At 48.3% G+C, this 230047-nt stretch overlaps 7 protein-coding genes, 1 long non-coding RNA gene and 1 pseudogene across 23 annotated transcripts; 5 read left to right on the forward strand and 4 right to left on the reverse strand.

Moving 5' to 3' along the window:
• The first annotated feature begins 14845 nt into the window (after positions 1-14845).
• On the forward strand, positions 14846-35411 carry TNS4 (tensin 4). The gene is made up of 13 exons (XM_010960443.2): positions 14846-14981; positions 18538-19070; positions 24024-24447; positions 25638-26062; positions 28184-28270; positions 28619-28744; positions 29887-29979; positions 30091-30168; positions 31156-31227; positions 32096-32264; positions 32935-33003; positions 33243-33269; positions 33791-35411. The coding sequence occupies exons 2-13, from the start codon at positions 18632-18634 to the stop codon at positions 33930-33932; spliced, it is 2151 nt and encodes a 716-aa protein (XP_010958745.1). The 5' UTR covers positions 14846-14981; positions 18538-18631; the 3' UTR covers positions 33933-35411.
• Positions 35412-46360: 10949 nt separating this feature from the next.
• IGFBP4 (insulin like growth factor binding protein 4) lies at positions 46361-56581 on the reverse strand. Its single transcript, XM_010960444.3, has 4 exons — positions 55950-56581; positions 49055-49212; positions 48221-48355; positions 46361-47632 (listed from the first exon to the last, which is right to left on the reverse strand). The coding sequence occupies exons 1-4, from the start codon at positions 56296-56298 to the stop codon at positions 47498-47500; spliced, it is 777 nt and encodes a 258-aa protein (XP_010958746.1). The 5' UTR covers positions 56299-56581; the 3' UTR covers positions 46361-47497.
• LOC105073234 (uncharacterized) lies at positions 54744-55884 on the forward strand. The gene is made up of 3 exons (XR_006726837.2): positions 54744-55135; positions 55288-55392; positions 55701-55884. It is a non-coding gene; the product is annotated as an uncharacterized LOC105073234 (long non-coding RNA).
• A 15836-nt stretch (positions 56582-72417) lies between the features above and the next one.
• TOP2A (DNA topoisomerase II alpha) lies at positions 72418-96444 on the forward strand. Its single transcript, XM_010960445.3, has 35 exons — positions 72418-72596; positions 73457-73612; positions 73830-73920; positions 74222-74285; positions 75413-75558; positions 75744-75841; positions 76104-76316; positions 76785-76958; positions 77145-77246; positions 77351-77488; positions 78555-78693; positions 79703-79860; positions 80165-80290; positions 80609-80719; positions 80864-80969; positions 81059-81168; positions 81424-81516; positions 81962-82076; positions 82180-82301; positions 83503-83651; positions 85420-85651; positions 85849-85983; positions 86097-86297; positions 86471-86666; positions 87971-88062; positions 88164-88328; positions 88565-88648; positions 89503-89685; positions 90002-90092; positions 92986-93138; positions 93392-93515; positions 93624-93667; positions 94077-94217; positions 94677-94876; positions 95354-96444. The coding sequence occupies exons 1-35, from the start codon at positions 72576-72578 to the stop codon at positions 95480-95482; spliced, it is 4602 nt and encodes a 1533-aa protein (XP_010958747.1). The 5' UTR covers positions 72418-72575; the 3' UTR covers positions 95483-96444.
• A 2843-nt stretch (positions 96445-99287) lies between these two features.
• LOC123618426 (kelch repeat and BTB domain-containing protein 2 pseudogene) lies at positions 99288-103703 on the forward strand (annotated as a pseudogene).
• Positions 103704-110594: 6891 nt separating this feature from the next.
• On the forward strand, positions 110595-118140 carry GJD3 (gap junction protein delta 3). Of its 2 annotated transcripts, none has more exons than XM_074342871.1 (2): positions 110595-111327; positions 112122-118140. In XM_074342871.1, exon 2 carries the CDS (start codon positions 112126-112128, stop codon positions 113005-113007), a length of 882 nt encoding a protein of 293 aa, XP_074198972.1. In that variant the 5' UTR covers positions 110595-111327; positions 112122-112125; the 3' UTR covers positions 113008-118140. The 2 variants fall into 2 exon arrangements, with proteins under 2 accessions (XP_074198972.1, XP_074198973.1); XM_074342872.1 differs by lacking the exon at positions 110595-111327 and adding an exon at positions 111334-111632.
• Positions 118141-119171: 1031 nt separating this feature from the next.
• RARA (retinoic acid receptor alpha) lies at positions 119172-161665 on the reverse strand. 7 transcript variants are annotated; one of them, XM_074342863.1, is made up of 9 exons: positions 161527-161665; positions 140599-141140; positions 126574-126722; positions 125141-125282; positions 123027-123187; positions 122607-122783; positions 121136-121340; positions 120177-120335; positions 119172-119538 (listed from the first exon to the last, which is right to left on the reverse strand). In XM_074342863.1, exons 2-9 carry the CDS (start codon positions 140774-140776, stop codon positions 119321-119323), a joined length of 1389 nt encoding a protein of 462 aa, XP_074198964.1. In that variant the 5' UTR covers positions 140777-141140; positions 161527-161665; the 3' UTR covers positions 119172-119320. The 7 variants fall into 7 exon arrangements, with proteins under 7 accessions (XP_074198964.1, XP_074198965.1, XP_010958748.2 ...); XM_074342864.1 differs by lacking the exon at positions 161527-161665 and adding an exon at positions 159329-159482; XM_010960446.3 differs by lacking the exon at positions 161527-161665 and adding an exon at positions 152518-152996.
• A 4859-nt stretch (positions 161666-166524) lies between these two features.
• Positions 166525-176667, reverse strand: CDC6 (cell division cycle 6). 4 transcript variants are annotated; one of them, XM_045520789.2, is made up of 12 exons: positions 176510-176667; positions 175556-175746; positions 174499-174780; positions 174175-174374; positions 173752-173924; positions 173232-173338; positions 172343-172482; positions 171712-171812; positions 170483-170547; positions 168063-168265; positions 167487-167627; positions 166525-167204 (listed from the first exon to the last, which is right to left on the reverse strand). In XM_045520789.2, exons 2-12 carry the CDS (start codon positions 175731-175733, stop codon positions 167115-167117), a joined length of 1680 nt encoding a protein of 559 aa, XP_045376745.1. In that variant the 5' UTR covers positions 175734-175746; positions 176510-176667; the 3' UTR covers positions 166525-167114. The 4 variants fall into 4 exon arrangements, with proteins under 4 accessions (XP_045376745.1, XP_010958749.1, XP_074198963.1 ...); XM_010960447.3 differs by having other exon boundaries at positions 173752-173927; XM_074342862.1 differs by having other exon boundaries at positions 173752-173927; positions 176403-176521.
• Positions 176668-179361: 2694 nt separating this feature from the next.
• WIPF2 (WAS/WASL interacting protein family member 2) lies at positions 179362-220158 on the reverse strand. 6 transcript variants are annotated; one of them, XM_074342876.1, is made up of 9 exons: positions 219374-220151; positions 201073-201202; positions 199070-199201; positions 193971-194103; positions 193154-193270; positions 192157-192810; positions 185974-186183; positions 184410-184511; positions 179362-184161 (listed from the first exon to the last, which is right to left on the reverse strand). In XM_074342876.1, the coding sequence occupies exons 3-9, from the start codon at positions 199130-199132 to the stop codon at positions 184121-184123; spliced, it is 1320 nt and encodes a 439-aa protein (XP_074198977.1). In that variant the 5' UTR covers positions 199133-199201; positions 201073-201202; positions 219374-220151; the 3' UTR covers positions 179362-184120. The 6 variants fall into 6 exon arrangements, with proteins under 6 accessions (XP_074198977.1, XP_045376678.1, XP_045376677.1 ...); XM_045520722.2 differs by lacking the exon at positions 201073-201202 and adding an exon at positions 210545-210614; XM_045520721.2 differs by lacking the exon at positions 201073-201202 and adding an exon at positions 218408-218512.
• Positions 220159-230047: the final 9889 nt, after the last annotated feature.

Here is a 230047-nt window from a genome sequence, read left to right on the forward strand (position 1 = left end):
GAGAAGAGGAGGAGAAGGAGGAGGAAGGGGAGAGGAAGGGGGAGGGGAGGAGCTGTTAAATAGGCCTGTCTTGAGAGGCCCAGGGTCTGTTAAAGCAGAGACAGGCAGAGGAAAGAAACACGCGGGCCGTCTGGGAGGAAGAAGCAGGGAAAAGTGAAAGGAAGGAGAGAAGAGGCCTAAGCAGGGAAAAGTGAAAGGAAGGAGAGAAGAGGCCTGCGGTTCGGAGAGCAGAGGGGAGGATGGCGTGACATGAGGATGGAGAGGTAGGAAAGGGCCTTGTGAGGCTTGTTGAAGAGTTGGTCTTGACCGTAAAGGCAATGAGAAGCCACTGATGGGTTTATTCATCCATGTATTCAACAGCAGCTTACCAGGTAACCCCTTGACCTGCGGTCCTGATGCTGCAGACACAAAGGTAAAAACACCTGCAAGCCACTCCCATGCCAGATGGGAGTCAAGACACGCGAGAAGAGGTCAAGGCAGACTTTTCATCCCAAAGGAGTAAACTAGTATCTTGGTTGGTTCCTCCAGCGCAGACCCTGAGACAGGAATACATGTGCCAGTCACTTACTTGGCAGAGGTGATCCCAGGAAGCACTGGTAGGAAAATGGAAAAGTGACACAGAGACGGAGAGGAAGCCATTAGAAGGGGACCGGCAGCACCTCTGGTCAGCCCAGCTCCTTCCTGCTGGGGTCCTTGGGGAGAGCACAAGGAACACACCTGCCTAAGGAGAGGAGCTGTGGTTTCCATCATCCAGTTCTCATCTGTCACTGGCTGAGGCTGCTCCTGGGGACACTGCTGGCCTGTCCCTTGTACAGGCCAGGCCCACTTCTGCTGCAAAGAAAGCCGTCTGGAAGAGTTGCAGAGTTGCAGTGCCAAGGGCAGATGGACAGGGCACTGACCATTTCTGCCAAGATCAACCTGTACTGTTCCAGAGCCTTTTGTGGTCCTTTAACTCATCTGCATTTCATTTACAGTGATGACCTCGAAGTCTCTAACTCCAGTTTTAACTTCTTCTCTGGCCTCTGAATCCTTTATATCAACCAGCCATCACCCGGATCTCTCCCTTTGGATGCACCATGAGCACCTCAAATCATCAGGCCCTAAACTTGATTCATATGAATCCCCGTCCGCACCATCAAACCTGCACCTCCAGTTTCCTTCCTGGGATGGATGGAATTCCAATTACCCAGTCACCCAAGCCAGAAACCAAACCCCTCTCACCACAGCCCCTCAGTCCCGTCACCCCTTGGTCCTCTCCATCACTCCTGGCCTGAGGGCACCTCACCCCTTTCACCCAGGTCGCCACATTGGGCCCGGCTGCCCTTCCCACGCCCATCAGGCCATTCCTGATGCAGCCCACATGAACCTTCCAGGACACAGATCTGGTTGGGTCGGTTCCATGATTGAAATCCTAGATGCCTCCCCCACTGCCCTGAGGGTGAGGTCAAACACCTCTGCATGGTATAAAGGCTTTCACATCTGGCAGCACCTTCCAGCCAACCTAATATCCCACGCCACCATGACTACCATCCCACCTCCTATGCTCCAGCTGTTCTAAATCATTCCTAATTCCCTTTACACACATTCATTCCTTTGTGCTTGCTAAACCCACTCTCTAAACTCAGCATCCGCCGCTTTATCCATCTGGCAAATAATCCTTTCCATCTCAGCTCAACTCCGCCTCCTCCGGAAAGCCCACCGTGATTTTCCCCACACTCCCACTGTACCTTACATGTCCTCCTTCAGAGCAAGGACGTCATGAAATAATAAAATAGTCATTTTTTAGCTGCAGATCTGCCTCTCCCATGAGCAGCTGGAGGGCAGGGCATGATTTCATCTTTGTTCCCCCAGCACCTAGCACCCTAGGCTGCTCCCAGAAAACCCTCCATAAATACTGGCCATCCAATGAAGTGACCAGGCTCAGGTGACACTGCTGGACAGTGGTTGAGCTGAGCTGAGAAGTTGGACTCTTTTACGCCCTCACATCAACACAGGTGACACATACTTGTTAAGACAAGACAGCATAGAGCTCCCAGCACAGCGCTGAACCCTGTCAGCAGGACCCAGAGTTGTTATGGTCGGGGGGACAACGTGCACCCAGCCATCCTCACTCTCTCAGGACCAGAGGCAGGATCAGACCAACAGATAGGATTTGAACCTGGGAGGAGCGAGGAGTTTCTGTCCTATGGCACTACAGACAGCCTTAGATTTAGAGACCCTGGGCTCTAGCCATGTGGGCCAAATGGCTAGTGAGCATCGGGGGACAGATCTGCCATCTGGTGGGTGACTGGACAAGTTGCTTCCCCTCCCTGGGCCTCCGTGTCCCCATCTGTAAAATGGCAAATTGTACCAGGTCCCTTCCAGTTCAAAAATATTACGATTTTTACTGTTATTCCCATCCAAGAAACAAGTCTTGGACCAGCAACACGGTGTGGAAAGAACATAGCATTCACTCGGGGACAGCTGCCCTCTGCCTAGCCTCTGCCCTCAGTACCTGTTACCCTAGATGAGTCTCTTCTTTTCTGCATTTCCTCGTCTGTTTCCTCATCTGTTTCTGTCTGTAAAAGACAATCATGGAAGTCACATCATCAGGCTGCTGTAAAAAGAAATGTGATGAATTATGTAAAGTGTCTGCCTCGCTGTTTGACCCCTGATGGATGCCGTAATCAATGCAGTTCCCTTCCCCTGATACTAGGAGGCGCCAGTGGGTGCCAGGTGCCTCCCCAGCTCAGCCCACAGAGCCTGAGTCCAGCCCACCTCCTTCCCTCCCTGCCTCTCCCCCCCATCCCATGTGTGGCTTCCATCCTTGCCCGGGTCTGGCGGAGGCCCCGACTGGCCAGGTGAGTGTGGTTAGCCACTGACGTGACCACCCAAGATCCCAGACCAGAGTGGCCTAGATCCACACTGAAGTCTGGTCGCTCCAAGTCCAGAACTCCTGTCACAAACCAGAGCAGACCCCCATGTGACACAGGCCCCCTGGCTCTCTGCCCACTCACTGTCCAGCCACATCCCTCTGTCCCCAGGTGACCCCACTGCATTCCTGCGGTTTGGGGTTTGCCGGTGTGGTGGCAACCAAAGTCTTAGCCCCCCTCCCACCAGCAAATGGGGAGGGGTCTCCAGGGGCCAAATTCTTTTTCAAATGAGATTCCCGTGGTTTCCTCAGCTGAGGCATCTGCGGGGCAGAGAACAAACAACGTGGAATTAAATTTCTCTGGAAAACAGGCCCGGCGAGTGAAGATCTAAGCATCTCTTTGGGCAAGGGGCCGACTTCACCCAGTGCCAGGCTGGACGCCCACTGCCTTCCAGGCCCAGCAGTTGAGCGATCCCAGCTCCTGAGGCCGCACACCCCTTCCCCCACTGGCAGCCTCCCCACCCTGTGTGACCTCAGAACTGTCACCAGAGAAAGACTCTGGATTTTACCAGATTCAGCTGGGGCACCCTGACCAGAGACAAGCTAAAAACCCCTGAAACAGGAGCATCCTCCCAGGATGGGTCCACACCAGCTGCGTCGGATGCTGTCACCACTGTGGGGCAGGATTTCAGGGTCAGGTTGCAAAGACTAGGGGAGGCAGTGAGACTGGCCGTCTCCCTGGGTCCCCAGGCCCCAGCAGCACATTCTAGAGAGACAGACTCCAAGAGTCACAGAAGGGAAAAGAACGAAGAGGCAGAACCACCAGATGACTTCCCCCTACGCTCCACCCAATACCATCTTAAATCCCGGCAAGAGCAGCCCCGGTCCACGTGGTATATGCATGCAATGGAATATTATTCGGCTGTGGAAAGGCATGAAGGACCGATCCATGCTACAATGTGGATGAACCTTGAAATCGTTATGCTAATTGAAAGAAGCCCGTCACAAAAGGCCACATGTTGAATGATTCCATTGATATCAGATATCCAAAATAGGTAAATCCGGGGCAGGAGTGGGTATAGCTCAGTGGTAGAGTGCATGCTTAGCATGCGGAAGGTCCCAGGTTCAATCCCCAGTACCTCCATTAAAAAACAAAAACATTTCAACAGAATAGGTAAACCCAAAGAGACAGAGCATAGATTAGTGTTGCCAGGGCCTGGGAGAGGGAGGAATAGGGAGTGACTGCTTAATGGGTATGGAAGTTTCCTCCTGGGGTGATGAAAATATTCTAGAACTAGATAGAGGGGGAGTTGCACAACATTGTGAATATATCAAATATCGCTAATGGTAAGCTTTATATGCAATTTAACACATTAAGAAGGAGAAAAGCAAGGCCCTAGCCCCGGGTCCCCAGCTGCGCTCTGGCCACCCCCATGGAAGGAGGAGTCAGAAGGTCCCACCAGAACCGTGGCTTCCATTCTAGACCTCACTTGGCATACCAAGGACTATGGCATTCCCTGCCTCAACAGCCCTGAGACTTCTCCAGGTTTCTTTTTCCAAAGGCAAACTATCCTGGGCCCTGGGGCGCAGGCAAGGGACAGCTGTTTGCAGGGGAGTGAATGGAATTTAGCTTATCTGGCCTGGGCTTTCCATCCCTTCTGGTGCCGGCCGGAGCCAGGAATGGGAAGAGAAAAGAGGGTCAGACCACAGCCCACGGACTGGGACCCGGGAACAGCTACCTGCTGGCACAGAATTCTAAGTCATCAGAGAATTATGAATTTGACCTTGGCCTTCAAGGTCATTAGGAAGTTATAGATGCCAAGATAGTTGACTAGACCATATTTGATGAACAGTTTGTAAGCTTGACTTTTGGCTTTAGATTATTTAGACTTGTATTCGCCTGTATTTGTCTTCTGTTGCTGCATAATGAATGACCACAGGCTGAGTGGCTAAAACACCCATTCGTTAATGCACAGCTCCACGGCCAGAAGTCTGGGTGGGCTTGACTGGGTTCTCTGCTCCCACAAGGCCAAAATCAAGGCATCAGTTGGACTGGGCTCTTATGAGGAGGTTCTGGGGAAGAATCCACTCCCAGACTCATTCAGTTTGTTGGCAGGATTCAGTTCCATATGGTTGTAGGACTGAGGTTCCCATTTTCCTGCCGGCTGTCAGCTAAGAGTTGCTCTCAAGAGAAATCTTTCCCGTGCTTTGAATCTCTCTAACTTCCTATTCTGCTAACAGATAGGAGGAAACACTCTTCTTATAAAGGGCTCATCTGATTAGGTCAGGCCCACCTAATGAATCTCCATATTTTAAGACCAACTGACTTGGGACTTTTATCTGCAAAATTCCTTCATAGAGTACCTAGATTCATATATGATTGAGTGACCAGGGGATGGGATCCTGAAATGGGGGCATCTTCAGAATTCTGTCTACCACTGCCTCCTTCTGAAATCTTCCTCCAGGCCTTACAAATGTTAGGTGGGGTGGCACATGATATAGCCAAGCATTCCAACTCCTTCTATATCAGGATTTAACTTATAGGAACTTTGCTTAAGCTAGAGCAAGTGTAGCCCACTTCTGTGGTCCAAATGCTACCCTTTCTTCTTCAATGACCTGCTGAAATGCCACCTCCTCCGTGAAGCCTTCAGCCTGAACCCTAGGCAGAATTAATCTCCTTCGGAGAACACTTGGCTTGTACCACCCTCTGTGGCACATCCCAGACTGCCTTGGTGTACACGCAAGTGTCCTCTCCACCCACCAGACCAGGAGCAACCCGGGGAGGGGCCACTGGACTTCGGACACTGCGCCAGCCCCTGCAGGGATCCAGGAAGATGAACCAAATGCCATCCCTGCCTTGGAGGCTCCCTCACAGTCAAGCAGGACCAAAGAACCTAGCATGCCCATCATTACACATACCTTCCAAACACCCTGTGATGCGCATACGCTTACAGGTGAGGAAACTGAGACACAGAGACATTAATCAATTTTCCCAGAGTCACGTGGCCCATGTATGGGGGGGTGGGCAGGCAGTCCAATTCCAGAGACTAAGGTTTTAACTCCCACACTATGCTGCCTCGTAAACTCTTGAAAAATTCAAGCCTCCTGAGTTCTCACTTGAAGTCAGTCTTTTCATTTGTTAAGCAGGCTGCCACTGTTGTACCCACTCCAACGTTCAGATGGCTTCACATGTAAAGATGTCTTTCTCCCGCAGAGGCAAGGGGTGTCGGCTCTGCTCCCTGTAGCTCTGCAGGGACCCAGACTGCAGCGAGGGCCTTGCCATCCCCCTGGGTCCTCCATGTCCAGCCAGGGACAGGGGACAGAGGGAGCCAAGGTGTTTTCAGAGGTCAGACCAGGACGCAGCATGGTTTACATTTGCTTGGCCACAGACCGCTGGCCAGAATTCAGCCCATGGTTCCATCTGACTGCAGGGGAGGCTGGGAAATGTAGTCTCACTATGTGCCCAGGAGGAAAAAGAACCTGAATCTGAAGGACATACAGCCTGGGGGCTGCCACAAATGCCATGCCGGTTGGCCACCCATGGCTCCAGGGGGAGCTTACATGCAAAGGGCTGCCTGGTGCAGTCGGTGACAGAAAAGCTAAGTTCAAGAAGTAGAGACAGGGTGGGCACGCCAGGTGGGGGAGCCAGGGAGCTGTGAGAGCAGCGTGCTCTCTGACTCACCCCTAGGCTCAGCAGGAGACCTTGCTCATCCGATGAGCTCACCTTGGACCTAGAACAATGCAGGATCACACGCAGCATCCTCCTTCTCCAGACAGGTGGTCCAGAAGCTTAGGTCATCGCTGCTTCAGTCAGGGAGAGGGCACAGGCACTGACGTCCCTAGGAGTATCCCCAGACCCCCACTCCCTCAGGCAGAGGGAGAGATCCAAGCAGGGCAGCCACAAGGCTGGCAGTTCTGAGCCCCCAGCCTGTCTGGTTTTGGCTACAGGTGGCTGATTTTCTTTTCAGATTTAACCCTGAGGTGTCAGAATCACCAAACGGTGCTCGAGAGAGGAGGCACTTCCATGGGCCAAGTCCAGTGGCAGTCAGGCAGCAAGAGAACAGAGTGATGCAGTGTGCCTGGGGGAGCTCCGGGAGCCCAGAGCAGGAACGCCACAAATTGCTTGGTGGCCAAAGGTTTGGTAGTTTCTATAAACATTTCAAGATCAGAAAGAGTAGAAAGGTACCCACAAATTGATGTGGTAGCTCAGAAGCAAGAACTGGACTACACAAGGACACAAGGACACATTTTGTCCCGTTGTAGTATTTCCAAACAGATAAAATTGCTTCTTTAAGGAAAAAAAAAAATCACCAGATTATGTCCCAAAGCCCAGGACAAATTATTTGGCCCAGAGAAGTCATACAACTTAGGTCCAGTCAGAGTGATGCAGACTCTGTCTGTCATGAGGGAGGAAGGAGTGGGACAGGAAAAGGATATTTTAATAAGAGCACGTTCACACCTGCTCTGGGGCCCACCCGCTGCTGCTCCCCAGGTCCCGGCCTGGGCCCCAGGAGGACGGGTATTCCTGAGGCCACAGGACCCTGTGCAGGGGGATGGGCGTGGCACTAACTGCCCCGCATTTCCTCCACTTGCCTCTGTGGGGGTTGAGGAGGCCCCAGAAGGGAAGGATCTGAGTCTCAATCTGCCTCTAACACCACTAGTCAAGGGTCCTTAAGCAATACGTCCGCCCCCAGCCCAAGCCTCAGCTGACCCACCAGTCCAGGGAGATCTGACCTCCAAGTCAAGTGCACATACCCCAGGGTAACACAGAATGATCCACTGACATGTGGGAAGAAAATTTTAGAATTCAAAGTATATGTATTTAGATGTATTTCTATCTAAAAGAAAGAAAGGAATTCAGCTCTACTGATACTTAACGTAAAAACTGACCAGGCCACCCCTACTCAGTCTGTTTTTGGGCAATAATGTCCCCCACATTAGTCAATGTCTGGAAGGAGGTACAGTTGCTCCATCAGGCAGAGAACTTGAGGACGGTACCCTCACTCTCGACTTTTGACATATCATGACATATCGCCATTTACATAACGCCCATTTCAGTGGAATTCACAGATTGTCACGTTTGGTTCAAACTAAATTAATTGGCCTTTCCAAAGGACAAGTGGCCTGAGGGAGGGTGGGTATAGCTCAGCAGTAGGGTGCTTAGTATGGATGAGGCTGGGGGTTCGATTCCCCAGGACCTTCATTAAAAAAAAAAATGTTTTTAAAATAAATCATCCTAGGACATGCTTTCACTTGGCATTTCGGAAAGGAAAAACAAGGGTTGTGTGTTGAGTGCAACCGCAGAGATTTCCCAAAGTGAAAACTCTTTTCATCAGGATAAAGGTGAAGTTTAAACGGTTGGTAAGGAAGTAACTTTGGGGGAAGGAATAGATTATGACAGAGCATTTAGAAACAAAGTTTGAAAGTGTTCCCATTGTTACCTGATTTTACTGCTGAAAACTTTGTGTGTTCCCAAGATCGTTCGTATCTACCCTTCAAAAAAAACAAAAAGGAATTTTTAACTTGCTTAAAAGTCTTCCAAGTGAAGAGCTTGAGTGGGCTTAAAAATCCATTTGCTGAGAGTATTAAAATGCAACATATTCCAATTTCTTTGCAGGAAGACCTGATTGACATGAGAGAAGATGGAAATTTGAAAGTCAATTTTGAACAAAATCTTTGCATAATTGGTGGATGGCATTGAAAACTGAAAAACAAATGTCACGGTTTAATGAGCAGAGCCCACGATGCGCCTCGTCAGTCTGGATCTCAGCATCTTCGTGAGGCCTCCTTTTCAGCTGTGACAGCCTTTAAAACTGAATATTGAAATAAACCAAAGTTAGTACCAGACATTAAAGTCACTGTGCCGCAAAGAGTTAAATCAGGATTTTCAAAAATGAAAAAGGATCTTCAATATCATCTTCAGTATGAGAGCAAAAAGGGACTTTTCTACCATTATTAAATGAAATGCCATAAAAATGCCTTCAAAACGGTTTTTATTTATTACATTTTTCATTTCTTGCTATAGAGTTTTATAATGTGCATAATGTAATAATATACATAATGTCTAATGTACGTAATGTCTAATAATACACATAGTTTATTCATACATGTATAGTCTACATAATATTTTATAATACACATATATTTTTGTAATATACATACTAATGCATATTTCTGCATATAGTTCATGGATCTAATTTATTAAGCTCCATGTATGTAATTTATAAATAAATAGGTATCAGAGATGCCTGCTCAGCATTTCTTACTGATGATGTCTGAACACTAAAGTTTGAGTTCGAGGACCCCAGCGCCCGAGGGTCCCTCCAGCTCTGGCACTGGAGGCCACGTGGGGAACACCCTGCCCTAGGTAGGGGTATTCATAGTAAAGATGTCCCTGGATTGGGCCTCACCGGGCGCAGGTGGAGTTTCAGGCATGCACACTGTATAGCTAAGGAATCAGAAGCAAAAAAGAGTAAGACCTGAGAAGGACTTCACCTCCCATGGGCAGCCCTGTCATAAAGACCAAAATCCCCTCCCCAGGGATAAGAAGGACCTCAGTCTCCTTCTCGCCTCTCCCACTGCCGCCAGAGAAGGAAAACAAAACTTTCTTTCTGCTCAGAGGGAATCCAGGGGCTCTGAGAGGGTAACTGTCTTTCCTGAAGCATCACAGCAAATTGGCGATGGAGACTGAGAGTAAATTCAAGCATCCATATATTCAATGGACTATGACTCAGCCATGAAAAAGGATGAAATCGGGCCTTTTGCAGCAACATGGATGGACCTGGAGATGATCATACTAAATGAAGGAAATCAAATATGAAGTCAAATGAGAAAGACAAATATCATGTGATATCACTTATAGGAGGAGTCTAAAAAAATGATACAAAACAGAAAGAGACTCACAGACATAGAAAACAAACTATGGTTACCAAAGAGGAGTATAAATTAGGAGTTTGGGATTAGCAGACACAAATGACTATATACAAAATAGATAAACACAAGGCACTACTGTAGAGCACAGGAAACTACACTCCATACCTTGCAATAGCCTATAATGAAAAAAGAATATGAAAAAAGGTGGGGTATAGCTCAGTGGTAGAGCATATGCCTAGCATGCATGAGGTCCTGAGTTCAATCCCCAGCACCTCCTTTAAAAATAATAATAATAATAATTAAATAAATAAACCTAATTAACCTCCCCAATTTTTTTTTAATTTTTAAAAGAATATGAAAAAGAATATATATGTATGTATAATCGAATCACTATGCTGTACACCAGAAACTAATACAACATTGCAACTCAACTATACTTCAATTTAAAAAAAAAATTAAAGTATCCAGAAGACCAGGTATGGCCTTTTATCTGTTCAGCTCTCTCTGGACCTTGATGCAGAGCCTGGTGTTTAGTTATCAAAGTTCTGCTGGGAAGCCCTTCCTGCTATTCATTTCAATCTTGCACACTTGCACGTAAAGCCTGGAAGGTCCAGGAGGCTAACCAGTTTTCTGCCCCATTGTAACAAAAACATCCCTCCCCAAGGTTTTTGTTTTTTTTTTTTCCCAGTGGGGTGAGGTCATTAATTAGGTTTATTTATTTATTTTTACAGGAGGTACTGGGAATTGAACCCAGGACCTTTTGTATGCTAAGAATGTGCTCTACTACTTGAACTATATACCCTTCCGCCTCCCCAAGCTCTGGCATCCGTCTTAACCCCAAAGAAGAGAGAGTCCCAGAGAAAAGTAAGGCCTGCCCCTCTGCTCCCCTCTCGAGGGGTTCAGCACTTCCCTGAAGCAAAATGATCTTTCTCTGGCATGAAGATGTTCACATTGCTCCCGCCCTGCTCCTGCTCTGCTTAAAAGCATCTCCTGTGTCTCCATTGCCCATATCAGAAAAGCTAGGCTGCTTAGACCAACCCACATGCCCTTTATCCCAGGGCTCAGCCCACCTGCCTCATTCACCAGCAAGATATAGAAACCACACTAGCTACTTTAAGCAGAAAGGCATTTCATGCAGGTAATTCCGTGTTTACAAAATCCATCAGAAGGGCTAGAGGAACAGGCGGCACCTGCAGGAGTGACTCCCAGAAAAACATGCGACCCACCTTGAGGACTGTCCCCTCTGGTACCATCAAGCAGGTAAAGAATCAGGAGCTGCCCAGGGTCTGTTGGCTTCAAGAACAATCCCCTGACTGACTCAGGGGTCAGGAGGCCGTTTCAGCAACCACCTCTCCCCACCCACAGAGCTGGACACTGGATACTGGCAGGCAGGTGTCCCAAAACCCAGTGTCTCCAAAACACTGATATTTTTTCCCCTATGAATTCATCTACTTATTTTTTTTTAATGTTGACCATTTATTATTTTTTTACTGGAAGCACTAAGGATTGAACCTAGGACCTTGTGAATGCTAAGCATGTGCTCTACTGCTGAGCTACATCCACCCCACCTGGATTCATCTATTTAATATAGGGATGTAACAGTTGTCAATATTAGGCACTATAAAATGTAAACTGTGCTGAGAAGCAGCAACAAGCCATGGTCCCAGGTCCGTCTGATTGACTGAACCCACCGCCTACCCAGAACTCTAGCAGCAACAGAGTCTAAGGAGTGCAGGGTCCAGCCTCTCCAGCTAAGGAAGGCTCACTAGGAGAAGACTGGGTGGAGGTTGATGCTACACACACTCTGTCTCTCCAGATTCTTCTCCCAACATTCTTCCCACACTCACCCTGAGTTCCAGCTCCAGAGACCTCTCCGAGGGTCCTGGGAACACCCTAGGCTCTTCCTCACCTCTCTGACCTTGCTCAGACTGGCCACCACCCCCCTCCACTTTGAATGTCCTTCATAATCTGAGATGTTTTCTCTGACTCCATGAAACAGGGGTTACTAGAGCCCAAAGCTGTCCAACACAAATATAATCAAGCCACATATGTAGTTCTAAATTTTCTAGCAGCCACATATAGTAGGTAGAATAACTGCCACTCCCAAAATATCAAGTCTTAACTCCTGGAACTTTCAAAGGTTACCTTATTTGGAAAAAGGATCTTTGCAGACATAATTAAGCTAAGGATTTCAAGGTAAGATTACCCTGGATTAGCTAGGGGAGGCCCTAAATGTCACCATAAGGGTCTTTACAAGACAGAGGCCAAAGATAACACACACAGAGGAGAAAGCAAAGTATAGACGGGGCAGAGATTAGAACAATGTAGCCCCAAGCCCAGGAATTCCAGGGCAGCCACCCAGAAGGTGGAAGAGGCAGGGAACAGATTCTCTCCTACAACCCATTTCCAGGCTGCTGGGCTCCAGACTGTGACTGAATACATTTTTGATGTCTTAAGCCACCAGGTGTGTGACCATTTGTTCCCACAGCCTCAGGTGAAATTAATTTGGAGACTATAGTTTATTTAACCCAAACCCTGCAAAAATAGTACCATTTCACCATGTGATCAATATAAAAAAGCATAATGAGTTGGTTACATTCTTTTTTTTTTTTTTTTTTGCAAACAAAGTCTTGGAAATCTGAATTGTCTTTCACACCCACAACACGTCTCAATTTGGACCAGCCACGTCAAAAGGGCTGAAGAGCCACATGTGACTAACGGCTACCATCCTGGACGGGTCAGCTGCCGTCCTTTGTAGGCCTCTAGGTGAGAGATTTGGGGCCATGTTTGCCTAGGAGTCACCCTCTCCCACAGACAGTGTGCTTCTTGGGGGCAGGAACCTTGTCTCATTCATCTCTGTATCCCAGGGCCTAAACACAGGAACACGCAATAAATGTATTTTGAATGAAAGAAAAAAAAAGAGATTTGTCAGAAGCTACATTTTGGGGGTTTATTTGATTGATTCTCCTTCTTTTTTAGTGAGAGGAGTTCAGGATACATCAAAATGTAGGTGGGATTTTTTAAAAAATCTCCTTGGAATCCCTTCTCTTAGAAGCATGGATATAGACCAAGTTGCCCCCATCAGCCAGAGAAATGCTGCATTTTGAGATTAGAAAGAAATGCTGTGAATTGGCCTGTATCTATTAAAGAAATGGAATCTGGGGGAGAGGGGGATAGCTCGGTGGTAGAGCAGGTGCTTAGCATGCATGAGGTCCTAGGTTCAATCCCCAGTCCCTCCATTAAAATAAATAAGTAAATAAATAAAAACCTAATTACCTCTCCCCCCCAAATAAAAGAAATTTAGAAAAATAAATAAATAAATGGAATCAGTAATTAATAACCTTCCAAAACTGAAAGCTTCAGGCCCAGATGAGTTTCCTGGTGACTTCTACCAAACATTTAAGGAAGAAATTATACCAGTTCTCCACAATCTCTTTCTAACTCAAACTCTCTAACTCATTCTATGAGGCCAACAATCCCCAAACACAAAACCAGACAAAGACGTTGAAAGAAAACTACAAACTGATATTGCTCATAAGCATCAACCCAAAAATCCTCAACAAAATATTAGCAAATTGAGCCCAACAAGGTATAAAAAGTGATACACCACTGCCAAATGGGATATATCCCAGGTATGCAAGGCTGGTTCAATATCCAAAAATCAATTAATGTACTTCCATCATTTTAACAGGCGAAAAAGGGGGAAAAAATTACATGATCTTGTCCAGAGAGGCACAAAGAAATGCTGTCCCATCCCCTGGGGAGGCTGATCATGGGAGGGAGAGGGGGGAGCAGGGGGAGGTTGGGGGAGAGGCAGAGGAGGGGTGGGAGTCGGGGGGGCAGGGTCTGTGAGGCGGCTGAGGCTGGAGTCAGTGTTCGTGAGACTGGCTTAAGGTGACGGAAGTGGCCAAATGTGAAATCAAAAGAGTCAAACCTGCCAGGAAAGATTGTAACCCTCAGACACAGGTCATCAAGGTGGGGTTTCCAACCCTGATGAACTGCAGCAAAAACTGTCCCTGGTGCCCACCCCCAGGGAGGCAGCCAAGGCCAAGGCCAGAACACCCCAATCCTGGCCTGACATTTCACGCCCCGCCAACCTGCTCCTTCCACCTGAAAAACTCAGCAGCCAGCCGCCCGTGAATCAGGCTGCTTGGGCACTGCCCGCTGGCTCACAGCTACATCCACCGCAAGGGAGGGGCAGCGTTTTCTTCATTCAAAGACACAACTGCTCACCAAGCCATGGGCCAGCTGGGCTGTGCGAACACCCAGAGACGCCTTTCAGTGTTACGGCCAGGAGGGCACACCTTTCACAACTTTGCACAGCTGTGCTAGCTGGTCTCCCACGACACTGGCTCCTCATGCCACCATGAAGCCACAGAGCATCAAACACTTTAAGACCAGAAGCCTTTGCACTGAGCATAATGGGGCCACCCACCTGTCCCTGAGATTAGTCATTGCTGGGATCCCCACGGATCTTCGGGCTGGAGACTTTGCCAGCTCCCTGGCTTCAAACCAACCTGCCCAGATGGAGTTCTACCACCAGTGCCCCCCCAAAATGGCTGGAGGCCTCCTCACAACATTCTGGGATCCCTGGCACAGAACAGGGAGGGAGCTGGAGCCAGGGAGAGGGGATGCCTGGACGTCTGGACTTCCTGCCATCATTCCCATGTGGAATCTCCACCAGACTGTGCAGAGGGCTAGCCCGTGAGTGGGTGAATGAATGAAGTCAAGCCAGGCTCTGAGCCCCTTTTCAAAGCCCTCCAGACACTCAGAGCTTCCTCTCTTGGCCTGTGGGAAGGGTCTGCTGTCCACTGGCATCTTGCTTCCCCAAGGCCAAGTTCTCATTTTCTGCTAGGCTCTGCCAACCCCTGGCCTCTCCCCTGGCTGGGTAAAGGGAATGCTCCCAGCACAGCTTGGTCCTAACAAGCCCCATCCAAGCAGGGGTTCCCCTGAACACATGGTGATCAGGGAGGGATGGGGACAGTAGGAAGCTTGGGAACCCCCCCACATCCAGCCCCAGACTGCCACTCAATGCTTCCCTTCCCCCACCCACGCCAGCCCTACCTGGGCTCGTCCAGACATGCGGGTGGGGCTTGCGTGCTGTCAGGCCACGTGTAGGGCCCCAGGGAGGAGGGAGGGCGGGGCTGGAGGGCTGCTCTTAAGGCGTGGCTGGAGGTGAACTGTGCCTCCCCTAGATCCGACGGGCTCCAGGAGCCAGGAGTGAACACAAGAGTGTCCCGCCCGCCCTGGACACCAGGTAGGTGACTTTATTCTTTAAGCAGAAGAGAGGGAGGCTCAGCACCTTGGCCGAGTCTTTGTCCTCAGCTTCTCCACCTCTCCTGGGCCTCGGAATAAAGGTGAAGAGAAATAGTGGAGGAGAGAGGAGAGGAAGATGGTCTTGGGACCCCAGACCCAAGTGCTGCACTTTGGGACAATGAAATCTGGAGCTCCTAGTATATAGATAAGAGAACCGAGGTCCAGGAGGGAAAGAGGATTGCCAGGGGTTCCTGAGACTTGGGAAGGGAATGGACTCAGAATCCAGCCTCCTGCCTCCCAGCACGGAGTCCCTGGGGCCTGGGTCTCACTCTCTACTCATCACCCGCCCCACCTCCGCCCCACCTCCGTGCCCAGACCTTCAGGGGCCACCAAGAATCCAAGGGTGGGGGCATGACCTCTGTGGGTCCCGCAGGTCCCTGGCTGCTTCCCTGGGGCTGCAGGGAGAGGATGGGACAATCAGAAGCCACTCTTTGAGCATGGGGGTGGGGTGGGGATTGGGCTATTGAATCAAGGTACTTGGGGGAGACTCGGGCTACCCCCTCTGCCACCCTCTCCCTCTGCTGACCTGGACTTGTAGGAGGGAAAGAGTAAGTCTGGGGAAGAATTTGGCAATGAAACAAACAAGGAAATTTGCTAAGGTATTCAGGATCCTCATCCCTTTCCAGAGCCCTTAGAAACAAAGAAAGAGATTTGAGCCCAGTGGGTGGGTGGAATCTATAAATATAGCCAAGCTGGCTGGAGCCCTCCCTACCCACTCCAGCCCACCAATTTCAATGCTGAGGCCAGGGACACTCCTCTCACCCTTAGAGCAAGAAGGAAAAAGCTAGAGATGTGTGCTGGGGGCCCCAGGAGAGGGAGGATGTCCAGGAATAAAGGAGTGAGACCAGGCCCTGCCCTGGGAGTCCAGGGAGGCTTAAAAGTGAGAAGAGTTTGAGGAAGAGCCTAAGGGCCTGCCTGCCCCTTGTTCCATCCCAGGCCTATCCCTCTGGGTTCCAGAATCCCAGAAGGGGCAGAGAGAGGTGAAAGGGATCTTAAATCTATGCAGTGGCGACAAAGACCATGGGACTGCAGAGCCAGGATTGCCTGGGTTCCAATCCAAGTTCCATTACTGGATTGTGTGACCTCAGACAAATCCCTTAACCTCCCCAGCCCCACAGGGAGAGTACCCTCTGCAAAGAACTACTGAGAAAACAAAATGAGTACATGTTTAAGTGTCTGTTATTCTCATATTCCCATTATACAGAGGGGACAACTGAGGCCCAGAGAGGAAAGGACACTTGCCCAGGGTGGCACTAAAGCAGTTTCCAAATCAGTAAGCAGACATCCTGGGTCTGGTCCTGAGGGAGGACTCAGGCCCCCCAGTGTGTCCTCAGAGTCCATGGCCCCAGGCTCCTCTGCCGGTGCCCAGCCAAAACCCCCGCAGGGTGCGCTGAGATCCTGCCCCGACAAACCCAGGCCACTAAGGAGCCAAAGCTCCATGTCCTCAGCTGCTCCCAGAAAGGAACTTGGAGGCCTGTTCCCTTCCACTGCCATTTATAGACACACTTCCCGAGCCTGGGATGCACCACCCACTGAAGGACCAGGCCAAGGAGAAGTTTGGCAGTAGGGCCGGCAGGAGCCTTTGGGGAAAAGAGGGTTCTGGCTTTTCTCATTGACTTGCTGTGTGACCTTGGGCAACTCCCATCCCCTCTCTGGACCGCAGGTGTTCCTCTGCATTTGAACTCCACGTGGTATAAAGAGTTGACTCTAAAGTCCACAGCCTGGGTTTGAATCCCAGCTCTACCACTTTCTTAGATATGTGGCCTATGCAGATTTCTGGACCTCTGTGAATCTGTGTCTTCATCTGTAAAATGGGCTGGTAGTGGGGGTGCAGTACTTCCAAGGGTTATGAGAGGATTAGAAGAGCTACCATATTTAAAAAAACCAATGCATGGCGAATTGACAGTGCTCAATAAATGAGAGCTATTACTGTTTATTATTATGAAGGTATTATATTCTATAGAAGCTCTTATTTCTAAGCAGTCTTTAGAATTGTCCACCTGCTTTCACAAGCAGCACCTCACTGGTTCCACACCACTCTTTGGGAGGGTACAGGGCAGGAATTCATATTCCCATCTCACAGATAAGGAAACTGACCATCACAGTTACACCTTTAAGGAACTGTTTGAGCTGAGATTCGAATCTGAATCTTTAGACTCCAGAGTTCACATTCATTTCATTTACCCCAGGCTGGTCTCAATGCCTTTTCCAGCACTGGGGTCTGACTCTAAAGCAGGATGTGATGGAGGCATCTTGGAAAAAGAGAGAAGAAGAGTTGGGAAGTGCTGAAGTGGGGCACGGAGGGGCGGCAATGGCGAGGCTCAGGGCAGGCAGGGCCAGCACAGCTAACATGTCCCAGCTCCTTACAGTTCTCTTGGCGGACTCCGTCCCAGATCTTCTTACTTCCTACCCAGCCCCACATATAAGAAACTACTAATATGTGATATTAAGGTGAGACAACGGGAAGAACTTTCCACAGGCAGGGAAATGAGGAAGTGAAGACATCTCTTTCTCCAGACAAGCCCCCAGGGAGTGAATATCATCTGATGATGTCACTCCTCAGCTCAAAACTGTTCTGTGGCTCCCCACTGCCCTCAGGGTTGAGTCAGCACTACTGAGCCCAGCCTGCCTTCCCCACCCTAACTTCCCCTCCAGCCACCCTCAAGTTTCTCTGTCTCCCAGATGCTCAGTAATGTCTGGTGATCGCCCCTCTCCATCAGGCCTCTGAATACACCTGCCTCCCCACTCCTACCTGGCTTGCCCAGCCAGCTCCCTTTATGTGTCCCTTCCTCCAGGAAGTCCTTCCTGACCTCTCCCTCTAGTGCCTACAGAGTCCCCTCCACCTCCCCGCCTCACTGATGACACTGGTTATGACCGCTTCCCTGCTTACCTGTCGGTTTCACCAACTGGCCCGCAGGGAGTAGCAGCTAAGTGCAGGGCCCTGACATCGGACAGCCTGGGGTCTGGCCCTGCTCTGACACTTGTTGGCCTGATGACCCTTGGGCAAGTTACTTCCCTCTCTGTGTCTCAGTTCTCCCTTTGTAAGATGGAATGAAGATAGTATCTACTTCATAGGGTTCTTACGAAGCTTTTGAAAGGTTTTACATGTAAGTACCAGTGTCTACATGCATAGCAATTACTCAATAAATATTACCTGGTATTTAACAAATAAGGTTGCGACATCTTAGATATTCAACAAACGTCTATTGAAGTTATTTTATTTAATTTGCATAATGCTTATTATATGTCAGGCATGTTCTAAGCATGTTACAAATATTACCTCACTTTATAGGTAAGGAAACTGAGGCACAGAGATGTTAATAACTTGTTCAACACGGCACAGCTAGTAAGTGCCCGAGCCAGAATGTAAACCCAGGAAGCCTGGCCCCAGCAGCCAGGCTTTTAAATGAGTGAATAAATGAACCTTTGTTTGAGTGGAGGGGAGGCAGGTTTCCATCTACAGAAGTTACTCAGATTCCACCTCTGGCTTCTTTCAGGTCCCAAGAGCACCTGGTTGGCAAGTGACATCTCTGGGATGTCAGTGAAGCTGGTTGGAAGCCAGAGGTAAACCACCAGGTCACTGCCCCCAGCATGTCACAGGTGATGTCCAGCCCCCTGCTGGCAGGAGGTCCTGCGGTCAGCTTGGCTCCCTGTGAGGAACCCAGGAGGGCCCTGCACCCAGCACCCAGCCCTGGCCTGCCACCCCAGTGTCCTTACTACACCACAGAAGGCTGGGGAACACAGGCCCTGATGGCCCCCACACCCTGCAAGTTGCCCCCCAGCAGCCTCCAGCAGGCCCCACAGGCTGGAGCCAAAGGCAGGTGCCTCCTGCCGTCCCCCGGGGAGCAGACCTCGGGGGCCCTGGAAGACCTTGACTCCTACATTGACTTCTCACTGGAGAGCCTCAACCAGATGATTCTGGAACTGGACCCCACCTTCCAGCTGCTCCCTCCAGGGCCTGGTGGACCCTGGGCCGAGCCCACCCAGAGTGTTACCTCGAGGAGGAAGAAGGAGGAAGCTGAAGCCTTAGGTAAGGAGCTGGGACACAGTGCCAGACCTCATGAGGAAGGACTTTTCTATTACATCAGAATAGCAGGGGACAATGTCCTGTTGGGAAGTGCTGTGCAGCCCTAAACAAGTTGCTTAACCTCTCTGTTTGCTCTATAAAAGGGAGAAGTATGTTTCCCTCACGATCCAATTCTATTTGGAAAGTAGTGGATAGTTGTTTTATGTAATTTTTCAGAGAATTTAAATAAGCTAATATAAATAATATTATACAATGCCAGGCACATAAATAAGGTTAACAAATGTGGGGTCCCTGAACCTCCCTGTTCTATGGTGTCTCTCTTTAGCTCCTAACCTGGTCCCCCAAAATTTTTATAGGAGTAGTATTTCTACCCACCTTACCAATAACAAGAGATATACTCCAAGTATAGATAACAGTACAATATAGAAAAATAATCGGAATGTGATCAATTTTTGAGTATTTACTACTTTTGCTTTAAATATAAAGTTATTTTAGTTTAGTTTATATAGTTTAATCTTTAGTAATGGCTGAGTTTAGCCACCAGCTGGACAAAGTCTTAAAGATTTAACAATCAGCTTTCATGAGCTGGTACCAGCCAAGTCCAGCACACCACCACATCCAAGAGCATCTAGAAATCCTTGCATCTGGCTTCAGTTTCCCAAAGAGTTTCAAGTATACTTTGAGGATGAGGGTCAAGGAGCAGCAGCCCCATTTGACAGGCTGGAAGACTGAGGCCTCTAGGGGTTTAAACAATCAGTACAGGTTGGGGGAGCAGTTGGGATTAAAGATGGGAACAAGGAGAATTTCTACTTATTGAGCATTTATCATGCTATCCAGGCACTGTGCTGAGCACCTAATAATTGAAACTTTTTATCCTCCCAATCCATCTCCAGGCAGTGCCTATTTCAACCCCACTTTACAAATGAAAAGACTGAGGTTGAGGGTTCTGAGTAAGGAGCCAGTCTGGCCTCATCACTGGAGTCAGGCAAACCTTACACAAGCTGTTAACTTCATTTCTTTGTGTTTCAGATTCTTCATCTGTAAAAGAGAGATGAGTTCTCACCGCCAGGGGGTTGCAGGGATTTAAAGCAATCACACAGTATGGGTGTTTATCACAAATCCTGGCACACTGTCAGTCATGATAAATGGTGCCTGTTTATAATCAACATTGAGCCTGTGTTTAGAATCAGCTGCCCGAGGGTGGGTTCAGGCTCTGGGGCGGAGGTAGGAGGGTCCAGCAACCACGTCTTCTGGCAGCCAGGTTCCTGGTCTCCATCCTGCCTTCTGCTCCCGCCTCAGAGCGTTGCCTGCCAGGCCTGTTACGAAAACCACCTCCATTCCCCTCTTGAGAGTCTTCTGGCTTCTTAAGGCCAGTCGTGGGCATGTCTCTGCAGGGAAGGTGGCTTGGGCCTAATTACCACTGGCAGGGGCAAGTCCAGTACTTTAATGGTCATGCCCCAAGGCAGGGGTTCCACGCACTCAAGGCCAGCTGGGGTGAGACCAGTCTCCATGGAACATGCACATGTATGGGGTGGGGGTGTTGACAACTGAGCCCTTCCCCCAGGGGACCGATGGGCAATAGTCTCTGTTTTCAGATGCCCCGGGCACAACCTGCCGTTTTGAGGATGTGTCTAACAGACTCTGGGCAGCAGGGGGCGCCAGGGGGCGGCAGTGGTCAGAGGGTCCCTATGAAGCCACCTAGCTCTGCCAATGCAGAGATCGATTTTTGTGATGCATAAAGGTAGATATAAGCATCTACCCTGAGAAGGAAAGAGTGATACTTCACTTACAGCTCAGAAGACTGAGGCTCAGGGAGGGGAAGTGATGGCCACAGCCACACAGCTAGTGAGTGAGAGGTCAGCTCATAGCCTGGGCCTCTGGGCTCCAAAGTCCATGTTCCCGCCTTTCTCTCTTCCTGGGAGCTAGTCTCCTGCCCCCCAGGGAATAAATCCTTTTGGAAGCAGCTGTAGTTCCTCTTCTGAGGCTCCACCTCCCCAGTGCTTGCAAACCTTCCCACAGCCTCCCTGCCTCTGCCTCTTGCTTACCTTCCTTCAGACTTACCCTGGGGGCTGCAGGGGTACCCATCCCACAGGGAAGCATATACCATATCCCTTTCTTTATCCCATCCGCCACCTGTCCCTGCCTTTGGAATAGGCCCCCACATCTCATTTTCCAGAATTCCTGCCAGGCAAGGCTGTGTGCCAATCCCAGGTGAAGGGCGTTTAATAACCATCTCTCTGCCCCCCACCCACCGGCCGCACCCTCTCCACCCGCCTGGCCTGGGGCTGGCGCCTGCATCCACCAGGCACTGCTCAGACTTGCCTTACGGCCCTGTAAACAGCAATTGCACCGAGGTGATGGGGTAGGGGCCTCCATCTCCCAGGCCACATCCACCTCAGGGCAGCAGCGGGGGGCAGAGGGGGAGAAGGGTGCCTCCTTTCCTTTCTGCCTGCCTGCTCGGCCTCCAGACAAGGCCTTTGGAGGGTGTTTGGATGACCCTGTGAGCAGAGCCCAGAGCTTCACCAGGCCAATAGATCCTCCCCAAAGCAGCTGAGCACCTTCTAATGACCAAGGCCTTGAGAAAGGGTCCTAAGGAGCACCCCTCAGAAGAGGCCCCTCCAAACAGAGCACAGCAGCAGGAGTAGGTGCCTCCACCTTTCTTCACCTTGATTTCTCACCAGTTACATGGAATTAATGTTTCTTACTCCAATCGAGTTGTCATGAGTGTTAAATGAGCTCATACACGTAACATGTCTGTAGCAGTGATAGCACCCAGCACTCAGTAAATACCAGCCTTTATTAAAAACTGTGCAGGGGGCAGGGTATAGCTCAGTGGTAGAGAGCGTGCTTGGCACACACGAGGTCCTGGGTTCAATCCCCAGTACCTCCATTAAAAAAAAAAATTGTGCAATAAATGTTAGTTCTATCCCCACATTGCTCCAAGCCTCAGTTTCTTCCTCTATAAAAGCAATGCCTCCTGGCCTTGGGCATGAGGGCTCTGTTGAGGCTTGAGAGGATTATGGGCGTAAATACTATAAAGTCCTGTTTAAAAAAAAAAACATCATGCTTGCCAACCTTCCAGAAAAATCCATTCCAAGTCTTCTCTTTCAGAGCCCACAGTCCATTCTGCCAAATACTCTCCTCTTGCCCTCAGCAGTGGGACCCCCACCTGAGCCAAAGAATATTCAGCATCCGGCCAATACTGCCCCTCAAAAGCAGGCAGGCAGGAGATGCTCCTCGAAGCCCAGGTGGGCCAGGCTCCAGGTTCCATTCATCAGTGTGTTTCAGCCTCACCGCCACCTTGGGAGGTTGGTTTTAGATCCCCACTTTGCAGATGAGGAAACTGAGGCTCAAAGCAGTTAGGAAAGTTCCCCAATGTCTCTTGGTGAGAAAGTGGCAAAGCCAGGACTCATATCCAGGTTTGGTTGTTGACAAAGCCAGGCCTGTTCCTCCAGCCCCTGGAACAGCATGCCCAGGTCAGCCTGCCAGCCCCCTGTATCTGATGCAATCCTCCACCCCCACCCTGGGCCCAAGCAGGCTCAGACAGAGGCAGTAACCATGAGCAGGGCCAGTAGGTCCTACCCAGGAGCGGGCTGGGACAGGAAGGGACTCCACAGTCATGCTGGGTGGGGGGGTGGTGCATTGCCAGAGCCCAAGGGTGGGAGACTGGCAGATAGTAGCGGAGGGTGCAGTTTCCTGCTGACTCTGTCCCAGTTTCCATCCTGGGAAGCCGGAGGCAGGACTCACAGCCCTCCAGAAGGGAGCAATTTGGTAACCCCCATCTTCCAACACCTTCGCTGGAACAGCACCGAGGACAGCTCCCCTCCCCCAAGTAAGGAGGTGAGGTGCCCATCCTCACCATGGGGAGAACCACAGGGCGCCCCACTCCAGGAAGGAACAAGGTCTCAGAACAAGAGTTCTAGGTGTCCCCACTGGCGAAAGGACAGAGCATCAGAGTGAGTCAGCAGCCTGGGGCGTGCTTACGAACCGTCACCCCTGGTCCACAGCTCAACAAGGCTGCAGGGTCTGCCCTCGGGGAGTTCTCTCTCCAACGCAGAGTCCTCAAACTCTAAAGTGCACCCAGCTCCCCAGGGGTCTTGCTAAAGTGCAGATTCTGATTCAGCAGACCTGGGGTTGGCTGAGACTCTGCACAACTGCCCAGCTCCCGGGCAAAGCAGTGCTGCTCAGCAGGAACCACAGTGGGGCTTCCCAGGGCACCTTGGAATCACCTAGGGAGTGAAACAGACACCCTGAGGCCTGGGCCCATCCCCAGAGGTTCTGGTCTAATTGGCCCTGGCTTTAGGACTTTTAAAAGCCCATTGAGTTATTCTAGTGTGCAACCAAGCTTGAGAACCCCTTCCTCTAGTGCAGGCACAGACATAGAAACAGCTTTCACACACCTGAGTAATACAGACATCCAAAGACATGACCAATGCGCTGCACGAAGCAGTCATTTCAACCTGAGGAGTGGAGCACACATGAAGGAGAGGCTCTTCCAGTTTTAAAGGGCTTACTATGTGCCAGGCACGGTGCTGCACCACCTTTGTTCATCTCAGTTCATCCTCGCTGGAACACCAAGAGGCTGGGTATGGTCGCCCCATTTTCCAGGTGTGGAAACTGAGGCTCTAGGTGGTGAAGTCATCTGGCCAAGGTCTCAGACAGTAAGCGGCAGAGCCAGATCGGAAACCCAGGTCTGACTGACTCTCAGGCCTGCATTCGTTCCACTGCCTCTCCCCACTCAAGGGAACATATCACAAAAAGGGTGACTCTGGGACCGGGCCCTGAAGGTGGAGCTGAATGCTGATCCTGATGTAATGAGTTTCTCCGCTCTGAGCCTCAGTTTCCTCATCTGTATCAGAGAGGGGAGACCAGATGGTCTTGAGGACACTTCTGGCATCCCTGTTCAGTGAACCCAGGTTCCTGGCTTTCATCAATGCTCTGCTTCTCTCTCCAAAGATATAAAGTACATTGAAGTGACCTCCACCAGATCAAGATGCCATGATGGTCCCCAGAGCTGCTCCAGCCCATCTGTCACCACACCCTTCGGCTCCCCGCGCAGTGGTGGCCTCCTCCTTTCCAGAGACATCCCCCGAGAGACCCGAAGCAGCAGCGAGAGCCTCATCTTCTCCGGGAACCAGGGCAGGGGGCACCAGCGCCCCTCTCCCACCTCGGGGGCTCCCCGTTCTCATACCCCATCCTCTCCCAGCATCTCCATCCCTTGCGTGGGGAGCAAGGCCTCAGGTCCCAATGGCTTGGGCTCCCCACTGCTGGCTTCGCCACGCATGGAAAAGGGGCTAGGGGGCCCCACCCCACAGCTGGGCTGCAGGGTCTCCGTGCTGTCAGCCAGCCCTGCGTCTGATGTCAGCTATGTGTTCGGAAGGTAGGTCACTTCCGCTGTAGCTTCTGACAGTGCCTGCAACACACACACACACACACACACACACACACACACACACACATCCTAAATCACAACCCTGCTCTTTTCTGAGCAAAATCTGGGCATGTGCCAAAAATAAGAGTGAATGTTCTCTTTCAGGCCATCATAGCCAGTTGGATCTCTAGGTTTCCTCAAGCATTTAGAACACAGTTCAATACACAATCTTGACTTACACCTACTTCTTGGGAAAAAGAACCACTGCATTAATGAGGCTCACATGTATCTTTTCCAGCCATTTTGAGGAAGGTTTTTTTTTTTTTAAACCTCAAAACATAGGGATGTAAACAGAATTAGGGAGTCTGGGGTGAACCATCTAGGAAAGAAAAGCCTCCTTTATCTTTTTTATTTTTGCAGCCTCTTTTATTGAAGTATAGTCAGGTTACAATGTGTCGATTTCTGGTGTACAGCATGATGCCCCCTTCATCTTTATTCCTGGCAAAACCTAGCAGGAGGGAGGCAAACCCACCTGGGCATTATTTACAATCTCCCCAGCCCAGTTCTCTGCAGGCCTCACAGTAGAGCCGCACACGTTCCCATCCTGCCCAGGAAGACCAAGCTACAGGACCTCTGTCCCCCATACCAATTCCAAATCCACTGTGCCAAAGCAGTCCCTGGCAAGGAGACTGGGATTCTGCAGCCATGCCCGTTGGCAGGGGCCTCCGAGCTCAAGGAGAAGTCTGGCTGGATGCAGAGCTGGCCTCCTTCTCTTCCTCCAGCTGGGGAATTCCCTCTGCATGGACCATGAATATGGTCCAGCACAGGTCCAGCCTATGTGCAGAACTCTTGAGAGGAATGGGGGAGCTGATGGGACAACTCAGTCGGAACTGCCTGGCTGGGAAGGCAGAGGGAATACAGTCCAGCTAAGCCTAAATGACCTGCAGGGGGCAGGCCCATTGGCTACTTTAACTGACCACAGATCTTACAGTGCAGGGACACTTCTGCATCCTTCAGCATCCTTGGGGATCAGGTGGGCATGCCCACTGCTCAGGACTATGGGGGGGTAGGGACTGTACACTACTCTGACCAAAGCCATAGGCACCCAGATCACTAAATTCCAGAGCCTCACTCTGGCCCCCAAGTGTCCACCCCAATCCCCTAACACTCTGCCTGTCTGGTGCTCCCTCCTTCTGCAGCAGCCAGTCCCTCCTCCACTCCAGCATCTCCAGCCATCAGTCATCTTCTAGATCCCTGGAAAGCCCAGCCAGCTCTTCCTCCAGCCTCCACAGCCTTGGCCCAGTGCCCTTGAATACCAGAGTCAGTGACTTCCAGGTCCCCAGCAACCCCACCCCAAGCGTGGGCCAGCCCAGAACAACCCACTCCCCACCACTGGCCAAGGAACATGCCAGCAGCTGCCCCCCCTCCATCACCAACTCCCTGGTGGACATACCCATAGTGCTGATCAACGGCTCCCCAGAACCAGGATCTCCCTCACCCCTGAGGACCCCAGGACACCAGGACTTTGTCCGATCCGGGACTACTTTCTCCAGCAATGCCTGTCCAGCGACCAGGAGCCACAGCCAGACTCTGCCAGATGCTCTTCTCAGCACATCCCCAGAGGGTAAGTTGTAAACCAATCAATGCCTCATGCGTTCTAAGGTTTGGCTAAGGGGGAGAGACAAAGCACCAGTGGGTTTCTGCCACAGCAGGTCAACCCACTGATGAAGCAAGCACTGTGCTAAGTAGTAGGGACACAGTCTAGAAAGAGAGACAAAAACCAAAGAATCACTGTAGAGCAGGATAAACACAGAGGTAGAGAGATGTTCCAAGTCTTATGGGGCCACTGAGGAAGGAGTAAGCCTTTTCGTCTGGAGAACTGGGAAGGCTCCTCAGAGGAAGTGACATCCTCACTGGATCTGGAAAATGAATCAAAAGCCCGTGGCCAGAGCAGGAGAGGAAGGGCATTTCCAGCAAAGGGAACTGCCAGTCCACAGTTGTGAAGGTGGGGAAGCACATGGCATGCTTAGAAAGTGACTGGAGTGTTGGGTGCGGGGTGAGGTCATTGAGAGTAACTTGGGACCAGATTGTGAAAGACCCTGAACACCAAACTAAACAGTGGATTTTACCCATTAGGCAACAGGGTAGCATCAGAGCCTCTCAAAAGGAGAGTGATGGGGAGGATCAGAGGCACATGTTCAACAGGATCACTCTGCGTGGCAGATGAATTGCAGGGCCTGGCCTGGCAGGGAGAGCCGTTCTCATTTGGTTCTGTTTGGGTTTTCATCATGAAGTGGTCCAGACAGGCTGTAACGGGGGCCCAAACCAGGGTGAGGCAGAGGGTGGAGGAGAGGGGACAGAGCCAAGAGACCCTCAGGATATGGAAGCAGCAGGCTTGATGAGTAACCCTAGAGCGGGAGAGGGAGCGTCAGCCCTAATGCTGACGTTCGTGAATGACGAACACAGACAGGGGGAGGACGGAGTAACGGAGACAATGCATTCCAGTTCAGACAGCTAAAAACCACAAAATAGCAAACACCCTCCTTCCCGTAGTCTGTGACTACAGGCGTCCAAAAAGAACAAAGCCAACCAGAACCCAAAGCAGTAACAAAGCAGTAAACACGGAGGCAAAGCCTTAGCACCCCCAGGGTGCGACTCTCCTAGGAGCAGAGCTCCCAGCTGAGCCCCAAGGACCCTGTCGGTGGGTCACTGCTCCCTCATGGCTCAGCCATCTCCTTCCCCCCTACCCTGGCTTCTCAGCCCTCACTTGGCCACAGGCATCAAGGGACTCCTGGAGGGTGTGAAATGCTCACTCCAGCCCACTGCTGGTTCCCACTCAGGAAGCCATGTCAGTGCAACCAAGGGAATATGAGGTGACAAGTATGCCTTTGAAGCTGCTCTGATCATTTTCCTAGGACAAATCGTTTGCAGATTTCAGTACATTTCTTATAATGAGTTACTCTCAACTGGCCTCAACACACCTTTTCAAGATGCTCTCTGCCTTAGGGCCCCAGGAAAATGGACGTTTTGGCATCTCAAAGAGCACATTTACTTAGCCTGGTGATACTGCCGTCCTGGTTTGGTGATGTCCCAGATGATCACTAATTATACTCCAGGATCTTATCAAATTCTGCAGAATAGCCTCAAAACAAAATTCATCTTAATTTTCAAGGCTATTGGAACATTAAAGACCCTCAGGGATTTTTAGTCCCCTCAGTCCCCTCTGGGCTTCAGGAGGGCAACAGTTGTCCCAGATCAGAATCAAAAGTCTCATCTCCTGACTTCCAGGTGCAGGTTCTTCTGCCCAGATCTACTGTTTTCCTTTCTTTCTCCTTTTCTTTCATTTTCTTTTGCAAACTGAATATACCCCCAGGTAACTCATAGGATGATTAAAGGGGGAAGAAAATGTGAAATTAAACAAATGATGTATCTCAGAGTCCCTTAGTTATGCCTTATTTCAGTCTCTACCAGGCAATATTCAATCTGAGAAACTGTTTCTCATTAAATCAAGATTTTATCTATTTGTGACTTATTACCAAGGATACAAGGGGAGACTCCTAGATCCTAGTCCCACCAAGCCCTGGGACTCTTCTGATGGATTTTGCCTCTTTAGGCAATTGGAGATAAAATGGGGTAGGGGGAGGGGAGGGTGGGTTGAAAGGGACCGCTGGGCAGAGGAGGGGGAAGGGTCTCTCAGCTCCCCTCTGTCCAGCCTACAGGATCCCCCTCCTCTGTCTCTCTCCAGGTCCCTCCAGGGACATGCAGCCCACCATGAAGTTTGTGATGGACACATCCAAATACTGGTTTAAGCCAAGCATCACCCGAGAACAAGGTAAAAGGAAGCACTGTGTTTCAGGGAATGAGTGACCCAGGAATCAGGTCTGGGTCCTGGCATCCCGCATCAGGCAGATGGGGCCTTGAGTCCATGTAGAGGAGGGACCAGCAAATGGCAGGTCCAGGGAAGGGTGGGGAGGGGGTGCGGGGCAGGGGGGTCCTGAGGACCTCCATGATCTAGAAAACAATGGCTGCAGCAGGAATGGTGGGGGTTAGACAGTAGAAGGGACTTCCTGGGAACAAAAGGTGATTCTGTGACATCTGCTCTATGAAGACCCTACAGGGCTGATGCACTGAGGGGGTCAGGGTAGGGTGGTAACTATCTCTGACCCAAGGATTGTTCCAGCCATTGAGCTGCTGAGGAAGGAAGAACCAGGGACTTTCATCGTGAGGGACAGTTCTTCATACCGAGGATCCTTTGGCCTTGCCTTGAAGGTGCCAGAGGCCCCCGTGTCTGCCCAAAACCGATCAGGTAGGCACTTGTCTCTGTCCTCGCTCAAGGCCTCTCAGAGGCAACAGGGTGTGGTTGCTGGGTGACCTTGGGCTAGTCCCATAACGACTCCTGGGAGGAGGGTCCACCTCAGGGCCCTCCCAGCTGCCCTCCAGCACCAAGGCTCTATGAGAAGTTTCTTTTGCAGTGACCCAGAGCTGCCTCTGCCTCCTCAATTCCCCAGATTCCCTGCTCTGCTCTTGTAGTGGGAAGAGGAGGAGGGTCCCAGCCCCCCTGCCAGGCTGCTCTCTTCTGGGTGCCCACCTCTGTCTAGCCCGGACTTACGCAGAGGGACCTAACACAGTAAGACTGTGCGTGCTAGCTTATCCCCTGTAGTCTTGCACACACAACACACATCCATAGGGCATCCACCCTGCCCCAGGCACCGCGCAGGTGTGCACCAGGGAGACCACACCTGGGAAAGATACAGAAACAGATCATTGCATTACAAGGTACCTGAGTCACAGCCCCTCACCTAAACCCCAGGAGTGGAACCAGCAGAGTAACTGATGCTCCAAGAGGGAATCAATGAACCCCCAGAACAGCCAAGTGATAAAGCAAGAGGATAAAAACCCCAGTTCCATATTCTCTACACCACACCTCTCTGTTTAAATAAGAAAGTGACTTCTGGGGCAGTGTTGGTTATCAGAGAAACCTTGCCAAGGAGCCCAAAGCAAGCCGGAAGCTGTGGGCGGGTGAAGAGGCAGGGGGCGTGGTCCCCCTCCCAGGGCCAGCCTGGCGCCAGGAGCATAACAGCACCTGGGGTGGGGTGGGGTGGGGTGGGGTGGGGTCGGCGGAGGGAAACCAGGAGGAAGAATTTCGAGGTTTCGATTTGATCTAAACAGTGTCGGAAACCATCCTTGACAGCTGTTAAAACCAAGAAAATGGTCTCCTGAAATAATTACTGGACACAGAAGCTTTTGAGCAAAGGTGTCAGCATTTCGTTTGTGGGAGACCTTTAGGGTAGGATTCCTACCTGCCTACCTGCAGAGGCAGAGGGATGAACAAGTTAACCTCTGGATGCACCTGGAGGATGCGCTTCAGAAAGTGAGTTGGGCAGTGTTTGGCGAACCTCAAGCCTGGAACTCCCAACCACATGCACTCTTTCTTCTTTCTCTGTCCAGGCGAGGACAGCAGTGATATCATCCGCCACTTCCTCATTGAGTCTTCCGCCAAAGGGGTGCATCTCAAAGGAGCAGACGAGGAGCCCTACTTCGGTGAGCCTCTCCAGCCCAAAGGCCCCTGGGGGACCCCCAGCCCTTCCCTTCTGGGCTGGGCAGGTGGCCTGGGGACCACCTCCTTATGTAGGGCTCCGGGTTTCCCTGCAGGGAGCCTCTCCGCCTTTGTGTGCCAGCATTCCATCATGGCCCTGGCCCTGCCCTGCAAACTCGTCATCCCGCAGAAAGGTGGGTCTGGGCCCTTGACCTGTTTGTTCTCAGTAGAAAGGTGCCTGAGGTGTCACTTCTCACCTTACTTGGGGATTGCTTTAGTGTGGCAGTTAAAAGTGCAAGCTCTGGAGTCCAGCAACACCTCCAGTTCTTAGCTGTGAGAATATGAGAAGGTTAACCTCTCTGAGCCTCGGTTTCCTCAGCTGTGAAATGGGCACAGGTGTCATCACACCTACTTATAGGATGGGCGGGGGGATTCAGTGAGAGCTCAGGCAAGGCTCTTGGCCCCACGCCTGGCGCAGAGTAGGTATTTGAGAAATAGTAACCTTCCTGGAGAGGCTGAAAGCAGCATTAACCTGCCAATTTGGTGAGGTTTGGTTTTCTTCCAGGTCCAACATTTACTGGGCACCCCCTCATTCATTCACACCTCACTCCAACCTGTGAAGTAGGCCTTGCAGTTAGCATCCCTGTTTCACAGAGAAGAGGAAGGTTTGAGGCGATAAGTAATTTGCAGAGCCAGACCTCGATCCCAGATCAGGAAGCCCCATCCAAGCTTACAGTTCAGCTGGTCCCCCAGGTGGAGCACCTCATCTCAGGGTGGGGTGTGGGAGGAGCAGCAAGGGGGGTTCTGGGAAAGGAGTCGAGGCCAGGGGAGCCCCTGGTTTGGTGGTGGAGAGGGCCTCCCTGCTTTCTGTAAAAAAAAGCATGGGTTTGGAGTGGGGTCTGGAAGAAGGGAGACAGTCAGGGGTCTTTGAGGACCAAGTCCCAGCTGCAGTCCAGGGGCTGGAGGAGGGAGAGGGACAGAAGGATCAAAAGGTTTACAAGCTGGCACTTGGAGAGCCCCAAGGTCTGCCTAATCACAGAAATCACACCTGGTTTCTCAGCCAAGTCACTTCCTGAAGGTGGGGGCGGAGGTGGGAGATGTTCACAGGGCCTATTCCTATAAGAGAGGTCCACTGACTGCACCTCTGCCCCCTGGGGGCCTGTTCTTTTGCTTTGGCTCAGAATTGGGAGGTGGAGACGGGGCCTCAGACCCCTCTGTGGATGGCCGGGCCTCCTGTCCGAAGAAATCTGCGGGTGAGTGGTACAGGGGAGGCTCCGGGCTTAGCTGTGCCCCCAGAGGGCACCTCCCAGCCCTGCGCACACGCACACGCAGGTCCACACGTGTTTCCCATTGCAGCTTTATTGCTTCATCTTTAACAAGGTGCCACATTCCTCCCCCACCCTGTAAGCCAGGAGAGGAGAGGCTGCAGGCAGTCGGCCAAGGGGAAGAGCTTCGGGCAGGAGGGAGGTGCGGGCAGTGAGGCTTACACCCCGTCCTGCACACACAGACGTGCTGGGGTCTCTCTGGGTCTGCAGAACCTGTCCTGGTGGTGTTCTCTGGGTCTGGGATCCTCTGTGGAGTGTCAGGTCCAAGTCCTGGGGGTCCTGGGGAATGTTACAGGGGAAAGGTCACTTTTCTTCACATCCGGGGGCCAGACATAGGTCAGCACTGTCTGAGTGACAGCTCCTACTCTGTGTCCCTGAGCACAATGGCCCCTCCCCATTCCTGACTCCTCTCCCTTCTCCCAAAAAGGATCCAGGGCCCCAGGCAGGTAGGGTGGAGGTAGCACTAGCCAAGGGTCTAGACAGAAGGAAGGTTTGCCTGGATGCCCCTATACACAGAGCATCACCCCCTCCCTTGTCCCCTGCTGGAGGGCCAGGGGCCAGAGCAACACAAAGCAACAGATGATCCCAAAGTCCTCTGGAGTTGGCCCAAAATTTCAGTCACCCACAAGGGCCATGCCGGCTTGCCTGGTGGCTCAAAGAGGAGCCCTACGAGATTCCCAAAGAACGAAAGCACCCCCATCTCCTGGCTCTGGGCACAGGGAGCACCAGGGCCTGGCTGACTCCCACCCACCCAGTGGACTCTGGCAGGGCCCAGAGCAGTATCTGCAACCCACAGGTTGCCACGCCCTGTACCTGAGCTCCGTGAGCGTGGAGACCCTGAGCGGAGCCCTGGCTGTGCAGAAGGCCATCTCAACCACCTTGGAGAGAGAGGTCCTCCCCACACCCACCGTGGTCCACTTCAGAGTCACTGAGCACGGCATCACCCTGACTGATGTCCAGAGGAAGTAAGGGGCTTCCCTTGCCCGGGGGCTGCAGGGCTGGGCAGCATAAGCTGGAGGGGAGGGCTGAGACAGCTGTGGGTCAGCAATGGAGAGGGGGTTTGGGCTCCAGGACCCAATAGGGACAGTGACATGCTGAGTGACTCCAGGCAAGTTCTCTGCCTTCTCCAGGCCTCAGTCCAGTGACCTCCTGCCAAAGTCCCCCTTCATCACTGACTGATGGATTTGGGATTAACCATTATCCACTGGGCACTGATTAAATCTGCACCCACTGATGAAACAACTTCTGTAGGCCAGACTGGCTGACCAGTGGGACACGGTGGAAGGAGATCACTCCTTCCCAGCCTCAGGGATTCAGTCTAGCAAAATCCTGGTCCTGGACTGGAGGAATAAGGGATGACCAAGACGTGACTCCTATCCTCGAATAGTTCACTGGCGTGGTAGGCAGCGGGGGGAGGAAGGGGTCGAAAACCCCAAAATGTAGGACACAAGGCAGACACATTTCATAAAAGGAGAGAAAGATAAACATGTGCCCAGGCCCAGTCATGGGAAAGGTCACCAGGCTGTCAGGGGACGAACTGGGAGGCTTCTTGGAAGGCAAAGAGCTGGAGATGATGGAGGCGAGGAGCTGGGACCGGCTCTCACCGGCTCCCCTTCTCTCCCCACCTCTTCCCAGGGTGTTTTTCCGGCGCCATTACCCCCTCAGCACCCTCCGCTTCTGTGGCATGGACCCCGAGCAACGGAAGTAAGTTCAAGGCTGGGCCAACCTTAGAAGGCCATCTGGGGCCTAGCTGCCCACGGACTCTGGGATTGGGATCTCAGACAGATCGTGTGAACCTGGAGGGGTCAGGAGCAACAGGATGAGGGGAGGGGGTGTGGTGGGGCAGGGATGTGGCTGGTCGTTGTCCCCTGACGCTTGGCCAGAGTCCTGTGGAACGGAGCCAAGATTCGGCCCTCATGACTGTCCGTGTTCCTTTCCCGCAGGTGGCAGAAGTACTGCAAGCCCTCCCGGTAAGGCCTTCGCGCCCACTCAGTCAGTTACCATGAGAGGGCTCCCTGGGGCGGGCCCGGACCCCGCGCGGGGAGGGAGTTAGGGAAGGCGGGAGGCCCTGCCCTGACCTTGAGCACGAGCCCTGGCCCTCAGGGACCCTCCAGTTTGACCAGGCCAATGGGAGCCTGGGGCCCTCGGTCTCATGTGGGAAGCGCGAGCTCTCATCTGTAGGGACACCCCAGTCTAATGGTCAAGATGCTTCTTTGTCTTCAGGAAGCTTTCACTCTGACCAGGGAGACACAGATCCTGTCCTCAGGGGGCCCCGCTCCAATCAAGGGAATGATCCCTGATCTTGAACTCAGGGATCTCCCAGTTGGACAGGGGAGGCACATCCTCCCCTAGCAGAGACTCCATCATAATAAGGTGGGGGAGCACTTGGCTGGGGACAGGCAGGGAGCAACACTGTGTAGGCTGAGGCCCCCGTTCCCAGCCTGGCACTTCCCTGGTCCCACCCCTCACACAAGCTCTCCTCTCCCACCAGGATCTTTGGGTTTGTTGCCAAGAGCCAGACCCAGTCACAGGAGAATGTCTGCCACCTCTTCGCAGAGTATGATGCGGCCCAGCCAGCCTCACAGGTCATCGGTCTGGTGGGTGCTCTGCTGCAGGACCCAGAAAGGATGTAGGGGAGGGAGCTTCCCAGACAAATCCCAAAGGGCTTGCTCAGGATGCCTCCTCCAGCCTGAACAAGGGGCTTGTGGCCATGCTGATGGACCAATCTGTGGGGATGGAGAACAGTACCAAGTTGAAACCCTTGAACCCACTATGACCTTTAGCAGTGACCTTCATCCAGAGCCCCCCAGGCCTCAGTTTCCTCAGCTTTGAAAAAGGCCAACAGACAGGATCAGCTGTTCTTCCCAGATGTCGGTGGGCATCTTAACGAGCTCCCTGTGATGCTGAAGCACATAAGCGCCTGAGGACCCCCACATGGAAACAGCCTCTGAAGACCCCTGACTCCATCAGCCTCGACACTCCTGACATATCAGCCTGAGTTAGAGACCTGTGACCCCCGTTTCATGGCCAACAGCAGGTGCTGGGTCGGGACCCTTGGGCCCTGGCCTGAGGCTTGCCTGAGACAGATACTATGCAAGGGTTGAGGACCAAAGAAATCCCTCTCTTTCCCTCCATATCTGTTCCTTTCCCCATTTCCCTGATGGTTTCTTGGGCAGCTATCACCAAGACCAAGCTACATCTGCCTGCCCTGGATTCTTCAGGCCAGCGTGGCCATGGGCAGGTTAGCAAGTGGGAACTTGCCCCCATAGTCAGAGATGACCCAGCTGTCCTCAAGATCTTGATGTCTAATCCCCTCCATTGCAAGTGAGCATCAGCTTCATCTTTTCTTTCAGTTTCTCACAAGTGACTGTCCCACAACTGCCTAATCTTACTTGCATAACCCACACCTAGGGGTGGGGGCAGGGAGACCCCCTGCTTGCTAGAGCAGACACGAGAGCCAGCTGTCTGGTTCTGCCTCAGCCCCGGTCTTTCTTGCTGAGTCCTCTCTGTCCCCCAAAACACACACACACACCCCGCTGTGGCGGCAACTGGCCTCATAACCACACGAGGGCAGCAGAGAGTTAAGAATGCAAACAGGCAACCTCCCCAAGAGGCTTGGAGAAGCTGGGTGGTCTTTCCTGCCCCACCCCCATCCCCATCAAGACCCCGGAGAGGTTGAAATCATTTGTCTAGCGGAGCTGGGATCCTCAGAAAACTACACCCTGAAGGTGGAAGAGGAGACTCAGAGAAAGAGCCCACTTCTCTATGAGGGACAAGTGCCTGCTCCCTCCCAACTGGGGGCCCTGCCAGAGAATCATTATCTTTGGCCAAAGTTGGGCCTATTGGTTTTCTGGGTTATTATTTCAACCCAGAAAACCAAACCAGACTGAAGCAGCCCTGGGCTGGCGGGACTGGCTGAGACCAGCCCACCCAGCCTGTGGTCAGGCACTGCCCTACTCCCAGAGACTACTGAAAGCTAGACAAGGTTCTCAAGGTCACAGTGCCCAAGTTCTCAAGGTCACAGCCTGGGGGCTGGCAGACAGCCCCCCTCATATACTCATGGGCACCTTATAGCTTCCATTGTGGAAAATAAAATGTCGGTCCTTGCACAAGTGTTGGTCCTGAGGCATTCAAGGCTGTCCCCTCAGAGATGGAAACCTGAACAGAAAGGGGGACCTGATGTGGCAGGTGGCTGTGTCTTCACCCACTCCCACATCCTGGCCATAGCAGGACAGTCTCCACTGGCTTCCAGTTCATGAACCGTCTCTTAAGCCATCTGTGTCCCCCTTGTGTCCCATACCCGTTTTCCTTCTTCACAACCCCTTTCCTGCCACTCTGCCAGGATGACAGGAGGCTGAGATGAGCACGTGTGACAGCTCTGCCAGCTTCCAGGGCCTCACTCGGGCTCCCTGAGGGCGAGGAGAGGTGGGTGAAATGTGAGCAGTTCAAAAGGAGTCTGAAAGAGTCCTTCAACGCACATGAGCCCCAAGCTACCAGCCCAGCCCTGGAGACTGGACAATGGCCCCATCATTCGTCCTGGTTCTGCAGGATGACAGTCCTCCCTCCCACCTCCAGGCCCGCAGTAACGCTCCCACCAAGACTTCTCCAGACCCACTGCAGCTAGAGATTCCAGGTGGCCAGGTCACAGAACGTCCCACCAAGTGATGCAGGAGGGGGCTGCAGGGGTCTTCCTCTCCCACAGAGCCTTAGGAAGGGGACAGTTGCCACTTCTGTTTGGGCTGAGTTGTGTGACACCGTGGCAGGGGCTGCCCTGGAGGAAGTGGAGAGACCTTCCCAATGCCCTTGAACCAGCACTGAGTAGCCCTGCCTCCCCTCTCACTACCCACCTGCAGTTCCTAGGATTGGGGGTTCTCTGCCCCTGCCCAGCCCCCTCCCTGGCCAAGGACAGAGTCCACGGGAAGTAATGACCTCTGCTGCATTTCCATAGCTCTTCTTTCCTCCAGGAAGACTTTACAGAGAAAGTCTTTTGACTTTTGCTGAGGGGCAGAGCAGCCAGCCCAGCAACGGTCACGTCTTCCAGCTTCCCACCCTACCCGATCCTCTTCTCCATCCCTCTTGCTACACACACACACACCACCCATCATCTCTGCCCACTTCCCCCACCCAGTGTCTCCTTCCTCACCTTTCTCCTCATCAGACCTTATCCACACACTCACCCCCAAGCCCATCCTCTCCCCCTTTATGGAAAACCTCTCTCACTCTTGTCCCATTGAATCCCCTCACCCCGCTCTCCCAGGTGGCTGGACCCACAACAAAGCCAGCTGCTGCTAGAGGTGATGAGAAAGGAGGGGCGGCAGCTCCCTACAACACCATTTTTCAAAACTCAGATCCCATTGCTCTTTAAACCCTGGCTGCTCTCTGGCTACAGAGCAAACTATCCAGAAGGCTGAAGCACCCTCACCCCTACGCCATCTGACCAGCCACCTCCCCTGCACTCATGTCACACTGAGGGCTGAGGCAGCTCACCTCTGTTCTTTCATCTCCTGGGCCTCCTGTCCTGACCCCTCATGCCATCCAACAGGCTGGAGGCTTGGAACCAGGGCAGGAATGGGAGGCTAAAGTCTCCCAACCCAGAGGTCAGTACCTGATTCATGCCACAAATGTTTCCTGGCTGCGTGCTTTGTTCATGTGAGTCACAGATACAGAGAAATAGACCAGTGTTATAATGGAGGTTTATAAGAGCCATGCAGAGCTGGCAGGAAGGGTAGAAACAGGGAAGATAAACTTTCCCTATTTGGGGAAAATGAGGGCAATTTTACCAAGGAGGTAACATTTGAGTTGGGTCTTCAGGGTTGAATAGGAGTTTAACAGCAAAGAGTTGGGGGAAACAACTTTTACTGGGGGCGCTCCTATATGCTAAGGGGAATGTGAGGTACAGTATATATGTTTAATCCCATTTTGCAGATTAGAAAACGGAGGCTTAACTAAAAAGCTAGTGAGTCAAAGAGGAAATTAAAAAGTACCTTGAGACAAATGACAATGAAAACACGACCACACAAAATCTATGGAATGCAGCTAAAGCAGCCCTAAGAGGGAAGTTCATAGTGATGCAGGCCTTCCTCAAAAAAGAAAAATCTCAAATAAACAACCTAACCTACCACCTAAAAGAATTAGAAAGAGAAGAACAAGCAAAACCTAAAGTCAGCAGAAGGAAAGAAATAATAAAGATCAGGGAGGAAAGAAATAAAATAGAGATTTTAAAAAAAAAAAAAGAAAAAGAAAACTGAGGCTCAGAAAGTTAACTTGCCCGCACTCACCTAGCTAGTAAGTAGCAGAGAAACAGGATTCCCAGCTTGTGCCCACTCCACGGCCTCAGGACTCTCAGACAGGCAGATAGATGAATTTGTGTATGAAGCACCGAGGTATGAAAACATACCATGTTCAGTGTGGTTAAAATATATGGTACCCGAGGGAGTAAATGAGAGAGTAAGCAAAGGAAAGAGGCAGTATCTGGATCATTAAGAGCCTTGGATGCTAAGCTGAGAGTGTCCAAGAAATGAATGCTTGTTGAATGAATGAATGAATGAATGAATGAATGAAGTTAAACTCAGGACTGCTGTGTACAGTTGTGCAAGTTGCACGATGCACAGTTGTACGTGTCAACCTGTTTGGACTTCATCCTGTAGGTAATGGGGAGACATCAGAGGCTTTTCAGCCAGAGAGGAAGCGACCAGATTTTGGGGGTAAGAGAAAGCCTGGGTTGGGGAGCAGTGTGATGGGAAGAGGACGCTGTGAAGACTCGGAGTTCAGGCCAGGGAAAAGGATAGGAGCTCTCATCCCGAGACAGGCTGGGACAGGAGTATACTTGATCTGAGCCCAGGGACCGGGTTCTCTCTGAGCTCTAAAGGACCATGTGGGAAAGAGCAGGACTGGGGGCCCCCGCTCCCCCGGGGATTAGTCTGCTCAGATTGCCATCACGAAATATCAGAGACTGGGTAGTGTAAATAACAGACACTTGTTCTGTCACAGGTATGAGATCAGGGTGTCAGCATGGTTGAGTTCTGGTGAGGGCTCTCTTCTTGGCTTGCAGATGGCCACCTTCTCGCTGTATGCACATATGACCTTTCCTCAGTGCATTTTCCTCTTCTTATGAGGCTACCTATCCTTTCAGATTAGGACCCCACCTTTATGGCCTCAGTCACCCTCCTAAATTACCTCCTAAGAGTCCTAGCTCCAAAAATAGTCACATTGAGGTCAGGCTTTCAACGTGTGAATTTGTGGGGACACAATTCAATCCATAGCACCCCCTCCATACAGGGCCCTGCCCCAGCCATGTTTCCCACCCCCACGAGCCCCCAAGTCCTGGCCAGGCTGGGGCTCTCAGCCCCAGCAAAGCAGACCCTCTTCTTCCTGAGTGTGTGCCCATGTTGCCAACCAGGGGCTCGGTTTGTGACTCTCTGTTTCCTGGAAGGCGTCTTAACCCTCAATGTCTACCCAGTTGAATCTTGCCAGGGAGGCAAGTGGAGCTTGGCTTGGAGCAGGCCTGGGGGCAGGAAGACAAGCCAGGAGGAGGGACCAGAAAGAGAGAATGAGGAGGGAGAGAGAAGGAAGAATATCACTCACTTATTCATTCGCTCAGTCACTGAATACGCGCTGAGCACCCAAGTCAGCAGTGCAGAATTAGGTACCCCCAGGGTTGGCCAGGTGGTGGGGGGAGGGCTGCATGTGCCCCAGGAGAGATGTTATCTCCTTCACAGCATTCAGACTGGACACCCCACGAACACTGAGATGGGACATGTCCTTTCCCTAGTTCATCCCACTCCTACCTAGGCGCACACGCACACACACACGCACAGGCACACACGCAACATCTCTCTCCTGCATCCAGAATTAGAAGCCTGGTGGTCAGGCAGATCTGGGTGGCGGGTCCCTTGTGCCATTGACTAGCTGCATGATTTAGGGCAAGTCACTTCTCTGGGCACTGAGCGGGGGTTTCCTCACTTGTAATAGCCACCTCATACGTAGGGTTGTGAGAAGCCTAAAGTCACACTGGACATGAATGCACTTTGTAGGCTATGGAGTATGAACGTTCATTAGGAGAAAGACAGTGCGCCTATTGACTTTTCATTTAGCACCTAATATATGCCAAGTCCCAGGCTGCTGGAATGGGAGCTCCACGAAGAAGAGGCTAGAATGTTCACATGGAATCCCCAGCACCTGAAACAGTGCCTGGCGCGCATCGCACCGGCAGTACGTATCTGTTAGATGCTTTGCCATGTATTATTTAATCTTGACAGCAACACTATGTAGGTACCATTATTTACCTTCATTTGATGGAGATGGAACCGTGGATTAGGAGATTAAGTCAATTTCCCAGGGTCCAACAATAATAAATAGCAGAGTGTGATTAGAACCCAGGTGATCTGGACCCAAACCCATGGTGATGATGGTAAGGATGACATTTGGAGCTTATCGACCCAGAGGTCATCAAGTCCAATCCCCTGCCTCCACCTTCACTGGGTTAGGGTGGTCTGCCCCTCCTTCTGGGGTCTCCACTAAGCCCCTCTTCTCCCACCAGGATCAAGTCCCCACCCTACCCCAGGCCCTACCCCAGGCTGCCCAGGATGTTGCAAGTCACCTGTCTCTCTTTCTTCCTGAAAGGTGGCATAGTTCCCCTGTAGTCTTCCACCCAGACTCTTCCATCAGGACCTCCTTCCTTCTTCCCACATGATAACCCTTAGTTAGCTTCCCCTTTCTGGAGCCAGAAGAGTCTCCCCTGGCCCCACCCCCACCCCCTGGGAGATAGTGCAAAAAGAACACAGCCCTGAGTTCTAATCAATCTGCCACCAGCTCATTTATGCCTTCAGACAAGCAAGTCACAGATCCATCTAAGCCTTGGTTTCCCATCTGTGTAATGGGAGAGCTGGGGTAGACCTTGAAGGCTGCTCCCAGCCCTGGTCTCCTAGGGAAGGACCTTTCTCAGCCATCAGGCTAGAGTCATGCCCTCTCCTCCACCCCACCCCCAACACACCTCCCCTCTCCAGCCAGGGAGACACTGCCCAGCTCTCCCCAAATCTTCCTGTGTGGTCTTCCCCCACCCTACCTCACCTCCTGTCCTAGAACCTTGGGAACTGCTTCTTGGTGGCCTCTACTCCCACCCCACCCCACCCCACCCCCACACTCCCCCATCACCCCTGCCTGCCCTCTACTTTGGATTTGGCTGACCCTCCCTTCCTCTGCGGTGCCGAGTCCCCCACAAGGCCATCATCTGCAGAGAACACACCGAAGGCTGGCCCTTCCCCCACCTGAAGGGCGGGCTCCCCTCATTCCAGCCCCAAGAATGCCCCTAAGCTGGGGTTTACAAGGTCTGTTTGCATTTTAAAGGCAACCTCCCCCGCCCCACCCCACCCCCCAAAAGAAAACTTTTCAAGACTTTTAAGGTTCGTTTACATTTCAATATAAACCCATCTGGGCCTGATGCCTGGGATTTGGAACTCACCAGCCCCTAAATTCAAAATCCCTTTGGGGGAAGGTTTTTGTCTGGACCATAGCCCCCACCTCGTTGCACGGGGCTGGACCTGCCCGGGGCTTTTGGAAGTGGGGGTGGTCACAGACCCTGGGAGCCCGGTTCTGGGCTGGCCCGGCCTGACCCCTCACAAGGCTGGCGATCAGGCCAGGGTCACCGAGCAGTCACATGTCACTTTGAATGAGAAGCCTTGAACTGAGGCTGAGAAATGAAGTTGGGAAACAGCTCGGCCAAAGGCAATTGGACTTCTTTTTTTTCTTATGTGTTTTTTTGGGAAAAAAAACTCTATTGTCCAACGAACCTTCCATGATGCTGGAAAATTGAATTTATTTCTTGAGTGGTCTGGTCCAATTTCCCCTGGGTGGGGACAAGGCTGGGCTCCCCTCCCTGCTGCTTCAACTTAGAAGCTTCTGGCTCTGCTCAGAGACCAAGACCTGGAAGGGAGGCAGGGACCCTGAGCCCTGGGCCTGCCAGGCAGCAGCACCCCTCCTCCCCCAAATCTGTCCTTATTTGAGAAGCCTCCATTCCAACCCCTGCTGTTGGGGAAGCTTTTTCTGGAGATTCAAGTTTCTTTGTTCTCACTACTGCAGCAACCTAGGTTGTCCGCCGCCCACCACAGCTCTCCATGTGCCCCTCTGTGTCCTCCAGGTCCCCACCTCAGTCTCTCTAGGACAAGCCAGTAGGGGTACAGCTGTAAAGCATTTGTGCTAGTCACCAGGCTGGCGGGGCAGCCATCTGCAGCCGGGTAGCTGGCAGGCCTGCAATGACTGGAACCCTGGGCCTCAGCCCGACCCGGCCCTCCCACCCCAACCCCCAGGGCAGGAACCTCTCTGTCCACCAAGGCTGAGGAGGCCAAGGGTGAGGGGAGTGAACTTGAGGCCACTCCAGGAGTCAGGGGACAGGAAGAGTTAGCCCCTGTTTGGCAACCTGCAGCTCAGCTGCACGTCATGGATACTGGAGGGCCGGGGTTGGGGGGTGCTGCTCCCAGAGGACGCGGTCGTAAGTTCGAGGGCTGCCAGCTCAAGCCTCCAGGAGAGGCTTGTCCTCAGCTGGCCATCTTACCTGCCATCTGTGGGTAAAAGAAAAGTTCCCAGACTACTAGCCTGGAGAGGAGAGAGAAGGAAAGGACTCTGTTTCCCAGCCCCAGTGGAAAGGACCCCCTCTCACTTCCACTTCCCCTCAGTCCATGCCCCCCCACTCCCGGGGAAGGACGTTGAGTGAGTGGACTCGGCTGAGACGGGCCTCCGGCCAGAGCAGGCCCATCTGGTTCCAATCAGGAGAACTGGTTCCCGGACCGTAGAGGGCACATGGGGGAGGGAGACTGGAACCTCACAACCTCACTGTGCACCCCAGCACCCCTCCCCAGGGTGTGGGACCCTTTTGTCTCCCAGAGGGGCCTCACACACAGCCACAGGAAGACTAGGTGAGGCAGGGAAGTTTTAGGGGGACTGGACCACCTTTTCCTACCCAGTAGTCTAACCATACACCCCAGACCTCTGCCCATGGTTAGATGACCAGACCACAGGGGAGAGAAGAAACTGCAGGAGAGAAGGGGCCTGGAGGGAGGAGAAAGGGCTGCAAACACAGAGAGTAGAAGCAAGGGAAGGCCCTACAAACCATCAGTCCCAGCTGGATCTTATTACAAATGGGGTCAGAGGTCTTGAGAAGGAAGTCGAATAGAACCACCTACTGAACTGGGCCCTAGGCCCTATTCTTGCCTTCTGCCCACTGGTCTTCACAGGAATTCTATAGATAGAAATGAGCATCCCCGTTTGACAGACGGGATAACTGAGGCTCACCGGAGTAAAAGGTTTTACCTGCCCAACCTCACCCAGGGGGTTAAGCAACCAGGTCTGTCTGAGACAGAGTCTGGGTACCAGGCTGCCCTCTACAAAGTCAAGGCTGCCTTGGCAGCCCTTCCCTGCTGTCTCCAGACTTGGACCAGGTGGGAGTTCAGTTCTGGAGGAATCTACCCTCCCCGACCAGGGCCTGCTCTAGTTTCCCAAACCTCGCCCGCCCAGCTCCAGCCTCTGTCTCCAGGCCCAGAGTGAAAGGGTGAAACAGACTCCCTGGTCGTGGCTTGGGGCCAGGGTTCTAATCCTGGCTCTGAGTGACGCTGGCACCTGAGCCTCAACTTCCCCATCGATAAAATGGACCGAGTTATCTGAAACTGAGTTGGACAGTCTGATTTCCTTCCTCACCCTCCATTCCTGTCATCCTGAACAAACCTAGAGGCTTCCCCTTGGCTTAGTTGGTCTTCAGAAGGTTCTGACCTCAATTTCAGAATTTAGAGTCAGCATGGCGGCCAAGAGAACAAGGGGACCCAGCCAGCCATAGAAGCTGCTAATCTCCATCTCTCCCTGAGGGGACTTCACTGCTGCCTCCACTGAAAGTAATTTGTCATGCCCTGAATTAAGTGATTCCAACAAAGGTTTAATTTCAGTTTAATGGCTCTGTTTTTATGTGTAATTAAATACCATTGCATGGCAAAAATATGTTGTTTGCACTTTAGAGGCTGGGTAAGGGCCCAGGAGCCAATCCCACCCGGTTTCCACTCCGGCTCCACCAGCCCCTCCCCTAGCCTGGCTGGAATTGTCCAGACCTTGGAGGAGGGGGCTGGGGATCTGGGGAAGGGAGGGGGGCAGGGAGGGGAGAGGTGGTCCTGGTGGTGCCTGCTCACTCATTAGAGTATGTTTCTAATTATCTACAGCACCCCCACTTCTACACCCCCAACCCTCCCCAGCTTCCAGGATCCCAGAGTGGACAGGTTACTCTGACAGTGAGGATCTAATTAGACCCATGGCTGACTGGCATGGTGTCCACTACTTCCTGCTCGGGGCATGCATGTGCCCAAAAGTCTGCTGCACTGTCCCTCCTCCCCTTTGACTATGCTTCCTCCCCTTTGACCCTCTCCCCTGACTCACAAAGTGCCCCTGTCCTCCTCTCTTCCCTATGACAACCCGAGATCCCAGCTGCCAGCCTGCCTCCCAGCTCCATCCAACCACATCATCTTGACTTTCTCTTTCTAGGTCAGAAGTGACATGGCCATAGGGGTCTGGAATGCAGGGGGAGTTTCTCCAGTTAGGAATGTTTCAGGGTCATTTACCACACAGCCATATCCCCTCCCCAGGAAAGGGGGGCCAAGCAGGAGCCCCAAGTCCGGCATGCCTCATAACATTCCTGGAGTAACTTAGCAGTGGAATCTGGCCCAGAGGACAGAGGGGTTGGGACAAGCAGCCTTTTCCTGGAAGGAGCTGAAGGAATGGCCATGTCTGGAACCTCAGGGCCCAGATAGAAGGGGCTAGGAGGATTGGCCAGCACTCCAGAGATTCCCCCACCTGAATCCAATATAGGAGTCAATCCACGTCTCCATTTTTTTTTTTTTTCGTCTCTATCCCACCTTGCCTTCTTGACAGTGGAAAACCCAGCCCCCAATCCTCAGCCGACATCAGGTCTTGATCTCCACTAATAAGCTGGGGAATGGAAAACAAATGCTTGAAGCATATCAGCACCAATGGGCTAGGGGACCCCCTCCACCCCCTGCTCCAAACCACAGTAGGGGGAATGACATTTCTTGGGGAGGCAGGGCAGAGCACTCAAGGACTTTGGTTTTAAGTTATTCCAGGTATGGTGGCCCCACCAGGACACAAGAGTTGGGTCCTTGCCACCTCCTCCCTTCTACCTCTGCCAGGATGCCGATGCCCAAGGCAATTCCAGTGACCATTCAAGGGGATTTGGGAGGACCTGGGTGCAAAGCAGACCAGCAATTCCTCTCTAGAGCCTGGTTCTCCCCACCGTGACACTGCCCAGGACAGTTCACTTCCTCTGGCCTGCCAGTGGTAGAGGGTGTCCACATGGACTTGGAGCTGCTTTTGTTTCCTTCTTTTTTGACAACTCAGACCTGGCTCCCAGATCATGGAGGCAAGCCCCAGGGGTGGAGAGGGGGCGTTTCTGTGGGATGTGGGATTCTTGCTCCCAAAGTGCACATCCTCTAGTCTCTGATGCCAGACCGCTCCCCACAGACCCTGCAGTGAGGACATCTAATGAGCGGGAAGTCACTCATTCACAGCCAGGAGGGAAATACATATGTACTCTGTGAATTTCATTCTTCTCCTCTCATCCCACACATGCACACTCAGATCCACACAGCCCACACAGACACACCACACAAACATGCACCACATCCACACACACCCAGACCAGGGACACAAGCCCTGTAAAAGCCCATCATCTCACTCACAGTTCAGATATCACTTTGCCATATGCACACACTATAAATACAAATATATCACAAAGGCACATCCCAGGTCACACGTGCAGCTCCTCCCACAGCAGACCCAGCTTTTTTTTTCCCAACTCCAAAGGCCCATGAGGCAAAAAAAAAAAAAAAGGACCTCTTCCCACCCATTCCAAAAATGCAAGGGTAGAACATTGGAAGGGGGAACTGGAGATGAGTGGGGAATTTGAAGAGATGCCTCTCAGCAAGAGATACTCTCTCTACACTTGGCTTAGGAACCTAAAACTTAATCATCAGCCTACACTCACCTCCTCCCCCAGCCTGCCTCGGATTCGGCCCCAGAAGCAGAGGGCTCTGTGGACCAAGGGATGGTCACTTTGTTGTTTATCTCCTGCAGCTGCAAGATGCCACCACTGAGGTGGAGCTACAGAGATAAGGATGGCAGCCCCAGACTCAGGAATCACACTGCACAGGTGCCAGTACATCAAGGACCAGTGAAATCGAGAGGCCTGGGAGCCCCTTAGGAGCCAGGGAGGGGCTAGGTATCCAGGAGACAGTGGGACTGGAGGGAGCTCCCCCAGAGTGCCGCAGACTCCATGCAGTCCCCAGGCTGTCCGTGACCTCCTGGGAAGGGGCCCCATCCAAGAAGTCACACACACACACACACACACACACACACACACACGCACGCACATACACAACAGAGGTTGAGGGCGGGTGAGGAGTGAGCACTGGGAGATGATCAGGAATCTAGTCGCACCAATTCTGGGGCTGGTGCTGACAGCCCACAGCCTGGGGAGCCCAGGAGAGCAAGATCAAAGATGTCCCCACGCCCAAACCCCTCAGAATCAAATCTCAGCCCAACCCCGCAGTCAGGAATCTAGGCAGTCAGAGTTGTGGAATGTGTTGGAGAGCTTACCTTCTTTCCCCAGCTTCAGGGCAGTACCTCCCCACCAACTAAACTGATAAATCAAATCCAGACACAAACCCAATCTGCCTGATGCCCTAGGAAATGCCCCAGCTTCACACACCAGCGGATCCCAGAAATAGCTCTGGCCCAGCAGGTCTGTCCTTGCTCCCTCCCTCTCTTCAGAAGCCATGATTTGCCCACCAGGAGTCTGAACACAGACAGCACAGACTTTGGGTTCAGAGAAATCCCCTAGGAAGAGGCTGCAGGGAAGAGGAGGGTGAATTGGCTGACCCTTTGCAGTCCTTTACCAGGTCTCCCAACTCCCCGTGCATCCTTGTCCCTTAGTTGTAAATAAATCAACCAAACACCATCTTCTAGGGTTTTGTTTTTTTTTTTTTTTTTTTTGGTTTTGTTCTGTTTTGTTAAAAAAAAAAAAAAAAAAAAAAAAGACAAGACATCATGGCCAACTGGTAGGTTCCTAAGTCTCTTTCCATCCAGTCAAGCCAGAAAATGCCCAAGGGGTAAGGAAACATAGGGGAGGAAGGTCCAGGGAAGGAGGTGTGGGGAGAGAGACAGAGCCACAGGCAGTGAGCCACTGAAGGATGGAGTCAGCTTGGTGACTTCCTGGCTGTGACCACAAATGGGGGAAGAAGCAAGACCCCAGGTAAGTCCCTCACCTCCCAGCACGCGGTTCCTTTTCTCCATCAGGCACGTGAAGTCCGATTGTGCATTCTTTCCTCCTACTCTGACTGCTCAGAGGTGGGTCCCACGTCTTCAGCCCTCTGTCCTGCAGGACTTCCTCTGACCCTCTTCCCTCCACTGTGGCAGGGTCTCAGTTGCTAGGCAACCAAGCTGATGGTACAACACCCAACCCAAAGGTGGGCTTCTCTCTGCAGGTCCTGCCCCCTGGAGGGAACTGGGGAGGATGTGAAGGGGAGCCTGGCTGGCCGTAGCTTTGGGATTGGGTCTGAGTCTCCTAACTACTGAGTTACCTGCTACCCTACACCTTCTCTATGGCCTCCACCCTATGACTAGATTGAAAGGAGGGACAATGGTCAATGTCCCTGTCTACTCTCCTCCCCTGATAATGGGAATGGGACTCTTCTTGTCCCACAGACTTGTGCTCACCTTGTAGGAGGTGGCCCCATATGTCTAAATCAGAAGGAGACAGAATAGGAGCCCCCAGGGCTGAAAACTAGAGCTGGCAGGTAGTATGTGTCAAGAAATGTTTTCAGATGGCTGGATGGATGAATGAATGAATGAATGAATGAATGAATGAATGAATCTAGGATTGATTTGGAAACACACCAGGGCTCCCTGTTGCCACTCACAGACCTCTGGGGCTATCTAAGCCCAGAGAGGACACCCCTAGGCTTTGGCTCACCCCAAAGGCACACTCATGCTCATAACACACACACACACACCACACACACACATACACTCGGAGGGAAACTTCTGGGCCAGAGACAGAGCCAGGACTCAGACCCAGGCTCCAGGTCAGCTCTGCAGCCGCCAGGGGAGGGGGCAGCAGGGGGCACTGAGCCCCCCCGCCTGCTGGCAGGGCTCACTCGCGGAAGCTGTCAGCCAGCTGGTGGCAGTCCAGCTCCCCCTTTGGCTCCAGGCCCCCCGGAAGCTTCACTCCCGTCTTCCGGTCCACACACCAGCATTTGCCGCGCTGCCCATCCAGGGCTGGGTGGCACTGCCAAGGCAAGGGTGTGAGAGGTCAGTTCTCAGGCAGCCAGCCCCAATCCCAGCCCAGCCCCCCAGTCAGACAGTTGCTCCAAGATGTCCTCTGAGGGCAGAGGCTTTCTTGAGTACGGGTCCTCTGAGCTCACTGGACTGCAGTAAACTTGGCCAAGAAGGAAAGGTCCAGAGAGTGTGGGGACATCCAGGGACAAGGAGAACAGCTCACAGGAATGGACGGCAGGGCATGAGGGTGTCGGGGGGCAGAGGTTGGCAGGAGTGCCAGGTCTGCATCACAGATGGTGAACACAGAGGTGATAGAAACAGCCCTGGATGGACAGGTACGATAACTGGCCCGTCATTTGCGTGCTCTGTGACTTTGGATCAGCCTCTTCCCTTTCCTGCCTCAGTTTCCTCATCTGCCAACAAATGAGTGGGCAAAATGAGCTGAGGTCCTGAGGCAGGTGGCAGGTTTGGGGAAGATCCATGAGGCGCGGTTTGGGATGGGGAGCCTCCCCCTTCCTGAGCCCCCCATCCTGGACATCCTGGACATCCTGGAGCCGAGGCCAGGACCAAGCCGGCAGAGATGGAGACAGAGACCCACCTGCTTGGGGTGGAAGTTGCCATTGCGGTCGCAGTTGGGGATGGGGATGATGTAGAGGTCCTCGTGGGTGCGGCTCTGGGAGGCGGCCAGCCGCTCCAGCGCCCGGTGCAGCTCACTCTGGCAGGAGCCCTGGGGCTGGAAAAGGGGGAAGAGGAAACTGCTCAGTAGAAGGCAGAGAGGCAGGACTGAAGGCTCTGAAAGGAGGGTTCAGACCTGGAGGTCAAGGAGGGGCTTGGGTTCAGGGCAGAGCAGAGGGACATTGAGAGAGGATCTTGAGTCAAAGAGCTTCTAAAAAGGAGGCATATGAAATGAAGGGATCTCGTGGGGAAAGGGAACCTATGGAGAAGGACAGGAAGGGGATGATTTCCACGCAGGAAGGATGGATGAAATCATTTAATTAACAGCTTGTAAGATCCAGGCACCGATCCATCAGAACCACCCATCAGAAAGGACATTAGCCAGACCCTGGAGCAGGGTCCCAGGGCTCCCTGCTACAGCCAGCATGAACCCTTTAGTTACCGAGAAGCTCTGGGGTGTGGGGATCCATGGGAAGGGCCAAGGAACATCAGGAGGCTCGAGGCCACCACTATTTCCCAACCAGTACAGAAGGGTCTCAGTATTTAACAATAACTTCAGCTGTCCCAGTGTCTAGAACTGATGAGCAGGAAAGCAATGTCTAGGATAGGAAGGAGGACTTTCTGGGTCCCGATGACGCGTGCTAGGTGCGTCCGGCACACAGCAGACATCCAAAGGATGTTCGCTGAATGGACATGATCCAGATCTGGTGGTGGTGGGTGGGCCTGTGCACATGCGCATTTGGTCAGAGGTCCTCACCACCGGCCGGGCTTCCTCCCGAGGCACCCCGATGACCTTCATCTTGCCCCCGCTGGTGCTCCGGTCTCGAATTTTGGCGAAGTGTTTCTGCAGGCACCTGCGGTCATGGGCACTGCAGGGGCTGAAGCTGTTGTTGGGGTGGTCACCCTCGTCCTTGTCTGCAGTCAGGTCAAGATGGGGAGAGGTCAGCACCGGGAAAGGACAAGGCCCCACATCAACCCAGCCTCCTGTCTGTTTTCTCCTTCCTGGGGAGTCTCCAGCTTGGTGCTGGGGAAGAGTTGGGGGGCCTGGTATTGGGAAGAAATGAAAGCAGCACCCAGGCTTCCCCCCCTACTCCCCTGGGTCTCCTCAGGAGAATATGCCTCTTGAGGTCCTTGACTTGTCCCTCACCCCACCCAGTCCAGCCCTCAGATGAGTCACCAGCTGCAGCTGCCCAGACAGCAGGAGGGTCCCCTGGGCCCTGCAGGGAGGTCTAAGGAAGGCAGGAGGGGGGACACCGGATCTTGTTCCTCTTCCATTCAGCTCTTCCTCCCATCCCCCTCTCTGTCTGCCCTTTCTTCCCATCTCCTTTCCTGCTCTTTTCAGCATCTGGCTGAGCCAGCCAGGGGATCCCCAGGGCTGTCGGCTCGGCTGACCCTCTTCCAAATGGCCAGAATCAAAGTTTCCATGAGTGATGAGAAATCTGGCCCAAGGACTCTCTCTATTGGCTGGACAGGAGGAAAGAAGTGGGAGTGAGTGTGTATGCCTGCATGTGACTGTGTGCCTGTGCGTATGTGACACTGTGTAGCCCCCAGGACCAAGAGAACACCCTCACACATCCTTTCAGACCCCCACCCCAAAGTCTCCCATCCTTAGACATCAGCCCCCATCCAGAGCGTATCTGCTGCTCAGAGCCGAGGCACTGGGGATCTGGAGATGGGGGTGGTGAAGCTGGACTGCCACCCTCTCCCTGAAGGTGGGCTCTTAAGGGCTTCTTAAGGGCTCTATCTGAACTCAAGAGAGATCTCATCCAGAAGTCCCAGAACTGCAACCACTGCTCCTCCATCCAGGCAGCCCAAACCAGAAGGCAGGGCTGAGCTGGAGAAAGAGGACGCAAGATCTCTCCACAGATCTGCGCCACCTCTGAAATGCTTGGGCTTGGCAGCTTGCTGCTGACCAGAGCGCAGAGCGCCCTGGCCAGCATTCCAGATGTTGGCAGCCAGACAGAAGGTTACATCTGGTTTGCGTCAGGATTTTTTTTTTCCTGAGGAGTTAGCAGGTTCCTCCATGTGTGGCAGCAGTCCCAGAGCTGCCTCTGGGTCAAATGGTATTTTTCTGGCCAAGCCAAAGTTAGTTGGGGAGTTAGTTCTCTTTTTATTTTCCTCATTGGGGGTGGGGGGTAAGGGGAAGCATGTGGATAAAGGGCAACCAGGCACAGAGGAATCTAGACCCCCAGAAAGTCTTCGTCAAGATTCAACGCCAAACATTATTTATAAAATTGAGTCACCAAGTATAGGAAGAGGTTTTGTCACGGGTGCAGGGCTGGCTTAGAAAAAAATAATCAGAGGGGAGGAATCAATGAAGCAGATAGATACAATCTCTCCTTCTGCATATTTAACAGCCCAAGAAGGACAGTCTGGAGGGGACTTCTGTCCCAAAAGATGACACCGGTTCCCGAAGGTCAACCAAGGAGAAGCCACTACAGCAAGCCCTCCCAGCTGGTGTGGGCAACAGAAGAAGAGGTGGATAAATTTCCGAAGACCAGGATTGTGCCAAGGGGGCCATGAGAAGATGGACCCTGCACCCTCAGCTATGAACCAGAGATCTGGGATCCAGGCTCTTCCCTGAAAACCCTCTCAAGGAAATTTCTGGCCAAGAAGACCCAGGCTGGCCAGTGACCACCACCCCCCCATACCACGTCTGCCTTGCACAAAGCCATGAGACTTGTGGATGAGGTCACAGCATTGCAGGGGTGTAGGCTGGAGCTGGGGATTAGAGAGAAAGGAAACAGAGGCCCTAAAAGAATTAGAGCCCAATGTGGGGACAACAGAGGCTGAGCTGAGCGGGGAACAGAGGGACCACAGTTCTACCAGGACAGGCCGGAAGGATTACAAGGACTCCTTTGCCACAACCCAGGACACTACCTTGAGGGCACCCCTCAACCCGGAGAGGTTTTGTTGTCTTTCCTTTGAGTTTGCTTTCTTTTCTAATGCACGGGGCTGCCTTAGGAGGTAGAGAGCTCCTGGCCCTGGCGGTGTGGTGCGGGGGGTGGCAGAGCCCTCAAGGACCCGGAGATCTGCAGCAGAAGTTTGACAACTCTCCAACATTGTGTTTCTATGGGTCAAAGTTCACAAATGACAGACAGGGGATGATGAAGGGATATTTGGAATGTTTATCCCTTAACTTCAGAAGTACCATTAAGGGGGACAACTGGGTCTGCTCACTGAAACCCGGGGTTACCTGGGGCTTAGGGCGAGCCTGGAAGGATGGTTCGTGTTCTTGTGTCGGCAGGGCCCCCCGTCACATGGGGGAGTGAGCTGGGGAAAGCCGAGCAGGCAGCCTGCCTGGCCTCCCCCTCCTTGATTTCCCCACCACCCAGCAGACTCATTACCAGCTCTTGTCTCAGCTTAGAGCAGAACACAGCAGACAGGGAGGGTGGCTCCGTACTTATCCTCACAGGGACATGGGCACACAGAGTCTGTCCATACCTGCCAGCTCAGACACGGGCTGGGACACAAGAATCACAAACATATACAAACAGTCACGTGTCCGGACACACACTTGTCCGCACGTGCACACCCACATGCACCCAGGCACTCTGACCCTGCCCTGGGCAGGACACAGACCCAGGGCTGAGCACACCGACTGCACCCGGGTGTTGACTTTCCACTTAATCTGTAACTTTTCCTTGCCCAGCCTTGTTTAACCAGCAGACTCAGGTCCCACCCCAAGATCCACCCCTAGGCACTAGGTTTGGGTGGGTGAGGGTCATAGCCTTGAGTCTCTAAAAAAATGTTTTCCTCTCTAAAACTGACTAAAGACTTGCTACTTCCCTGCTCATGTAGGACGTCCAGCTGGTACTGCTCACCCAGGTGGTACCCTCTAGAAAAACCCACTGAGCTTGAGCTGGAATCAGGCCTGACCTCCCTCCTCCAAAGGTCAGGCCTCCTGACCTCTGAAAGGCTTGTTTGGGAGGTGGAGCTTCACAGGCAGTCCAGGTCACCTCTTCACGCCCCATTGGAGTGAGGCCAATGACATCCAGCCACAGAGAAAGGGAAAACACCCAAAGAAGAGGCTTCACAGTTTGGGCACCAATGGCTGCAAAGTTCATGGTCAGAGCCAGAGGGTTTCTTCTTTCTTGCTGCTGGATTTCACCCCTATGATTTCGCCTCAATTCCAGCCCCGCCACCCACCCAAGACACCCAGGGTGAGGCTGGGAGGTAGGTGGGCCCAGCTACCCAGACATGATCTGGAGGGTCACCCACCTGACCTGCAAGAAAGACCTTTTCCTTCTTTCCCTGGACTCTGTCTGGAGAAGCCAAGACCACCCACGCCGGGCACCAGACCTTTCTTTGAGGTCTAGCTCAATGGGTGTCTCCCTCACCCTTGTGCCATGCTGCTGGCTTCAGACTGAAAAGTCAGAGAAGGACAGCTGGGCCCCCGCTTCCTGGGTTTACAGCAGCAAAAGTCACCGAAGTCCGCTCTACCTCTCTCTGCTCCCCTGCATGTCCCCCAAAGTCCCAGCATCGGAGGAGTTAAGTTTCGACTTAAATCCATTCACCTTCCTCTACATCACCATCTTCATCACTGCCCCAATATTGAGCTCTTACTCCATGCCAGACACCCCAGCCCTGTGAGGTGGGTCCTACCATCAGCCCCTTTTTACAGATGAGGAAATGAAGTAGACCAGGGGGTTGGGGGGAGAAAAGACTTATCTCAGCAGCTACTATGTCTTTAAATGGAAAGACTCCTGATACCCGAGGCACCAATAATTCTGGCTTTGCCAAAACTAAAGGAAAAATGTGAAGCAGCCATGCTCCTCCTCCTTCCCCCTCCCCCCAGGCACAGAATTTCTGGGAAGGCCCTGTTCCCATGACATGACTGGATTCCCAGTACTGAAGTAGGGGGGACAATATTTGCTGTGTTGACTAAAAATTAACCCAGCCTGCCTGTTCCCTAACCCTGTCCCAGAGGGACCCAGGGCACAGCTTGGGAACTCCCCAGCCCAAAGGCTGACCTTCCCACTGTCCACTCCCCCAGATTCTGAGAGTCGAGGGTCAGGACACTGATGCAGAATCCTGGACTTCTGACGCACATGTCCCACCCCGCCCCCACCTCGAATGGCCTGAGCAGTGTTAATCCACAACCTTTTCTGGCTCAGAAAGCTGGGACGGGGGTCATGGAGGAGGGCAGGGGGTGGTGATGGGGGGAAGCCTGGAGATGGATGGGGGAGACCTGCCCCCGGAGCAAAGAGTAGGCAGCCAGACCATAGCAGGCCAAGGGAGGGGGCATGCCGAATGACTGCCCACCCCCAGTCACCTGCTGAAGCTCAGCCCCAAGAGGAAAAAGCAGGAAGAAGAGCCTGATTGATCCCTCTGCCAAACTACTCCCCACGCAAGAAGGCCTGAGCCTTGGGCCGTAGGACGGACAGTGGCCTATTGACAGTGGTGGGATAAAGAGAACAGCAGGGAGGGAGGCCAAACCACTGTGTCTCATCAGAGACCCTGCAGGACCACTGCACAACTCTAGGGTGCGCCTTTCACATGATGTAGTAAGGCCCAGGCCAGGGCAGGGGGTACTTCTGGGATGACTGGGAGGTAAGAGGGGATGAACAGCTTGCTGAGTAGGTACCTGGTTTCCCCAGGGTCCTCCAGGCCTCCCCTTTCCCTCTCCTGGTATCTGCCTATACTGCAAGGGTGGAGGCCAAGGCAAGGAGGGAAAGGGGAGGGGCGTTAGAGACCTGGACCCTGTAATTCGAAGGAGCCTAAAGCCTCCTTGGTGTGCACGATGTCCACCACATCACAATCACAAACTGTTCCTGCCACCCCCCCCCAAAGCTCCTAGGGGAACAGAGTTTCTTCCACTACAGGATGGGGTGTTCCTACCCAGTCAGGGAAGAAGGGGTTCCCAAGACCGCCTGAGGGCTCTTCCGCCCCATGTCCAAGTTGGTGAGACAAGAGAATACCAGCCACCTTATCTGATGCCAGATTCCCCCTGGCCGGTGGAGGATGGAAATACAAAGGGGGGGGGGAGTGGATCCATTATACCTGGGGATCCCAAAGGCTCAGCCCTCATTCCCAGTCTGGTCTGGTCCCAGTATCCCTCCTGTCCCATGAGCACTGGCATCCCTACCCCAGAATCAGCGATTTACACCCCCAGGAACACCCCCCCTAAACCCCTGCTTCCCAGATGTGCCAGTGCCAGGCTGGCATTTCTCCTAGAATGTTTTTGCTGACCCATCTCTTGCTGCCCAGGGGCAGGAAGGGCAGAGAGGCCCGAGGCCCAGACCCCTGGGGTCCACCTCCTTCCTGTTTTCCCTGCATCCTGCTCTCCTCTGGCTAACAAGCTGCAGAGGATTGAGGAAGTGGAGCGGTCTGGGACCCAAGGCAGGAAGCTTGGGGCCTGAGTCCCAGCATCCGGACTGCAACAATGGAAGCTTCAAGCACCAGGAAAAGAGACAGACACAGACAGGGGCACAGGGAGAGCAAAACAGAGTTAGAGAGGGAACAGGAAACAGAGGCAGAGGTAGAGAAAGGCCACTAGATAGATTCCAAAAGTAACAGAGAAAGACAAGGACAAAGACCGAGAGAGAAACAGTGACGGAGACACGGAGAGGAAGAGCGACAGAAAGAGACTTCAGCAAAAGTGAGAGAAGCATGGCTGCAAGGAGAAAGAGGGGAAAAGAGAGAGAAAGAGAAAGACACTGATAATGGGCAGGAGATAGTGAGGAAAGGAGAATGTGAGAATGCTGTTCACTAGTGAAACCAGAGGTGGAGGGTCACAGCAGGAAAGGACAAAAGAGTAAGAGGAAGAAGAAAAGGGCTGAGAAAGAATTTAAGGAGAAACTGAAAGTCTCGCTGAGAAAAGGAAAAGAGAGACAGTGTAAGAATGAGTTTAGGGCAAAGGGCCTTCGAAACCTCTCTGTCTCTCTCTTTCTCTTTCCCCCACCCCCCTTCTCTACTCCCTATCCCGTTAGGTTTCTGCAGCTCTGGGCTGGGAGCCAAGACTTGTTTCTTTTCTGCCACTTTTAACAGCACCTGCCAGGAGAAAGGAGTAGGAAACCTGTGCCCCAGGACAGGAGCAGGTGCCCAGGCCTGGCAGAGAGACCCCTACCTTCCCAATGCCATCCAGAGAGCTAGGTGAGCCACTCTGATGCCCCTTACCACCAAAGTCCTTCTAATTTGCATGTCCCACTGCATCCCACCTCAATGTCAACAGGCCAAGCCCTGGCTTCTCAGACCCCTGGGGTTTCATCTGTGTCCAGGGAGAGGGGAGGTCTCCGGATCAGGAATAGAAAGCCCCCTTTCCCCCAGCACCATCATCCGCATCCTCCAGGTATCTGGCCCTAGACTGCTCCCTTGCAGGCAGCGGGAGAGACCAGGTCACTTGATTTTCCACTCTTGCACCATCAGCCAGGACTACCATTGAGATCTCTTTTCCCAAATAGGCATCATCGGGAGGTTGGAGATGGAGGGATTTGGCAGAGTCTTCCTTGATGGTGTCAACAGGCTGCTGGAGACTTGATAACAGTTTCCTTGGCTGACCCTGTCCGGTTCCAGTCGGGCCCTGCCAGGTATCTGCCTTCTGCTCAACTCATAGAGGCTTTTCAAGAGCTTTCTGGGCCAGCCCGAATGGGGAAGGGGCTTCTTGGAGGGGATCACCCCAGGGAGGGCGTGCCAGGGCAGGGGCACCTTACCAGAAGGCTGCAGGCTTTCCTGGATGGCTTCGATCTCTGCCAGCTCCATGCACAAGCCTTGCCCGTGCATCAGCGTGTGCAGGGGCTTCTCCACACCCCGGGGCGGATAGCAGCGCAGGCCGGAGCCGCAGCGGGGAGTGTACACCCCGCAGGGCATCCCCTTGCCCAGGGCGCAAGTGGCGCAACAGCCGCAGCCCGGCTCTCGCACCAGCTCCTCGCAGCCCACGGGGGGGCGGCAGCGCGCCAGCTTCTCCTCGGAGCAGGGCGGGCAGTGGATGGCTTCGTCGCCCAGGCTCGGCCCGGGCCCGGCGGCCAGCAGCAGCGCGGCCACGAGGCAGAGGGGCAGCATGACCCGGCGAGGACGGGGCGCAGGGCGCGGGCAGGGAGAGCGGGCGAGCGGGCGGGCAGCCGGGGACACACGGCGGCAGAGCCCGGCGCGCCTGGAGGACCCGACCCGGAGGGCGCGGGGAGACGGGGCGGCCCCGCTGGCGGCCAAGGACGGAGCGGAGGAAGTTAGCAAGCGGGCCGGAGGGGAGCGAGCCTGGCCGCCGAGGCGCTGCGCCGCATCCTCGGCCCGGCCCGGGCGGCGGGCGGTGGGGGGGCAGGGGGCTGAGCGGCTGCCCGGGACCGGCTCCCCCGGACTTTATAGCGGCCCCTGGCCACACCCCCAGCGCCGTCCCAGAGGTGGGGGAGGGGAGAGAGGGGGAGAGGGAGACGCGGCTGTTAGGGGGAGGGGGCGCTGTCCTAAGTCGCCGCCGCCGCCTCCGCCGCTACAATATCTGAAAGTCCTTTTCTGCGGCAGAAGGAAGCCGCGCAGTTTGGAAGCCACGGCAGGCGCTGATTGCGCTTCTGAACCGGAGCCCGGCAGGGCAGAGAAGGACACGGGAAGGCTAAGGGGGCTGCTCCTTGGCCCCCTCCCTCGACCTTGCAGGATTTTTCCCCGACCCCATTGAGGCGGTCTGCAGTCCCCCGGCTGAGAGCGCGCCTCCTAGCCCGGACCCCCGGCTCCGTGGATTCAGCCTCCCTGGCCAGGGTCCTTTCCACCTCACTCCAGGGCTTCCAGCCTCAATCGCTGGAGACCAAGTCCGGTGAGGTGCGGCAAGGGGGCTCATAAGGGCCTGATGGCCCTAAAAGGTTAATAGGCTCTCTTCCTATTTGTCCCTTCCCACCTTCTCCCCTGCCTCCTATCTCCCTAGGGCTCATTTTGGCCCTTGTCCGCTCTGCCTTACCCAGGATGGCATTGACAGAGCTCCCTCCTGGAGAGGGAGGTGCCAAGACGCTTTCTCCTTCCTGGATGTTTGCTTCTACTGCTCAGACCCACTCCCACAGGGAGATTGGCTGGGGATGTTGCCACTCTCAGTTTGCAAATTCTGCATTGCACAACTCCAGGGGGCACCATTTCTCTTGTAGCCCTTGTAGATTTGGAGAGCTGTTGCGACAGTTTTCCAGCTGATGGCACTCAAGGGTTTTGAGGAAGGGGTGCCTTTTTCTAATCCACCCAGTGTTGCTATTTGGGCAGCTCTCAGGGTTGGCTAGGCCCCCTGTGAGATCCCATTGTTGCCTCTGTCCCCCACCCTTTGCCTCAGTCCTGCTGGGATTGGAGGACGTTCTAGAGTAGCATTTGGAGCAGGGACCCATCTCCTAGTTTGTCTCTCAGGTCCCCCCAGGGTTCACCTATCCTCCCCCAACAAAGGTTTCTGCTCTCCCGGAACTGGTTTCAGGATAAGGTCACCTGTCCAGGCATAGTTGATGACCCATGATGGATTTTTTTTTCTTTGCCTAGAAAGCTGCAGGGGAGCCATGCTGAAGTGCAGATCAGAGACCCTCTTCCTGCTTCCTCTCCCAGGGCAGGGGTCTTTCAGTCTCACCTGGATTGGGCCCTCTCCTACTTTCTGCAAGTGCAAAGTGTCCAGGCAATAGGAGGAAGAGGAGCTGACAGCTGGGCCTGCAGGGACAGAACCAAAAGTTGCAAACTGACGGCACCTACTGGCAACCATCAAGACTGCAGAAGGGCTGGAGGGCTCCGGCCCAGACAAGATTCTGGGATTCTCTCCATGCCATCTCACAGATGAACTAGAGTCTCTTCTGCCCCATCTGCCTTGGAGAAGGGCAAAGGTAGGTTCCTCAAGTTCCTGGGGGAATCCCAGCCTGTCCCTGATTCAGAAACTGCTCCCCAGCCCTCTCCCCTCTCTTTCACCATCACTAGACCCACCAGTTCTGCCACCAAGTTACTGTGTAAACTTGGACCCCACCCCTTGGAGCCTGAGGTGGAGGTAGGCCATCTCCACCTATCCTACCTCTTTAAGCTCTTGTGAGAATAAAATGGGACCAGGAAGGATGATTCTGATCCCAATGCCAGAGTTGTCTCCTAGCCAGCATACCTGAGAGGGATAAGGGACTGGGACATGGAGGAAGGAGGGCAGAAGAAGCTGGACCAAAGCCAAGAGAAATACCAGGGGAGGAAGCATGAGTGCAGGTGAGTGTAGGAAATCTGGAAAGGTTTCCAAGGTGAGACAGATGCCCATATTCCTACCCCAGCACCCATCCCCCATCCATCCTCTGGTGCACCCCCATCACTGTCTGGGATAATTCCTAGGAGGCAGGAAAATGGACGTGAGGAGGCTTTCCAAGCACCTCCCCACCATTCATGCAACCACCTTTACTGAACACCTACTGTATGCAGGCTTTGTGCTACATACAACAGATTCAGACAGGGCTGAGAGCACTCTCCACGCCTGAGGGGCTCACTATCTAGTGAGGAGAGACATACATGAATAAAATAAGTGCAGGTCCCTGGGGGGTGTTTATATGGGGCACTCTGGGGACTCAGAGGCACATGTGGTCATTTCTACATCCAGGGCTTGGAGCAACTTCATGGAGGAAGTGACCCTTAGGCAAATGGTCTTCCATGTAGAGGAAAAGTCACAGGTATTAGCATCAGGCTGACCCGGATTCTATCCCAGCTTTGCCACCAGGCTCGCCAGGGAACCTGAAACAAGTTACTCTCTGAGTTTCACTGTCCTTACCTGGAAAATGGTAAGAAAGAAAGAAAGGTGGGGAGGTGAGAGAGAGAAAGAATGGCCCTGTGCAAAGTGCCTAGCACACAGTAGGCACCAAGTGTTTGCTCCCTTCTATCCCTCCTGGCTGGAAACTAAGTTCTCCACTTGGCTTGAGATCCCTTGGTGGCAAGATCTGTGTCTCCCCCAGCAGACTGAAAGCTCTCAGAGGACTGGGTTTAGTGTGTCACCCCTCCCCCCACCACCAGCTAGTGCCTGGGAGAGGCTGTATATAATGGGATTTGGAGTCACTGGACCTGGGTTTGAGTTGCAACACAGCCACTTAAGAGCTATGTGACCTCGGACACAGACTTAACGCCTTGAAGGCTCATTTTCATCCTCTGTTAAAAAAAAGAGAGAGAGAGAGAATAATTGGGCTTACCCCACAGGATGGTTGTAAGAGAAAGTGAGATAATGGACAAGAAAGGGCTTTGGAGGGGGGAGGGTACAGCTCAAAGTGATAGAGCACATGCTTAGGAAGCACAGGTCCTGGGTTCAATCCCCATTACCTCCTCTTTAAAAAAAAAGTAAATAAATAAACCTAATTACCTCCCCCATCTCCAAAAAAAAAAAAAAAAAAAAAACCTGAGAAAGAGAGAAAGAAAGAAAGAAAGAAAGGGCTTTGGAATGGGACTAATGGGAAGCAGATGCTACGTATTGGTTTTTTGCACCTGACTGCTGCCTCCCTGAGGACTGGGAACCCCCCAGAATCAGAAACCTGGTCCTTCTTCCCTGCCATCCTTCCCAGTCCAGAGATCTACCACTAGAAAAAGAAACTCCTCCTTCTGTTCTGTATCCTTGTCTGTCCCTCACCTCCTGCCCCCACCCCAGGAAAGAGGGGAAGCCAGGAATATTCTCCTAATGAAGGGGTAAAAAGCCTCAGTCCCTCCAGCCTCTTCCACCCAACACCCTCACTGGCTTGTTACTTAGTGTCTCACTAGCTCCTTTGTTGGCTCAGTTTCAGATGTCTACTTGGCTGAGGCTGGGCTTCTTGGAGAATCAGTAAGAAAGAGAGCTTTATTCCCAGGGGAAAGACACAGTTCTGCCCTCAGGGAACCACCAATCTAATGGGCTTGCCCTCAGGAGCATCTCTTCTGATACAGTAGGCAAAAATACAGATAATAATGAAATTAACACTTAATGAGCACCGACCATATGCTGGACATATTTCCAGGGCTTCACTCATGTGCCCTTCACCACAACCTTATGAAGTAGGTACTATCATCATTCCCTTTTTTCTTCTTTTTTTTGGGGGGGGGGTAAGTTAAGTTTATTTATTTATTTATTTTTGGAGGAAGTACTGGGGTATTGAACTCAGAACCTCTGCATACTAAGCATGCACTATACCCTTTGAGCTATATCCTCCCCCGAATCATCCCCTTTTTAAGATAGGGAAAGGGAGGCACAGAGAGCTATGTAACTTACTCAAGGTCACACAGCAAGTAAGTGGATGTGAACCCAGGCAGTCTGGCTCCAGAGTCTGTATGATTAACTGCTGTGTTTTACTGCCTTCCAAAACAGCTGTCAGAAGCACTCTAAACAAATGCTAACAGCAAAAGACTACAGCACAGAGTGCAAGATGGATGGAGTGGATTAGAGCAGACGTGGCATTGATAGGAATCTGGGCCCCAGGCCTCCGCATAACTTTGGCTTCCCAGCCCCTTCTCTGGCTGCCCTGGACTGCGCACTGTGCCCACACTGAATAGGGAGCTTGGCTTCCCTCCATGTCGGCTGTCTAGGTGCCAGGCGTGGCATCCTCCGCAGTCATCCCAAGTGTGGGCTGAGCAGTGGCATGTGAGTCCGGCTGCCTTCTTGCCCGCCAGGGCCCCACACTTGGAGAGACCAGATCCGGAGAGCCAGGATCTCCATCAGGACTCCACAGTGCAGAGGGAAGTCTGGTCCAGAGGACAGAGTCTGAGTCCTTCTTCAGGATGTGCAGCTCCAGAAGTGAAGATCGAGACAGGGGAGAGGGTGGGGAGAGGCGAGCCCATCTGCAGTGGGGCTGGCCAGGATCATTTCACATCTTCAGTCCATCCAGCTGTGCTCCTTGCCGGCTCTGTGGCCACTTCCCCTTCCTCAGCTCCAGTTTTACCAGCTATTCAGTGGGGGAAGGGAACTCATTGAATTGTGAAGCCAATTCCAGCTAGAGCACTGGAGGAATCTAGAACCTCTGGAGTCCTTGTCCATGGTCCTCCGCCCAATGCTGGCATGACTTCCAACCTTCCAGAGTTGACACTGTTTCCAGGCCTATGGGCACCAGCAGAATCTCAAAGTCTGCAGAGACGAACCAAGTGAATGATATTGGGCTCTAGGAGAGCTCTGTCACCACCCAAAGAGGGGATGAGGCTCACCCAAGGACACACAGCTAGTAAGGAATCCAGCCGAGACTTAAGCCAAATACAGTTGCTGCCTACTACAGATTTGGCCCCCTGTACCATAGGCTCAGGACTCCAGGAAGGTGGAGGTGGGGGGAGAAAAAGAAGGTGCTACCTGGGAGAATCTATGCAGAGGGCACTTGCAAAAGAAGAGACACAGAAATGACTCAAGGCAGAGAGAAACAGATGTTAGCGTGGGAAAATCATTCTCCCTGCCTCCCCGACACCTGTGAAGTCAAAGAGCACGGTGTCTGCTTGCCAGGTGCCTCCTGGCCTGGCAGATCAGAAGCCCAGAATCAGAGCAGACCCTGTGTCCTTCTCCCAAGCTCCTTGGAGGGCCTCCAGGCCCTGTCTCCTACTCCCCTGGCCCTGGAGAACAGTGCTACCTACCCCAAAGAGATTCTACCCAGGGACTGCTGAACCCAGAGAGACCCCCCACAAAAGGGCTCTTGAATTAGATGCCACGCAGAGGAGTCCTCAGATTTAGTAAAACCCCAGAGGGGACCTGGGTTCCAGAGAAATCCCAACACTCACACACACAGGGGCCCTTACTCCCCAGCTGCACGCCTCCCCTTCTCCCTACCAGCACGAGGAGCGCAAGATAGCTCTGGTCAGGCCTTCTGCTTAGTCCCAGACCTCTCTTCTGGCCCCATCATCCCACGCCCAGAGCCAGGATCTCTGGTCCCTCACATCAGGCTTCGTGCCTTGTCCTTTCTCTCCTCCCCACCCCACCCCTTTCTCTCCTTCCCCCCAGCCTTTCTCTTCTCCATACACAGGAGAACATCCTGGCCTGAGGGGCTTCCCAAGCTTGGTAACCAGACATGCCAGCATCACTGGGGAAAAGTGGGGAAGACCCCCCTCCCCCAGAAAAGTGAGTGGATCACAAGAGAGGAAGGGGAAGAGGAGTAACTCCTGTCTCCATTTCCTAATCTGAAAACTGGGAAGATAACTGCACCAAACTCAGAGGAATGTTATGAGAAGCTATACATAGTACAGGCTTCTGGTTATACTTCACTTGATAAATACATATGGAAAACCATCGTTGGATATTAGTACCTGTCCACCAGATCGGTAAAAATTTTAAATATCGACAACACCACAATCTGGAGTAAGGGGACTCTCCTGCAATGCTGGTAAGAAATCAAATTTGTATAACCCCTCGGGAGCAACCAACGATTCCACCCGGAGAATACAGCCAATAGAAGTGTCTCTGTGTGTGTATGTGGGTGTATTCCAAAACCCATGTATAAGAGTATTCATAGCAGCACCATTCAGCCAAACGCTGGCGTCAACAGTAGACTAGATAAATCTACAATTGAACAAACTATCACTACATCCAACAACGTAGATCTATCACCTATTGAACAGATTACTACTGTATGATTCTATTTCTATAAAAAACAGCCCAAACTAATCTATGGCTTTAGAAATTAGGATAGAGGTTACTTTGGGGAAGAAGGAAGGGGTCTTATGGGAAACAGGAAATGTTTATTATTTAGTTACATAGTGTAGTGAACATTCATTGAGCTAAACATTTGTTTGTTTGTTTGGTATGTAATGCTTTCTTTTTTTTTTTTTTAAGAAGAAACATTATTGTTTATTTTTTTAAAAGAGCGTTGGTTCTCAAGTCAGCCTGCCTGCACTAGATTCCTGGCAGTAGATAGACGGTAAGTTAGCTCACCTCTCTGCCTGAGTGTCCTCATCTTTCCTCTTAAGTGACTACTATATAGGGTGGCTATAATGATTAAATGAATGAATCTGTGTACAGTGCTTACAGTGGTGCCTGCTACTTATTAAGTGGCCAGTGAGTGTCAGCTATTAGCCATGACCAGCCAAGTGAGTGAGAGTAAGAGCCTGAAGCCAAAATGCCTGCACTGAATTCTGGATTTGCCATTTACTAGCTCTGTGGCTTTAGCCAAATGACATCTTCCCTCTTATCCTTAAATGCCCTCTGTCGTAAAAGAGGGGTAACCAGCCCAGCCTGATAGAGCCATGCAGGAACCTACAGAAATAATCCATGTAAAGCACTTTGCACGGTACCTGGCATAGATACATATTAGCCATGACTATTGGTTACCATGGCAACCCTATGAACCCATTTTATATGGGACTCCAGGTGGTAAAAAGACTGGCTTAAGGTCACATGCAACTAGATGTGATTTAAACCCATTTGTGTGATGATGGAGCTCCAACTGGTACATCCCAGCCTTGGAGAGTTTTTCCCAAGCCCCAGAAGAGTACCTTCTCCTCCTGCCAGCCTGCCCTTGTCAGGGCTCTGTGTGCCCAGAGGCTTTTGTGACTTCTCTGCCCACCCAGCTCTGGCACCGATCAGATGGTCTGGTGCTCCAGTCGGGGTGCTGGGGATGCAGCCCCGGCTGTAGGAGGAGAGGGTCTCAGAGAGAAGCCACAGTGCCAACCAGGATTTCCATGCCAGGGGCCTCTTCTGCCTCAGTCTCTGACTGTCCTTGTCCTGAGAGGTAGGGGTAGTCCTAAAGATGGCCAGTTAGGGCTGGAGGGAACTTGAGGGCAGAGGGAGAGAGCTGTGTGGACCCAGAAATAAGGTCCATCCTGTCGAGAGCCCCTCCTCCACATAACCCCAGCCTCCCCTCTTGAAATCTGCATTCCTCCCACACTCATACCCTCCTCCCTCACCGTTTCCAGAGGCTTGATATTTGAAGCCAAGAATCCTCAAGATCTGTGCAGTCTGTTCCTCACCCCAACCCAGTCATGACGATCTAAAGAGCAGCAGAGGCTGGGCCTGAAGCCAGGGGAAAACCAGACAGCTCATGATGGAGAAGAGTTTGCCCTCAGGTTGGGGTGCCCAGGCTGTAGGGCAGACAGCTCTTGCAGTCAGAGCTTGGGGTTCAAATCCTAGCTCTGCCCTGATTCACCATGCACTGTGGGCTTGTCTCTTTGCCACAATGGTTCTCAGTCTCCTCATCTGTAAAATGGGGATGCCAGTCCCTACTTCTCTCTGTAGGGCTATAAGGAGGATCAAAGGAGACTATCTATATTGGTGAAGGGATGTAGATCCCAGTGAATAGTTTACAAACTAGTGGCTCGATGCTCTGTCAAATCACACTGACATTCAGCCTCTACTGAGGGTCTCCCCACCAGCAAACAAGGAAGCAAGTATGGAGTAGGGGAGGGAGGAAAGGGTCTCACGCCCAAAGACATGAGCAGGGAAACAGATGATGTGGGTAGAGGTTCACAGCACCCCATGCTTTTCATCCCTTTCAGACCCTACCCTAACGCCTTCTGCAATTCTGATACCAATTCTGATACCAATTCTGAGGTGTGATTTTCCGACACCACCAAACAATTCTCTAACAGCAGCTGGGTGTCCTACAATTTACTCAATTCTGACTTTCCACCTGGTTAAGGGTGGATCCCACAGGTTAAGGGCTCAGTCCTACCAGACGCACCCCCCCACCCCTGCCACCTTCAGATGCCAATCACAAGTCCAGGTTGTCCCCTGGGCTTCTGACTGACCAGCTATATATAAGAGGTTCCAGTGACCCCCCCCTTAGATTCGGTTAAATTGCTAGAGCAGCTCACAGAACTCACAGAAACATTTTACTTACTAGATTACCAACTTATTATAAAAGGATGTAACTCAGGAAGAGAGACATAGGGCAAGGTATGCAGACAGGGGTGTGGAGCTCCTGTGCCCTCCCCCACCGAGACACTCTCCCAGCACCACCATGTGTTCTAACGCAGGAGCCCTCCAAACCCCATCCTTTGGGTTTTAATGGAGGCTTCATTACATTGGCGTGATTGATTAAACTGTTGGCCATTGGTGACTGAACACAATCTCTGGCCCTTCTCCTCAACCACCTCCGGAGGTCAGGAGGTGAGGCCAAAGTTCTAACTCTCTAGTAGCTTTCTGCTCCCATCAGGGCTCTTGGCTTGGCCCCATTGCCTTCCCCTCCCACCCCAAATACACACACTCCCTTCTGTGGTTCACTTCCACCCCTCCTGCCTCTCCTTCCATGTATAGGATGGAGTTCAGCCTCCTGGTCTCTCTGGTTGCCGAGGGTTTCCAGAACCCCCAGGACATCAGGGATACCCTAGCCATAAAAATTCGCAGGACCACACTGGACACCTGGAGACTGGGACTGATGGGGAAAACAGGCCTTCCTAGACAGCAGGGCAACTCTGACCCTCCAAGGCTCCCAAGCCCACATGGGATCCCGTGGAGCTCAAAGATTTTCCTCCAGGCCAGCCAAGCCAGCCAAGCCAGCCAGGTCTGCCCACCCCAGCTCCTAGACTCCTGTATCTCAAGCCCTTCTGCAACCTCCTTCAACACCCTTTTTTAACTTCTTTCTGGAGACTCCTCACTTATCACTGAGGTTTTTAGCCATCCTTTTTCTAGTGGTCCTATTGCCACAACTAGAATGTGAGTTACTGGACATCAACAACTGTGCCTTTCTCTCCTCCCCTTCTCTTTCTTTACTCTCTCCCTCCCTCCTTTTCTTCAGCGCCCCACCTCCATCCTTCCCTAAGCCCTTTCCTACAACAAATGCTGCTCACATGTAAGACACTGTACGGTCTTAGACTGGCATGTAATATATGTTCAGTGATATCTATTGTTGGCTCACTGATGCCCTACCCCACCTCCCCTGATATCTTTCTCCCCTTGGGGTGTCTTCCTCCAGGGCTGGAGAGCTCATCTCGTCCTGTGTCCAAACCCTCTTCCCGGAACAGGGGTAAAAGGGAGAGAGGCTCCATGGGTGTCCCACTTGGTCCCTTAGGTTTGGAAGGGCTTCCTGGAGCCCCAGGTCCATCTAGAAAGGTCATCTATGATCAGATGGATCTCCCTGAGAGAACAGGACAGAGCGCCCCTTCTTCATGACCTAGCTCCAGTCGTGGGGCACAAGCAGAGGCATTTCCTTTCACTTTAGTATTTGATTGCCAGGCTATCCAGATGGAGCCCTGCACTCCTGCACCAGGGGTTTTGCCGCTGCATATGCTGCCCTCAGGTGGACAATGATAGTACTGATAGTACCATTCCCAGAGAGCCTCCTGGGGAATGGGAATTGTGTAAGGGGCTGAGAATTCCAAAGGTGAAGGCAATCTCTGCCTTCAGAAGGGCTTGGGTCAGAAGAGGGAGATTTGCAGGTAAATACAGTACAGTCAGTGCTGTTTAATAGAGAGAAATGCACTAGATGCCAAGAAAACAGAAAGGAGCCAGAGTGGTTATGGAGAGTTTCAGGGGCAGCGACACTGGAGCTGAGTCTTGAAAGATAAGTAGAAATCCACAATCTTTTTTTAAAATACTTTTTAATTTTAGTCTTTTAAAAAATTTTTGTTTATTTTGGTTTTGTTTTGGGGGGAGGTAATTATATTTGTTTGTTTGTTTGTTTGTTTTAATGGTGGTACTGGGGATTGAACCCAGGATCTTATACAAGCTAAGCCACACTCTACCACTGAGCTATACCCTCCCCTTTGGTCTTTTTTTAGCAATTCTTTTTTGTTTTTTGCTTGGTTTGGAGTGGGGGGGATGGTAATTAGCTTTGTTTATTTATGATGACCTGCCCTGCTCCAGGGTGACTAGGTAAACTGTACTAGGGATGAGAATTCAGGTCACCTGACCATCAAAAGACTCAATCCAACTCTGCTTCCCCTTCTTGGTGTGAGCAGCCAAGAGGGCAGAGAGGCCCAGCCTTGGTCTCTATTATTAGATGGCCGTGCTTCCCTGACCTGCTCCCTTTACCACCCCTACTCTGTAGGGTGTAGAGGAAGGATGTGGGGAGCTGGACAGTCTGAGGATGATGGAGCAGGGAGGGGTTCAAGACTGTGTTTGCTCAGGTTTTACTGACCCAACCTCCAGCAGGCATAGAAGCCAACTCTCAGCCCCAGTGCCATCAGCAGCCACTGGTGCTAGAGAGGGGCAGTCCAGGAGTATTAGGGCCTGGGCACAGATCTAAGGTCAGGTCAGGAGGTGGTGGGGGCTGTGGTCATATAAGGAGTGGAAAGAATCAGAGACCATCTTCCTCCTTCCCAGACATCATGGCCGAGCCTAGTAGGCTTGCCACCTGTGCAGCTCCAGGCTGGGCACTGATGGGGAATGGGGAGACACAGATGCAGATGTATCCCGATTTCAACCAACTCAAGGCACAAAAGGTCATATTTGCAATCACACGGTGTTAGAGCAAGAAGGCCCTCCTAGCCTTAACAATTGTTTGCCCAGAGTTTTTGTTTGTTTTGTTCATTTTTGCTTGTTTGTCAGTGTAAGTAGCGGATACTCATTTTCAAATGAAATCTTCCACAGAACAGAAATCTTACCCAGAATGTAAAAAGATGAAGGTGGAGCTGCTCTAGGTTGGAGAACCTGGGCCTCACCTCCTCTAAGTGCCCCACCAACACCTCTCTAAGACTTTGTGGAAGGCATAGGCTTCCATAGGTTTACAGATGGAGAAACTGAGACTTAGAGAGAGGAGGGGATTTACCCAAGGTCATGCAACTAGTGAGGCAAAGCTGAGCTAGGACTGCCCACCACAACACGCTGTCCCTCAATTTGGTCCAAAGAAAGGGTTTTTCTACAGAGTCTTCACTGCTGGGTTCACTTCAACTGCAAGTTCCCCCAGAATATTGAAAATCTTTGTCTATCTACAAAACTTACCTTCTTACACAAATTTGTACAGACAGGTATCTTGCCTTCATTGAGGTGGGGAAAAGGGGCAGGAATGAGAAGGGTACAGGGCATGGATGAAAACAAACACTTACCAAGTCAGATAGCAAAAGGTCATGAACACACAGAATTAGCAAGACTCCCAATTACTGAAGGAAATCTTTTAATTTTTGTTTATTTAAGCTAACTTTTCACATTGTAGAAATAATATGCCTATCATTTTACATTTTTCAAATAGTGTAGAAGGGAAAATATGAAAAGTTTTCCTCCCCCTCCATTGATTTACAATTCCTTCCAGATGTTTTCAATACATACATAAACATTTACCCAAATGGTCTTGTGTTCTACATACCAGTCTTCACCTCACTTTTTTTTGTACATATTTTTTATTGAAGTATAGTTGGTTTACAATGTTGTGTCAATTTCTCGTGTACAGCATAATGCTTCAGTCATATATGAACATACATATATTCGTTTTCGTATTCTTTTTCACCATAAGTTACTACAAGATATTGAATATAGTTCCCTGTGCCATACAGTATAAACTTGTTGTTTATCTATTTTATATCACCTCACTTTTTAAAACTTAACAATATATCTTAGTGATATTTCCATATCAGTACTTCTAGACCAACCTCATTCTCTTAAACAGCTGCATGTCATCTTATCTCAACAACAATTTTGTGGGAGAGGGTATAGCTCAGTGGTAGAGTTCTACATGCCTAGCATGCATAAGGTCCTGGGTTCAATCCCTAGTACTTCCATTAAATAAATAAATAAACAAATAAGCCTAATTACTTACCCACACTCCCCCCATAAATAAGTAAAACTAGACTGCTTTTAAAAAATCATTTAAAAAATATTGCAATAAATAAATATTGCTATACACACACACACACACACACACACACACACACACACACACACACATACATCCTTGCACACTTGTGGGAGTATATCAGTATTCCTAGAAGTTAAATTGCTAAGTCAAAAGGTGTGCATACTTTAAAACTTTTGATAGATACTGGACTTTCAGACTGCTGAGGGAAACCTCTGAGTGGACTGAGGACTAATCTCTAGTTCTGAACTTCTCCTGGCTGGGACCTCCCTTCCTCTCCTCCTAGCTCTGTCTGGTGGCCCTCAGTGTCCCTTTTCCTGGGACTGCTAAGAGTCAAAGAGCAGACCTGCAGTGCCACCAGCAGGGAGAGGCAGAGCTGTGTGGGACATTTGGGGCTTTCCTGGCCCTCTCCAACCCAAATCCCTGGTCAAAAGAATTGATCAGACCCTGCCAGTTGTTAACCTCCCAGTAAACAAGGCCTGTTAGCCCAGCCCTAGGTGCTGGTCCAGACTCATTCAGGAATGCCCAGTGGGCTCCAGCCTAGCCAGCTCCATCCCCCAAACCCAGAACCACACTTTCAGCCCAGCTGGCTTCGCTCAGTCAGCCCACCAGAGGGAAGAAACACTGCCCTTTTGAGGGGAGCTCCCAGTTGGAGGATGGAGCCCCCTCCCCCTGCTACTGAGTGGAGAGACAGGAAATGCACAACACCCAGAAGAAGTACTTATGAAAGGAACTCATCTGCATATGCAAATATACTCCTAAGGTCTTAGGAAGCCTCAATGAAAAAAGATGGTCTGAGAAGAATCCTAGGAGATTCCCTGGAAAAGGGGAATTTTCAATTGGTTTTGGAAGAATGGACCTGGAATACTGACCAGGAAGGGGAGGAAGGTCTTGAAAAGAAGTAGAGGTAATAACTGCTAACATGTTTTGAGCACTTACTGTTTGCCAAGCAATGCACTAAACACTACAAACGTTATCTCACCCTAAGTGGAGGGACTCTCATGATCCCCATTTTAGATAAAGAAATGGGGAGGCACAGTGAGACTAAGTGACTTGCCCGAAGTCATACACACAGCAAATCAGGAGTCTGACTGAAGTACTCAACTTGGCCCCGACAGGTGAGGGTAGAGATGGGGGTAAGGCACAGAGTATCTAGTCTGGGGCCCTGCAAAGTTGGGGGAAGGTGAGGGTGGGGGAGGATAAGGAGGATGAAGGTAGCCCCCTTTCTCCTTGGAACTGACTCCCAATCCCATTTAGCCTCCTAGGACTAGAGGCTGGCAAGCACCTGGAACTCTCTCTGTGGACAATGCCTCCCAGGCCCACACAGCCCAGACTTCCTTCTTTCCCCCAAGTCTTGCAGGACCGTCAGCGGTAAGCTCTGGAAAGGAGGAGGGGCCAAAAGAGAAAGAGCTTGCATCCAGAAGGGAAGCCACCCCCACTGCCCCACCCACCACAAGACCATCCTGTGCTGGAGGACTGGAAGATTGTCTTAGGTGCTTCCATATCTCATTTAGCCCTCTGTACCATCGATAAAGAATAATGAGAGGGAGAAACTGAAGCTCAGGGAGATTTCTGACTCAGGCATGGGTGTGACTCCAGAGTCCTTTTGACTCCACAGTTCTGCTTCAGGGCCTTTGGAACAAAGACCCACACAGTCATGATCAGGCTAAACTGTGGGGGTAATTTAAAAGCTGGGTACCAGAAAATAGGGGTGGAACTGCTTATGAAATTCCTAGCCTCGTCCCCAGGTGGGTCTTGTAGGGAAATGCAAGCCTCTCTGAGCTCTAGAGTGGAGGCTAAGAGAGGCAGAGAATGGACTGCCATCTTTGCAGAAGGATGTCCACCCACCCCTACTACCTGGGGCCTCTGTGTTCCAGAAGGTAGAAGACAGCATGGCTGGTCTCTTACTGTGAGGGTCATCCTCTGTCTTGGGGAAGCTGCAGAGAATGACAGGCTGGCCCTGGAGCCCAGGGCCTGGTCAGCCTTCTGGGTGGGCAGAAGCTACTGGGTGGGCAGAAGCTACTGGATGGGCTTCCCTACGACTGCTCTGAGACTCTAGTGGTCCTATGCATTGAGGTGTTGAAAACACTCAAAAATTAGTGGAGGCCAGGAGACCAGAGGACAGGGACCAGAGCAGTACCAAAGCTCCATTCCTTTGGCTTTCCCAGTTACCCTCATGGGCTCATGGGCCACTTCCATTCCTGACTTCCTGTCACAACACACCCTCTCCTCACTGGCCCTCCCTGGGGCTTTGCCAGCAGAGTGAGCATTGGTTATGCTGAGGCGATTTAACAACTGGCTGACCTGATTTCCTTTCGAAGAAAAAAAAAAAGATTAAATCCACAAATTGTCATGCCAACCTAAGGAAAATCCCTGCTTCCTTATTCTGATGCTGTGAGCTTACCATTCTAACTGCTTTCTGTTTATGTCCTGTAATCCTCTCACACCACTGAGGGAATACTGTTATTGTTATTCCTTTTGAGCAGAGGAAACAAAAGCACCGGAGAAGCTGTCTCCATCAAGACCACACGACTGGCAAATTGCCGAGTCGGGACTGAAACCCGAAATAATGATTGGAAGGAGGTGGTTCCGATGGAATTGGTAGTCCAACTGTGCAGTTATTTACTTTTTTCTAGCATCTTGTAAGGGCAACGACATTTTGGGGTCATTTTAATATTGTGGATTGAGGAGGACAGAAGAAACCCACTCAAACATTTAGACGTCAGAGTAATAAACACTTGGGTCTTCAGCATTTCCTTATCAAATCTGGGCTGCAGAGCTAAGGGGACGTAACACAGAGAGCAAAAGTAATAAGTAAGAGGGCATCCTGCTGGCCGTCTGAGGAAAACGCTGTCGTCCTAGAATGGCCGCTCAGCTCCTGAGGAGATAACTACAAATTACTCCCTTTGACCAGATGCAGCTCCGCGCCGCTCTTCCAGGGGCCTTGAACGCTGCGCTCTCTTTTGCGTGGGCTCTCCATGCCTTTCTATTACACGAAAATCCAAAACCACATATGTAGCGCTTCTGTTTTTTAAAAAGTAAATTCAGGACAGGGGGATGGCGGGAAGAAGCGGCGGGGCAGACGCCAGAGCCAGTTCGCTGAACTGAATTAAATCGCTAGGCTGCCTGACCGGGACTCCCGTTCCTCTCGCTAAGAAAACAAAAACAAACACAAAAACAAACAAACAAATCTCAGGATGGAGGATGGTTTTTAGGTTTCAGGGATCTGAAATAAGTTAGCAGCTCCTGTGGTACAGATATCCTCTCCTTTCTCTTTTTACCGCAGCCTGCACCTCAGAAAACCCCTTCCCACTTCCACAGCACGTCTCTTCAGAGTTACGCAGAGAGAACAAACCAGCCCTCTTCATTGGCTAGATTCCCTGTCGGTCTCTTCACTACGATTCCGAGTGGTGCTTTTTGAAACCACTCTGGTCCCGCCCCCCTTACCTAATTGGTTCGTTCGAACAGGCCCCGGCCAACTCAGCCGCTCATTGGTGAATATCAGAGCCAGGTTCTGATTGGTTTATCGAGACCAAACCCGGGAGAGCGCGTCAGAGATTGGCTTATCTGCTTTGGGCGGGCTAGCCGAAGGTTCAAACCGTAGTGGAAGCGCTCTCCTAACTGACGAGCGTCTGTGGAGAAGCGGCTTGCTCCGCGTTTGTTTCGAGAGTCCCGCCGGTTTAGTCGCTTGCAGGGTTCTCGAGTCCCTTCACGACCGTCACCATGGAGGTGTCGCCACTGCAGGTACAGCTCGCGGAAGGGACGCGTCGCGGAGCCTCGGCACGGCCTGGCATCTCTCTGGCTGCCCGTGAGAGGGGGGAGGGGCCTGGGCTGTGGTGAGGCCACCGCGGGCTCGACGCCGGGATTCGGCGTCGACCTGGGTTCCCTGGGCTCGGCGTGAAGAGGCTGAAACCCCTTTATGGTGCACATAGCGAAGTATTATCGGCTAAACTGACTTCTAGGTGTGGCCTTGCGTTTCACTTTCTAGAGATTCGATTGGTCCATCTGTGTGGTAATGGTCCGCGTGGGGCTTTAAGCAGCACAGACTGATGCTTTCCTCTCCTCCCCTCCGACCGAAAACGGGATTGAACCTCCCTGACCTTAGAAGGTGGAGAGTTAGGCCCAAGGTTCCCACTGTGCAGCCGGCAGGCCCGAGGTGCTCAAAGTCTGTCCCTCCTGTGTTCAAAACGTTAACGTGCCCAAAGGATGGAATCCATAGCCTCCCTAGAGGCTGCCTCCCTAGAGGCTGCCGCCATAGAATCTGTTATGTGCCGGGGACATAGGAGGCACTTAGTAAATTTGGGCGGCGTAGATGAAAGAAGGGGGTGAATTCTACTGTTGGCATCTAATACATAAAAATATTTCCATGCGGGATACACTTGGCAAGGTAAAGTGTCTGTTTGAACTGACCCGGGAACCTGGCTGCAGTTAACTTAAATTGCCGTGTTGATACAAAAACGATGTCAACTCCACCGATGCCTGCTAGAAGGCTGTGATTTGTTACAGTATGCTTAAGCAGATCATCATGGTAGGTGTTTTGTTTATGATTTCTGATAAACCTGTGATTAAGAGTCGCTTTTCTTCAATTTTTAAAAAATTGCTAGCCTGTAAATGAAAATATGCAAGTCAACAAAGCAAAGAAAAATGAAGATGCTAAGAAAAGACTGTCTATTGAGAGAATCTATCAAAAGAAAACGCAATTGGAACATATTTTGCTCCGCCCAGACACCTACATTGGCTCTGTGGAATCAGTGACCCAGGTAAAACCAAGCTAATTAAATGCAGTTACTATGTAGTTAAGGTGTATACTTTTCCAGGCTAGTTTTCTATAGTTCATGTATTTTGAGTGTAGCTGGAACTGACCCAAGGTATCATACATATTGTCGTACTTAATCTAGAAGACTTTACAGTAATCATGATGATAAAGTAGAATAAATATACAGTAAAAATAACCATATTTCTTTACCTTGTTTCTAGCAAATGTGGGTTTACGATGAAGATATTGGCATGAACTATAGGGAAGTCACTTTTGTTCCTGGTTTATACAAGATCTTTGATGAGATTCTGGGTAAGTGAATTTATTATAATGATCAACTGCTCAGATCCTTCCCAAGAAGTATCATTCCTAACAAACACTCTGTAGCCAGAACTATGATTTCAAATGATGGGTGGTGTAGCAGTCTACTGGAATCTAGGAAGTTGAATTCTTTCCTACAAACAGGACTATGAATAAAAATTACTAAATTAACACCTCATTAATGTTACTCCTGTGCTGTTTGAGATATGTTCCTTTCTATATCTTAGGGTTAAAGAATGTTTTTAAAAATATTTTAATTTTTTTTACAAATGCATATTTTATTTTCTTTCAGTCAATGCTGCAGACAACAAACAAAGGGATCCAAAAATGTCTTGTATTAGAGTCACAATTGACCCGTAAGTCTCTTGCTTAGTCTTTAGTTTTTTATAGCTCATTATTACTGTTAGTTGCATTTACTTTGATTTATAATAAAGTTGGCTTTTTTTAAATAAAAGTTTGCAAAAGTGCAGAAAAGTAGAATGCTAAAATGAACAATACCTAAAATCTAGGTCCAGCAGTTATCGACACTTTGCCTTATTTGCTCCATCTCTATTTTTTCTGAATCATTTCAAAATAAATTACAGACATTATGACACTTCATCCAATAGTTGCTCTAAGTATTCTGGAGTCTGAACTTTTTCTCATGGTGCTATTCAAATAGTAAACCAGCAGGTGGTGATACAGAATAATTTGATCTAACATTTCTGCTTGTAGACGTCCCTTTGTGGGTACTCAGGGTGTTGCTTCACCTTTTTATTAGCCTGATCAGTTACAACATAAACTATACTTTAGGCTTCTTTGGGGAAATGTAAGTGTTAGTGATGTACTTAAATGCTCCTAAGGACTTGATATCATAGTCTTTAAAAAAATGTTAAGCTAGTTTTTAATTAGTCTCTTTTGTAGCTAATACTAAGTACTATTTGTAATAAGAACCATAGTGTGGTTATAACTAAAATATATTTTGAGAATTAACTTAAAATAACTAAGAGATAAGTAAGTACAAATAAATTTTTAGCATTTTATTGTAGCAGGGAAATTTACAATTGGTAATGCCCTTTCACATTTGTTTTGCAATATGCTTTGTCAGGTGGGAAATCTAAGGGAGCTGGGACAATAAAGGTGATCCTCTTAAAAGCAGTATAATAATATTGTTTCCAAATTTTGTCCTTTTCTTTCCATTGGGTATAAATCATTTCCCTTTGTTTATTCTATCATTTTAAAGTTTCATATTTTTTCAGTATTATCAGTGTCTGCTCAGGTGTTGGAAAAGGACTATTTTTTTTTCCTCTTGGCTCCTGTTTCAGGAGTGTCAGGAACTAAGTAAGCATGCTCAATTTCAGAAGGTATATATGAAAAAGAATTATAAAGAAATTGAAACTTGTGAATTCATGTATTTTAGAAATAATATTTAAATATAAAAAATATTAAGCACTTGTTTAATGTCTATTTTACAAAAAGAAAATTTTCAATCTTCTTTTCTTAGGGAAAACAATTTAATTAGTATATGGAACAATGGAAAAGGTATTCCTGTTGTTGAACACAAAGTCGAGAAGATGTATGTCCCAGCTCTCATCTTTGGACAGCTCCTAACTTCTAGTAACTATGATGATGAAGAAAAGAAAGTAACAGGTACAGTCCTGAGGAAAATAAAGATATTTGTTGCTGAAAAAAATACATCTTTTAAATGACTGTGGCACAAAGGTTAAAAGTATGGGAATAAATCTCTAAAACTGAATAGCAGTGCCAATGATTAAGAAATAAAGCTGTTAATGAGATAATAACAATTAAATAGTATTTTATATTTATTTGCCCAGGTGGTCGAAATGGCTATGGAGCCAAATTGTGTAACATATTTAGTACCAAATTTACTGTGGAAACAGCCAGTAGAGAATACAAGAAAATGTTCAAACAGGCAAGTAAATGGGTATCTTGTGCTTGATTATAAATTGTACTACAGCAATTTACAATGGCAGTATTGGTTTAATTTAACATCATTTATAAGCTATTTAAATCATGGGGAATTATTCATAAACATGTGTTAGGGATTTTGGTGGAGGGCTGGTGTTTTGGGTTTTGTTTTGTTTTGTTTTGTTTTAGGACTTATAAATTTGTGTTATTTAGTTCCAGTTTGTGAGATTACTTGAATTTATCTCTCCTCCATTCTGTTTCCATAGATGTGGATGAATAACATGGGGAAAGCTGGTGAGATGGAACTCAAGCCCTTTAATGGAGAGGATTATACATGTATTACCTTCCACCCTGATTTGTCTAAGTTTAAAATGCAAAGCCTAGACAAAGATATTGTTGCACTGATGGTTAGAAGAGCATATGATATTGCTGGATCTACTAAAGATGTCAAGGTCTTTCTCAATGGAAGTAAGCTTCCAGTAAGTATTTTCCTGGGTGTTCAGCAGTGAGGGTCTTTTTTATCATTGTCAGAGGCAAAGTTGATTTTTATTTCCTCCCATATTTTTCCTACCCCTTCTCAGATATGTTTCTGTAAAGAAGCCAGTATACCACATTTTTTTAGTTAGCTCATTTCAAGCTCACTAAAGTCTTTCTCAAAGAATCTCCTAAATAAATCCTTTTATGACCTTTAATAACCATTGTCTTGTGCCCATCAGTGAACACCATTTCATTAGTTTTGGAAAAAAATTTTTTTTTATTTTAATTTTTTAATTGAAGTATAATCAGTTAAAACCGTGTGTCAATTTCTGGTGTACAGCATAATGTTTCAGTCATACATTCACATACATATACTCATTTTCATATTCTAGTTTTGAAAAATTCTTATAGTCTACTTTTTAATTTACTTGAAAATATTTTTAATACCATTATTTTTAATTCCTGTACAGGTAAAAGGATTCCGAAGCTATGTAGATATGTATTTGAAGGATAAGGTAGATGAAACTGGCAATCCATTGAAAATTATCCATGAACAAGTAAACCACAGGTGGGAAGTGTGTTTAACAATGAGTGAAAAAGGCTTTCAGCAAATTAGCTTTGTCAACAGCATTGCTACTTCCAAGGTAATTTTATTTTTTAGTTATTAACCATGATTTATCTTTACATATAAGTTTTGTTTTTAATATATAAAATGAATTTGAATATTTGGCTACCTTGGCATAAAGGAAGCTAAATTAGATATTTTTTGTTTGATTATTATTATCATTTTGAGGATAATGAATTTACAGTTTGGTATTTTTCCTCATTAGGGTGGCAGACATGTTGATTATGTAGCTGATCAGATTGTGACTAAACTTGTTGATGTTGTGAAGAAGAAGAACAAAGGCGGTGTTGCAGTTAAAGCACATCAGGTATTATATTTTAGTGTTCTTTTGCTAAAGTCAAGGAAGAAGAGAAAGGCTATAAATAAAGCATGAGTAAGTTTTTAGTGATTTACTATCAATTTATACTGCAGGTAAAAAATCACATGTGGATCTTTGTGAATGCCTTAATTGAAAACCCAACCTTTGACTCCCAGACAAAAGAGAACATGACTTTACAAGTCAAGAGCTTTGGATCAACATGCCAATTGAGTGAAAAATTCATCAAAGCTGTAAGTACTTAGAAGGAATAAAAACTAGAATCACTTTGTTTTATTTTCCATTGCCCTTCTCAGCTCTGCACAGAGATTCCTCCCACATGTCTTCTCACTCGGAAAAGGAAATAAAAGACTCTTACTCTTACCAAGTCTTACTAGGGCCTTGATTACCATGTGTATGCCATCTGTATTTACCTATTACGTATCACCAATTTAGATCACTTCTGAAGTTAGCCCATCTAACTACTTACTGAACATTGAATGCCTAAAGTTGCTCCCAGTAGACACATCCAAAACTGAATTAGTTCTCCATATTTACTGACCTCCGTGCAGGTAGCTCCCTCACTCCCAAAAAACAATACTATTTCCTATTTTAGTAAAAGACCCCAAACAACTGCTAGGTTGCGTAAATCTAAGTCCAAATTCCTTAATTTGGCCTACAAGACCCTGCAATTTCCAACCTCATCTCAGTACCACTTTTCCTGTATTATCTAAGCTTCACTCCTACTGGCTTTAAATTACCCAAAAGCATAGTACTCTTCCTCTCCTTAGAGCTTTTTCACATTAGCTAATCCCTTTGCCTTAAATGCTTTTCACCTGGCTAATTGTTTTATGTCTTAAATGTCATATCCTTAGGAAAGCCTTTACTTTCTACTCCTTTTCCCAACTAAGTTTGTTCTAGTATAACACTAGACACACCTTATTATATGTAACATGCTTTTTTCAGTTCTCCATAATATTAATCATGCTGTAATTTCTCATTTTATTTATTTGTTGTATATTAAATTTCATGAGGACAAAGACCATGTCTAATTTGTTTTTAACCACTAGATCTTGTAGCTCAGTGCCTGGGACAATATAAACACATAGTCAGTAAATATTTATTGAGTGAATGAACCCAAAGGAACCAATTCCCTCAGTAGTAATAACCAGAGACAAAAAGATGTGCCACCCTCTATCCAGACATTTTTTTTCCTACTGCTATTCATCTTTGAATTATTTTAATTTTTATGGGCGCTCATTTGTATTCTAGATTTCTGACAGAAGTCTTCTTCCCTAACATGAGTCTCCTCATTTTCAGGCAACAGGCTGTGGTATTGTAGAAAGCATACTAAACTGGGTGAAATTTAAGGCCCAGATCCAATTAAACAAGAAGTGTTCAGCTGTAAAACATAACAGAATCAAAGGAATTCCCAAACTTGATGATGCCAATGATGCAGGTATACATGTAATAAATAATAAAGTTTCCAAACTTTAAATCTTGTAGTTCAGTTATTTATTTTATTCATTAACAGCTTACTGTGGATGTTTTTCCCTTGGCATTTAATATTCAACAGAATATTTGTACTTTGTTAAAACTCAACCAGTACCTTGTTATTGAACGTTTGGATCATTTTCAATTTTTGGCTGTTATAAATAGTGTTGAGGTGATTATTTTGGGATTTAAAACAAGAATGTTTATATAGTGATCTATTACCTAATGTAGAGGAGGAAAAAGTCTTCTCAGCCTTCTTAGGTCTTTGGCTGTCTCTGAAAATTAAACTGACAAAGAAAGATTAACAGGAAAAAAGCATTTGAATTTATTTATATACTTCTTATGTGACACCAGAATCTTCATAGGGAAATGAATACCCAAGGAAACAGTTAAACCTAATTGTATTTCTGCTAGCTTTGGTGAAGAATGGAAAGCTGTGGAAAGATATGATAGGCTAAAGATTATGAGCTAAGTATAGTAAACTTGGAGAAACCTAGCAGGGCCTTTTCATTCAGATTCTTCTTTGTGTCCCTCAGCCTTGGATTAGAATGTTCCTTTCCTCGGGTTATAAGGAGGGCACCTCTTACCTAAAGGTTTTATGACCTGCTTCAGGGGAGGTCAGAGAGATCTTCCTGCTTCTACCATTTGCTCAAAACTCCCTCAGCTTAAAATATTCAATTTGGCCATACTTTGGGGTAGCATGTTCTAAACCCCATCACCAACAAATATATTCAATTTAATATGATCAAATGAATGTTTCACAGCACTATAATTGTCATGAGAAATTAGTCTAAGAAACTAAGACTTTATTAACTTACAAACTTGAGTGAAAATATATGTCAAATTACTCAGCTCCATTTTACTCCTAAGCCAACTTGTTATGAATTATAAATTATATTTGTGTTTTATCACATGTCTGAGTCAGTATGTTTGAGGTTGAACTAAATGTACTAATAATAATTTGTTTATTTTAGGGGGCCGAAACTCAACCGAGTGTACACTTATCCTGACAGAGGGAGACTCAGCTAAAACTTTGGCTGTTTCAGGCCTTGGTGTGGTTGGAAGAGACAAATATGGGGTTTTTCCTCTTAGAGGAAAAATACTCAATGTTCGAGAAGCTTCTCATAAACAGGTAGAATATATAAAAACTATCTTTAGAATCTAAATCTAGTTTTATAATGCAGGACTTCATGCTTATATTTCATTCCCTTATTGGGCATTTTGAAATATATCTCAGACAGTTTGTTGTTATTTTAGGAAATTGGGTACATTGTAGCATATCTTAACATCTTTCTTCTAACTTACCAAAGTAGAGGCTAATCACTCAAAATACTGGAGTTCAAGATAACCCAAGCAATATATACTGCTGTATTTCTTTGTTCTTTTAAAATTTGTAAACAAAATATTACCTTTTTTTTTCTATATGTCCATGTCAGATAATGGAAAATGCTGAAATTAACAATATAATCAAGATTGTGGGTCTTCAGTATAAGAAAAACTATGAAGATGAAGATTCATTGAAGACTCTACGTTATGGGAAGATAATGATTATGACAGATCAGGTCAGATTATCAAATATTTTAGATTGTTAAACTAAATTAAACTTTCATATCTTATTGTTGTATCGCTTTCCTGCCATGAAAGGAAATTACCTAACTTAGAGCTTTATTCATTATCTTTAATCCACATCTAATCAGGTATTATGCTTATGTTATATGTATATTATATATACACAGGTTAAGTGACTGAATTTTGATATTTAATAGCCTTTTTTTTAATCCCCATAGAAAGAATTTTGAGAAATTATCAATAGGTCAATTCTAATTTTTTTTGAGTTTCTAAGTAATTCTTTAGTGTTTTGGCTTTCCAAATATTTCTAGGACCAAGATGGTTCCCATATCAAAGGCTTGCTGATTAATTTTATCCACCACAACTGGCCCTCTCTTCTGCGACATCGTTTTCTGGAGGAATTTATCACTCCCATTGTAAAGGTATACTAATTTCTAAGATACCACAATGGATATTTTAAGGCTCTGCTCCTCAACCCTGGAAACACATATAACCCCAGTGATGTATGGTGGTATGCAGAGAACCCAGCACTATAGAAAGCCACAGTGGTGTGTTTTTTACTTCAGGTGTCTAAAAATAAGCAAGAAATGGCATTCTATAGCCTTCCTGAATTTGAAGAATGGAAGAGTTCTACACCAAATCATAAAAAATGGAAAGTCAAATATTACAAAGGTTTGTAATGAATCTCTTTTAGACCTCTCATTTTGTTATATACCACTGTGCGAGATTATATGGAGTAACTTGTATTCTTGGTTTTGTAGGTTTGGGCACCAGCACATCAAAAGAAGCTAAAGAATACTTCGCAGATATGAAAAGACATCGTATCCAATTCAAATATTCTGGTCCTGAAGATGATGCTGCAATCAGCCTGGTGAGTTTGAGTTGTATTTCATACATACATTCTAGTTTTAGAAATCAGTGCTTTAAGCAATCATTTTAAACATGAAATTTTCATATAATAAAATGTTTTATAGATTAGAATGTTTTTAGTAGGCGTATCCCAGAGAAAGGAACCAGATATTTTAGAAAACTGAGTTTTTGTTGTTTATTTGTTAATTTTTTTATAGAAAAAACATTTTGGAATCTATTAAAACCAGTTGCATCTTTTTCATCTTCTAATTTATAGGCCTTTAGCAAAAAACAGATAGATGATCGAAAGGAATGGTTAACTCATTTCATGGAAGATAGAAGGCAACGAAAGTTACTTGGCCTTCCTGAGGTAAAAAAAATTAAAATATATCCCACAAAATGTATTATTTGCTGACCTTTTCAAATCAATATTATGGCAAATTAAAGTTACTGAATAGTTATTTCAGTTAAAAAGTTAATAATAGATAACTATATATAAATGCCCTTATTATTGTTTAGGCTTCTGCATAAATGTATTGGACCTGAAAGAAACTACAAAGTCAGTGCCCTTTTTTTCTAGTTATGCAGCAATTAAATTTGCTTTGTCTTTAAAACATAAAATACTTCCTCATAATTCTTTATTTTTGAGGGACTTCAGAATTATCATAGAAATGATAATTCTAAGAAGTATCTTTATTTTATTTTGTATAAAGCATTGTTAAGACCAGTGGTTTTTGTTTTTTTGTTTTTGTTTTTGTTTTTGTTTGTTTTTTAATTTTAAACTAGATCATGTAATACTTTCTTTGGTTCCTCAGGATTACTTGTATGGGCAAACTACCACATATCTGACATACAATGACTTCATAAACAAGGAACTTATCCTGTTCTCAAATTCTGATAATGAGAGATCTATCCCATCTATGGTAGATGGTGAGTTCCAATTTATTAGCCTGTTTTTATCATAAGATGGAAATCAATGCCCAGAAATGGTTAAATTGAGGATATTAATATTTATACTTCTTTCATTTTGAAGGTTTGAAACCAGGTCAGAGAAAGGTTTTGTTTACATGTTTCAAACGGAATGACAAGCGAGAGGTGAAAGTTGCCCAGCTAGCTGGATCAGTAGCTGAGATGTCCTCATATCATCATGGTGAGGTAAACACGTAATCTATGTTTCCAGACAGTATTATAGCAGAAATACCTGCGAAGTCAGTCTCTAAACAGTTGGTGAAAGTATAAGCTGGTGCATCCATGGTAGAGTTTGATGGAATCTATCAAACCATGAATGTGCTTACCTTTTGACATAACAAATCTATTTATAAAAATAATATTCCTATAAGGATACTATAGGATCTGCAAGGCTCTTTGTTCAAAGATCTTTATTAATGTTTATTATAACTTTGTTATGCTAAAATTTAGACGTGGAAAATATCCATCAACTGGGAAATTATTATAAATTGTGACACATCTGTGCATGGAATCAGTGATATAACTTAAGTAAATCTATATCTACTAACATGGAAGAATGTCCATGTTCTATTGTCAGGTGAGGGGGGAAAAGAGGCAGAAAAATACTTAAAGTATATGCTTTAGATTGTGAACTTTTGTTATCCCTGAGCATTGGAAAGGACAACTTTCCAATTTTTTGTATATATCTGAATTGACTTTATGCAAACATATATATACATACTCCTTTTTTATTTTGTAACTGAAATTGCTTTTTTGTATTTATTATGTAAAACAGTTTTAAAGGATTAGTTGCCTATAAATTTCTAGTACTTTAAAGGTAATGATTGTCTTGCTTGTTGCTTTCAATCACAATATAGCAGGTACTTAGTAGATGTTCACATAGCAAACATTTGTTAAATGCTTACCATGTACCAAGGATACAAAGATAAATATCTTCTCTACCTTTAAGGTATAATCACAGTTCAACCAGAGGAACATAAACGCGCATGCACCCACACACACAACTACAGAATAAAGTGATACATGCTAGCATGTGCGCACACACACACACAACTATAGAATAAAGTGATACATGCTAGAATAGAAATGAGCAAAGTGTTGTAACACAAAGGAAGAAAGATTTCATTCTGCTGAGAGTGAAGAGAGAAGCTATGCCTCCAAGGTTGAATAGGACTTGCTAGAAATCATTGGAAGGCAAGAGCCCTGAATTTGGAGCCAAAAGTCTCAGGTTTAGGTACTACATCTGCCATGTATTTACCTGGGAAAAGTCAATAAACATCTATATTTCATAAAGCCTTATAGGGTTATGGTGAGGCATAATCATAATGATGGACGTATTATTATTGAAAGCCCACAGGTTAGATTAATGAATCTTTTTTCCCCCTAGATGTCACTAATGATGACCATTATCAATTTGGCTCAGAATTTTGTGGGTAGCAATAATCTGAACCTCTTGCAGCCCATTGGTCAGTTTGGTACCAGGCTGCATGGTGGCAAGGATTCTGCTAGTCCTCGATACATCTTCACAATGCTCAGGTGTGTATGCTTCCAACTTTTAGTGAATTGCCATTTCTAATTTTGAAGTATTGTGAGATTTAGTTGACTAAAAATAGGAAAATTCAGTTAGTCAGAAAATGTGTTTTTGATACAGATGCTTGGATTATTAATTTTTCTAAAACTAGCTCAATTAAAGTAAAATTGTGTTACTCTTTGCAATGAGCAGAAAGTCAAAATTCTATTTCAGTTTGATAACTTAGCCTTTGTATCCCTTAGAAGTATTGTTTCCTTGCCAAACTATAAATGTTTTTACTCCCCTTTCTTATATTTTCTTTTTCTCCATATAGAGTTGTGGCTCTCAAGCAAGGTAGATTTTGCCCTTCAGGGGATATGTGGCAGTGTCTGGAGGCATTTTTGATTGTCATGACTAGGGGACCCATGCTACTGCCATCTAGTCAGCAGAGGTCAGGGATACTGCTAAACTCTGTAATGCGAAGGACAGCACCATCACAGCTAAGAACCATCTGACCCAAGGTGTCAGTAGTGCTGAGGTCAAGAAACCCTGCTGTAGAATTTGAGTCAGAGTAAAGAAGAGCTTGACTTTTCTTAAATACCACAAGTTGAAATTTTACTTCTTTATAAGTCTATGGAAAATACATTATGAATGGTCAGTTTTCAGGTGTCATCTTATTCAGCCTTTCAACAGCATAGGATACAGTTAATCAGTCCATCCTTGAAACTCTTCTTTCTTTATTTGTCCTCCAAGACACCAGACTATTGGTCTTCTCAGCCTCCAAATACTGGCCTGCCCCAGGGCCCCTTCATCAGATCTCTTTCTACTAACCACACTCCTCTCCCATCCATGGATTATGTCTCATATATATATACAGTCTCACAGCTCCAGCCCTGGCCTCTAAATTTTATGTCCAACTCTTCTCTCAATGTTTACTACTTGGATGTCTGATAAATATTTCAAAAAGTTCAAAACCACATCCTTCGTCTTCCTGTCTCAGTAAATGGAATGCTATCCTTCTAATTCTCAGACTAAAAACTTGGAGTTATCTTTAACTCCTTTTCTCTACACTTGCATCCAGTTCATCAGTAAATCCTATGGGCTCTGCACTGGGAAAATACTAAGCCACCTCATTCATTATATTCACATAGACTGTTATATTATAGTCTATCCTTCTTTCTTTTGGCAGCTAATTTTTAAAAATAGGTTATTTTGGTTCCTACTTCTTCAGAGAAAAAACTAAAGCCCTATTTTAGCAAACCAGACCCTGTATGATCTGTGCTCCCACTCCCCAAATCTTCTGATTCCATCTCATACTGTCTCTGCTCCAAACACATCTGGCCTCTATGCCTATATTCAAACATGCCAAGCACACTCCTTCAGGGCCTCTGACTTGCAATAAATACTCTTTCTTCAAACAGCCATGTGGCTCATTCTCTCAATTTCTCTGCTCAAATGTTATCCTGTCAGAAAGTGCTTACCATTTTTTAGCATCCCCTTAGTTAATCTTAGCTACCTTATTTTTCTATTTAGTATTTACCCCACCACCTGACAAAACATATATTCATTGGCTATCTCCCGTACTAGAATATCTCCCTTTACTGAGCTCCTTGAAGGCTAAGACTTTGTATCTTCAATGCCTGGCACTAGAAGTACTCAATAAATGGTAAATGAATATTAGCAAGTAAAGCCAAGGCAATTTTCACGTATACATCTGAGATAACACATGTTCTTTCCAGGAAAGTTGTGTCAAAGCCAGTATTTTTATAAAGTAACACTTTTTGTTTTCTTTAGCCCTTTGGCTCGGTTGTTATTTCCACCAAAAGATGATCACACATTGAAGTTTTTATATGATGACAACCAGCGTGTTGAGCCTGAATGGTACATTCCTATTATACCCATGGTGCTGATAAATGGTGCTGAAGGAATTGGTACTGGCTGGTCCTGCAAAATCCCCAACTTTGATGTTCGTGAGGTTGTGAATAACATCAGACTTTTGATGGATGGAGCGGAACCTTTGCCAATGGTAACTATTCTCTGGTACTAGAAACCTTTGTTTTCCTCTGATTTCAGTTCAGTAGATGATATGATGAAAGAGGACACAAATATAAAATTTATTTCATACTTTAATAATGTTAGATTTATTGTTTAATGCTGTTGTGATTTCTGTTTTTAGTATCACATTTAGAAAACATTCTTTTCTTTTTTAAAATATCAATTTAGCTTCCGAGTTACAAGAATTTCAAGGGTACTATTGAAGAGCTGGCTCCAAATCAATATGTGATTAGTGGTGAAGTAGCTATTCTTAATTCTACAACCATTGAAATCTCAGAACTTCCCATCAGAACATGGACCCAGGTAACTGTGGATTTCTTTTTTGTGATTGGGGAAGCACTTTCTGTACTAATGTTTGTTGAATATTCAGGAGCCAATGTTTCAGAAACTTACAGAAGAATTGTTTGTTTCTTTAGACATATAAAGAACAGGTTCTAGAACCCATGTTGAATGGCACTGAGAAGACGCCCCCTCTCATAACAGATTATAGGGAATACCATACAGACACCACTGTCAAGTTTGTTGTGAAGATGACTGAAGAAAAACTGGCAGAGGCAGAGAGAGCTGGACTACACAAAGTCTTCAAACTCCAAACTAGTCTCACATGCAACTCGATGGTATGTCTTATTTCATAAGAAATACATGTTTCCATTCACATTAAAGATTAATATCAGTTTTAAAAGGGTATCTTTGACTTTTACATTTTTAAAGAATAAAGTCATTTCTCTAAAACCATTAAAGTTTAGCCAGTTTATGAATTACTGGCTCTAATCTTGTTTTTCTTTTCTAGGTGCTTTTTGACCATGTAGGCTGTTTAAAGAAATATGATACAGCATTGGATATTCTAAGAGACTTCTTTGAACTCAGGCTTAAATATTATGGATTAAGAAAAGAATGGCTTCTAGGAATGCTTGGCGCTGAATCTGCTAAACTGAACAATCAGGCTCGCTTTATCTTAGAGAAAATAGATGGCAAAATCATCATTGGTATGTTTTTGGAACAAAAATTGCCTGGACTAAAATCATGCCTAACTTCCTTTAAACATTTTTGGTGAGAGTAATGATGGGGAGAGGGCAAAATCCATTTAGTTCTGCTGATTACATATACAAGCATTTCTTCCAGATACCTAATTAAGCATTTATAGTTTGAAAGAGAGAGTTTTTCCTAGATTGAGCATCTTGAGAAATCAAGATTTAGTTAACATTTAGACAGGAAGAGAATAGAAGGCTAGAAGAGGTCCCCGTATAAACTGATAAAGAGCAGAGTTAAGTCTGATAGAAAAGCAAAAAAAGGAAGGAGGATTTTAAACGGCTTGTAAGTAAACTGTATATTCAAGACCAAAAGAGTCACGTCTTAAGGAATTTTTTAAAGACATTCTAGAAGCAACTAAATCAAAGTTTAACCAGGAAGAAAACAGTTTTGACTAAAGCTGGAAGGTTAAAAGAAATAGCTCAATTCTAGCCAGGGCTAACTAGGAAAGCCAGGTAACCAAGTTACTGGTGATCGCAGGATAATTTTCTATGGTTCACAAAAATGTTTAACTTAGTAGATACATGTTCATTGTCATGAATATTTTAAAATACAATAACAATGACATATCGGTCCCCTAATTTCACAGATATTATTGCTTAAGACAAAACTGAAATGAGTAATATTGGATATGACTGAAAGAAAAATAACAAGTAAAGATTATATTCAGTTGAGTGAAATTTAGGAAGTACTAGGGGCTATCCAGTCTTCTTAAGGAGTAAATATAAAGGGCCTAAAAGTGTGACCTATATCAAGTTAACTGATGAAAGGTGGTACTCGGAACCTCACTCTTGTATAGCTAGTAACTTAGTATTCCTCAAAGTCTAATAAATCGGCTACAGTAGACATTAGTAGAGGCGTACTATAGGGAAAAGAGAAGAAATGCATCATAGGGGACCATAATCAAAAAAAATCAGTGTTTGGATGGGTGGCACTAAAAACTTGCCCACTCAGGTGTTGAAATTAAAAGACAGGGAGTATAACTGAGGTCAATATTTATCAGAAATAAAGGTTTTGATTATTTTCTGTTAAGAGTTAGGATTAGATCACAATCTCATATATGACTTGGCTGCCCCCTTGTGGTAATTTCCATTTGTCAGTGGTTTAGGGAGAAGACTTGGCTATCCACTAGGATATATAAATTTATGCAAGAAGAGAGTTTAATTTTCAGTTTTAATCTTTGACTTAATATGGTAAAACCTTGTCCCTTTCCTAAAATATTGCTTAAAACCATTATCTCTGTTCACATGTGTTTAAACAGAAAATAAGCCTAAGAAAGAATTAATTAAAGTTCTGATTCAGAGGGGATATGATTCGGATCCTGTGAAGGCTTGGAAAGAAGCCCAACAAAAGGTGATTTCTTAGTTAGCATTTTCTGCATTATTAAAGAATGTACAATCTAATGTCTATGTTTCACATTTCCTATTAAAGCTACATTTTAATCCCTCCTTTAGGTTCCAGATGAAGAAGAAAATGAAGAGAGTGACAATGAAAAGGAAACTGAGAAGAGTGACTCTGTAGCAGATTCTGGACCAACCTTCAACTACCTTCTTGATATGCCTCTTTGGTATCTAACCAAGGAAAAGAAAGATGAACTGTGCAAACTAAGAAATGAAAAAGTGAGTTGTTGATGGATAGTATGTGTTGCTTAGTTGTATTCTAATGGTGAAAGTAAAAACTTAATTCTGTGCTTCATGAAAATCCTGTTTATGAACATAAGTTAACTTTTTTTATTTTTATTTTTTTAACATTTTTTATTGATTTATAATCATTTTACAATGTTGTGTCAAATTCCAGTGTAGAGCACAATTTTTCAGTTATAAGTTAACTTTAATTTTCTGACTATCTTGTGAAGGAGCAAGAGCTGGAAACATTAAAGAGAAAGAGTCCATCAGATTTGTGGAAAGAAGACTTGGCTGCTTTTATTGAAGAGCTGGAGGTGTGTAGTTTATAATGCCCATGTTAGAATTTTTATTAGTGAAATAATGTATTCTAGCAGTATATCTCTTTGTCAAGAAATTTCACAATTGGCGATAGGAAGAATATAGGAGGCATGAGGAAACATTCCAAGATAACACATAAAATAACAGATTGTTTGAAACTAGTTGGAATAAAGTAAATGATGCCAAGAAACATACTCTCTAGAAGTTTTTAGACAAAAGAGGGGAAGGGGCAGGAGTTGATTTTTGACCTGCTGGGACTGAGAAGATAAAGAGAATTTAAATGTGGAAGAACATCAACCCAGTCCCCCAAATAAACCTAAAAAGACAATTTACCCTCAGGGTACTCAGTAGTTTCAGGAGATCTTTTGTTACTACAATTGCTAATGTGGTTTGTTTTCCAACATTCTAAGAAAAAATATTTCCTAAATTAAGCTAAAAGGCTAACAGGCAGATTTATATTATTGCACTTCAGTATGGATGTCTAACTTGTAATCAGTTGATTGGCTAATGTACATTACTGGAATCACACCCTTTCTTATTTCTTGAGTTTACAGATATATATACCTGTATGTATGTATTTTATCCTTCACCCAGTTTCCCCCTTTTTATCCTCAAATGTAGAACCAAATCTTCTGTCTCAGCACACTTTTCAAAGTGTGCCTTAATTATATCTTCACTATTATTGGTGGTATACTTAGTTATAGAACAGCTTGTCACAAATTTACCTTAAGATGTAACAAACAGATACCAGTTTAACTGTTGCCTTTTATTCTGTCCCTATAAAGTAGAATAAATGCTGTAATGTCTTTGTTAGCTTGTAAGTTTGCTTTCTTATATCAACATTTTGTAGGCTGTTGAAGCAAAGGAAAAACAAGATGAACAAATAGGACTTCCTGGGAAAGGGGCGAAGGCAAAGGGAAAAAAAACACAAATGGCTGAAGTTTTGCCTTCTCCATGTGGAAAAAGAGTCATCCCCCAAGTGACCATAGAGATGAAAGCAGAGGCAGAAAAGAAAATCAAAAAGAAAATTAAGGTAATGCTCTTGAAAATGTTATACATAAAATACTTTAAGCATTTTCCCACTTAAAATTGAACAGATTACAAAATTTCTAATCCTATAGTTTGGAATTTATCAACTAATCATAACATTCCATTCTTATGAGGCTGATTTTTTTTAATGTTTAAGTATCTTGAAAAAGTCATGCCTGTACCTTTATTCAGAGCTCCTAACCAAAACACAAAGAAAAAAAAAATCACTCTAACCAGATAAATATTTGTATATTTGACCTTGTATTGTTTCAAATAATAAGTTGGCAGAATGTGACCATTTTTGTCTTGCTATCTTTTAGAATGAAAATACTGAAGGAAACTCTCAAGAGGATGGGATGGAAGTAGAAAGCCTAAAACAGAGATTGGAGAAGAAACAGAAAAGAGAACCAGGTATTAAAACATTTTAAGGAAAATGGTATAGAGTTTGTTAGCTAGTACATTCCTTAAAACATTTTAAGGAAAATGGTATAGAGTTTGTTAGCTAGTACATTCCACATAGATGTTCAGTAAGTTCTTAATGAGTAACATGAATAAGAGCTATGTCTGAAGTATACTTGAACCTCCCTAATAATGTCCTTGGGATTTGATTTATTTCAGAAGAGATTATTTTTTAATGAAATACTTCCTGTTGCTATCTAAAGAAAATGCTCAGTTTATTAGATATCACTTACTAGCTAGTTATGAGGTTCTAATATATAATATATTCATATATAAAGTTTCTTGAGGACAGTGACCACATCTTAGTCATGTTTGTATTACCCCTAGAGTTCAACACCATACCTGGGATATACTTAACAGTCATTCAGTAAATAAAATAGAAGTAGCAATTATGTTAACCATTTGATTATGCCTTTACTGAGTATCTACTTTTTTTAACTTCATTGAGACATTCACATACCAAATTCACCCATGTAAAGTGTACCATTCATTGGTTTTGGTATACGCATAGTTTTAGAACAATTTCTTGCCATGGAAAGAAACACTGTACCTATTAATGGTCAATTCTCCATTTCCTACCAGCTCCCTCTCCCTCTGGGCAACCACTAATCTACTTTCTGTCTCTAAATTCACCTATTCTAGACGTTTCATATGAATGAAATCCTAATGTGTGAGCTTTGGTGGCTGGCTTTTTTCATATTTAACACAGCGTTTTCAAGGGTCATCCATGTAGTAACATGTATCAATACTTCATTCTTTTTTGTTGCCAAATAGTATTTCATCGTATGAATATACCACATTCTATTTATTCATCAACTGATAGGTATTTAGGTTGTTTCCACTTTGGGGCTTTTATATTTCTTTAGAGAAATGTCTGTTCAGATCCTTTGCCCATTTTTTAATTGAGTTATTTGTCTTATTGTTCAGTTACTTGTAAGAGTTCTTTATGTATTCTAGATACCAATCCCTTATCAGATATACGATTCTCAAATATTTTCTGCCAGTCTGTGTACTAATTTTTTTAAGTTTCTTTGGTTAGTTTATTTTCCTTTTCATTTTCTTGATGCTGTCCTTTGAAGCACAAGTTTTTAATTTTGATGAAGTCTAATTTGTCTTTTTTTTCCTTTTTGTTGCTCATATTTTTCATGTCATATCTGATCTTTTATCCAAATCCAAGGTTATGAAGATTTATCCCTATATTTTCTTCTAAGAGTTTTAATTCTTACATTTAGGTAATTTTGAATTAATTTTGTATATGGCATAAGGAAGAAGTCCAACTTAATTCTTTTGCATGTAGATATTCAATTGTTCCAGCACCATGTATTGGAAAAACTTCTTTACCCATTGAATTGTCTTCACCCTTGCCAAAAATCCATTGCCCATAAATATTAAGGTTTATTTATAGATTCTATCTGCTTTTGATAGATAATGAGTGCTTAGTTCTATGGGGAATACAAAGATGAATAAAACAAATGGCAACATCTTAGTATTAAAAAGAAGTAATAAAAGTATGCTGTCTATGCCATGTGCAAGAAAATGACCTTATAATACCACACATGTTTAACTTTAAACTTAGCTAGCAATCATTTAGCATATAAAATCAATCAATCAAGTAAGTATTTTGAGCATTCATAGTCCCATCACTATCTCATATATTGTGAGGACAAAAAAAGTGGGAGAGCATGGCATTTACGTTCAAGAGGTTTATCAAGAAAGAATGATAAAGATGTACATACTAGTCATTATCATGTTTTAGAAAAAGATGAGATGAGTGTGGGTACATGTGGATTATAGAGGCTTTGAGAAAGAGGTAAAAACTTGGGTTAGAGTCTCGAAGATGGGGTCATATTTAGGTATTCTAGACTGGGAGAAGGAAAATGGGCATAATATGCGTGGGGCAGTGAGAAGGCCCCCTTGACGGGGGGAGTTTACATTGGAAAATAGTAGAAAATAGTTAAACCAGATTATGGAGAGCTAGAAAACCTGGTTGTTGGAGGTAGATAGATAAGATTAGATTCTATACGGAAATAATGAAATAGGTATACTCACAAGGATATGAAGGAAGGACTATGTCAGACCAACAAGGAGATTGCCCTTCTTAACTTCATGGGATGAGATGAGGGAAATAAATAGCAAAGGATGTGTATGAGAGACACTTGGGGAAAAGAATTGACACTACTTAGTGACTTTAAACTTCCTTACTCAGCCGTTAAATTCCCCTAGCCATTTTTTCCATTCTTTTCCTTTTGAATTGTCTCCCTTGCCTTGACTTCAGCAATGAACTTTTGTTGATCTTGCATCTATTCTTGTGCCTTTCTCATCTCCACATTGCAGCTTGAGAGAACTCTTTAAAATGCAAATCTAGCCATATTGTTTCCCTGTTAAGCAAAATCCTTAACAAGACCAGCTACTCTTCTCTGACTTCTGTTTTTCAGCTGTAATGGATTTCTCTCAGTTTCCTAAATGCACTATGTTTTCTCACAGGACTTTGTACATGTTATTTCCTGAACTGGAATGTTTTCATCATCCACCTCCCTTCAACTACTTAACTCTTAATTAACCTTCAGATCTCAGCTCAAGCATCTCTTTCTTGGAAAAGCCTCTTACTTATAAACATATACATACATACTGCATATCCTATGAAAACACACTATATTTATTTATGGGATTAGATGACCAACCTCTAGGCTCCATAGAAAGAGGGACTATGTTCATTTCTGTGCACCACTGTATTCCCAGTACTAGCACAGAGCTCAGTAAATATTTGAAGAATGAATGGATGATAGCTGGAGAAAAGTGAGTCTAAGAATACGTAAATGTGGGTTGATTCCTATCTCCCTTTCAGGTACCAAGACAAAGAAACAAACTACATTGCCATTTAAACCAATCAAGAAAGCAAAGAAGAGAAACCCTTGGTCTGATTCAGAATCAGATATGAGCAGTAATGAAAGTAACTTTGATGTCCCTCCACGAGAAAAAGAGCCACGGAGAGCAGCAGGTAAGGAAAGCTAAAGAACACGCTGCAGGTGCTGAAAGATTTGAAGGCTCACTGTATTTCAGGGCACTTAATCCCAGAAGTTGTTATATCTTGGAGCAGTAATTATATTAAATTTTTAAGAAACTAAAATATCTTTTAGAAGATTAAACTGAAGAATAAATCTTCATAAAATATTGTATTAATCTGTAAATTAAATATTTCTGTTATCCTCTTTGATTCTTTGTATATTTCTTTGTATATATTTCTTTAATAGCAAAAACCAAATTCACAATGGATTTGGATTCAGATGAAGATTGCTCAGATTTTGATGAAAAAACTCAAGATGAAGATTTTGTCCCATCAGATGCTAGTTCACTTAAGACCAAAACTTCCCCAAAGTAAGTATCCTCTTACTTTATCGTGATTGTTTTTAATAGTTGGTGATATATTCTTTGTTGTTTGACATATTTAGAATTGGTTGTCAGGATGTTATTTTTTTATTTTAGACATACTAACAAAGAACTGAAGCCACAGAGAAGTGCCAAGTCAGGTATGTATACAAGTAAAAACAGTGAGACATCTGCTTTACTGGAGCAGTTAGGTCCACATGGCTTCTCATCTGGACTACATTCTCCAAGTCCTGCCTTTGAAAATAAATGTGGGGTCTTGCTAGCATTACCTTGATGTTGTTCTTTAGGTTTAGTTTTGTAGATAGATAGGTTCTGTATTTAATATACTAGAAGTAATCGTGTGCTTGCCAGGTACTACGCTAAAGATTAAAAAAAAGTGTTTTTGCTGATGGAGAATCCAGAAATTAGAACAAATATTATGAAAGTGTGCCTAAATATTCCAGAAAAGTCACAGCCTTGGTGTTTAAATAGGAACTCAGAGCAGGGACAAAAGCAGTAAACAAATTTTCACATACTGCTTGTATGTACTATTTTCCTTTCCACATGAAGTAACGGACCTTGATGCTGATGTTGCCGAGGATAATGTAGCACCTTCTCCAAGCTCTCCTGCTGCTGATTTCCCAGCTGTAACTGAAACTATAAACCCCGTTTCTAAAAAGAATGTGACAGTGAAGAAGACGGCAGCAAAAAGTGAGCCTAAATCTTTGAGATGGGTTAATATTGGGATTAACTGACTGGCTGCCGCAAGCCAGTTTCAATTTTTTATTCCCCAAATTTACTATTGATATTAATATTAAGCCTTTTCAAATGAAAACAAATCTTTAGATCTTTATAATGAAAGTTGCTAGTCAAAAGGTTTAAAAATCAGCATGTTTCTCAAAATGTCAGGTGTTATCTTGGTTCATTTCTATGGCGGGGATAGGACTTACAGTTACAGATGTTTAACATAAGGTATATATATACCTACAAAAAATTGGATGCTTAAGAATATTTTGATTCTCTAATGTATTTTCATCTCTTAGTTTGTCTTTTCCTAGCCTGTCTTTTCCTATGTTAAATGTAAACAGTCAACAGGTTGCTAAAGAAAGCAGCACTGTGCGAGCAATTTGTCTAAGAGTGGCCATGATGAATGCCTGTGTTGACTTGCAGGTCAGTCTTCCACCTCCACTACAGGTGCCAAAAAAAGGGCTGCACCTAAAGGAACCAAAAAAGATCCAGACATGGATTCTGATGTCTCTAAAAAGCCTAATCCCCCCAAAACCAAAGGTCGCCGCAAAAGGAAGCCTTCCACTTCTGATGATTCTGATTCTAATTTTGAGAAAATGATTTCTAAAGCAGTCACAAGCAAGGTATTTATCCTACTCTGTCCTTTTGCTGTGGTTGTTTTGAAACTCATAACCAAGCTTTGCTGTTAATTTGGCACATTTTTAAGAAAATAAATTTAAATCCCAGACTCCATTAGCCTTTTATTCTATGTAGTTTAGTTGTAAAAAAGTTAAATATACCACTAGTCAATGAGAGAGTTGCCCTAGGTCTTATTTCTTACTACTTATTAGAAAGGTGAAAAACTCCTTGAGTTATAGTCTACTGATACATATTTTTTGTTTGTTTTTGTGTGTACAGTGTGTTGAGTCTTTTTGGGGGGATGGTGGGTAATTAGGTTTCTTTATTTTTTAGTTTTTTTTTTTTTTCAGTGGAGGTAATAGAAATTGAACCTAGGACCTCAGGCATGCTAAGAATGAGCTCCCTCTCTCTTGATATGTTTTTTGCATTGAAATTCTGCTGTCTGGTTGATACTGTGCAAATTATGGGCTTTTCTTCTTTAGAAATCCAAGGAGGAGAGCGATGAGTTCCATGTGGACTTAGACTCAGCTGTGGCTTCTCGGGCAAAATCTGGAAGGACAAAGAAACCTATAAAGTACCTCGAAGAATCAGATGAAGATGACCTGTTTTAAAATGTGAGGTGATTATTTTAAGAAATGGTCTTATTGAGCCCAAGACTGGTTTTAAAGTTACCTGAATCTCTTAATTTCCTCCCCCGTGAATTTAGTTTGGGGAAGGTAGTTTTAATTCAGAACCATCAAGATGAAGTATGTAGAACCCAAGTAAGTGTCCCTTATCTTTTTATAATACCATCTTTAAGTAATGACCATCTTGTGGGCATTGTTTTCTTCTCTGCTTTATATATGTACTGAGTCTGTTTTTTGTCTTTTAAATCTGATTTTAAGTTCTTCTGGACTTTAGAGATAGTTTGTGGTCACTTCAGCAAAATGTAGTTTGACCACTGATTAAGCTAAAATTAGAGGACTTTGACATAAAAGTGTCTACTCTGCCTTTCAGTAAATGAGATAGAACATGATTAATTCCATTTTATATTAGTTTTATAGGTAATTTCCATCAGCTAAAACTTTATAGTTCCAGTACCAAATATTTCTCGCTCAGCCTTTTATGTGCTGAATTTTTGTTTAAGCAGTGAAAAATTGTTCATATTCTTCTGAATATTAGCAGATGCTGAAGAAAAACACCCTGGCTGTGTCTGTATAACTTCAACACAGTCAAAAAAGAATGAAAAAAATTAGACTGTAAATTATGATTATCTTCAACTCTTGATTTGTCGACAATCCTCTGGCTGCTTCTGAATCTCCCAAAGAACAAATTTTGGGGGGCACCAGATTGCAGAAGACTGGGGGACAACATTCAAAGATCTTATGTATTATATGGATGCCATACTCAGCAGTAAGCTGTTTAATCTCATAATTTTCAACTTGTAAGCTTTTTAAGCTCTTCCTTCATTTGTTACATGTGTGTGATTTGAATGGTGTTATCAATGTTTTTGTAAATATTTACTATGTTTTTCTATTTAGCTTAATTCCAACAGTTTTGTACTTTAATAAAATGTTGTAAACATTGCAACTCATGATTGACCTTTTCCTTACTCTAAAATATATATCCCTCTTCTCTATTCACTGTAAAATAGTTTTGTGAGAACTATCCTGATCATTTTGTGATGTGCCTGACGGCTTCTGGCCCTGGTGATAGATCTGAGAGAGAGGCACCATGACCTAACTGGGGGCAACCAGGTTTTTTTCTGGGCTTTTAAACATGGGTACTAAATTCACCTCTTCCACACAGTAAATACATCTATGTATGGCCATACATCAGTAAATAGTTTTTAAATATAAACATTTCTTTTTTTTTTAAACATCTCTTTTTTAATGATTCCCTACTTTACATTTTTGATAACCTAGTCAAGTACTTCATCAGTAAATTATGTTGGCAACTGGCTAGTCATTTAGAAAAAAATAAGATGTGAAGAAGGGGGGTTGGAATTTTTTCTAACACAAAAGTTTAAGTTCAAACAGACAATTTAAATGTCAAAAACAAAACTTTGAAAGTAGAAGAAAAGCAGTTTTGAGTTATGAAGGACTGTGCTAAACATATCCGCAGTGTCAGTGTTGACAGAGGCATGGAAGAATGAGCCCTTTGATCAGAACCTTGACAAAAAGGTCAAGCTCTTGGTCCCCGCAATTCTTACTTCAAGAAATTTAGTTTAAAAATTTTTTAGTTCAAGAGAAGATTTGGACATGTGCAAAAAGCTATGTAAACATGTAAACACGTACAAATTTGAGTTCACGTGACACAAGAAAAATCAGTATCCTGCTTACAACATAATTTTGCAAAATGCTACCATTGGGGGAAAGTAGGCACTGTACAAGGGCTCTTTGTTATTTTTAACAACCGCATATAAATCTACAATTATCTCAAAAAAACATACATACAAAGGTGCCTATTAAAGTTTCTGTAATAGTACAGAAAGTATTGAAAATAACCTAATATCTAACGATAACTAGTAAGACAGTTTATAAACAGATTCTGGTACAATGAGGAATATCAGGTGCTCATTAAGAATGATCACATGTATTTGACTTGGAAAGATATTTAGGACATTGCTGAGTAAAGAAAGCAGGTTACAAATCAAAGATGAATCCCTGTCTGGTAAGTATGAAGTAGCATTTGTTCACAAAATAAATAGTGGGAGAAAAGCATATAAGCCTTTGGAAAGAAAAAAAATCAGAAATTTTTAAAACTAGTAAGTTTGCTCCTGATCAATAATGCTGTAACTTTTTTAAAAAAGACTCCAGACGAATACAGTCCTTGACCCTTCACCACTGACGTTCTAAGAGATCAAAATTCTAAGTGCTAATAAATTCAGTGGTAATACACATTTAGATCCTTTAGAGAATGTAGTTATTTCCCACACATGTGAAACATTGCTTAGATGGATACATATTACATCAATTATAAATAACAAAAGAATGGTAACTGAAAAAATAAGGGATTCAAAAATTGTATTTAGTTGATAAGTGATACAATTAAAGTCTACTAAGCCATTTTAAGATACATTACTCCTCTGTTACTGCTGCAATGGAATTTAAGTGATTTCTGTCCATTTTTCCTGAAACCCAAACACATAAAAAAAGTTAAAAGTTTTTAATTCATTAACTTTTTCTTCTAAAGTAATTGACATCTGTTCTTGCCTGCCCGCTGCCTAGTATTCCTTTTCTCAGTAATTCCACTTTGGAAAATTATTCTGAAGTCGAAAAGTTTGTGTTCAAAAGTGTTCATTGAAGCATTATTTACACTGGTGAAAAGCTGGGAACAGCGCAGGTGTCCTAGAGAAATACGCTAGAAAATAGAAAAATTGGTCAAACTGGTACATCCTTACCATGTATTATGCAGCCAATTAAAAGTCATATTTTCCCAAAATATTTAATATCACAGGAAAGTCCTCATTCTGTTGAGGAGGTAGGGAAGAGATATAAAACTCTCAAAACTTATCAAGGCTCATTTAATTGTTACAAAGTGTTGCATTATATGTAAATTATACCAAATAAAGTAGGGAGGGAGGAAAAGCTATCTTTTGGACAGTGTGAGGCTCAAAGATAAACCAGTGCTTCTCAAACTTGTGCTTACAAATCCCTTAGGGATCTTGTTAAACTGCAGATTCTGATTCAGTAAGTCTGGAGTGGGGCCGGAGATGGCCTTACCAACAAACTCCCAAGTGATGTCAGTGCTGCTGGTTGGAGGCCCTACTTACATAGCAAAGGTATAAATTACATGGCAGTGCTTCTCATTGTGTGGTCCCTGGACTGGCAGTGGCAGCATGACTGGAGAGGTGGTTGGAAATCCCAATTATCGGGCCCACCCCCAGAACTACTGACTTGAAAGCATTTGCTTTAATTAATTTTGATGAACACTAAAGTTTAAGAACCAATGTGATATGCATTGAAAGGCCTTATAAGTTGCTATAAAATGTCAGTTGCTTTTCTCTGAATAGTGATATTTGGGTGATTTGTTTTCTTTGTACTTTGCTATAGTTTACAAAAAACAGTAAAAAGGAAAAACATTTTTCTTTTAAAATGAAAATAACTATAATTTTTTTCTGGTTATAAAAGTAGTATTTTTCTGGTTCTAAAAGTAATGTATGAAAAAAGTAATATATGGGTTCCAGTTCTAATATGATGCTGAACTGGGACCACTCCAGGAGTTGCTCTCAGATGTTTCTCTCAATCATGCGCTGCACCACTGCCCATCTGAGCAGGATGTCTGCAGGCTGTATTGAAAACTGGTGGTTAATTATACATGTCAACTTGACTGGGCTAAGGAATGGCCGGATGCTCATAAAGTATTGTTTCTGAGTGTGTCTGTGAGGGTTTCTCTGGAACAAGACTAGCATCTGACTCAGCAGACTGAGTTAAGATGATCACCCTCACCAAGGTAGGTGGGATCATTTAATCCACTAAGGATCTGAATAGAACTGAAAGGTGGAAGAAAGGCAAATTCGCTTTAAGCTGAGGCATCTATCTTCTGCCCTCAGACATCCGTGCTCTTGGCACTTGAGTCTTGGGACTCAGATTTACGTCAGTGACTCCCCTGGTCATTGACTCTGAATTACACCCCCAGCTTTCCTAATTCTCTAGATGGCAAATCAGGGGACTTGGCCTCCATGATTATGTGAGCCAATTCGTATAATAAGTCCTCATATGTCTCCCCTACTGGTTCTGTTTTTCTGGCGAACCCTGACTATATAAACTCCGAAGTCCATTTTGGTACCTAAAGAATCCAGGATGACATAGGGTAGTGAATAAGGCAGTCTTCATTCTGAATGTGAGATCACATGGAGTTCCTCCTTTCTCTACTTAGGAATCATTCACTTGATCCTCATTCACTTGATTCTCTTTCATTACAATGACTTTTCCAGTCTGGTCCTAAAGATAGAAATAGAATACAGTCATGTCCATCACAACAAGAAGAGACCAATCTTGAATATGCTGTGTCTGCTAGAACAGTTAAAATAAAGAGCGGCTCCTCGCTGGCACAGTGTTTGCTGTTGAAGGCACTGAGCTCCCTTGCCATAAGGGGGTCCTTGCAATGTGTAGTCCTTATTTCAGGCCATGTTTATGAATGAACTAGTGACAATATTCACACTCACACCTAGGGAATATTGGTATCACTGCAATGCCTTAAGAGTAATGTACGCCCACACAGTAACGTGGCAATAAATGACAGCATTCATGCTTTCTACAAGTCGAAGAGGTGTTGCAACGGTGTCAAATATTTTTAAATAATAAATGCAGAAAATTTTTGAGTTTTGTCAACCTCTTCAGTTGTAAGGAATTAAAATGCTAAAAGATTAGTTCCCTTCTAAAAGGTACAAATTGCCTTCTGGGTACCACCAGAAAGCCTTCACGCAGCTGCTACCTGACCTACTGATAGGTGCCCTCAGCAGTGACAATTTACTGTGGAAAATGAGGAGACAGTTCGCGAAGCTGCCAAGGTATGGTTAGAGTTGAACCCAGGATCACCTTCCCAATGCTTCTCAACCACATCGAAGTGGATTCCTTGGAATGACTAAAGAGATGATGATTTCCATTATAGCATGTTCCAAAGAGCCTTGCAGTCTTTACTCTTCTGTTTGTATAACCCCCAGATAGAAAAAGTTCCCAGCTATGCAGCCCACCAGCTGATCTGCATAAGGTTGGGCAGATGTAACTCCTGATAACGGCATCTCCAGAGCAGGCAGTCAAGTTGCTCTGAAAAATACAAAAAGGAATCAGTAAAAACAGGCCAACCCCAAACTGCCTTCAGACCTGAAATTACTGTCACTGGCCCAGTGCACAGCAAGATTTCCAAACACCCTGATGCTCTTTGTCCACATAAATTCATCTCTGCTTTGCTGTGAAGGCTACAACTATAAACTGGAGGAGCGTGTGTTGACAGAGAACTTAAATCAGAGACCTGCTGCTGAAAGATATGACACAGGAGGCTGAGCAGACAGGGGTGAGCCTGCTGTCCTGTGCTCAGCAGTCACGGCCACACTGCAGTGATGTGATGATACTGAACCTCTTGTAAAGTCACTTTCCAAGGTCTGAAACAGCGACCACAATGCAGCTAGCATATGTCTTTTGCTTGGGCTGCAGCTTTTGGTATTAACGCATAAAACTCCCTTCTGACAATATATGAGTCTTACATCATTGTGAGAAAAAAAATCACAATGTTAATAAAAGTGAGGGTGGGGGTTATGGCTCAGTGGTAGGGAGCATGCTTGGCATGCATGGGGTCCTGGGTTCAATCCCCAATGCCTCCACTAAGGAAAAATAAAATTTATTGTAAATAAATAAAAGTGAGTGGGAGGGTGGGTGGGTATAGCTCAGTTGGTAGAGTGAGTGCTTAACATGTATGAGGTCCTGTGTTCAATCCCCAATATCTCCATTTAAAAAACAAACCAAAAAAGTGAGGGGGAAATAGTGGCCAATATTCCTTCTAAGTGATACTCTGACCCCCTGTTAGAGCTGGTGTAATCCCAGATTCTGTGTGTTTTTATGGGAGAAACCCATTTAAAAGAGAGAACTAAAAATATCACCTACCAGTATGATCTGGAATTGACCAGAACATACAGTGTAAGTTACTGTGGAGAGATTTATAATGGGGAAACTATGGATTCTGCCTTGAAGAATCACCATAGGAACCACGAATGTATCTTTTCTTGCCAGATGGAACAGTTTGAACAGGATGGAGAAATAGTTGCATTACCACATGTATGGTTGTAGAATTCAGGGATGCATATCCAAATTATGTGCTAGTCCTTGCTAATAGTCTGCTAAACAATAGATATGAAGCAAAAAAAAAAAAAATGAAAAGGCTAAAAATGAGAACATAAACACATACTTTAACATAATGAATAAATCCCCAACTTTAATAAATTTCAAAGCAAAACCTTGCCTATACTATGGAGTTCTGGCAGACACTGTTATCGAGCACAAGTTCATGTGCCTGACGCACAGTGAGGCCAAACAATATTTGAAGCATTAGAGTTTGGAGTAGAGTGAAGTTTATTGCAGGATCAGGCAAGAAGAACCCATGTCTCATGTTCCAAAAACCTCAAACTCCCCAAAGAGTTTCAGCTGAGCATTTTTAAAGGCAAGCTGAGGGAGAGGCATCCCATGGGATGTGATCAGCTGTGCACAGTTCTGGTTGGTTGACGGTGATCAATTTGTTCTTGCTGATCAATCCTTAGGCTCTAGAGGGTCTGGGGGCAACGGGCTTCTGGTGCCCATAATCATCAAGTAGTTAATTTCTTCCATTTGGTGGTGGGTTTTAGCATCTGAAAAACTCAGGAAGTCTGCATGAGACAGTATTGTCAGGATCCTTCAGAGAGGAGATACAGCAGAGGGTATCTGGGACGGGTCTGTCCCGGGAAGGCCCCATAGGGTCCTGCTCGGTTACAATTCCACTCTTTCCTTTGATACTCCTCAATCTTGAGGAGAACAGGTGTTGGACAAGGAGAATCATATTTTGGACAGAAAGTTTTATCAACAGCCTGGCAGAGGAACTCAGCTTCAATCTCCAATCCCGTTTCATCCCTCCCCAGATCTTTCAGGGAAGGGGGTGACAGCAGCTCTGGCTACTGCCTCCTGAAAGGGGGGCATAGTCCTACCTTGATCTGGGAAATGGACACCGAGTTGGAAATATTCCAGAGTTCCAAGTCCTGGATCTTGTAAGTGTTATAAATTTAAGATCTCATTCCCTGAGGAATTCAAAGGAATAAGCCTGAAAATCAGTCTGCACCTGGCACTTTGGGGCAGACTTGCAGCTAGGTAGCCAGCTGTCTACTTTCATCTGAGTAGTTTTATCTTTTGATGTGGTAATAATGTATATATACAACAGGCGCTATTGGCCACTACACCTATCTTTTTACTGCTAACATCTGACCAAAAGTAATTTTATCATTTAAAAATTGAATAGTTACAAGAGGAGAACTTGAGGTCATAAGGTTGCAGTTGCCACCTGCCAGCAGACACTGAGACTTTGAGAATGGCTGGTGGCATCAGAAAATTTGAGAATGTGTCTGAAATCACATCCACAGTGGCTACCTCGTTTTACCTTGGATGTCTAAGCCGCAGCTACTCCACTTAGATTTTCAAACGCATTCCCCTTTTCAAGGCCAAAGCAGATGTGCAATGCGTGTACAGCCAGCCATAAAACAGGCCACTTTGGTCAGTAAAGCTGAAGTTAAACCATGTATAAGTCAGAATGACTTCCCCGTAGCTAAACACTTGCAGGGTTTTCCATCATTTCCCCTTTTGATTGCAAATCTTTCAAAAGAAAACATTGATGAGTGAAATATCTGTCCCGTGATGCTGGGGTGGTGGCTCCTGCCCCAGGTTTAGCCCACGTCCCTTGATGCTGGGCCTCCTTTAGATTTCCTATCCACGTTGGGGAAAACTAATCAGATATTGTGAACAGACTCAGAGGTACATTAATGGGGAAACAATTTACAGGCTACACATTTTATCACTTACACCCAGTTGTTACACAAACATGGTACGTGTGCTTTTAGCATTAGATTTAAAGCAAGCATTGTTACACATCAGGAGTAATTACACTCTGTGACAACTCCACTAGAGAATTCTCTTTCTATCCTAAACATTGGGGGCAGTATTGATAGGCAAACAAACATTTGGTAAACAGTTCAATTAGAAAACAGATTAAAAGCCAGTAATTCTTCAGAGAATAAGAAAATTATAACCATATTCATCAATTCACTTAAACCCTATGCAACCAATCCTTTTTACTAAGTTTTATGAAATAGGGTTTTCATTAGATTTTTTAAAATATCTTACCCAGCTCAGTAGTATGATTTAAAAGGAACCTGTACTTGTCAAGAAGTCCAGAGTGGCCTGGCTCCCAAAAAAGAATGGATCCAGAGTGTGCTCCCAGTGAGCCCAGAAAGGCTCACTTCCCAGAAGGGACTGCGCCCAGGCGGAGCAGGTAGAACTTCCCATCCTGCACAAGCTGGAATGGCTCACCCTAAAAGGATACACACAGAAACACAAACAAGCTACGGTCACACAGACAGACAATCAGAGGAGTTGTAGTTTAAAAACTACTACTCCGCCCAGATGGAGGCCTCCAAACAGATTGGCCCATCTCCCAAAAGAGAACAGACCAGAGTGGCTGGTTTCCCACAAGGGAATGAGCCCAGATGGAGTGGAGAGAATTTGCATCCTGCACAAGCCGGATGGACTCACCCCTAGGCGACACCGAGTATGGACCATGGCTTCAGACGTTTCTCGGCTCCAAACAGCCTCGGGCCACAAGGTGGCCAGTGCCTGTCAGGGGGAGTCCCTCCCAGTTCCCCAGAGTAAAGTGAGCCCCAGCAGCTGCTGGGGACCCAGGGTAGGGGCTGTCCTTAGCCAGGGTGGACCTGCCATGGGCACTGCTGGTTCCTGGCTGGCTTGGCCAAAACTGGTTGCATGTCCATGTGCCTGAGGCACACTGAGGCCAAACAATATCTAAACATGGGAGTTTGGAGCAGAGAAAGGTTTACTTCTGGGCTTAGTAAGAAGAATGGGTGGCTCGTGTCCAAAAAACCCCTCAAACTCCCCTGGAGGGTTTCAGGTGAGCATTTTTAAAGGCTAGCTGAGGGAGGGGCATCCCCCTGTATGTACCAGCTGTGCACAGTTCTGATTGGTTGATGGTGCTCAATCCTTAGGCTCCAGAGGATCTGGGGGCTGCCTGCTCAGGATCATCATGTAGTTAATTTCTTCCATTTGGTGGTGGGTTTTAGCACCTGAAAAACTCAGGAAATCTGAATGAGAATCTATTATCTGGGTACTTCAGAGAGGAGCTACTGCCGAGGATATGGGGGTAGGGGTCTGTCCTGGGAAGGCCCCATAGGGTCCTGCTGGGTTCCAATACTACATTAACCAAGATATCAAATTTAGCATGCCAGTAATGGGACAAAATGACATAATATGCCCCTGATGTGATGCAAAGGTAAGCATACATCATTACCCATGTAGAAGTCTCATCAAAAAAACTTAATCTAAGCTTAATTGTGAGCAATCAGCCAAACTGAATTCTAAAACAAATTCCCACTGAAAGGCATGAGCTTGGGGACCCTGCTAACAAAGCAGATGTGGCTCAACTGTGAGAAAAGAGTCAACCTGGGCCCAAATCTCAATGTTGAACTTCTAACCCTGAATCTCAGTCTTGATGTTTTTGATTTAGAAATTCTCAGTCCTTCATTCCCAGGTTTCAGCACAAAAAGGAAGAAAAGGAAGGAAGGAAGGAAGGAAGGAAGGAAGAAAGAAAGAAAGAAGGAAAAGAAAGAAAGAAAGGGAAAGGAAAGGAAGAAAAGAAATTCTCAGTCCACCTGACGTGATTACACTGTTCTGAGCTGGGTAAATGACTCTAAATACAACCTTGAAGGTAAAGCTAGAAACATAGAAATGATGACATAATCGAACCCACAGTATTTATAATTTTGTCTTAAAATTAGGAATGTTTCATAATCATTCAGGATGTGTTTGTAGTATATATTTTTAATGTTCCTAATGTTGAAGAGAATTTGAGCAAGGGACTCTGACAGACTAGCCCTGTAATTTTGAATTAAATGTAAAATTTATTTTTATATGAGATGAGATTTTAATTGTAAAAGTTTAAGAAATTTGTTGAAACTTTTGAACACTATTGTAAAATTGAAAAGAACTTGAATTACTACATTTGGTTTATTAGGTTTACAGGAGGTTTTTTTCATTTAATTTTTTTTTTTTTGGAGGGGGAGGTATTTATTTATTTATTTATTTATTTATTTATTTATTTATTTATTTATTTATTTATTTATATGGAAGTACTGGGTATTGAACTCAGAATCTTCTGCAAGTTAAGCACACACTCTACCACTTAGCTATACTCTTCTCCCAGGAGTTGTTTTAATGTATATAAAGATTTTACTTGTTGGAGTTTTCAGTCCCATCAGGCATTGGAAATGTTTGGAAATTTAACCAGGTTTGTAATTAATGGATATCAGATGTCCACTGCCTAACAAATTTAACTTCTCAAAATTATAGTTAAATATTAATTAAAGTTCAAATGAAGGTGATTATTCTAATTTTTATACTCAAACTATTAAATGTGTAAATAAAATAATAAAATGTATAAATTAAACTTGAAGGCCTAAAAGGAAAAAGTGAGATCTCTTAAAGTTTTAATAAATTGAATATAACTTCAAACCCAAGGATACTGATTTTGTGTACAAAAGCCTCCTTCAGACATCAGACTCAGACTGGTAGGAGCGAGCCAAACTGTTGTTTCATAAAGAATGGAAAAGAGGCGGTTGTAAAGTGGTGGGGAAGATGACCAATGTGGGAGCACAAGAGGACGAAGGATGAGGAAAAAAAAGACGTTCGCCCAGAAAGTTGGAGAGAAAGGTGTGTTGATGACTTAGAGAAACTCTTACTCTCATCATTTCTGCAAAAGAATTTCAGCACATGTTGAAAGAAAAAAAAAAGTACACATGGAACATTCTCCAAGATAGGCTGTGTGTTGGGCATAAAACAAATCTCAATAAAATTAGTAAGTTACAAATCCAAAAAAAAAAAAAGAATTTCAGCACAGACCAACATTACTTTTTTCGTTTTATATCAACTTTATTTTTTATTTATGCACTCATTCTAAGTATATAGACTGATGACTTTTGGCAACTGTATACTCTTGCCCAACCACCATCACAATCGAGATCTAAAACATTTCCATCACCCCGTGAAGCTTTTAGGTGTCTCCTCAGCCCTGACCCCAAACACTGATCTGATTCCTACCATTACAGGTTAGTTTCGGCTGTTGGTTTTATCTATTCCAGAATTCCATATTCCATAAGAGTATATATGCTTTGGGGTGTGGCTTCTTTCATTTGGCATAATGTTTTTGAAATTTATCTGTATTGTTGCATGTATCAGTTGTTCCTTCTTTTTAAATTGCTGAATGTTATTCCATTGTATGGACTTGTTTATCCATTCACTTGCTGATAGACATCTGGGTTGCTTCCAGCTTGGGCTTATTATAAATCAGGCTGTTATGAACATCAGAGTGCAAATCTTTTTTATAGACAATATTTTTTTCATTTCTCTGAGAAAATGAAACTTCCACCTAGAAGTGGAATTGTTGGTCATTTGTTTAGCATATGTTTACCTTTATATACAAAACTGCCAAACTTTTTCAAAGCAGTTGTATCATTTTACCCTCCACCTTACATTCTGCCTCAGCACATTCTGGTGTCCGATTTCTTTCAAGTAAGACAGAATCTTCACTGGCCTCAAGGTGGCCCCAGCACATCCCAGTGAGTGCAAAGAGATCTTACAGCTGGAGGAAAGGAAGCCCAGCCCTGAGACAGCTTTGCCTTCTGCCTCTAGTGATCTGCTGTGACTTTCCAGGGCGCAGGAAGGGCAGTCCTTTGGACCCAGGAGTATTGCTTTCAGGGAGGGAGTTACTTTGCTCTGCCCACCAATTGATCGTGAGTTAACCTGATCCCACATCCCCCCCAGGGTGATGAAGAGAAGGTCACAAGGCCACAGGCAGTGTTTATGGTCACTTATACATCTTGGCACTTACAAACAGGGGCCGTTCAGAGCTGCAAGGATGGGGAAAGGGACATGAAAGATGCCTCTTAATAACTCAAACCCACCCCTTCCCCATCTCAATCCCAAAGCAGTTTCTCTCATCTGAGCTTTCAGGAAAGGAAGAGGGACTCCCAGATGAGGCAGCCTGCAGGGCCCAGCCACCCTCAGGCCCAGGTATCGTCCTTCCTGAGCAAAGGTGCAACATGGGCAACCTAGAAATGGGTGAGCCGGGGAAGACAGACCAGGTGGGGGCCTCCAGTTGGCAGTAGTGACGTCTCTGCCCGAGGACGAGAAAGAGGGAACAGGACCTGGCAGACGCATGTGAACGAAGGCCCAGAGGTGCAGCGGTGGAAGGACGTGAGGACAAGATGACAAACAAGACTGAAGAGATGTCCCTTTCCCTCAGCGAGAAGCTGTGCAGGGGCAGCTGCTGGGGGCAGGCTTGGGGGGAACCAAGTCTCTCTAACTCCCCATCTCAGCGTGGAGGCCAGAAGCAGATTTGTGACAGTGAGGGTGACATCCTCCCTTCTTCCATGCCAGGCCACTTAGAATAGAGCTTGCCTTTCCCGGGCTTCCTCGCAGAAGGTCATCCCGGCCAGTGATATGCGAGGTCAGTCATGCGACAGTTTCCCAGGTACTTTTTAGAGAGATGTCCTTGCACCGATTTCTTCCGCCTGCATCTGTTTCTCCATCTGCTGCCTGGAATAGGAGCAGACTCTCTGGGTCATTGCGGGGGAGCCACACCAAGGGAAGGGTTTGGAAAGAGCAGGCCCCCCTAGGACTTTGGGGTGTAGAGCTGCCCACCAGCAATGAACAGCCCGCCACCCTCCTTTTATGTGAAAAAGAAACAGCTGCTCTCTCGTTTGAGCCATTGTTTAGTATTTTTGCTGTTATGCCCGAAACCAGTCTTAAAAAATTATAGAGCCAAGGGAGGAGATAAGGCTGGACAGGGAAGCAGGTCCCAGCTGGTGATAACACTGCATTCTGATATCTGATCCCAGACCGAATTGACCACTTTAGTGATCACAAACCCTGGAGGAGACCAGAGTGAGCAACTGAGGCAAAGGACCTCTGGGGTCCTCATCATTTGGGGCAGAGAAGGGCTGCACCCTCTGCAAACTCTCCAACCCCAATTCACGCATTTATTCATCTGTCTGACAAATAGTCACTGATCTTCCACTATGTGCCAGGAACTGTTCTAGATGCTGGGGGCGGGACAGTGAATAAAACACCAAAACTCTACCCCTCCCAAGGAAACTTACATGCTAACAGAGGAGACAGATGCTACATAGGATAGATAAGAAAAATAGAAAATATGTTATGAAGTGGTCAGTGAAAAGGAAATAAAAGCTGCGAAAGGGGATAGGAAGGAGGGAGTTAATTCCAGTTAGAGCAGCTAAGACTGGCCTCACTAAAAGGCAACATCTATGTAAAGACTTTTTAAAACGTTAGAGGGATGCAGGGGAGAGAAAATACAGTTGTGTCTTGATGTCATGGGTATTAATTTATCAGGTACAAACGTGTGTGTGCCTGCAGGTGTGTGTTCATGGGCGATGGACGACCCGATTGGCCAGGGTGAGGTGTCTGGGACAGAGAATGAATGTGGACCAGGGCAGGATGGGCCTCTGAGCCCAGCCCCAAACCTCAAGTATGGCCAAGAATGGGCCATGTGCCACCAGCTCTGGGCAGCATCAGCAACACCTCCCAGGCTGGACGGCGCTATCTGGGAAGGAGGACGGGCCCTGGAGATTGCAGAGCCTCCTGTGTCTGGCCCTGTGGTATCAGGGGCTGGGGACAGCACAGGGTGACCGTGGGCTCTCCACGTCCTGCCCCCCCAGCCCACCACCTGTCACTTTCCACTCTCCACAGGCAGATGGGTCTGATCTGATGGGGTTTTTTCCAGGCTGGGCTGGTGGCCTGACCCAGCAGTGATCAGGAGGACAGGGCAGGGACCGTTCCAGGGGAGATGAGGTGTGTCCCAGAGCCCACATGGCTGGGGGCAGGGATTGGGGGTCAGGGAGCAGCTCTGCCAGGAGCAAGTGGCGGCTGGGAATGGGGAGGTCGGCAGTGCCCCCACCCCACATCCTGTTTTTTGAATGGGCCCCAGCACGTGCTTCCCTTTGGACTTGGTCCAGGCTGGTGTCTCCCCACCCAGGCCTTGTCCCAAGGGAACCCCAGCACTCCCAAGCAGTGACCTAGGGTTTTTCCAGGCTGGGCTAGGCCCCTAAGCCAGTGTAGATGAAAGACATGTTTCCCACCCCTTCTTGAAATCGGGCCAGAGGCCCCCAACAGCACATGGGAAACCATACAGGCCCCCATGGCTGAAGAGAAGAGAAAGTGTCACCAAAGAAGTGAGTCCTGGCATGATGCCCACCAGCCCCACACAAAGCCCCAGGGACTGGCAGGCCGTGAGACACCACCTGAGAGGCCCAGCCAGGCTGGAGTGGGGACATTTCCACGACGAGCCTAAGAACTTGAGCTCAGAACCAGTGAGGCTGGGCATGAGGTCAGACCCTGCTATTCCTTGCTGCATGACTATGCCAAGCGGCTTAGACCCTCTGAATCTCCGCTTCCCTCCTGCCGGGATCGTCAAGGGGATTAAATGAGCTAATTCGTGTGATGGGCGAAGCAGGGCCTGGCCCAGAGCAGGTGCACAGGTGAGGGAGGAGAACGGTGTGCAGGCTCGGCAGATGCCTAGAAAGGCAGAGTGGGGGAGGATGCAGCTCAGTGGCGGAGTGCCTGCTTAGGATGCACGAGGTCCTGGGTTCAGTCCTCATTACCTCCCCCTACACAAAAAAATAAACAAACAGCAAAGGAAAATGATCAAACTTGAAAAAAACTGAAAATTTTTTTTAAAAGGCAGAAGGGACAAATAGACTTCTCAGCCTTGAAGTGTCCCCTCTCTGGCTGCTCTGGTCACCATAGGTCATCCTAAGTCCCCTCCCCTAGGGGACAGCTTCTCCTGCCACCAAGAAGGTGACAGTTCAGAGCCTCATGGGGGAAAAGAAGCCTTTCCCTCTATTTATTTTTCACATTATAAAATGACACGCTCATTATAGTAAATCTGGAAATTACAGAAAAGCAGGAAGGAAGCAAAAGCTTTAACTACCAAAGCCAGACACTCTTGAGACCTTAATGTTTTTCCATACAGGATTTTTTTTCCAGGCATGGGCTTTTTTTGTTCTCTGTAACATGGATGGGACCTTAGCATCAAGACATAGAGCCATGAAGGAGACTTAGGGGTCACCTGGCCTGGCCTCCCCAGTGGACAAGCCAGGAGACTCTGGCCTGGAAGAGCTGAGTAACTTGTCAAAGGTTAGCAGTGGCAGAGCTAGAGCGAGAGTTACTAGGTGTCTGCTGCCTCTTAAAATACCAGTTCCCCCAACACGACCACCGAACTCCACTCCAGGCCTGAGGACCGCCTTCAAAGGGGACAGTCAGTTGGTAGTGGATCTAGGCCTTCCCTAAAGGGGCGTCTGTTGGGGATGGGTTCCCTCAATAAGAGGCACAGCTCTGGTTAACCCCTTCTCTAATTTCCAGTTGGAGACACAGTTGTGGGATGGGGATGAGGGTGGGGGTATAGGTGCGTGAGGGGGGATGGAAAGGGAGGGCCAGCAAGGGGCGTGGCCCTGGGTCTGTTCCCAGGGGTGGAGCCAGCCAATAGAGTCACCCTGTCCCTTTAAGAGAAGGGGGAGAGCTAGCCCCTCTCAGCCATCCTGTCTTGTCATCCGTCCTGGCCAAATCCAAAAGGGAAAATGAAAGAGGGACCAGGAGGAACAGGTCCCAGACGTCTCCCAAGATCCTTCACTCAGCTTTAACATCCCAGTTCCAGCAACAGGGTGAGTGGGGATGGGTGAGGGTCTAGGAGCATCAGGGACCTGTGGGACCTGTCGGGGGTTGAGTGTGTGTGTTGGGGAGGTTCTCGTGAGATACGGGAAACTGGAAGCAGAGGGACACCAGGGAGGAGATGGGAGAAGCCTGGGGCTAGCATTCTGCCACGCTGGGATCAAATGGCAGGAGACACCTCGGACAAAGGATCCTGACAGAGTCATGGAAGTGGGGATACCTTTGTGTCCACTCTTCAATTCTGAGAGGAGTTCACAGTAGTAAAAAGGACAAGAGAAGCAGTGGGCGGAGAAAGGAGGTGAGTCCCTCTGGGTTTGCTGGCTCCAGCTTTCCCAGGGGTACCAAACTGGATGGCAGTCCTGGGTTTGGGGTACCACTCTTGCCCATAGAAAGCGTCCTGGGGTTTCTGCTTCTACAAATGCAGTCAGGGGCTGGCGGGTCTGATCTCCAAGTTCCTTTCCCATGAACTGGGACTCTGGAGGAGCACAGGGTCCAACCAACCAGGACCAAAGGTGTCTGACTAGAGCACCGGGTAGAGCGCCTGCCCAGTGCCCATCGGCCCCAAAGAGAAGGACACCACAGTTGAGAAGCACTGAACCCCTCCCGCCCCCCCCCCCCCATACTGTCCTTAATTTCCTCAAAGTCCCTGCTAAACCTAGGCCTAGCTGACCCCCTGGCTCACCTCAAAGTTAGAGGAGGTCTAAGTGACCCCACCACGACGGGTTCGGAGGGCTGGGGGACCCGATCCTTCCCGGCCCCTGACTGTCCGCCCCGCGTCTGTCCCCAGCGCCATGGGGGAGTGGGCGTTCCTCGGCTCCCTGCTGGACGCCGTGCAGCTGCAGTCGCCGCTCGTGGGCCGCCTGTGGCTGGTGGTCATGCTGATCTTTCGAATCCTGGTGCTGGCCACGGTGGGCGGCGCCGTGTTCGAGGACGAGCAGGAGGAGTTCGTGTGTAACACGTTGCAGCCGGGCTGTCGCCAGACCTGCTACGATCGCGCCTTCCCCGTCTCTCACTACCGCTTCTGGCTCTTCCACATCCTGCTGCTCTCGGCGCCGCCGGTGCTCTTCGTCATCTACTCCATGCACCGGGCCAGCAAGGAGCCGGGCGACGCGGACGCCGGGGCGGGGGCGCCGGGGACCCCGGGGCGCCCCGGGGGTCGCCGCGCGCGCCGGTGCTACCTGCTGAGCGTGGCGCTGCGCCTGCTGGCCGAGCTGGCCTTCCTGGGCGGCCAGGCGCTGTTCTACGGCTTCCGCGTGGCCCCGCACTTCGCGTGCGCCGGCCCGCCGTGCCCGCACACGGTGGACTGCTTCGTGAGTCGGCCCACCGAGAAGACCGTCTTCGTGGTCTTTTACTTCGCCGTGGGGTTGCTCTCGGCGCTGCTCAGCGTGGCCGAGCTGGGCCACCTGCTCTGGAAGGGCCGCCCGCGCGCCGGCCGCTGCAGCCAGACGGCCGAGCGCGACAACCGCTGCAATCGCGCGCACGAGGAGGCGCAGCAGCTGCTCCCGCCGCCGCCGCCGCCGCCGCCGCCGCCCGCCCTGCCTGCCCGGCGCCCTGGCCCCGACCCCTACGCCCCGCCCGCCTACGCGCACCGGGCGCCAGCCGGAGACAGCGAGGGCGGCAGCGGCCGCAGCAAGGCGTCGCTGGCCACCGTCCGCCAGGATCTGGCCATCTAGCATCGCCTCGGCGTGGGGGTGAGGTCAGAGGCCGGATGCCACCACCCCGGAACGAGAAGTGGTTCCGCACCCACTGTTCGCAGGACCCCCTGCCCAGCAGAGAACGCGCGGGGGGGTGTGACCCGCGGGGCAGCATCCTCACTTCCCTGGAGCTCCCAGCCGAGCTGGGGGCATCGAATGAACCAAGGCTGGTCCTTGATGCCACGATCCAGGCAGAAAGGAAGGTGGCCAGAGGGGCGGGGAGAAAGTGGACAAGAGGCGAGCAGAGCAAGGGGAGGTTCAGGTGGTAACCTGGCTGTTTTACTGGGGACAGAAACAACTGTGATACCAGCATCCCAGGGGCCTCTGCTTGTTCAGACTGAGGCGTGGCCTCTGTGTGGGCTGTCTGTGTATGTGCACACGCTACACGACACGTATAGACGGTGTGAGCTATGTGTGCCCACTCACACATAAGCCTATGTGAGCTCTTTGTGTATGTGCGTGCATGCGTAAATCCTGTGTGAGCTGTGGGGGTGTGTGTGCGTCTGTGTGCCCCGTGTGAGCTGTGTGTGTGATCTCTGAGATGCACTGTGTGGGTGGCCAGGATCCAGTGCCAGCAGCAACCACAGTGGCTCCCGCCCTACCTGCAGGGGCATCGCAGGAAGGTCTCCCCTCCTGATGGAGCCCACACAGGAGGGGCACCCTGGGCAGGTCTCAGCCTGGTAGGGCCTGCGGGCACCACTGCCCTCTCTGCCCTGCGGCCTGGGCCAGGTGGCTGGGCCCTCCTTTCATGGAGGTAGAGTGGGGGTGGGCAGTGGGGTCAGAGGGCAGGGGTTGGTCTTTTCTATTTTTACCCTCCCCACCCTGCTACTGTTATCCTAGTCCATAAACATAGTTAAGTCTCTTCCAACCTCAGAAGAAATCTCTCCCAAAACGGGCTCCTATTCCTGCATTTCCCTGCAGTCACCACCGTCTCCCTCCACCCCACCCACCCTGCCCTGAATACGAAGAGCTGTCTACCCGGCTACCTCCTGCCCCCTTCTTGTCTCTCTACCCCCATCTGCTTCCTCCTTCACTCCAGTGAGTCAGCACCCAAGTGAAAAATCCAGGGGCCACCATCTGACCATATCTCTGGGGCTTCCTCAGACCCTGCTGAGCAGGCTGCCAGGGCCCCATGCTGCCCAGTTTCCTTCTACATCTCTGGCTGTTCCCTTTCTGTTCTCCTTTCCCTCATTCCTCTTCCTCAGCTTGCCTGCCTGGACTCCACACAGCAGCCAGAGGTATCTTTCTGAATGGCCCCCCCTACTTATGCCCTTGGGGCTCCCCTGTCCTTGGGATCAGTCCAGCACCTGGACGAGGCTTCTGAAGCCCCACTCATCCAGCTTCTGGCCCTTCATGAGGTCTCCAGCCCCATCACCCCAGCTTCCCCAAAGTTTCTGCACTGCAAACCAGATGGAATTTTCTGTTTCTACCAGCACAGTACCGGATTTTGCTTACAAGTGTTTCACCATGCTGTTCCTTTGCCTGGAGTGGCCTCCCTCTCCACAGCCCCTCCTCCCCCCAGCTGATGCCTACCTGCCTTTTGGTCTCACTTGGGAAGCAAACAGATGCCTTCCTGGACAGACAGCCCAGTGCTCAAGTCAGAGGTGGAGCCTCCTCCTCACAGGCCCATAGTAGGTGCTTAGGAAATTTGCACTGGATGAGGGACCGGAGATGTGTCTGAGGCCCAAGGCTCATCATGGCTCCATGGCGTGTGCTACCATCTCTCTGACGATGCTCAGTTCTGTGTCTCTATCCTGGACCCTTCCATACAAATTCAGGTGTGGATGTCCAGCTGTTTTCCGTATGTATTCATTCAACAAATGTTTCTTGTGCACAGATCGTATGCCAGGCCATGTTCGAAATCTGTTCTGTAGAAACAGGAAGTGAGCCACCTATGGAATTTTAAGTTTTCCATTAGTCAGTCACATTTAAAAAGGGAAAGGAAACGTGAAATTCATTTTAGGAATATATTTTCTTTAACCAATATATCCAAAATATTTCAACACACCATCCGTTTTAAAAAGTATTGAGCAGATACTTTATCTTCTTTGTTTTGTACTAAGTCTTTAAAGGCTGTGTGTGTTCGGCCCTTGGAGCACATCTCAGTTTGGAGCAGTCACATCTCTAAGACTAGGCCACCACCGGTGGCAAGTGGCTGCTGTATTGAACAGAGCAGATCCATATGTTGGGCTCCAGTGGTGAACAAAACCTGTCTTCCTGAAGCTTATGTTCTGGTGGAGAAGACAGACAATAAATACAGACGGTACCACCAGCTAGTGGGAAGAGTAAGGGGCTAGAGAGGGACATCCTTGAGGAGTGACATGGAGCAGAAAGGAGGAAGGGGCTAGCCAGGAAGCGTCCCCAGGAAGAGCATTCCTGTTGGAAGGAACGGTCCTGAGGCAGGAATAAGCTGGAGTGTTGGAGGCCAGCAAGCTGGCAGGAGCTGGGTGGGGGACGGAGAGGGGAGGGTCACCAGTAACTCAGATGTCACCCTGACTCCCTTGGCTCTCCTCTCAGTGGCTGGCATCTCCATCCACCCAGGCTACCTCCATCCGTTGTTGCCATAGGCCGTCCTCTGCCCAGCTTCCGTCCCATCAGTCACTGGGTCCTCCTGTTTCACCACCTAAGCATTTCCTCCCTTTGCCCACTCTTTCCCACCCCTTCAGGGGCTGCGCAGGGCCAGACCATCACCGATGGCCTGGACTACTCCTCCCTCAGCCTCTGCTCCCGCCCCTTACAATGCCTGTCTGAACACGTCACTCACTGACTTAAAATCCTTCACTCTCATCACCCTCAGGATCAAATCCAGCTCCTGAACTGGCCTTGACCTGACCTCTGCCTCACCTCTTCTACCATTCCAACCAAAACCCGAAGTGGTTAAAACGTGGAGCTCGTGATGATTTCTGATCACAGGAAACCATTTACTACCTCTGTAATCCCACTGGCCAACTCTTCCCCCTAGAGATTTAGCTGAGAGGGGACACCTCTTCCAGGAAGACTTCCAAGCCCTGTTCTAGACCTGGTTAAATGCCTCTGCGCTGCGCTCCCATAGGCCCGTGCAAAGCACCTGCCAGTCCTCAATGACCAGACTCTACAGCAGTGGTTCTCAGCTGAGGGGTGATTTTACCCCCCAAGGGACATTTGGCCATGTCTGTAGACATATTTTGTTGTCACAGCTTGGGGGAAGGTATGACTAGGGATAGAGACCAAGGATGCTGCTAAACATCCTATAATGTGTGGGACAGGCCCTCACAACAAATAATTCCCAGCCCCAAATGTCACTTGTGCCGTGGATGAGAAACTCTCCTCTATGGTGATGCACTGTGGACCATCCAGGGCGACCTCAAGCTCCAGAGGGCCCCAGCAGCAAAATTACTATCCCACTGCTTTAGTCATCACGATGAGGGGAACCCTGTTGCCATTTGGTGGGCAGGGGTAGAATGCTAATGTGTGCCCTCACAATAAAGTATTGTCACACACAATTTTAGAATGTCCCACTGACATTTACATAGTGAACAACCGCTTTATAATTACCTGAGCCCAAAACCTGACTCAGTTTTACATATAAATCATTAAAGGTTTAGTTTGGGGATTTTTTTTTTTTTTGCATGGTTTTATTATTCATGATTAGGTTTTATTTCAACATCCACTCAAATTCTTTTTAAACTTTCCTGGGCTTCTTGTACAGACTAGGGTCTGACCATCTTACTCCTTTTAAATCCAAATATTCGTTAAAAATAGAAGCAAGCATAGGACTGTGTCCTATCCGCCCAGTGGCTGTGCCCAGGGATCCACATACTGAGACTCACAGTACTTTCCCTGCGTTTCTCCTTTACAATGCAGTGTGACAGACTAGTGATTTTTAAAAACATGTGTGTAAGTATGTTATGTTAATTTTCTGTCTGCTTCATAAAGAAAATGTTAGGAAATATTTGCTAGAGGAAGAAAGCCTCTGTCCTCAGATCAGATCCAACTTGGGCTGGAATGCTAGATAAGTGAGGAGCTTCTGCCACCTGATGGCTGAAGTAAGAATGGCAGGTGGACCCCAGTGGCAGGAACCCTTCCCGCTCAGGAATCCCTTCCTCCCCGGGCGCCCTGCTAAACATCCCCAAAGGCAGCCTCAACTGCCACCTCCCCAGACGTCCCAAACATCAGTTCTGATGCTTCTTTAGGGGCTTCAGGGATCCAGGAAAGAGCCCTGGCTGAGAGGTGGGAGCCCTTAGTACTGGTCCCTGTTCTGCTACTAACTTGCTGTGTGACCCTGGCCAAGGGCACTGCCCTCTCTGGGCCTTGATGTGTAGCACGAGGGGTGGTGGGCAAAACTGGTTTCTGAGGACCCTCAAGCCCTGTCACACTCGATCCTCTTGTCCTTTGTGCCTTCTGCCGACAGAGTGACCTTAAGGGTGGATGGGCGGGCAGGGTAGTCCTTCCTAGAGGCAGAGGGATGGATGGGCAGGCCTCTCAGGCTTCCATCACCATCCCGAGTTCTCATTAGGTTGCAATGAGCCCCTGACCCAAGTCCGCATGCCAACTGCCAGTCCTGCTGTGAAGGTCATCTGTGGTCACTCCAAAAATAGAATTTCTCTGCCACTATGTGACCCCTAGACCAAACCTCTGCCTTTTCAAGGGGACTCTCTGAGGGCCGAGGCTGGCTGTCTCCCTCAGCCTGGGGACTCTCTGAAGGCCTGGGCAGTATCTCCCTCTCGCCCCCTCCCTGTCTCCACACTGCAGCTCCCTGACACCGGCTGTGAAGGATCCCAGTCCCAGGGGTTCCCACAGAAGGGCAGGCCCGTTTCCTTCCATAGGGTCTCCAAAGACCCCAGCACAGCAAGGTAGGCTCCAAAGGCAGCTCACCCCAGTGCCCATCCCCGACCCCAGCCCCCTGCCCAGACACCCAGATAAGGCGGCGAGGCAGGGAGGCTCTGAGGCATGTGTAGAATAAATATAACTTTATTCTTTATCCAGTAGATCTCAGTGGAAAGTCCAACAGTAACAGGTGCACCAGCGGGCTCCGGGGGGATGAGACCCCAGCTCTGGAACAAGGAGGGCAGGGCAGAGCCAGCTCCCCTAGTCCAGGGGTGCAGGGGGGAGGGGAGGGGACCCCCTGTAGGCCCGTCCTGCGGGGCAAGGAGGGGGCATGGGTGTGGGTAGGGGGCAGGCCAGGAAAATGGAGGAAGTCAGGCCACGTGTGTCTGTCGGCCCTTCTGTCCACTGTGTGTGTGTGTGTGTGTGTGTGTCTGGGGGGGGGGGCCCTGTGGGTGGTGCTGGTGGCTGTGAGGCTGGGGGGCAGGGCTCGGAACCCCTGGCCAGCCCCTTCATGGGGGAGGGGCACAAGAGGACTGGAGGGCTAAGATGATGTGGCCCCTGATGGAGAGGCAGGTTGGCCAAGGACACAGGGCTGAGAAACACACACTCGTGTTCTGAGGGCCCCCTGGCTTCGTCCCTGCCCCATCTCTTGGGTGAGCCCCCCTCCTTCTAGGGGTTGCCCAGAAGCTGTCCATGCCCAGTGGTTAGGCAGAGGGAGAAGGGGAGGGCAGGCCTTGGAAAGTTAGTACTTCACAGTTTTGAAGAAAAAACCAAGGAGGAAAAGGCTGGGGAGGAGGGCTGGGGGCACAGGGACAGAGAGAGAGTGGGAGCCCCTTCTGAGCCGCTTCCCTCCCCTAGGACCACCCCCTCCAGCTCTAGATCCAGCTCCCCCCAATACACAGCACAGATTCCTTCAGTATAAATGTGCTTAAAATGAAAATTCTTATTAAAAAAATCAAAACCAAAAAAAAATTAAAATAAAAACAAAACCAGCGAGAATTAATACCTGGGGGTTGGTACGGCAGAGTATGTACAGGGGGACTCCCCCACCCCTGGCCCACCCCTTCTGTCACCAACCGAGGCAGGGGGGTTCCCCAACCAGGGGTGGGGGGCAATGGCTTGCAAGTTCTGAGGATGGGGGAGCCAGGTCCTGGCATTTGCTGGTGATGAAGATGTGGCGAGGTGGGCGGAGGGTGTCTTGATGAACACGAGGCCCCCAGGCCCCATCCCGAGACCTGACACCCAAGACTAGAAGTCCTCACTCAGTTCACGGCCTGGCCCTCGATGTCAGCCCAGGCCGCAGGAGCTGGAGTCCATCTTGGCCGGCCTCGCCTCTGTCCGATGAGTCGAAGAGTCGCCGCCTTCTCCCTCTGGTCCCCAGGGGAGGACAGGTGAGGGGCAGGGCTGGCAGGGGTCGCATGATTGGTAGAAAGGCAAAAAAAAGCCAGGGCATGGGGCAAGGGCTGTGTCCACGGGGCGCGGGCGGTCACGGGGAGTGGGTGGCCGGGCTGCTTCTGTTGGAGCTGGGGCTGAGGCTGGGGCTGCAGCTGCCAGGTGGGGGAGCCAGGCCGCCCCCATCCCGCCCCCCACCCCCCGCTTGTCCGCTCAGAGTGTCCAGGCCCTCTGAGTTCTCCAGCATTTCCTGGATGAGAGGTGGCATGGAGCCCGGGATCTCCATTTTCAGCGTGATCACCCGCTCAGCCCCTGCAGGAAAGGACAGACAGAGGTCAGTGTGCCCACCCCAGTCCTCCAGCCCGGCAAGCAAGGGTGGCTCCAAGAGGGAGGGGGTAGGAGGTAGGAGGATCAGTATTACTGGTATCAGCTTCCACCACGCACTGATCTCAGGGCTCAGCTCTCTGACATGAGCCAGCTCTCTTAAGCCCCTACACGTGGGGGGCAGCAGGGCACAGTGATTCCGAACTCGGGCTCTGGGGTCAGACTGCCTGGGTTTGACACTGGGCCCTTCCCGTGTGCTGTGTGCTATGGACTATTCTACTGACATCTCACAACAACTTAGTAAACACCGTCATTATCCCCACTCCTAGGATGGGAAATGGAGGCTCAAGAGCTGTTGCCTAACCTGCTCAAGGACACACACCCACGTGGTCTGGTTCCAGAGCCATGCCCTTAACTACGGTGCAGAGATGACACTGCCACGGGGTTCACAGGCAGGGGGTCACCTGGGCATGGGGGAGTCCAGGTGAGTGGGGCATTGACCTGGGCACAAAGACGAGGGGTGTGGGCTCAGACGCTGGGGGTCTGACCCTATTGGCCCTGGGACAGGCATTGAGGCCTGCCTGCAGCAGACACATGGGGCATCCCTGCAGGTATAGGAGCCTCACCCTTAGCACTGATGCTCCGCAGGTCTGTGATCTTCATTAGCATCTTGGGGAACATGTGTGGGCGGCTGGGCCTCCGTTTCCGCACATAGACCTTCAGTGCCTCAAGCAGCGGCTCCTGCAGCATGTCCACTCTGTCTGGCTGCTCCAGGTCCTGCCGGTCTGAGGAAGCAGAGATGCCAGCTGAGCAGTTGCCCTGGCCAAGCAAGGAACACAGCCGAGTTCCCAGCCTTGACCACCAGGGGGCACACCTGCCCAGGCCACGGGCTGAGTCTCTAGTCCCTGGGCTCCCCACACAGGGCAGTGGAGGGGGGGTCTGTGTGCTGCTAGAAAGGCCATAAGAGGTTCTTAAATGTGAGCAAAGAGGAGCTGAGGACAGGGTTTGCCAGCCCTGACAGCCCAGTTCACGGGGGTGGGACCGCTGAACACGGGTAGTGCCATCCTTAAGCAGAGGCGGGTCTCCCATCCTGCCCATTATTCTGGACACCAGCACAATATGGCAGAACTCGTAACAATAAAATAGTAACAGCAGCCAACATTTACTGGCTCTTACTCTGGGCACACTGTGCCTTATTTATTACTTCCTTAATCCTCCCATCAACTTTATGAGGTGGAGACCATTATTGCCCCCATTTTACAGAAACACAGGCTCAGAGAAGTTCAGCAACCTGCTATGGGTCACAGGTTGGCCAGGACTTGAACAAGGGTGGTCAGACCTTCAAGCCATCACACGTAAGCCCCCTAGAAGGAGCGCTGCCCGGAAATAGGGACCCAGAGCTCAGGTCTCCATCACTGCTCCCTCGTCATGTGGCCACAGACCACACTCTGCCCCTCTGTGAGGGATCTGACAGGGGCCAAGTTCCCCTTCTGCTCTGATGATCCCCAAGCTCCTCCCCAGGAGAGGCTCTTGGGGCTGCACCACCACCCAGGGCCTGGCCGCTAGACCCGGGCCCCCTGCCCACCTCCACAGATGAGGCAGATGGCGCTGAGCAGCCCAGTCTCAGCGTCATCCATCTCCAGGGGCAGCAGCTGGTTGGCGAAGGCAAAGACCAGGTCTGTGAGAGGGCCGAAGCCGGCGTTGTGCATCTGGGTCCGGTTCAGGGTGAGCCCGTCCGAGAAGGTCATCGTGTCCTGCTCGGGCGTGTACCGCGTGCAGATCCGCAGGATCTGGGTGCAGAGGATTCTCGAGTTCAAGAACTCACACCCCACCCCCAGCACTTCCAGCACAGCATCCCCCCAGGACCACCTGGCCAGCAGCCAGGTCCAGTGCTGTCCGCCAGAACCTTCTCAACGATGGACACCATTCAATACAGCAGTCACAACCCACAACGTGGTGTGGCTGTTGGGCACTTGAAATGTGGCTAATGCAACTGAGGAACTGAACTCAATTAAATTTTAATTAATTTAAATTTAAATAGCCACACATGGCCAGCGGCTACCATATTAGACAGTGCTGACCTAGATCATCCTGCCTCCACACGGAGAATTAAGAGAAACTAGAATTTCCAGGAAGGCAAAGACCATAGTGGATTTATGTCTACAGTTAGCAGGACTGGGTACACAAGAGCTCAATAAATGTGTGCCATCTTCAACTCTGTCAAACCCTAATCCTGCCTCTTGCATCCCACCTCCCACCCCACCCCCACCAGGAAGAGCAGCCTGGTCATGTCTCAGGTTCCCTACCTTGGAGGTGGCAGGGAGGGAACAGGTGGGCTGAGACTATCAGGGATGACAGGGAGGACAGTCCTCCCTCCAGCCTTGGATTTGACAATCCCAGCCCCCCCACCGATCCTGCCTCCAGTCCAGGCCACCCTCTGGCCCCACCAGATGTCCTGCAGTCCCCTGAATCCAGCTGGGGCCACATCAGCAGGCTTTTCGCATGCCCTTTCTACAAGCCCCTAAAAGCTATCTCCTTTTGGGGCATCTTCCCTCGGGCCCAGCAGTGCGGCTCTCTGTCCTACAGAGAGGGGACAGCCCTCCCCCATCTCCAGCCAGCACTTATCACCATTTTGCAACCTCTGTTTACATATCTGTTGCCTCCACCAAAAGAAGATTTTCCAGAGAGAGGACAGTGGGGTGTTCACCTCTGTTCCTGACACCCAGTTCAAGGCCTGGCCACACAGGGTCCCAGGTGAATCTTTATTAGGCTGAACAGATGGGAAGATGAGCGGCTGGATGGAAAGTTCGATGGAAAGATGGGCTGAGGGTGGATGGAGGCGTGTACAGGTGAATGGGTGAACCAGTGCACATGTGAGTGCTGAGTGGCTAAGTGGACAGGGGGACACACGGGGGAAGGGAAGTGCCATTGTCTGGGTGGGTGGGCATTTGGCCAGGTCGATTCCAGGTGAATGTTTAGAAAGGTGCTTATTTGAGTAGCAGGACATCCTCCAAGCACATGGGGTGGTGCCCAGGTGGGCGGGTGCAGACCCTCACCAGGATGTCCAGGCAGGCAGCCTTGAGGAGAGTGATCTGGTCAGCGATGGTGAGGGTGGTGAAGCCGGGCAGCTGCTTGGCGAACTCCACAGTCTTAATGATGCACTTGGTGGAGAGTTCACTGAACTTGTCCCAGAGGTCGATGTCCAGAGAGACACGCTGTTCTGAGCTGTTGTTCTGGGAGGACGAGGGAGAGTGAGGGCCTTCCCCTTGCAGCCCCCTTCTCGGCCTGGGTCTACCAGTCCCCGCAGGCCTGCCCTCTACCCACCTTCACTTCCTAAAAGCTTGGGGAGAGGAGGCAGTGGAAGAGGAGAGAGGGAGGGGAGGATGCAGAGGCACAGGCAGAGGTGCAGAGGGGCAGGCCTGGCAGAAGAAAGGTGTCCCCCCCCCCCCCCCCCCCGCCCAGGCCGGGATCCATACCGTAGTGTACTTGCCCAGCTGGCAGAGGGCGGGGAAGGTCTCCTGGTGCGCTTTGCGCACCTTCTCGATGAGCTCGCCCACCTCCGGCGTCAGCGTGTAGCTCTCGGAGCACTCGGGCTTGGGTGCCTCCTTCTTCTTCTTGTTCCGGTCGTTCCTCACGGCTGTGGAGCACGGAGGCCAGGGTTAGACGGCAGGTGGGGGAAGAGGTCCAGCTGCAGCCCATCCCCCCGCACAGAGAGCCGCCGGCTGCGGAGGTCACCTGGTGCAGGCGCACACAGGAGTGCTCAAGCAGGCAGGACGTCAACACACAGTCCATCCCTCTGTGCCCACCCGACCCACGCACCCAGTGTCTGACCCAGGGCCAGGACCTCGGCACACGCGCCCTTGGCCAGCTCGCCAGAATGGAGCCCGCACCCCGACACCTCTACTCCAGCCCACACTCCAGGGTGCCGGGGTCCAGGGCTGAAAGCACAGCACGTGTGTGGAGTGTCCCAGCTCTGTGCTCTTTGCCTCCCTGCCCCATACCCTCTGCCTCCAGCAAGGACCCACTCCTGCCTCCACTGGCCCCCGGCTCTCCCTCCTGGTGGTGGTCTCCCGGGGATCCCTGGGGCTGACTGAGAGCAGCTTCTCGGGCAGGCGAAGAGTAGGGCTCCCCAGCCTGAGAGTGGGGGGCCCGGGCAGGAGAATCTCTCGGCCCATTAGCCGGGGGAGCTGACAAATCACCGGGGGCGCTGAGCCGCACACACCACTCGGCTTTAAAGAAGCGATGGGGTCGTTACCAGCCGATTATCCCAGACACACAATCACTCACAGGGCCAGTGGTGGCGGCTGCTGACGCTGGAGGAAGGCAGGGTGGGGGTGGGGGGCCCAGGGTGGGGGCAGCGGGTGGGGTGAGGGGGCTGGCATAATTTGGAGATCACTCATGTCGATTCTGCAAATTCAATAAAGTACAAGGGAGAGAAGGGAGAGGGAGAGTGCGGGGATAATTTGGGAAGAGAAAATTGCAGCTGTGACAAGACGTTTATCATTCGGAAGCTTTAATTCTATTGAAATGGCAGCTGCTCAGCTCCAGGGCACAGAGCAGCCAGAGAGGAGGAGGGAGGGAGGGAAAGGGGGAGTTGGCGGTGGGAGGGAGAGGGGGTCCCCACCCTGGTCCTTCTGCGATGAAAAGCTCTGGGAACAGAAGGTGGCAGAAGCAGAGGGAGGAGGAGGTGCTGGGCCCTGCAGGGAAGGGTCCCAGGCCTTCGGGTCCTAAGTTGTCACCTACTCTGCAGCCTGGAGCCACCACTTCCTGGGCTCTGGACAACAGAGCCCCTGACTCCTGTGGCAGGAGGTGGCTGGTGCTACCAGGTCCCTCTGCTCCTGTCTGGGGCTCCTTGTGTCCCCCTCCATGTCCCCTCCCCACTTCCTTCTTCCACTGCCCTGCCCACAAAGGGCTAGAGGGTCCTACAGCGCCCTCCCTTACCCCATCCCCCAAGGCTCAGGCTCCATGGCAACGGCCACGCAGACAAGGAGGCGTCTGTCAGCGTCATTTATCTCTGACATCATCAATCACCGGTCACCACGGCAACACCCATGATTCAACACAAGAGGGTCTCCCTGTCCAGCCCTCCCTCTCTCCCTCCACCAGGCCTCAGCTGAGCCCGAACTGGAAACCCCCGTTCCTCTGGGATCTGAGAAGTCCCAATTCTCTCTTCCAACTCCAGGTCCCAGTCTTCACCAGACAATGGCTCTCAGATTCCTCTGCCTGAAGCCCCAACCCTTGCCACACAAATACCAAGCAGCAGCACCCTTGTCCTAAGATACACAATCTGGAAGGGCTCAGGGATGTCTCTGAGCCCCACCCCAAAGCCACCCAGGGCCTGGATGCAAGCCTGCTGGGAGCACCCACAGCCTGCCACACACAAACAGGAAGGGCTAGCCACACATGGACACACAGCTGATGAGACAGACAGGTCCTTGCAGCACACAGGGACTGTACTCTATCACCAGCTTACACACCACACAGAGGGCACACGTGTTCACATCCACACACCCCTGCTCCCCTGGCTTTAGGGACCAGATGCTTGCGCCCTGCCTAGTGCATGGACTGGCCCCGGCCCTGCGGCACTCACACTCCTTGGACATGCCCACTTCGAAGCATTTCTGCAGCCGGCAGTACTGGCAGCGGTTCCGGGTCACCTTGTTGATGATGCAGTTCTTGTCCCGGTGACACGTGTACACCATGTTCTTCTGGATGCTGCGGCGGAAGAAGCCCTGGGGATGGAGGGGCAGGGAGTTGGGTCAGCCACACTCACAGTGGTAGCAGTGCAGTAGGGATGGGGGCAGGCAGGTGGCTGCTGCCCCCAAACCTTTGGCCATCACTTACCAAAGCAGGCCAGATAAGGTGGGGAGACTGGTCCACCTACAAGGATACCCCCAGAAGACTCCCAGTACATGCCTCAACACTGGGGTGGGCAAAAGTCTTCCCCCCAACCCACACCCACAGACTCAGCTTCCTCCCTCCCAGAATAGAAGACCTTGGGGCTGCTGGTGAATCAGGAAAAGGGAGATGGGGCCACATGGGAGACAGGCAGAGCTCTAAGATCCACATCCCTGGACTCAAGAGCCTAGGAAGAGCCCCTGACTCTGGAAAGAGAGAAGGCAAGCAGAAAGAGGCCACAGAGAGAGACACACACACACGGGCTGGCCAGAGAGGTGGAGACACAGGTTCAGGAGCAAGGCTGCCTGACACATGTGCACAAACTGACTGATCACAGGTAGACCGGGCAGCTCCGGGCTGCACAAACAGGCTAACCAGAGAGACAGACCGGGAACAAGCACGCAGGACAGCCAGACACATACAGTCCAAGGCCTTGCACTTTGCCCTTGACCTTTGGCCCACACCTGGAGATAGCCGCTACACACTGAGGGGCAGCCTGGGGCCCCAAGTCCCAAGGCTGTGCAGCTCCAGAGGCCCGATCTCTAAGGGAAGAAATAGGTACGAGGGGAGAGGAGGAGCGGCCATGCCCGCAGCTACTGGGAAGGCAGCAGCACGTCTGCACATGGAGCCTAACCTGGGTATGTGGAAATGCAGCCAGACACGGGGGAGCCCGCAGTCTGGGCACCTGAAGGAGAGGCTGAGGCAAGGCGCCTGCTCCTAAATGCCTCCTGCCAGACTGCCATGGTGAGGTTCAGGCAGGGCCACCGGGGGCAGGCCTCCTGGGTCCCCAGCCAAGAGCCAGGCAGCAGCCAGCTCACCATGGCAACCCGGGCAGCGGCAGCAGAGCCGGTGCACACCCTGCCAGCTGGAGGATGGAGACGGGGAGGAGAGCTCAGGCCGGAGGGGGACCTCTGGTATGGGGACTCCTGCTCATCTATGAGGAAGGAGGTTCTGCTAAGGCTCCCTCTCCTCCAAGGCTCCTGCCACTTTCTGCATAGAAGCAAGAGGAGCAGCTTCAGGGACATCCCGCCCTCACCACCCGAGGCACAGTCCCAGGACACAGCAGTGGGAACATCCCATTTATCTACTCAAGACTGTCCTTCCCAATGACCCTGTTCAACTCACCTTGCAGCCCTCACAGGCGCTGACCCCATAGTGGTAGCCTGAGGATTTGTCTTGACAGACAAAGCAAGGCTTGTAGATGCGGGGAAGGGGTGGTGGTGAGGGAGGGCTGGGCACTATCTCTTCGGAACTGCTGCTCTGGGTCTCAATGGCTAGAGAGAGAAGAGAAGGGTGGTTACAGAGCCAGGTCACCATTCTTAACTGGGTGCCCACCCTGCCTCCTGATCTCTCGCAAGAGCCTCTCCCAACCTCACCACTGCTGTCAGGATTCAAACTCCAGGGCAGGGACGCAGTCTCAGGAAAGCTGGGACTTCCCAGCCAGACTGGGAGAATGAGGCTGTCAAAGAAGCCTCCAGCACCCCCATCAGTCCCATCTCCTTGCCCAGGACCCCACCTTCAAAACCAGAAAGATCAAATAATAAACCATCAGACTTGTATGTGGACGTGGCTACCCTTGGTGGGTCAAGTAGGCGTCAGCCTGGTTCTACAGCCCTGGACCCTGGGCAGCCTGGTCCCATCTCCCCCAAGTTAGGAAGGAGTTAAGGCTGATGAGGAGGGAGGGAAGAGGACACAAGCTGGGGGCAGAGGAAACTGGGGTCAACAGGATATTCAAAGCCAGCCGCTCCCCCACCCCCTCTGCTTCCGCTCCCCCCTCCGCCCCCTCTGCCATTAGCCACAGCCCCTCCTCCACCCAAACAATCCCCTGGCTAGGGACCCAAAGTAGGATGTGCAGAGTCGCAAATGTTGGGGCATAGCAGGTGGGGACTCCCTGAGATAAGCAGGGGGACCCCCTGGAGACAGAGAGAAGAGTCCCTCTGGGCCCCGGAAGCCCATAGCTCTGCGGGAAACAGCATGACAAAGGGGGTCTGTTCCCATCAATGCTCTGTCTGTCTGGCCTCGATACTATGTCCCGGTTACTATCCCCCTCCTCTCCTGCTATTCAGCTCTAAGAGGGCAGCCAGGAGGGTGACCCAGCCAGCAGGGGCAGCCCCCACTAGCCAAATCCTCCCCAGTGCCTGGCCCCGTGCCCATCACCCCAGGCAGAACAGGGCTGGGCTGCGTAGGGGCTGTCTGTGCCCAAAGCCTGGGCAGCCGGGTGTGTACTGTGCTCTATGAGAACTGTGACCCAGCCAACCCCAGATTCCCAAGGGGCCACCAGGCATCCTCCAGAGGCCTCTGCCAAGTCCACTTGTCCGGGGCCAAGGAGGGGCAAGGACGCCTCCCTTCCTGAGTAGGTAGTTTCCTGCCTCCTCCCACACCCCAGAATCCTACTTAGTCTCACCCCAAACTCCAGCACCTGAGGTTCTGGAATTCAAAAGGGCTTAGAATTTCTGCCCAAGCACCTCATAGCACCTCATGAGTCATGTGGCCCCAAAGTCCAGGCACAGAGGAAAGAAGCACCTGGATGGGGGTGGGGGGCTGGTGAGCTGCATGCTACCACCCTCCCCCTTTACCTGTAGGCACAACCAGGGACTGCCAGGCAGTTGACAACAGGGAACCAAGCCAACAACCTTGGCAGGGCTTTCCTGGCTCTTAGTTGGGCCTGGGCACCATGTCCCTCGTCAGCCTGGCTGACCAGCACTGCTGTGGCCCCATGTCCCTGTCCCTGCCCAGAGCCAGCCTGCAGCAGAGGGACCCATGCCCCCACCAATCCAGACTCTTTGCTAACCTCCCCCACCCTCTGCTTCTCACCCCAAATCGAACTGTCCTGGCCTGGTTTTCCCCCACCTCACTCTCCCGGAGGCCAGACAAGCAAATCAGACAGGCAGAGGCCAGAGAACAGCTGCTGGGGGTGGGGCGGGGTTGGGGGGCCTGGGGGAGGCCAGGAGGCAGAGGGGTGAGTGACAAAGGAGCCCTTTGTTGTGCTAACTTTTTCCAAGACGTAAAAGGAGTAACAATAGACAATCCAGACTGGTGGGGAGGGTGTATCAAGGACAAGGGGGTGTGGGGGGGAACCTCGGCCTAGAATCCCAGTCAGCATTCCAACAAGCAGAGGATGAAGGCACTGACTCCCCTCACCAGTCTTTGCTCTGGGACCACAGCCCCTTAAGGTCCTACCTCTAAAATGAACCAGAAGGGAAGGTGAGATAGGACAGAGGGAGCTTTGGGGTACAGAGTGGGGGTTGAGAGAGGGGAGGGGGCATGGGGAGACACACGGGGAGGTGGGGGATACCTGGATAAGGGACAGACAGCTCTAATGCCAGGGACTGACTGGAGGGGCAAAGGCCCGTAGAAATTTGGAGCTAAGGCAAAGTCCAGAGGCTGTTTATGGAACTGGAAGAACATACTTTTCAAACGTGCTTTTTAGCAGAGATGACCCCACGTGGGGGTCCACAGTTTGGACTGGGTGAGGCCCACCCCACAGCAGCAGGCTGCCTTTGAGACTGTAACACAGTCTGCACCCTCTGCCCAATCCCTGGCACATCCCCACCTGTCGCCCAGGTAACAGCTCTGAGGTTTCCCACTGTGCCCTTTGAACCCAGAGCCCTGGCCCAGGCCCCACCACCAGGGCCCCCAGCCAGCAGCCTAGGGGAGCAGGACACTATGGGACCCTCATAGCCTCTGCAAGAGTTAGGATGCAGCTTTAACTCTGCACACCCGACCTAGGGGGAGGGAAGGACAGCCCCGGCCTGGCCCCTCCCCGCTCACCTCCCTCCCCAAAGGCCCCAGCCCACAAATCTCTCCTCTTCCAGCAGAAAGACGAGGCGGGAGAAGCATCACACTTTCTCAGCTCAAAGTTCCAGCGCCCAGCAGAGGGCTGGCAGCGGCCCAGGGAGCCAGGCGTCCCCTCCCGCCCGCGCTGCCAGGGTGCCCCTCCTCCGCTCCCGCTCCGCTCCGGGCGGGCAGGAGGCATAGAACACTCCGGAGTCCCCACGCCCCAGAGCCGCTCGCAGGCTCGCACAAGGGGCCGGTTTCCTGGAGGAGATCAGCAGGAAATCAGCCGGGCCCCCGGCCAGCGGCTCCCATCCCAATCCAGCTGGCGCCCGCTCCTCCGCAACTCCCCTCGCAGCCCCCTGGGAGGGCTGGGGAGGGGGCGCAGGGCCCTGCGTCCCGCCCTTCCTCTACCCCGGAGGAGGTAGGGGGGAGCTCTGGGTATAGCGTGGCCGCGGAGGAAGAAGGCCCCTACCCAGCGGCCACCGATAAGCATCTCTCCCCCTCCCCCAACTATGGGCATCCACGTGCTTCACATTCTTGGACGTCTGGAAGCGGGCGGAGGCGTGAGCTGCGAGATTGGTGGGGGACAGATGGAGAGCCACATCCTGCGTACCCCTTGTCCTCTGGTGCCCCGAAACGGGGGCTCTGGGGAGGGAGGCAAGATCCCCAGGGCCCTGCAGGATCTGGAAGGTCTCTTCCCACGGCCAACCTGCTCTCTCTTCTCACCATTGGTGGAGGTGGCAGGAGGGAGCCGAGAACTCGGTGTGAGGGGGCTGGAGGGTTCCCATCTCCAGAGGACCTACAGGCACACCAAGGGGCTGGGGAGAGACGCCCTGTACTCTAGACCTGGACAAGTTGCTACCCCCTGCCTCTAGGTCCTTCCTGTGCCCCACAACCACCCCCACAGCCACCATCCCAACCTTGGGGGCTGTGCTCACTGCCACACACCTGCACTCTCACCATGGGAACAGGGGAGCCCAGGCCTCTAGTTCCACCCCACCCTGTGGGGAACAGGCCTCCACTTCCCCATGGCCTGCTGGACTCAATCCTCCTCCCACAGTTTGGGCCAGGAAGAGCAGAGCTGCCCCCAAGGGCCAGAGCCCAAGCTCTCAGATCCCAGCTTCCCCCAGTCCTCTGGCAAAGGAGGCCAAGGCTGTGGAGGGAGTGACCCTGGCAGCCATGCCCCAATTATCTCACTTAGGAGGGGTCACCTTCCTCCAATTCCGGGAGGATGGGAAGAAGGGTCCTGGTGTCACACCTTTCAACAGTCCCTTTTTTCCCCAAAGTCAACCGTTGCTCACACCTCCCTCCCTCCCACCATCTGCAGCCAGCTGCCTCCCAGCCAACCTGCCCCAGAGGCAAAGGTCAGGACAACAGAAACGCTAGGGGTGAGGTGGCTCTGAGAGGGGCAGAGGGGGGGTGTCTCTCCAAACCAGGTCTCTCTTCCTGGAGCAAAGAGGTTGGGGGCTGCCCTTCAACCCTCTGCAAGCCACCAGGCCCCCAGAGACCCACTCTTCCTTCCCCACCACCCCCAGCAGGCAGCAGGGAGCAGTCAGTCCAGGAAGGTGGGAGAAACCCCAGGGAAGAGCTGAGCCCCAAGCAGGGTAGATAGAGGACGAAACCGGAGCCAAGTAACACTAATCCCCTGAGCGCCGCTCTCCCCCACCCAGGTACACTACCTCATAGCCCGATATAAACACACCCAGGTGTGCACCCCAGGCGCTCACAGCTCCCGCCAGTGCACAGAGCCCCTCCCTTCCAGGGGAGCCTGAACCCAGTCAGGGGACTGTGAGGAGGGAAGGTGTGCAGGCTGCCAGGACCCCAAGTTTCTCATCAGCGCCCCTCTTAGGAGGTACAGCCCAGTGCCAGCCCCTCTTCCCAAGTGAAAACAGGGTAACAAAAGGACACGGCTAGGGTGGGAGGGGACGCATAGGATGCATCCCTCCTTTCCAGAGTAGCCTGAGACCCACCAAAAAACAAACTCATTTCCCAGAAAACAGACTGTACCAGGATTACAAGGGAGGGGGGTTCTTCCCACCAGAGTAGCTTCTCCCCTCCATTCCTGGGACAGCAGCTTCAAAGGTGTCAGCCAAGTGCCTAGGGCCAGGACAACCCTCAAAAGGGCAGGTGCCCTTCCCCAAGAGGTAAGGGTTGGTTAGGGTGGCCAACGACGGGCGTCTGATGAAGTTGCCCCTTCCTGCCACACCCCACTGCCAACACCAAAGACATCCAGCGCTCCCCTGACACCCACTCTAGTGACGCAAGGGCTGGGGGCAACAGCTGATGCCCAGGACAGGGCTCTCCCCCAGGCTTTGCTAGGGCTGGGATCCGGGGAGGAGGCCCCTCCTCCTCCGTGTAGACAAGCCCACTGATAGGACATTTACCCCACCCTCCAAGGTGGGAGAAAGGACCACTCAGCTGCGAAGCTATTGCTTCCAAGCAAGAAGATATAAACTGGGGGCAACGGGCTTCACTTCCCCTGCAAGAAGTATAAGAAGAGATGAACAAGTGTTCCTGAAAGGAGGAACCCCCAAAGTTCCTCAGCCCGAATAGCGCCCAGGGTTCCTTGGGGGAGTCCAATTGTCCAACAAGGGCACCCGAGTTTCAGCAAGAGAGACAAGGGAAAATGAAGGGTAGAGACAGGACCCCCGCCACCACGCCCCCAGGCCCGCATCCCCTGGGAGAAGCGGAAGCCCCACAGCCCACCCCTACCCCTAGCTCCCACAATAGGAAGGGGAGGCCGGTACCTACAGTGGTTTGAGCCATTCCAAAGCGGAGTCCGGAGTGGGGTGGAGTAGGGGCCGGGGGCAGGGAGCCCCTTCTCCGGGAGCAAACAGGCCCGGTTCTGGTTATAAAAATCCACCACCAGGAAGGGATTGGGGGTGGGGGTGAGCCCCCCCACTTCCACACTCTCGTACATCTTCCCCGCGAAGACAAGAGGTCCGGGCGGGGAAGTCCTGCGAGCTGCCTCCCTCACTCAGCCGGCGGCGCCATCCGAGAGCTGCAGGGGGCGAGGGGTAAGAACCCCCGCCCCGACTGGCGGCGACCCGGGCCGGGGGCCGCCCTCTGCCTGAAGTCCCGCGTCCAAGTCGGCGGGCCGCCCAGCCAGTCCCAGGTGAAAGGCGGGGAAGTTGTGAGTACTGAATGCGGGGGTGGGGGTCCCTCAGCTGCCCCCGGGAACGCCCGGCCGAGGCCCGGGAACTAGGCGGCTTCACCTCGAGGGGGCTCCCGTGGCGAGTCTCATGGTGTCCGAAGCAGAGTCCCGCTGCTCCCCAAGTGCGCCGGCCGGGGGCGGGCTCGGCGCGGGCGGGGGTCACGGAGCACTTCCTCCTCCCCGCCGGCGCTCCCGGGCTTCTCCCGGGCGAGGATTCCGAGTGGGGTGGGGATCGCGCGGCCCCGCCTCCGCCTCCGGCAGGCCCGGGGCGGCCGCCCGGCTCTTGGTCTCCGGCGGTGCGCGCCGCGGCCCCCCCAACACGGCCCGCGCGCCCCGTCCCCTGCAGCCCCACCCCCTTCCCTCCGCCCCGTCCCGTCCAGGCACCGCCCCTGCTTTAACCCTTTCCCCGCGGGTCCCGCGGCAGAGGGCGCCAAGCCGGGAACTGAGAGGAGAGGCGGGCTGTGGAAGGCGAGGAGGGGGAGCCCGGGCAGGGGGAGGAGAGAAGAGGAGAAGGAAGGGGGAAAAGGCTCAAGTGGAGGAGTGCGAGGAGTACTGACGGAGGCGGGGTACTGAGAGGGGAGGGGGCTGCGCCAGGACGGAAGAGGCGCGGGCGTCTCCCCCACCCCAGTTCCGGCTCCCAGCCTCCCCCGGTGGTTTGGTCAGTCCCCAGCCGGGCGATGCCACGGCGGGGGAGGTGGTGGGCGGGAGAAGGGGGTTGGTCCCGGTGTCCTCCCCCAACACCCCCCCCCCAAGCCCAGGCCTCATTTGCCTAATGCAATGCAGCTGAACTCTCTCTGAACTCGCCTGGCGGCGTCTCACCTCCGGGTGACCCACCCACCGCTGCCCGAGACACTACCCGCTCGCCAGCCCGCCCGCGGGGCTCGCCCACCGGCCGCCTGCCCGGCCCGCTCCCCCGGAGACGCGGAGAGTGGCGGCAGGAGGCGAAGGGCGGGGTTGCTTGTGGCCGAGTGTTAGCAACACGAACGCGGCGTGCCGGGTGTCTCGGGTGTGACATTGTGCAGCTTGGGTGCCGTGTCAGAATGAGACACCCGGCTTGTGTCATTGTCTGTGACATCATGTGTGACTCCAGCCGGCCGCCCGCCCGCCGGAACCCGACGCAGCAGATCGGGTGCTTTGCCACCAACGAGTGCAGAGGGGGCTCCCCGCCCCCCACGCTCTGCGTGCTTCCGTTGAGCAAACCCCGCCCAGGGTGTCTCCCGGGGGCGGAACCAGCATTGGCCCCCCACGGCACCGTCCAGCCCTGGAGAGAGAAAAGGAGGGGCTGGTGCCTTCCAGCTGACCACTTCCTCCCGGAAGCCCTCGGGGTGCCTGTTTCACTGGAAGAAAGACCTAGGCTGGGTAGGTCTGAGAAGGAGGGGATGCCCCAGGAGAAGAGGGTATCCTATTACTGCCTCTGACCGCGCAGAGGAGCTCCCTCATTCTAAAAACAGATAGGAATTTACATGCTTCCCAAGGATACTCTTCTAGAAGCCAGGTTCCTAACATACGTTGTCATTTAATCCTCAGAGCAACTCAAAGAGATAAGTGGATATTATCCCATTTTACAAATAAAAAAACCAGGGTCTCAGCAAGGCTAGGTGAGTTTCCAAGATCACATTGCTAATAAAGGGGACAGTGAGAATTTGAACTTTCTGCCACCAAAGCCCATATTCCCACCATGCCAGTCTAATTTAAGGAAAACAACTTTATGACCACCCTCCTAAGTAGATACCCTGGTAAGCCTGCTGTTGCAGACCTTATGGTGCAACAGCCATTTAGCAAATAATCACAAATACATATATTTATTATTGTGTATATATATATAATTGCAAACTAAGATGATTAGTATTATGACACAAGTAAACACACCAAGTGTACTTTGAAGGATTATCACTGTAGGTACCTAATTTATGTTGGAGGGTCAGGGAGGACCTCAAGGCAAAGACTTAAAGAAAGAGTAGAAGTTTAGAAGTTAGTCAGGCAAAGAGTAGGAAGGAGTGGAGTCCCAGTAAAAGAAAGAGCCTGTGCAAAGGTCCTGGGGTTACAGAATTTCGTGGGTTCATTCAACAAATTAATAGAGGGCCAGGGTAGATAGAACATAAAATTCAAGAGGAAAAGAAACCCAAGACCAGGCTAGAGAGGTGGGCTAAGGCCAGACCAGGTGGACTTGGGCTCAATTAGACTTTTGGATTTTATCTTAAATGCAAAGAAAAACCCCAGAAAGAGTCCAAGTAGAGGAGAGGCAAGATCTGATTTAGTGCTATAAATAAAAAATTTAACTCTGTGAAGCTGTGTGAGGAATGGATTGTAGGAGGGCAAGAGAGAACAGTTAGAAGCTACTGAAAGGGTCCAGGCAGCACGCAATGGTAGCGCAGCCTAGGAAAGTGGCAGTGGTGATGGACAGAGGAAGGTAATCAATGGGGACGTGGTGGGGCGGAATGGGAATGGTGGTAGCAGAGAGGACTCTGGTGTGTGGTTTGTGCTACAGCAAAGTTCCCAAGACTGCAAAGTAGAAAATTTTCCTGGGCTGGTGGACAGGAGGGTGTGGGACTCCAAAGTGAGGTCTCACCTAAGGGAGGTCTGGGCTGCAGATGGAACAATGCTGGGGTCTGGGGCACGTATGAAAGCCTTGCCTGTAGATGAGATAGCTGGAGGAGAGGGTAGATTCCTTCCAAGGCCCTTGGTATCTTTCCTCCCAAATGAAGTAGCTCCTGGGCACCAGTTATGTGCTAGGCCTTGTGTTCACAGCTTTGAGGTACTCAGGGATCTGAGACTGTCTCTGCCATCAAAGACCTGCTGATCAGGCAAAGATCTTCCAAATGATTACAGCTCACAGCAGATACTAGGTGGAGAGAAGTCACTTCATGGTAGAGAGAAGAGTGTTGTCAGAGGAAAAATAAGGACTTGCAGGCATCCAAAGAGGGAGGGAGAGTGAGCGGGGAAGGGGGAACATCTGTGAAGGTTTCTGGGAAGAGGCAGTATTCAAGATGTTCCTTGAAGGATGGGTAGGATTTCCGGAGCGGGAGAAGGGGAGAAGTCAGGGTGAGACGCCTGTTCTGGGCAATAGCAAGGTCATGGGGCAGGTCAAGCAGAACACAGTGTTCTGGGGCAGTAGGAGAAGAGGGAAATAGGAAGGCTCTGGCTGGCTGCTGGGGAGCAGCGGGGGTGGAGGGGAGAAAACCTAGTGGCAGGCCTGGAGCCTATCTGTCCTCCTCTGCCGCATCCCTGACAACAATTCCAGGGCTGTGTGCTTAGCAGGCCCTCAGCAGTTTGGGCTGAACTGAACTGGCCCCGACTTGTGCCATGCAGGACTCCCTCCTGTCCCCAACCCCATCTGGAGGGGATAACAAACAGAAAATCGTGAGGCCCAGAACCAGATGGACATCGGGTCCTAGTACAGGGTGGCCATCCCCCAAGACAATGGGGCTGCAGGGTACTTAGGTACCACTCAGGCCCTCACCAGCAAGCAGGTCACCGTGGCCTCACAGCAACCTGCCTTGCCAGCAAGCATGGATTAGGAGTCTTGCTTTAAAAAGGAGGAAACAGACTTGAGAGAGGCTGAGTGACCTACCCAAGGCCGCACAGAAAGAACTGTCCTTTAAGATTTCTACCAAGGAGGCCTTGGTCCCTGGGCTGGCTGAGGTTCCCGGGAACCCAGAAGTCAGAATGAGGAGGGGAGGGCCTCTATTTCTGATCCAGCCGGGGCTGCTGGCCTCCAGCCTACCCTGGGAGACCCAGCTCTACTGGCTGTACCCCAACTTCATGGAGGGAAAGGAGCAGGAAGGCGCTGTGGGCACCGCCCCAAAGGGATTTGGAGAAGGGAAACACTTCCTCTTTCCGCAGACACGACCCCTCAAAGGGTCGTCAGGACCTGCACTGGCACATCCCCATGGGCACAGTGCCCTTGGCATGGGGCAGACACAGTTTCTCAGGTCCTAGCCTGACTAAGAGGACAAGCTTCCTTCCCTGAGTCCCCTCCCCCACCCCCACGCTGGGGTCCTGCCCTGAGGGAGCTTGTGTACTACCAATGCTTCCAGATAAAATGTGAGGAGGCCCCATTTTCATTCAAAACCCCATCCAACAGTCTTTTGGCTGACTCTGCATTTTGGACCCCAGGAAAGGCAATGCTAGCAGTACCCCCTCCCCCTAGCTGTCCTATTGTCCAGGGAGAGTGTGGGCAGGAGGGAGGGAGGGAGGACACCAACTAAAAAGGGGAGGGAGTGGCAGAGGAGAGGAAGGGGAGAAGGGCACACCTCCTCTGTCTCCCCCAGACCCTAGGACCACTCTCCGGTCTTTTCTCGGCACACACAGCAAATGTGCAGATGGAAAGGAAAAGTCTGGACCTTGTCTTTTAGGGTCTCCCATGCCCAGCTCCTCTACTGATCGCTTCCAGCTTCCCTGCCACAACTCCACAAATGGAAACAAAATAAGAATAAGAACTGTGGCTTTTACATTCTGTTCCTACAGTGTCTGTCTGGAGATGGGGGGAAGGGTGCCCGCTGAGCTCTGCAAACTCCCGGGGCTGCAGTGGGCTGATTCGGGGGCGGGGATGGGTGTGAACAGATTGTATCCGCAGCTTCCAGGACAGGATGCAGATCTGGCCCAGGCCTCTTATCGCGCTTTCCCTCCAGCCTTCAGGATCAAAAACAGAAGAGGAGGCGTGGCTGGGGGGGTGGGGAGGCTTCCCTACGCCCCCTACTGGGTGAAGGGGGGAGGTCCTCAGGCAGAAGCTGGGCTTTAGCCTTGGGAAAGGGGGGTTTCAACGTGGCACTGATCACCCCAAGGCTCCTCATAGTACCCTCAGGCAGCTGCCTCTCTGGAGGGTAGAAAACAGCCTAGCTTTAAGGTCACTTAGCTCAGCCACTTAATCACCAGCACCGTTCCTCATGTGTAAATGGAGATAATGTCCCTCTCCCAGGATTGTGGGGATTAAGATTTGTAAAACAGAGATAAGGTCCCAGGCACACAGTAGGTGTTCCACAGATGTTAGCATCCCATTCTCTCCAACTCCCACCCTGGGTCCCTTTCCACTGATGTCACAGCCCCGGGCGCCACAGCAATGAGACAGCAACGGTCACATGCAAGGTGAGGAGCTGAGAGCATGACGTTGCTGATCTTGCCTAATCTCAGCCCTCTGAGGGAGGCTCTGGTCACATCCCTGTTTTACAGACGAGGAAACGTGCTCAGAGAGGTTATCGCGTGCACAGTAGGCAGCAAAGCCAGAACGCAAGCTACGCTGCCTACTCCCTGGGGCCCCACGCGCCACGGAGTTCCCAGCGTGAGCAACAAAACGGCAGGTTTGCTTCCTCTCCAGCCTAGACTAGCAATAAGAAATAGAGACCCTTCCCTCCCCAAGCACACAACACAGTCACATAGCCCTCCCCCAATACACGCTATGCCCTAAGTCACTGCCCCCTCCAGCACACAGTCGCCCCTCCCTGGCTCAGCATCGGATTCTCCTCAAACATGCTCTGACCCCCTCACCCAATACCCAGAAGCTATTGATCCCCTTCCCAAGGCACACCCGACCTTGACCTCCCCACCCCTAAAACACACCCAACCCCTTCCCCCCCCCCAACAAGACACACAGAATCCCAACCCTCTACAGTAAATACCAGTCCTCAGAGACCAAGGCCCAGGGGCTGCTTTAGAAGGGAATCCTGTACCATCTCTGGAGCATCCCACTCTGGCTCCCTAGGAGACTATAGTAGGACAAATACCCACCCTTCCCCCAAGTGACCCGGACAATAGCTCTGTCCTTTCACAGGCCACCCAGTCTTTGAAGGATACACCCAAGATCCAGACTCCTCCCAACTTGAGGAAAAGAATGGGCAGCAGAGGGGGAACTCTCCAAACACCTCTGCTGATGGGAAGTGGGAGGAGGGAGCCTCACCTCACGGGCAAGGTTTCCTACAGAAAGGGTGGCAGAGGGCCAAAGCCTGTCATTGCTCCTGGCAGGAATGGGGGCCACAGATGTCCACCTCTCTTAGGAGCTGCCTGACCCCAGCATTAGCCCAGCCTACCGTGGGGAGAGCGGGAAAGGCAAGGCTACCTCAATCTCTGAACCTTGAGTTGTCGCACTTTGCTACCCACAGCTGAGAGCCGGGGTCACCAGGCCCCCCAGCCCTGCCCAAGAAGGAGGGAAATGGCCGATTCCTGCTGGCTCACAGCCATGCCTCTGCTCCCAGAGAAGGGGAAGATGAGGGAGAAGCTCAGAAGCTGGGGCTCTGGGTAGGAAGAGAAATTGTTTTTGTTTACTAGGAGAGGGCAGGGAAACCCACAGGCTCACAGAGGGAGGGGGCAGGAAGGGGGCATTGCCTAACCTGGGTGGGGAAAGCCAAAGAAGGCTCCACTTGCCCGAAATGTGGGCACCCCACCCTGGGGGGAGAAGCTTACCAGGGTGGGAAGCAGGGGACCCGGAAGCCCTCCCCACCCACCTCTAAGAAAGAGGAAGAAGCTTGCAACATTCAAAGAGAGGGCAAAACATTTGCTCATCAGGCCTAGGACAGGGCAAGGACAGGGGCCAGGCCAGACCCCTCCAATCCTCGTGAGTCCAGGCCCCAGGTGGACAGAGTGTCTGGGGCTCTGTTTCCATCAACTGGGAAAAACAGGTTGTCCACCGGCATCAGGCTGCGGGCCCCTAACTTCTCCCTCCCTAAAAATCCCACCCTGGCAGGAAACAGATGCTCCAGTTACCTGAGCTGGGATATGAATCCCAGTCCCTGCAGAAGCAGCACCTATCACACCCAGATCCCAGGAGGCACAGACACACGCACTCATTCCACAGCCACTCTGAACCCAGAGCCTGGCCTCCCCCATCACCCAGCACAGCCTGAAGACCAGGCCACAACGATGTTCCCCTACTCCCAGGTCAAGATGCTGCCCACTGCACACTCTTAAGGGAGGAAACAGAAGGTGGAGGTTTGAGTAGGCCGCAGCCACCTGCCCCCTGCCCAGGGCATAAAGGGTGGGGACCTAAAGGAGCTCAGACTTCGAGCCCCTGCTCCCAGCAGCTATTGGGGCTGGGAGGGAGGGGGCCACCGTGTAGCCAGAGGAGGCAATCCAGGAAGCAGTGGTGGCGGTGGGCAGAAGGCCAGTGCGGGCAGTGAGGCGCCCAGCCAGGGCCTGCCCCTGGGACAAAGAGACTCCCTGGCTCCGGGCAGAGTGCACTGCCCCCATGCTGAGAAGGGGGCGCTGACCCAGCCTAGCCAGGCACATGGGGCAGCAGTGCAGGCCGCTTGCCAGTGGCCATAGGAGGGGTGGTGGGTGCCTGGGGCCGGGTGTTCAGTCCCTGCCCGCCAGGAGAGGTGGGACACGTTTCCCAGGTTAGCAGCTGACCAGCCAGCCCGCTGTCCGTGGCCCCTTCTGCTGCTTCCACCCCCTCCCGCCTGGGGCCAGGCCCCGGCTCCCTCCTCCCCCAAGTGCTGGCCTGGCGCCCAGCTGGGCCCTGGGGGCCAGAGTTACTGTAAGCGGCCTGGCAGGCCCGAGGCCCGGACTCTGCCAGCTGGCCATAGCTGCCGCCACCTCCCACTACCTGGCTCGGCCAGCCAAGGATGGGTACCGAGACCCCCATCCAGCCAACAGGCGACCCCCATGGCAGAGGGCGGAGGCAGAGAGAAAACACAGCCCTGACAAGAGCAGACTTGAGTCCACAGCCAGAGTCCAGGCTGAGCGCCCCCTCCTGGGACACTCACCCCATGTCCACCAGGCTGCCTGGGGGCCCCTCCCTCTCACCTTCCCCACAAAGGGAAGTACCACCCAGCCTGGCCAGCAGCTGGCAGGGCAAGGGGAGGGGATTCTGCTTCTTCAAGCCTCTTCCCTCAGAGGTACTGGATGGGGTGGGGCAGAAGTGGGGTGCTTCTCTCAGTAGAGCTGCCATTTCCACCAAATGTCGAGAGGTTTGTTTACCCGCCTCCAGCCTGTGTCCACTTCTTGGAGCTATTTATAAGGCCCTCGACAGCAGAGCACAGGGAGGGGGTGCAAGGGGCACCGCGGGACAGTACTGTCTCATCACTCCTCTGCCCCCCAACATCAGACACACCACCTTGTAGATGAGCCTATGAGCCTTTCATCCTCGAGCCCCCAAAATACGGTCCCCCTTGTCTGGGGAAGACCTCGCTGCTACAGCAGAACCGAAGTGCCCAGAGGCCCAGCCCCAGGCTTGCCTCCCTCCACAGCCCTCTCCCACCCCCTCCCACAGCGCCAGCCACCCCACTTACTGGCCGGGGATGGCGTGCTATAGCCGCTAACCGGAAGCTGGTGCTGGAGAGTGGTCAGAGCGCCTGGCGGGGAGAGTCCACCCAGCATGGGGGGGAAGAAGAAGGCGTAGGGGGGCACTGGGTAGCCATTGAGGTGCCCTCCCCCAGGTGTTGGACAGGAGCTGCTGTTGCTGGCCATGCCAAGCAGCCACAGTCAGAAGTGCAGGCAGACAGTCTGGAGAGAGGCTCTGGCGGGCTTCAGGCCGCCTCTCCTCGGGGCATGGGGCCTGGGCCCAGAGGGGGTTTGGGTGGTCAGCCCACCCCCCCTTCTGTCCTGGAGCTGCCGTCCAAGGCTAGCAGGCTAATCTCAGCCTCCTGGAGCCCCCACTCTCGCTGGGGGCCAGGTGGGCTGGGGGACGTCCCAAGAGCTGGTCCTGTGGTATCGGAGATCCGTGAGCTGGCACTTTCCCGGGAAGGTCCAGAGCTGGCCTTCAAGGCGCCGAAAAGGATGCTCTCCTAGATGGGCCCCGGTGAAGCAGCTGGGGGGGCCATGTCCTGTGGTGCTGTAGAATGAGGAAAGACAGGTGAGTGGGCACCAAGGAACGGGGCTCACGGGCATTCCCTGTGGAGCTCCCCAACCTGGGCGGCCAGAGATTTTCCCGCGGCACCCGGCTGAGCAGACAGCTGGCACCATGCCTGGCTGGCAGAGACGGCCTGGGAGCAGGGCCCAGACACTGTTGGGGGTGGTAGGCCAGCACTGCCAGGCTAGGGAGACAGGGACAGAGCCCAGAGCCGAAGTCCTCTCACTCACAATCCTGAGTGGAAGGGGTCCCCAGTGCCATGCCACCCCAGAGGATTCCTGCAGCAGAGGAAGGCAGCTGGCCCTCCTTCCCCTAAAGCGGGTTACCTGAGGTCAAGATGCAGAGAACGTGTGCTTGAGGGGAGGAGGGAGGAGGAAGAAAAGCCGCTTCCCTAAAGCACTGGCACTTCTCAGAAAAATGACTCCTAAGCCAGGGGGCCCTTCTTACACCACTTCCCCCCCAAATCCAACCCGAGCACCCCAGATAGGTTTGTCCCACAGGCCCAGGGAGGAGGCCCGATTACATACACACAAATAAGGAAAAGGGAATCGAGGACTCCTGGGTACCACCTCCAATGCTCAACAGCATGATGGGCCAGGGGTGGGCAGTGGGCTAGGAGGGCAGGGACTGCTAGGCGTGGAAGCCCCCTACCCCCAGGCAAGGGAGACTGATCTCAGAGTTCACTCACATACTCTGCAGAAGCAACATCCTTGGAGAGGTGGGAGGTAGGCAGAAGATGAAAGGCCAGATGCCCCCCTCTCCAGTGTGCACACAGATCCACACCCTGTTTGAACAGCTGGGACCAGAGGACACGCATAGATAACAACATGGGTAGCAAGAAACAGAGATGAACCCAGAAATTTCCACGGCACAGTGAGACAGACAGCAACAAGAGTAAAGAAAGAGATGGAGAAAGAAGTGTCCACAAAACGATGCTTCAAATCCACTTGGGGTATAGGAGGATATGTGTAAATAAATACAGATGCATGTATTATATATGAGTGTGTGTATATATAAACACATACATATATGACACATGACAGACAAAAATATGGCCAATCAAAACCACGATGAGATACCACTTTACATCCACTAAGATGGCTACAATCAGAAAGACTGATATTAACAAGTGTGTGAGGATGTGGAGAAACTGAAACCCCTACACATTGCTGGTGGGAATGTAAAATGGTGCAGCTGCTTTGGAAAACAGTACGGCAGTTCCTTAAAAGGTTACACACAGAGTCTTATGATCCAGCAATTCCACTCTTAGGTACCTATCTACCTAAGAGAAATGAAAACACAAGTCCACACAAAAACTTGCACGTGGATGTTCATACCAGCATTCCTGACAGCCAAAAAGTAGAACTGTCCCAAATGTCCAGCAGCTGATGATGGAGAAATAAAATGTACATCCATCCAATGAGATACTATTCTGCCATAAAAAGGAACAAATACCGATCTATACACTACAACATGGGTAAACCTTGAAAACATTCTGCTAGTTGTAAAAGACCACATATTGTATGATTCCATTTATATGAAATGTCCAAAAGAGGCAAATCTATAAAGACGGAAAGTCAATTGTGGTTACCAGGCACTGGGACAAGGGTTTGAGAGAAATGGGAAGTGCCTGCTAGTGAGTATGGGGGCTCTCTTAGGAGTGATGAAAATTTTCTTAAAGTGATTGTGGTGATAGTTGCACCATTCTTTGAATATACAAAATTCTCTCTGAATTGTACACTTTAAGGGGTGAATTTTATGGTATATGAATGACATCTCCATTAAACTGTCAAAAAGAAGACAGAGAGAAAGGAAGGGAGAAAGGAAAGAAAAAGAAAACAAAAGAAGAAAACAGAGCCACAGAGACCCAAAATAAGGACTGCCTCCTTTTCCAACCCCTTCCTCCCCAAGCTCAAGCCATACCAGGTTCCAAGCTCCAGGCTCCAGGCTCCAGGCTCAGACCTGGAATCCAGGGGACACACACACGGCCAGTATTTGGCCGAGGACCATGCCTGGGATGGGGAGTTCTGCCAAGGCCACTGTGGACGAGGCCAGGACTTCTGGGCCCAGCTCAGCCAGCCAGCCAGACTGTGCCTGTGAGGGGCTGAGGGAGGGGAGGCGGGGACAGGTACTTGCTAGGGAGGGGGCAACTCCCCTAGGAGTGAAATCTGGACCTGGTTAATGACCATGATTTTTCACTGTTACTAATTATGACAACCATAGGGCCTCTCTCCTTATTTCTGAGTGAGGTGCCCCCTTCCCTCCCTGGGCCCCTGCTGATTCCCTCCCAGGCTGGAGAGAGGCTGACGTCAGAGGAACAGGGGCCCCACCCATCGGGCCAGCTGCCACCCTGGCCCCCCCAACCCCTGAGGGGCCCCACACAAGGGGAACTCGAGCCAGCAAGGGAAGGAGGGGCTGCCTGAGCCTCATTGGCGTTGACAGTCAGACCCTCTCTCTCAGACTCTCACACACACACACACACACACACACACACACACACACACACACACACTTGCAGAAACTCACACGCGCAGGTCTATGGAAAGCATCCGGTGGGCAAGAGCACGTCTGCACACCCAGCCTGTGTGTGTGCGGGCGTGCACGTGGCACGTGACGAGAGGGAACCTGGGGGTGCGACCTTTCCACACCGGGGCTCCACACACAGTGAAGCCGGCTCCAGGCCTGCGTGCACAGTCCGGGACACAGCTCCCCACAGACACACGACCACAGCCCCACGGTTTCCCAAACTGCACATTCCCTGGCCCTAACTCAGCCAGGCTGGCCTCCGCACCTGCCTCCTTGCCGACCCAGGGTCCAAATACGCACAGAGGTGCACCCTCTGAGAAACAGCCAGGTGGATTCAGGTCCACCTAGGGGCCCGCTCCCTGAAGTGAGGCCCGAGGCCGAGGCCCAGGAAGCTATTCACTCCAGACCCCATACATACTGACCCGGCTTTGGAGGGGTGGGGGCAGATTCAGTCTGGACCCTCTGAAGCCCACCCTTGACCTTAGAGGAGAGATTAACAGCAGCCACCTTAAAGCCTTAACTCTGCTCCCAAGTAGTTTGAAACTGGACCATACTTAAAATCTCGCCCACAGATACACACCCCAGGGAGAGGCTGGAAGGCCTCCCCCTCCCCCTCCCCCATCAGAGCCTCACTAAAGGAGCTCAGCCTGCAAACTTCAGTGCAAAGTTACTCAGCTCCCGAGGGGAAGCCTTGAGCCGAGGGAGGGGGTAAAGGTCACAGAAATGGGCCAACGGCCAGACTGGCCAAGGAACAGGGATGGGCAAGGGCAGGGATGATGGGGGCGGGGCCAAAGAGCACAGGCCCTGCCTCAGAAGGCCTCTCTGGAACCATGACCCCTGGGGAGATGCCTGGGCCCTGGCCCCCTGCACCCAGGGGTAGAGAAGACACTGTCAGAGAATCGAAACCAGCACCAAAGAAAGGGAAAACAAATTACCCACATCCAACCTCCACCCTATGCCTGCCACCTCCACTGCCCATGGGCACCCTCGACGGAGAGAAAAACCACAGGCCCACACCTCCCACATTCGGAGCCCATGCTAGGCATGGGAGAAAGAGGGGTGGGATGGGGGCTGCCACCAGCCATGCACCCCTGGCCTCCCTCACCCCTAAAAGGTGCCAGGATCCCTTCTCCAGGGTCAGGTGTTCGTTATGTTATGTCCCCAGAGTCACACCCTGGGGAAGAAGCAAGAGCTGACTGATCTATAAAGAACCAGCCGTGAAAGAACCAGAGGTTTGAAGGGTCAAATCTCAGCTCTGCCACTCTGGGTGACCTTAGGCAAGTCACATAACCTCTCTGAGCATCTGTTTACTCGCCTGTGAACTGCCTACCTCAACAACTGGTTATGTGATTTAAGAGATAAAAGTCCTGGAAAGCACCGAGCATAGAGCCTGGCAAATAGGAGGTTCGGGTTGACAGGGTCCCCTCCTCCCCCAAGCCCACCAGCACCACTTGGGTGGCTCCCTGCTCTGTGCCTCACTGGGCACTGTGTCAGCTCTCCCTTTCTTCTCCCAACCAGGGCCAGCATCTGCAGGCTGGGCTGGCAGAAGAATTACCCATTTCCCAGGGTCTGCTCCCCCCTCCAAGACTGAGAAGAGGAATGTGGGGTGAGGACTGTTCGGGGTGTGGGTGGAGGCCTGACCACAACCCTTTCCCAAATTCCCTTCTTTCATTTCACAAACCAAAAAAGGGAAACCTTTGGATTTGGGGAGGGGGAGGAGGGGAGGAGAAATAGACTATTTCCTCCTCTACCCTCAGGGGAGAGGAGCCAGGGGTCCCCAAACCCAGCTGGCCCAGCCCCCCTTCTTCATCCACTCTCTTATCTCTGCTCCCTGGGTTTCCCCACAACAACGGGGCTCCTGAGGACTAGAAGCCAGGCAGTCCCAGAGGGGCTGAGAGGAGGGAACAAGGATTGGGAGCTTAAAAGAAGGGGAGATGGGGGTTTCCTAAGCATTCTAGACAGTCAATGAATCATATGCAAATGACACCCGAAGCTCAAGCTCAACTAGGGGGTGGGGGGCAGGGACTCCAGACCTGGCAGAGCAAAGACCTGGCCCCATTGGACCCCCTCCTCTGCCAGGAGCTGGCAGAGCAGGGCAGGGCGGGACAGGGCAGATTTCAAACCAGAACAGTGGGCTGGAACTATTTATAAACTTTCCAGGAAAACGCACGCACGCGGGCACACACACACACACACACACACACATACACAAAACCACAATGTCTCCCTTCCCCCATCCTCCTCAGATCAGCCGACTGATGAACACTACTCCCTTTTCCCCTTTTTTCCAGGGGCCCCTCTCTCCTCTCCTCAAAAGGCAGGCGGCCACTCGGGTCTTCTGTTTACCTTTTGCTCACCCGGCTCTGGGCTGCAGGAAGCTGGCCAGGCCAGCCTCATTTTGAAAGAGACCACCCCAGGAGGGCCTGAGAAGGATCGGTGGGGTGAGGCTGGGACAGGTGGAGGGCATCTCTTCCCCACCAGCCCCTCAGAAGCCCAGGCCTGCCTCGCTGGAGCTAGGACTTGTTCAAAAGCCTGTCTCAAGCATGCACAGGCCCTGAGCACATCCTGGGAGAGTCCAGGGAGGGCTGCAGTCCAGCGTCTTGCCTCTGGATGTTGTCTGTGCCCCACTGTCTCAAGACGCAGCCCTTAGTCCCGGAAAAGCAGGTCTGATGTCTCCCCAACTGGTACCCCACCGGGCCCAAGGTTCTACCCCAGCTGCACAGTGCTGCCTGACCTCCACGTGTCACCATCTCAGCCGTGCCTGAACACCAGGCAGAAAGGGCAACTGCACAACCCAAGCCCAGGACAGGCCAGGTTCTGGGAGGATGAAGCTCGGGGTCTCTGCCAGTCAGGGCAGTATCCCTACTCCTGCAGCCCCAGGGACCACACCCAGAGCCCCTGGGAGAGGTGCTCAGGGCTCTGAAGCCCCGGGGTGGCTGAGGGGCCCACCCAGAACCAGAGCTGAAGCCTCCCACCCAGGTTTCTCTCGGAGCAGAGAGTAGGTGAAAGGGCAGGGGGCAGCCCAGGCCTCCAGGAAAAGGACCGACCCACAGGGAAGGAAGAAAACAGGAAGAGGAAGAGATGAGGCCGCTGAGGCCACAGCCAGACCACAGGAGCGTGTGGACCACACAAAGGCAGCCCTGTCCGGGGTTGGGGACCGAAGGGGCACAGACAAAAGGGGACCCCCCCCCAGCTTGGAAACCACCGTCCTGACAATCAGCCTGGCACGGGGCTTTCCCCACCCCCACCTTGGCAGCTGCCCCCTCACCACTGTCTCCCCTCTGCAGTGGGCAGGAAGCACAACTCTCACAGTGGGGGGGGGGGGCGCACACAGAGCAGCAGGTAGGGGAGTGTGCGTGTGTGTGTGCGCGTGAGTTTGTGCCTGGAGGTGTGTGTGCAAGGCTACAGCAATCCACCCCTCCAACCTTGAGACTGAAGCCCAGGGCAGACAGACTGTCAGCAGGACACAGTACTACTAAACCCCTCCCAGCATCCCTCCCTGGGGACCCAGGCTGCAGGGAAGCCGGGAACGGCCCACTCCTGCCTCAGGATATCCTTTTGGCTCTGACCCCAGACCAGGCCTGAGTCAGACTGTGCCCCGCCCCATATTCCCCCATCCATTGGCCCCCCAGGAACTTCCTACTCAGCACCGGCCTACTCAGTTGGGCCTGGAGCTAAAGAGTCTCTTCCCCTCTACATCCCTAGCTGAACAGAGAAGCCCACCAGGGGATGGAGAGGATGGTCACAAAGTCCCAGGGTCTGCCCAGTAATGCACAGGGCCTGCGGGGTCAGGCAGAAGCTGGTGCAGGCCCTGTGGAGGGGAGAGGATGCTCTGCAGACCACCACCTCCAAAACACACACAACCGGGGAGCCTGCACAGAGCCCCCCTTCACTCCAGCCTGGACCCCTAGAAGCTACAGAAACTACCTGGGGAGGGTAGTTGCCATGAGAACACATGATGGGAGAAGGCTCCAAAGTGAAAGAGGGATAGGGACTGGTCGTTTTTCTGAGGCGGCGGGACCCAGGCTGGAAGGAGCACGGTCTGCACAGTTAGTCAGGCTCACAGGCAGCCACAGCCAAACAGCCAGACGCGGTCACAGTCTCCGCAACACTCAGTCTGAGTGGGTGGCTGTGACTCCTTCCCACAGACAGAAGTCTGGGGGGCCCTGGGGGATCTGGGGCATTGGAGACCACACACACTCAGCCTGAAACAGCCCCTTGGGCAGGTCCCCCAACCCCTCCAACTGTGGGCCTAGGGGGAGGAGCAGCTCCCTCCCCACAAGAACCAGGGTAGTGCCCAAGGCGGCCGTCTCCATGGCAACCAATAACAAACATCCCGGGAACCACAGTGGGACAGGAAGTGACAGCCACGTGACAGGAAGACATTTTTTCAAGGGGGGGCGTTGAAGATTGTTAGCAGCCCCCCGGAGAATCAGCTGTCCCCTAAGTTTCCCCCACTTGGAACTGGAGGGAAAGGGGCAGCGGGGAGGGTGGCCATCCCCTACCGCAGTGTGCATGGTTGGTCACAGGGCTGATGGGCCCTCCCTCCCCGCCTGCCACTCATGGTTCTCCCCCTTTGGTCCCCCTCCCTTCCACTTCCTGCCGTGACTGGAGATCAGAGAACTCCCCACCGCAGCTTCCCCTTCTCAAGTCTCGATTCCTGGGCTGAAGGTTTCACTGTGGGGCAAAGGACACAAGGAAGGAGGGCTGGGGAACTGCAGTAGGACCCAGGGGACAAAGCCTCCAGGGGAGGGGCCGGGAGGGAGCTACTCCAAGGTAGGTGTGTATACACAGGCACACAGAGTGGGTCACGGTGACATACCACCGGGCGCAGTGACACACAGAGACTGCCTGACCTCAGGCAGCTCTAGGGGGAGGGGCGCAGAGCCACAGGATCCAGCCCTGGCGCGCCCCACTCCAGCTCAGTCCTGAGTCTCCGGGTTCATCTCAGGCGGCTACTGGCCTCCAGGCAGGCGAGGTCCCAACTGTGCCCCGCCCCCACCGTCTCTCCCCTGCCTTTTGCGCTGAGGAATCCCCCTCCCTGCTCCAAGGTGCCCGCCCAGACGAGGGCACCTTGGCCAGAGGTGGGGGGAATGGAACCTCCCTCCACCCCCTCCCCTTCTCTGCAGATGTCCCAGACTATATTTAGCCCAAACCGGGCGGCCAGCCAGACCCAGACTCCCCACTGGCCTGGAGCTGAGCTCCCAGTTTTTATGCAATTAAAACATTAACAGAGAACCACCCCCATCTACACACCCCCACGCCCCCCAGCCCTGCCAGAGCAGCGGAGCTCAGAAAACTTGAACAAGGGCAACGCAGCTCTGCAGCTGGTGATGGGGGTGGGAGTCACTGGGCCAGGAGAAATAAACTCATCCCCTTGCCCATCTCCCAGGCCCTGCCCCCACAGGCAGGATAGGGACATCATCTGCGAGATCAGGTTGACACTTGCCGGTGGGAGGGGGGAGCAGGCTTTCCTTGTTCCGGGGCCTGGAAGGGAAAGGCATATCCAGTGGGTGGGGGGTTGCCTGGCTGCAGAAATTCCACCTGTCATTTTGCAGCCCCGCTCCCCGGCCAGCTCCAGTTACAGGGCTGGGGGTTGGCAACAGGTGCCGGCCAGGCTGGCAGCAGCCTAATCCTCCACCCACTCTCCAGGCTGACAGTGGTGCCTGGAGGTCCTGGTAGGGGCCCTGGAGGGATGCTGGGTAGAAGAAGGAGGCATAGCTGCCTGGTGGGTGGGGGGGCAGCCCAGGCACCTTCTGTGAGACCTGCCCCCTGTCCGTCCCCCCCCCCAGACTCTGTGATGTATGTTGGAAGGTCTGGGGAAGGCAGGGAAACCTTAGTTCCATAGCACCTATTTCATTTCCCCACGATGCCAGGCGGGCAGGCTAGAGTGTGGGAGGTCTGTCTGCCGGCCTCTTCCTCCTCCTCTCCAAATTCCAGGAACAGGCAAGGGAGGCTCCAGTTGCGGAGAGAGAGAGAGCAAGCAGGCGGTCCCAGCTGAGGAGGGGGGGCGGGGACTGGAGCGGGAGGCAAGAGCCAGACGGAGCAAGAGACACCCACGCCCGAGCCAGACAGGACAGACACACCAACACTGACACATTCTCACACTCTGAGCCTGGTCCTCACATGCCGCCCACCCTGCAGGGATGCCCAGACTCCCTCAGCCAATCCTGCCAATCCCCAGAACACCGCCTGGACACACACGGAGATCCAGGCCTTCACCCCCACCCCACATCCCCCCACAAACCCTGTGGGCTCCGTACAGCAGCCAGAGGGAGGAGAGGGGAAGAGAGGGGGAGACAGCAGGCATCAGAGAGGACGACGTGTAGCCAAAGCCTTGGGAACTGGGGTATCAGCTGCCACACTCCTTTCCCAAAACCCAGTAAGTCAAGACAACCCTGGCCATTTTGCCAGGGGCCCTGCCAGCTTCCCACACTCCCCAAATCACTACCATTAGAAAGGGTGTGGGGCGCTGGGAGAGTGGAGATGACCCCATTTACTCATCATGGGGAATAGAATTTCCTTCCCCAGATGCCCATCCATAACTCCTGATCCCAGACAGTGCTCCTCAGTGGACCCCACAGAGTCCCAAGCACACCCACCCATACCGCCTAGTCTAGGGCCTGCCCTGCCCATGCCACCCAGAGGACAGGGAACGGGGCACTGAGGTTTTACTTGGGGGCAGGCCCCACCTTGCCACATAGCTCTGATGACCACGCCACCTAAGACCTTGAATCTGAGCAAGCAGTGGGGGGCTGGGGTGGAGGGGGAGGTCCCAGAGGGCAGAGACAGCTTCCAAGACCAAACGATTTAGAGGAAGAGGAGCTAATTAACTGAGGTCTGGGTCAATGCCCCCCAAACAGACCTGAAGGGCCACTCAGACAATGCCCTTTTCCCCACAACAGACGGGGTGGCAGGAACCACGTCATGGCACATGTGGGTGACTGTGCCCAGCGGGGGAGGCATGGGGGGGATCAGGATGGGGCTGCCCACAGCGAGCTTCCTGCCAGGCTGCCACATGTGTGGGAGTCGGAGGGAGACCAGAGAGGTTTCCCAGAGTGATAGCAGGGGCATTTGGGGTCAACCTGAAGGACCAGGGGATTTAGGGACTATAAGAGGAGATGGCCAGGATGAAGCCATTCCAAACCCAGGGTCTTCTCAGAACTGCCATCTGCCCTGCCCTCACCAGCATGGCAGGAGACTCCCGAGGTGACCACCTCACACACACTCACTCACACCCTCAAAGTCCCTCCAAATTCAAGAGCCTCATCTCCCAAGGGCCTCTGCACATCTGACCCCAGTGACCACTCTGCCTCAGGACCAGCATGACCCAGACTCTCAGGCAGAATGGATGCCCTAGCCCCTCCCAGCGCACCAACATCTTTCATAGCCACAAACTCTGACTCCACAACTGCCCCCCTCCTCCCTCCAGCTCCAAATATTCTTTCTCTTGTTCCCTCCCCCAGACTCATCTCCATCCCTCACAGGGGAAACCCCAAGGCTCCAAGCCACCCCCTCCTCCACTGCAACATGGGGCTTCCCCGGCCCAGCCTCCCCATCAAACACCAGGCCCTGGAGGAGAGTTTGGGACCTGAGCCCACTTCCTAGCAAGACCTGGTGTCCTTACTGAACCACTTCCCCAGAACAACCCTGCTCTACGACCAGGACCAGGCAGCCAGGGAAGGAGACAAGAGACATTCTTAAATTTCCCAACCAGGAAACTGGAGGAGGGTCGGTGATCAGGAGCAGAGGTGAGGGTTGGGGGTAAGCAGCAGGGAGTGGGGGAGTGTTCTCAGGAACAAGGCCCTCTGAGAACATACACACACATACATGTGCACACATCTCACAGGTAGAAAGCAATCTGGTTACAGAAGAGGGAAATGGCACTAGGTGGGGGCCAAGGGTACCCCTCCATGCCAGCACATAGGCATCCTATCCAAGATAGGGTGGATGATGGAGAAGTGTCCCCAAGACTGGGGGGCTTTCCTTGTCTGATTTCCACATGATTCGGCCCCCATCCCCAGCCTAGCACACTGGGGGCCCATCCCTCTTCCGACGGAGTAGCCTGACAATAGGGCAATGCCCAGGAAGAAGAGGCATTGCCAAGCAGATTTTCCAACGTCCCCCTCCCACATACACATCTGGCTAGCAGCTTCCCCGCCTCGTGGGTGGCACCAGGTCCCACACACCCTCAGCAGAGCAAAGACGACCAATCTATTCCTTCCTCCCCACACCCCTCAAAGCTCCCACAACCCCATGGTAACACCAGACCCAGAGACATCCCTCCCCTGGCTGCACTGGTTCCCGTACCCAATTCTGACGGCTCCCCGCACTCCACGGGGGACACCAGCTGAATGAGCCCCGCCCCCCAGCCTCTGAATGGGGGTGGGCCCCCGGGCTGATTCTCCCCAAACCACAGGGCGGCTCAGATAACAGGAGGGAGAGGAGGAGGCTAGTCCGTTGGGCATCCGATCTCTCCCCAAACAGGTTTGAAAGTCTTTTTGTTTTGCTTGTTTGTGAAGGGAAAAGCGAGAGAGAGGAGGAGTTCCCAGCGGCAGTTCTGCCAGAGCTCGGGCGCGGGAGACACAAGCGGCAGACTGCCCCAGACGCCTCACGGCTGCGCGCGAAGACACCGGCGCAGACAGACGCACAGTCGGGGCTCCCCCATCCTGGGCACAGAGGAGGCGGGTTGGGAAGCCCAGGAAACCCCAGGTTCCCGTCGGAACCCACCCAGCACCCGGTCCCAGCCCGAAGATCCTATCAGGAGTAAGCCAAGGGACCCCGACGCCTCCGGGAGCCCGAGGGTCTCCAAAATCCCGGGGGGAGAGGTTACCTCGCAGGAGGGGACGCAATCCGTCCGGGTCGCCCGCGGGCACGGCGTCTGCACTGACCCTGAGCTTCGGAGCTGCTTCACTTCAGGAGTTGCGGGGTCCAGGGAGAGGAGCGGTCTGGGGGGCCGCGGCTCAGGGGCGCGGGGCGCAGGCAGCGGCCATGGCGAGTCACGTGCGGAGGCTGAAACTTTACCCGGAGCCCCAGACTAGGGGGGCGGAGGGTACCGAGCAGCAGGGAGGCCCTCACCCTCGGGCCCGCCCCCATCCGCCCACCGGCCAATCACCAGCCAGAGGCGGACTCACAAGCTCATGCTCCCCCTCCCTCCCTGATAGACCCAGGGAAAGGGCAAGTCTTAAAGGAGCCGTGCCTAGCTGAAGGCTGGACCGTGGGAAACTGGGAGAATCCCTCCCTCTGCCCCAAAGGAGATTCAGAGCGAGGAGGGGGTGAAGTTCTGCGCAAAGAATGGAGAGGAGGCTCGGTGGAGAAAGGACTGCAGTGTGGGGTATCCCACTCCCCTCCCCCCAACCACACACACCCACACTCACAGGGGCACAGATCACACACACACACACCCCCCTCACACCTAAACCGGGGTTAGAGACGCGGCGACGTAATATGGAAGTGAATACAGTGACCCCAGCACTAGCTGTCAGGCCCCTGACTCGTACAATTATAAACCTCCTCCAGGAACCCGTTGGAACTGAGGGCTGTGTGTGTGACCTTGAACAAGTCGCTTCCTTTTTCTGAATCTTAATCTTCTCACCGGCAAAAAAAGAAGTGCAATAGCAGGTACACCGCCGTCGAGTACACCTCTCTCCTCTTCCCCCAAACACTGCTCTAGTTCAAGTGGGTCGGAGGGACTCTGGCCCAGCCCAACCTCTCAGCAACCCCCAGTACTCTTCCCCAAAAAGGGCAGCGGCAGTTAGGATCTTGCAAGAGCCGAGAAGGGGGCGCCCAGGAGCACCCCTGCATGATATGGGACTCTCAGACTCGAGCTTCCTTCTCCTGGCCCAGGCTGGAGGAGCCAGGAAAGCCCGCATTCTTGTTCCAACGGGGCAAGATCTGAACCACTCTCCCTCTACAGAGACCCCAAGCCCCTGCACAGCCACAAACCCCATCCCAGCCTGCTGATCCGTTTGGAAGGACCCTGCCCCCACCTCGAGCAGCCTACTGCGGGGAGAGAAAGAGGAATCACTAGGGAACACCCCTCCCCCCCCGTTCTCCGTCAGAGAAGTGGCCACAAGTGCCCCCATAGGACTTCCCACTGGAAGGGGAAGTGCCACCCTCCCAGGCCTCCACCCCAGTGAGGAGAAGCTCAGCCTGACCCGGCTGGCTGAGATCTCAGACCCGCCGGCCCGACGGCCCCCGCTTTATAGGCGAGGAACCCAAGGCTAGGAGTGGACACTGGGTTCAGTCCACGATCGCACGTTGCAGGGAAGGCTCTAGAATTGAGGTTTCTGATTGTTTCTCTCCAGGTTTAGGTCCCCAGCCTTGGTGAGGTAGGACAAGCCCGGCCCCGCGGGACGCTCTGCCCTGAGGTCCGGCGCAGGAGAAGGGCGCCGGGGCAGCGCTTCCCTAGGCCTCTTCCCGCCTGCGGGTCTGGGCAGTCTCCCACTCCCGTCTGGATTTCCGTTCGCCGGTGCAAACCGCCCGCCCAGCCCCTCCCGCCCCGTCCCGTCCAGATCCATCCGCAAACATGCGCTCAGCGGGCAGGAATGCGCCAATGGCTCCCAGATGTGGACGCCAACGCTTAACCCCTTCCCCCCCAACCCCTCCACCAAAGGCCTTCCAGCTCGAGTTGAGCCAGCAGCAGGGGGCGCCGCCTGGACCAGCCTCAGAGGGAACTCAGTGCCAGCCACCCCCAGCCCGCACAGGCTCCTCCTGGCCTAGATTCGATCAATCTTCCTTCCAGCAGAGGCTAGAGGGGAAGAAGCATGGACACAAAAATGTAAGTGTGCATAAACACAGGTATACTGCCTCCCACGAAAGGTGGCCTTAACACTCACCTGCCAGCTCATGGGGGTCAGGTACACTCCTGCACATGGAGATTCAGGTGTGCAGATGCACACCTGGCACCCATATATGCACATTCAGAGCACACGTGTGTACACCCCATGTGTATACCCAGGGTACACATGTATACATATCCATGAGCACACAGAACAAGCACATACAGGACAGGCATTCATGACCCACACAAGGTCATGAAGCAGAAGACGGGGCACACTCCTGAACAGAGGTAGCAGTAGGCCCCGTTGCAGACGAGGGAAGAAATTCATGCACCCACAACCGTGCTCCCCACAGGGGGTCAGACACTCCAGCACAGAAGACTGGCACCCATGTGTACAAGGACACAGCCTGCACACCTTTAAGCACTCCCTCTCTGCCCAGCTGAACTCCATCCTCATACCCCCCACCCTCCAGGGACCCTCATGCCAGAGGGGAGAAGAGCGCAGGAGGCAGCAGGAGACTGGGAGAGGGAGAAAAGCCCCAGCTCCAGATGCTCCTCACTCCTTAGAAAAGATACCCCTTCTTGGGGCCTACACTTTCCCTCCTGCAGACAGGAGTGGGCCTGGGGGAGGAGCTAGCGGCTGGTTTCCCAAAATTCGGATCCCTCTCCAAACTAGAGGAAATATGAGAGAGCCCTGATAGGTGCAGGGCCCGTGACAGCCCCTGGCAGATACAAAATAGCTGTGAGACACCCCAGGAGGGCCCACACTTCCAGCAAAACAAGGCCTCCCTCTCACAGCCCGCGCGGGGAACTCCTCAAGAATAGCTTCCAGGGTCACTGGGACAGAGGATGAGAAATACTGCCCCCCATCAAACCATCTGGTTGCAGGTGGGGTGGAGACGTCTGCTGGGACCTGAACCCACCTCCGCTGAAGCCTCTTCCTCTCCCCAGCCGCCCAGCTCATCCCGAAAGGAGCTCCGCCCATAAGCCCCCTCATGGCCCCACCCATCTGATTCTCACAGTCCTTGAAGGGTAATGGGGGCAGGGCTCCTGCTGGCATACAGATGACAAAACTGAGGCTCAGAAAAGGGAATTGCCTTGCTCAAGGTCACACAGCTTATCAGTGGCAGAGCTAAGATTCCAAACCACCATCCCCTCCACACTCCCCCACCATTTACTCTACCAGATACATTTCCACCCAGTACCCTGCGACCTCTTTCTTTACACCCTCAACAGAGCATAGGGAAGAAACATCAGCCTTGCATGGCTCTGCAGATTTGCGGGTGGAGCCAGGACATGCCAGAGAGAGATCAGAGAAGATGCTAGGGGCTACACACGTAGCCCCCAACCCCACCCCAAGCACGGTGCCCACCTGCCCAGCAGGCACGGCCAGTGACTCAGCTGCATCCGGGGGAGATGCCAGGGCAGTGACTCACCTACCGAGAAGAGCTGAGACTGGCACCTTGCCAGCCCCAGGACAGAAGTGACTTAGTCACCGAGACTGTGATACCCAGCAGGCACAGCCCAGGGATTGGGGACAGGGGCAGGCAGTGCCCTCCATGATTATATGCACCCCTGGTGAAGAATAGGCATCCTGGGGCAAGCCATGGCTGTACCTGCTGCCCCTGCCCACTCACTCGTGCCCAACCCCACCACGCCAGGCCCTGCTCCAGGGTAGACAAGCTTTGTGAGACCCCTGGGCTGCCCTGTCCCTCTGCAGCCTGTCCCTTGCCCATCACTCACCACCTACTCTCCCATCATCAGCCCCGCCTCCTCCTGCCACCCAAGTTGTACCCAGGCTGTGAGTCTCCTTTAACATGTCTTGGCAGCACCTCCTGCCCCCACAGCCCCTCTCACCCCCTCCACGCACACATGCACTCATACACACTTCTGCCAGCCCTGCTTCTGCCAACAGCCGCTGAAGTTGTTGGGCAGGAGGGGAATCGGGAGGGTGGGGTGCTGGGATTGAATTACCAGGGGCTTATGGGGAAGGGCTGTCACCCAATCCCTTCCCCAGCTAGTCCTCCTCCCTGGGCACAGCCTCCCTCACCCACCTGCTCCCCTCCCACCTCTGGCTGGCAGCAGACTGCCCTTTAAGCCCCTCCACCTCCACTCCACCCAAGCTAGAAAATAAATGTTCAAGGGTATTTGTCATGCTAAGACCAGCCCAGTATATGAGAGAGAGAGAGAAAGCATGAGAGGGAAGACAGAGACAGACAGAAAGAATAATTCCTGTGCTCAGTGTCCAGACTGCAACCACTAGCTGTGTATATCTCTGCGTCTGTTGAGCCAGAAGGGGACTGAGTAACTCCCCAAGTCCTAGGAGAGTTGATGGGGCCCAAGGGAAGCCGACAGGCTGAACAACCTCAATCCATTTGCACTATTGATTTCTCATACTCTGCAGCAGGCCTGATGGGGGGAGTGGATGATAAATCAGCCCCCTAGAGACGTAGAAACTGAGCGGAGGGGGGAGGGGCCCCTGCGCCACAGTTTGTGGCCCAGTGAGACCGGCTTCGTGGGGAGGAGGTGGAATCAGAGACGCTGAGTGGCAGGGGGCAGGGTGGGGAGTGGGTGTTGGATGAAAGCCCGTCTGGGACACCTCCTTCCAGCTGGATCTGAAGCTGATTCCAAGAGGGTGGGGGACAGACACTACACAGGCTACACAAGCAGGGCCCTGAACAACTCCAGGGGGCGCCATTCACACCGTGGTCTATGGAATGGCACCCCTGCAGCTGTGCAACCTGTGACCCTGGGGATGAGGCTGAGGCAGGAGACTGAATTTCGGAGGGACCACATTTCTCCACTAAACTTTCCCAGCCTCAACCTCAACCAGCTGTCCTGTCTCCAGGCCTGGCTCACTTCTGACTGTGATTAGAGGCCAATGGTAATCTTCCTGCCATCAGCCCTACCCCCTTTCCTTTGCTGGCAGGATTGGCAAACAACCACTATGACCCAGGCATGGCAAGATGGGGGCTCACAATGGGCTCTGGAGAGTCTGGAAACCTGCATCCTAGACCTTGGTCTGTCCCTAACTCATCCTGGGACTGTGGGCACATCCCTGGCCCTCTCTGGGTCTCTAAAATGAAGTTAGATCAGATGCCCCTTCCCTAAGGTGTCTCCAAGCCCCCGGCTCGCCAGCCTGTGGGACTATTGGAAACTGCCCAGCACCTTGATTCACACCAGTGGCCACAGGCCACCTAAACAAACCCCAGCCCTGACCTCCTTCCAGCCTGGACACAGACTCTCTCCACATGGTGGAGACTTATAAACAAACCAGTCTGGGGTTTACCGGAGACCCTGAGCAAACAAGCCAAGAGGGAAACAGACCAGGCGCCTGGCCTAGGTCCTTGCTGCAGGAGGGGAGGGAGCACAACCAGGTGTGGGGAGGGACCGTGACAAGAGAAAAACGGTGCAAGGGGCCTGGGTTGGGGTTCCATTGCACACAAGGCTGGCTGAGCATCCTAGGGCAAGTCCCATCCCTTGTTTCCCCCTCTGTAAGAGGGAGGGATGGTCCAGGTGCCTCTAAAGCGTCTTCTTGTTCTGAGTCTAGTTGGACGGAGAGAGCCAGGGGTCCCCTGGACGCCTCCATCCAGCCCAGCCCATCTACCTGGGTCCCGGCCTCTCCGAAAGGTCCTACCCCTGCCCACCACGCCTCCTTGCTCTCACTGATGCCCCTCTGGCCCTCCCTCACTCCTCCGCCTGCCTGCTTACCCTCACCTTGGCCAGCCCCTCTGCCTGCCCCGTGCTTTTCTGCACGTCCCTCCTGCCAGGGGACAGACCAACTAAAAATAGTCCCTGCAGCCTTTCTCGCCCACAGCTGCCCAAAGAGCAGGAAATGAGGGGGGCAGGGAGGCCCAAGTCCTGCTCTCCCCTACAAACTCCCAGCTCCAAACCATGTCCAGCACTCCAGCCTGGGGCTGAGTGCCAACTTGGCCATCTCGGGGGCATCACACACCCCTTCCCTAGGGGGAGGCCTGCCCATAAGTGCCTACAATCAGAGAGCTGTCCTTGCCCTGCGGGAGGAGGAGAGAGAGGAGGCAGGCGGTCTAGAGGGAAACCTTCCCAATTTCTGACAAATCAGTGCCAACCACATTGTGGGCACCGAGAGGGCAGGGCCTGGCTCCACTGACTGGTCTTTTGAGGGCAGAGGGAATTGGCGTGGGGAAGTTTGTGCTGGTTTTCTTCATCCCAGGCCCAGCTGGAAGGAAGACAAAAGTGCCCCAGCCTCAATTATGCTAATCCCCTGCTCCCCAAAATGTATGGGTGCAGACATTGGGGTTTCGACAGCCACCCCCAGATTCCATGGGAAAAAAAAAAAAGCTAAAAAGGAGAGAAGACCTTGGCTCCCACATGTAAAGATGGAGGCCTACAGGCAAGAACCAGCCATGCCTGCCAGGCTGGGCATATGCTGCCCCCAAGCTGAGTCAGAGGCTGGGAGGGAGGAGCCAGGGTACTGTGGTGCCATGGGCAACTGCACCCCCACCCCATCCCACCTTGGATTCTTGACACCTCCCAGCCCTGGGAGAAGGCCCTCCCCGAGCACAGGAGGAAGGAAACCAGCTTAGCCACTCTCTGGAGGCCTGCAGGGCAGCCCTGCACCAGGAGGCAGGCGGGAAACCCAGGAGTCCTGGCGCCCAGCCCAGAGAGTGAGCGAGAGAAATACCTTGGAGGGGAGGAAACAGCCCGGAGTGAAGCAGACACACAGGGCCCCCCAGCAGCTCCCAGATGTGACCCTTAAGGAGGAACTGGCCAGAGGGGCTGGATAGGGAAAGTGAACACTTTTCTATAACAAGAAGAGAGAAGAAAGTGGAGCTGTGGGGATGGGGAGGGGAGGAGGGGACCAGGCCAGCCTGGCTCTCACCTGCTGTCTTCTCCGCCCGCCCCGGTCAGAATCCGAAACGCTGATGTTAAGGGCACTAAAGTCCAAAGAGGTCCTGGGGTCCTAGGTGTGTTCCCCGCTGCCCTTCTCTCCGGACCCCAGCCTGTTCGTTCCTGAGCTTCCTCTGGCACCCCTTCCCTGGGGCCAAGCCAAGCCGGGAGTCAGCAGGCCCACGGTGGTGCCTGGGAGGCCTGGGCAGTGCCAGGGGCAGCCCTCATACCATCCTCCCACTGGCTTCCCTCCCGCCTGCTCTCAGCCGCCACACATATCTCAGCTGTCAAATCCGATTAGGGCTCCTGCCCAGTGAGCCGGACAAGGAGGCCACTGGGCAGGGGAGAGACAGGGACAAGGACGCTGAGCACGAATGGCAGAAGGAAGGTGGAGACAGGGCTCAGGGGAGAAAGTGGGGAGCCCCAAAGGAAGAAAAGCCTGGTGGCCAGCTCTCTAGCAGCAGGTACAGCCTGCATTAGGGGAATTGTGCAGCCCCTGGGGTGAAAGCCTCGCCTGGCTCCTCCATACCCCGATGGGCAAGGATGGGGGAAGGAAACAAGGCAGAGAGATGACCTAGATTAGAAAGAGAATCCCATCCCAGAACCCTCCCCCACCCCCGCCGTTACTACCATTTGCATCAGCTTTAGGATACATTGTCTTATGGGGTCTTTATGGCCATATCCCTATCAGGCAAGCGGGGCTTGTTAATACCAATAGCCGTTTTTATAAATGAAGAAACTGGAAGCTTAGAGACCTGTATAAATGCACATAGTTAAATGACCCAGCTGAGTCTCAAATTCAGGCCTCTGATTTTCAGTCCACGGCTTACACTCAGAATTTACTTTCCTTCCGGCATCAAGAGCAAAACTAAGTCCGAAGTCACTCCATTATCCACCCCTTCCTCCAAAACCCTCAGGGGATCTGGGGTTGTCATGGAGGAATACAGAGCACACCCTGTACCCAGACAGAGTTACCAGATGGATATGTGCCTCCTACCACACAGAGAGCTAGAGGGGTTCCCTAAAGTGTGACCCATCTCCTCCATCGCTCCCCTTCCTGATCTCCTACACCCAGAGGCAAAGGCCACACATACACTTATGCACATGTCTACCCAGACAAGTCATTCACCCTTCCTGCAAACCCACCAGACCAGAATGAGATGCCCTAGATCTTCAGAGAACAAGGCCTGTCAGCCCCCCAAGAGAGGGACGAAAAAGTCACTGTAAACAGTAGGTACCATCCAACCCCCTCCCCGAGCTCCTGCAGGAGGGCAGGAGCTTCTGGGTAACACCAGGAGTCCAAGGCTCTGAAAGCCAAGGAGCCCAGGGAGCTGGCATGGCTGGGCAGCCTCCCTGATCTGGTCCACACCCCCTTCCCCAGCCATCTGGGCTGTCTCTTCTGGCCTGGGCCATACTCTGGAATCTCTCCCCTTCAGTGCAAGCCTCTATCCTAAGCTTATAGATCTTACAACTATAGGGTCTACATACACACACACACACACACACACACACACACACACACACACACACACACAGTGGGCCAGAGGGCTCTTTTCAATAGATGTTAAGTGTTGCCAGGGACTCTAACCTAAAAGAACTTTCCCCAGAGGAAAAAGTCACCAAAAAACACGACCGCCACTACCCTCCAGCAAAGCCTTTGGCCACTCAAGTGTGCAATGAGCCTGGAAGGGGACACTGGTTCTACAAGGTGAGTAAGGAGTGAGGGGCAAAGTCCTGAGCTCTTAAGGCTGGGGGTGCAGAGAGGAAGCCAGAGAGGAAGCCCCCAGGGAGTGTCGGATCCCTCTCCGGCTCCGCTCCCCGCCCCCCAGTTACCCCAGCGCTGCCGATTCTCCCCTTGAGGTGAGGTGGGGGAAGGGGTATTGGGCAATACTGCAAAGGAGGGTGCAGGGGCTGGGGCCTGGGCAGACCTTCCCCCAGTTTCCATCCTTAGCTGGAGAACGGGAATGCCTCTGGGGAAGTGCAGCCAGGGCGCCGGAGGGTGCAGGGGCTCTGAGCTTTCAGACACCCCACCGTTCCCAGGCTCCCACCTCCCAGGACTACAGCGAGCTGTGGGGGAGGAGGGATGGGGAAAGCCTGGACTGCCGAGAGGGAAACGACCAGATCGGAAGCGGAGAGGCCAGGCGGAAGGCCGGCAGAGGGAGGATTGGGAAGGGGTGTGCGTGGTCCTACCTGCTCAGGTGCGTGCTGGCGGGGGGCGACGGGGTTCCCAGGAGAACCGGGGAAACCCTCTCAGCTCGATTCAGGATTCCCCCCTGCTTCTGGGTTAGGCTGCTGCAAGAGGCACGGGTTCCCGTTGGGTCCTAAAGCCCACTCTCCCAACAGGAGGCTCTCCCCGCCCTCTTCCACCAGCCCCGGGGTCAGCGGGTGCAGAGCTAAACGGATGCGGCAGAAAGAACTCACTGGAAGAGAGACGGGGTCTGAGTCATGGGCTGGGGACATCAACAGTCCCCAGTCTCAAATCCACAGCACATGGATGATTTTAGCTGAGGATATTATGGGACAGGAGAAAAAAGATATTTCTTCTGCCTGCCGGAAACAGATGGATTTGGGCTTTAGTACTGAAGGTGGGGTGAAGGTCACTTTCCCTACCGCTCCTGAGCAGCCTAGCTATTGAGAATTTGGGAAGAGGGCATTCATTTTGGACAGGAGCTCACTTGTACCCTCTCCCTCATAGATAAAGCACAGTCTCCCCCGTCACTCCCCACTATTCCTAAATGCCTAGAAGGCCAGTCAGGAGGATAGGGGGGGAAAAACCCACCTGATTTCCAGCAAGTAAAAAGGGCAGTACGACTTGGATAGCAGTTGGAAACTGGTAGTTATACCCTCAGACCGAGGCATGTGTATCTGGGAGTGTGTTGAGGTGTGCAGATAGACAGGTGAGAGGATAAGCGGGTGGGGCTGGGGGAAGTTGGGCTTCATCCATTAGGAGAAAAGACAATTGTCAGTGAAAGAAGGGGATGCAGAACCTCGGGGTCAACTAGCACCCTGACCCAGCCTTTAAGAGGATCCTGAAACTTGAATGAACAAGTCATAGAAAGAGTATTTTTCCAGGCACCATTTAGGATAAATATAGGGGGCAGGGGACCTCTTAGCACAATTAGATCAACTTCAGTATTGCAGACCCAGTTTAGTAAAGCCTGCCTTCTCAGTAGCCCAAAAGGGAGAGCTCAGGGTTGGTGGGCCAGGTGGGCCAGGGAAGGGTGGATGGGAAGGCTGCAGAGGGCTGGGCTGAGAACATTTTGCAAGGAGGGTTGCACATATCTCCAGCAGCAGAGCAGGGAAAATGTCATGGGGTGAAGGGCCAGGGGAAGTCAGGGACAGAATCAAGGGAAGGGAGAGGGATGGCCTCTTCCTAGAAGGGGAGAGGGCAGCAGCATGGCCTCCTCCACCTCTGTCTCTGTCTGGAAGGAACTGGGGAAAGGAGCTGGATGGCAAGGTTGGAGGGCCCCACGGTGGAGTCCATGGGGTGAGTTCAGGTCAAGCCTTTCACCCTAATGTGCCTCAGTTCTCTCCCAGCTGTTAAACAGGGCTCTCGGTTCTGGTTCTTCCCAGGCAGTTAATGAGTGTTTACAGAAGAGCTTGGAGATCTTCAGATCTCAGCTGGGCCACCACTACAGTTATAAAGCTCAGTAAGGGCTGAGTGTCATTTGGGGAGGGGAGGATCAGGGGAAGAGGGAAACAGACTCCTGTCTTACAACCTCAGGATAAAGCCAGGCTCAGAGAGCAGCGCAAGCCTCAGCTGCCACAGGATATCCCTGTGCCCAGGGATGGAGGTCACGCACCCTCGTACCTCTAACCACCACCAAAGGCAGCGAACTGTGGGCAGAACCCAGACTAGCAGCTGGTCTTCATTAACTCCAGCTTTTTTTCACCCCCTGCTGTGAACCCACAGCTTCTCCAGGCCCAGGCTGGAGGGGCTGCCCTAGCCCGACCTTGCAGCTGACTCTGGGGTGGGGGGCACCGCACCAAAGGCCAAATTACCAGCTGAAAATACGGTTGAAGCAAGGCTCCTTTTTCCTATTGGGAGAGAGAAGAGAGGAAAGAAAGAAGTGTGGGGGTGAGAGGGTGGAGGTGGGGGAATTTAGGGCAAACAGCAGGCAGTGAAGTCAGCTGGATCTAGGCCCAGAAACCCCCACACCCTGGGGCCAAGTCTTACTCGAGCTTTGCTTTCAGCTTGAGTTTTGGCTGGGCCCCAAACTAGGGAAGGCCCTGGCTGCCCCTTTCCACCTCCCTACCCCCACCCTTATTAAATACACATTTTATCTCTCAGCATCTTCATTATCTTAACTGAAGGAGACAAGCAGTGGATGGCGGCAGCAGAGAGCGTCAGGAGGGGGGGGGGGGCGGAGCAGGCGCACCCTTGTTATAAAGTGCTGATCCAGCGCTTTCAGGCAGTGTGGGAAACAGAGGCGGGATCAAAGGCAGCCAAGCTGATTCAGAACTCAATTAGAGCTTTCTTAAAAAGGAGCTGGCTCTCTCCTTTCGCCAGTCTTCAGACAGCCTTTACCCAGGCCCCTTGCACCCAATTAGCTTCTACCACCAGTGCCTTGGAGCTGGGGTTGAAAATCAAGGGAGGCCAGAGGGCATGCCTTCTCCCCCTACAGAACCACTTCTTCTGAGAAGACAGCGTCATCGAGAGCACATGATAGGGGTGGAACCTGAAATCACATCTTTCCCCAAAAGTTAAAAAGTGGGGCATCAAAGGTGGGTTCGTCACTAGCCCTTTGCCAACTAGAGGCACAGCTTCCAGACAGGCACCTCTCTTCCCAGCCTGTAGGTAGGACGGTCTTCCCAAAGCCAAGGCTTCCTGGGAGCAACATGGAAGTTGCCTCAAGCAAAATACCAGGATATCAGAGGGAGCCATTGGAACATAGGTGAGGCCAATAAATGCTGTGCTGACACAGGTTGTAAAATGGAGTGCCCCACTTATTTATTTTTTTTGAGAGCACCTTTTACAGTGGCCTGCTCCACCTCAGTGCAAAAGCACCAGCATGCTACCTCCAGATTAGAACTGTCTGCAAGATGGAGGGAGAGGCGGCATCTCACCTTGTCACACCTATCTGTTCGTCCAACAATTGTTTATTGAATACCTCCCAGGTCCAAGGCACAGATACCAAGGTAAATAATATTTCCATTTTGGCTCTCTCTTTTGGTCTCCCACAGTAGTCAAGGTAACACGTCTCCACAGATATTTTTAAGAAGCCCCAAGTCATATCTCATTCCTAATTCCCAGTTCTTACTGGTATTTCTTAAAAGAGCATTTAATAGAGGCAAGGAGCAGTGAGAGGGGAGAGAGAGCTCTGGCGGCTTTCTGGATCTCTGGGCGCGGGGACCTCACACTCTCTCGCCAGTTACCCAGCCACAGGCAGGTCTTCATTGAGCCAGAAATGTCAGTGGCAACTCTGGGGTTGCAACTCACACCAATTTTATTGTCTCTGTGCTTTCCATGGCAATACCTACCAACACTATGGATGCTTAATTTGCTTCTGTGAAGAAAAATAAATAAGCCAGGATGCAGACACACACCCCACCATCTTCAAGAGGAAGAATGTAGGTCAGCATCTCTGCCACTACTCCGTGTGAAACAGTCTAGGCTCCTGGCAAAAACTAGTAACCACAAGCCCAGCCCAGCCCCCTAGAAATCCCACCACCTTCCCAGAGCTCACAGCTTCAGCGAGAAAAGGACTTTCTTCCTCTTCTCAGTCTGCTCCCTGGCTGTCTGAATTACACTTAAGACTTCACTGACAAACATACATCAGCTTTTGCTCCCACAAGGGCAGCGGAAGCCAAGCAGGGACTCTAAGTCTGCTTCACGCATCATTGACAGAACCAACCCTGTTCCAATTGCTGAAGTCTTAAGAGCAGCGATGACCTAGAAATTGACAGTGGGGGGAGAACCGAAGGAAAGGAAACTAACAAAGTACACAGAAAACCCGATTTCCAAATACCAGGGGAAAGGGAGAGAAAGGAGGTAGAGGGGGAAGAAATTTGGCCCCTTTGACTCTGCAAATGCGATCTTGGCCCAGAGCCGTGGAGGATACATAGCAGCCCCACTGCGAGTCAAGCCATGTTCCTGACTCCAGCCCTGCAGTTTAGAGGAAGGCGCCAAGCCTCAAACACAACGAGGTGGGGAGGCCACTCCTTTCTGGGCAGGATCCTACTGTGGACACCGAACAGACAGCAGCTGCCCACAGTGTGGAAACAAACTGTAAAGCAGTCACGTCTCTTAAGGCTGCAGCATCCAATAAAATGTAATTTAAATCAAGCCTCGCATCTGTTCTCAATCCCGTTCAGTCTCTGCTTTCCATCAGCCTTCGGACAATCTCTGCAATTATGCTTATTAACCCTTATAGCCCCGGACGCTCTCCGAGCTTCGAGGTATAGGACTGTGTTCTCCACTCGCAAATTGCTCTCAGAGGGAATGAATGCACTAATAAAGGAGTGTGAGGGTGAGTCATTCAGACTCCTGTCTACAGACTCCGCTCTGCTGCACACACACCAGTGGGTAGTGTTCATTTCAGAGGGCTCTCTCCGTGTGTCTTTCTCCCATCCCGTACCACCTGCTGTAGCTCAGATCACATTGCAAGGATACAGTGGGCAGCATGAATGAAACAGTGGCCAACAGATCATTTGTACACATATCAAGTTCCCAAACTCAGGCCATGTCAGAAAGGCAGGGGCAGACGGAAGAGCCCAGGGAGCAGCAGTCTCAGACACTGGCTCTCAGACCATGCATATCACACATAGTTTGCATGCCAAGAATTTGCTCGAGTTATAAAAGTACAACAATCTCCCAAAAGAATCAAACTGAAGTTTTTTTTTTCCCCTTCCCTCCAAACTACCCCAGCCCAACGCCTGCACTTTCCAGGTAGTCAGTGTTATAAGGGTGCCCTCTGGCGTCCCCGCCACAAATTGCTATTTAATGCCACTGGAAGCCAAACCCAGAAAAGGTGAGACTTGAGTAACCATATGGATCAATTTATCTAATAAGACTGGGAAAATAGAAGGTTTAGACAAAAACACTACCCCAAGCTAAGGTGTTTGGAAAGAAATGGCTTCGTCTGAGGGCAGCTAGGGCTGTGGGATAGTCTGGGGGAGGAACTGTCACATTGCTTTCTGCAAGTTTGAGCTCTCTTGCAATGTGTTTGCTTAAAGAGACAAAGAACGCAGCTTGAAAATAAATATATTCACAATCTGTAAAGTCACATTCTCCTGAGCACCCCCACAACCTTGGGAGTGCCCAAGAAGCTCAGTAAGTCTTTAAAATGTCACAACGTGGAGGTATTTGCAATGGGAACACTCCAAAAAGAAATACATTCTTTGATCAAAGTGTCCTCCAAATCTCCACGTGGACTTATTTTCCTGTGTCATCCTTTTTCATTCTTCTTCGTCTAGTCCCAAAGTTCTTTAAAATACACTAATGTCTGAGGAAACTAAGAAGTAAATATGTGCATTTTCCACAACATAAATCTGTATACTTGCAAGCCTCCTGGTTAGCGACACACTAGTGACAGAGGTAGCAAATGTAATTAAAAGGGTCTACTTCATAGTTTTTTACGCATGAACATAATAAGACCCAAAGATATTATTCTGTGCTAGTATTCATGAACCCATAGATTAAATTTTTATCAGCTTTAGGTAAAAAAGGTCATGTTTGTTTTCAGACGTGAGTGTATAAAGTACTAAAATGAAGACTTCATCGCTCTCTCAAATGCTGGCTGGATACTTTCAGGTGGGTATTGGTATAAAAGAAGAATTTAAGGCAATCCAGTAGCTAAGATATTTCCAACTAAAGCTCTGTCTTTCAGAGCATGCTCTATTTCCTTCTCTTCAATCTTCAAAGACACCTGGAAAGAAGAGAAAAGGAATTTTCACAGTGGAGAACTCACAAAGTTTTTACTATGCAAGCTTCTACCATGTTAAACTTGTCTCACAAGAGGCAAGCAAGTTAAACACTGCTTTTCCAATGGCCTGAAAAAAAATCTCATTCATACTACAGCCCTGTCTTCACACACCTTAACAAAAAAATTATTTATCTAATTGCAGTCCATTAAAAATCTTTAGCGAAAGGTAAGCTCTCCAAAGCAGGACGATTAAAAGCAATGTCACAAATAAGCAGTTCACTATACCTTTGTGAAGCGGGTATCCTTGTTTTTCTTTAATCCGAAAATGCCCCTGGCCTCCAGGAGCCCTGAAAGTGACAAACACTCTGACTGGTCCACAGCTGCCACCTGCTGTTTGCGACAGACGTTACTATAGGCTTCAAATAACTGGGAGGAAACAAGGGAGAACAAATGTTGCTTGTAAGTCATATTTCTTGTAACCTTGTGATCCTTTAAGAAATGTGAGTCTGGGTTTGCAAAACAGTTATCGGAATACCCTAATTCTCCTTCTTTTCAATAAAATCCTTGAAAAGGCATTATGGAGACAATGCCAAAAACCTATCCTGTAATGCAGGAAAGGGGCTTTATAAATTTCACAGGGAGAGGCAGAAGTGAAGGGGAGATTAATGGTAAATTCTCAACCACAACCCAAGGGAAATAAAGTCAGCTGCCTTTTATGTGATACCAGTACTTACTCTTACTGTTAAGATCCATTTTTAATTCATATCAGCTGGAGCAAGACAGGCCTTTTGGAAAACATCTGCTCAGCAAAGCAGATTGTCATCTCCACCCTAGCTCCATCTGCTGAGATTCCCAACTAACCTTCCCCAGAGTGACCTCTTTGATTTTCAACTGCCTGGTCAGGAGCAGCAAAGAGCAGACCAAGATCTTCTGCTGAAGAGGGAAGGAATCGTGTGCTCCATCTTGGCTCAAAGTCATTCTGTTTCCATCAACTTCTGAAATGACTTGTGATATGTGAATAACACCAACCCGCTTGGGAACCAGTGACTCAGAGGGTGATTTACCTATAAAGCAAATAAATCAAGCTTAATTAGATTTTTTTTAATATTGTGGGTATTGAGACAGATGATACTAAGCTTCAGTTGAAAGAAATTCAAGAGCAGTCATGGGGTGGCAGAGGTTCCAATTCTGTAACTAGAAGCCAAAGGATGAGAGACAGCGTGATCCTCAGAAAGATGTCAAAATGTGAGATGAATTGGAAAGTAGGGTTATTCTTTTTCTGGGCAGAATGGTGAGCTGCTTTATCCTGTAGAATGCAACTTAGTGTCAGAGAGACAAAATCTACCTCATGAAAGAATAAGGACCAGATGGAGAACTAATGGACTCTGCCTTGGAAGTTCCTGATATCTCAAAGGCCAAGAGGGATAACAGAATCTTGAAGCAAAGATGATTGCACCTGGTAATTTTATTTTTTAACTTTTTGTTTTTAAGTTTTTATTTACTTTTTTAGGGGGTAGGCAATTAGGTTTTATTATTTACATTTATTTATTTAGGGGGGAGGCAATTAGGTTTATATTTATTTATTATTTAATGGAGGTACTGAGGATTGAACCCACGACCTTGTGCATGCTAAGCACACGCTCTACCACTGAGCTATACTCCACCCTGGGGCCTGGTAATTTTATAAGGCTGGAAAAATTACCTAATATTTTGAATCAACTGAGTGGCAAAATGTGGACAATCATACATATGTCCTCTGGATAGCCTCCCCAAATGACCTCTGAGGTTTGGTTCACTTTCCTGGGCTGATCTACAGTAGAGCAACACTTGAGAAAATGGCATTGGATATCTTAGCAGATAGCACCATCTCAGAGGCTGGAGGTTGGGAGGCTGCCAACAAGGTGTAGAGGACTACGGCCTCATTGTGTGGAAATGCTGGAATTGCAAGACAGAGGAGGGATTTGCTCTGTAACAACCTTTGCCTAAAGTTACTTCCTGAGACCAAGTCGGCTGTCCCACAAAAATTTGCTTCGATGTCACTGCCACAAACGGGACACTGCCGACGACTCATTGTAGAGGAGAAACTGGAGATCCGCGACCAAGAAGCAGAACCTTAAAGTTGAAAGGAATTTAGGTCTTTTCTTGCTCCCTACCCAATGGCTGAGCCCCTTCTAAAATAATCCCAGCAAGTGGTCGCCTGTCCAACTTTTGAGTATCATTAAATGGGGAGCCCACTCTGTGTCAAAGTCCAATTAGTGCTGTTTATTGAAAAATGTCTTCTTACATCTGGTTGAAGTCAGTCTCCCTATAGCTTTCTAGAACCATTAAAAGCTAACCACACCTACCAGACATCATAAGACAGGAATTCACTACCTCTTTTAGTTATGTGTGCCAGAGGCGCTCACAGGGGCCACTGACAAGCCTAAGTGTTATTGGTAGGGAAAAAGGGAATCCTGTGAAAAGCTGAAGAGAAGCCAGTATCTAGACTGTGCACTGGCAAATATTACCCACCATCAACTTAACCACTAAGTTTGGCTCCTTCTGAAATACTTCTATTAATTTTCTTTCAACAAGTTGATGAAAAAAGTGTTTTCTGTGGAACTATATTTATAGTGCTAGAAACAATTTTAGTAACTCTTAACCAGTGCAGGAGGGAAGGAAGAAACAATCAAATCAGACTGTCCTGTTTCTAAAGATTAACAGGGGATGTTAAACACAAGATATGTAGTTCATGGCCATTTGACATCTGCTGTAGCTAAGAGAACAAGGTTGAGGGAAAAGAAAATTAATTCTGTCATTTTTGTGATAGCCTGTAGTTTACTGTTGCAATACCATCTTTGAAACTCCACCCTCTTCCACTTGTTGAAAGGCTTGCAATATTCCAAGTGAAACTCAGTTCTTTCCCTGTGTGACCCTTATTTACCAGGCTTTGCTTTCACCTATTCTGAGACCTAAGGTGAACTCAATGTAAGTACCCAGAGAGAAGTTGATGCAAACTTACTGTCTAGCTTTCATTCTTAGAGCTTGGAAAGAAAACTACTCTGTCCCAACCATTCACGTAACACCCTGGAGAACTCATTTCCAGTAGTGCATGGATTATAGCACTGGCAGGCAGGCTTGAAATAAAGTAGATGAAATTGATGCAAAACACAGACACATACACACACACATGAGGGGGTGAGTGTGGATTTAACTATGCTCATTTCATCTTTCTACCTCTTTCCTCAGGAAAGTTAAGCCTCCAGTTATAAAGGAAGACAGAAAGGAGATAAACTACTTACATTCAGACAGTGGTTTGAGGATAGTCTGTCTTTTGACATCTGACTCTACAATTTCAATAGCTCTCCTATATAAAAAAAAAATTTCTGAAATTAATTTAGGCTGAGCCAAACCAAACACTCCACCAAACCACCAAGCTCAAAACAGTCACATTAACAGAAAGCAACATGTTTTATAATTTTAAAGCCCTCAAACAAAACTGGATTATGTCTCAGCTTAAGAAGACTGAATTGCCTTGAAATAATTCATGGACCAGGGAATCTGAGAAACTGCAACACTACACGGTTTCCTCTTATAGATGCCAAAAAAGTGATCATACATTGAGCCAATGATAACATTTTGGACCAAGAAAAAATGTCATGGATGGGGGAAGATATGTAGTGTGGGTGATTGACTAAAGAAAGCCAGTACCACCCATCCACAGCAGACCTAAAAGGAGAGTCCGCTGTTACATATACACAGGATACGTGTAGGCTAAACCACACCGGCCTACATCACTATTGCTCAGAGCCTCAGTCTTTACCCAAGTAGTTTGCTGACTAGGGGAAACTTTCAAAACCAGGATCACACCATCTAGCAATAGGAAGAGCTTACTCTCCCACTGCTCTCTCCAAACTACTTTGCCCACAGGAAGCCATAAGCCAGACCTGGATCTTCTGCATGGCAGTAGGGGGAGGTTGGACCAGCGGGCCAGCACAGCAAGTATCATTTTAATGGACCCAGTGTCCCTACTGGGAAGGAAGAAATTTCATCAGTCAGCACAGAGGCTCCCCCAGCAGGAGGGGCAGGGGGGTGGGAAGGGAGAGAGAGACCTGGAGTACAACTGTGGGGGACCACCAACTGGAGGAAGGGGTGCTCACAAAAGCAAAGGAAGGAAAAAAAAGTCTCAAGGCAAAGATGGTTCAGGTCCATAAATAAACCTGCTTGAGACCAGCTAATGGAAAAGTAAACTGGAGTCTTTTTTAATACAAATGTAATTAACCAATCTATAATCACCACAGGGAGTGCCAGCAACATCTCATTTGTTTCTCCCTCTGTAGGTAATGGACTGATAATGTTTCAGACATTAACACGGTGGAAATGCAGAGCTCCCCACTGAGAAACAAGTCCTCCTTTCTGAGCATAAAAAGTGGCAGAATGGAGCCTCGTAAGCCACATTCACTTGAGTTACATGAGACAATTAGCAGCATTTCTTTTTTTAATAAAAGCAGCCAACAGTGCCATAACTCACCTGCAAACATCTAGCGCTTTGCGAACATCTCCTGAAACAGCGGAGACTTTGCGGGCACAGAACTGAATAGCAGCGTTGTCCAGAACCTGATCTTTAGATGCCTTTGGACATGACACAGAAGACGATAGTTTGAACCAGAATATTCCCCCTCTGCATAAGTATTTTCACACTTAAGTCTAAACTTGATGCACCAACCTTTAGGGTCTAAGAGATGCCTTTTCTGCTTATAAGTAAATGGAGAGTTTATACATTTAAGTATTTTGTAGGAATGCGGCAGAGGTTCACGAAGGGGAAAAAAGCAACTGAAACTTAAATTAGCAAAACTAAACTAAAATAGAATCTATTTGGTCATTTACAAAGGAGAAAGTGCTTCTTCAGGCCCTGTGTTTAAAGGCCATTAGAGAAGCATGTGGATGATTCCTCTAACTCTTATTATTTTTATTCCAACACTGAGGCATCCAATAAATGGAACAATGGGTGGAAATTCATATGAAAATGTTCTCACTATGGATGGCTCCTAGGAACTCCCTTGGAGTAACAATCAAAGCAAAATATTTTAGACCTATTGTTAGGTTTCCCTTTCACATGTGATACAAGGAACACAGAACTTGGTACAACAGTTAGCACTCACCTGATTAAGTCGATCCTGCAAGATAGTGGCTATCTGATTTTTGGTGTAAGGTGGGAAGTTCAACAGCTGTGGCTTACATTTTTCTCTAGCTTGAAGCCTTGGCAGAATTCTGTCTGTGAGATCCAGAGTATTAGCAATACCTGAGGAGGAGATAAATAACACTAATCACCACTGGTCAAAACATCCTAAAAGGAAAACTAAATCCTCTGAAAGCTGAATAAAATTTCCAGTTATAACCCAGCATTCCAGTTTGCTTTCCACTTGCCCCCACCCCCCCAATACTCATTAGGTGAGGTGTACACAATATTCATACAATGCTCTTTTCAAGGTAGGTTTAGAATTGTTCACTGAGAAGCAGGATCAGACACTCTAAAAACCAATTGTCTCTGAAATGCAGTATTACGTCTTTTTGTTTTGTTTTGAATCATTGGTCACATCTTTATTTTTGAAAAAAAAATTTTAATTCTTATTTTTTATTGAAGTATAGTTGATTTACAATATTAGTTTCACATGTACAGCAAAGCGAATCAGTTATACATGTATACACATACATATATTTTCAGATTCTATTCCACTATAGCTCATAACCAGAAATTGAATATAGTTCCCTGTGCTGTACAGCAGGTCCTTGTTGTTTATCTATTTTATATATAGTAACAAATATCATTAATCCCAAACTCCTAATCTATCCCTCCCAAGTATTATCATTTTTATTCAGAGTTAACAAAATTGATTTGCCTTGGTTAAGGTTACTATTTTATAGTAACTTTCTTATTTTGATAAGCAGAAAGCTGGTTTAAGATAAAATAATAGGTGATAAATAAACTGAAGAGATTAAAAAAAAGAGGTCTTTAGGACCACCAAGTAACATTAACAACAGGGTACTAACCAATCAGCACCAATCGAGAACTGCTTAGCCATGGCCATTCAAACAGTGTGTACAGTACATCTTGCCCTTTACTGTCCAGCTGATCCATCTCGTCCAACACCAACACACTACATAGAAAGAGAAACAATTAGTATCCCATTAACCTTCTTAACTCTCCAAACTGTTTGATCTGGGCTGACTCTAGGTCACATTCCTATAGATGAGACCAGTTTGAAGATCCCAATATGTCCTATCTCCAGTCACTGTTACGATGATACCCCTGCCATCACCAAAAAGTAACATACAGGTTTTTCAAGCATTCCATTTAAAAACATTTTTTCCCAATTTAAAATTAGAAGGTTTTTTTCCCCCTTCTTTTCTTCTTTCCCTTTAAGCTTATGTAACTACCTCTCCTAAAGCAAATATAGGAAATGTTCTTTTTATGAACAAATGGATTAAATTCAAGAGGCAAGAAGGCGAGTTTGTGGGCAATAGACCTTGCAGATTTTCACAGAGCAACATGCAGCAGAGCAATGCTTACATCATGGGGCCCTTCTCTGCAGTCATATGGTTTTCCAGTTTCCTCATCATGTCCTTCCCAGCTGGCCTGTATACTTCTTCCTGACAAACCTCCTGGGCAATGGCTGGGAATACAGCCTGGGCACTCCTCAAGGACATGCAATTCAGCATGATCGTTTTAAAGCCTTTCAGTTCCTTCTAGAAAAATGCAAACATACAAGTTACTTTGCCTTGGATAAAAATTTGATAGAACCTGGGGTGTCTTTAAGGAGTTAACAGCATGCAAAAGAATAAGCTCCACTTTCACTGGGAAAGATTTAGACGGGAAAATGAAAAGTGTCTTACTGGGGGGGAAACTTCAATCCCCTAAGCACTTCTACTCTTTCTTAACCCTTAATAATCAAGTGTCATTTTAGCAAGAGCATAATTCAGGCTCTCAATGTACCTTGAGGTCTTGCAGAATTCGGCTTAAGCAGGCAGTTTTTCCAGTTCCAGGAGCACCAGAAAGATAAAGACTTCCAGCTTTTTTCCCACAGATGTGCTCCCTCAGGAAATTCCGGATGACATCCATCTCCTTTTCCCTGGCAGGCAGCTGATCCGGGACAGCTGTAGTCAGGACCTGCTTTGCTTGCTGGTAGCAAGTGCCTGTGCCAGACATGAAAGGACAATTAGACACAACAGAGGTGACCGAGAAGACCCACTGGGTTTCACTTGGAATCGCCAGCCTTGTTTACGAGGCTGCGTGAACAGCTGCCACGTAAGAACGAACCTTCTTGCTTGAACAGTCTCATACACGCAGATTCCTTCTCCAGCGAACATCTCTGCTCAGAATTTGTTGTGATGTCTTCACATTTTCGAATTGAGGAACGTGTTTTGTTTGGGTGAACTCTGGCTTGTTCTCTTTTGTTGGGAGACTTAACTGTCAGCTGATTGTCAAATACCAATCTACGCCCCTTAGGGGTATGTGAGCGAGGGGGCCCATTCTCTTTCTTGCCTTGCTTTGGTGGAGAACAGGGAGGTAAATGGGGTGTGTTACACAGGTTGTCGTCACCTGAAATGTATTAAAATCAAAACGTGGTCATTCTTAGCAGTGGACTTGGGAAGGTCCCTGCATCCCCCCAGAAAGAGGTGAATTTCTTTCTACCTCAGCCAGAACCACCAAAATAAAATGCCTCTCATCCAGAAGAAAACACTGGCCACCAGATGGCACTACTGAGTCTTACTACTATTTGGTAGAAACCAAGTGGGTTTTAGTGGAATTAAATTCTAGGATTGCTCTAAAACAGTTTCTCAACCTGGGCACCATTGATATCTTGGGCCAAATAACTCTTCATTGTCGGGGACTGTCCTGTGCATTGCAGCATCCCTGGCCTTAATCCACTATGTCAGTAGCACCCCCTCGGTTATGATAACTAAAAATGTCTCCAGATATTGCCAAATCACCCCTAATAAAAAACAGATGATCTAAAACAAGGATTACCAACCACTGTTATAAAATAAGAACTGTCACGTTTCTCTTAACTTCACAACAACCGAGGCAAGTTTCAAAATACTATATAACTAAACTGCAAGGTCATTTAAAACACCAATAGAAACAAGGTTATCAAGGAATTGAAGATCAGATCTATTAAGTAGTTCAGAAAGGGACTTCAATAAGTAGCTTAACTCTGAAGTTCAGAAAGCACTTAGTGACCATTCTGAAAATAACCAAAGGGAATAGAGTGGTCTTAACTAAACTCAGAAAGCTGTTTCAAAGGCATCTTATTGCAGAAAGAGGTCAAGAGCTAACAGTCAAAAAAGTTGTATTTAAATATTGGATAGCTTACCTAGACGTTTTCTGGGGCTGAGAGGCAGAAGTTTTGCACAAGGAGAACAGGGTATGGCCTGGACATTTGTCAGTTCTAGTTTGCTGTTACCCGAGTTTTTAGGTTTGTCCAATGTCCGAGACAGTTTCTTTTTTGGAAAACTGATTGTAGCCTGTGACTGGGATCGGGTTTGAGGCATGATGGCAACACAGCTGGGCACAAAAGAGAACAGGACAGCCAGTCAATATGTAAAAGTGAAGTAAAAGTAACACAGAAATTATACCGTTGATCAACACCCATTTCATGAGTAAATTATATTATGACAACATTTTAGCATTTAGTTTTGTGTCTCATCCAAATCTTTGCAACAAGAGCGAACACCTTGTCCACCGCTGTCATGAGCATTTAAGCTCATTTAAGTTTTACAACCACCTTAGAGATTGGTACTATTATTATCTTTAACTTATAGATAAGAAAACTGAGAGGCAGAGAGGCCCAACGTCACAGCAAAGCAGGATGTAAGACCAGGCATTCTGTCTCCAGACCCAATTTTTTAAGCACTTGAGCGGTGCAGTAAGAAGTTAATCATAATTGGTTTCTGTAGGATTTCTAATCCCCTGGCTCCAGGCACGGGGTAGATCATTATCCTCAGCTTAGCCCAGCAACCTCCCACTTTAACCGTCTTCCCCAAGTCCTCACTCTGCACTCAGTCCCCGCTCTACCCGACTCTCAGCCCCACTCCGCCACATCTCCCTCCCGCAGCACTCAGCACAGCTGCCAGGCGACTCCGAGGACGCACCTCTCCCTTCCCTACCCCGGCCTCCTCTCTCTCCCTCCCGCGATCTGAGCTGTCCTCCTCTCACTCCACCTGGAGCTGCATCGGAATCCGTGGCCCTCGCCACAGCCCTTAGCCCAGCTCTGCTGACCCCGGAGCCCCGGGCCCCCTCTCCTTTCCACCTCACAGGGCTGCGTCACCTCAGTGCTAGATCTTTCCCGTCTCCCGCAGACAGCTTCAGGGAGTCTCCACCACAAACTCCCGGACACACTCCACACCTGCAGCCGGAAAGCCCAGCCGCACTCGCGCCAAATCTGCCCGGCCGCAGCTTTCCCGCCTCCCGCCAAAGCCCGGCCACGTTTCTGATTGGGTGTCGCCGGAGCGCCGCGCGCCTTGGCCACCGCCCCCTCCTTCACATCCAATCAAGCCGGAAGGCGCACAACCAATAAGAGAGCCCCAGGTCTCAGCGCCATCGTGAGGCCGCGCCCACTGAGCCCACACGGGCGTCTACATCCGGGGCCTCCGCGGAAAGACGCGCGGTTGCGCCGGGGCGGCGCTGAGTAAGGCGGGCCTGCCCCGCCGCAAAGCCTGGAGGGAGATGTGGTCTTCGCCGCTCGCGACTGTATTTCCACGCCTTTCTTTCGTGCCCCTTCTCACTGCCGTACTCACCCGTTTTCGTTATCCTAATGGGCTAGAGTTTCAGAGAGCTACTACATAATACCTACCATTATTTAGGCGGTTCCGGGTGCCAGGTAGGATGTTAGATGCTTTGCATCTCTAATGCTCACCCCTGCAAGGCGCAAAGCAAATGTGCAGAGGGTTAGAGGTCAGGGAAATCTTGGTGGTTTAGGACCCAAATTTCCTGACTCCCCAGCCAGTGTTTTTTTGTGAAGTTGTACACTTGCATAAAGAAAGACACTATGTTTCATCGCAGTATCTCCCTGATTTGTTTCAAAGATGAAAGAGGGCCAGGCCTTTGCTTTTGTCACTGAGAATATGATATTCTGTGCACCTTCCTATCGTTAATCCCATTAATCTACGCAATGTGGAGAGTGGAGAGAATTATGGACCCTAATTAAAAAAAAATTTTATGGCTAAACACTAGGGTTTCGGGGCCAGAGAAGACCGCTATAAAAGAAATAGCAAGCTGAGCTTTTAATGAAAAATATAAATTAGAGCAGTAATTTACAGGCCAGCTTCCAGAGCTAATAACCCAGCTAAGCCTCAGGTTCTGTTAAAAGCCAGAACCCAATTCTAGGTGATGGTAAACACTTATCGCTCACCCTTCAATGTCAAATGATATAGAACAATAGAGCCAGGGCGTAGGAAAACTACAATATTACAATCAAGTTAATTGTAGTTAGTTCATTTAGGAGATTAATAAGAGTCAATACTGAGTACTTATGTGTATGCCAGGGACTGAGCTCGGGTATTTTACCATCTTATTAATTCTCACAGGCACCCCGTGAAGTTGGAATTATTTCCATTTTACAAATGAGGAGACTGAAATAGAAGGGCTGAATAAATCTGCCCAAGGTCACACAACTAGTAAGTGGAAGAACTGGAATTCGAACTCAGGAAGTCGGACAGGAAATCAAACTCCTGACCATTAAACATAGGGGGAGGACTAGACAGATGTAGGTTCTAAAGTAGAGGGAGGTGGTGAAGGAACTCATTTTGGGAAGGCTTTCTAGGAGCTGAAAACTACAAGAGTGAAGCACATCGGCTGCCATGAATGGAGACGGTGTTATCACAGAATGGCAGCTTTCCCACCAGATGGTATTTCTGATTTTTTAATAGGGCACTAGAACCTAGGAAGCGGCTTTCACTGTTCATGTTTATTTTTATAACCTGGCACCTAAAAATTGTCCTTAATAACCAGAAATGGTAACAAGTGTCTAGGAAGCCTTTTTAAGGGATGGTGGTGAACAACCTACCTACCTCGGTTACAGTGGGATCGAGGGAGCAGAGGAAGCCGTGGGTACTTCACGTGCACATTGGATGGAGCCTGTGAAAACATTCGCCAGAAAATACAGCACTGGTCCAAGAAATGCCTACACAAGTAAATGACTATTGTGGAAGCAGACAGAGAATCACAGAATGTCCAAGTTGAAAGCCCTCTTTTTAAGGTTACTTGCTTGAAGCTTTTTCTCTTTCCAGTACTCCAGCAACATGACGAACATACCATCGTTCTGTTTCTCACTTTTGTGCCTTTGTCTGTGCTGTTTCCTACATCTGGAATGCCGCTCACCTGGCTTCCCTGGCTAGTTACCATAAAGCCTTTTAATAAGCCACATAGGTTTTTCCCAGTGGCTGTCCTTAAGTCTTCTGCTAGACTCTCAGCTCCTTGGAAGCGAAGACCATGTCCTTTTCATCTTCATATTGTCAGTGCCTGGCAGAGTATGCAATAAATGCTTTGCTGAGTGAATGGAAAGGACATTCCTGCCAAGCAGATATCCATTTTTTGCATGAACTTTTGTGGTCAGATAGCATACAGTCCTTTAAATCTCACACCCCTCAACCTAGAAGTAGAGGATGAACTCAATTATGTATGAAACCGATCCAGCCTGGGCTCTGGTGAGGCCAAAGATGAGGCATTTCCCCACAGTTATCCTCAGGGGTGGTTAGGATCCTGAGGTTGACATCTTAGTTCTCTTACCTCTGTCTGCAGAATAACAGGAAGTCTGAGACAGGCAGCTTCCTTGCAGTGAGTTGCAGTTTGTGGCTGGTTCGGGCCAGGAAATACTCAAGAGGCACATTCACCATAGAAGCTATGTCTCATTCATAATTGAGGTGGGTAACCTAGTGTCCTTATCACCTGCTAATTTATACACAGTAGCGTGGGAGAAGGAATCAAATCACACACGAAGGACCTGTCCAGCATCCTTTTGTGTGTCTGTGTGAACGCCTGTGTGCATTGGCGGGTGCATGCCCACACATACAGACTAGCACTACCGTCCCAATAGGACAGAGAAAGCTTATTGGGTTAGGCAGTTGAGGGTCATTTAGGCAAGTGCCATTTGAGGGCTATTCAAATTCACAGGAGGAACAATTAAATTAACAAATAGGTAGTTTATTAATCATATTAATAACAATGATGGGTCAAATAATCAGGAATTCAGCCAATCTGGCAAGTATGGATGAAAATGAAAGGCAGCCTTTCCATCCCCCCCTAGGTTTTTATATCTAAATTATGTGAGAGTGACTCAGACATACACCCAATATGAATCAGTATGGGAAATAACTTCAAGACCTTTGCTAGTGATGAAAGTGCAAGTTAAGCTCATTAAGTCTTAGTGGTGATTATGTCAGCTGACCTCTGTAAGCACAGACTGTCTGGTTCAATTTTTACACCTCAAGTCAAAGTTCAAGAAAGCCAGCTAAGGTTTCAACTTAAAAAGCAGTGAAGGAAAAAAAAAAGCCACCACCCACATAAAAATAGACACAGTCCGTATGCTTTGCCCTCACCTTCTTCACACCTCGGTGTGAGAAGCTACCGTGCACACCGGTGGGAAGAACCATTAGGGATATAAAGACATAGGTCACAGGGTCTCCTGGGTTCCTGGAAACCCTGGGCAGAGGGGAGTTAGGTGGCCGACATAAATAAGGACCAACTCTCTCAGAATCACCCAGTCAGCACAGCTAACTAGATCTGTGATTTTCAAAACACAGCAGGAAAGGAGAGAAAACTCTCAAGAAGCCGCAGAGGCTTCTGCCCTTAGTTTATCTAGTTTCTCAGAGGATCTGGAGTCCAAACCACTACCCTAACCTGAGGTGACAGACCCATTCCCCTCTGCGCCACCACTCTCGGCGGTATTCCAGACAAGAGTACACAGTTTTTCAGGTTTTTTGTTTTTGTTTTTAAGCAAGGTTTAATTAAACTGCACGGCATCCAGGAGAAAGAAATGTACCAAAGAATCCAACCTGAGACCAGATTATACATTGTAGAAGGGGGAAGAAAAAAAAAAATCAATGCTAATCAGGAGATGGAGCACTGTAATCAGAAACAACTCCAAAAGAAATCATACAATAAATTATTTTTTAAAAGAAACTGATCCACATGCGGACAAAGAGGGACGCACACACACATACACACACACACTCTTTGCACATGTCACTCTAGTCTTTTATTCAGTGTTGACTATGGTTCCCATGCTGGTCGCCCTGGGAAAGGACACGAGACAACAAGCCACGGCCCCCTCTGCCACCAGTGGGATGAAATTTAAGACAATCCGAGAGGGGACTCACTAAGTTGTTAGAAACAAGAGTAGAAAGAAGGAAACAGCAGTTATCAAGGAAGATTTTAGTTGCTTCAAAGAGGGAGAGAGGAAGAAAGCACAGAACTCTAACACAAGTAAAGGCACAATGAACGTGGAGTTGAATGGAACCAAACCCTTCCTTCGGTTAAACAGTTATCCTTTTTTTTTTTTTTGTATGTGTTTTGAAGGTGGTTGGAGTTTTGTTTCATTTTCTTTTTAAGAGATGAGTCTTGAAGGCAGAGTTGTAACGCCTCCCATTCCCTAAATCAGAGTGGCCTAAAGAAAGCCACCTTGACCACGGATAGCCAGGCATTGAGATTCAATAGGGAAGGAAAGACCACAACTGGAATGTGAAGAATCTGATCTGCAGTTGATCATAGGTTGGGTTTCCAGAACAGACAGCTCAGTGTAGTGCTATCAAAGGGCCTCAGATGCCCTACACTCCACCCCCAGAGCTTTGCAGAAGGGAAGGACCCTGGAGTCACACTTCTCCCCCACTCCCATAAGCACTCAGCCTACAGATTATTTCAAGTGATCAGGAGAATTAAAACACACCCCAACCCTGAGTTGCTCTGTAGCAAGTCTATTTACAATTTTATCTCACCTCTCCCTGGAGGTAAATCTGGGTTTCAAGTTGGGAAGCTACGGGGTGAGGGGATGCCCCTAGGGCAGTGGCCAGCGGCTAGCCTTCTTGCCTCTGCCTGTGGCCAGGGCTGGGGTGAATTTCTGGAGATGGGAGCCTCACGTCCGTCAGGTGGGACAGCACCCTACGTGCTCTCAGTCTGCGGGCCCCGGCTCTGCCACTGGAGGGAATCCCCATGTGAGAGAAAACCACACCTGGAGTATCAAAGTGCTATGATCCAGGTTTGGTGATCAGAGAAAAGGGGGAAGAGGGGCACCTAGCTCATTTAAAAACCTGGAGGCCACTGCCCTGTTTCCCAGAAAGGGCAGTAAGAAACAATTGTTAAGTTTTTCCCCCGAGAGAAAAACATCATAAAACCAAACCCACACAGGGGCTTTTAACACAGCTTCCTGATGCTTGGTTGGGCAAGGTCTCTTCCTGCTGGGAGGGGACAAGGGGGTTAACGGGACTGGGCAACAGCCTCAACATGAGACCACCCAATCTTCCACTGAAGAGACGGCATTCCCACAAGCAGATAAAAAGAGCAGTTTAAAAGGTGAGAAGTTTTAGTGCTCTTGCAGCCAGCCCACCTTAAACCTATATTACAAGCTTTTTACAGCATACAAAATAGATCAGTAATTACGAGGGTCACAGTCCCATTCTTCAATAGTAAATACACATGATAATAAATCTGTTATTAACAGAGGGACCAAATAATGTATAAGGCAAAGACACTGAAATAGGTACTGGGTCATCAGCATGCTCTGAAGAACATCCACCAGACTAGATCTAGTCCCAGGCCGTTTTTCATGAGGCCAAGAAAATGAAGATACAATCAAGACCCATGTGACACGGTCCCAATGCTGGGGACTATGGTGGGCAGCAGGTCACACGGGAGGAAGATACCAGCCCCAATGAAAAGCTGGGATTTGGCTTTTACACGTGATGCTTGTTTTGATGATCCATGTTTGAGTAAAGAGGGGGGAAAAAAGATACACTTTGATAACGTTGTACAAAAGGCATCAATTCCCATTTCAAAAATAAATGGGAAGACTTCACAGTCCAAGTTCAGTAACCGGTCAGCATCTACCCTGGAAGTCTGCTGCAGTAGCAAGTCTTGTACTCTCTCCTTTTCCCTCCACTAGCGTCCCCTCTTTCAGCTCTACAGGCTGGGAGGTAACTGCTAACAGATTTGAAAATAAGAATGATAAATAAAGACTGATTAGAAAAAGTCTAGTGACAGACCTAATCATGGTTTGCCCTAAAGTCCAGGGGACGGCCAAGGATTGCAGACCCCACAGAAATAACCCAAGCTGTGAGCTCTCTTATCTAGCCTTGGGAAGACTTGGGTTTCACTGGGCACCATATACAGACCCTTAGTCTGCGACCCAACAGATTAGAAAGGTCCCTAGGGCAGTTTAAGCCTTGGATGTATCTGGTGAAACATTCCACTGACTTTCCATTCCAAGGAACAGCCATGGCTTCTCTGCTCTCACTCCAAACTCTGAGTAAACCAAACCATCCGGTGCATGGAGCCCAGGTGCTCCACCGTGCTGCAGGAGAAGGGCAAGTCCCTGTACCATGATCCAAGCTCAGTTCCTACGTAGGTTGGGAACCTCCCTTTCCTCTGTGCTCTTTAACGAGAACCTGGAAGACGAAACGACATATTGCTGGCTGCCTGGGAAGATCAGCTGGACTGACATACACCTCACCAAAATTTTTGTGCTTCTTGGCACAGAGGGGTCTTTGACTACCCCATAAGCTTCCTCACCCTTCTCTACTCTGCTGTGTGAACCCCTGCAGTCTTGGGGGTTGAGTGCTGGAGAAAGGAACAGGGAGAGCCTGCTCAGTCAGATGGGCTGTGACCTTCAGAATGAGTGGGCCATTCAAGTCTTTCCTAGCCTGCAGAGCTGGTCCCTTTCCCGAGCTGCTTCACCCTTCCCTTCTCTGTCATCCTGGAGTATTCATCGGGGGCTGAAGTTTCCAAACAGGATTGAAAGGTCAGTGGCCTTCTGGGCCAGGCAGAAAAGACTGAGGCAGCCTCATGGTCAAGGTTAAGGCCAAGGTCCTATCTTCCTCTCACTAGAGGTTTCTGGGACTTGTGAATCAGTAACGAATGAATGAAAGGGACTGTTCCCTTGAGGGGACAGGTGGTGAGAGGCTGAGGTCCCTCAGCCTCAGCACCTGAGGAAGAGGAGCAGGGAGCCCCAGAGGGTCCTTGTGCTGCGGAGGAACTGACTGGCTCTAAATGGATCCTTAGTTTATTTCACCCTTTTTATTACATGTTTAGTTCAAGTGATTAGTATTTAGTGTTATCTTCAACTTACTTCTGGGTAGGGGTGTGGGGTGGGGTGAGAGCAAAACCAAAATAACCGCTACAAATCAAAGCAGACCCATTTCCTTGCCCATTCTCCAAACATGACCTTTAAAACAGATCACTTCTCTGCAAACTTCTTTCCTGTTTCACTCAAAATGCCCATCCCCTCCCCTCGAAGTCCTGCTCATGCCAGCCTCATAAACTAATGAAATATAATAAACCCGCCAAGCTCCCCCAACAGTGGCAGGAGAAGGTAGGGGTCCCCTTCTCCACCCTGCCCCAACAATGAGTTAATGCATCACAACAAGGCACCTTTCCCCAGGAGGAAAGCAGGACACACGGAAGCTTCTTCCTCATCTGGCTAGCGGGGCTCACAGAGGAGGGATGGATGCAGGGTCTGGGACCCTACTGTCAATGTGAAGAGTCCGGTCACCAAGTCCAGAGACGAGATGCATAGATGGAGGTGAGCTGGGAGGACGCCGGGAGTCTAGAGGTCGGTTGCACTGGAGAAACACGTTAGGAGCTGTCATGCAGGTTTCCAGGGAATGGAAGGGACCATCTGAGAAGAGGAGAGGGTCCATCCTTTTCCTGAGGAACAGGACCAAGCCAGGCTTCACCTGAGAATGGGTGGCAGAGGTGGGGCTCCACGGGCAGCTGAAAAAATAAAAAATAAAAACCACATACATAAGGTCACCCACCAGACCCTGAATACCTTAAACATTCCTAAAAGGAGAGACAGGCTTGAGACAGGCTCTTTAAGCTAACCTTTACAATCTGGGGATGAGGTTTTGTTGTTTTTTTAAGAAAATGCAGATGAGGAAGCTAATTTTAACCTAAGAAAAGTACACCAATTCTACATCCTCAGCAATCATGGAAGAACTTTCATGACTCTTCTTTCTCACCTCGGTTTGTTTTGCTGGGATAAATTCTCTGAAAGTGTTTATACTCTTCTGGAGCAGGAAAATCTTCTACTGGATGGAAAGAATACTTTGACTCAAAATCATCTGCAGAAGGAACAGAGTGTTAATTCCTGTCACCCTTCCTCTGCTCCCATGCCTCTGTGCCAGGTCTGACCCTCCCTGGACTAGTCTCCCGTGCTTTCTGATGTACCGAGAGGGCTGGCCTTGCTCACGAAAGCAAGGTTCATGAGCACAGGAAGAGAATTACTCTCAGAGTCTCGCAAGCACAGAAGACGTGTTCAAAGGCTCTTTACATTAAGAAGTGAGTCTTTGAATTAGTTCTTTACATCTTTTCACCAAAAACCAGGCACATACCAGGAAAGGAGCCCAGCTGTTTGCATGGGAGGAGGAGGAAATATAGTTCTGTGTTTCAGTAACACAGTCATCCTACAGACAATCACCAAAGGAAACCAACTGAACTGAATCCACAAACTGGCAGAAATTAAGCTAACACGGGAATATCTGTCACCAGCTAGTGAGAGAGCTGACCAGATAATTCCCTTCTGGCCCAGGCTACCCTCATTTAGCTCTGCCACGTGGTTGGGAAAGCCAGGTCGTGGCCCCCACGCCCACTCTCCATGGTCCCTCTATGCGTGTGGCTTGATCACATTCCAAAGGCATATTTTCAAAGAAAAAACACTGGTCCACCTAACAGAAACAGATGAGGGCAGGAGCAGAGAAGAGTCAACCATTAAAGAATCTACAGGGGGAGGGTATAGCTCAAGTGGCAGAGTGTGTGCTTAGCATGCATGAGGCCCTGGGTTCAATTCCCAGTGCATTCTCCAAATAGAAATAAATAAATGAACCTAATTATCTTCTCCTCATAAAACAAACAAAAGAATCTACGGGGCCGTATAGAGATCTTTCTAGACGTCAACAAAGGGTCTGACAACACCCTCTGGACAACCTTTACTTGGCGCTCCATCCCAGACGTAATGAATTAGTCTCTCTTAGGTGGGGCCTAAGATTCATTTATAACCTTGGAAAAGTTAACCTGACCCACTCCTGATCTAGTCAATCTCCTTGCACCACAGATAAGGGAAGTGAGGTTCAGAAAAATGAAGTGACTTCTTCAAAGTAATGCAGCTTGTCAGTGGCTTTGGATTATTAGATAATATTGTATACAGAGTGTTTTGTTTTGTTTTTAAAGGGTCAGAAAGGAGCTCTTTTTCCTGGGATGATATGCAATTCCTGTCTCAATAATCCTGAAGAGGATCACTCTCTGACCTAAAAGCTCACCACAACAGTAAGGCTTGGGGAGTAAGAGAATGGCTTTAGAGTTAGCACAATCACTGTGCTTTTACTTCAAGCTATCCCAAAGGAACCAGGTCTAGACTCCGCCTAAGGAAAGGGATGTCAATGGATGGGACCCAGAAGTCTGAGGGACAGTCAGGAGAGGAACTGCAGTACACAGAGGACACCCAGCCACCACTCCCACTCTACAGGGGCCACTGAAATTAGTGAGGTCACCACGGGAACTATGAGACTGAAACAGCTAGCTACTTACCCAAGAAAGATCGGACAGTGGTAATGGAATCTCTGTGGCCATTCCTCAGGGGCGGTGGAGGAGGAGGGGGCGGCCCAGCTGGCGTCCTTGAGGGCGGAGGTGGGGGCTTTCCTCGGCTCGGGGGGTCTGACCCATGCATTCGGTACGGGGGAGGTGGAGGGGGAGCATCCCTGGCACCATTTCGGATCATGGGTGGCGGGGGTGGAGGAGCTGCAATGAAAACCCAAAGCAGTTAGGTCTGGATGTAGAGATGGTGAGGGGCAGGGAGGGTTGATAGACATGGGCTAAGAGAGGGCCTCGGCGCTTTCCCAAAGGACCAGGCTCTGTGAGTCTCCGAGCGGCATGTTAAATATCATATTCACCCTCCCCTCATCCCTGTTTAACAACATGACCATTCTCCCAGATGCCGAAGTTCATTATAAACATGACTCCTTGTCATTTCCCATGACATGTCAGTCAAGAGTTCTACTTGTTCTTGATGATTTTTTTCCTCTGCTTTTCCATGCCTTCCTCCATTCTTCTCAGTCAGGGCTTTCTCACATTTAGCCTATTCTGCTGCAAAACGCCTCTCAAATGTTCTCCTTGCTTCTGCTCTTACCCTTCCAATCCGTTCTGCTTACCACCAACTCTCTAATCTCTCCCAAAATACTTGCTCATACTTTTTCAAGGGCTTTGTGTTTCCTACATTGTGAAGTTTCAAATCCTTAGCTTCCTACCTTGACTGGGTCTCACCCAATCATTTTCCTTTCTTACACAGTAACCTACCACGTCAGTCAGCCTGACCTCACCTCCTTTCTCCCTTCCTTGACTCCTTCCCTGTACGTTGGATTAGGTACACTCTTCTGCCCTGCCACTGTCGCCTCGTATCTCTCTACCACTCTACTGTGTGTTATAATTATCACACACGCTTCTCCCCAGTATTCCTCAAAACTCAGAGCAGTGTCTATTCATCTGAGTTCCCAAGCTCAGCCAGAGGTACGGCACATGGTAGGTACTCCATCAACATTTGCTGAATAAACCGAATTACATCTGCTTTGCTCTTGTGACGCCCCCGAAATACTCAGAAATGCCATCCCTCTTCCCTGACTCCAAATCCTACCTTTCCCTTGAGGTTCAACTCAAGTCCCAGCTTCTCAAGGCTTTCCCAAAGCAACCCACTCTGGTCTGGTTCCCTCCTCCTCTGCTCTCCCGCAGCATTTATGGGCTATGTCACTCCTCCTAGCACTCAGTAGGACAGACTAAAATGAGCGATTTTCAAACTACATATATAGTAGGTTCATCTGCAAAGATCACATATTTCCAATGATAGGCTCATTGTCCAAAAAAATTGGGAACACTTCTTTTGGAACTGTCTCCAAAGCCTGTAATAAATATTACCAGATGGTCACATCCCATTTCTCAGGTCGCACCACCAACAAAAATATCCGTACCTACAATGACTCTGATTTTTGGCCATTTTCCAAAATCAAATTCACCCTTAAAAGACAAAAATTTGCTGCTAAGCGTAAGGTAATGTCAAAAGCATACTGAACATTGCTGGGACAGGTTCTAATGTGTTTAAGTTACATTATTTCTATGCTTTTCACTAACTAACCACAACAACAGCTACCAAGTATTTGGTATCCATCATGTTCCAGGCACTGTTCTGGGTATTTATAGGCATTAAATCTTTAAAAATTCTTGTAGCCATCCCTGCAAAATTATGTGGTATTATCCCCATTTCACAAATGAGGAAACTGGGACTCAAGTTATTTGTCAAAGGTCATGGACCTAACAGACCCAGCACACTTCTGCTGCTCTCTCACAGTAAGAAAGCTGCTACCTACTGCTTTTCATAACTACCGCAAGTATTAAGTATCTCCCCAACACATGTGTAACCCAGTGAGATGGAAGTGTGTCTTTTGGTACCTAGGCCACATCCAATAAGCAGCTGTTACCTAAACAGTACATGGAGAGACTGCTTAGTTTAACAGACAACACTGTTTTAGTAATAAGGGGATATATTAATATTTCTTCCGAATTACTGTCAATTTCTATAGAGCGATCATTAGTTAAGCATGAAACAGTAATGCGATGATGTGTACAGACAAGGAGTTTGGCACCGTAGGCACCGTAAATGTTAGTTTTAGCTTCCCATAAAACACGCTCAGAATGTCAACTCTTCCTCACTCTTCAAGGTCTGTTTAAGTATGGACAGGGGCCATTAAATGCAATACTTAAAGAGAAATCTCCAGATTTCTGAACCCTGTTTTCATTTCAAATCTACCCAAACGGAAGCTTTTTCAGGTTATCTTCAAAATATTTCCCTCAGATTTCTCAGGGTCCTGGGAGTCTCCCTCTCCTGCTAGGGTGGGGCCAGGAGGAGTAAGGTAGACAGGATTAACCAAGCTCAAAGGATAGCAGTGAGATACTGAGCAGGTGGCAGTGATTAGAGCCAACCTGGACAGGCAAAATGGAGCCGGACCAAGAACCACTGGCTTGGCTCCTCCAGTGCCCTCCCTTACAGTCAGTCATCCCAACCAGGCTCTGCTATCTCTAAGAAGTTTCTGGGCTCTCTGTAACATCCAGTTTTAAGATTATTTCAAGTGGCAGAGCTGGGACCCTAAGAAACAAGCAGTGTGCAAAAGAAGCCTTGGGATGGGAAGACGGACTTTTATAATCCAAGACAAAGCCAATTTTGAGGAAAGCATGATGGTATCCTATTCTTTGAAAAACAAAAAAAATTCCCTTAAAAATATTGTTTTACTCTGCAGGAAAAATTCAGGAAACAAACTCTATGGATCATTTATGAGGGATTTTTGGGTCCCCGAGCACCCCAGGAAGGCAAAAGTAATTTTCAAACATAAACAATTTGTAAATAAAGGTATTTCTAAGGGGGAGGGTATAGCTCAAGTGGTAGAGCACATGCTTAGCATGCACAAGGTCCTGGGTTCAAACCCCAGTACCACCTCAAAAAATAAACAAACCTAATTAATTCCCCCAGTGGGGGGAAAGAAAAGGCATTTCTATAAATTAAATAATAAATTATTTATAAATTAAATAATAAAAGTATTTTTGTAAATTTTGTAAATTTGTAAATAAAAGTAATCTTTCAAATGTAAATTCTTAAAGAAACAAAAGTCTATTATCTCATACTGTTATCACAGTATGATTTATTAACAGAGATGAAAACTACCTGGATGTCCTCTGCATAAAACCACTAACAGCACACCACAGTTTATGAAGCACTTTTTTGTGTTCTTTTATTTACGACCCCCTCTGAAGGTACTGTGAACACCATTTTACAGATGCAGAAACAAACTCAGAGAATCAGAGTGAGTATGCCCCATATCACAAAACAAATAGAGCCAGTGTTCGAAAGATCTCTGATTAAATGTTTTTTTTTTTTCTTTTTCAGTGCATCTCTCTCAAGAACTGCTGCCCTGGTTATTGACACAGAAAGCAGGCTGAGGCTCGTGCCAGGCCTCAGGCTTGGTGATGGCTAGCAAACAGAACAAGGCTCGTAACTTCACATTTTTCTAAAGAAACCACAAAAAAAGGCCTGAGGAGTGGGAAGCAAGAAGTCTGCAGACATTTAAAACAACTCCGTTCAACCCACAGAAATTACATTTTTCTCCACTTCTATTCCTGGTTGGGTTTAGAAAGAGACAGGCTTTGCTCAGATAAAGGGTCATTTTTTTTTTTTAATCCCTAAACTTTGTAAAGTCAAAGGTCACTTTAGGACTATAGCCTTATGGGTAAAGCCAGGGAGACACAGGCTGGGCAATGTACCCAGTTCCCAGGGGACTCCCTGACGTGGGCTGCCAGCTTCCTGAATACAATTCTCTGTGTGCCTCATTCAGCAGCAGTTCAGTTAATGGGCTTTTAATCCAAGTTTCCTGGTGACATACCTGCTTCATTAATGACCTCATCTATAACTGCAGGGACTGACTATTTAAAAGCAAAGCTCAAAAGCCATTTGCAGAGGGTGCAGCTCCAAGTCAAATGATGTAACAGAATATGGGAGTCAAAATTCCTGAGTCTAAGAAGGCCCCAGAGAGCCCTCCTGGTCTCATTCATTCTTCACTTCCAGTCATGCTGCTTTGTAAGGTCACATACCCTCTTCCACCTTTTCCAGGGTCCCTTGATCCCCTCCTTACTCAGTTTAGGACCAGGGTCCCTTGTTACAATCACTCCTTTACACACACCCTTAACTCCCTTGCCCTGTTCTCCCTGATAGTCACACGTGCCTAACAAACGCTCACCCTGGTTACACGCAACTCTGACCCGACACACTACCTGCAAATGCACAGCTGAACACATGCTGAGCTGAGGAATCTCACTTTAAATGTGTGGCCCCTGAGCTCAAGTGGGCCCTTCGTGCTGCTGGTGATCTGAGCACACTTCCCTCCTCCACTCACTTTCCCACGCTCCCAGATGACCATTTAGTGCCCTCTTCTCTCTCTCCTCAAATCTCTATTTCCTTCCCCTCATTCACAGCATATCTCCTTGCTTTCAATTTCACCAAGAAAACTGAAGGAAAAAAAATCAGAAGAAACCTTCCACATGCTCCTACCACACACACACCACCCACCTGCTTCCACGCCTAGAGGCCCTGCCTGCCCCCCTGTCACCAGGAAAGAACTACCTGTTTTCTTATCTGAGGGCAACCTCTGACCTGTGGATCAAAATCCATTCCTTCTTGCCTCCCCAGTGACTTTCCTCAGGCAGTTTTCCCCCACTCTACTGGATCATTCCATCAGCATACAAACAGATGCTGAAATATCTCCCATCATGTGCGTGGGGGGGGGGGGGAATCCTCAATTTCACATCCTCCTCCAGCAACTATTCCATGTACCTGAGCCCCCATCCCCCTTTACAGCAAACTAAGAGATTTCTATATTTAAATACTGTTATCTTCACCAATTCTTCTCCTATTCCTGCATTCTTGAACCCTCATCTTCACCCTCCCTCCTCCACCACTCCACTAAAACTACCCAAAAGGCTCCCATCTTGTTTGGGGGAGTGTCCCCAAAATCACTCCCATGTTCAGAGACCAATGTCATTCTCAGTCTTCAACTTACCTGACCCAGCAGCGCAGGACCCAGCTGACATTCACTCCACCTTGGAGTTTCTCCATCACTCTCCTGGCGTTCCTCCGTTCTTCCTCACTAGAGGCCCTTTCTCAGCTTCCTGTTTAGTACTCTGATCACTGACCACTCAGGTAAGAAGGCCTCACCTCTTCTCTATCCACACTCCCTCCCCAGGTGACCTCACCCTACCGATGGTTCTCAATATCCTTCAAATTTCTCTCTCTAGCCCAGACCTCTCCTGAACTTCAGAGTCTGATAGACAATCACCAATTCGTTATTTCCTCTTGGATGTCTACCAAGCATCTCAAACTTGACATCCAAAACTGAACGCCAATTTCCACCACACCTGCCATGATCCTACCCATCTATCCAGTTTAATGCACTAGCCTCCTAAGTGGTCTCCTTTGGCCTCTCTGTCCTTCTGAAGTCTGTTCTCAACAGAGGAGCCAGTAACCTTTGCAAAAGGCAAATCAATGCTACTTTCAAATTCCAAGGCCCACAGTGGCTCCCTATCTCACACAGAGTAAAACCCAAAGTATTCACAAAGCCCGGCAGTGTTCTCCCATGGAATCTAGTTTTCTGACCACCATGTCCTGCCAGTCTGCCCCTCACTCATTCTTGTCCTGCCACAGCGGTCTCCTTGCTGTCCCCAGTCTCAGGGCCTTTGCGTTTGCTGCCCTCAGGGCTTGCTTAGCTTACTCCCTCACTTTCTTTAGTCTTTGCCAAACTGTCACTTTATCCATAAGGCCTTCCCTGACTCGACCCCTACCCTCACCCCTGCAATTTAAAATATTACCTCATCCCCACCCCAGTATATCCCATCCCCTTCTCTGCTTTGTATTTCTCTACACCATTTATATACTGTGTGTGTGTGTGTGTGTGTGTGTGTATTTTTTTTTTTTTACTATTTGCTTGACTGTCCAGGAAAAAAGGATTTTTTATCTTTTGTATATATTGCTGTTTCCCTTACAACAGTCTGACACACATAAAAATCTGTTGAATGAGAAAGTGAATTCTTCTTCAGTTCAATCACTGAAGGAGAGCTTTGGGGGAAAGGATGAAGAGAAAAGATAAATTCAACTCTCAGGATGATAGGAAAGAAAGCACTTACCTGCTCCCCGACTGGGAGGGTCTCGGGCTGGGGGAGGTGGCCTATTACTCTGTAAAGAGGGGGAGGCTGAGGTGGGTGGGGGAGGCGCGAGGCCTCTGACAGGCCCTGGTGTCTTCCTATGCAAAGAATTGTGTCTCTGTGGCAGCTCAGGGGCTGACTCGTTAGTGGGACTGGAGGGTCCATTGGGGACCCCAGGAGGCTGGCGGTAAGGCGGAGGAGGAGGAGCCAGAGACTGGCTACTTGGTCCCGTTCGGATATTCACAGGGGAAGGAGGTGGCTTGACGGGGGGCGGAGCAGGAGGTCCCTCTCGACCAGGGTGAAGCCTCTGTCCCGGCGTGGGCGGCAAGGGTTTCTCTCTGTTGTAGGCCGGGGCTTTGTTGCTGTGCATAGGCAGAGGTGTAGGGGGGGCGTTGGCACGCCGTCCTGGGGGAGGTGGAGGAGGGGCCGAGGAGCTGTGCTTCATGCCTGTACTGCTGGTGGTATTAGGCCGAGAGAGGTCCGGTAAGGAGGGTCTCTGCATCCGGGGCAGTTCTGGGAGTGAGGCTCGGTTGTCTGTATCATCTTGAGGGCGTCCGCTGGCTGTGGACACTGGAGGTCTTGGGGCAGCAGCTCGAGAACTGGGGACTTGGAGGGCTGGCTTACCAGCTAGGCTCTCTACAAACACACCAGACAGCACTGGTCAACAGAACCACACATACATTGGTCAGCATTTCCACGTCACCCCGCCTCCTCAGTGCAACCTGCATAGCTGCAGGGGAGGTCCCTGTACAGTTCTGGGTTTGAACCCAGTTCCGGGCTCTGGGCCCAGTCACAAAGACTGCTAATACAAGCTGAATGCATTTTTATTTAATCCCTCAGATTTGCTTTATTCTACCCTGTAACTCTGCCCCTGCTCCCACTCCTCCCCTCTCCCACCTTTGCCACACTCCTCAACCACAGATGGCCCAGCAGAAATGAATGCTCTTGGGAATAGCCTAAGGAAGTACTTATCAGATACCTGAACCATCCTTGGCTCCCACAGGGCGAAGCTTTGGCACTCCTCCTTGGAAGAGACCTCCCTTGGGCTGCAGGGCAGCTGCTCCAGAGCCATAACCACCACTGCTTCCTTTGGGTTCTGGAAAGCATACCATTAGGATTTTCATTTCATGTGCTCTGAAGCTGGTGACCAAGTCAATCCCAAGGAGAAACCCCTCCTCTATCTGGACTTAAATTTGCAAACAAACCAATACTGCTTTCATCTTTCCACTGAAATAGAAAGATGGGCTCTCTGCTCCACAGCTTCGTGGGGTTGGGGATGAAACTGTGCTGTGACGACAGAGAGAACAAAAGGAATGAGGAGCCAGCCTTCCATTATTTAGGGCGGACAGATAACCAGGATAAAGACATGTTCAACGGACTTCTTCAGGCTCTCCTCTCCAAGTCCCACATGGTGAGGAGGCTAATGGCTCAGGGACCCAGGTGTGAGAAGAACCCTCAGAGGCCCTCCAGAATGAACACTTGTAGCAATTACAAAATCATCGTTGGCTTCAGCTGAGTGGTTTATAGGACTGTGGTGGTCTCCTCAGAGCAGCCAAGGATGTGCCCTAAAAGCATTAGTGACAGTAGGAGATGGGGGGCTTAAGACCCTAAGAAGGCTTCTCAAAGGTCAAACAGAAATTCTGAAGGTATTCCAATGAAGAGATGGGAAGACAGCCAAAGAACATCCCAAGACAAAACTCTCCCACTCAGGATCCAACAATAAAAGTGACAGCCCCGCCTAGTCTCCAAGTCAGTTCTGGGGTCCCCAGGTCACTAGGAGAGAAGCTCAGACTCACTCTCGAGGATGGGAGCACTCCGATCATTAATGCTGGTCACCTTCTTCAGCTTGGTCCCCTTGCAGATGTCCTGTAAGAGAGCACCTCGACCCCGCTGCTCCTCTCTACTCAGCCTGGGCGGCTCAGTGTTTGCCTGAAGAGGGAAATGTAAGTTCACCCTAAACAGTCCCCTTCATCACAAGCTCACGATGAATGTCATAAGTCAACTGGATTCCCTGAGATGCCTGTCTAACCTAAGAAGATACACATGCCAAACGACAGCATCAATGTCCATTATCATCCTTATTGGAACTTTTTCTCGTGTGGTACCTCCTGTAAAGGGTATAGGTCTCCCGCCTCTTCAGAAGTTTCTGATAGGAGGCCTGCACTGACACCTACTGAGTACCTATGTGTTAGGCTTCTACGTCTGATGCTCTAAGTGTATTATCAACATCAAGGCAAACATTTATTTTACTATATGCTACTATATCTCAGGCATTGTGCTAAGCACATTACTTTCATTGTCTCTTAAACTTTTTTTTTAACACCTTTATTGTGGTATAATTCCTGTACCGTAAACTACACATATTTCAGATGTACAATCTGATAAATTTTGATTGATGTATACACCTATGAAACCACCACCACAATCAAGCTAACATTTCCATCACCCCCCAAGAGGTGCAAATTTCGAATTTCTGATTTATCCCTTCCCACCCCTTTTACCCTCTGGTAACGGTAAAGTTTGTTCTCTGTGTTTATCTCACTTAAATCATGAACTGTTCCTATGATCAGCTACAACAGGGGCACAGGGACAGACGACTAGATAAATGGAACAAAACAGAAAGTCCATAAGCAGGCTTAGCTCTATACAAGAAACAGTAAAAGTGTATTTCACCAGGGCAGAAAAGACAGATTATTAAATACAAGGTGTAACAACTGGTTAATTTTTAGAAAAAAATAATAAAGTTAAATACCTACCTCATAACTTTACTCTCAAACAAATTCTAGCTGAATTATAAAATTTAAGTGTAAAAAAATAAAATCACAGAAATAATAAAATCACAGAAGTACTATATGGAAAAAATAAGTAAGGGAAGACTTTTTAAGCAAGACAACCAAAATACAGGAAAAGATTAACATACTTGCTTACTAAGAATTACTTACTTAGGAATATAATAAGCAGATGACACATGGGAAGGAAAATTGTCTTTGACAAATGTAATATATGATAGAAACAAAGGCAGTGTCCTAAATCTCTAGAGCATTAACATGTAAAAACGACTTAGAAATCAACAGGATAATAAGCAAAAGATGCGAACAACATTGTGTAAGAGACATCAAAAGAGCCAGCAAATATGAAAAAAAAATTTCAACTATAATAAATTTAAAAAAAGCAGTGTAAACAGTATCATTATCTATAGATGAAACTGGTGAGGTTCAAATTACAAAGAGAGATTGCTAGCTTCATAAAGGTAGGGACCACTGGCTTACACAGTGCCTGGCACACTGAAGATGTTCAAAAACATACAGAATATATAACCATCCTGCAGTGGGTACAAGGATTCAGGAAAACAGGTACTCTTTTCTACTCCCTGGGGTAAGACAGATTGGTATGATTTTTCTAGAAAGTAATTTATGTATTAAAGATCTTTCAAAGGTCTAACACAAGACTCCTACTTCCAGGATCCGACTTTAAGAAAATAATTAGAGACATGCACGAAGACGATAATAATAGCAAAAACTGGTTTATAATAGCATAAAGCTGAAAGTAATCTAAAAGTTCAGCCAAGAACAACGATGGTATAACCATACAATGGATGCCAGTTAAGTGCTTAAAAATGTAGAAGTAAACAGCTTTCATGGAAGTCAATGTTTGACACCATCAAGTAAAAAAATATTATAAAACAATACACACAGCGTAATTCCAGTCTTCTCTTCTGTAGAACAAGAATAACAATAGACTCTATCTCATAGGGTAGTTTTTGAGAATTAAATAACACTTTTGAAGAACCCAGCCCAGTGGCTGGTCTATAGTAAGAGCTCAATAAATAGTAGCTGGCTTATATTTGGAAGAAAAAAAGATACACACATATAGAAAATTTCTGGAAGGATATACACTGATGCTAGCAAAAGTTAATTTTGGGTAATAATTATTTATGTTTGTCTGTATTATTTTCTAGTGTGCCTACAATGAATATGTAAAACATACAAAATGTTAACAAAGGTTAACTATAGGTAGTTCAACATTTTCTATGTTTATTGGTATTCTCTAGTTTTTTCCATTTTTAGTACAATAAAGAACTTTAATGATATCACTAACTATTTTAATGACATCACAAGTCATTCGTGATGGATTAATGAGTAAGAAGAGCAGATAAGAAATCAGTATGTATATAAAGCACAACCTCTTTTTCTTTTAAAGAAAAGTAGAAAGAACTGGTGCAGCACTGTGGAGGACAGCATGGAGATTCCTCAAAAAACTAAAAACAGACTTACCATATGATCCAGCAACCCCACTCCTGGGCATATATCCAGAGGAAAATATAATTCAAAAAGATACAAGCACCCCAATGTTCATAACAGCACTATTTACAATAGCCAAGACATGGAAACAATCCAAATGTCCACTGATAGATGACTGGATAAAGACGTTGTGGTGTACGTGTACACACACACACACACACACACACACACACACACACACTGGACTACTACTCAGCCATAAAAAAGAATAAAACAATGCCACCTGCAGCAACATGGGTGGACCTAGAGATTGTCATTCTAAGTGAAGTTAAGTCAGAAAGAGAAAGAAAAATACCATATGATATCACTTATATGTGGAATTTTTTTTTAAAAAAGGACACAAATGAACTTATCTACCAAAGAGAAACAGATTCACAGACAAAGAGAACAAACTTATGGTTACCTGGGGGTAAAGGAGGTGGGAAGGGATAAATCAGGAATTCAAAATATGCACTGCTTGGGGAGTGATGGAAATGTCAGCTATCTTGATTGTGGTGGTGGTTTCATGGGTATATACATCTGTCAAAATTCATCAAATTGTATTTCTGAAATATGTGTAGTTTACTGTCCAGGTATCATACCATAATAAAGGTATTAGAAAAAAAAAGAGAAAAGTAGAAAGATACAGAGGGAGGGAGGGAAGAGAAGGGCACACAAAACTGTGATGAATGGCTGGATTATGGGTAACTGCTCCATTTTGCTTAACACAGTTCATACATTTCTTGAACGTATTAGTTTGGTAAAGAGAAAACTAAACATGTCTAAAATTGAGTTCATACCCTCCTCCACAAACCCGTTTCTCTTTTAAATAGCACCATCATTCAACCAGTCACCCAACCAGAGTCATTCAAATCTCCTTCCTCTTCCTCATTCTTCCCCCTGTCATCAGACTGTTAGATTTTACTTTCTCAGTGTCTCCTGTGCCCACTCTCCACCCTCACTGCTTTAGTCCAGACTCTCAATTTTCAATTGCAAAAGACTTCTGTCTCCAGTCTCAACCTCCCTGTCTCTAGTCTCAACTCCCAATCCACTGTCCACGCTGTTAAGAGTGATCTTTCTAATATAAACCAATCATGTTACTCCTGATGAAGAGACTTCAGCATCTCCCCATCACCACTGTGAGAAAAATCCAAACCCTTTGCCTATACCCCCAGCCTCAGCTCCCATACCACCTTTAAGCAATAATCCAAACCTCTGTGCTTTCTCACAAACAGCACCCTTCCACGTTCAACTTCGAGTGCCCTCTTCTCTCCCTTCTTTTTCTGGCTAAACTCGACTCATCCTTCAAGATTCAGCTCAAGGCTCATCTCCCCACTAGACGCCTTGTCTGACTGCCTCCTCTCCCTCCGACCACTAGTGAGGTGCCTTTCTTTGTGGCCCCATTTATCTCTGTGTAGCACAAGTTTTGCCTGTTGACTTGTCTGTCTCACTCATTCCACTGGGAGCTCCTGAAGGCAGAAACTGTCTCATATCTGGGTGATGGTATTATAGATGACTTTTACTTGCTTCTTTTTGCTTATCTGCACATTTTCCTTCTTTTTTAATTATATAAATAAATTCTTGTTGTAAAAGCATCAAACAATATATACGTATAAAGTAAAATTATGTGGCTTTTCTAAATTGTACTGACATACAGGAAACCCCCAACAAAAGGCTACTGCTGGATGACTAAGATGGCATGATGCAGGGCAGTCGTGCAAGAGGCAACAGATATGCGTGAATATACTATGGGTCCCTGAACCCCACTGTATCAAGAGCACCTCTGCTTTTATCTACTTCACTTATTTTGGACTTCCACATACAAGTTTATCTAAAGGGGGATTCCTACATATCCTCAAAACAAAATGTCTAAACACCAAAAGTTACAGGAAAAAACCTAGAGGTTGGCAGACCTGAACTCTAGTCTCAGTTTGAAACAAACAAATTAGCTAGGTAAGTCACTCTTCCCCTTTGGGGCAAAATTTCTCATCTGTTAAGCACACACACACACACACAAACACCCCTCTGGGGTGTTTGTTCTCTAAAGTCACATTTTACAAAAATGAGTTAAAGTACCCAGGTTCCTTCTTTCTCATGTGACTCCAGGTATCACAACCCAGATATAGTAAAGGTGGCTGCCTTCTTGGTTCAGAAGCCACACTGCTTTTTTCCCCCTTCCCATTATTGAAACTTTAGTCTTCTTACTAATTCCATTAACTCCTTTCTTTCTTGATTGGGAAGGGGGTGGTTAGACTTGATGGACTTGGCTTTGGAGCAGAAGAGGAGATGAAATGGTAGCAAGAAACAAGCACTAGGAATTGCCATCTCTTTTCTCAGGGATGTCAGAGAAAGGATACACTGAGATTTATAGAACAAATAGTTCCTACTCTGATGCCACCTGTCCACATCCCCATTTAGACTAAATCAGGACAAAAACAAACAAACAAACAAAAAGTCAAAACATTATGGTCCTAGGAGGACTTCTCAGGAATCAGAGAACTAGTTGATGAAGATAGACTTTACTTACTTATCCTCCATCCTCTTATACCACATGCCTTTGAGTACACTAGGTATTCACAAAGGCTGTGAGATAGCTGGGGGGAAGGGCTACCTACCTGATTAAAAGTGGGAGGTGGCGGAGGACCGGGAGGTGGTGGAGGGGGAGGAGGAATTGGCATCCTTGCCTGGCTTGCAGTTGGCACTGCTCTCTCTCCGTTTTAGTCTGCAGCTTTAGGTCACTCATATACCTGAAAATGAAACAAATAAATTCATGAGAAGAACTCTGCCACGAGAGACACTGAGATCAGGAGAACTATGGGACGGGGTCTGATATCAGAGAGAAACTGGGTACCTCCCCTCCTAGCTGAACTGTGATATAGGCCAAGGCTTAGTAAACCTTTTCTGTAAAAGGCCAGATAAAAAATATTTTAGGTTTTGTAGACCACATATGGTCTCTGTGGCACCTTATTCTTTTGTTTTGTTGTGTTTTGACGCTCTTTTAAACTTTATTTTTTTACAGCAGTTATGAGGTTCACAGAAAAATGGAGCAGAAAGTACAGAGTTCCCCTATAAACCTTGTCCTCACACATACAGTGTCCCACACCATCTACATCCTGCAGTGGTACATTTATTACAACTGATGAACTTACACTGACACCTCTTTATCACCCAAAGTCCATTATTTATGTTAGGGTCCACTCCTTGTGTTGTTTATTGCATGGGTTTGGACACATGTATAATGACAACTATCCACCACTGCAGTATCGTACGGAATAGTTTCACTGTCCTAAAAATTCTTACACTATGCCTACTCATCCCTCCTGCCCCAGAACCCCTGGTAACCACTGAGCTTTCTGTTTTTTTCAGTTGAAGTACAGTTTACAATGTTGTGTCAATTTCTGGTGTACAGCATAATGTTTCAGTCATACATATACATACATATATTCATTTTCACATTCTTTTTCATTACAGGTTACTATAAGACATTGAATATAGTTCCCTGTGCTGTACACCAGAAATGTGTTATTATCTATTTTATCTATAGTAGTTAGTATCTGTACCACTGAGCTTTTTAGTGTCTCCATACTTTTGCCTTTTCCTCTCGTTATATAGTTGAAATCAGGCAGTATATTATACCCTTCTCATTCTGGCTTCTTTCACTTAGTAACATGCATTTAAGTTTCCTCCATGTCTTTTCATGGCATGATAGCTCATTTCTTTTTAGCAATGAGTAACATTCCACTGTCCAGATGTACCACGTTTGGTTTACCCATTCATCTACTGAAGGACATGTTGGATGCTTCCAAGTCTTAGCAATTATGAATAACACTGATATAAACATCCTTTCGCAGGTTTCTGTGAGGACATATGTTTTCCACTCATTTGGGTAAATATCAAGGAGCATGACTGCTGGATCACACCGTAAAGGTGTGTTTTGTAATAAACTGCCAAAATATCTTCCAAGGCGGCTATTCCATTCAGCATTCTCATCAGCAGTAAATGAGAGTTCCTACTGCCAGCGTTTTGGATTTTGGTCTTTCTGATAGATGTGTGGTAGGTAGGATCCTGTTGTTTTAATTTGCAATTTCCAGCTGGCATATGATGTTGGAATCTTCAAATGCTTACTTGCCATATGTGTATCTTCTTTGGTGAGGTGTCTGTTCAGGTCTTTTGCCCAGTTTTTAATCACGCTGTTTGTTTTCTCATTGCTGAGTTTTAAGAGTTCTTTGTATGTTTTAGGTAACAGTCGTCTATTAGATGTATCTTTTGCAAGTATCTTCGCCCAGCCTGCAACTTGTCTTCTCATTCTCTTATTTTTACAATATTTTTAAAATGTAAAAACTATTGAGTCATTGGACCAGATCTGACTCATGGGCCAAAGTTTACCAACCCTTGGTATAGTCATATCCTGGAATGTGATCAGAGCATAAATACCATGTGAGAATTTAGCTACTTCTCAGTGGCTTAACACTTAACGCTCAAAAACTATACAGCTCTCTCCTTATTATAGTCTGTAAGTGGTCCTGATTTTATATATGAGACTAATGCCAAGAACTCTTACCCTAAGACATTAAAGTAGGCGACAAAGAGAAAACCAAAACTCAAGAACAGTAACTACCTCCAAAAAGTCACACCAAGGAAATCCCACTTCTTTTTTGAAATTCCACTTCTTGAATCCCCAAAAACTAAGGCCAAAGTAACTGCAGAGGTTCGATTCTGAGCTCTTTACAGGAGTGACCAAAATCTCTCTGTGAATACAGAAGTAACCACTTAAACACTTCTCTCAATGCCCTGGGAAAGATGACAGGAAAGGGCAAACATTCCAAAGGTTCTGTAAAACCATGAATCTTTGTAGGCGAGCAGAATTATCAAAAACATGACTGTGAATGTCTTCAAAATCCAAACTCCTTCCAGTATAATGCCACTACGGGCTGGCTGCCCAGCAAAGCTTTTTGCTGCAACCACAGACAAAGAACTGGACAGCAGAGTGGCAAGGTGGTTCCCATGGGGAATGGTGTCTGAACTCACTTCAAGGAACGAGCAGCTGACTCCCCTCTAAGGGAAATAACTTCCCGCTTCTGGTTTCAGAGCTAAGTCTAGTCTTTTATTTGTCAGGGATCTAACATACTAGGCTTGAAAAATTGATCAAAATAGTAAACCCTCATAAGCAGAACATCTATCACCAGAGGCAGGGGTTTAAAATAAAAGAACACATAGAGAAGATGAAAAAACATCCTTCTATGTGAATTCTCTGGCTTCACTATGACCGTTTCACTCAAGTCCCCACAGCATTCTTTTTTTTTTTTTAATCTTCTCTCCTCTCTCTCCCCACAGCATTCTTAAAGAAAGCTAGCAGCAAACAACAGAAAAAATAATCGTCTATTCAGAAACAAACATTTACAACTAACTCCAGTCATCTCAGTTCCTGCCTTTTCTGGGTTTTCAGTTCTGCCTACTTTGGCCCTTGTCACGGTTGAAATGGTCTCCTAGAATGACCTGGAAAAGAGATTCAGACAAGTCCATATTCTTTCCATATCCACAGTTGATCCAATCTACACACGACAGAGTAAGAAATGACCTAAAGGGACAAGCTTATGCCTGACAATGAATGTCACTGAATAGGCAAAGCAGTAATTCTCCAGCAAGGCAAATCTGTTTTTTAAGTCACCCACTGCAAAAGACCATTCCCCAGTCAAAGATGCCTTCTTAGAATAGGCTCAATTCAAACTCCAATTTCAAAACAGACCCACCAAAAAAAAAAAATCGCTTTCACCAAGTGACTGATTTTCGAGTTGACTATCAGCAGGGGCTCTTGATCTTTCTCTGCCTCCAGAAAGACTGCAGGCAAGACACCCTCCTATCAGTGACCGTGAGTACAGGATGACACACTACAGCAGAGCAGGATCTCTTCCATTTTACAGGTGAAGACCCTGAAGCTCCAGGAGTGACCCCCAAGACCACTCAAGAGTAACGCGCACAGTTAGGACCCAAACTCAGGTTTCCTGATCCCCTTCTACTTCATTAATCACTATGAAAAAATCTCCACTGAAGTTGGTTGGATTTAGCAACTTTCTACTATTTTTCCCCAAATGAAAACTCAGCTGGTTCCAAATTCCTATCTCAGTGATAGACTACAAACAGACCTCTGTATGTTTTCCAAGTGCAGATCAATTTATATAAATTTTAATTAATACAACTTTCCTTTCCCTGAAGATTCCCCAAAGAAGCTTTATTCATACTAATTTAGGATTGATACTACGAGCACTAATCCAGTGCAGAGGGTCTGCTTTGAGTTAAGAACAAATGAACCAAAAACAGTTCATGAAGTTTTATGATAAAAAGACAAAGTAATCAAAGGACAAATTCAGGCCTTCTGGAAGCACTGTATATTGCAATTTTAAGAATCTAACATTTCTGAAGTTAAACCTGAGATTAAACTAAAAAAAGAAAAAAAACACATTCATCATAAAATTCAGTAAGCATTTCCTTTCTGATCGATCAAATTAGAACTACAAGTCTTACCATCTGTGTTCTTCCCAGTCCTTGATTTCAGAAATATTCTGAGGTTCTCTCTAGTTTAGCAACACAGTAATTCTCATTCCCTTCTTAAGCCCTTCCATCTTAAAAACCATGATATAATAAGCTTTTCATATCCTCAGGAGTCAGTTTCTTTGAAATAAAGATCAGAGAGTATTATTTCAAGTCTTCTTGATGTCAAATTTATCACAGAATTCAAAGGTAAGTCTCCATAAAATTCAAGCAATGCACTTTCAAAAAGAGCTTTCTTCTGTTCCTCAAAAGACAAAACCTATTTTTCTATTCAATTTCCAAATATTCCTACATTTTAGAAGCAGGAAACTTGCTGAGGATGAAGACACTGACTACTGTCTTTTACATTTGATAAATGAAGAATCCAATTTAGTTGCTGCTTTTTTCAAATATTTAAAGTGATCTAAGAGGTATCCTAGTTACCACAACAATGTGAGGCCTTTATTCAGATGGCATTCTGCTGTTAACAAAATTCAGGTTTCAATCACAAGTTACTTTAAAAAGAAAAAAATTTATTTTAAATCTCACTCTTAATGCCATCCACTTTCATGCTGAGAAACCTCAGGTAACAGCACTTTTCTTTGATCTCAGCTTTGATTACAGAGTAAAATTACAGTTTTTGTACCGAAGTACCCAACAAAATCCCACAGGAAAAATAAAAAAACTGACCTTGAAAGTTTTTTAAGTACGTTGCATCCCTCAGCAGTCTCAAGGGCCTTAGTTTCCCCTTGTAAGAATCAGTCATATAAATAGGAATTGGGGATGTCAATAAGAAAATTATCTCTCCTTTCTTAAATACATGTTCAATTCTTTAATATCCTATTAAAACTCTTCCCAATATACAGAAAGACAGGTAAAAGAGACATTTCTCTGAAAGACCATTATTAGCTCTACCTACTCTGTCTCCAGATAATCCAAAGAGAAGGCTGTTGTGTGTGTCTTCAAGAGGAAAAAGTTTCAGATGTTCACCCTACTGGAATTCTTCTGATCCCACAGTTCAAATTAAAAAGGAATCTAACAGTATCAGAGATGGAACATAAATGTTCAGCAGAAAGAGAAAAATCAGTTCCTCTAGGACAAAGAAAGTCACATAAGAGACAATGGGGTTTTTGTCTGGTGTATTTTCACCCCAGCCAGAAGCCTTGCCTAATGTAGGTGGAGTGGCAACACTTTCCAAGCAAGGATGTTAAAAACCCATTAATGAATCAGCTGTTCACAACCATTCAATAAAACCCTAGAAACATTTCCATCATACAAGTTCACAATGAGCAAGCCCACTTTGCACATTTCTCAGTCATGTTACAGACAGAATTAAGAGCAAGAAACCAAGGGTAACTGCAAGAAATAAAAATAAGTAGAAAGTGAATGGGTGGATTTTTGTTAAAACTGGATTCCAAATTCAACAGCATTCACCCCATTCTGATAAGCACTTAACAAGTACTACTCAAATAACCCTACAGTGGTCCATTACTACCAGTTTAGACATCACCTTGAACTAAGAAACTTTAGAGGAAAATTTCATGTATCTATGTTCATTTTATCCAATGAGTTCTTAAGCACAGACAGCACTGTATCCTTCTACAGTTCTTTCCTATTATTTTAAAGCATAGAATAGGGACTCAATAGTCACTTGTTGAACTGAACAGAAGTAAATTTAAGAGTAGTGTTGTCTGAAAGAGCCAGCAAGTCTGAGTGGAGAAAAAAAAACAATGAAGGATGGACCAGAAATGGAAAAGACAGTAGAATGAAGAGATCTGTGAAAAGAGGAAAGGAACACAAGGCTATATATATGTGTAGTTCCGTGTTCCAAAAAATTTTAACTTGCTGAATTTAATCATTCATGAATTCATCTATCGTCCAATAAATAATTATTGAGCACCCACCACTTAATCCATTCAATAAATATTTACTAAGCACCCACTAAATCTCAAAGCATTGTTCTATAACAACAGCTTGCAGCCGGGGAGACACTTGGCAGTGTCTAAATAGACATCTCTGCCGGTCATGACTGGGGGTGCTACTGGCATCTAGTGGATAAAAGACAAGGATGTTGCTAAACATTCTATAATGCACAGGGCAGCCCCCCCACAACAATTATCCAGTCCAAAAATGCCAATAATGCTGAGGTTGATAAATCCTCTTCTAGAGGCTGAACAAGACAATTTTCTACAGGCTTGGGGTTTGCATTCTAGTGGAAGAGACAAACAAGGAAACACATATAATCTCAATATCTCTGTTACTGATAAAGAGAAAGAAAAAAAGAGAATCATAAAGGGAGAGTGCAGGAGCAGGGTAAGTGTTCTTTTATATCCGAAGGGGGTGGAGGCCGGGGGCTGGCTCTCCAAAGGGGTCTCTCCATGAGCAGACCAAGTCCTATGAACATCTGGGGAAAGAGCATTCCAAAATGAGTGAACAAACAACAAAGGGAAAACCTCCTGAGATGGGAATGAACTTGAAGTGTTAGAGAACTGGTAAACAAACAAACAAAAATACAAGGGCAGCTAGAACAGGGTGAGGAGAGGAGTGGGAGGAGATGAAACCTGCGCCTTACAGGCCATGCTCCAAATCCAGAAGTAGGATCCTTCTCCACCCAGTATGCCTAGAATACCAAAGAAGTCTAAACAAGCCAACAGCTTCACACACCCAAAGTAAGTAAGTTCCGTCAGTTCTCAGTCATAAATCCCACAGACTGTACCTGATCTCTTGTTGGCTTGAGTACAGCTAGGGACCTCGGCACTAACTGGAAGCCTTCCAGGGTTGAACGTCACCTGACGGTAATCTGCCTACCTGTCCACCTGCCCTTCAACTTTTCTCCTGAAAAGCGGGGCAGTACAGGGAAGCGCGAGCTCAGGACCACGGTGGCATAATGGCACCCAGTTCCTAAGTCACAGAAGCCCACATGGGAGAGCAGAGCCAGGAGCTCCCTCAGAGCACTCACATGCCACTGCAGGGCACTAACGAACGGCAGGAGCCAAACAGGTTCCTAGAATGACGTGGAAACTGATGTCAGCACAGAACTATGAGCACGCCCCCATGTGTCCTAGGGCAGGCTACACTAGAAGGTTTCCACCAAAGCATTTCTGGTTTCTCTAAAATGTAAGAAAACAGACTAGAAAAACTTTCTTGTTATACACATTTAACCACCCTCCCTTCACAAAAAGGCTTTATATACGCTGAAAATAATCCACAGACCTCTTCTCTCAATGGAAAAGGTACTGCCTCCCCCATGAAATTCAGTTCAGCCAAACCTCTGGTGAAACAGATTTCTACCATGCGGAGAAACTGAATTAATTAAAATTCCAAGGTTACTCCACAAAGGGAAAAAAATATCACTTTTCCAACTGCAGACATTTTCCATCGTGGAAATTCAACTATGTAGCAAATCTGATTGATTCAACAAGTAACAAAAAAAAATTACAGGCACACCATGATTATTTAAACTGAAAATCTTAGGACTTCTTAAACCTGGAAGTTTTACTCTTTACATCAATGATTTTTCACTGTTACAAGCAGCGTGCAATTCTGGAAGAGGAAAGAATGGAGGCAGAAGAAAGATACGTAAATCTGATAAAATCCTTTCAAATATAATTTGAAAGGACATAATAAGAACATAGCATCCATCCCAAAATGCAGCTTTCCCCCTAATATGACTCTTTCCTTTTGTCCCAGATTATTTTTCAAAAGCCCTAAAAACATAAACTCAGAAACCTACATATTCATAGACCACTTGATGTGGTAAATACTAGGTACCATCCGTTATTATTCCTAGATATGGGGCAACCCAGAAGCCAAGTCCTGGCATCTAAACTGATGACAAATCAATGAGAGGCTTACTCTCATGTTCAATTAAATAACCACAGCTGTGAAGAATGGCTTCATTAAAAAGACGACTAGAGAGAACTAGCAAGAACAACTGTAAATACAATGTCTGAAAATCATCCTAAACAGAGACCAGGGAACGACCTTATCAAACATCCCCAGCTTCTACCACATCCCTCAAAGCAAGGAGAAAACCCTGTTATCCTGAAAGCACCGAAGCACTGGTCAGGTGGGGGACCATGTACAGAAAATAGTCAACTGCAACAAATCAGTAATAGTTCAAAGTGCTACAGCGCTTTAAACATGGCCAGTGATCAACAATCAATAAGACAATAACACTTTAGACTTAGCCCTGTTTTTGTGACTTCATTCACCAAAACTGTTTCAATTAATCTTGTACAAATCTTTTAGAGCTGTTTCAATAGAGCTGTTTATCTCAGAATGTAACTCAGCTCTCAGACAGAGCCAACAAGGCTTCCTCAGGCTGTAGTATACCTAATATCAGCCCCAAGACTTCCAACCACGGAGCACGAGGGCACTACTGCACCTGGCCTCTGCAACATTACCAAGGTGGGGACTATTTGGCCCCTGATCTCCAAGCGATTCACAGCAACCAAGGAGCAGCTGCAAACACCACATTTCCGACGCTTTACATCCTGACAGTAAAAGATACAGCCATTTTTCCCTCCCAGGCCTAGGGATCTATAATATAAAAAGAAGAGAATGTCAATTAAAAGAAAAGGTGGGGGGGTAGAGCTCAGTGGTAGAGTACCTGCTTAGCATGCACGAGGACCTGTGTTCTATTCCAAGTACCTCCATTAAAACAAACAAACAAACCTAACTACCCACCCCCTCAAAAAAACCAAAAACAAAAAAAAAGAGGAGAATGTGCCTACTCATATTGTCAAAGTTAAAAACAAACTTCAAATCACAGTGCTTTAACATCTCCAAAAATGATGCTGCAAAATCTAAGGCAGATAATTAGTAAATCTCTTTTTAAAGCTTGAGTCAATTTTCCATTAAAAAAAAAATACCCAGATTCCTAGATTTGGACAGAGAAATGATGCACAGAGTAGCTCAATGTTCATAACTAATATTTCCTCCCCACCCACACACCCCAGGAACCAGTGGGTTTAGAAATGTTGGCTAAAAACATGGAGTCACACAAGGCCAAATTATTACCATCAGCCAGCATTTAACTAGAGAAGAGAGGACTTAATCAGATGAAGGACACACATTCTAATTTAGAAATCCAGACCAAAGCTAGACAGACTAAAACACAGTCTGAATACAAAAGCAATATTAGAGGAAGCCTAAGGAGTCTGCCTTGGAGATGCAGGAGAGCAATAAACGGTTTAGAAGACCCTTCTAAAACAGGGCTTCCAAACTTGCCTCAAGATAAGACCACATCCTCGGGCATTTGTTTTAAAAACAAACAAACACAAAAAAGATTTCTAGGTCATAATCCAGACCTACTAAAGTCAAAAATTTTCCAGGAGAAAGATCTGGGAATCTATATATCCAACGAGCACCTTAAGTAATCCTTGGTGTCAAGGAAGCCTGGAAAACACTGTTCTAAAGGAGTATTAGTAATCAGCCATGCGGACGCTACGTGAATGGGTATCAGCAAAGAAAAGCTGATGCATAAGCTGGTTAAATATGAATATGTTGCATGCATTTATTTATCAGTGTTCCTTCATAAAACACCATTAAAATTACAGCAAAGGGGTTTTTTAAATTTGAAGTATTTCAAAGTATTGTAAAATTTTCAATGTTGTGTTACTTTCTGGTGTACAGCGTAATGATTCAGTTAATATATATTCTTTTTCATTATAGGCTATGATAAGATATTGAATATAGTTCTGTGCTATATGGTAGGACCTTGTTTATCTATTTTATATATAGTAGTTTGTATCTGTTAATCCCCAAATCCTAATTTAACCCACCCTCTCCTTTCCCCTTTGGTAACCATAAGCTTGTTTTCTATGTCTGTGAGTCTCTTTCTGTTTTTTAAATAAGTTCATTTGTATCATTTTTTTAGATTCCACATATAAGTGATATATGGTTTTTGCCTTTCTGTCTGACTTCACTTAGTAAGGTAATCTAGGTCCATCCATGTTGCTGCAAATGGCATTTCATTCTTTTTTATGGCTGAACAGTATTCCATTATATACATATACCACGTCCTCACAAAAGGATTTTCTTAAGGCATAAACTTAAAACATACACACATATACACACACACACAAAATGGGAAAGGAGACAACAGCATAAAGAGAGATGTCAACAAAATTTGGAAGCTAGAAAGCAGATGCACTGGTGATAAATAACTTCACAGAAAGGAAAACGCTATATGCTTGCAGTGGAAAGAAGCAAGCAGATTCTTATCAAAGAATCTTAGAAAAGGCTCAGATACTGGAGGCACCTGGTAGCTCTGGAGGAGGGAGTGTAGGAGGGGCTAAAACAGAATTGGTCGAAAGTCTGTATAAGAAATTAGATTCCTCTATCCCCTCTGTCCCCTCCCCCATGGCGCCTGGCAGATGGGAGAAGTTGAACAAGAGGGTCTCTGAACCAAGTGAACAGTCATAGCAATGGGCAGCAGTGCAAAATGAAAACAGGGGGATCAAGTTAAAGTCTAAGTTTTACTCAACAATGAGACTTGTCCCCGACCCCCAGCTCTCTTCTCCCACTTGTCTCCCAAAATACCTGCAGCTGGACTTATACTCTCCAGGCAAAAGAATGGAGGAGTCCTCTCTGAGGAAAGTAACCAGTGCCAATTCACCCTAAAATGCTGCCCACACTTGATAAGCCAGGGCTCCACACTCAGCTTTTTAATGCCTCATCCTTAAAAATGAACAGATAGCCAAGAATTTTCAGACATTTCAAGAAAACCTCTAACATGAAAGATAGGAATCAAAGTAAATAATCAAAACAGAATTCCTGATAACATGCAAAATACATAAAATTCCAAGAAACTTTCTTGCAAATAAAAAGAATTGATAGCAAATAAGAAAAAAAAAAAATTGGAGGACCAGTCTAGGAGTTTCACCATCTGGATATCAGGGGTTCCCAGAAAGAGGGAAGAGAGAAAAATTATCAGAGAGAGAATAAGAGATATCATACAAGAAAAATTTCCAGGACAGATAGAAATAAGCTTCAGACAGAAAAGATCCACTGAATGTCATGCCTTTAAATTCTAATATCCACCCCAAGGTACATCATTGTATTTTAGAATATCAGAGATAAAGACAAGACCCTAAAATCTTTCAGAGAAAAAACAGATCCCACACAAAAAATCCACAAGCAGAATACCATTAAACTTCACAATACCATTACTGAAAGTTAGAAGACCACAAAGCAAGTCTTAAAATTTCCAAAGAAGTATGATCCCCAACATAATATTTTATATCCCAACTACCAACCAGTGTGAGGATAGAAAAAAGATGATTCAGATATACAAAGCCTCAAAAAATGCACCCCCTCCTATGGATCCTTTTTCGCAACGCCTCTGGAAGAGGCTCCACTAATGTGAATGTTCTGAAAAGAGGTATTTCCATTCGAGTTTAGGGATGAATTAATGATTGATACTCCAGTAAATTAAGCAAAGCAAAGAAAAAAGGCTATTATATTTAGGGGGAAAAGTGTAAGGAAGGAAATGTAATCATAGTACACAGTCATTTTATTGGATCCTAATATTTTTTTCTTCTTTTGATAATATTCACCTTCTGGACTCTTGGTAGAGGAGGGAGGTTGTGGTTGAAATTCCACCAACACAAGTCACTCACTCAAGATCTGGAAAGATGGAAGAAAGTAGATGCTATTATTGATCTTCCAGTAGCAACGAGCAGTTGTGTGGCCTCTGACAGATGACAGTCACGTGGTTTGCAGCAGTTTTCAATATTCTGCAAATTGCCTGCTTTGGTGTTTAAGGCAGCCGAGATTATTAAAGACTGAAGTTTCCTACAAGCCCTGTACAATCCCTGCGATGTGGCTTTCCCTGAGCTATGCTTCCATGGCCTTCCAATCGTTTGGTAATCCTTGTAATATCCAGAATGGCTTGTTTTTCAGATTGAATCCTGATATATAACACAAAAAGACACAAACTACTGATTTAATCAAGACTGTGATCTATCTGTACTGGGCAGACAGCAGGAAGGGTTCAGGGTGGCTAGCAGCATAAGAATGTAAAATTCAGTGTCCATAATAGAAATTCAATAGGTAAGATAAGATCTAAGAATGGGCAAATAAGAAATAACAGTACACTGCGTAAAAACATGAAGGTAATACACAGCAGAAAAAAATGCTAAAAGTATTAAAAATGAGGACAAACAAGGAGAAATGGAGCAGCTTTTTTGGGGGGGTGGGTAATTAGGTTTATTTATTTATTTTTAATTTTTTGTTTTTTAATGAAGGGATTTAATGGGGATTGAATCCAGTAGGACCTCATGCATGCTAAACATGCACTCTACCACTGAGCTATACCCTCCTCCAGGAGCAGCTTTTTTAATTGTAAGACTCACAGTACTATTTAACTCTTCAAACTATGTATTCTTACCATTTTGATTTTTAAAAATTTAATTACTAACACCCCAAAAATCTAACACTGCATAAACAAAATCAAGCTTCAGATTGACCAAAATTTCAAAAAATAGGATCAATACCGGATCTGTTACCAATGCAGTTAAAGAAAGTAGAAAATCCCAAACAAACCAAAATAATTAAAAGGCTATTATGCTTGATTCAAAAACCTGTGTCTCAGGTTCAGCTCTAATGGAAGCAGGCTGCCTAATGTGACCTGACTCTCTGCCACAGCCTGGGTGTAACCAAACAATGTCCACCACCCCCAGAGCTCACTCAACCACAGGTCAAATATGTCAGGAACTTCCAGGCTGCCATGAAAATTCATGACCAAAATTTAATTGCAAAGGTCAGCACAAAAATAGAGGGCTACATCTTAAAAAAATCAATCATCTTAGCTCCCTTTTTAGGTCTTGTTTTCAATTTAATGCAACTAACAGAAAACCAAAAATAACCAACTTAGAAGTTCTAAGAAACTGTTAATGAGGTAAAAAGACAATTACAAGGTAGGCTGGAATCCAGTTACTGATGACAAAAAATGGCTCTTCTCACACTAGGCTGCTCACAGCTGACAGTACTAGCCCTGGACTTAACATGTGCCTTCCTTCACTTGCACACCCCAAATATAAAAGTAGAAAGCATCTACAGAGAACAATAAGACGAAAGGAAAAATCACAGTCTCCATTAAGAAAAGGCGTGGGTGGGGGGTAGTGGGGGGGGTTTAGCTCAAGGGGCAGAGCGCATGGTCAGCATGTATGAGGTCCTGGGTTCAATCCCCAGTACCTCCATTAAAAAATAATAATAATTAAATAGACCTAATTACCCCCCAAAACAAAACAAAAACCTAAAAGTAAATAAGTAAAATAATAATTAAAAAAAATTTTTTTTAATTAAAGAAAAAGGCTTAGCATGCACGAGGTCCTTGGTTCAATCCCCACTACCTCCATTAAACAAAAAAAAGAAAAGGCCTGAGAGAAAATTTAAGCAGATGCTCCATAAAATGTTGATCTAGACTTCACATGGAGAGACAGACGTGTCATGCCTCATTTCAAAGATAATATATTAAGTCCCAACTCACCACAGATAATCTAATAACAAAGCTGTGACTTTCACTGTCGAGGAGTCTCTTCTCTCTCACCCTAATACCCTTAAGCCATCAGATACACAGATGTGCCTTGCTGAATGCTAGAAAAACCTGTGCATTGTCATTCCTTGATCACTAGTGATGGTCTGCTAAACCAAGAGCCTCCTTTAAGTTATGAAAATGGAGCAAGCTGATCCAATTACACAAGAAAGGTACTAAATCAAACAGGACCATCTGGGCTTTGAGGAAGAGTACTGTGATTTCTGAATAAAAGTTAATACACTTGCAGATAAAAATGTTTTCATATATCCAGAGTTATAATGGCCCTTGGGCTCCTGATTCATTTGTATGTCCAACAAGACTCAGGCATCATATGGCCTAGATGATGAGTGTGACAGAATATTATATTCACTAGTTCATAATAAGAACATCTGTGTTCTCTCTCCAGCCTCAGGAGGCTTACAAAAAAAAAAAAAAGTCAATATTCCCCAGAAGTGAAGAGGTTTTCTGTTTCCTAAATAGTAGGTCTGGCAAACTAACAATCCCATCATCCCCCATAATCTACGAACTGCTCCTCAATAATCTCCAAATCAATCCCCAGGAACCTAAAATTCTAAGTCCTAATCCAGCCACATAAGTTAATTTGCAGGACCTAAAAAAAATCAAGTCTAAAATAACAGGCTTTATCCAGGAGTTCTTTTAGAAAACATATTCCACTGTACAGGCATCAGATTTCTTTATGACATTGATGGTTTTGGCATCAACACTAGTAAACTACTACCTGTGGAAAGAACTGACAAAAAAAAATCTCTACTGTAAAGGCTGAGCTCAAAATCCACTGTGCCATTTATCCATATTTTTGGAGAGCTCACACTCTCTGAAGCCTTGCCCCCTACCTCTCTGCCTCTCACTCCCTAAGCTCCAGACACAAAGGAACTTCCTTCAGTTCTTCAAAATAGTTTTTCCCTCCTCAGGACCTTCACCTATGCCACTTCCTCCACGTAGAACAGTCTTTTGTTCTCCCCTCATCCTTTAGGTTTCAGTCTTAAAAGTCAAGGGACCTTTGGGGGAGGGTATAGCTAAAGTGGTAGAGTGTATGCTTAGCACGCTCAAGGCCCTGGGTTCAATCTCCAGTATCTCCTCTAAAAAAATAAAGAAATGAATAAACCTGATTACCTACCCACTATCAAAAAAAAAAAAAAAAAAAAAAGTCAATGGACCTTCAACCTCAGGTGTGAGGTCTTCTAGCCAAGCATCCACGATTTCATATTGTTGGAACATTCATTGTATCCCTGGGAGTTGCAGCTTTCTGTAAGTTTGCTGTGGCTGATCCAAGAAAGAAGGCATATGCAGATCTCTCCAGAAATTATGATTCCATAAAAGATTTTGAGGAGATGAGGAAGGCTGGTATCTTTCAAAGTGCAAAGTGATCTTGGAACGTAAAGAATTTCTTTGGGTTGAGCTGAGTTCCATGGAAGTTTGTCACTTACCTGCGTTCCTGAACTATCAAACTACGAATTATGAGTATCTGGGTTAGGGAATAGTTTCTCTTGATAAATAAACAATTAACAAAAAAACTTAAGGGACCTTCCCTGACAGCCTGCCTTCCCAATCAACCAGTGCCCCATTAGCTGTCTCCACAGCACTCAGAGCAGGAGTAATTAATTGTTTACTGGTCAGTTTCCCCACTAGACCATAACCACTTGAGAGCAAGAACTGAGTCAGCCTTGTTCACTACTGTATCTCCAGCACCCACCACAGAGCTCAGCACACAGCAGAAGCTTAAAAATACTTGCCAAATAAATGAATAATAGAGCCAAAAAAATCAGCTTCAGCAATTCTACTTATAATTTACCCTACAGATTTAGTCACACATGCAAAGGGCAAATAAAATAACTACATATATATAGTTATTCCCTGGAGCATAGCATGTAAGAGCAAAGGACTGGAAACATTAGAAATATCTACCAGTATAGGACAGGTGCCAACTCTCTCTACTGCTTATATGGAATGACTACCAAAATAAGTTTTTTAAAAACTGCAGATAGTATTAACAGTATGCTATACTTGTTTTTAAAAAATGCAAGAAATATGTATATTTTCTTTATAGGTACACATATCTCTGGCAAGGATCTCAAGAACCTGGTAATAGTATTTGACTCTGGGCAGATGAGCTGGACTGATGAGGAGACAGGGTAGAAAGCAGGCTATTCACTGTATACTCTTTTCCATCTTAATTTTTTTGAGCCATGTGAATGTATTACCTATTTTAAAAATACATAAACTGTGTTAAAGATAGTCCCATCCTTATAAGACAGTGATAGAGGAGTTTAAATCTCTCATACCTGGATCTCTGACAACAAACACACTGCCTACATATAAGCACTGGAAAGGGAGAAGTGGAAAGAAGGAAGTCACTTATCCACAAACCTCGGACAGCTTGTCCCACTGTAGATTTGTATTATTTTAGAAAATTCCTTCCCCCCACCCAATCAACTGTCCCAATCTGGACATATGGACAATGTTTCACAGTCAGAAGGATTATTGGGAGAAAAAAAGAGATTATTTAATTCAGCATTTCTATAAGCACAGGAAGCAGGCTGATGAATTTGTACTGAAGAATTATCATAAATACTGACTAAAAACAAATTACTTTCACTGAGGGGCCTCAATCCAAATACAGCTTAATCTGAATCTGTGAAGTTTCAGAAAACAAACATTTTTTGAAAACCACCTATTAGAATGGGGAGGAAATCTGCACACATTCCTTAGATATACAGATTTGTAAACCTCAAACCCCTGTCAGGAAAAAAAAGACCTGAGACTACATTAAATACAACTCCAATAATCATATTTGTTACCACAATCAAAGCCCTGGACCAGAGTCAAAAACCTCTGGATCTCAACCTGCATATCAGGAACAGAATACTCTGGATTAATGATAGCAGAAGAAAGGTGAATCCAGGGCCACCAAGAATAAGATCTGTTTTGGGGTATCTCCAATGTTACAAGGGCGACTGTCATATACTGCAAGAAATTATCTTCATAATCCATTCCAAGACCTAATGGAGACACAGTTCTCTTCCAATAATTATCCCCTGAAAAACAAAAGGGTATTCACTAAGTAGAACACACTGAAAAGGGCATTTACTAAATAGAATTAAGTATTTACTATAGCTGTACTAAAGTGTTATAACTTTGCCAAGCCAAATTGCAAATTAGAAGCCAATTCCTGGCCCCTCATTTGATAACCTATTTGCCTCCAGGGGCATGTTAAGCCAAAATCTTAAGAGATCTACGACTGACACAGACATCAACAAACTTATCACTTTCCTTCCCTGCTAGCATTGTTTTTCTCCGTAAGTTCTGTTCAGCATTTTTAAAATACCCCTCTATGATAATACTAAGAAGTGCTCATGAGTTTAGCCTACGGCTCCCAGGCTCAAAAGCTTGGGAGTGAGAGCGAAACCAAAAAAAAAGGAAGAAAAAGTCAGAAATACTCTTTCTTCTTCAATGCCTTGGATTTTCAAAGCTAGGCAAAGGCAATGATTCTGCATTTAACCACCAGATGAATAAGAAACAGATTTGAATTTAGAAGAAACATAAAGGAGTGTAAGAACATTCAGTGAAGAGTACCCCCTCTATTTTCTTGCAGAGCAGCTCTGAGGATCTGCCAGTGGACCTCACTGTGACATGGAACACCCCATCTACTCTAATCTGGGCCATATCCCTCAAGAGACCAACAGACAGTCAACCGGAACTCTGCCAACTTCTGCTCGGGAGTTGTGTGAAGAACAGTAGCAACAAGAGCCTACTTTGAGAAGGAGATCAACAATCAGACCCAAGAAGAAAAGAAGTTATTTGGCAGAGGGAAGCATGTTGCCAAAATGTTAGTCACAGCTTCAAGGGCTCAGTTTGTGTTTCTGCAACTATTCTTTGCTTTGACAGAGTCCATTCTTTGGCCCAGGAAACCCAGCTCAGCTTGTCACCCTCCCCATTTGAGGCAGGCAAGAATCCTTTCAATTTGGTGGTATCAAACTGTGACACAGACAAGATGTCCACCAGAGACTGGAAAGGAGGGAAAAAAATTGTGTAATTTGCCATTTTCCACTTAGGGCTGACTCCAGCAGTGCAATGGAAACACACGACAGGAGAGGAAAAACGGAAAAGCATTATGTGAAAGAAGCAGGTTATACCAAAAGTCAGCCCAGAGAGCAGATCCTCCACAACTGATCTCAAAACCTCCTTTAAAACAAACCAAAAAGACACACTGTAGGTTGAAATGAGAAAAAAATATTAAGCAAGTTTTTTATCCCCAAATAAGCATACAAATGGGTTACATCCTGATAAACCCATCGTAAACTGAAAATACCGTTAGGTCGAAAACACATTTAATACACTTAACCTACCCAGCATCATAGCTTAGCCTGGCCTACCTTAAGTGTGCTCAGAACACTTATATTAGCCTACAGCTGGGCAAAACCATCTAAGTGAGAGCCTATTTTATAGCAAAGTGTTGAATATCTCATGTAATTTACTGAATACTGTCCTGAAAGTGAAAAACAGAATGGTTGTATGGGCACAGAAGGGTTGTTAAGTATATCGTTTGTTTCCCCTCATGATTGCGAAGCTGACCAGGAGCTGTGGCTGTCTACCACTGCCCAGCATCACGAGAGAGTATTATACCAAATGTCGATAGCCCGGGAAAAGATAAAAATTAAAAAACTGAAGTACAGTTCCTACTGAATGAATATCACTTACACACCGTCGTGAAGTTGAAAAATCCTAAGTCAAATCATGGTAAGTCACAGACCGTCTGTATACACTTCCTACCTGCAGCTCTTCCTGGGGCTGGTATTAAAACTTTGGTCTGCTGAAACAGCCTGAACCAGCAGCCTGTGATTTTTTGAATTACTTCAGAGCAAAAGGAACACAGATTCAAGTACACCAGGTTACTCTTCCAATCAAAGAGCTCAAGAAGTCAAAAAAGAACATCTGACAATTTCCTCAATAGGAACAGGAATCCTCTCTTTCCTTCTTAAAAGTGACCAGTAAAACCTGAAAACTCTGTAGTTTAAACACCTTCCACTTTCCCCTGCATTTCACTTTTGTGCTGACATCACCTAACTAATCAGTACCAATTAAGGTAAACAACACTATTGATACCAAGTGTGAAGTAGAATTAGAAACTGCCCCCTCTTAAGCAAATCCACGTCAGACTTCAGAAATGCCAAGACTTCAAGAACACTTCTAAGCTAAACAAGATCACTTACAGGCAAATGTTTAGAGCATTATGCCCAAAGAAAAAGCCAGAACAGTCAAGATGTCACAGGATTAACAATAAAGAAGCTAAAACTGTCCCCAAGCACCCTGGTACCCACTAACTGGCAACAGGGCCAAAGTAACTGGAGCAAAGCAAAAGGCTCAAGTGTCTAAAACACTATTTTTCAGTGAATTCTCAAAGAGTTCATGGGGAAAGTGTTTGTCAAGAGTAAAATATTCTTGTGGCTAGAAAACAAAATATAGCATTCTTCCACATTCTCCATCAACTGACCTCATTCATTCCCATTTCTAACTTCCCCATCTCTGTCTTGATGGCAGCCAATACAATGTAACACAATAATATTAAATTTTTGGCTACTAAAAGTTGACATTGAGCAAAGTTTAAAAATTGACCTGTATCAAATCAAAACCAACTCTTCCCTGGCGGAAAAAAAAATGCACAAAGTTGAGAGGAAGAAACTGAGAGGAGGTGTCTTGTAAATATCAGTATCTCAATCTTGTTTTCAAGATCGCTTCTTTGCATCCACTTTAACGATCCCACTTGGTTAACACAATCTTTGAGAGGCAGAGAGGGATCATACCTGCATTTCTAAGGGGGAAAAAATGAGACAGTTTAATGATTTGCCTCAAAGTCACTTACTAAATCCATAGGTGGGCCAGAACAACTCCTATTTCCTGAAATTATCTTCTGGTTTGTAAAAGAAGAAAAAAGTCACCAAAAACATGCAGTTAAGTCGTTCAGAACCTGAAATGTAAGGCAAAAACAACAGCCTGAAAAAAAAAGGTGGATCCTGGGGGGCCCAAAGCCGTAACAGATCATTCAAATTCCTTTGAAAAATATGAATTCCAGTACACACCAGCTTCTTCCAGCTCCTTACCCCAGTGTTATCTTTAAAGACTCTTCCTTCCTGATCAGTAAACTCAACAACACACACTGCTCACGTTAAACACTTTTAAGATTTCCGTCTTCCCTCACGTCACACCACTCCAATCTGAATCCTCAATGGCAGGTTGCTCCCATGCGAACTTCAACATTTCTCAATACAACCTTTAACTCAATTCTGATTTCTTCTCAACTAACGCTCTGAAGATTCCCTCCAGTGTGAGCAATTTCCGCAGTTATCTATTCAACCATTGGTTTTCACTCATCAATCCCCAAAATGTCACAGTGCCGTCCTCACCCAAAGCTTCCTGTTAATTACCTGTTTCCAACAGGTCCTCCCTCCCCACCCCCGTTTTTGCGCACGACTACCTCGCTCCTCACTCAGAGTGCCGCCTTACTCACCTTACCCAATCCTTGAGGATCCCTTATTTTCTCTCAATAACCTTCCTCCCCATTTCAGTCAGCCCTCGCCCCACACCAATTCCCGATCACTCCTCCCTACTTAAGATTCCCCACGCCCCCTCTTCTCTAGGTTATTCAGACCCAGCCCCCAGCCCCCTCCCGTCAGGCCCCGCCCCCAGGACCCCTCTCTTCCACAGGCCCCTCCTCCAGTGCCCCCCTCTCTCCCAAGCCCCGCCCCAATCCCCCCATCCCCGGCTCTCCCTCCCATTCGGTCCGCAGGTCATCTCAGCGACGGACCAGCCTCCCCGGCGTCTTTCCGACCTGGCCGCAGCGGCTCCGGGAGCGAATCCTCCGCCACCTCCGCTCCGGCTTCGTCCCGTCCTGCTCGCCCCCCGGCAAGCTCCCTTTCTCGCCGCCGCCGCCCCTTTTGCCAACCCGGAAATGGATCTGCTCCCACCGTCCCCAGCGTCCGCGAACAAAATGGAGGAGGGGGAAAAAGAAGGAGGGAGCAGAAAGCGAAGAGACGCTACACGCATGCGTCCCTGGAAAGCCCGCCCCCTGCCGGCGCACGTAAAGGCGGAAGCGGTCTGGTGGCCGCCATCTTGGGAAGGTCGCAAGAATTTCTTGCCAGCCAAAAGCGGAGTTTGCAACTTTGGCTGCAGTTGGAATCACCTGGGAAGACCTGAATAAAGATACCTGATTTCCACCCCCAGAGATTCTAATTTAATTGGTCTAGGGTACGGCTAGGCATTGGAACTTTTAAAATTATTCAGGTGGTTCTAACGTTGCTGAGGTGGAGGATCACTGAAAGTCTTGACTCTTTTTTCATCTTTATTCCGCGTGCGCGCGCACGCACACACACAGCCACACGCACACGCACACACCATAAATATCCTTTCCTAATTTCGAGGTAACGAAGAACCTGCCCCAGTCAACCTTGCAAGGTCTCAGTAGTCAAGCTCCAGTTGTCATGGTGACAGAGAAGCAAGCTCTGCTAACAAGTCATTGTTAACGTCATCTTAGCCGCCCGACCCGCAGACTCGTGAACATCCGTCTCCTTTTTCTCTGGCCAGGGATGGGGGATGGTGCTGCGGACTCTTCTAGCTGCTTGGGGCACGGAAAGGAATCCTGTGCCTTTCCTGGTGTGGCTGCTGTTGACTCCGTCCCAGCTGTGTAAGGATCTCTCCCTAGTCCACCTACGAAAGTGCTTTTCTAGTGCAGTCAACCCCATTGCCTTATATCCTCAAAATGTTCTTTGGGTCTCTCCATCATCATTTTTAAAAGCTGAATCCGAAGTAAGGGGGAAGAATTGGGACTTAGTTCTCATTACTTACTAACTGCATGCCCTTGGGCCTCAGCTACTCTATCTGTAAAACGGGTCTAACAGTACCTGTCCCAACTGTTTCATAGGGTTGTTGGAAGGCTCAAATGAGGTAATGAATAGGAAAGCATGTGATAAACCATAAGTTGTTATTATTTTTGTTTTCCTTCTTATCTGCCATTAGAAGTGCTGGGCACCACCCACTAGTCAAGTAGATATCACAACATTCATTGAGTACCTGCTGTGGGCCAGGCACTGAGGTAGGCATGAGAAGATGGCTATGGAGGTGACTAAGACAGAGCATCTGCCTTCAGGGAATTCACTGCGTGGTGGGCAGATTGGCATGTAAACACCTGGCTGAGATACAAGTCAGCATGTGATTACTGTCTTGGGGATATATGGGCTGTAGGACATCAGACAAGGGAGTGATTACTTCCTGCTAAAGAATGGGAGAAGGTTTTGTAAATGGTTTTGAATCTGGCCTTGAAGGATGAGTAGGATTTTATCACTAGTCAGAGAAGGCAGGGAACACGTTCCGGGCATAGGGAGCCATAGATGCAAAGATATAAGATTTTCAGGTATGTACCTGTATGCCTGATGGTGGGATGATGGCGATTGGGCCAGAGACATGGTAGATATAAACTCCCAGCTCTTCAACCTCATCTCCATTCAGTCCCCTCTTTGCTCACTGCTCACTGTGTAGACCAACTTTCTTTCTTTTTTTTTTAATTGAAATATAGTTGATTCACAATGTTGTGTTAGTTTCTAATGTACAGCATAGTGATGTAGTTATATATGTCTATATACAGTTACATACATTCTTTTTCATATTCTTTTTCACTATAGGTTGTTACAAGCTATTGAATATAGTTGCCTGTGCTATACAGTAGGACCTTGTTGTTTATCTATTTTATATATAGTAGTTTGTATCTGCTAATCCCAAACTCCTAATTTATTCCTCCCCTCCCCTTCCCCTTTGGTAAGCATAAGTTTGTTTCCTGTCTATGAGTCACTTTCTGTTTTGTAAATAAGTTCACTTGTATCATTTTTTAAGATTCCACATATAAGTGATATCATATGATATTTGTCTTTCTCCTCTGACTTACTTCACTTAGTACAATGATCTCCAGGTCCATCCATGTTGCTACACATGGCATTATTTCATTCTTTTTTATGGCTGACTAGCATTCCATTATATATATATATACACCATTCACCTACTGATGGATATTAAGGTTGCTTCCACATTTTGGTTGTTGTCAATAGTGCTGCTACGAACATTACGGTGCCTGCATCTTTTTGAATTAGTTTTCCCCAGATACATGCCTAGGAGTGGGATTGCTGGATCATATGGTAACTCTATTTTTAGGTTTTTAAGGAATCTCCGTACTGTTTTCTGTAATGGCTGCACCAAATTACATTCCCCCCAACAGTGTAGGAGTGTTGCTTTTCTCCACATCCTCTCCAGCATTTATCATTTGTGGACTTTTGATGGCCATTCTGACTGGTGTGAGGTAGTATCTCATTGTAGCTTTGATTTGCATTTCTCCGATAATTAGCAGAATTGAGCATCTTTTCAAGTGCCTGTTGGCCATCTGTATGTCTTCACTGGAGAAATGTCTATTCAGCAGACCTGCTTGCCAGTGCTGCAGTGCACCAAGTGGTTCCTCAAGGCCTTTGTATTGGTTCTACTCTGCTTCTTCCTCATTTCTCAGGCTTTAGCTCAAATGTCCCCTCCTCACTGCCCACCGTAGCTAAGGTAAACGTCCCATTCTCTATAACATCACTCCATGATAAGCACAGCCCCTGGGGTGCAGAACAGAAACATCTCACCTAGACCTGGGGATATAGGTGTTGGCTTCATAAAAAAAGTAATACCTAAGTGAGACCTAATGGATAAGTAGGAATTGGCCAGGAGCAGAGGGGAGGGAAAAGCATTCTGGGACAGAGAGAGAATATGCCCAAACCAAGAAGAATCATGGCCACAGCCCCAAAACTGGAAGCATTTGGATATAGTTAGAGCTAGAACTTAGGGGAGAGGTAAGAAATTTGATTGAAGACCTAATCATAACATCTGACATTTATTAATACTTACCATGTGCCAAGGTCTGTTATAATATCACATGTCATAACTCATTTATCCTCACAATAACTTTCAGAGGCAGTGTTATTATGCCCATTTCACAGATGAAGAAACAGAAAAGTTAACCATCTTGCCCAAAGTCACATGCCTACAGAGTAGCAGAACTATCTCCGGAGTCTGTGATTCTCCACCCTACCAGACCCCATCCCTTTGTTACAACAAATATAACTCAATTCTACTATCCTGAAGTGAAATTAACAGATGATTTAACCTATCTGATTTCCAAAAAAAACACCCCAAAACAAAAACATTATTTCAGAAAGTCAATATAATGCCCTGACTATTAAAAAAGACAAATAAGAAGAAGGCGTTTCAATCTGTCAATGCTCAGGCGTGACTACACTGGAGGATGTACAGTGAAGCAGTCACATGCTCGCACTCATACTTAGAATCACTAAGACTGTGACAGGGACAAATGCAGACTGACCTAAGGGTGTTGTATTGGGTAGCGTTGTCATTCGTGATATGATTTTCCCAAATGGCAAACAACTCTTGTTAAAGTTCTGAACAACATAGAACAGCACAGTAGTTATAGTCCTAGAAAAAACAGATTGTATTAAATATGTGCAAAAATATTTTTTTTTTGTTTTGTTTTTAATGGAGGTACAGGGGATTGAATGCAGGACCTCGTGCATGCCAAGCTATACCTTCCCCCCTGTTCAAAAATATTTTATATTTGTATTTTCCTGCTCTGACAATATGGCAAGCTAAGTACCTTGGAGACCTTCCCCTTAACAACTAAAAATCTTAGATAAAATATTTTTCTTACTCGTAGATGCTTTGATGAAAAAGTAAGCAATTTTCAGGGCAAAACAAAGTAAGTGAAGGCAGGGGACGCAGAGAGAGGTAAGTGGAACAGTGAGACAGGCTTTTGCTCCAAGGACACTTGCCTAACTAGGTGAACTTGAGCTTTCATCACTCTCTTGTGGGAAAACAAAACACCCCAGGACCTCCTAAACAGGGGGGTTTGACAGGAGATCCTCCTTCATAAAGATGGGGCCCCAAAGGTCTACATCCTCATGGTAAGGGTGCATTAGAGCTAAATCTGTCCCCTCTTCCCTTGGGTGTAAGGTTAATGGAGATAAATTCTCAGCTCAGATGATAATAGATTTTTTACACAGAATGTTCAGTGGGACACTGAAAGTCACGTGGATAATTTCTGGTTGTATGGAACGGTCCCTTGCAATGCCAAAATCTAGCATCCTTGACCCCTGCCCACCAAATGCCAATAGCACATCCTTATCATTATGATAAACAAAAAAAGCCTCCACAAATTTCCAAAATGCCCCCATGGAGAACCACTGCCCCAGGCTACCCTGTCAAGTTGTCATGGGCCAATTTGTGAAGGACTTTATTATCTATTTTGAAAAATTAGATGTTATCTCAAGGGCAAGAGGAAAGCCATTAGAAGGTTTAAGCCAAGAAGTGCCATGACCCACTTTGCCTTCTAGAAAGATCGCTCTGACTGCAGCATGGAGGATGTATTAGAAGGGGCCAGATTACAGGCAGGAATGCTGCTTGGGAGGCTGCTGGGGGCATCTAAGTGAGAGATGCTTGATGCCTGCTCTGAATGGCTTGCTGGACACAAAGACCTTGGAGGCAGGGCTTCCTGTCTGCAGAGCCCAATGCCTCAAGTCTTAGTTCTCCCCACTCCTGAGTAGGGTGAGACTTTAGACAAGCTACTCAACCTCTACCAGCCTCAGGCTTCTCACCTGCCAAATGGAAATAAGACTAAATGGAATGCATCTGAACTGTGTACACAGGTGGAAAGCACTCACTAATCTTCGCCATGATCATTATGATGTTATCAGCGATAGAAATGGCAAGAAGTCTTTCGAAAGATGTTTAAGAAGTGGAATGTGAGGGCTGGAGAGAGGGAGGAGCCAAAGATGATTCCCAAGTTTCTGGCTTGAACTCCTGTGTGTAGGTGATGCCAAGACTTAGCTGGAGAGAGTCAAGGAGGAAGAGAAGGGGCTGGACTCACAAACTGTGGTAACTGGCCTTTAAAGACAGCCCCCAATGACCCAGGACTCCTCATATTCATTGAATCTGGGCTGGCCTGTAACTCCCTTTAATGCAGCAGGAAGGACGCTGTACTAGGTCCGGAACTAAGCCTTAAGAAGACCTAGAAGCCTCCACTCTTGTGCTTTTGGGAACTCCTAAGCTCCCATGTAAGAAATCCACTGTTCTGTTGTAGAGACCACCTGGAGGGGAGGCTTTGACATGGAGAGAGAGAGGTCCAGCCATCCCAGCCTTCCAGCTGTTTCCACCAAGTTTGAGATGAGTGGGCAGCCGTCTTGAACATTCCAGCTTCAGTCACCTTCTGACCACAGCCACATGAGATACTCCAAGTAAGACAGCAGAACTGCCCAGTTGAGCCCCCATTAACCCAGAGGATCATGAGAAGTTACAAAATGGTTGCTGTTTTAAGCCACCAAATTTGGAAGTTTGTTATGCAGCAGCAGATCCCCAAACAGAAATCTGCTGATGAAATCTAAGCCCAGAGTATAGCAGGAAGAGAAGAGGGCTCAGTACAGAGCCAAGGGAGTCCATGTGCAAGGACTAAACTGAGGGAGAAAGCCAGCAAAGGAGACTTAGAAAGAGAGGACAGAGGGAAATCCTGAGAGTGTAGGGTCCAGAAGTCGCAATGAGTGGTTAGGAAGGAGGGATGATCAGAAATATCAAATGCCAGAGAGAGGAACAGTAAGATAAGTTTCCCTTGGACTTGGTAACATGGGAGTCAGTGGCCTTGACAAGAACCGTTTCAGTGAGTAATGAGGGCAGAAGCCAGATGCCCTCGTTCGAAGAATGAAAAGGAAACATACAGCAACAAAATCAAACTAGAGTTACACATATTGACCTGGGAGAGTCTCACAAGCATGATGTTGAGGGGGGAAGTTGCTGAACACTACCTCTGGTAGAACGGTATTTACATGGAGTTTAAAAACATGCAAATATGAAAACGACAACTCAATTTTTATTTTATTTTTGTCTTTTGTTTTGTGGCAGGAGGTAATTAAGTTTATTTTTTTAATGGAGGTACTGGGGATTGAACCCAGGACCCTCGTGCATGCTAGGGCACTCTACCACTGAGCTATACCCTCCCTCACCAACCCAGTTTCTAAATGGGCAAGGGAGTTTGTTGTAGGTTGATGAATGGCACCCCAGACCCAGCAATTCACGCTTATCTGGAACCTCAGAATTTGACCTTATTTGGAAATAAGGTCTTTGCAGATGGAATTAGTTAAATTGAGGCCATGCTAGATTAAGATGAAGTCATCCTGGGCTAGGGTGGGCCCTACATCGAATGTCTGGTGTCCTAAGAACAGAAGAGGATTCAGAGCCACATACAGGGGAGACCACCATGTGAAGATGGAGACAGAGATTGGAGTGATGTGTCTACAAGTCAAGCAAATAAGGTTCACATAATATGGAACCATTTTAACCACGCTAAAGTGTATAGTTGAGTGGGTTTTATATTCACGATGCTGTGCAACCATCACTACCATCTAATTCCAGAACATTTCCATCACCCCAAAAAGAAGCTCCATGTATTAGCAGTCTCTCCCACTTCTGTCCTTCTCCCAGCCCTGGCAACCACTAATCCACTCTCTGTCTCTATGGACTTGCCTGTGCTGAACATATCATATAAATGGAATCAAACAATATGTGACCTTTTGTGTCTGGGTTCTTTCACTTAGTATAATATTTTCAAGGTTCATCCATGTTGTAGCATGTATTACTATTTCATTCCTTTGTCTGGTCAAATAACACACCACTGTATGAATGTAGCACATTTCAGTTTCTCCATTCATCAGTTGATGGACATTGAGTCGTTTCCACTTTTTAACTACTGCAAATTATGGTGTTATGAACATTCTGGTGCAGAGAGTTTCTTTTTGGAGTGATGAAAATGTTCCAAAATTGTGCTGATAGTTGCACAAGTCTATGGATATACTAAAAGCCATTAATTATACACTTTAAATAGTGGATGTGAATTACATCTCAATAAAACTGCTACCCTCCAAAATCAAAACACTATGTTATTTTGAGATGTATATCATGTAACGAGAGTTTAGAGAAACACATGGAAATGATACCACACCCAGGAAAGTGGTTGCTTCTGGGGAGAAAGGGAGGGGCAAGTACCAGGGGCCTCAGCTGTAGGGTAAGGGTTCATTTCTTAAGCTGAGTGGTGGAGACACGGGTGTTCATTAGTTTTTAAACTTTTTGTATGATTGAAATATTTCACAACACATTTAAAAATAACTTTTTAACAGGAGTAAATGGTTGGAATACACAAGATATTTGCCAGCTGCAAAAATCACCATGTACAAACTACAAAAGGAAAAAAAAATAAAAGTCTTTTTAATGGAGAAATCTGGCAGGCCCTCCTTAACCACAGAGCCAAACTCAGCCATCACTATTATGGGCCAACCTGACCTTATTCACCTCCCGGGTAACGCTATTAACAGCATCACCTGCAAAGTATTCTTCTCTAGGACACTTAAGCTCCAGAAACCACCAGAACTATACTGTCCAACCTGGGAGCCATTAGTCATTTATAGCTATTGATGAATTAAAATGTGACCAGTCTGAATTGACATATTCTGTAAGGATAAAATGCACACCAGATTTCAAAGACTTCATACCCCCCTTAAAAATGTAAACTATCTCATTAATATTTTTATATTGATTACATGTTGAAATGATATAATTTTGGATATTTTGGGTTGAATAAAATAGATTCTTAAAATTAATTTGCCTGTTTTTTTCTTACTTCTTTAATGTGACTACTAGAAAAATTTTAATTACGTATTCAGCTCACATTATATTTGTTTTGGACTCTGCTGCTCTAGACAGAACAAATAGCTTACACTCTGTAGAGGGAATGAAGGTGCAGGTAAACAAGAGCAAGGGGAGACAATCAGACAAGTCAAGAACTTACAAGACACCTGCCCTAGACTTTGAAAAGTCAATGTCATAAAAGAAAAGAAAAGAAGCTGTCCTAGATTAAAAGAGGCTAACGAGATATAACAGCCAAATGCAATGCATGGGTGTTGATTAGATCATGAATTTTTTTTAAAGTTTTCTTAAAAGACATTTTTTGAGACAACCGGGCAAAGTTAAATATAAGCTGAATATTAGCTGATATCATAGAACTACTGTTGATTTTCTTGGGTGTGATAATGGTGTGGTGGACATGTGGGGGAACGTCCTTTTTCTTAGCTGATTCCTGCTGAGGTTTTTAGGAGTGAAATGATATTAACATGTTTAAAATTTTTAATTTATTTATGTTTTAATGGAGGTGCTGGGGATTGAACTCAAGACTTCGTTCACGCTAAGCATATGCTCTACCACTGAGCTATATCTACCCCCCTATATTAATATTTGCAACTTATTTTCAAGTAGTGTGGCAAAAGAGAAAGTATGTGTATGTGTGTGTGTATGTGTGTGTAGAGAGAGAATAAAAACAAATTTAGCAAAATGTTAGGGTCTAGAAATATCTAAGAGTATTCATTGCATTAATCTTTCAACTTTTCTGGGTTTTAAATCTTTTATGATGAAAAGTTGGGGAAACAAGACAAAATAAAAAAAGGAATGAATGGAACATGAGGATGTGGAGCCTACCCTTTCAAGAAGCTTGGGTTGGGGAGGGTACAGCTCAGTGGTAGAGTGCCTGCCTAGCATGCATTGAGGTCCTGGGTTCAATACCCAGTACCTCTATTAAAATAAATGAGTAAAGTTAAAAAAGGAAAAAAAAGTGTTTTTCAGTTTGGAAAAAAAAAAGTTTGGTTGGCCTGGCACTGGAAGTCAGAGGGGACAGTAGCTACAGTGGATCAAGGAAAGTGTTTTTAAAAATGAAGCCAATTTAAAAAAACCAAAATGAAACGTTGAGAGGGTTTAAATGCTTAATGGGAAGAAGCCAGTAGAGAGGCAGAGAATGAAAGATACAGGTTGTTCTGGTCAAATTTCTCATGCCTGGGGATAGACTTTCTGAGAGAGTCAAGACATCCCCCAGAAATACTCTATATGAGCCCCCACCTCCTCTCTCCCTCCCTTAGGCCTCCTTCCTACCAAGCCTGATGAGAACAGAATCTTGGTGGTGACACCTAGTGGATTCAAAGCGCACTGCTTAAATTCTTCACTGCCTACACCATGTTCAAGAGGGCGTTTTATTACACCTGAAACTAACACAACATTGTAAATTAACTATACTTCAATTAAAAAAAAATTGAGAAAGGAAAAGACAGGATCTTTGAGAGTGGAGAAAATTGGTGGGCAGCTTCTTGTTCTTAAAAAAAAAAAACCCAAATGATGAGTATTTGAACAGAGATAAGGAAAGGACAGGGATTCTTTATGCTCAAGGAAACAACAATCTATTTAGGAAAATAAAAATTCCAAAGAACCGACAAGTCAAAAAAAAAAAAAAAAAAGAGGGCATCTTAGTATGCTGGTCTTCTGACTACTCCAAATTATTTTCACCCTTTTGTTCACTGCCAAACCAGTCTAGAGAGTGCAATGTTCCTGAGCAAGCTCATCCTCTCCCCACACAGCCCACAGAGCCCTTTGACCACTTCTTGTGTCATGATGGGCAGATCTCAGAGCCCAGCAATGCCTCCCAGTGCCTCATCCCTGACTTCCCACTTCCACGCTTTGGTCAGCAAACCGTTTGCCTGCTTCAGGACCTGGGACATCTCTTCCAAGAAGCTTTCTCTTATTATCCCCCACCCCCAGCCCCAGACTAGTAGTGAATCTCCTTAGCTTAATTCCTAGAGCACTCATCACCTTGTGTCTTGTCCCCCTCTTACAGCTCCTATTTCAAACAACCTCATTGATTCATTCGGCAAATATGTATTGAGTGTCTTCTTTGTGCGAAGTACTACTCCAGGTTCTGATGAGTGAACAAGGAGCTCACTTTAGTAGGTGAGGAGTAAGCACAGAACAAAAACACAGAGAAGTATAGATGATGTCAGGGAGCGATGAGGGTATTGAGGAAAATACAGGAGGCTGAGGGGATAGAGAGTGGGGGTGGAGGGGAGGATAGGAATAGTCAGGAGAGGCTCAGGGAAGAGCAAAGGTAAAATCTCTGAAACATAAATGAGTGTTATGTATTTTAGGAACAGTAAGGCAGTCAGCGTGGTTGGAGTAGGACAAGGGAGAGGAGGAAGAGGAGGTGAGGTCAGAGAGGAAGGACTTTTTTTTCCAGCCTTTTAAAGAACTTTTTCTTTTCACAATATTGATACACAATGTTGTTAGTTTCTGGTGTACAGCATAATGATTCAGTTATACATATATAAATATTCTTTTTCATATGTTTTTTCATTATAATTATTGTAAGATATTGAATATAATTCCCTGTGTGTACAGTAGGACAGATGATTGGGTAAAGAAATTGTGGTATATATATACAATGGAATACTACTCAACCATAAAAAAGAATTAATGCCATTTGCAGGAACATGGATGGACCTAGACATTATCTTACTAAGTGAAGTAAGTCAGACAGAGAAAGACAAATATCATATGG

Source organism: Camelus bactrianus, chromosome 16, assembly GCF_048773025.1.
Source record: "Camelus bactrianus isolate YW-2024 breed Bactrian camel chromosome 16, ASM4877302v1, whole genome shotgun sequence".
In the NCBI taxonomy this organism is placed as follows: Eukaryota; Metazoa; Chordata; class Mammalia; order Artiodactyla; family Camelidae; genus Camelus; species Camelus bactrianus.

Bases quoted from the DNA above. Each gene is read 5' to 3' on its own strand.
- TNS4 (XM_010960443.2), top strand. From the start codon at position 18,632: ATGTCACAGGTGATGTCCAGCCCCCTGCTGGCAGGAGGTCCTGCGGTC. The intron at 28,745-29,886 runs GTAGGCACTTGT...TTCTCTGTCCAG, and splicing joins GTCTGCCCAAAACCGATCAG to GCGAGGACAGCAGTGATATC. The intron at 33,004-33,242 runs GTAAGTTCAAGG...CCTTTCCCGCAG, and splicing joins ATGGACCCCGAGCAACGGAA to GTGGCAGAAGTACTGCAAGC.
- IGFBP4 (XM_010960444.3), bottom strand. From the start codon at position 56,298: ATGCTGCCCCTCTGCCTCGTGGCCGCGCTGCTGCTGGCCGCCGGGCCC. The intron at 48,356-49,054 runs GTGAGGACCTCT...CCCCTTTTCCAG, and splicing joins GGGAGGAAGCCCGGCCGGTG to CCCCAGGGCTCCTGCCAGAG. The intron at 47,633-48,220 runs GTGGGTCTCTGT...TTGCCTTGGCAG, and splicing joins GCAACTTCCACCCCAAGCAG to TGCCACCCAGCCCTGGATGG.
- TOP2A (XM_010960445.3), top strand. From the start codon at position 72,576: ATGGAGGTGTCGCCACTGCAG. The intron at 85,652-85,848 runs GTAACTATTCTC...ATATCAATTTAG, and splicing joins GAGCGGAACCTTTGCCAATG to CTTCCGAGTTACAAGAATTT. The intron at 94,218-94,676 runs GTGAGCCTAAAT...GTTGACTTGCAG, and splicing joins GAAGAAGACGGCAGCAAAAA to GTCAGTCTTCCACCTCCACT.
- GJD3 (XM_074342871.1), top strand. From the start codon at position 112,126: ATGGGGGAGTGGGCGTTCCTCGGCTCCCTGCTGGACGCCGTGCAGCTG.
- RARA (XM_074342863.1), bottom strand. From the start codon at position 140,776: ATGGCCAGCAACAGCAGCTCCTGTCCAACACCTGGGGGAGGGCACCTC. The intron at 121,341-122,606 runs GTGAGGGTCTGC...CTCTGCACCCAG, and splicing joins CTGCCTGCCTGGACATCCTG to ATCCTGCGGATCTGCACGCG. The intron at 120,336-121,135 runs GTGGGCAGGGGG...CTGCTTCCTCAG, and splicing joins CATCTGCCTCATCTGTGGAG to ACCGGCAGGACCTGGAGCAG.
- CDC6 (XM_010960447.3), bottom strand. From the start codon at position 175,733: ATGCCTCAAACCCGATCCCAGTCACAGGCTACAATCAGTTTTCCAAAA. The intron at 173,339-173,751 runs GTAAGCATTGCT...CTTTCTATGTAG, and splicing joins GCAGAGAAGGGCCCCATGAT to TGTGTTGGTGTTGGACGAGA. The intron at 171,813-172,342 runs GTGAGTGCTAAC...TCATGTCCAAAG, and splicing joins TGCAGGATCGACTTAATCAG to GCATCTAAAGATCAGGTTCT.
- WIPF2 (XM_074342876.1), bottom strand. From the start codon at position 199,132: ATGCCAATTCCTCCTCCCCCTCCACCACCTCCCGGTCCTCCGCCACCT. The intron at 192,811-193,153 runs GTATCTGATAAG...GTGTGTTTGTAG, and splicing joins GGGAGCCAAGGATGGTTCAG to AGAGCCTAGCTGGTAAGCCA. The intron at 186,184-192,156 runs GTAAGTGCTTTC...TTTTCATTGCAG, and splicing joins CCCTCCCAGTCGGGGAGCAG to CTCCTCCACCCCCGCCACCC.